Here is a 288,358-nt window from a genome sequence, read left to right as displayed (position 1 = left end):
TTGCCTCATATCCTTTTCCAAAGAGGTCGCCAATGTTGATGCATCCCTTTCTTGGTGAAGTTTGCATAAATGAGGGTGGGACTCAGGAGAATGTGTCAAGGAACTGGCCCAAGGTCTCTCTCTATTTTGGCCCCATTGTGCCTCTCTGATGGCCTTTTGGGAAGACTCTGGCCTGAGACCCAGGCCTTCCCCTGCATCTGGGGAGGCACTGTCCCTCCAACTGTCCTCTTGATCCAGGATGGGGCTGGTACATGAGTCAGTACGTGTTGCCCTGGTGAATTCTTTGTCAGCTGAGAGTTCAGGTGTCTATTAAAAGAAATGCTACTGATTACTGGTTGCGGGATGCACATTGTTTTTTTAACAATACAAAGCTTTCTCCCCCCATATGATTATAGATCAGAGTAGTTACAAGATGGGCTTTGAGGTCTGTCTATCACCATAGCATCCCAGCTCCTCTACATGCTCCCGGCTGGACACTGGGCAACACACTCAGGCACCTTAGCTTAGAGGGCTTTGGAAGCTCTCCATAAATGTGAGCCTTATTTTTAAATAAAAAATATTTGCAAAAGTTAGACAAAGATAAAAATGGAAGATAAGTATGCAAAACAATGACTCTATTCCACTTTCTGATAAGAAATGTTTTCTTTTTAAGTTCTTCATCTTCATCTGTCATCGCAGGGCTTGTCTCCCTGTCTCCACCCCCATCAAGATGATGTTCTTTCCTGGGTCTCCTCCTCACTTTCCCAGACATTCCTTGCTTCCTCTCAACTGTTCACCTCCTTGTCAGCCTTTTAGGTTCCGGTTTTGATGATGTGCTACGTCTTGCTGCCACTGCTTGACCTTCTACAGAAAAACAATCTGTGTTTCAGTAGAAAACTGTTTTTATCTACAGCAGAATCTGCTGGGTTCTCTGATTCTGGCTGTCTCCACTGTCTTTGAGCTATTTTACAACTCTATAAATAAACAGGTCCTTTGAAATCTCTTTTGAGCCAATTTTAACATCTGCCTGGTTCCCTCACTGAATGAGTTAAATAAAATCTTTAACATGTGTTCATTTTTATATCTGTAGGAATCATGATTTTACCTTTTAATGAAAATTATCTTCTAGCACTTCCACCCTATGATCTCCACACCTGATGTAATAGAGCCCATGCCTGGGTTCCCACCCCTGCCCTCACCTACAAAAGAAGAACCACCTCAATGAGTGGTCTCCCCACCTTTCTGATTGTACATCCCTAGCAATGAGAGGGATACACCTCCAAATGTGAGCATTTATTTAATTATAAATCACAAACATTTACCACTCTTCTGATAGACTGGACATTATAAAGGATACATCAAAAATCAAAATTTTAAGAAAGAGCATATTTTATCACATTTTCATACTCTTTGGAGAGACCTCCAAAATCTGTTTTTTAACCTATCCTCTTCTTCTAGCTCATTGTCCCTGGACATGCTCTCCAGCAATCCTTCCTCACTCCAAGACTTCCAGTCTGTGGAGCTGCTGCTTTCATCATTACCCCCACTCCCCTTCCCTGTCACACATGTCCTTGGTGCACCTCTTATTCTGCTTAGATTCCATGGCTCTGCCCCTAGATGCTCAATTACAGACAAGGAAGACCCTGAGCTCCCAACTCCTTGCCCCTCTCTTCCTCCATCACGTGTCACTTGCAGATTCTGGGTTTCCATTTTAATTCCTACTCAAACTGTGTGAACCTCACCCCTGCTTCTGAGCCTCTGACTAGATTAGCTTCAAGTGTGTGACTGCAGATGTCAAATGGGCAGTCAAGACTTCCAGATAATCTTTCTCTGTGTCCTTAATCAATTCAGTTTTCTACCTCTGCTCTCTAAATTATTTCTCATCTTGTCTCTCTCTTCAAGTTTCCAACAACTCCACCCTGACCTTGCCTGTGACCTCACAGTGAGAATGGACACGTTCAGATGAGAACTCTTCATCTTCCCACAGCAAATTCCACTGAGCAGCCTGTGCCCCTACCCCAACTTCAGCTTCCACCTCTCGCCACCCATTTCTGTGCTCTACTTCATGGCAGCCTCTTAGATGAGTGTCTCTTCTCACTGCTTCCACGCCTCCCTCCTTTTTTCTTGCACCCACTAGCACCAGCCTTCTGTCCTTTCCACCCAAAGGAAGGAGCCCACATCAGGGTCCCCAGTAACCTTTATCTTTCTAAAGCTGAAGAACAATACTCTGTCCTCTCACTCTCTCAGCAACATTTAACAAAGTGTGTCCCTCCCTCCTTCCTGAGAGCTTCCTTGCTCATTTGCCCTACTTACATGGAGCTGACCATGAGCTCCACCCTTGCTTGGTTTTTCCACCAATTCCCAGGCCCCATCTTAATCTCATGTTGTCCCATCTCTGTACCAGGCCTCTCAATGTTGGCGTGCTCTGTGCTGACTTCTCAGTCCTCTCCTTGAACTTATCTGCACTCTTTCCCAAGGTGATCTCAACCATTTCATGGCTTTACACGACCTCTGTATATGCTGACAACTCCCAAATTCACTTTTCCCAGCCCTGATCTCATGCCTATTCTCCACAATTGCCTAATAGACATCTTCACTGGATAGCCTATAAACATCTCAGTTTTACATGATATCAAGAACTATTGTTTCTCCTCCATGCACCCCAGATGGCCTTCCCCAGCCCCTGTAAGCAGTCCCTCTCTTGGTAACTGGTGCCAAGAGAGATGAAGTGGAAAATAGGATCTATGAATACCCTCCTAAAGCATGAAATAGGTATGTGTGATTTAGTGCAAAGAAGAGAGGTATTGGAATCAGGAAAATCGGGCTTTTTACCTTCTTACCCCTCCTTCACCCTGCATTGGTGGTACCACCATTCTCCCAAGGCTTCCTCGTGCCAAAGCTTGATTGCTCTCTTTCCTCATGCCTGTTTCCAATCCCAAAGTAGTCTCCTGGACTCCACCTCCCAGCTGTATCCCAAATCTGGCTGCTTAACTCTTCAGCTACAGCCTGAGTCCAAGCCACATCATGTTTGACCTGAATGACTGCTGCTTGACCTCCTTTAGTCCCTGTGCACCAGTAATCTGAGTGGCCCCTCTGAAGAACGGAGGAAGGCATTTCCTGCTTAACCCTCCATGCCAGCCTGGTGGCTTCCCACTGCATGCAGGATGGTGGCATCATGCTCCTCTGATCCCCAAGGCCCTCCAAGGTCGGTCCCTGCCACCTCCACAACTTCTTCCACTTCTGCTTCATTAACGACGGCCCAAGCACACTTGCATTTTTGTCCCTCAAACATCCAAGTGGGTTCCCATCTCAGGGCCTTTGTTCATGCTGTTCCTTCTGCCTGGAATGCTCTTACCCCAAATGTGGGCATGGCTGCCTCCTTCTCAGAGATGCTTTACTTTATGGACTAAATGCTCGCTCCCCAGAGCTGCTGACCCTTGCTCTGCAATCTGACCACTGGAGCCACCGAAGCAAATCACAATCCTTCTCTCCCACTTGGCCCTCGGATATGAGGGGGGAAAGCTCACCCCCACACCTTACCTGGACCCTTCCTGCTAGATCTTTATGGGCTCTCCTGGGAGGAGCTATTCTCCAGGATGGAAACACCTCTTTTTTCCCTGGGATTTCTTAGATATTTCAACAAAAACACAGGGTCCCAGCACCTTGGCCTGAATTGGTATGTGTGAAATTTGGCCCTCTCTCACCTGGTTCAGTTTCTTAACACAATTGCTGTCATCTACCTTCTTTTCCAATCCAGCAACTTTTGGATATCTTTCCCATAGCTCTTCTCTCCCTAGATGCTATGTCAAATGACCTCTTGGAGTCTAAGCATCAACAGGATCTGGGTCATCAGTCCTTTATGTTGTCCTAGTGATGGTGTCACCCTCAGACACGATAAGTGATCATTTTTATCCACATCCTAGAGATGAGGAATCATGAGCCTAGAGAGGAGAGGCAACTGCCCAAGGCCTATGTAACTGCCCAAGGTACGGGTGATCCAGGTACCTGCCCAGATCCCCCTCCAGGACTGAGACTCGCATCCCACTGCCTCATCTCCCCTCCCTTGGGGTGGCCCACACCCCAGCACTTGTTAGGGCAACAAGCAAAGGCACAGGTTCTCTTCTCCCAGTTCATGGCAGCTCCAAGGGGCCATCTCTGCTCCAGGGCTCCCTCCAGGATCAGCTGAGGCCCTGTTTATAGCTGCACATTGATCTCTCCTTCTGCCCTGCCCCACTTCAGTCACCCTCACAGGGGATGTTCTCAAGTGCAGACCCCATAAAACCTCCCACACTCACATCTCTGCTGCAAAATCTGTTTCCTAGGGACCTCACAGAAGGCATGGCACTGGGTAATTGTATCTGTCAACTTGGCTAGGCCATGGTACACAGATAGGCGGTCATGTAGCATCTAGATGTCACTGTGAAGGTATTTTTTTTAGATGTGATTTGACATTTAAATCAGCAAACTTGGAGTAAAACAGATTGTCTTCCATAATGTAGTGGGCCTCATGCTGTCAGCTGAAGCCCTTAAGAGGAAAGACTGACCTCCCTGAGGAGGAGGGAGTTCTGCCTCCAGACCACCTTTGGGCTGGATCTCCATCAATTATTCCCTGAGTCTCCAGCCTGCTGGCCTCCCCTGTAGAATTTGGACTGGCCAGCCCTCATAATCACATGAGCCAATTCCTATAATAAATCTCTTTCTCTTTCTCTCACTCTCTTCATATATAAATACACACACTCACACACACTCATTCTATCTGTTCTATTTCTCTGAGAACCTGGCTAATATAGGCATAAAGGTAAAAATCCCGATTTTCCTGATTCCAATGGCTCTCTTCTTTGCACTAGACTGCACGTGCCAATTTCATGCTTTAGGAGGGTAATCATATACCCTATTTTCCACATCATCTCTCAGAATGGAAATTCTTATTGGAAATTCCCTTGGTCTGCTTCTGTGTCTACTCTCCTTCCTCCCGGGCTCCCCTCTCTGATGCCTGGGTTTCCAGAGAGCCTGGCCCTAAAAGTTTCACAGCCAAAGTCTAAACATGTAAACATCTACAGGAAGATCCAAATGTCAGAAGAGGCAGAATCAGGGAGAGGAAGGAGACCTACTGAGGTTGGGGGGCCAGCTATTTTCCTGCCCCTGTGAAAGGAGGTGGCACTGAACCTACCTACAACCCTCTTAGGACCCTAGAGTCAGGAAAAGGGGGGCCCAACCAGAGCCAGGTAGAGAGAGTAGAAGACACTGCAGCCTACCTGCCATTCCTGCTCCATCTCAGGCAGCGCACCTGGAGGGGGTCGGCAAAGGAGGAGCGTGACTTCCTGTGGAGCCCCTCTCAGTAAATGCAGCACCTCCTGCGAGAAACCAAGATTCACTGTTAGATCCGGGCCTGCATCGCTGGGGATGCAGCAATGTTCTCCCCACTGTGTCCCAGGCGCTAGCTCCTCCCCCCTGCACCTTGATCTATTTCTCACTCCAGAGAACTCCAGAGAACACTGCTGTGGGCCTGACTTTTCAAAGTGCAAGGAACCAAGGTCAGTGGCCTGCAGCTTCCACAAAGTTGATGCAAGATGCTGGGCTGTGCATCACCTTTGTACAGCTTGGGTTCTGGGAACCTCTCACCTGTAATATTGCAGTAACCTCCTCTCTGCTCCCTGCCTTCACCAGTGTCACCCACCTGCCTCCCTCCACATTGCTCAAGGGAATGGCAATATCTGCCAATACCAATGCCTTTTCTTCAGAGACAGAAAGAGTGACTCCAACAAATGGCTGTTCATCTCCATCGCCCTTTCCTCCCAACCTCCCCTCATCTTGGGCCACCAATTGTGCAGGCTCCACCACCTGAATCTCTAAAGCCTGACCCTTGGCTCTGAGCTTCCCTTCAGGGCTTGGCTTGGGCTCTGGGAACCTCTCACCTGTAGTATTGCAGTGACCTCCTCTCTGCTTGCTGCCTTCTCCAGTGTCACCCACCTGCCTCCCTCCACAATGCTCCAGGGTAGTTTTCCACAATGCAGATATAACTGAGTCCTTCCCCCACTGCATACCCTGGCTGACTTGCTTTTCCCTCAATGTAAGCTCCAAGGCATCGCACATAGACCCCGTTTCTGCCTGCTGCTGCCTTTCACCCCAGTTCCCTCTCTCCCATCTACTCCCCTCTGCACCCACGTCCTAAGCCTCTGCCATGCTGAACCTGTTGCTCCAAGCCACCCTCTCAATGTCCAGGGTTCAAGATTGCCTCAATAGCTCCTATTTCCTATTTAGACCAGGATTTCTCAAACTCTTGGCACTGTTGACCTCTCAGGCTGGAAAATTCCTTATGGGAATGCCTGTCCTGTGTGTCGTAGGGTGTTTAGCAGAGTCTCTGGTCTCTACTCACTAGATGCCAGAAGCACTCATCAGTTGTGACAACCACAAATGTCTCTGGACTTAATCAAATGTCCCCTGAGAGGGAAATAATCCCTGCTTAAGAACTGCTGATCAAGACACTCCCCAGTCCCTGCCTCAGCCACCCAGGACTTCCAAGGGGTGCACTTCTTTCCTGGCGCACTGGTGTGAGCACTGCAGCATGGGCTTTCATCTCCCAGGATACATATCTCCTGCCATCGCGGCTGTTTTCTGTCCATGAGCTCTGAGACTGCACGAGCTGTCCTCCTCTGTGTCTTCAATCTCTCATAGAGTTGCCAGCCCAGCAGTGGTTCTCAGAGAAGGGTTCTTGGATCAGGAGATGGACAGATGAAGGCATGCCCTCCCAACCAAAGCGTATGGTGTTCTAGAGACCTCCCCCCAGCCCTGCCCAGAGCCACTGTCCCCCTTTGTCCATCTTGCTTTGTGTTTCTGCAGCTGACCTATGAAGGCTACATGAGGCTTCCTGTTGGGCTCAGCTAGGGGAACATGGCAAGAGACCAGAGACAGGGACGAGTGGAGGTCATCGCTGCTTCCAAATTCCTCCCTTCAGGTTGCCATGGGATGACTATAACCCCAGCCAAGGTGAGAGCTCATGCCAGCAAGTCCCCTCCAATGGCTCTCCATTCATGGGGTGGGGTAACTGCTCTTTCCCATCCCCTTTGGCCTCGGGGTAGGGGTAACTGCATCCCACTCTTCCTAGCCCTAGGCCACAACATGCTCCCTCGAGCTTCCTAACAACCTGCCCACACCTTTATGAAATGTTCCTCAAATGACTCCATTTTCTTCCAGGACTCTGTCTAATATATACAGTATTTCATTACTCTCTCTTCTTAAATTGCATTTTTTATCATAGGCAGGACAGTCAGTGTAATAATGTATGAAAAGCTGTAAATGTAGTTGAGAAATGGGAAGGAGAGCAGAAAGCGACCCACTCTAGTCCCTTCAGCCCTACGCCCACCTCCCAGGATGTGTGTGAAGAGACGTCAGCCAGCACAAAGGCCAGGGCTTTATCTTCAGCTTCTCTCATGAACCCAGTGAGAAGCAAGGCTGACTCAAGGTCAGATATTTAAAAACAGAGATTTTAAATTAAATGTGAGAGTGTACCACTAATTACTCTCTTTATGTGATTAAAATCCAGGCTGCTGGTGTGATTTTTGAGAGCCCAGAGTTTTCCCCCACAGCAGCAGGCTAGTAAGAGGCAAAGCTGGGGCCGGCCTGCACACAGAGCTGCATTGCCCATGCCCCCCGGCACCTGGAAGATGAGGCCTTCCGTGGACCTTCCATTCACGGCCAGGATAATGTCACCAGCTGCAATGGCCCCATTCTCCTCAGCTGGCTGCCCCGGAAAGAGTCTCTTAATCCTCACAAGATCACTTTTGAGATGGCTGCAGCTCTCTTTCTCCATCTGCACGAAACTGAATCCCAAACCATTGACATTCTTTTTTAGTTTGACTTCAAACTTAGGACCTGTAGTGTGGGATGTTGATAAAAATAAATTCTTCAGTAGATTACAAGTGAAATTGACCAGTCTCGAAATGCAAATTGTCAAGTAGATGAATTATTTCTTTTACGTTCAAATAATTCCTTTGCTAATTTTATGACAGAGTACATTATGTATGTTATAGATTAGTGCTGTCCAGTAAAATATAATGTGAGCTACAAATACAAACCACAAATGTCATTTTGAAGTTTTCAAATAGCTACATTAAAATAAAAGGAAAAAGCAAAGAAAAAATAAAAACAAAAAATAAAACAATTTAAAAAGTAAAAGGAAACAGGTTAAATACGCTATAATCATACATCTTATTTAATCCCATATATCTAAAATATTACCACTTCAACATGTCATCAATATGAAAAAATTATTAATGAGATATTTTTTATTCTTCTTACAAACTAAGCTTTCAAATTCCAGCACATATTTTATCCATTTAGAGTGGTCACATTTCAAGTCCTCAATAGCCACACATGGCAAGTTGCACCATATTGGATAGCACAATTATAGATAACTCAACTGTGTTTATACATAAAGATATAGCTGCTAGGTATACACAACATGCTCTTGGCATTTAATAAAACTTGTATCACATATATTCCTATTACTCCTTTAGAACTCTAGTCATTTGTAGTATACTTGAAACTAAATTTTGCATTAGACCATGGAGAAAATTATGGCCAGTTCTATGGACAATGCTTTAGCTGCTATTTTGTTTACCCATGTAGGCTGACCATAAGATGAAACAGTTGCCTCTGGGCACCAAGGATGAATAGAGCTGGCCACCTACGTGGTCTGTCCACCAAAGAGGCCTCTGGGCTGCCCACTGGCATCAATGCACAGAGGGACAGAGCACAGACTTGCAAACTTCACCAGGGCAAGAACGGAAGCATGTGAAGCAATTACGTGAAGCAATTATGTGAAGGTGTGTTGCACCCCAGTTCTACCATCGCCCTAAGGCCTCCTCCGCTCTTTGCAGTCAGTTTCTCAAAGGCCCCAAGGGAGTGAGCAAAGGGGTGAGGACGGAGGAGACTTGATTTAAATAGAAGCATTCCCCCTTTGCCCCACCTCTACCCTATGGCTGGCTTGAGTCTTCTGCAGCAAAACCAGAAAATCTCTACGATGGGACTAAAACATGGCTAAGGTCCAAATCATTCTTACTGAGGAAATCAACGTGTTCCTGGCCAATACCAAAATCACAAGGGAATTACAGAGGGGCAGCCCATCGGAAAACATGCAGTTTTGTCCCTCTAAATGATTGTTCATTTGGCTTTTAAAATGATGCTAATAACAAGGCTAGATTCCTGAACCTTCCTCTCCCAACCTGCCTAGTCATTCCTCAAATAACTTTGTTACAAATGACTTGGCTGGACTGTGAAGCCAAATTTATCTGAAAATGTGTGACCCTTTCAGTCAATTTCATCCTAAATATTCACACAAACATTAATGTTCTGGCAGCTGATTAAAAGACTGAGGAAGGCTGGGGGCAGAAAGATGCCTAGAAATCATTTGGGGAAAATGCATTTGTTTCCAGAAACCTATTCCATGAGATGGGCTTCCATGGCATGAAAAAGCCGATCTCAGCATGATCACCACGGCTCGCTTTCTTTTCAGGACCCAGAGGAAGCCTTCCTGCCTTTCCCTTTTGACCTGACAATTCAAAAGCTGCACACAATAACATGACAATAGTAACACTCAATTCTCCCCCCTCTCACCATCTGTCACCGAGACACAGCTCGAAGGCCTGCCAGGCAAGGCTGTTACCAAGGAAACAGCCGTGTGTTCATCTCCTATGCTGTCATTAGCAGAAGGACACTGCTGTGTAGTCCTGGGGCCTCTTCTCTCTAAGACCAGTCTTGCAACCTAGAAGGAAAGGTGAACAAACTCAGTTTACACTTCATATGGCAACCAGGAGGCACTCCCTTGACTCTGCAAATGCTTCTTAATTTTCGAATCCTTCCTATAAGCAGACTCATTTGAATCTCTCAACTAGCCTGTGTTGGGATCTAGACCCAGATTTCTCAGCGCTTATTAGACAAGTGCACCTGGAAGCAACACATGTACCTCCACTTCACATATGCAGTGCCACACTCATCTTCCTCCCCTCACTCACCCTCACTTCCCCTCCTCGTTCTTCCTAAAACACTCCTCCCCTCGCATTGGCTCACACCACCATTAACCTGCCAAGGGCCACATTTGGAGTGGTCCAGCTCTCCCCCATCTGGTTTCTAAGACGTGAACATTCCCCATTAAGAACAGCTCCCCAGTGACCCCTCCCCTCCACCTCTTCTCTCACTGCCAGTGTCCTGCTGGGCCGTGGCAAGCTCTGGTTACTTGGGCTCGCTGGACCCTGTCTGCACCCCTCTTGGTCCACCCCATCATGGCTGCCAGTGAATTGGTCTAAGATACAAACTGAACATGCAACATTCTTGATTTAAAGTCTCCAATGCTTCCCATCACCTAAGACCCAAACCCATGGCACCCCAGTTCTGCACCACCTGCCCTCCCCTTTCTTTCCAGTGTGATTTCCCACCTGTCTCCCCACGACACCATATACCCTTGTCGCTCTAAGTGTGATTCAAGAACCAGCAGCTAGACGTCACCTGGAAGCTTCTCAGAAATGCCAAGCTCCCATTCAGGGCATGTGGCCCTGCCTTCATCTTCCTGCTGCTCCTGTCACTCAGCACCTGGCCCAGGATCACAGAGGGACAATTCCTACCTGCCAAAGCTGCCAGGAGGCCAGCCAAGTACCCTCTCTACCCATGCTCATTAGCAAAGGTCTAAATATCAGAAGGTGCCAATAAATTATGGCTCTGTTCTCAAGATAGGTCAACCAAAGTCACTAATATAAGCAAACTTCACCAGACACCAGAAGACCGCTTTGGTAAAGAAAGCAAAAAGTGGCCAGAACATTGCCCCACAGCTTGCTGGAAGGGCCCTCAGGAATCCCGCCTGTCTCTGTTGACTTTTTAGCTGCCAAGAGAGGGTGATGCCAGCTCTGTGGCTCAGGACATAGGGGCAGTTAGAGGCTCCTAACCTCAGGCAGAGGACTCGGCACAGTGGGATAACATCGAGTCACTTCAGGGCAAGGAATAAAGGGGACATAAAGGATGAATGGCTCTGCTCTTGGCACCCTGAATTCCTACCTCATTGTGAGGAAAAGAATCCCAGGACACTCTGACCCAGGCCCTGGTGGGTACAACACAGGGTGAGGGGGAACGGCATGAACAGGGAACAGAGTGGGGTCATCCTATGCAAACGTAGGGAGGTAAGAAGGCCCAAGAGCCCATGGACACAGGGCCAGCGGGGCTGGGGCAGCCAGAGCCAGGCTAGAGCAGTCGCTTCACTCCATCTTCTCTGTTCCGCTGTCTGATTCCAGAATTCAGGCAAGCCACCAGTACGTTTCTAAGGCTACCTACAGGGGGTGAGATTTTTTTACTCAGAAACATCTGTCTGCTATCTCCTGGGTTTCACATCCCCATAGAAAAGTGAGGGTAAGAAGAAATGGAAGAGAAAAAAAAAACTAACAAAGAAAAAGTCTTGTTTCCTGCCTGCCTCCCTCCCACCCAGAGACGATTTCAGCTTCTGATGTTGTTCAGGAAAGCCCCGGAAGGAGGGGAAGCTGGTCAGCAACTGTCCACTCACCTGCCCAGGACCCTTCAGGCACTGCACAGCCTGCTTGTGGGTGAGGCCGCACAGACTCACTCCATCCACCTGCAGGAGTCGGTCACCTGGGAAAGGGATGGATCTCATGTCATGACCTGGTGCCTGAGGCTGCAGGAGGTTCCCTTCCAGGAGGTCCCTGCCAGGCGCCCCTCCATGCAGCCTGGAGAAGTGGAAAAGGAAGCAAAGGTGCCAGGTGTCCCCCTGGAGTCAGCAGGAATCCTGCCTCTCTGAGCAGGCTCACTCCCTTCTTCTCAGGCACATCACAGATCAGGGATATAAAAGCCTTTCTATTATTGGCTCACAGAGTGGTTAAGCCAGCTCTGTTCAACCTTATCCTTCCTCCTGTTTTCCTGTGAAACCGTCTTTGAAAGTATTTTCAAGTCGCTTAGATATTTATATCTCCAGGATGTATTTTTTTTTTATTTCAAAAAAAGGTCAGGGAGGCATGGTTGATGCTGGGGACACCAGAATTCTAGGGGAAATGGAGATAAGTAAGATCCTAGGTTCCCCTTTTGGCTCAATTCTGGCAGTTTTGGAGACCGATAAAAATCACCCCCTTCCATCAGAGCAGTGGGAGCTGAGCAATGGCAGACAGAAGGCTCAGGTGTCCTCCCTGGATGTGCGAGTGAGGTTACCGAGGCCCACTTGTCCTCCAAGGAAAGCAGCATGCTTTCCCATGAAGGCCAAAGAGCAACACAAGTCTTTTAAGTCTTCTACTATTTTTCTATCACTTATGCTTCCCAGTGTGCCACTGCAGACCCCCCAACCTATCAAATGGGCAGGGCAGGTTCTATCACCCCCTTTCCGGTGAGAAAAGCATGACCTGGGGAGGCAATCATTTGCATGAGTTTTCAGAATGGGAGCAGGGCAAGGCCTAGAGGCTGCCCCTCCCAGTGCAGGGCTCTTTACACCATGGAGCACAGAGTTCCCAATGAGACCTCATCCCCATCTCTCACCCTGCAGGATCTGCCCTTCCTTGGCAGCTGGTCCTCCAGGAACAATGGATTTCACGTAGATACCACCATAGGGCACGCTGGTGTTAATGCCACCCTGAAAAACACAACAAAAAACTCACCACCCATCTTTCCTCCTCCAGGAAGCCTCTCCAACCTCCCCAGCTAAGGGAATCCCCACCTGCCCACCACTCTATCCCATGACCTCACCTCCGACTGCCACTGTCTTCTGTATTCACCTATTCGTTTAGATTGTATTCTCCACTGAGCAATAAGATTAGGTGTTCATAAGCTTAACAACAGAAACTGTGTGAGAGATCTGGGCATGTCCCCAGCCCAAGCACTGGTACATGGCAGGTGCTCAGCAAATGCTCACGTGGGATGCACCACTATCTCTCTATAGGTAGCGACCAGCGTAGGTGGATACGGCTCTAGGCCTGAAGGCTTGTGCCTGGCACATCTTGTGTGCTTTGATGGGCCAAAGGATATGTGCATTTTTCATTATAATAGATGTTGCCAGATTGCATCCCTATGTGAATATGGATATACTTATTCACATTTCTACCAGCTTTGTATGACAGTACCATTTTTCTACATTCCACCAGCTATATTTAGCCAAGCTGGTAGACATAAAGTTTAAAATTTTATTTTAATTTAATTTGTATTCCTGTGGCTTTTCATGGGTTTGAGTGTTTTTCATGTGTTTAGTGGCCATTTGGATTTGAGTGAGACATTTCAAGAATTATTTTTGAAATTAAATACCTGCAAAGAAAATTCAAGTTTTTGCCAGCCAAAGGAAATCACCAACCTCTTTTCAGCAAATATATATTTGTGAATAACCCAAAATTTAGTGAGTTTTTCAGATGAGAAATAGCTATGTTTGGTGTCTGATAGGGCTGTTACCCCAAGCCAAGAATAAATGGACCATATTTGGTATCAGCCTGTTCACTCCATGTGGATTCATGAGCCTTATTGCTTGGTTTCTTACTTGGTCCCTTAAAATTATCTACTGATGACAAATTCATTGCAGGCTTGGGGTCCAAGAAAACACATATCCTTGCTCTAGGTACACAGCATTATCACAGGGGAAAGCAAAGAATGCCCTCCATTCACATATCTCTTGAATGTCCTCTGAAAATTTTCATCAGCCATAGCATATCCTTACTTTGGTGGGAGATGCCATTCTATTTCCCATCAACAGTTAAATCCAACAATGACATTCCTGAAATCCAGACCCACTCCAGGGTCTCAAGGTAATGGATCACCTTCATTTTTTTTTTTTTTTTTTGGAGATGGAGTCTCAGTCTGTCGCCCAGGCCGGAGTGCAGTGGTACGATCTCAGCTCACTGCAAGCTCCACCTCCCAGGTTCACGCCATTCTCCTGCCTCAGCCTCCCAAGTAGCTGGGACTACAGGCACCCACCACCACGTCCAGCTAATATTTTTTTTTATTTTTTAGTAGAGATGGGATTTCACCGTGTTAGCCAGGATAGTCTCAATCTCCTGACCTTGTGATCCACCCGCCTCGGCCTCCCAAAGTTCTGGGATTACAGTCGTGAGCCACCGAGCCCAGCCAGTAATGGATCACTTTCAATACTCAGTAATAAAAGCAGCACCTTCCAACTTCTGACCTCTGGATTTTCACCAGCTTTGTGTGTGCCATTCCCCAACCCCTTGGGTAAACACAGTTATATGGGTAATCTCCTTTCACAAGGGTCTACCAGGCAGAGCTCAGAAACCAAATGCAAAGTGTCAGTCCTGCTGGAGGCCTGGCCCTGGGATGTCTGAGCAAGAGGCTCCACACTGATTCTGTACTAGATGACAGTGGACTGCCCCACCCATCCTTGGCCAGATGACAGTGGACTGCCCTTCTCACCTTTCGCTTGTGTCCCTGAAGCCCCAATATGCTTCTCTCTCTCTGCAGTCCAGCTTGACCTCAGAGTCAGAACACATCACCCAACTCTGCCCACGCTGCCTCCTCATGAGGCTGGAGACCCCTAGTGCATGCCCTGCTCAGCCTGAGGTTCTCCAGTACCTCTGTTTGTCTCTGAACTCATCCTCCAGTGCAGGCCCCCACTGGCTTTTTTATTCACCCCTTACATTTGTGCAAACTAAGCACACTGTCAGAGGTTGCCATCTGGGTGGAATGGCCACCAGGTTCTAGAAGGACATCTTGTTAACTGCTTTTCAAGCTCTCCTAAAAACTCTTACAGTTACGCTGAATCCAAGTGTCCCATCTTCTTTAACCAGTTCCACAAAGTAGATTTCACCAGCACTGATTTCCAGAGGTGATGGAGGACAAGAAGAAGCAGCACCCTGCCATAAACAAACAAACAAAAATAAAGATGGGATGAAGGCAGATGTCACCTCTTACCTCTCACCTGCTCTCAGGAGCAGGCAGCATTGCACCTCAGAAAGATCATGAGCTTTGGACTGGGCCAGCAGGGGATTCATTTCCAACTTTATCAGGCCTTCTCCATGTGACCTCAGACAAGGCAGGAGGAAGATGAGGGAGTGATAGACTGGGCTGATGCCACCTCTAGGCAGAGAATGCTTGGGTCACTGTTCATGTTCCACTGTCCCTCTGCCTAGAAGATGGGGTCTTTTGTCCTATCTGCCCCCTTTACTTAGTGCTTTCTAATGACCATGCATGTTAGAAAATTCTAATGACACACAGGAGAATAAACAAGCTGGAGGAAGCTGAACAACGAAGCCTCGACTGCTGAGGTTGAGACCTGAAGTGAGAATCTAAAGTCCACCATACCACAGAGGATCATCTGGCCACAAAGTTGGCCACGAGACCCAGAAGAGCCTGCAGCATCTGGGTTGGGTCCTACATCCTGCACCATGGTCAGCGTGGCCTTAGAGCTCCCTTGCTCCCCTCAACTGCCCCCAGCTCCAGGAAACCAACTCTCGTTTGCCACCAAACAAGCCCCAGCCTGAAGGCCTGTCTGCTCTGCTTCCTGCCAGAGAGGACCTACCAGAGGAAGGCCTGGGGTGAAGGTTTCTGCTCTGGAGGCCAATCTGAATCCCAGCTCTGTCCCCTGCTCCCTGAGAGAGCTTGGGTGTGCTCCTTTGCTCTCTCTGTGTCAGGTACCCCACCCATAAAAGGGGTCGATAATAGGAATGATCTCATTGGGTTACCATGGAGCTTCCATGAGCTAATACATATAAAGTGCTCAGGACACTGCCTGGCACACAGGTAAGCACTCAATTAATGGCAGCTACTATCATTGTTCTTCCACTGGCCTCCTGCATCCAGTTCCTCATGGGATGTTCTGTCCAGGTGATCACCATGTCCAATTAGGAAGGCACTGTCATTCATGGAGCCCTATTGCATGCCAGATCCTTGTGACAGGGGTCAAAACACACTACCCCAAAATAGGGCACCTTGGCACATTGGAGGATTTGGAGAAACAGCGCATGCAGGAAGGTTTCTCTGACCTTCCCCTGCCCTTCTCTTCAGAAGCAGGCGCTAAAACCTAGGAAGGATTTTCTAACCTTCCCCTGAAGCAGGGCACAAGACCCTCAAGTGAGAATGCCCTCCCCATATCTGGAAAAATGGAGCATCTTATGTGGGAAGACACAGGGACTGAGAGAGGAATCTGAACAAGCTGGCCTTGCTGAGTTCCTCCCACCTTACATACTCCTGCTTTTTGTCTTATCTCATTTCTCCATGACTCTCCATTCTTCATCAAATATACTCAGGGAGAACTGTTTCTTCAGGTCATTTCCATAAGAAGGCTCACATGTCACATAAAACTTATAGTAAATACACGTGGATGCTTTTCTCTCATTAATCTGCCTTTAGTTACAGGGGCCCCAGCTGATGAAGCTGAGTAGAAGAAAGAGACGGGTTTTATCCCCGACACTGGGCATAGTACCTTAGTTTCCACGGCTGTGGACAGACATCATTATCTCCATCATAAAAAGAGAAATGAGGTTAAAAGAGGTGCAATAACCTGCCTGTTTCAACCAGCAAGTTGTCCCAGCAAGAATGAGAAGGGCATACACTCATCCTGAGTAAGGGAGGAGAGGTCGTGGGAGGCCTGTTTTCAAAGGTCTTGGCAGCCTTTGGAGAAACCAGTAATATCAGTTCAGCACCTGGGGCTGGAAACACTGGGTGCTGTGACCACCCCTGAGCCTGAAGGGTGAGAGAAGGGAGTGATCGATGGACCCTGATAGGAGCTGTGCTCTTTGTAGAGGGACACAGCCAACCTGTGTCAGCACAGGGGGAGAGTGGGATGAAGGGTGTGCAGCTGAGACTCCAGCACTGCCACCCTGTCCTCACTCATCCCACAACTGCAGGCTCCTCCTGAGGCTTCTCCTGGGCAGAACCAAGCAGAACACAGCAAGGTGACTCAGTCCATGAGCACCAGCTGTGCAGGGCCCAGAGCAGAATGGAGAGGCTGGGGCATGGGTCTGGAGGGGCCTAAGGAGACAACACCACTCAGAGTCCAAAGAGACGGCAGAGGACAGCAGAGCTGGGACTGAAGCACACAGCCCTCCATACACCTACTCCAGATCCCATCTTCTTCCTCCACAGGGTATGGTCAAGAGCAAAGCCACTGAGTTCCCAGCTTGAGGACCAATTCAAGGACAAGAATAGGAGGTGCCTGGTTGCCCACACATTGCCGTTGGCAGCAATCAATTTCCTCATGGTGCTATTATCATAACAATTATAATTAGTGACTAAGGACTCCAGAGGCACCCACACTGAGCCTGTGCCCAGACACTGCCCTAGGAACTCTGCCTTCTTTTATGCATTTTTCTCAACAACCATGCCATGCAGGCATTTGCTTTTGTATGCAGATGGGGAAGCTGTGGCTCAAAGGGGCTAAGTTAACTTCCATCCACCTGACATGGAAAACAGAGAACAGGAAGGGCCTAGGAGCCAGGCTGTTGGGCTTCACAGCCTGTTCTCTTTCCTCCAGATCTAGAAAGTGAACAAAGGGATGATTACCTTCAACGGCAGAAAGGAAAGCTGATGTCTCAGCCTGGGCACTAAGCTCTGCACCCCAGCCATATCCAGTTCTTCAATATTTCTGTCCTGGTCTTGTGTGTGTGACAACAAACTTCCCTGGTACCCGAAGCTCAGGATGTCTGTAGAGGAGACCCCAGAATTGGCTGTGCTATTCTTCTCTTCATCTGGGTTATTTCCACCAACACCTATAAAAACAAGCCAAGAAAAAGTCAACAGCTTCAAAAGGCCGGTTTCTTGGTGGCATCTCTATGCGGGCACAGCGTTTTCCTCCAGCGACAGAGGGATCTTCTATAGCTGCTCGGGTACAGTGTGAATTTAGCTCCTCCTGAAAGATGTTACATTTAGATTAGAGAAAGGGAAGATTCTACATGTGATTTAGAAACCTAGATAGAGCTTAAGTGACCCAACTATGAATGCGTAGGCTCAAAAGAAGTTCATAAGGCCAGCTCTCCCTTATTAAGCTCTAGCCATGTGATGGGCACCTTAGAGATACATACATATAGGAAAATATGGACATCTTCCCATCTTCTCAGCAAACCCACCAGGAAGGTGTAATCCCAGTTCAAACATGAGAACACAGAGTCAAAGCTATTAAGTATCCTTCCCCAAATCCTACAGCCAGCATGTGGGAACTGTCTTCAACCCAGCCTCTCCTGGACATCCCACTGAGCACATCTGCAACCACCGTGTGATCCAAAAACCAACGTATCGGGTCCTTTTGGGAGGCTTGGTAATAACCAAACTGCAGGCCCCTGTGAGTGAAGGCTGTGTCACTGATTCCTGCTTACCCCGTGTCTGACTCGTGACCTGGCATAGAACAAAGAAAAGAACATGAGGTTGTGAATCAGTAGGAAAACCTTGGGCAAGGTACTTAACATGACTGAACCTAAATTTTCCTGTATTGAAAGTAGAGACAATATAAATATCAATAATATTGTAGAGTTGGTGAGGCTTAGAGATTATACACAGAGAAAAGATTTTACATATGTAAAGAAAGATAAAAATATATATGCATATATGAAAGAATATATATTCCCTCATATATATATATATATATATATGTATATGGCTGTCATACACACACACACACACACACACACACACAGAGACACGCACAGCTTAGTACATGGTAGAGCCTCAATAAATGTATCTACTGTTAACATGTTATTATTAGCTGCTCAACAAATATATGTGGGAGGAATGAATAACAGTTTGATTTTCTTTAGACCTGGATACAAGTAGATTTACTACTTTTGATACAGACTCATTAACATTGAGGGAAGTGCCCAAACTCACACGCTGAATGAATTCAACTTGAATAAATTTGATTTAATGAATTTGATTTGAAGTTATTCAAATCTAAAGGTATCCAGCAGGGAGTGGCAGGGCCATTGTTTCGTAATGCTGTATTTCTGGCCATTTCATTCACAGATTCTATCATCATTGTCCTTCTGGCAGTATCATAAGCATCAGCTCATTCTCTTCCACGCCCTCCATGAGAGGTGAGGATGGGACTTACGATTGAATTGAAAAGTCAAGCCATGCTGCAACTGGTGCCCTGCCTAGTAGACATAGGAGGTGGGAGATCTTCTTTGGTAACTGAAACTCAATTTATTGTAGACTATGACAGATGCTCATGATGGACATTTTATCTGTCTGATCCTGATCTCCAATCTAGCCCAGCTGCCTTAACAGCAGCCTAACGAGATAAAAGAAAGTCATGGTAGTTAAGTCTCTGCCATGGAAACCTAGGCAGCATCACCAAGGAAACGTCTTCCTCTGGCAGTGGCCCAGCTATGAGGAAACCCCACCATGATGAAGGCAGCATTGCCAAAAGGTGGCTGGGGCATCACAGTGAAAGGACATTTTACTCCCAGCCGTTGTGGGAAACTTATTGTCTGGAATTCTAATGTGAGGTTGTAGTTTAAGAATAGCAGACCTCGAGTACTGCTTTTTTTTTTTTTTCACAGTTTATGTTATTGTATATGGCAGAATTTCCTTCTTTTTCTAAGGCTTAGTAGTATTCCAGTGTATCACATCTTCTTTTTTTTATTATTTTTTATTATTATACTTTAGGTTTTAGGGTACATGTACACAATGTGCAGGTTTGTTACATATGTATCCATGTGCCATGTTGATTTCCTGCACCCATTAACTTGTCATTTAGCATTAGGTGTATCTCCTAATGCTGTCCCTCCCCCCTCCCCCAACCCCACAACAGTCCCCGGAGTGTGATGTTCCCCTTCCTGTGTCCATGAGTTCTCATTGTTCAATTCCCACCTATGAGTGAGAACATGCAGTGTTTGGTTTTTTGTCCTTGCGATAGTTTACTGAGAATGATGTTTTCCAGTCTCATCCATGTCGCTACAAAGGACATGAACTCATCATTTTTTATGTATGACTGCATAGTATTTCATGGTGTATATGTGCCACATTTTCTTAATCCAGTCTATCGTTGTTGGACATTTGGGTTGGTTCCAACTCTTTGCTATTGTGAATAGTGCCACAATAAACATACGTGTGCATGGGTCTTTATAGCAGCATGATTTATAGTCCTTTGGGTATATACCCAGTAATGGGATGGCTGGGTCAAATGGTATTTCTAGTTCTAGATCCCTGGGGAATCGCCACACTGACTTCCACAATGGTTGAACTAGTTTACAGTCCCACCAACAGTGTAAAAGTGTTCCTATTTCTCCACATCCTCTCCAGCACCTGTTGTTTCCTGATTTTTTAATGATGGCTATTCTAACTGGTGTGAGATGGTATCTCACTGTGGTTTTGATTTGCATTTCTCTGATGGCCAGATGATGAGCATTTCTTCATGTGTTTTTTGGCTGCATAAATGTCTTCTTTTGAGAAGTGTGTGTTCATGTCCTTTGCCCACTTTTTGATGCAGTAGTTTGTTTTTTTCTTGTAAATTTGTTTGAGTTCATTGTAGATTCTGGATATTAGCCCTTTGTCAGATGAGTAGGTTGCAAAAATTTTCTCCCATTCTGTAGGTTGTCTGTTCACTCTGATGGTAGTTTCTTTCGCTGTGCAGAAGCTCTTTAGTTTAATTAGATCCCATTTGTCAATTTTGGCTTTTGTTGCCATTGCTTTTGGTATTTTAGACATGAAGTGCTTGCCCACGCCTATGTCTTGAATGGTATTGCCTAGGTTTTCTTGTAGGATTTTAATGGTTTTAGGTCTAACATTTAAGTCTTTAATCCATCTTGAATTAATTTTTGTATAAGGTGTAAGGAAGGGATCCAGTTTCGGCTTTCTACATATGGCTAGCTAATTTTCCCAGCACCATTTATTAAATTGACTATTGGGTACATAATGAAATGAAGGCAGAAATAAAGATGTTCTTTGAAACCAACGAGAACAAAGACACAACATACCAGAATCTCTGGGACACATTCAAAGCAGTATGTAGAGGGAAATTTATAGCACTAAATCCCCACAAGAGAAAGCAGGAAAGATCCAAAATTGACACCCTAACATCACAATTAAAAGAACTAGAAAAGCAAGGGCAAACACATTCAAAAGCTAGCAGAAGGCTAGAAATAACTAAAATCAGAGCAGAACTGAAGGAAATAGAGACACAAAAAACCCTTCAAAAAATTAGTGAATCCAGGAGCTGGTTTTTTGAAAAGATCAACAAAATTGATAGACCGCAAGCAAGACTAGTAAAGAAGAAAAGAGAGAAGAATCAAATAGATGCAATAAAAAATGAAAAAGGGGATATCACCACCGATCCCACAGAAATACAATCTACCATCAGAGAATACTACAAACACCTCTATGCAAATAAACTAGAAAATCTAGAAGAAATGGATAAATTCCTCGACAAATACACCCTCCCAAGACTAAACCAGGAAGAAGTTGAATCTCTGAATAGACCAATAACAGGTTCTGAAATTGTGGCAATAATCAATAGCTTACCAACCAAAAAGAGTCCAGGACCTGATGGATTCACAGCCGAATTTTACCAGAGGTACAAGGAGGAACTGGTACCATTCCTTCTGAAACTATTCCAATCGATAGAAAAAGAGGGAATCCTCCCTAACACGTTTTATGAAGCCAGCATCGTCCTGATACCAAAGCCTGGCAGAGACATAACCAAAAAAGAGAATTTCAGACCAATATCCTTGATGAACATTGATGCAAAAATCCTCAATAAAATACTGGCAAACCGAATCCAGCAGCACATCAAAAAGCTTATCCACCATAATCAAGTGGGCTTCATCCCTGGGATGCAAGGCTGGTTCAACATACGCAAATCAATAAATGTAATCCAGCATATAAACAGAACCAAAGACAAAAACCACGTGATTATCTCAATAGATGCAGAAAAGGCCTTTGACAAAATTCAACAACCCTTCATGCTAAAAACTCTCAATAAATTAGGTATTGATGGGACGTATCTCAAAATAATAAGAGCTATCTATGACAAACCCACAGCCAATATCATACTGAATGGGCAAAAACTGGAAGCATTCCCTCTGAAAACTGGCACAAGACAGGGATGCCCTCTCTCACCGCTCCTATTCAACATAGTGCTGGAAGTTCTGGCCAGAGCAATCAGGCAGGAGAAGGAAATAAAGGGTATTCAATTAGGAAAAGAGAAAGTCAAATTGTCCCTGTTTGCAGATGACATGATTGTATATCTAGAAAACCCCATTGTCTCAGCCCAAAATCTCCTTAAGCTGATAAGCAACTTCAGCAAAGTCTCAGGACACAAAATCAATTACAAAAATCACAAGCATTCTTGTACACCAATCACAGACAGACAGAGAGCCAAATCATGAGTGAACTCCCATTCACAATTGCTTCAAAGAGAATCAAATACCTAGGAATCCAACTTACAAGGGATGTGAAGGACCTCTTCAAGGAGAACTACAAACCACTGCTCAATGAAATAAAAGAGGATACAAACAAATGGAAGAACATTCCATGCTCATGGGTTGGAAGAATCAATATCGTGAAAATGGCCATACTGCCCAAGGTAATTTATAGATTCAATGCCATCCCCATCAAGCTACCAGTGACTTTCTTCACAGAATTGGAAAAAACTACTTTAAAGTTCATATGGAACCAAAAAAGAGCCCTCATCGCCAAGTCAATCCTAAGCCAAAAGAACAAAGCTGGAGGCATCACGCTACCTGACTTCAAACTATACTACAAAAGTACTGCTTTTTGACAACCTCCATCACAGCAGGCCATCCTTGGACTATGCTGAATTGTCATTCGGTCACCTGCATTGTGTTTCCTGATGACACATGGGACAGTTTGACTGCTCCTGTCAGTGGAGGATGTGGAAGAAAACACAGGGATTGCTGAACCAACGCAGAAAGGAGAGCAGTGGTGCTGGGAAATCCGACAGAGACAGCAAGCCAGAGACTGGCATTGGGGATGTACTAAGGCCAGCCCCTGGGAAGGCTTCAACCCCAGGGTGAAGGGTGTGGGCCTGAGACCTCAGCATGGCCACCTTCCACCACCCATAGCTTCTGGACGGGGGAGCTGCAGGGCGCTGTGTACAGGCACAAGAGTGAGAGAGCATGCACGGTGTTAAGAAGGCAAGGCAAATGCAGTGCCTGCATTAGGACCTAGAAAATGCTGGCTGGTGTGACAGGAAGTTCTCCTGTATACAAGGGAAAACTGTACGACACCCCTGAAGTGTGAAGAAGCAATCATGAGCCTGAATTTGCAGGCGATCTGCTGTTAGTTTACAGGATCACCCAACCAAAAAACAGCAGTGGTCTCAGGCAACTAGGGAGAAGGGATGTTAGCCTCCTCCCATTACTTCCTCCAGGCTCCTCAAGCTTGCTCCCAATAAAAACAACAGTATTTTCCTTTGATATAGGCAGTTGTTGCTCTCTCATTCTTATGTAAAGGATGAAGAAAATCATCATTAAAAAGTACTTTACTCTTTAGGTTGATCAGGAACATGCACATCAAGTAAGAAGAGCAAGCTTGCCATGAAAACTCAGCTTTAAGAACAGGCCAGGTGCAGTGGCTCAGGCCTGTAATCCCAGCACTTTGGGAGGCTGAGGCGGGCAGATCACTTGAGTTCAGGCGTTCCAGACCAGCCTGGCCAACATATTGAAACCCCGTCTCTACTAAAAAATACAAAAATTAGCTGGGTGTGGTGGCACGTGCCTGTAATCCCAGCTTCTCAGGAGGCTGAGGCAGGAGAATTGCTTGAACCCGGGAGGTGGAGGCTGCAGAGAGCCGTGATCGTGCCATTGCACTCCATCCTGGGTGACAGAGTGAGACTCCATCTCCAAAAAAAAAAAAAAGGAAAATCAAATACCACATGTTCTCATTTATAAGTGGGAGCTAAATAATGAGAACCCATGGTCACAAAGAGGGGAACAACAGACACCAGAGCCTACTTGAGGGAGGAGGATGGGAGAAGAGAGAGGATCAGGAAAAATAACCATTGGGCACTATGCTGAGCACCTAGGTGATGAAATGGTCTGTACAGCAACCCCTGTGACACGAGTTTGCCTGTAATAACAAACCTACACGTGTAGCCCTGAACCCAAAACAAAAGTTTAACAAAGAACAGTTCCTGTCTCCTCCCCAGCTGATTGCTATACCTAAACCCAAACTATAGAAATCCTGGAGCCGACCCTATCAACAAGGACTTTGGGTGGCAATAAAAAGGTCCTCCCTGCCATGCAAGGAGAGTTGACAGAAAAAAAAGACTGGTTGTATCCAGCCGTGTCTAACAAAATTAGAGTAGGTTACTCCCTTTCAGCAAGACAAGCAGTGATAGTGCCCATTCTGCCCCTGAAATTGCAAAGCTTATTTGTGCCACTACACTGCTTCTTTGCAAGCCAATACCACGAGGAAAGCAATATAGAAGACCTACGTGGACTTCAAGTCTAGTACCTCTCAGTAATCACGTACTCCTGAAAACAGGGGAGGCTCTTAAGCTCCCAAGAGTGAGTTAAAACATACCTTTTGACTGAGAAATAATTAATTCTATGTTGTCAGGGGAATTCTGGATCATCCTAACAGCCATGTTGAATGTGAAGCCCTCCAGACTGATGTGATTCAGGGCTAGTATCTGCCCTCCTGGAAAAATAAAACATCTCCATAATCCTTCCAAGGAAATAAAAAAGAGTGGTTTCTTAGAACAGTATCTCTAGTGATTTAAAAATATGTACCTGGTTTGATCGTTTTTGCTTTTTCTGCTGGTCCTCCAGGTATAACAGAAGATATAAAAATGCCAGGGTCAGCTTGGCCTGAATACTCTCCCTCATTAATGACAAAACCTGTAATCCAAGATGATAGTCCATGATAAGATGATACTTAGTGATTTTGCTGTTCAGAGAGGTTAGGTTATTTCCCTGATATCACACAGCTACCAAGTGGCATTAGCTGATAGTTACAGTCAGGTCTTCTGATCCTCAAATAGAGGACCTTTTCTACTCTGCCATGATACTTGGAGAAAGGTGGATTGTTCCCCATTAGTAAGCACAGCTAAAGCTAGGAACACAAACCACCAATATGCACTGGATTTTGCTCCAGTAGACAATGAGACATAGGAAAGAAACGGTTTTTAATCAAGTACCTTGTCTCCGTACCTTGTTTCTTATACAGTTTTTAGGGTCTTAGAAAGTGGTCACTGGTAAGAGGTGAGATAAATTGACTCTTCTTCCCCATCGCTGACTAGAGGAATGTTGTTACATGGTATTAGGGGAAAAAATCTTTTTCTGCATTGTACTTAGATGCACCCCAAAAATGTATCAGGCTTAAAAGAAAAACTTGGAAACAAAAGTCCCATTGCTCTTTAGGGACAATTAGGGAGAGAAAAAAACAGAAGTGATTACTAGAAAAGGCAAACTGGGAGAGGAGGGATAGGAAAGGGGAGTAGATAAGTTGAAAGGGAAAACCGTACCCACCTCCCCACTTTGCCTAGTGGTAGAGACTGGGCCTCACCTGCAGGGAGCCCTCTTACCAAAACCACGATGTGGGTCGCGTTTCAGTGTCACACACACAATTTCTCGGCCCGGTTCAGCTGTAAAGCTCTTCCTCCTACTATTCTTTGACCCTAGAGGTAGAATCAGAGCACCACGTTGTGCTTTTCCCCCCATTTGGGAGCTAATACAAAAGGAGTAAACAGCATTTCACACGCGCGCGCGCACGCACATTCACACGCACACATTCCTGAAAACAAAAGTAGCTCATATTTAATCTCCCAGCAGTGCTGGGAATGGACACCTGAACACACACTCGCATGAGCCTCTCTGGAGTGTCACTCAGTGTTGCTCAAGTTCCAGCTTAAAGAGCAGAGGCAAGAACAGGATGGGATATGGTGCTTGTTTTCTGTATGACTTACTGTAGCTATTTTATTCTGCATTGGTTTTGGGACAAGACAGAGGATGACCAGAGATATATTAATACTTGCTAAGAGTCAAAACAAAAACAAAAGCTAAAACAGAGGTGAGACATCAAAGCCTTCCCATCCCAGGCCTCAAATAACCAGGGGTGACAAGGTGCCGGCAGCCCAGCCTGTGTGACCTGTGATCTTCCCCTGGCTTGGATCATGGGGGACCCCCAGGCAGAGCCCTGAAGCTGTTCCTGGAGAGCTGGAGTCCCGGGATGGGGCACTTCAGTGTGTGCCACAGTGTACTTGGGAAAATCCCCAAATGGTGACCCACCGCTGCAGTCCTTCCACGTCTCTCCCTCCCCCAGGGACCTTGGCAGAAATTGGCAGACAGTTACTGGTAAAGAGTTGCCTGGCAGTTTTCCTGATTGATATGGTTTGGCTGTGTCCCCACCCAAATCTCAACTTGAATTGTATCTCCCAGAATTCCCGCATGTTGTGGGAAGGACCCAGGGGGAAGTAATTGAATCACGGGGGCCAGTCTTTCCCATGCTATTCTCGTGATAGTGAATAAGTCTCACGAGATCTGATGGGTTTATCAGGGGTTTCCACTTTTGTTTCTTCCTCATTTTTCTCTTGCTGCCATCATGTAAGAAGTGCCTTTCGCCTCTCGCTATGATTCTGAGGCCTCTCCAGCTGTGTGGAACTGTAAGTCCAACTAAACCTTTTTCTTCCCGGTCTTGGGTATGTCTTTATCAGCAGCGTGAAAACGGACTAATACACTGATCCAACACTCAGGCTTAATGCTCACTGAGTAGAGATATTTTTCCAAGTGTCGGATCTTTTTGTCCTCACATTCAATGGGGAACTGGCCAGGAGGATGCATGGCACAAGGGACTGCCGTCTACTCTGTGTATGTTTTCTGGTGAATACTGGGAGGTGCTGTTCTGGCCTGCATAAAGAAGCATATCTACAAGTGAATGGTGCCTTTTTCTGAACACACCCTCTGTAGCAGGTGTTCTTCCTTCTGGACAAGAGTGCTGGAATTGTCTTCGCCAGAGCTAACACATTTCAGATCCACATACCCAGCCAAAGCTAAATATCTCTTCCCAACCACAGGTAGTTTCAAAAGAAAACAATTCAAAAAACAAGAAGGTTACAAACATTGTGTGGGAAGCAAAATGAAGTGGTGGTAAAAGACTCAAAGCAAGCTTCCTGTGTAGGGTTCCTCCACCCGAGACCTGGTCATGGCCTGGCCCATACCTGCATGCATGCTCTGAACAGGTGGCCCAGAGAGAGAGTCCCAGGTCATTGGCTTCTGGATCACACAGGCACTCTTCAGCTGCTCCCGGCCAGTGCAGGGGCTGCCAGGAAAAGAAAATGAGGTTAGATAAGGTGGCCCATGGGAAAGGACAGTGAGGTTAGATAAGGTGGCTCAAGGAGGCAACTTCTTGGCATTTCTGAGTATGGATGGTGGCCCAGGGAGGGCAGCCTTGTGTCCAGTCATCCAGCAGCTTCTCAGAGGGACCACATCAAGGGCTGATCTAGTTATTAGGAGGGCACTGGGAAAAATGGCTCTAGGATCTTTATGTCTCAGAGGGGACACTGAGGTCACTCTGGCTTCATATGAGCCTCCTACTATGTGCAAGATACATGATCCTGTAAACCCCCATTTTTTCCACCATAAAATAAGAATAATATTCCTACTTCCCAGACTTCTAAGGGAAATGAAATGAGATAGTAAGCATGAAACACCAGCACTCTTAGTGGATACTGATGTTTTGTCGTTTGCTCCTGTTTTCAGCTGAAGGCCTTCAGCCAGGCCAGGCACCCTCCACACCCCACCTACCACATGCTCGAGAGCTGCGCAGGGTCACTGACCTGCTTGATCATTGTACATGTTGTGTTGGGTGCCACCTGATCATACCATGCTGTGAACAGGAAGCATTCATGCAGGCATTCAACTGGCCCTGACGGAATATGCCTCATGCTAGTAAATAATGTACTAGAGCCTGGCAGAATAATGAGTCAAGGGAGATGTCGCCCCAGCCCCGGGGTCAGTTCTGCACAGAGATAAGCTACATTCAGAGGTGAGCAAAGTCTAGAGTGAGAGAGAACAATTGACGTAAAGCTGTGGGTCTCAGAGCCCTGGAAAAAGCCATCTCTGGGCCTCCTGGACAGCCAAACATCTGAGCAGATTCAGCTCCCCTGGTTACCCAGACTGACCCCACCCCTCAGAGCCCCACAGCAATCTCACAGCTTCAAGCAGCTGGACTATGGCAGGGGTCGCTGGCATGGATAGTTACCCATGGACCCACCCCCTGTACCCTTGGAGCTGTGACACCAGGGCTCTCTGCAGGGAGCTTGGCACTGTGCAAAGAGGCTGCAGCCAGAAAGGGAAGAACAGGGGCGGTGGTGGGGAGGAGAAGTCCAGCCTCACAGCGAGGTGCAGCACAGAGTAGCTTTGGAGACTGGCGATGGACGAGGCCTCACTCTGACTTGGCTCGTGTTTGTGCTTGCCTTGCAGCACGATCGACCCACAGTGACTGAGAATCCCAGGTGTCAGGCCTGAGCTCCAAGGCGCTGAGGGTAAAGGGTGGGTCAGGCATGGGCCCTGTCCTCTGGGAGTCCCCAACCTGCTGTGGGATGCAGGGTGGATGACTTTCATGCCTACTAGAGCCAACCAAGTTGCCCAGGGAGAGGTTGCGACAGGGTGTTCGTGTGCTCAATGGATGGAGAAATCCCCACAGTCTGGGAGGAGCCGAGAGAGGTGATGATGCTGAGGTGGCCTTCAGGTGGCCTTTAGGGAAAAGGAAGGGCTTTTCTGGGCCTGGGGTTTTATGACCCATGTGATCTAGGCCACACCTGCAACCCTTTACTGCTTAAAAGCCAATCACTGCCAGTCACAAAAGGATGAAATGTGAATGATTCCACTCATCTGAGGAACCTGGAGCAGTCACATTCATAGACCAGAAAGAGCACGGCAATGGCCAGGGGATGAGGTGGGTGGAATGGGAGTTGTGTCGAATGGGTGCAGTTTCAATTTGGGAAGACGGACAGAGCTCTGGGGATGGACTTTGGTGATGGTAGCACAACATCGTGAACGGACTGTGTGCTACTGAACTGACAAGTGGTTAGGATGGTAGGTGTTATATTATGTGTATTTTATCACAATTGAAAAACATTTTAAATGTGAATTTTAAAACGATCCATTTACTGAAAGCTTTCCCTACCAGCCTTAGAGCTAAGGATATACCAGACACATTGCTGTTCTTGAGAAGTTCCATGTTTAACAGCACAGACATGAGCATGTGGGTGTCAGGGTGGAGGGGACAGAGGGTACCACCCTAACTGGAGCCAGCGATGTGGAGGAGCCACACCTTTGCCTGAGGCAGTGGGGAAAGACTTCAGAAAAGCAGTGATGTGAAGTCAGAGGCCACCTCCCAGGAGTGGGAGGGCAGGCAGGAGCTGTACCTCAGGGCAGGCAGCCACTGGCACCACATGCTGTGTAAACAACTGCTCAGGAATGCCACTGGCGATGGGGTCCTGCCTCTGCATGTCAGCCTTCCCTCCTGTGGTCACATGCCCAGGCTCAGGCCAGCGGCATGACCCACACCTTTCCACACAGACCCCATGTGGGCCACCTCTCCACTGGCCTGTGAGCTCATGAGGTGGGGACCACATCTGTCCTGCTCACCGCCGAATCCTCCACACCTGGCCCAGGGCTGGCACACAGTAGGTGCTCAATCCATTTTTCTAGTAAGACTAAGGAGGCCCTTGCTCATGGTATTCTTCCTCCTCTTCTCACCGTGCCCAGATCAGTGCACACAGTCCGTTCACGATGTTGTGCTACCATCACCAAAGTCCATCCCCAGAGCTCTGTCCGTCTTCCCAAATTGAAACTGCACCCATTCGACACAACTCCCATTCCACCCACCTCATCCCCTGGCCATTGCCGTGCTCTTTCTGGTCTATGAATGTGACTGCTCCAGGTTCCTCAGAGTGGAATCATTCACATTCATCAGTCAAGACCTGATGTCGCATCCCCCAAGCAGCCGTCCCTGGTGCCCTTGCTTGGAAATTGCTGCACCATTCATGGAGCCTAATGCTGTGTTCGAGATCAGCATCAGGGCAGTCACCAGAGACCCAACCCATATTCAGCTTTTATAACATGATTTAATTCCCACAGACACCCAGTGGGGAGGGATGACTATTACTACCACTGGACGAATGAGGAAACTGAGGCCTGAGGTGTTGAATAACTTCCTGGAGGTCACACAGCACTAGACCGCAGAGCAAGTATTGGCAAACGACTTCTATGATGCGGGGCTTGATCCAGAACCCTGTCAGAAGGGGCCCCCGGCAGAGTGGCCTCTGTACCATGACAGAAATGCTAAACGTCTCAACTGCATCACTGTCATGGCCTTTGGCCCACCTCAGACTTCAACTGCAGTGGTGGGGGGCAGTTCCATGAGAGCTCAGGCTCAGCTGAGCTGACAGCATCCTGGCTCAGGTGTGGCCCTCTTTCTGCTCTAGAGATTCTTGTCCATTTTGGGAGCCATCTCCTCCACCCCCACTATTCCAGCCTTACCCAAAAGCGTGGGAGAGTCCAGGCCTCCCATCCTTCAACCAAAGGGAAGTAGGAGCCAGTACATGGTGTTTGCCTCCTGTCTTGCAGTTCTAGGAGGCCTCTGCACACCTCTGTGGAGCTGAGCCCTGGTTGCCCTCAACAGCTACCTGGTGACCCCTACCCGTGTGACCACACTTTGCCTGCTTCCCCAACTCCCTCTCTCTCTCACTTCTTCTTGGCATCACCTCCACAAAAACATACCCGCACCCAAACCAGTGTCTCAAGCTGTGCTTCTTGGAGGTGGGGTGGGGGGAATCTTCCAAGAACTCAAAAGCCTAGTAATTAGGTTTCCTTTTTCACCCACAGGTTACCGGTAACTTCTGATGTGAGTTATTAAGGGTCATGACAATTTGGCATTCGTAAACCAAGATTAGAGTTATACCGAATATTACAGAGGGTGCCAATTCAGCTTTGTATCAAGAAGGCCAGCAACCATGCAACACTGAAAAGCCCCTACTGTGCGTGACCACTGGCCAGTTGCTGGAAGGGCCACCATTCTCAGGAAGGATGCTTTGCGGGCAACACATCCTCAAGATGGCCTTGAGTCAGTCACGGCTTCTTCTGCCTTTTAAACAATGAAGTGCTATAAGGTACCAGTAGTTTGGGTGACAAATGAAAGATGTCCACAAGGTCTTGGACACTCCTACATCAAGAGTGGAGCCTATTTCTGCTCCCCTTGAATCTGTGCTGACCTGTGACTATTTTAACCAACAATATAGCAGGAGTGACACCAGGCTAGCTTCAGGCCTAGACTTGAAGAGAACTGACAGCTTCTTTTTGGGATCTTGGAGCCCTCCTGCCTTGCAGAACCTTGCTGGAGACCCCACATGGAGAGGAGTCAAGACTACTCACGGAGGGAGAGGGGCTCCGTGAGCACTGCTTCCCAACCATCCAAGGAACCAGCCTGTGAACAAAGTCGTCTTGCGTCCTCTAAACTAGTTCAGCATCTGCGGGACCCCAGTCAATACCACATGAAACCCAGAAGAATCCCTCAATTAAGTCCTGCCTGAATTTCTAACCCAGTTCACTGTGAAATTTCTAATCCAGTTCATTGTGAAATGGAATAACACAATGGTGATTGTTTTAAGCCACTATGCTTTGGGGTCGTTTGTTACACAACAATAGATGCTTGAAACCATTTTGCTTTACCACTGTTGATTTAGTTTGTGGTGCACAGCAATGTACATTTGCATCAACAGAATTTGGGGCAATAATTTTCTAAGAATTACTTTAAGATGATAGTTATGGATATAGATATAGGTATAGATATAGATACGCACATAGACTTTCAGTTCAAATGAATCATCCATACCCTCTTGCTGAAGTAGCTGGAAAACTCATCCCAAAAAAAAAGCTCCTGCAGCAACCTTCATTGGTCATATGCTGCCTGGGAATCTGTGCTATTTCTATAAATTGCAGTGTAAATGTAATCCAAGTCCTAGGCTATTTTTAAATTTATGAATCATTGTTTTGTCATGTGAAGTTGCATTTATAAGCCCACTATTTTTACCTATAAATTTAAATGATAAGAAACTCATCAATAGGAAAGGTAGCATGGTGTAGAGGTTAGGAGTTGGACTCTAAGGCCAGCTGCATGTGTTCAAATCCTAACCCCTGGGTTTCCTCTCTGTGATGCGATAAGAACAACAGAAACACTTAACAGAGTCATAAGACTTAAATTAGTTGATGTGTACACATGCTCAGAACAGCACCTGGCTGATAATAAGGCCAAACAGGCTTATTGCAACTTGTTTATTTGTCCTCTCCAATTTCATATTATCATCTAGTTCTTTCTTCATCAAAAGACGCAAGCATCATAGAAGGAGGAATGAGAGGTTGGCCCTAGAGTGTTTAACATAGACTTAGCCCATAGATGGTCTTCTGTAAATCTCTGTGGAATTGATTGACAGTTACCCAATAAATATATACTTTTCTTAGACATCTAACATCTTTTAAACAATTTCTTGGCTGGGCGTGGTGGCTCATGCCTATAATCCCAGCACTTTGGGAGGCCAAGGAGGGTGGGTCACCTGAGGTCTGGACCTCAGGTCGAGACCAGCCTCACCAACATGGAGAATCCTCGTCTCTACTAAAAATACAAAAATTAGCAGGGTGTGGCAGTGCATGCCTGTAATCCCAGCTACTCGAGAGGCTGAGGCAGGAGAATCGCTTGAACTCGGAAGGCTGAGGTTGTGGTGAGCCAAGATCACGCCACTGCACTCCTCCAGCCTGGGCAACAAGAGCAAAACTCTCAAAAAAAAAAAAAAAAAAAAATCTTCAGTACAGATCACTGCAAAGCATCAAGCACATGGTGGTTTGGGCCCAGAGAACAAATGTGTCACACCCACCTGCGCCCGATGCCTTCTGCTCCAGCCTCCTTGCTGCCGTCCACGTTGAAGTTATCCAGTGATGTACTCAACAGGCCTCCTCCAGCATCCTGAAGCCTGGATGCAAACAACTCGTTTTCTGAGCATGACAATCTCTGAATCCAAATGAGAGGCTTAGACTGGGCCTGGTGTGCAGGACTCAAATTGGCCATTTGCACAAACTTATCATGGTCTGAATTTGGGGAGAAAAAGATAGACATACACACACACAAGAATGATGCTGGATCCATTGCTCTGGTGGTTGTAACATATCACTGGGCCCCCACTCTCCTCCTTTCTTTTTCTGCTGCTATTTTGTCTCCTGCGATTATCCCTGGGAATGTAAGTTCTCCTAATTAGCACTTGCTAATGAAAGAAACCTCAGAAACAGAAGAAGGAAGAGACAAGATGCTCTCTCTCTCCCTGCAGCTGACAGGACGCAGAGCCAAAGAGCCTGTTTAAATGGGTGCTAACCCTAGAGCATTTGCGGGTGTGTCGGGCTGCGGCCGAGCCTCCTGCGAAATCAGCTGCCCCGTCCCCTTCTGCTTTCTGCTTTTACAGATTTGTCCTCCCAAACATTCTTGTAGCAAATATTCCTCCAAATCTCCTGGGATCCCAAGATTAGTCTCTGCTCTGTGGAATATAACCTTTAATCTCTACACAGCGTAGTTTGCCCTGGTAATCATATTTAATACAAGGTCCTATTTCCTGAAATATAATATGAGATGTGTTGGGTCCCCCCAGCTTTGACACTTGCCTTTCTCCTTTCATGCAGAAATGTTTAATAAATAACTTTGATGAAGTCTTGAACTTCAGACCATGGATGTGATTAACTCCCCACTTCACTATTCACATTGTTCATAAAAAAATTGGGATTTGAAAAATAGAGCTTTTAAGTTAATGAGGCTTTACATAAAGCCAAGTTAGTATTTTAAGAAAGGAAGATGATGACTACATTCTGACCATCTGTGCCTTGCTAAAACCAAGAAGGAAAGAATGGTCAGACACATGGTAGTGTGTGGCTCCTGGTTTCTCTGTGTGTGTGTGTGTGTGTGTGTGCACATGCACTTCTAGAGCCCGGTGAAGTGCCTCCATTTCAAGTATATCCATGGGCACATATTTCTTCAAACAGACCCCCATCTCTTCCCTACAATGGTGTCTGGTTCCCTGCCAGGGCTGTGCTTACTGAAAAAGCCAGCCTTTTAAAAAAACTTTTTGAGAATTTTCTGCATGCATGAGGCATTATGGTACCATCACTCACATACAGTAGGCAAAAGGCAATGAAGGAATATAAGTAAATTAAATGTGAACTGCAGCTTTTGCACAAACTGCCTAGTATCTTACTCCAGAGCTTGGGCTTGCTCAGAAACAGCAACAACAGCAGTAATGTCAACATCAACTACTAATATTTGCTGAATGCTTACTATGTGCCAGGCATGGTGGGAAGCACATTATCTGCATTGTCTCATTTAATCCTCACAATGACCCTATGGGGTAGATATTATTATACCCAATTTAAAGATCATGGAACTTGGGGCTAAGAGAGTGTTAATAATTTGCTCACGGTCCCAAAGCCAGTAAGCGGTAGGGCAGACTCACACTCAAATCTGCAGACTCCACAGTCCACGCTGGAAAATGGGGATGCTGAGGACACAAAGACAATGACAGTAGCAGGGGAGATTGATGTGAGACACGCTCAGCCTCCTGTTTACCAGGGCCCAAAGGGACAGTGACCTTAGATTTAATCGTGATGGATATTAATACCCACAGGTGGATATTCTAGGCAGAGACAGTGGAGGCAAGGTCTCAGCTCAGAGAGATTTAGCGGGTTTGAAGCAAGACTGCACAGAGACTGTGATTACAAGAAGGAGTGATCCCTTAGAGGCAGGGGACTCACAAAAGTTAGCAGAGGAGAGAGAGCTCAAGGGCCTGTGAGATGCTGGAGAGTGCCTGGAGCCTGAGGAGGAAGCTCAGTTAGCAGGAGAGGGGCCGCTTAGTGAGGTCAGAAAATAAGACCCTGGGTGCCAAGCACTCAGCATCAGGGACTCAGCCTACAGCTGTGGGCTGGTGGGGCTGCTGGTGAGTGCCGGTGTCATCGCCAGGCCTCAGCTTCATGGGGCTGACTGGGTGGACAAACAGTGGAGGGGGGATTTGTTGGAAGGTGGTCGAGCCAAAAGTAGACAGCCTTTCAAGAATGGAAGGAAGCATTGCCACGAATGTCCCAAAGCCACTAGCGAGCTGAGGACAGTGGACAGTTTCTATTCCCTGCTGTGGATGACCCATAGCATAATTGTGGCACTAGGGAAATAAGGCTGAATCTATCTGGATGTCAAGAGCAAAATCCAAGTCAGTTGCAGTGTCACAAGGGCACAGCATATACTCAGGGCCAAGGACCATGAGGAAAAGACAGCCAGGACAAGATTCTGGGCAGCTCACTGCAAATCTGCAGTCTTGCAGCCTTCTTGTGGAAGGGCCGAGACCATCCCTGCAGCCCCCAGGCCGCCCATGAGAAACAGCTGAGCAAAGGCCCATGGGCCCCACTCCGCAGGGCTGACAGATCCTGCCTATTTAGTCCTGAAATTATGCATTTGTAAAAGCTCAGTGATCTATCTCTTCTCCCCACAGAACCAAATATAACTGTAAAGTAATATACTTATTGAGACAATTCACAGAAGAATGACTAAGAAGCACTTGGAAAGTGCTCAACTGCTCAAGAATCAAAGGACTGCAAAATAAAGCCACAGTGAGAAATCACTTTTACCTTCAAATGAACAAAGATAAACACGATGATATCTGTTCCAACAAGGATGCAACAAAACAGGCAAGACAATACTGGGCTTGAGAACGGCACTCGGGAAAACAGCAATAGTCTTAAAAATGCCCAGCGCTGGTACCCAACAATTACACTTCTGAGATCTAGCTAAAAGAAACGATATAAAATATAGAAAAATATTTCTTCCAATGATATTTATCATATTATTTGTAATACTTAAAAACAAAAAGTGAACTAAATATCAAAAATGGGAAGGGTTCAGTAAATGATTGTAATTCCACACAAATCATCCATTCGTTCATCAAAAAACATGTATTAACCACTTCCCATTTGACACACCACACCTCTGTTCTGTGCTGGAGCTGCTCTTGTGGAACTCCCAGTCCACTGCTGACTGCGGGCAGGCATATCCACAAATAAAAGTGGCAGAATAATACAGGTGAGAAGACAGAGGTCTGCATAGCAGAGGGAGTGGTCCATCCACCTAGGAAGAGCCACCTGGGGGCAGTCAATCAGGAAAGCCTTCAAGGAGGAGGTTACCCTTAAGCTTATTTACAGAGGATCGGACTTATCTTGGTGGTCTGAGCCAAGAAGGGGTTAGGAACACACTGCAGGCAGAGGGTATGCTGGGCACAAAGGCCATGGAAGCTGAGCCATCCTGTCGTGCTGAACAGCCTGCAAGCTGGCATGAAAAACAGCCAGAGACCAGAGAGGAAGAGTCAGGGCAAAGAATACGGCAGGATTGGGAACACAGTGGCAAGTGTCTGGCATGCCGTTCTGAAACAAGAAGTTTGAGCTTGTCCCTGCAGACAACAGAGAGCCATTAACAAGTTTTCAGTATGGAAGAAAATGATCAGATTGGTCCTTTTGAAAGGTCACTCTGAAGGCTGAGAAGGACAATTATCTGGGACAAGAGTATCAGCAGCAAGTCCATTATGTGATGTGCCTCCATTTCAAGGATATGAGATGTGTTGGGTTCCCCCAGCTTTGACATCTCTCTCTCTGTTTTTGGTGACAAGTGGGGTGGGAAGAGAGGGTGCAGGCCCAGACACTCTCAGTTTCCTGCAGGGAGGCTGGGTGGCCCCCTTTGAACAAGACGAATATCATGGCAAAGAGTGGTGTGTGAGAGGAAGAGATCAATTACGGATGCCCTGAGCTTGACGGGTGTGTGGGACCATCAGCTGGAGGCGGCCAGTTCTCAGCTGCATGTAATCGCTGAAAAGGGTGTCTGCAGAGAGAGTTTCTAAAATGAAGAAATATTTTAAAAGGCAAGGAAACTTTGTCTAAACTCATCCTTTCAATGCAAATAAATGTTAGATTCCTAAAAACTCCTAAGATGGTAGAATGTGCAGTTTGAGAAAACAGCCTATTACAAGCCAAATAGGCCTGAAAGGACTAATTTTACAAGTGAGCTTATGAAATCTTTATAAATATTTTACAGTCACTGAAATCAGGCAATAAAAGCAATATTGATGGTGTTTCACACACTTTTCTCAGCAATAGCAGGTAAGTCAGGTATAATTAATTTACATTTGTCACCTCCAGCTCCCCGGAAATATCCTGGAACCACCAGCCTGTGGTTTCAATGAAATGTTTATATGTTCATCTGGTTCTGCTACAAATAATAAAATAAGCTACCATTATTTTCTGCATTTGGTTCTGCATCTGAAAGTTCAAAAATTTTGTTTCCCAGTTGACCCCAACTCCTGGGCCAGCTCCAGGACCCAATGACAAAGCTCCCATAAGAATTGGCTGACACTGAACAAAGCCCCTGTGAGCAGGAGCCACCATTACTACCCTCACACTGAGCACAGAACCCCAGACACTGAGCTAGAAATGTTACACGCACACACCTTCCCACTCGAGCACAATACAAGCCTACAGTATGGTCTGTGTGCGCCAATGAGGACTCTCCAGCTCCGAAAGGGGAAGTGAGCTGCCCAAAGTCACGCAGCTAGAAAGTGGCACTCCCCTGAGTCTACTGGACTCCACAGGCCACATTCCAAGTCAGTGTTTCTGAAGCTTATATGTACATTCAAATCACTTGGGTTCTTTTTAAAAGGCAGATTCAGATTCAGATGGTCTGGAGTGGGGCCTGAGATTCTGCATCCTTTGCAAGCTCCCAGATGACATGCATGCTGCAGCTCCAGGAACCATGCTCTGAACATGAAGGGTGTAAACCACTGTATTGTATTGCTCCCTTTTATGGCCAAAGAAGAACTAATGCTTAGACATTGACAGCAGCTGTGGTAAAGCCAGTGCGCAAAACCAAGTCTCTCTAGCACTGAATTCCATGCTCTGGCTGGTTATGAAAGGCCATAGTACAGGCACTGGGCCCCAACAGCCACAGGTTCAAATCTTGGCTAGGCCCACCACCATGCAGCCAGCACATTACTTAACTTTTCCAAGCCTCAGTTTGCTCCTCCCCATAATGGTGGTACCTGCCTCCTGGAGCTGCTTGACCAGGACAGTTTGAGAAAACAGTAAATTATGAACATAAGGGAGGTAATTAGTGTAAATACTTAGCATAACACCAGGAAAAAATAGTAAAAACAATACTAAATAGCTCCATAGCACTTCGTAAATGCTCAGTAAATATTAGCTTGTCTTATGTGATGTGCACCCCATTTTAACCAAGTCTCACTCTTAGTTATAACAATAATACACGTTTATTGTTGTAACTTTAATAAATATCAAAAAAGTATCGCAGAGAAAACAGTCATGCCTGCATGCCTAACTCCCAAAGGTAATAACAAGTAACATTTTGGTGCAGTTCATTTCTGTATTCTTTCTTATCTTAAAACACATTAATATTAACCAAATTAGCGTTGTGTGTCTATCTATAACTATGCTATTCAAAACGGTAGGCACATGTGGCCATTTAAATTTAAATATAAATGGACGAAATTAAATAACATTGAAAATGTAATCCCTCAGTTCTTTTTGCCACCTTTGAAGTGCCCAATAGTGTGAACAAATGTGAACTTGAAAGAGCCAATCCCTCAAGATGGATTCTGAGCAGCTAACTGGGCCCAAATTTAAAATAGATTGCTTTGGCTATTCAGGCTCTTTTTAGGTCCCATATGAAATTTAGAATAGTATTTTTCTAATTCTGTGAAGAATGACATTGGTAGTTTGACGGGAATAGCATTGAATCTGTAAATTGCTTTGGGCAGTATGGCTATTTTTACAATATTGATTCTTCCGATCCATGAGCATAGAATGTTTTTCCATTTATTTGTGTTGTCTCTGATTTCTTTCAGCAGTGTTTTGTAGTTCTCCTTGTAGAGATTGTTCACCTTCCTGGTTAGCTGTATTCCTGGGTATTTCATTTTCTTTGTGGCTATTATTTAAGTGGGATTGTGTTCTTGATTTCACTCTTCAGCCTGAGATGTTGTTGGTGTATAGAGATGCTACTGATTTTTGTACATTGATTTTGTATCCAGTAACATGGATCGAGCTGGAAGCCATAATCCTAAGCAAACTAATGCAGGAACAGAAAATCAAATACCGCATGTTCTTCCTTATAAGCAGGAGCTAAGCATTGATCAGACATAGACATAAATATGGGAACAATAGACACTGTGGACTACTAGAGGGTGGAGGAAGGTGAGGTGGGTTAGAAAACTACCTATCGGGCACTATGCTCACTACCAGGGTGACCGGATCCATACTCCAAACCTCTCAGCATCACGTAATATTCCCATGTAACAAATCTGCACATGTACCCCCTGCATCTAAAATAAAAGTTGAAATTTTTCTAAAAAAATGAATTCAGGCAAAAAAAAAAATCCTACTATACAAGGTACCTTAAATGTTTAAGATATGGTTCTGGTAAAACAAGGGTATTTATATTTTTTGAATTTAGAAGCACAGTAAGCAAAAGATACGCTAAGCAACCAAAAGTAGGAGAATGTGATAAGTTACATTTCTCACTGTAATTGCTAAGCAGCAGCAAATAGCTTCCTGATTGGTACAGGTGCTTCCAGGGCTATTTAATAGGACATTCCTTGTTATTCTTGTTGGTAGGTAATCTTCAACTGTGCTGCATTCAGGTCACCATGCTGTCCACCTGATCTCTAGATTATGTGTATTGCAGAAACATTTTAGTGTTTTCCCTTGCAAGGATTCCAATCTAAACACAAATTACAAACTCTGCCTCTTCAGTAATCTGGTCCTGCTATGAATTTAATACCAAACTCTCAATTAAGGGTGATACAGCAGATGGCTGCAGCCGTTGTGGCAAGGACCATGGTGTATCATTACACTACTTCCTCTTCCTGGGCACACAGGAAGTCCTCCCTTTCCAACCCCTCTTGCAGTTGTCTTGGGGGCCGTGTGACTGTGTTCTGTTAATGAAATGCAGATGGAAGCAATATGAGTCACTTTGGGGTCTGGCTCTTAAAACATCTTGTGTAATTTTACGGCTCTCTCTTTCTTTTCTGGAGTAATTGTTCTAGATAATGGAGCTCTCCGTGGAAGCAGCAGAGACCCCAAGTCACTGGAAGAGAGCTTCAAAATAGCCAGACTAAGAAGTGCCTGAGAAGCAAAACTTTGCTGTATTAAGCCATTGAAATTTCAAGGTTTATTTGTTACCTTTTGTCCAAAATTGCTTTATGTTTCATAAGTAAATAAAAACTAAAAGCTGAAAAATATAAATAAATAAATAAAACAGAGCCAAGCAGCCATTTGCTGACTAGAGGTCACACAGGTACTCTGAGTTCCTTAAATACCCACCGTTGTGTTTAACATTGGGACTTTCAGAGCTCACCTGAACCAACCAATCAGAGCTCACCTGCCTCCTCAAATCAGGGCTCAGCTGTATCAACTAGTCAGAACTGCACCACATCAACCAATCCGAACTAAGCAAGTTTGAATCCTTCATTTGCATAAATGAACTTGATTGGGAACCTAGGTGGGAGCTTTCTCTATAAAAGCCAAACCCTCTCTTTGTTCTCTAGAACACACCTTTGTTTTATACCAAGGTTGTGCCTTCTGGGTTTGCAGACTGTAACAGGAATAAAGTCTTTTTCCTTCGAATTCCTTTTCCAAGAACTTTTGTTCATGATAGGTCTGTGTTGCTAGTGACTCCCACACTGAACAATGCAGATATTTCCATCATTGAAGAAAGTGTCATTGGACGGTGCTAGCTAGATACAGTCTTATAACTTCCCTTTCCTCACTTAGCACTATATCATGTACAGTTTCACATATCACCACTATCCAAAAACTGATTTCACTGTCTGAATTATATAGATGTTCTTGGTTTATTTATCTGGTCTTCTATGTTTGGATACTTAGATTGCTTTCAAATGGTCAGTGTCATAAACGACACCCTAGTAGACGTCCATGGGCAGCAACTTTAGTGTATGTCTATATTGATTATCTTAGGATACATATCTATCTACAAGTAAAATTATGGGGCCAAGAGGACATGCACTTTTTAAGGCTTTTGATGTATATTTCCAATCGCACTCTGAAAAGATCATATCAATTTACCCTCCCAGTGTTATTTATTTTAGTGCTTGCCAACATGAGAAAATAAAACTGTATTTCATTTTTATTGTATTTCTGTCATTATTAGATTTACAACTCTGTTAGAGGTCCCCAGATCAATTGTATCTATTTATACAAATTATTTTATGAAATAACAAACTTGTCAAAGTGTATATGGAGAATATAGCTTCTACTCACCAAATAAAACATGGGAAGGCTGCCCAGAGCCCATCTGTGCATTAAACCCATGCTGGGCTGAGCAGAGGTCCAGTAAGTATTTACTGGTCTTGGCTGAATCTGTGACAAATGTGTGCTTCTTCCCAGTGACACTGCTTGTGATGGTGAACTTTTTTTGCTGAAGGAAGCAAACACAGACTTTAATACATTGATCATCCACAACCCTCCACTAATGCACAACTGCAAGAAAATGCTTGGTCCCTCAGTTCCGCATCCTGTAGCAGGCATCCACGGGTGCATGGCAGATGCTGTCTGACTATGGCCTGATATTTTTCTTAGCCTAAAGAAAATCCTTCTTTTTAGTTTTTCCTTCATTCATCAATCAAATTATTTATCAAACAATTACTATTTTCCAAGGAGCGTGGGGGGTGAAAAGAATATGAAGTGGGTCAGGTACATTGACCTCAGCAAGGACGGAAACAAACCCTCAGTGTGCATTATGAAAAGCCACTAAATATTCCCATTGTTTTTATTGTACACACGCCAAGAAGTTGTAGACAAAATCTCAACTAGTCGAGTTATGAAAAAGATAAAAACACCTGTGTGTTATAATATTTCTGGCTATAATGTAGCAGATTCTGTTCTAAGTGCTTTATGAGTATGAATTTATTTTGTCTTCACAACTACAGAATAAGAGAGATTCTATCAGTATTTTTATTCTACAGATGAAAAAAAAAAGCAAGAGTCCTCAAAATGCCACAGGAATTGAGGTCACACCACAAAGAAACGCTTCCCCACATTATACCTTCAAGGCCCACATACAAAGTGATAATATTTGTCCAGCCCACTGGGCTAAACTGGTGAAGATGACCTATATGAGGCTACCTGTATAGAGCCTTATGAAAAAAAATACAAATTTTTGCAATATATTATCCTGATAAGAACAATAAAATATATAGGTGATATTAAATATCAATTCATATAAAACTTCCAAATAAAATGTTCATTCTAGATATTCCATGTATTTCAATAAGAACCTTCAGCTTGCTCCTATAAAGATAACTTTATAGAAACAGGGCTTATGCTTGAAAGGGCTCCCAGAAACCCCTGATCCTCTTTAAGGCTAATCTCTTTTAATTCCTGATAGTCACCATTTCTAAGAAACTCCATTCACGCATGTCGGATATCAACAAAAGGCAGATAAATATTCATTGCTTTTTCTCTGAGAAACTCCTTTTTACCATTAACCTAATTTTAGATAAGTTGCTCATTCTCTATATACTCTGTACTTTTACTGACAAGTATAGTGCTAAGCCTCCTTGTGCTAATAGGAATGGATTCTGAATCCAATTGAACTGTACTATAACCAGTATTTCTTTAAATAATGTGTTGTCTTAAGCGTTCATAGATGCTGCTCCACTAGTCGTAATAATTCTTCTTTAGTACTCAACTGATCATTTTATCCACACTTTTACAAAGTTGAATATTTGCTTGAAATCTATACACTTTGTCAGTACACACTGATAGGCTTTCATGCAATCCTGACAGTTTTATATTAAGTTTATTCAGATACTAAGCATTTTTTATATGAACAAGTCACTCTTTTTTTGAGACAGGGTTTTGCTCTGTCACCCAGGCTGGAGTGCAGCAACACAATCATAGCTCACTGATACCTTGAAGTGCTGGGTTCAAGCAATCCTCCCACCTCAGCCTCCCAAGTAGTTGGGACCACAGGCAGGCACCACCACACCCAGCTAATTTCTGTATTTTTTAAATAGAGACAGGGGTATCGCTATGTTGCCCAGGCTAGTCTCAAACTCCTGGGCTTAAGTGGTCCTCCTCAGCCTCTCAAAGTGCTGGGATTACAGGGGTGAGCCACTGCGCCTTGCAAGAATAAATCAGTTTTTAAAATGTAACAACTATTTTTTAACAAATCTGAAAAGGGAGAATCATTCACACACCCACATACAAACAAACACACACACACTGAAGTTTCTTTTAGCTTATAAACTCTCAGCAAAACTCTCCTTTTCAGATGCCAGTGCTCCAAGGTATCAAACACCAGAGTGGAATGCTGATCCTATTTCTTGACATAAAGGTGAAAAGAGTCTTGACTGTAGTGGTTTGGATTTTATTTCCATTTACCACCATTTTGATAACATCATTTAATGGAAAATTCTTATCTGCAAACTTTCACATAGGCAAGCTGCTACTCTGTGTATATGATGATGTATAACTCCAATCTCTGGGTTTTCAGCACCAGCATGAAATCCTTTCTTTACACTTCTGTGGTTGCAGTAGAAACATATTAGGTTGGTGCAATTACTGCAATTAGGTGGGCGCGATTACTCTTGCACCCACCTAATTCATAGCAGGTGCTTCTGTAACATGTTGGTTTCAAAGCATCAGTTTACCATTTTGAATATTTTCATCCCTAGGAGTTTTTTTCTTTTCTGTTGCTATTTGTTCACCTGCTTGATTATTTTTCTAGGCAGAGGAGACTTGCCACGAAGCTAATGAAACTGAAGCTCCAGGGCCCTCACTTCCTGGGAGGAGCTCTGGCAGTGCATTCACATGGTCTTATAATATACAGAAAGTAAGATGTTTTCACCCCAGTTGGTTAAGACCACTGACTCTTTCTACTCGGACACACCCTCCTTGCCACTTCCCTTCGCACCAGGTGGTGTTGGGTGATAAGCAGCAGATCCCTCTAAGAAGTTGAGATGGGGATACACTTGGTTTAGATTTAGTTGGATTTATTTAGGTGATTTGAAGCCTTTTCTAGAATAGTTACTTTATTGCTAGCCATCCCAGAATACTCCTTCCATTTGTCTAACTCACCTAAAATCTCAGCAGAAAGGTGCAGGGCCAGCAGCCAGATGAAATTGACCATGCCCTATAATACCCAGCCCCCGAAGGAAGCATGAGCTGTACAGAGCCAGGAGCTGATCTACAGGAAATTTTTGCACCCATCAGAAATGAAAAACTATAATTTATTCTCAAAAATACTCATCTAATTGAAATGCTTCCCTATCAGGGATATACTCTATAATTGTGTATACTGCATTATCAATACACCACATGATTTTTTTTATGGGAATCCCATGAAATAGAATTTGTCAGGTTTCCTGCATTTGCAGCAAAGAACTCTGTTGCAGCACTAGAAAGAGCAAAAATGTTTCTGCACAAAGCTGCGTGTTTCATGCATCCTATTAATCCTTTCAATAATAAAAACAGATTTCAATCCACCATGCTAGAAGAAAAACTAAACTATATTTCTATCCTCTCTAGAGAAAATGATATTACAAAAGTGCCATCATACAGAAAAATAATCAGAGTAGCCATTAAAAATTTGAAAGGAAAAAAGTATTATAGACATTGTCAGGAAGTTAATAAAAATATTACTTGCTGGCTTTTGTGATATCTGCAGGATTTGTTCAGCTTTTAAAAATTCACAAAGTTTTTGTGATTTCTTTTCTCATTCTAAATAAACATTTCTTTCATGCCATCTTTTGTAACTCTGTATTCTTTTTCATAAAGAGGGCCCTACATAGTGTGTATCTGCTTCTGTTTCCATGCATTTCTCTTCAGAGATTTAACTAGTGGTGATAACTAAGAACAGTTACTAACATGCATAGGTTTATTGTTCTAGAAGGAACAGGTTTTAGATTGAACAATCAAACCACACACGGACGCCAACACATCTACGAATCATATTATTTGGAAATGTCATTTTTCTCTACTTCCTTTGCTGCTTTGGTGCAGGCTGGCAAGATGAACGATGTGTAATTGTTTGAAGAATTTTGGCCTCAGGTATTAAAAAGCAAAATTGAAACCAGTTTCCTGAGTTAATTTTCGTATTGTTCACTGAACTCCCTATTTTGTGCTTACAGAAGCATAAAGAATTCAAGTCATTTTCTGCGTAAGATGCTTGGTTTGCAGTAAGCTGCTGGTGACATTACTTCATCTGATGACTGTTCCATAAAAATAAGTTATTCATGCCAAGGAAGAGGATGATCATCAGAGAATGGAAATCCTGATTAAGTATTTTTTGTGCTACTAAGTTTGTCTTCAGAGCCGGATGACTTCCCAGTTTTAATCAAGAAATTAATCAACTAATTTAATCAAGAAATCCCCTGGTAGGGGGGGAAATAAATACCTGTAAAAGTTAAACCAATGTATACATGAAGTACTTACTTAAGGGGACTGTTGAGCTTTACAGCTTCAAAAAATTCCATTTTAAAAAATTACTTTTTAGGTTATCTGCATTTTTATGAATATTTTGAAACATAGTGCATTGAACAATCTGAACAATTAAACATGCAATAAGGAAAATAAGTAATGTAGTAGTATTAAATTCATTAAACAAAGTTCTTCATATAATCTTTCAGTTTAGTTAAAGTAATTTGAGTAATTAAAATTCTGAAAAATTCACAAATATAAATATTGTTTCATTTGAGTTTGATCAAAATAATTTGGAAAAAAAGTCAGTTTCCTGATAACATATAGATCACTTGAATAAAATCAGTTAAATTGTGCTCAATTATTATTTATTTTTAGATGTAAGCTTTTTTCCTGAAAACAAACAATAATTTATTATGAAATTTTATCTTGACAATATGTTAACTTCAAAGCCAAGATGGAAGAAATAAAAGAAACGTCCTGAAAATGAATGAAAGCAATTATGTTCTACTCAGGAAACTCTAACATCAGATAATGATACAAATAGTGATCTAGTTAGAAAATGTTTTTAACCATTAAGAAAATGAAATAGGAAAAAAAAATTTTTTTAGGGGCCACAAGATAAAGAACTTCATATTTTACAATAAATCGTCACTAAAGTGACACAGGTACTGACTGGAACAACCACAGGACAAGCAGAGGCTGTCAGCCACCAGGGTACAGTGCCAGAGTGACTCACTTCAGGAGGCAGAAATATGCATGCAAATAGTGTTCAAGTAGATTCTAAATGTTGTGTACTTAATGGGGATTTTCTATTCAAAAATAGACTTTGAAACTTTTAAGAGCTATCAAAAATTTGCAATCCTCAGTGTCCCGTAGCACACCTGTAGTCCTCAGAGACAGACCAGAGGCCTTGGCACACTGCGTGCAAAGGGAAAATTAAAACACGGGAAGAAGTTTTTCAAAACCTTTCAGGCTCTACTCAACCTAAACTACACTCTCAACCCCCATCTCCCACCTTCAACTTTGCTCTCAACATTAATGGAGTCCCCAAATTAAGAAAACTTTACCCAGAAGGAAAGTGTAGCCCTTTAGACCAATGACTGTTCATGGGGATATGTGGAGGTCCAGGCAAGGAATGGTAGGGAAGAAATGGCCTCCTGAGGACCTCCCAAAATCCCTTGGCAGACTTCTTCCAAATATCTTGCAATGCATCAGAATGCAGGTTAACAAACAGACAGGCTGTGAGAATGTTTGGTCAGGAGAAAGCCACATGACCCATGACCCATTGCTCCTTTAAACGGCCAACAAATCAAAGGAAAATGAAGTGCAGGTTATTTATCAACTGAGCTACACTCACATAAGTAGAAATCTTCCCAGTTTCTCTCCACTGAAACCGTAAAGTTGCAATTCTGCTGTTGTTTTTCACTTCATATACTATGACACCCTTGGCACAGATCCCCAGGGCCATCTCCTCTTCTGGCCTCCTCTTCTCTGAGAATACTTGGTGAACCAGCACACCGTATTCTGGGAGATGCTGAGTGACCTGGAACAGAAAAAGGCTGATTTAGAAGAGACAGGCACATGGTTTAAAATAACGGGCCTCACGCCATTCACTCCATGCAAAAGACATTGATAGGTGTTCTGACAAGAAAGAGTAGGATTGTCATGTAAGTTTAGGAAACACTGGGCTGAACAGATTTATTTGCTATGTACAGAATTTCTCTGCACCTCTGATAAGATAGAATTTTCCTTTTTTTTTTTTTTTTTTTTTTTTTGTAACCCAAGGAATACTTTTCTCATGGAATACCTAAAACAGTACTTAGAACACAGTTATTATGAAAATAACACAGTACAATAATAATATTCTGAATACATTTTTTAGAATTCATACTCTTCTGGGACATCTCAAGGTAAGAGATTTCTTTTCCTGGTTGTGTCAGAGTCTATAGTATTTTCTGTTCCAACCCCTTTACATGACAGATAGAAAAACTGAGGCTAAGGCACAGAAAGCGACCTTCCGGATCACCAGTGTTAGTTGTGAACCACCCTGCAGAGAAAATGACCATTCATTTTGGTGCTCCTCACCGTGTAGCAATGCCTTCGTGGGGGTCCCCATAGCCCAAGGTCTTGCCTCTGTTTACCAGGTTAGGGGAATAAATTTTGCCAGGGTCCATAGGTCAGTTGGTGCTAGGGACTGCATTAGGCCACCAACTTCTTAAGAGACCAGAGTATAAAATGAACACAAATGTTTCTACATCTCAATGGCAGTCACTTTCCCACCCTGGGCTTTCCCACCTTCATCTTCACCAGGAAGACGCCAGTCCCCATCAGAAGGTTGATGTGTCTCTGGGACCCACAGCAAGGGCCTCTTGCTTTTGAAGCCCTCTCAGAAGGGTTGTATTGCTGAAATCTGGTATCCCATTCCTACCCCCAACCAGAGAACATCATGTCCTATTCAATCTCTCTCACCCCCAGGCAAGGTCACAAAAACAGGGACAAATTATGGCTTTTGAGAGCTCCTCTCTCAGGCTCCTTGCCCATTCACCGTTGATGAAGTCCGTGCAGACAGCTTATGCTGCCTGCAGACTCCATAGCTCTTCACACAGGGTTCAGATTACATTTCTGAACCCTAAGCATCCTTCGTTTAACTTTGGAGAGACCCTGTCACCATCATCATCATCATCGTCATCATCACCATCATCATCAGTATCCTCATCATCATACTAATCAATATTTATTGAGCGCTGGTGCTGAAACATCCAGTGGCCAGACTGGGCATGTGATTAAAGTTTAACAAAGCAGGGCCGCCACAAGATAATTAGGTAGATGCTTTTAAAGAATTCGGTGTGATATTTCTTTTAAAAATTAAGCATTAATAAGTAGTCATCATTAGGATAAAGATGTCTTTGCTAGACTTACACTTCTTCAATTGTTTAGTATTAGTTTATATTTTAATTTATTGTTTAACTATACAAAGAGAGATATGATGCTTTTCAGTTCTTTGGGCCTCAAGATTCCTACTGGTAAAGCACCATGCTAAGCCTCTCCCAGCATTATTTCATTATTATTTAATCTTCAGAACAATCACAGAGATAGTGAAGCTATCCTTTTTCTAAGTAATCTGTCCAAGTTCCTGCTTTGGAGCCAGGAATGGAAATATGGAAAGATGAGCTTGTTTGCTCCTGAGTCTTCACTCTTAACAACTGAAATACGGGGAATCCAAAAGACCTGGAAACATAGGCGAATATAGTTAATGTTGTCAATGGCATCTTCAATCTGTAAAACAATAAAATAATGATGTCTACCTCCATTCACTGTCTGCTAGGGAGTCTCCTAGGATGCTTCTCCTGGCCCCCTTTGCATTGCTATTACTGGGGGTCCTTTCAGAGGGTCATTTCCTCTCCATGTGCTTTGGGCCATCTTACTACAAGGCCTGTTCTCCTTACAACAGGCAGCAAAGTTGAGATGGGACCAAGCACTCCTGGCTGCCAGCCATACAGCACACTTGCTGCATTGAACATTCTTCAAAACAAATGGATTGTTATTTCTGAATATTCATCAAGGGTTTCAGAATTCATTTTCTCTGACCTTATAATTCCACCTGTGGGTATCTACCCTAAGAAAATATGCTGAATAATCAGGACAATCCCTTCTCATAATGCTGTTCAGTACAGATTTGTGGGGTGATTTGGGGAAACCAGTTCCCGGCAGTAAACGATTTCCTAAAAACAGTACTGTCTTAAAATTAATTATCAGGCAGCCTTTACAAAGGATATTTATAAAGCATTTGTAATTATCAGGAGAGTGCATTTGTTATAGTGCTAAGTGGAAGAAACTACAGGATACAACCAATATGATTTCAATAGCAAGAAAAAATATTTTAATAATATATTACAACCCACAGCTATGTGGGAAAATGGCTCCATGGTTGAGGATGTTAGGAAATCACTGAATTCACATTAAACAGGTTATTCTGAGATTAATAAGCTAATATAGTTGTGAATCTACAGACAGACTATGGTATTCAGCGCTCCCCAAACTGGACTTTTGCCCAGTCTGTGGCTAGTACAAGATGCTGAACTGTCAGAGTTAGTCATCAGTGAACTGGGTACCAAGAGGTAGCCTCCCAATAATGGTTTTCTCCTTTTTCTAATGAAAAACAAGAGCCATGAGGAGCCATAATTAAATAATCCAGCGATTGCTTGTAGAGTAGTAACTGGGCTCTGTGATGGGCTCTGAGGATCCATGGCCCTCCAGGCATTTATAGCCCAGTAGAAGGGATGGAAAATGTCCAGAAATGACTGCAGCGTGAGGTGTCTTAGCAATATATATCAACAATGTTCAAAATGTTTATTACCTTCCACCCTATAATTCCACTCATGAGATTCTATCCCTAAGGAATGAAGCAGAAATACAGCTAAGATTTATATGGAAAAGATGCTACTCTCAGTATTGTTTTAAATAGTCCCATATTGGAAACTATTTATATGTTAAACAATAGAGCATTGAGAGAAAAAATTAGGGTACAACATATGTTAATTCAAAAGAAGTTTTCAAATGTTTAGATTTATGGGATTATATGCATACACAAAAGTGCATATATAATATAAAGCTAATTTTAAATATATATGCATATACATATATCTATATGAATGCACAGAACAAAGAGAGAAGGATGAATATACCTAAATGTAACTGTGCTATCTCCAGGCGGCAGAATTATGAGGAAATGTTTACTTTTATAATCAGGGAGGAGGAGAAAACCTTTAACAAACCCTCACCCTAATGAGAGGCTCCCAGTGTGCTCTGGGGATGATGACAAAGCCCTGTCTAGTTTATCTCTCTGTACCACAGGCAGGCAACACCAGCATTCACAACCCCACCCAGTCTACCAAGGGGAACTGCAAAAGCAAGAGTGCTCCTTGAAACCGATAAAGATTACATGTAAATGAAATCAAATCTATTCAGTGCTTTCTGTGAATGGGGAAAAAATGGTTTCCTGTATTTTTGCTTCTGAACCTGGTAGTTTCTTTTACAATCATTTTTCATCACTCAACCAGGAAGGGAGGGACCCTGACAGTGAGCTCAGCACTCAAAGTCAGGGTCTGGGCAGAGGCCAGAAGGTAACGTCCATCCTGCAGACATCTGCCACAGGGTTGGGTCCTTGGCCTCTATACTGGATTCTGCAGTTCTGTGGCTCTGTGAGCGCTCATTATCAGATGGCTTTGAAGTCCCCACTGGTCCCTCATCAAGGGAATGCTTCATCCCCTTGACAGGGAACACGTGTGCAGCCCGGACTATGGAGTGCCCTGATCATGCTTCGCCAGTGCTTCTCAAATGAAACGCTTGCAGGCTACACTATGTTAGATACAGGGATAGTTCTGCAAAATGACCGGCTGAAAAGCAAAGGCCCAACCTCATGTTGGCTGTTCTGTTTTCAAGTACCCATCTCAATTAAGGGCAAGAAAACACAGACGGAATATTTCTACCTGACTTCTGTACAGAGAAATGTACAAATCTCCTAGCTTCCTTTTAAAACTGCTCCCCCAGTCAAATGGCCCAGCTTGTACCCCGTCCTGGGGAAGCTGCGAGTGTCCTCCCACTTATCCCCCAGCTGTATCTGCACAGGCACAGTAGCCACTCTCTCTCTGGTCCCCACATCTTGACATAGAGTAGCTGGTATTGTTCTTGTTCCACTGAGCGTTTATTGAGTTGTGTGCCTGTGGGTAGACCACAATCCTCCCCACAAGATGCGGGGCTTCCTGGGGACAAAGAGCACGTGCCTTTTGTCTCCATTTTCCAGTGCCTGGCCCACAGCAATGGGAGATTGTGGAGTAGCAAAGACTATTCATCATTGTGTGTGCCCACACGGGGAGACTGCAGTGCCACTGTTTTCGCCCCGCTGGTGAAGAGACGGCAGACCCAAGCTGCAACCCTGTGCACAGGCCACAGCAGCTGTGCTGTGTTGAGGACTGCTGCCTGCAGGCCTGCAAACTTGGGGTCTTGCAACAGCTTTTCTCTGGCTCAAGCATTGATCTTGTACTTCTGTTGTCCTATGTGTCAACTATAAGAAATGTGGTCTCCCTGCTTGAAGGAAAGTGTCTGGAATGCTGATCTAAGATTTGTCCGGGCACAGTGGCTCCCGCCTATAGTCCCAGCACTTTGAGAGGCCAAGGCAGGCGGATCACCTGAGGTCAGCAGTTCGAGACCAGCCTGGCCAACATGGGGAAACCCTGTCTCTACTAAAATACAAAAATTAGCTGGGCATGGTGGCAGGCGCCTGTAATCCCAGGGCGAGACTCCATCTCAAAAAATAAATAAATAAAATAAAAAATAAGGAAAAGCCCTATCACACCCACCCCAGCTCACTAAATCCTACCTTCTTTGGGGTCATTTCCAATGCCGGCTGCTTCCAGAAGCCTCTCCTTGCCCCTGCCTGCCTCCTAGAGCTCCACCCTTGCTCATGCCTCCTTGTGGGTCTGCACACACCTGGGCCCCTTGAGAAGGCTCTGCAGGGGATTGCTGGCTGCATTCCCTTGAAGACCAACACCTCTCTTCAGGAAGGCCTTACCTTCAAGAACTCCAGCTCAGCATCCTCTCCCCACAGTGCAGAGCTGAGCCGGTGCATCTCTGAGACTTCGACTTGGACCCGTAGAGCGGTCATCCTCTCGATCAGACTCACTGGGATGTAATCTTCAACGTGAAAGTATGGCTTACTCTCCACCTGCTGGAAGTAAGATGCAGAGGGGAAGCGCACAGTCAAGACACTGGCCGGGGGACTCTGAGCGGAATGAAAACATTATCCGTAGTCATAATTCCAGGAGGGCTCCAGAGAAAGACACTTCCTCGAGGTGCCCACCTGGGATATTATTTTCTACTGTATTAGAAACAGGGCCAAACCCTAGGACATGAACAGAAAAGAGAGAGTAAAGGAGCTGTTTTTGAGCACCTTTTTATTTCAGGTGGTTCACAGAACACATAAGCCTCTTCTGATTCTCACAGGAATACTCTGAAGATGGCATTGTCATTGCCATTGCCAAGACAAGCAAAAAGAGAGGTCACTCAACAGGGTGAAGTTCACACCACTTGGAAGTGACAGAAACAAGATTTGTTCACTCCAAACCCTCACACTTCCCACGATGCCACACCTTACCAAAAGGCACAGCAAAACCCTGGCCCTAAAACTCTATGTTTTTTTTTTTTAATTCATTTAGCATTTCTGTCTACATGCACTCCCAGAACATTGTCTCTTCTCACCAAGGAGGCCTTAGCTTTGGCATAATTGCTGCACATGAAGATGTTCAAGGAGTAGCCCCCTGGAAAAGGGGAGACTGGATACCCCCAGCCCACCTTCCTCAAGTCTATTCTTTGGGAGACTGAGGCTGCATCCCCCCAGGAGACGGTGGCTGGTGGAATCACTCACTGCTTGATGGTAAGTTCCCTGAACACAGACTCTGGGGCAGGGAAAAGTCTGCAGAAGTCCATGCAGGAGTGCTCTTGAGATCCACTATACAGAATGAGGAATGCAGGATCAGGCAGAGGGAGAAGCTGACCCTGCCTTTGTATTCCCAGATCAACATGTCCTGGTCTCAGGATGCCCTTGCCAGCCTAACCCTGGGCAAGCCATTTCCCTCCAGTTGAGGGCAGTTACTCATGAGGAAGGCAGTTGGGAGCTGGGAGAATCTGGCCTCGTTGGGGCTGGGGGTGAATGAGTTGGCCTGAGTGGGGGATCTGAAGGGAAGAGCACAGTGTCCACCACCTCCCACACTCCTGATGTAGCATGTCCCCATGTGGCCATGGACCAAGAATCCTCAGGTTGGTGCTGGCCCATGATGGTTTTGAGTTCAGCTCCACCACAAATGGAGAGACATTGTTCAGCAGGCTAGTGCATAAAAAAGCATTTAGAATGCTCTTAGCGTGGCCAAATTCCAGAACACTGGCAACACCATGCTGGTGAGGATGTGGAAAACAGGAACTCTCAGTTGTTGCTGGCGGGATTGCAAAATGGTACAGCCATTTTAGAATACAGTTTGGTTGTTTTTCATAAAACTAAACATGTGCTTACCATATGATCGAGCAATTTGCTCCTTGGTAATTACCAAAAGGAGTTGAGAACTTATGTCCACACAAAAACCTGCACACAGATGTTTATAACAGCCTTATTCATAATTGCCAAAACTTGGAAGCAAATGATGTCCCTCAGTGGGTGAATGGATAAATAAACTGTCACATCCAGACAACGAAATATTGTTCAGTGCTAAAAAAAAAAAAAAAAATGAGCTGTCGAGCCATGAAAAGACATGGAAGAGTCTGAAATGCATATTACTAGGTGAAAGAAGTAGGTCTGTAAAGGCTACATACTGTATGATCATAACTATATGATATTCTGGAAAATGCAAAACTATGGAAGTATAAAAAGATCAGGGGTTTGGAGGCAGGGAGAAATAGATAAGTGGAGCACAGAGGATTTTTAGGGCCATGAAATTACTCTGTAAGATACTTGAAAGTTGGTTACACAAATTGAGTAATTCTTGTCATATCCAACTAAATCAGAGTCCAGGAGCCAGGAAGTAAATGAACTCGGGGCACATAGCACCTGCTCCAAGAATTAAATTTTTCCATAAGCCCAACTACTGAAAGGACTTGCTGTAACCCTAAGACCAGTTTTACCTAGTAGCTGCCGAAAAGACCTGCTGGGACTCTAAGACTTGTTTTACCTCCCACTGTCACTCACCAATCAGTTTTCATTTCCCAAAAGCTTCTCAAGTGCTGATGAGTTTTCTTTCAAAACTATAACATTTTTATTCCTAATAAAAATTCCAACCTTCTCTTTGTCCGTGAGACACACCAAAGACCACCCAGTCTATGAGTATACCCCAAACTGCAATTCTTGCTTCCCAAATAAATTGTTTTAAATTTAGAGATTCATCTTCACATTTTATTTGACTTCAACAATAGCGTAATGGTGGATACGTGTCTTTATACATTTGTCAAAACCCATAGAATGTACAACCTCAAGAGTGAACCTCATTGTAAACTATGAGCTCTCAGTGGTAATGGTGTGTCAATGTAGGTTCATTGATTGTAACAAATGTACATTCTGGTGCAGGATTTTTGTGGTGTCTGTAGGAGAAGGCTGTGCATGTAGAGGGGCAGGGGATATATGAAAACTCCCTGTATTTTCAATTCAAATTTACTGTGAATCTAAAACTGCTCCAAACATTAAAGTCTATTAAAACACTTTTTTAAAGTGTTTAGGATCTTTGATCCAGGATCCTTCTGGTAGGAATATATCCAAGAGAAAAGTCCATATGGGACTGAAAAAGCTCTGGGGTCAAGTACACTTATTTTTATGGCATTTATAAAACAGAAAAATCAGATGCAATTTAAATGATAATAATAGCAGTTATCACTTACATGGTGCTACTGGGTGAATACCCCACAATACAAGAATGAAGAAGTGAAGGAAGACTGGGAAGGCATGGCAGGCTGCCACTCCAGAGGATCACTAGGAAGGCCACCGGAGGACGTGTACCATTGAGTGAGAAAGAAGAATGCAAATCAAATGTGGTGAAGTTCATAACTGTGTAAAAACCCCCACATGTGATCAAGGCAGGGAGAGAATGCACCCAGAGGAAAGTTATTCTGCTGTGATGATGTGATTAAGGAGATTTATTTTTATACTAAATTGTCTTTGTCTCCCTTTTTAAAATGCAAATGTAATCATGTTGCTTCGCTGCTTAAAATTCTTCAGGGGCTCCCAATCTTTCACAACAGTGGTTTCCAAATTATTTTTTTTCAGCACCAGAACCATTTATCAAACAACATATAAGCCCCTTAGGAGGCCACACAAAGTCTTCCCAGATACAACAGGTGGCCCCCACCCAGCTTCACAGCCACCAAGGCTCAGGCAGTGGACAGGCCAGACTTCTCCTTTTGCCCATTCAGTGACACAGAGAGGGGCTCTCCTCTCTGAGGCCTCACTCAATGACCTTTGAAGTGTCCATTGCAGCACCTGGCATATACCAAAGCAATGTGAAGTGAGCCCTGGTTGCGCTCTTTCTAGCTTACCTAACATCACAGACTCACAACTTTCTCAATGGCAAATGTAAATAGCGCTGGCTTTTCAGGGTTGATGTAAGAATTCAATGGTGCCAAGCCCAGAGCAGGCCTTCCATAAATTAAGACTGAGTAAGTGGTTGTATAAATGAATGGGTTTGTGCAAACCTGTTGGCATTTACATAAGTGAGAAAGGAAAAAGGTCTGCCTTTGGGGGCCACATGGGGGCAGCAGAGAGCACCTCAAAAATGTCCTCAGGGCACTGGACAGGTTAAGGCTTGGCAGGATCTGGGGACAGGGAAGCAGAAGGAGAATGAGATGACACTGAGCCAGAAGCAGGGTGAGATCAGTCAGAAACTGGACGGGCACAGGAAAGCACCATAACGGAGTGTTGGTGCTGGTCCATTTTATGTGTCAACTTGACTGGGCCATGGGGTGCCCAGATATTTGGTCAAATATTCTGAGTGTGACTATGAGGGTGTTTTTGGACATGACTGACACTTAAATCCATAGACTGAGTAAAGCAGATGGCCCTCCCTAAAGTGAGCGGACCTCATCCAATCTGTTGAAGGATGGAATTAAACAAAAAGACTGACTCCCCTGTAGAGAAGCAGCTCCTCTCTGCCTGACTCTCTTCATGCCAGTTCTTCTCTTGCCTTTGGATTCAGGCTTGGACTGGAACTGCACCATTGGCTCTCCAGGGTTTCCAGCTTGCTAACTGCACAGCTTGAGGCTTCTCAGTCTACATAACCACATGAGCCAATGCCTTCTAATACATCTCTAGATAGATAGACAGAAAGACATATAGATGATAAATAGATAATAGATACATAGATACATAGGCAGATGATAGATAGATGATAGATAGATGATAGATAGATAGATGATAGATAGATAGATAGATAGATAGATAGATAGATAGATAATCCTATTAGTTCTGTTTCTCTAGACAACCTAGACTATTATAGGCTCATAGAGACAGGTCTGGGCCCCTGGAGTCCTGGGGCAAGAGATTCTGCTGGACTGACTCCAGGTTTTAGTAAGAAACTATTACTCAAACTCCCAACTGCCTCCAGTGGATCTGGCCTGCCGTCTCCAACAACTCTAAGTGCTAGAGTTAAACTCAGGTTTGACATCCTGTATCTGAATCTACAGACTGAAGTTTAGCTGTTGTGTCATTTTATATTAGAGCACTATAACGCTGGAGGAGGGAAAAGGAAAGCTTGCAAGCAGCAATTGTCACATGCTAGGTACCACACATGCATTGCCACCTTTCACCCTTACAGCAGCTTTGCAAGAGATTATTTTCCATTTTGCAGATGAAAAAGCCAAGGCTCAGAAAGAAAACATGCCAAGGCCCTATAGCTACTGAACCAGAGGCCACAGCAAGAATGTCAACTGATTCACTGGGACACTCCTGGCTTAGAGCACCCTCCTGCCAGGACTCCCCAATGTAGCACCACCCGAAGCTGGCCTAGGTATGAAAAGGGCCCCAGGCCTGGGTACTGAGGGCAGGAAAGAGTTCAAGGGTAAGCAGTGACAGGGCTTGTCAAAAGGGCAGCGAGGAGGTTAAGGGGGCCAGGCCAGCTCTGAGACACTGCCTCCTGGGGCAGTGTCAGGGGCAGAAAGTGAGGTTCCAGTCCCCATGGACCAGGGTAGTCCCAGGAGAGGGGACAGATGGGAATTGAACCACAGTTCCCTGACAAGCCAGCTGCTGATGTTCTGATGGATGACTGTTATCTGTAGTGTCTTCCAGTCTGGGAGTTTCAACTCCATTCATTCACAGCTCTTGCACAAACTCCCTGTGCTTCAAGCACTGCTTTGGTGCTGGAGAAATGGCTACACAAAACAGACAAAAACACCCTTACCCTCAGGTGTTTTCTATGCTAATGATCAATAAAATGAATTCATCATCCCACGTGATGATAAATGCTGTGAACAAAAACCCAGCAGGGTGAGGGAATACACAGGGACTTTGAAGACCCCAGGACACAGCAGCACCTTCTGAAGCTGTACCGGGAGGAAAGCAAGACAATGTTGGGAGAGTCTGAGAAGTGTTTTTCAAACCACAGTCTGTAACCCATTGGTGAGCTATGAATCAATTTAGTGGCCCATAATCAGCATTTTTAAAATGAATGAAAATATAATAGGAGATATCAATGTGCATTGCTTATAGAAAGGATGCTCCCTATTTCCTGAGGTTTTTGCTTCAGTTCTGTTCTATATACATGTGTGTGTGTTGGGTTTTAATGTCCATTTATCCATGGGACATGGCAAAAAATGTTTACAACCCACTGTTCTCACTGTTTTAACTGTTGGGCTTGTCCCTGCTCTTTAATCCAGTTCCAGAGCCAAGGCAGGCAAGTTATAGCTGAGGCCACTCACAGCCCTCCCTCTCTATCCCACATACCCTATGAGGAATAAGACACAGAACTCTGCCAAAGTGTCCACACCCAGTGGTGGCTACTGCTTCTCCTTCTCAGACTCAGGGTGTATTAATCTACTAGGGTTGCCATAACAAATACTAACTAGGGGGCTTAAACAATAGAAATTCATTTTCTCATAGTTCTGGGGACTGGAAGTCCAAGACCAAGGCTTCTGCAGGTTTGGTTTCTCCCAAGGCCTCTCTCCTTGGCTTGCAGAAAGCCCCCTTCTCCCTGTGTCCTCACATGGCCTTTCCTCTGTACTTGTGCCTCCCTGGTGTTTCTTTGTGTGTCCAAATTTCTTCTTCTTATAAGGGCACCAGTCAGATTGGATTAGGGCCCACCCTAACAGCTTCATCTCAAATTAATCACCTCTTTAAAGGCGGTAACTCCAAATACTGTTAACTAGGGGTTCTACATATGAATCTGGGGGCTCAAGACTCAGCCTATAACACCAGGCCAGACCCCAGTGATGTAGCAGACTAGAACTTTAGGTAAACATGGCTCCTTTGTTCGCCAACGATGTAGTATCTCTGACCACTAAGTGCCCACTGGTGGTGGACATGTATTTCTGGCCACATGTGACTATTCACCTTCTTTTTGAAGGAGGAAATGGGAAACCATCCTTCCTCCCTCTCAGTCTATGCACTTTGCAGTGTGAGCTCTATCCCTGCCTCCTAGGGTGACCATGGGGCTAGACTCAAGTCTAACCAATCAAAGCATGACATCTCCCTACACAATGATTGGCTTCAGGTGGGCACATGACTCTATAAGCACCAATGGGACAGAAGCCCAGGATTTCCATGCCATTTCCAGGGGAGAGACTCTCTCTCTTGCACAGGGCTGGAACCTGGAGGGTGGAATTGGGAAGCCATGAAAGGCAAATTTGACAGAGGAGAGCACAGCTCAGAGACACAAGAAGCCTAAGTCCTGCTGACATCATGTGAGTTCCTATCACCCAGGCTCCAAGGTAAGAGTGATTGGGCTGGAAGCTTGTCACAGGGATGCTGGGAGGCTGAGAAAGAACCAGAATCCTTTGGTTTTGCAAGCCAATAAATGACATGTTTTATTCAAGCCAGCCTGAGCTTGATTTTCTATCACTTGTAATCAACAGAATGCTGTCCAATCACCTGTGCTGGCCGAGGGTATGGGAGGATGCTAAAAAGGACCCAGAGGGTCCACCTGTGGGGCCAGGAACTCTAGGGGTTTGGTACTGGCCTTGAAAGGTATATAAGGTTGAGACGGATGTGCAGACATTATGGGAAAGGGCATTCAAAGGCCCAGTAACATGCCAGTTCTTAGGATCTCAAGGATTTAAAGGTCCTTTTGAAGATTTCTGGGGCAGAAGGGTGGAGTGCATGTGGTTAACATTTCTTTCTTTCTTTTTTTTTTTTTTTTTTTTTTTTTTTTAGCAGTGAATTCCTCCTTCACGCAGTCCTCTTGAAGAAGACCATCTCTTCTCCAAGCTAAGCATTCCCCAGTGGCACCCAGCATTTGTCCCATGACAGCGGTGAGTGCTCTCCAAGATAAAGCCCAGTGTGCTGGCTGGGAGGTCACCAGGGAAGAGATGGGTGGAAACTTCCCCTCCCTTGCTTCTTCCTCTCTGCTCCTACTGATGCATCCAGAGATGGACTCCACATTCAAATGTCGTGTCACACTGCTGGGTCAAACTGCTCGGTCTCTGTTGAGGTCTGTTCCCAAGCCTTTCCCTTCATCCAGAACATGGGCAGGAGATGGGGGAAGTGCTTCATAAACCCCGAAAGCAAAATTACACTGCTCTCTGTAACAGCTCAAGTGGTTGGTTTCTCCTTCCTGCCTTTTGTCCCCATTTTAAATCCTAATTAGGTAGGTAAATACATTAGCATAATCCTTCCCTACTAATAGGCATCTGAAAATTAGATAACAAGTTATTAACACTATTAACTCCCTGAGGATTATAACAGAGGACAATCATAGGCAGTTAAATCAAAGAAACTTGCATATGATACGGCTGCAGGGGCAAGGGCTTGGCCAACAAGATTAGAATTGCCATTTGAGAAGAGTGTATCCCAGAAAAATCAGTATTGGCCTTGGAGTAACACATCTGGGCTCAAATTTAGACTTTACAATGTACTAGCCACATGAACTTCAGATCACTCTTTTAGAAAATTAAGTGATAATATCAACTCTATGATATTATCACACCAACTTACAATGTTGCTGTGAGAGGTAAGTGAGTTAACATAAATCGACAATGTCTAGGTAAATGCCAGGTACATAGTGATCTTTTAATAAAGGTTGGCTATTACTATTCAAAGCAAGACTAAGCAAAAAGGACAAATCTGGAGCCATTACATTACCTGACTTCAAACTACACTATAAGGCCATAGTCACCAGAACAGCATGGTACCGGTATAAAAATAGGCATATAGACCAATGAAACAAAATAGAAATCCCAGAAATAAACCCAAATACTTACAGTCAACTGATTTTTGACAAAGCAAACAAAAACATAAAGTGGGGAAAGGACACCCAATTCAACAAATGGTGCTGGGATAACTGGCTAGCCACACGTAGAAGAATGAAACTGGATCCTCATCTCTCACCTTATACAAAAATCAACCCAAGATGGATCAAAGACTTAAATCTAAAACCTGAAACCATAAAAATTTGAGAAGATAACATCAGAAAAACCCTTCTGGATATTGGCTTAGGCAAAGACTTCATGACCAAGAATCCAAAACCAAATGTAACAAAAACAAAGATAAATAGATGGGTCTTAATTAAACTAAAAAGCTTCTGCACAGCAAAAGAAGCCATCAGCAGAGTAAAAACACAACCCACAGAATAGGAGAAAACCTTTGCAATCTATACATTCCAACAAAGGACTAATATCCAGAATCTATAAAGAACTCAAACAAATCAGCAAGAAAAAAGCAAACAATTTCATCAGAAAGTAGACTAAGGACATGAATAGACAATTCTCAAAAGAAGATATACAAATGGTCAACAAACATATGAAAAAATGCTCCACATCACTAATGATCAAGGAAATGCAAATCAAAACCACAATGTCATACCACCTCACTCCTGCAAGAATGGCCATAATCAAAAAATCAAAAAATGATAGATGTTGGCATGGACGTGGTAAAAAGGGAACACTCTTATACCGCTGGTGGGAATGTAAGCTAGTAGAACCACTATGGAAAGCAGTGTGGAGAGTCCTTAAAGAACTGAAAGTAGAACTACCATTTGAACCAGCAATCCCACTACTGAGTATCTACCCAGAGGAAAAGAAGTCATTATACATAAAAGATACTTGCACACTCATGTTTATAGCAGCAGTTCCCAATTGCAAAAATATGGAACCAGCCCAAATGCCCATCAATCAATGAGTGGTATATGTGTATATATACCACAATTTCTTTATCCACTCATTCCATAAAAAGGAATGACATAATGGCATTCACAGCAACCTAGGTGGAATCAGAGACCATTATTCTAAGTGAAGTAACTCAGGAATGGAAAACCAAACATCATATGTTCTCACTCATAAGTGGAAGCTAAGCTACGAGAATGCGAAAACATGAGAATGATACAATGGACTTTGGGGACTTGGGGAAAGGGTTGGGAGGATGAGGGATAAAAGACTACATGTTGGGTGCAGTGTGCACTGCTCAGGTGATGAATGCACCAAAATTTCAGTAATCACCACTAAAAAACTTATTCATGTAACCAAACACCACCTGTTCTCCAAAAGCCTATTGAAATAAAATAAATAAATATAAATAAATTTTTAAAATAAAGGTTGGCTATTACTATTGATGATGGTGATTATGATAGGAATTCAATAAATTAGTAAATTACTGTCTTTAGGAGGTACCTATTAGACTAGAACTAGACTAGAATTATATTACTGAGTATAAACTGGATTTATTCATCTTTGTGCCTCCCAGAGCCTAGTAAAGAGTGCTCAATGAATGCTTTCTGGATGAACAGGTGGATGGGTGTGTGGGTGGCTGGGTGGGTAGATGGATGGATAGGTAGATGGATGGGTGGATGGATGGGTGGATGGGTGGATGGGTGGGTGAGTGGATGGATGGATGGATAGGTGGATGGATGGATGGACGGATGGATGGACAGATGGGTAGATAGATGGATGGATAGATGAATAGGTGGGTGGATGGATGGATGGATGGTTGGATGGATGGATGGATGGATGGATGGATGGATGGATGGACGGATGGATGGACAGATGGGTAGATAGATGGATGGATAGATGAATAGGTGGGTGGATGGATGGATGGATGGTTGGATGGATGGATGGATGGATGGATGGATGGATGGATGGATGGAAGAAAGGATAGGTGAATGAGTAGATGAGTGGATGGATGAATCAATGAATAGGTGGACTGATGGGTGAATGGATGATGGATGGATGGATGGATGGATGGATGGATGGATGGATGGATGAATGTAGTTTACTCCAATCTAGCTGGAAGATGCTAACAATACGCAAAGCAGAGTCTCCACATTACTAACACATGCCCTCATCCTGTAACTGTTTTTCCAGTGATCCCACACAAAGGCCCCAGGTGTTCACCCCTACCTCCTTAGGGTAATTGCCAAACTCAGCCTGCAAGGCAAGGACCCCCAGCTGCAGCAGCATCTCTTCATTGCAGTACAGCCTCTCCTCCAGGATATCTTTCCGAAGCTGCAGGTAAAACTGGTGCCTTGTCAGGCTGTGCCTGGAAAAGAAGTAGCAATAAAAAGGGCTGGGTTGCTAAGGGAAAGGGAGAATGTTAGCACCAGTGAGTTTTCTCGGTGTGGGAAGTTGGGAAAGCAGGGAAGATGAGATGCAACTCAATAGAATTCAGAGGCAATGCCAGCAAGACAAGTATGGTCTCCTCCATTTACACCATGCCTCCTGCCCCTAGTTTAAGGCCACTCTATGCCAGTCACTTCACACAAACTTACAGAGGTGTTTCCTGCTCTGGTTTGAGTGAGGAAGTTAATAATCAGTTCAGTGGTGTTCCTAATAAGCAAAGAAATAAAGAAGCACTGATCAAACTGCAAACCCATGTCTCTGTCCTCCAACCCTCATGACTGGGCTGCTGAGTGGTGTATTGGGGGTGAGGGGGCATTTTGGGGTCACAGACAGAGAATTTTGACCTTGAGTGGAGTATGTCTGAAACAAAAGGGCATATTCTCATTCTCACCAGGGCCTGCATAAAAAAACTGATTTTCCCCCTTTGTTCTATCTTGATCAGAATCCAATCAACAGAAAACCAACCACAATAGCTATTGTTATTTGTATGTAATTTACAGTTTGCAAAGCACTTGTCGATCCATCACCTCTCCATCAGCCTGGACATACATAAATCCCTTAAGGAACAAATGAACAGTTTTGCAGCACTCACTGGAGCAGCCCATAGTGGCTGACAAAGAACTTTATCCTCAGGAAGAGTGTGAAGGTATTCATGGAGGTCTTCTGAGGCTGCTCTCTCCAGCCTTCAGGAGCTATTTTGCACAATCTGGTTTCACTGTCCAGGAAAAAGAACTCTTTGCCTGAAATGGAAATAGAGCATGTGTGGAGGGAGAAGCAGTAGGGAATGCACTATCTCTCACACTCATAGCCCTAAGCCCTACCCAGAGGGTCACACACAAGCTGGGTGAGTGCAGGAGTGGGAGGTAAGCTTTTGCGTACCTGGTACCGAGGAAACTTTGTTGGGGTTGTGAGGTGTCAAGAAGGAGCAGACAAAGCAAAGAGGGTCAAATAAGGAAAACTCAGCACCAAGAGGAGAAAACACCATTAGTTATCTTATCTTACAAGATGTCGCTTAATATCTGCCTTCAGCTATCATCTCATGGGTATGAAATGGAAAACCAAGGAAAGGAGTTTGACTAAGTTTGTGCAATGTGCCAGAACCCTCCACCTCAGCTGGACCACCCCCTTCCTCCCCAGCCATGGAATCCTACAGTCCAAATATGTGTGTCTTCCCAAATCCATATGTTGAAGCCCTAACACCCAATCTGATGGCATCAGGAGGTGGGGTGTTTAGGAGGTAACTATGTTTAGATGAGATCATGAGTGTGGGGGCCCCCATGATGGGATCAGCATCCTTATAAGAGGAGGAAGACACCAGAGCTTCCTCTCTCAGCCATGTGAGGACACTGTGAAAAGGAGGCCTCTGAAAGCCAGAAAGAGGACCCCACCAGTAACAGAATCAGCTGGAATCCTGTTCTTGAACTTTCCAACCTCCAGAGCTGTGAGAAAGAAGTGTCTATTTTTGAGCCACCCCCTCTGTAGTGTTTTGTTAGAGCCGCCTGAGCTGCCTAAGACATGGTGTAAGTGGAGTCAATTTGCCCTTTGACCCAAGTGGTTCCAAATTGAAAATTCCAGCAACCCAAGCTCAGGACTTCAAATCCTGGCAAGTGTGTCCTCCAGTACCTCTGGGAGGGAGGCTGAATCAGCCTCAGCCACTGAAGGCCCTTCCCCCACCCTTCTGCTCTCTTCACAGCAAAGCTCAACCCCTCCAGTGCCCTCGGCCACTCCTGGGGACTGTTGCAGGTCTGCCCTTGCCCTGTTCTACCACACACTCAAAGTGGCTCCTCCTCAGTGCTCCACCCTTTCAGCCCAAAGCATTCTCTAGCAGCTTGCCTGGGCACAGGAGTCCTGCCCAGTTTTGGAAGGCAGAACTTTTAAACTGGTGACCGACCTCTTCTCCCAATGCATATGCATGCTGGGGTGGGGAGGGAGTATCCACGGTTTAAACAGCAGTCACCACACTGCACTCAGAACTCCATCCCCTCTGCCACCTGCCTCTGCCCTTGCTGCCGAATCTGATGCCCCACACTGTACTCACCCTTCCCTTAGAATGAATTCTCCCCAAGGTGGGCAGTTCCCACCAAAGGTTGGTTGGTAAACCCTTCCAAGTTGGTCTACATCCAAACCCTAGAGGTAGTCACCTTTGAGTGATTTCCCCAAGATGACCCTAGCTAGGCAGGTGTAGAATTGTCCACGTGGGAGGGGCTCAGGATGGCCACCTGATTGGGAGAAGGCAGGTAGGAGATAAGTGGATTTGTGAGTGCAGGTGCACTCACAATGCAAGCACACTGGATTAGATTGCATTTTACAGATCAATAACAACACAATTCCTAAAGACACCTGTATTCACACTTTACAAAGGTCGAACAAATATCAGTTGATCACATCAAAGCATATAACAGTTGTTCTTCTTATTTGTGAGAGAGATCTTTAGAAGGTCTGATGAGAACTATGAGGATAAGAACATGCTCTCACCAAACCTGCTTGGTACAAAGAATAATCATACAAGTTCATGAGCTTCTCCTACTGGAAATGGGAAAATAGAGGAACACTGAGATATGACACCTAAGCCAGATGGGCTGGGAAAGAGAGGATTTCGCCAGAAGGCCAGTGTGATCCCAGCTCAGCCTCCACACAGTGGTTAAGGAAATCCAGCTGTGGCAACGTGATATTTACAGTAATGGTGTGAAAGTTATCAATACCAAAATGAGGTCACTTATGTCTAACCCTAATAAAGTGCAGCCAAAAGGCCATGAGGGAGGGGCACTCATGCATATGCCTATACCAAAAAAATACCACAGGAAATGTTTTCCATACTGCAGCTTGCTATATGAGTCACACAAGGATAACCAGCAGCACAAGGACAGCCAGCAGCACAAGGACAGCCAGCAGCACAAGGACAGCTAGCCACTCACACAAGAACACTTGCCTGACACTCTGTCTCCACTGATGAACTGATGTCAACTCCTGCAATAAGCCCCTGGAAAAAATCATCTTTTTGCTTCAAAACAACTCACGTGTACTTCTCTCTTTTGTCTTTAAAAGCTTCCCCTTACCCCAGCCTCCTGGGATGCACCTGTAGTCCTCTAGAACACGCATATCCCGGATTGCAATCTCCTGCTAATTCCTGAATAAACTCTTTCTTCGCAAAGCCTGTCTCTCTTTGTTGTTATTTTAGGTTGGGAAAACCTGGTGTTAGAGATGTGGGATCCAAAAAGGACAAGCCTTTTCCCATATCAGTGACCACAGAACACGTGCAGTGCCCACTGGAGCCCATTATGCTCTCTGCTTCCAGGAATCATCTTTCTGCTGGTGCTAAGTTCTGTCTTGGATTTGAGCACCCTCGTTTTGGCTTGCTTTGACTTGATTCGAGATCTGGTTTTATAGGTCTGAAAGACATGGTCCTTCTTCTGAGTATTCTTTTGGTTTCACTTTTGTAGGGGATTTGGCATCCTTTCTGATGAGTACTCTTTTGGTATTGGCTGTTTGTGCAAAGAATTTAAATCGGCATCAGATAGACTTTCCAAACATAATTCACCCCATGCATTTCTAAGCTTATGGACAAATTATACCAAAGATAATTTAGAGCTCCAATGGCCAGATGGAGATCATTTGAACTGCCCAAGCTTGTTTTTTCCTTAGAATTAAAATTAGAAGACTGCAGCTATAAGGTCAGTTTGAATGGGGCACATATTTCAATTGGCATCTTGAGGCTTCAAAATGCATTCAGGACTCAAAAATGCCTTAATGCAAATATCTCAAAGCTAGCTGAGACTCATTTGTCTGCAGAGCCTTCCCTCCCCTATCTACAATTCCTCTTCCTCTTTGTCTTCCTCTAGCCGAACTACTCTTTTCCAAACTGCTCAGCTACTAATCCAATTCTTCTCTCCATGACCACCAAGTCATCTTTTAATATGTGAATCTTCCAAGGAAGTTCTAGATGGGTGGAATAAAGAAGTTAAAATATGCGATTTGGGCCTATCAGCTATTTAAGTTAAAGGCAATTTTAAGTGCACTTTTAAGATCAGGTGCAAATTGGCGACTTTGATCTTTGTGTTATTTCTTAGAGAAGATTAAATTCCCATGTGACAGTCATCCTCCCTCTCCTGGAAGGAAAGGCAACATCCTTATCTTCAAGGACAAGAAGTTTAGACACAGAATACCATACAGACCTTGTTGGAATAACTCTGATTTTTTAAGCCTCCTCATAATTTAGTCCCATTTTCACAATTAACTGTTTTTTGTCCAACCCAGTAACTAATTTGTTGGAGTCTTCATCTTCTTATGGGGGCGCCCATGCCACATAAAACATTTATTATGCTTTTCTCCTGTTGATCTTTCTTATGTTAGTTTACTTCTCAGACACAGCTGGAGCCTGTAAGGATAAAGGATAGAAGTGGAAGTTTTCCATCCTTACAGTTTCTGGCAATGAGGATGGGACCCCAACAGGCTGGACACCCCACTCACTCCAGCCTATGGATGAGATGCTGAGAGGCCTGACAAAAGCCCACAAAAGGTGGGGATTCTTTCCAAAGCCAGCTTTCCCAAATATCTATGGGTAGTGCCTGGCTAAGAGAAGAAGGTAAACATTTTTTCTTGTCCCTTCTTTTCTACATTTGAATTGGCAGGAGAAAAACATTTGTAAGGATGTTCTCTGAATTGTGACTCTTATGAATTTGGTTCTAGGTTCTAACAGAAATAGCTTTTTTTTTTTTTTTTAACCTCTGTCTTCTGTGTGATTTACCACAAGGATAAAAGTTACAATAAGACTCTCCTTTCATCTTGTTTTATGTCTCAAGAGCTCTGTGGCCAGTGAGGATATCTTCTCTGGTCTCCACCAGCCGGGTGGTGGAGACTGTCAGGTTTGCATCAGATGGCTAGCCAGCTGGATAGGAGTCTGAAACATGAAGCGTCTCCTTGTCCCAGAGTGCCAGCTCACAGGGGAATTTGTCTCAATTGTTTCAACTCCACTACCTTGTTAACAAGTAAGGTCTTTGTTTTTTATCTTTGGGAGAGACGTTGGATCTTGAGGGGGGTACTGCATTTTTCACACTCTTTTTGTGGAAGACTCTGGCATCCATGGTTAAGACATTAAAGGCTTACTGGCTTTGAGTCACAATTGAAGTGGCTATACCTTTGGATATTTGGACTTTTGTGTCTAAAAGTATTTTTAGAGAGCCCTCATCCTGAACAACTGTCCTATTGGTACATGCGAGAAGATTTGGCTTGAGGGAAGAAAATAAACACTTTTACAAATTAACTATTTTCTCAGAAAAACAGAACTAACCTAAATGTTTTTTGAGTTCAGGTGATCTGGTATAATTTTTGGTAAATATAGAAGCTAGTTTAAGTTTTTTGGTTCAATTAAAATAGTCATGTGTGGAGACTTGTCAACATTAAACATAATACAGACATACGACTTCTTCTATCTGGATTTATCAAGCAAGAGCGTATGTATGTTTAAGATGATAAAATTGTAAATGTAACCTAAGAATAAAACATACAGTAAAAATAAATTGCTTGATGTGTGACAAATGTGACAATGAAAAAAGAGAGTTAAAAAAAGCCATATGTTTTAACTTTTAGGTTCTTTACTTCTGTGGTATTTTTTAATACTTGCCTGATTTACTAACAATAAAAATAACTTAAGATAATGACTACATTTGTTTAATGTCTAATGGAGTTTTCATAAACAATTCAAACATAATTCTTAAAACCAAGTGAATTAATAAATGTAAATATAAATGAAATAGAGTATAAGTAAGCTTTTCAACAATTATTATGTTTTATAAGATATGTCTACTTAAAATGGTTTACAAAATCTTTTTGGTTACTTAAAACATTAAAGTTATAGTAAGTTAAATGAAAGTATGAATATTCATTTAATAGACCATTTCCAAATAAGATATTATGCTGAAACATTAGTTGTTGAACATAAGTTTAAGCTTATATACTTTTGTCTCCTCATTGTAGAGGAACAAAAGATACTTGGGTCTGTTAATTAAAATGCTCTATTCTACACAGAAAAAATGTGCTATGAGGGAGCATATATTTCTAAGTGTTATAAAATAATGTTTTCACAAATTTGTAAAAGGCAGTTTATCATTGCTTACTTTCTAGTTTTCCGGTTTTCACTAGAAATTAAAGTTACCAAGAGTTTTTAAATTCCAATTACTATACGTAATTCTGTACACAAAGTGTACAAAAATGTAAGATATGTTTGGGTGAGAAAAGTTAAAAGGAAGATATGAGAATGTGTTTTTCTTTGCTGTTGTTTAAAAAAGTAATTTTCTCTAGTTGGAGGCTAGTGGAGGATTGCTTCAAAATGAATAAATAAAGAAAAAAATGATATCAATAAAACTGAGTAAGAACATTATAAATGGTTTGAGAAAATTGCAAAAGGTTTATGGAAGATGAATATTATGAAAGAAATTTTTGTGTGATCAAGATAATTAAAATTAGAAGAAAAGTATTTATTTATGTTTTTCTAAAACTTGAGCCTTAATATCAAAAGCATACTTGTGCAAAACTATTATTTTGTCTTCTCTGTTAATAAAATAAAGTTATATTGCAGTATTAGCCTCTGCTGTTAATATGTTTTTCCTTAACTTTTTAGTAATTGGCCTAGAAAACAAAAATTTTGTGTTTTATCAAAATAGTTTCTTGTGCTCTGTGCTGTGTTTTATTAGGGCTTTTATTACTTAAAAAAAAGTGATCTTCTCAATATTAAAAGAGCTAAGTTTTGACCATTATGTATTTGCCTTTTGAAGAATTTTAATTATCACTCTGGTTAAATGAATGACAATTATTTTACAGTGACCAGTGATTCTATTTTGATCAAGAGTTTTAAACCTTTTGACAGTTTTGACAACTTCCCAAAATCAAATTCTAAATTGAGTCTTCTTGGCCTTGAACTTACTTTGGGTCTTTCCAGCTGGGCCCTTGGAAGCAACAAAGGATATATCCCTCACCCTGTAAAAGAGGTGTTAAACCAATTGGGTTTATTCAATATGTTAAAACGTAAGGGAAACATTATCCAATAACAAGTGGCATCAAATCTTTAAGTTATATTTACAAATATAGTTTTGATATAAATGTTCCTAAAATTGTACAAAATTGCTAGAATTCCGATATGTCTTAGTATAATATTTGGCTATTATGTTAAAATGATATGAACAGGAGAATGGCGTGAACCCAAGAGGCAGAGTTTGCAGTGAGCTGAGATGGCGCCACTGCACTCCAGCCTGGGCGAAAGAGGAGCGAGACTCCGTCTCAAAAAAAAAAAAAAAAAAAAAAAAGATATATGCCATAGAAACAACGAAATTTATCTGTAAATTGCTGGTTATAATAAACTCTCTTCAGATTTTAACCATGGCCATTCTAAGTCCTTATCATCCATGGAATGTTATGGTGTTGATACTTTTCTAAACACATTTGCAATCAGCTACAGTCCAAAAATTGCATTTTCTTCAAGGAGGTTCACAGAAAGGATGGAAAGAATTCTGCCAAGTTACAGGTTTCTGATAACTTCAAGATCAAACCATTGGACTAAGGAAAAACGTCCAGGACATTAAAGAAGAAACTGAGTTTGTGAAACTGCTAACCAAGATCAAGCAGAACAAAAATTAATTACATGAGGCTGAATGAACGGATGAAAAAGAATAATGGGTTTTTATAATTTTTACCTGAAATTTCACTGGTTCTTTAAGTGTTTTGTTTTCTAGATTTAAGGAAACTTTTTCATTGTACGTTAGCTATAGTTTACAACAATATAATAAAGTATACTCTTGTGAACAAAATTAAAATATTTGCTTTTTCCCCCTTCCTGATCCAACCAGAGTTCTAAAACTATCCATAAGCATTCTTATTTTTATGATAATATAGTGATATAAGTTCAATAAAAATATGCTCTCTTTATAACAGGATACAATATTTAAAATTGGTTATATTACTAAGGCTTTGACTTGGATGTCATATTTGAAAATACACATAAAGTTACTTCAGCCAAACTGAGGTTTGTCTTGATTTGGCCTCCTAGCCTTGAGAGACTTTTAAAAGTCCAGGCTGAGATTCTTATCAAAAGTTCTAGCAGAACAAGCTTCAAAGGAGCCTACCTGCTCAATCACTATTCTTGATGCACTTATGCATCAAGGCCAAACTTGATGAGGCTAAACTTACTTAGTAAACAAATTTGTCTTATTGTGATTATCTTTAGTAAAAATGGGGGTAACTGTAGAAAAGAAATTATGCTTCTGAAGGAAGGTGAAAATTGTATTACACCTGTTATCTGACTGTAGCCCTGTTCATTGCTTTTGTGTGTTTCTAATCTACCTGTAGACTGAATTGGACCCTGAATTCTTCTTGCTTCCTTCAGTAACTGAAGAACAAAGAACAAGAACTGTTCTGTTCCTAAAGCCCTATAAACTGAAGCTGGACAACAACTCGATGTAAAATTCTAGGAACAAGTCTCCTGCCTGATGTGCAGGCTACACAGAGAGTCAACCAAAATGCCCAATGCTGGTCTAGTGCTTCGAAATGACAACCAACACCTATGAAACAGAACAATGAACTCCAGACAGACTTAGCCTCAGAGCCACTCCTTCCAAACCTCCATGTTGCTTAAATGAAGCTGAAAGAGGTTTTGACATCAACTCCTACTTGCTGGTCATTTCCCTTCAACATGAGAGTAGAACAACCAGGAAAGGTCCATCCCAGCACCGAGGAACAATCAAAACCTAACCACAGGATGATCCCGCAGTGATGCTTTCAGAGAAATAACTTGATCGAAAGGGAGAAATGTAAACATTATCAATACCAAAATAAGTCACTTATATTTAACCCTACTAAAACGGAGCTGGGAGATCATAAGGGGGGGTCACTCATGCTCTATGCCTTTAATGAAAAATACCATAGAAACTTTTTTCCAAACCCCAGCTTGCTACATGAGTCACACAAGGACAGCCAGCAGCACAAGGACAGCTAGCCACACAAGGACAGCTCGCCACACAAGGGCAGCTCGCCACTCACACAAGAACACTTGCCTGACACTGTTTTCACTAATGAACTGGTGTCAACTCCTGAAATAAGCCCTCGGAACCAATCATCTTTTTGTTTCAAAACAACTCACATGTACTTCTCTCTTTTTTCTATAAAGGCTTGCCCTTGCCCAACCTCCTTAGATGCATCTATAGTTCACTATGGCTTGTGGATCCTATATTGCAATCTCCTGCTAATTCCCAAATAAACTCATTTTTTGGAGGGCCTGTCTCTCTCCACTGTCATTTTAGGTTGACAGCAGAAATAAAGAGTCTCTAATAGAACGTCAGAGAGGGAAAAGGGTATAGAAACCCTTTTTCTTGGATATTTAGAATGGAATCTCAATTAGCTCCTAGGGTCAGGGTACTAAGTCCCCATTAGTCCTGCATCATTAGATGGAAATGCTTTTAACATTTGCTTGTTTGTCTAACTTCAGTGCCCTGAGATCAATCAACCAGATCCAGCAAGCCACAGAAACCCACATCTTACACTCATTATTTTCTGACAACTTTCTGCACTTGCTTGATGCTTTATCCATGAGTACTTGAAGCCCTCATCATGCTGACTAATGTCTAGGTACACAAAGGGAGGCACCCAAGTCTCAAACAGTTTTCCCAGAAGACACAGAGCTCAGGTACCCAGATACCTGAGTTACCAGAGGCACCAGGCCAGCTGTGAGCTGCCCAAGAGATGCTTACCTTTCATATACGCCAAGCCAAAGTAGGAGAGTTCCTCGAGGTTGGCAAAGGACGTCACGGCATTGAAGACAGCTCCCACTGTTGATTCGACATCACATTTTACCTCCAGGTGCTGCCCGTTCAGCAGGACCACACAGAGGTCCCTGAGAGCCAAATACGATTTCCCTTTTTTGGTCTGAAAACAACAATAGTATCAATTATACTACAATTATAAGTCATTGAGCCTTTAGTTTCTGCTGGTTACTGTACTAAGCACTTTACACACATTGTCTCATTTAATTGACAACTCTAAGAGATGAGTATATTTACAATTCCTATGCAGCAGATGAGAAATTGAGGCTCAGAAATGGTAAGAGTCTTGCCCAGGGTTTGCACAGTTTGTAAGGCAGGAACTAGATTCAAATCTGAGCCTTCTGCCAGGCTCAGCAGGGGCCAGGAAAGCTGGGAGGCCTGTCTGACTGATGTCTTTCTCCTGCAGAAATCCCAGCTGCCCCTTGGGCTCTGCTTCCTAAGAGGGTCACCCAGGACCCTCATCAATGAATCATATGGCCCTGGATCAATCTGTCAATCTGACATTGTCTCCCCAGGCCCCAGCAGAGCACAGGTTAATTAATTCTAAACTTCGGAGAGAATTTGGGTGGGTGCAGATCCAATGAAGAGACAGAGCTGGAGCAAGGGGATTACCTAGACTCTAGAAATGGGTCGGCAGAGCCAAAGAGCCTCCAGAGTCTGCCTTCTGCCTCTTCATCTCCCACCATCTTCTGCCTCTACAGCCCCACCCAGACCACTGTCGCCTTGGCTCAGCCTCCTGGACAGTTCATCACCAGGCAGCCGCCTGGGCCATTCTGCCTGTGTCTTTGCACGTATAATACCCACTGCCCCTAGGGCTCTTCCACTCCCTCCCCACGTGGCAAACTCTTATGGATCGGTCAGGTCAGGCTCTGGGGCCCTTGTCTGTGGCTCTTCCTGAGTATCCCATGTCCCAAAGCCCAGCCTGGACCTCCCCCAGGAAGTTCTTTTTAGAAGGCAGTCATGGACAGACACTAGCATATGTGGCCTTAGCATATGTGGCCTTAGTGCCATTGAGACCATGCTTGTGGTCATACTCTGACACTCCTGGCACCCAGGGGCAGCCTATGCACTCCAGGAGCCAGAGCAGATCTGAGGACCCTGTGGGAGGGGGTTTCACACATGCTGCTGGGCAAGGCTGATCACACAGGCATACTCCACGCCACCTTGGTTCCCACACTTGCTGCACACCAGAGTCACCTGAGAGGTGAGGGGACCACCCCCAAGATGGTTCTGTCAGTCTGGCACAAGGCCTGGGAAATCAATATCTAGTAAAGCTTCCCAAGGTGATTCTGCGAGAGCCAGAAAAGCTGGGAGGCAGGTCTGACCCGTTTCTTTCCCTTGCAGAAATCCCAGCTGCTTCCTGAGAGGGCTGCCCAGGCCCTCAGTGATGAATCGTATGCCCATGATGGGCCCCTGCTTGGGTCCAGTGCTCTGAAGCTGCCCTCTGGATATTTTTAATAGTTGTGTCTTGGAATGTGTGTTTTCTGAGTGAAGTCTCCAGGACGATGAGCGAGTATACAAAGCTTCGACTTTCAGCAGTCCTGCCTCCCCTCCTCCTTGGAGGGTCCTGGCTACCAACTCCTCTGCTTTCTGAACCCCCATGCCTTGCCCAGCCTCCCCTGCCCCTTCGTCCTCCCCACACAGTGACCTCTGCTGCCCTCCACTGAGGGCAGCCATGGCTCTCACTGCCCCCTAGTGATGCCCTCCTCAGGGGCTGGTGGAGGAAAAGTCCCAAGCAGGCACATGCACCCAAGGCATGTCAGAGCAACCATGACAGTGGCTGTCCCCACCCTGGGCCAGGAGCACCAAAGCTCTTTCTCTGGGCAATTCAGCAGGGACAAGCCTCTCACCCACCCAGCTCCCAAGCCAGGTACCAAACGCATCTCCATACAAAGGGTGTAACCCCTTGGGGGACCACTGATTGTCTGGGCTGGGACAGCAGAGTCATGGGAAGGGAGCTTGGGCTTTTTCACCCTGCTTGGGGCATGGTGCATGGATCCAGCAACTGGTGTGGCAAAGTCACAGGGCAGGGTCCCAGGTACCTGCAAGAGTCTCTGTCCACCTTGTGAATATCCCTATGCCCAAGAGAATGTGACATTAAACAGCAAATAAAAAATAAAAACACCATGACATGGTGAGACAGAGAAAGCATATATAGAGAAAAAAGAAAACGTTTTATATTTTAGTTCCTATGGTGGCTGCTTTTGAACACACGGTGCTGCCTCTTCACGTTTCAGTGAGCCTATTTGCCAGCGTTTCCCACAGGACAGCCATGCTGTAAGGGGAATCTGTTTTGTTTCCAAAACCCACAGGGAAGCAGAAGGAAAGGGTGTGTGTACCAAGAACTCCACTTGGAGGGAGAGATAGGGAGCTACACTGACTGAGGACCCTGGGGACAGGAAAGGAGGTGCTAAAGCAACAGGGGCAAATGCTCCAGCCCAAGCCAGACAAAGACACAGGAAACCCTGGGAATGGGGCCTCCCCTTTCCCAGGTAAGGGACAGAGGTCCAAAAAGTCTTTTACTGAGGGAGCCCTCAGTCACCCTCATACCCTTCTGGCATCTTCCTAGAGGCTAGGGTTCAAGATCCCCTCTGAGGATTATAACTAGGCTCTTAGACCTGGTATATAGGTCAAGATGCTCGCCCCGGACAGAACTGGGACAATAGCACCATTCCCATCGCCTGGAGTCTTGGTACCTAAGCACTGCACAAGCATCCCTGCAGAGTGGGGGAAGCTGGCCCCCATCACAGCAGGTCTGGCCCATCTACCTGGTGGGTAGAGGAGTCTCCAGTCACCTAAGACATGTGACCATAGGGATGTCAGGAAGGGGTCCCTGGGTGAATTGTCCCTTCTTCCCCTCAGCTGAGGGCAGGTGGCTTGAAGGGGATGGGCAGAGGTGGGACTGGCCTGAGGAGGCCATGGCCCTCTGACTTGCAAGCCCCATATAGGAAGTGTCCTCAGAAGGTTGTAGACCCCCAGAGTGAGCGACCCTGATACCCCCAGCCCCTCACACACCAGCCTCCTTAGGTTTAGCATTTTCATGCTTTAGGTAACTCAATCTTGCATACTTGGGGTGTAAAAGTTATCATCCCATTTCATACTTTTTGTGCCAGTGCAGGTGGACCAGGCACAGAGTGGGTGCCCGTCAGTATGTGCTGCATGAATTGATGCAGTTGGTCATTGCATAGGAATTGGAGGCCCCGGTCAGGCAGGCATCCCACTTGCACTGACCAGTTTGCTTCGACATTTTTAGGACTCAGGTGTAGAGGAAATGATGTCAGTGCACTGCAACAGACATCCCCTTGACAGGGGGGTGCATGGAAGCTGGGATTCAATGGGATTTTGCTGGAGTGAGCCAGAGGTGGGCTCATTGGTGCTTTTCAGGACAGGAAGGACAAGTGGTGGGCGATGCAGGAGCCTGGGAGGAGAGAGCCTCTAGCCATGCCCCACTCAAGCCCTGCCTCCAGGAGGCCCTGAGCAGAGGCCCAGAAAGCCAAGTTGACAATGTGTGCGCTTCCAGCCGTGGGGGTTGGGGAGATGGGAAAGGCTCACATCCAAATACTCAACATTGACTGAGAAGCTCTCGGTCCCAACTGGGCCCTGGACAACAGAGATATGGGCCTAAACATGGATAGATACGTTCTGGGAAGCTCAGGGTGAGACCAGCCACACATGGGCCCTGCAGGGGACATGCTCAGGCTCTGGGGCAGGGAAGCGACAGCCTACACAGCATTTGCCCTTCCTGAAAAGCCCACACGGCTCACTCCTTGTCTTCACCCAGTCTTTGTTCACAAGATGCCTCCCCAGAGCCACTTTCCTATCTAAAAGAGCATACTCTCCCTCCTACCACCTGCCATGCTCCATCCTCCTCCCTTCTTCGTTGTTTTTTTTGTTTGTTTGTTTTTTCACAAATCACTACCTGGCATTCTTTTATATTTATGCCTTTGTCTGTCTTTGCCTCCTCCTTCTAGAATGTAATCTCCACATGGAAAGGACTTCATTCACAGCATAGGTGGGGCCCTAGAATAGTGCCTGGCACCTGGTAGATGTTTCACAGCATTCCCTAGCTGAGGCTGGGAGGGCCAGCAGGACTCAGCTGGAAGTCACGTGGGGCCCCTTTAACAGGCTGAAGGGAAAACAGCAGCAGTGGGAGGCAGTGATGGTTCTGGCAGGGGCCTGGGGGAAACTGAATGCCACTGGGGTGTCCTCATGTGAGACCCCATTCAGACACAATTGGCCTCCCGCAACTGCCCACTTCCCTCACCACCCTCCATCCCTGCCCAGTCTAGCCCAGTAGTTACCACAACCGATCCCGGCAGATGTAGTGTCATCGGGGCCTCTCCAGCCAATAGGATGAACTCTGGCCTGGAAAACTGGAGGAGAACAGTCACATACGGTAGAGAAGACGACAGATTCCGGGCTTTGGGTCTGGGCTTCCCCCATGATGCACCTCTGCAGCCCCCACCAGCACACATTCCCCAGAGCCAGCAGGAAACAGGCCAAGATGGGGCTGACCTGGGCTGAGGCCCCAGCTGAATGGTACATCTTGGAGCAGAAGTCTTACAGGTGGGTGTAGGGTGTCAGCAACGTTCTGGCTCTTAAGTTGGGTACAGGGGAGTTCGGGGTGAATTCTAAGTTTCATAATTCACACAGAACTCCATCTTTAGTATGTATCAAAAGTATAAAATGTATTGTATAATATAAATATAAATGCAATAAAAATATTTTAAAAAACAAAAATACTTTTAGATTTAGATGAGCTGAAACGTTTTCTAGCTCTAGATGTTGAATCAATAGCTTAGTGGGCAGCTCTTGTTCTCAGTGTATTTGTATTACACTTGACCCAGAAAACACTGCAATATCCATCACTAGCTAGACCCAGCTATCCCCCTGTGGGATGCATATTCTCAACCCATTTTACAGGTGAGGAAATTGAGGCTCCTCACCTTTAAAAAAAAAAAAAAAGCTTAAGAAGCTCACCTGAGTCATATAACCAGCAAGTGATAGGGTTGGGTGGGGCTTCTATAGTGCCCCCAAGTGTACCTAGCAGCACTCTTGTCCCAAGAGGCCAAAATTCCAGCCCAGAAGTGACTTGTGTTCTGCAAGAGTTCCCAATAGAAGTATCTTTAGTGAATGATCCAGAAGAAAAGCCAAAGGAGGTGGACAAAGCCTCTCAGAAGCCTCTTCATGCCCTCCACCAAGTTCATGGAGGCCAGAGAAGGGCCTAGGAGGACAGTGCGGGCTGCGCCAGGGTAGGGGAACCATAGGCCAAACAGGAAGAGGGACATCCTGAGGCTATTTGGAGCTCAGCTCAGTCAAGGGACCTTAACTAACTTTGACAGACAGACAGGCACATTCCCCCTAACCCTATTACCCTCTTAGGGTTACCCAGCTGGAAGGATAACTCTGTCCTCCCTAAAGAAGCTCTCCCTGCGGCCCTGGATCTGTGCTCCTGCCTTTCACCTGTGTAGAAGGCCCCTTCCAAACACATTCTGCCTTGTCAGTTCTTGAATCACGTAGCACGCTCTACCACCACCCTGCGCACCAGTGGCTTCCTCTAGGGTGGGACCCAGCATCTTCAACCCTACATCCTACACAGTGTCCCCCATGGAGCCTGCCCCAGTGAGGCCACTCAGTGAATGCCTATGCCCTAAGTTGCAAATTTCAGGTTTATGTTAGTCCAATCCTATAAACCTCAGCCCAGGGAAGTTGTCCCCTAGAAGACCCTGCCCATTTTCAGCCACTGTGCCAGACACCCACAGCTCCTTGCTCAAGCTTCCTTGAGGAGTGCCCTTCAGCTTTCTTTTGCTTACCTTGCTCCTTCTTTGCAGAAAACCCCTTTGAGAAGGAGTCGTTGGCCATAAGCTGTCTGCTGCCGAGTGCACAGATCCAGAGCTGAGCCTCCGGCCCTCCTGCTGGTCCTGGGGATCTGCTCCTGGAAGAGCGCTGGCCAGGGGTTGAGAAGGGGTGAAGCACTTAGCAATGGCAAGGGCTTCCATGGCATGAAAGACCACCCGCACAGGGGCTCAGCTGGGCAGGGTGCACCCACTGATGCATGTCACCTTCTCCCCCACCTATGGGGGAGTTACATCCACTTTTCAAGTGGGGGAAGCTGAGGCCTGGAGAAGCGAGGCTGCACAGCCACTGGGGTGCGGCGGGGTTGGAGGTACAAGGCAGTCAACTTCTCCACCCCATGGCTTTGCCTCTCTGTTTGTGGTGCCAGGACCCCAGATCTAGAGCAATCACCCAGCAGGTCATGGGATTGCAGCGATTCTGGCTTCTTTAGAATTTGATACATTGTTCAAAATATTTTGACAATAAAATATATTGTTTAAGGAATCGGGCGTAAAAATTGTTTTCTTTGGGAAAATAAAGTTTTAAATGGCAGGAAAAAATATTGCAAGATAAACTCTACAATATCCAATCAGGGCGCCAGCTGTGGATTTGACATCAACTATGACAAGACACTGTTACAGCCCTCAACAGGTCAATATGTGAATAAATAAATCACCCAAACTTCAAAATAAACACGGTTCCAGGTCCAGGAAGATATGAGCCCATCTAGGTTTTAATCTGATTCAAGCATCCTAAGTTAGACAATTGCAAAATGTCCACAATTCTTCTCCCTGATCTGCACCCTTTGCAATCTGACTTTGCATCCTCCTGCCATCAAGAGATGGAATCTATTTCGTACTCCTTGAAATGGGGCTGGCCTTTAGGCTTGATGTGGCCAACAGAATGATGTGGAAATGATGGAAGGCCAGTTCTGAAGGTTTTATGCACCTCACCACCCTCTCTCCTCTCTCTCCTCTTTCTCTCTGTCTCTCTGTCTCTCTCTCTCTCTCTCAGTTCCTCTCTCTCAGTTCTGCCATTGTCACGAGAACAATCCTAGGCTGACCTGCTGGTGGAGGAGAGCCAGAGATTCCCAGACAATGGCCATTCACCCCCTAGGAGAAGCTGGCTAGCTGAGATGAGGATAGTCACAAAGGCAAGAAGGCTTTCAGCAGAGTCTAGAAGACCTCCCAGCTGAGCACAGCCTAAATGACCAACTCACAGAATCATGAGCTAAATACATAACTGTTGCTTTTAGCCACTGTGTTTTGTGGTTGCTTGTTATGCAGCATGGTATGGCAATGGATAATGGCAACAATATTGAGGCATGTTGCTGCTCCACCACTCAGCCTGAGTATGGTTCCCAGAGGAAACAGGATGCCCTGACAGCACAGCTGCCACCAGGCCCCTCATTATCTTGGCTTCAGATCTGCTTAAATGTGGCTTCTTCATCTGCTAATGGAATAGCATTGGCATTTTCTGGAGGAGCAAGAGGCTTCTCATTAATAATCAGTAAAGAAATAAGGTACTATAGCCCCCCACACCTATGTCTCACATCAAGTTCACAGCACCCTTTAGGCCTTGCTGCTTACCGGTTAACAAGCAGGCTGCAGTGACTGTGTGTCGAGGTGCTCCAATGGGGCTCTGGCGAGCTCTGGGTCTCTGTGCTTCTTTCTGAAACTAATCAAGCAGCGTGGTAGAGGGCATGGGCAGAAGCCAAGATCACGGCTTTCTTAAATCAGGCATCCCAGAGCATGAATGGCATCATGACTTACTAGCTATGTGACCTTGGTGAAATTCCTTAGCCTCTCTGAATCTGTTTCTTCATGTACAAAACAGAAATGACAGTTACAGAGGGTTGGAGGGAAGGTTACAAGGGAAGATAAAGCCTAATGGCAAAGTGCACTTTGTTTTAGAGACAACAAACAATGACATTAATTAAAAAAAAGAAAAGCTCAGATTTAGTTGAAAAGTAGAGAACAGTAGATTTGAAGATTATTCCAAAAACCACCCTTTTAACACACCCAGAACAATAACTGAAAAAAATCAAGTTTTTCTTTCCTTGTTGTTTGTTTTAATTTGGATTTTCTCAACTTGGACAGTTAGAACTCATTTTTAAAGTTTTCATTTGATATAAATAACTGTGTTAAGTTGTGTCCCCAAATAAGACTTTCCTGGAAACACAGGTGAGTCCTAAGCTCAGCCCCTTCTCTTCAAGGGCTTCCTGAAAGAGTGGCACTTACATACACTTTCTCTGCCATCACAATGTGGATGTGTGGCCCATACAGGGCAGGAAACAATAGAATGGGTACCATCAGACCACTCAGGGACTGCTCAGGGCACGTACCCACCTCTGCAAGGATGCAGACACTCCGGGGCCTGTGCCGCTGGGCTCTCACTGCTTGTCCCATGCAGCCTCTTCCTGAGCAGGTAGCTTCTGTTCTGCTGCACAGAGGAGCTTTCCTCCACAACTCTTTTCTCCACCTGGGGGTCAAGTGCATCACACATCCACATACCAAGATAAGGAGGGGGCGTTTTTATAGATACATGCAAACTGGCTGTCAGACTGAATCAATGTGGAGTTGTCTGCCCTACACGGTGACCTAATGATGTGTTCTCTGGCACCCAGAATGTGCTCTGTGCCCATCCCCCGCATGCACCCTGAAGGCACTTCACTCCCCACTCCAGACCTGCACACTCACACACATCTGTGCCTTTGCTCATGCATTCCCTCTGTTACTAGAGTCTCCCCAGAAGCTCCTCCGTGCCCACAAGACCCAGAGCTGTGTCCTCTCTACTTCTAAGCCTCTCCACCTCTGCCCTCTGATCACCTTCCCTTATCACTGCACTCACACCTGGCTCTGTTGCATCATGTTCCATGAGTGTGCTGCTTGTCTGTCTCCCCCAACATCTCTGTGTGCTTTATGCACCACCGTAGCACACCTAATGCAGTGCCCAATGAATGTTGAATACGTGACTGACATCTACCTTGCAGGTCCCTGATGGAAATGTTGCAGGTCAATACAGTGTCTATCCAAGGACAATGGCACACCAGTGGATGGTAGACTTTAGTATCTTTCAAATAAATATAGCCCACTCCCCAACCAAATCCTCTGGCTCAATTCATAGGAGCCACATGTTTCTATGCCAAGAGAGAAGGGGTCCAAGAAGGAGGCCTTCTCTGATGGAAGAGGCCTTCTCTGGCTGACTGTTGCCACTGTCCACCCTGCTGTCCCCTCATCTCCATCCACATGGCCCCTCATTTTGTCTCAGCTCATCCTGGTCTCATCCTGGTCTCAGCTCATTGGTCTCAGCTCTCCAACTTGTCCCTGGACAAGTTGGTCTCAGCTCTCCAACTTGTAAGTTGGTCTCAGCTCTCCAACTTGTAAGTTGGTCTCAGCTCTCCAACTTGTCCCTGGACAAGTGCAGCCACCCAACTGGCCTCTAGCTTACCTGTCTCTGGTTCCTCCCAAATACAGACTTCCTTACATTTTGTGCCATAGGCACCTCACTTGCCCATCCTACCCCAGCTCCACCCGGGTCTCATGGGGGACCAACTCCATGGTACCATTCCCGCAACAGAGCTCCAGAGGGGGCCAGGCTGGGTCTGTCTCCAGCTGAGACTATATCCTTCAACTTGCCAGCTGTACTACCATCACTCCCCTCTCCCGGGAACATTTCCCCAGTACGTAACTTGCACAAGAATCCCTGTCTCTGGGTTAGCTTGGAGGGAATCCAACCTAAGCTAAATGCCTCCCATGTGCCAGGCCCCTTGCTGCGCTCTGGGGAGTGCACAGGGCAGCAAGCAGCACAGTGTGACAAGCACAACAAAGGACACCCCACAGGTATAAAATAGCAGAGGGGAGGGTACCCAGGGACCACAAAAATGAAGTCAGGGAAGGCTTCTGTACAGAACCTAGAGTTGAATTTTGATAAGAAAACTGAATCATGGGTTCTAAACATGATTGCTTTATGTAAGGACGCACTTGCAAAGATGTGAAGGGTCTTAGCCATGCGACAAACTGGGCCTTGCCTAAAGGTCTTTGTCAGCACTGCCCAATAGAACTGCAATGACAAGAATGTTCTAGATGCACCCTGTTCAGTAGGGTCGTCACCTGCTACAAGTGGCAACTGAGCACTTGAAATGTGACAGATGTGACTGATTAATTTTTTATTTTATTTTAGTTAATTATAATTTAACTAATTCAAATTTTAATAGCCACACATGGCCAGCGGCTACTGCTTGAAAAGCACGGTTCTCTACTGACCTCAGAAATGGTACCCAGAACCAAGCCAACCAGCCTTCTGATGTGGAGACCAGCAGGGGCTGGGTAGACAGACACTTCTTTCTCATGAACCCGACAAGCTTCCAGAACTGATTGCAACGTGCACCGCCTGTGAGGCTGGTCTTCACACATGGTCAGCAGGATGGAGTGCAGGGGCTCGCGGAGCTGCAGGGGCTGGAGGCAGACAGGGCTGGTGAGAGGAGAGGGCAGCCAGAGCTGCTGCTACGAGGCCAGCACCTTGTCAGGCAGGCCTTGGAGACATGGAAACAGGTGTTCCCACAAGCACCAGAGCAGATGACTGCTCCTTCTGGAGAGTTTAAGGACAGACACAGGATCCATCACTGAGGCCACAAAGTGCAGAGCAGTCATCTCTGCATCAGTTTTGTGTCACCTGCTGCCTTCTAAACCAGAACACCCTTCTGCCCAAGCATGCTTAGAATGCTCATGAAAAATAGATGCTTTGACAAGATGGATTTCCACCTGTGCCAAGCACCCCAAATCAAACCAGAGGTCAGCCTTTCACTCAAGTTCATCTGCGCAGCTTGTCATTGTCTCCAGTCACTCAGGGGGTCTCACTTGGCCCTTCCTCTGGAATGTGAGCTCCAGGGACATACAGACCGTGGCCTATTCCCATTCACTTCGGACAGCCAGCAGTCAGCACAAATGCTCAGTCGTTGTTGGTTGAACTTTATGTCAGGTGTACACATCGAGCAAAAGAAAACAGAAGCATCTTATAAGCATTTCCCTCATGCATTTAATGACCACAATTCATATGGGAAAGGCCTCAAATTCAGATTCAAAATCAGACTTTTTCTCAAGCTCAACCCACACTGCAGGTCACTTTTCAGATAAAGGCTGCACTACCGCTTCTTGCCGGGGAGCATCAGCTGTGAGCACCTATCTCTGTGTACAGCCAAGATGCTGAGTCCTGCCGTCGCAGTAAATCCAGGCGTCTTTTGCGCCTGGTCTGCACAGCCACACCAGATACAGTCCCTGCCTCCAGGAAAATAATGGTGTGACGAGAGAGACAGTCACTAAAAGAGACAAAGACCATAGAAGATGACAAGGGCTTTGACCTTAGGAAGCACAGGCCATGGCACTAATGTAGAGGAAGGGGCTTAGCCAAGGCTGGAGTTAACCAAGAGGAAAGTGGAGAGTGAGGTGCTGGTGAAGGGATCAGTGTGTGCAAAGGCATGAAGGTGCAGATGAGCTGACATGCATCTGAAGGGAAGGGGATTATGAGCAGGACAGGGGCCTGGGGGAAGATGGCAATGTGGGGTCCCTTGTTCAAAATTATTAAGAATTCCAAGACAGTGTTAGCAGAGCATTAAACTAAATGCAGGACCCTGTGCTGTGACACAGGGTCACACACCCAGGACATACACCCAGGAAGCCGGTCCTGATTATGGCAGAGTGCCAAAGCAGAACCAGATGGGAGCAGGGACCCTATCCTAGGCTCCAGGTGTGTCTCACTGAGAAGCCAGAAGGCAACCCCATGGGCAGTGAGGTGTTACAAAAGGTTGCATGTGAGGATGGTCATGAGCTGGTCTCTCTTTTAGAAAGACCACCCAGGAAGCACCCGGATATTGAACTGGAGAGGGTAGGGGTGAATAGAAAGAAAGGCAGGAAGGAAGGAAGGGAGGAGGAGGGAGGGAGCTAGTCTGGCCGGGTCAGCTGAGCAGGGCTCTCCAGCATGTGTTCTTGTGGCACCAGTCTCTAAGGAATTGTTATAGTGTCAAATGGAAATGTACACAAACACTTCTATTCTGTAGTCGAAAATTGTGTAAAATATTAGGATATTTTTATGTATTTCTTTTTTGAGACAGAGTTTTGCTCTGTTGCCCAGGCTGGAGTGCAGTGGTTTGATCTCCACTCACTTCAACCTTCCCCTCCTGGCCCCCGGGGTTTAAGCGATTCTCATGCCTCAGCCTCCCAAGTAGCTGGGACTACAGGCATATGCCACCACACTCAGCTAATTTTTTTATTTGTAGTAGAGTCAGGGTTTTGCCATGTTGGCCAGGCTTGTCTCGAACTCCTGAGCTCAAGTGGTCTGCTCGCCTCAGCCTCCCAAAGTGCTAGGACTATAGGCGTGAGCCACCGTGCCCAGCCAGGATAAAGTTAAGTTTCTAAGCTTTAAGCCTTCCTGTAGTCTTTAAAAAAAGACTCTAAAAAATTCTTGAGAGGGAGATATTGTAGGGAGCATTTACCCAAATCTGTTGAGCCCAGAAGCCTTTTTCAGGGAAGCATCTCACTTTGGGAAGGGCTGTTTTAAAGCCTTTTTAAAATATATGTAAATCTGTATCTTCAGTGTCTATAAAATTCTCTAGCTTGCTATTAATACTTTCTCTGAGCGGAGATGGCCAAACTTATCCTGCTTGCCAATCCAAATTGTGGCTGCCTGGAGTGCTATGTTGAGTAGGATTCTGAGGTTGTTTCTGCACTAGCAGGAAGGAGTTGTGTGATGAGTTCTCAACGCCTGCCTAGGACCTAAAGGAGGGGAGAGTGGCAGTATGTGTGCTCAGTAAATGTGGTCCCTGCCCAGGAGAAAACCACTAAATAAACCCAGAGACATAGCCCAGCAAGACTTGGAGTATCTTGTTGACAAACCTGATGTGGCGGAACATGAAACCCTGCCGACCAGTAGAGGGTCATTCCTAAAGAATAGACGTGCATCTGCCCAAAAGAAGAGTACATGATTAGATTTCAATCATCTCTGTTATTCCACAGCTCTGCAAGAAAAATACAATCCAATTTCCACACGAACAGACACTGTTGTCTGGCTAGTCTAGCACCACCTGCAACTCCCTTAACACTTGTTGCCTCCTAATCTGGAGGCTAGAAAGCCAGAAATTTGCTTTCTAGCAGAAACCGTGACACTCAGATTTGGTGAAAGGCATGAGAGAAATCGTTAGGGGGCTTCTGATAAGGCTTTTGCTTTATTGACAAAAGGACACATGTGACTGGCCCCACGCTTTCCCCTTTGTTCCTGCCTTCAACATTGATGTGATTGATACATGGAGTCTTCTCAACCATTCCGTGACAATGAGGCAGCAAGCATAGGACAGAAAGCCAGCCACTGGGGAAGGTAGAATGGAAATACACAGCCTGGATCCTTGATGACATGAAAAGGCTGCTGACCAATCCCTAGACCTCTTGTTAGGTAACTAATAACCATATCTTTGGCCCTGGCCATTGTATTTTAGGCCTTCTGTTTCCATGACACATTACAGTTCAGCCTGATTACAAAGCACCATATCTTGTCAAAAAGCAAAATGATGTCATGGGAAGAGCATTGTCTGACATCTCTGACCCTTGGTTTCTTCATCTCAAAAATGACTATTCTGCCTGAATTCTAATAAAGATCAAGTCAAAAGTACCCGAAGATGGTAATATTAACTATTATTATTGTTACCATTATTGTTATTATTGGACATAGAGCACTTACCATATACCAAGCCTTATTCTAAGTCTTTTACCCATATAAACTTATTTAGTCCTCACTGCAATCCTGTGACGTAGGTACTTTAATTGTCCCCACTTGTCTACATGGCCTCTGGATTATACCAGTCCTCAATCAATGTTAGTTGGTGTTTATTGTGGGGCTTCTATTATAACTGACAAGGCACATTTCCCTTAAGATCTGTCTTCTCAGGAAATGATTTTTGGGACTTTAGAAGGAAACAATGAGGTAATGAAACATTGCATGTAAAAACACACAGTTATTTGAGCCACCCACTTGGTTTAATACAAGGAGTTTTAGTTTTTGGTTTTGGTTGTTCACATCTCAAGGTCAAGATGTGTTCACTGTCACCTGTGACAGCTCATTAGCTCTCATCTTTGTTTGAAATTATATCCTGAAACCAGCTCCCACCCCTCAGATGAATGTGCATAGATACCATGCAAGAAAGTTCACAAGCTGCACCCCAATTTCCAGAGAAAGGACCCGAACAGCAGGGGCTTGGTAGACAGCCACTTCTTTCTCATTAACCCAATAAGCTCCCAGAACCAATTGCAGTGACTGCCACCTGCAAGGCTGGTCTTCCCACATGGTTAGCACGAGGGAGCATAGAGACTCATGGAGCTGCAGGGACTGAAGTGCAGACAGAGCTCCAGCATCCTGAGCACTGCCAGAGGCACCACCCACACCTGGGAGCTCACCTGGATTCCAAGGGCTCTGTCTAAAAGTGTCTTAGAGCAAGTCCCTGGCCACAGTGACAAAAGGCTTCATCCAAAATTCTGAATTCAGCCCATTGGTAGACACTGCCAGTAGAGGCTGGTAGAAGGATTTTGAAGGCAACTCCTGGCTCAGTGGGAAAGAACACCATGTTTGATTGGTGAGGTCTGCCATGAGCATGGGATGGGGTACTGGCAGCACAGATGACTTGTAGTTAGAGGCCTGCCCACACCTTCCACCTGACCTGCACCTGGGGCTAAGATGCCAAGTAGTTGGGGAAATATGTCAGTGCACTGTTTAGGGCAGATGTTGGTCCAAGGAGAGGGGTCTGGGTACACCCTCCCAGCATTAGAACGAGGCCCAGGACTGGGGGAGGATTCTGAGCACAGCCTGTCCGGGGACCATTCTCCTAGCTCCTAGTTGCCCAACCAACCCCTCATGGACCCATGCCAAATTGGATGAAGAGAGGAGCCTGTAATGGATGGAAAAGAACAGTGATGAACAGAACTGAGTGTTAGAGATGCTGAAAGAGATCAAGTAACCAGTTCACTCTGCCTCCTGGCCTAATAAACAGGGCTTGAGGCTGGTGGCTCTGGCCCCTTAAAGCCCACTCCACTTGCCATGCTTCATATGCCTAGAGCACTAAACCAATGTTTGGTTAGTTCAGAGCTCAGTCCCTCTCATACTGGATCTCTCCCAGCTCACACTCACTCTCATCTTCCTGGCCAGGACTCAGCAACACATTTAGCCAGTTCTTAACTCAACCTATTAGCCTTGAATCTATTGGAGTCCTCATGCCTCTGCCTGGAGGAAAGTGTGCAGGAGGAAGGAACATATTATTTTCCAGCTCAAAGATGCTCTGGGCAGAGGAGGCCTTCACAAGGTACTCAATGGAGGCCAACCTGCAATCAGAAGGGTGATGCCTGATCCTCACCAGTGAGTGCTGGGATGGTCAGGGAAGGACCCCAGGAGCACTCAAATCTGTGTTAGCTCAGGTACATCAGAAAGTGGAGCCTGAGGCAAGGGTTAACTGCAGACCCTTCATTCAGGGGCTGCAAGCCCAGGGCAATGAGAGTGTAGAGAAAATAGGAAGGGAGACAGGGACCAATGTGATATGCAGGGTCAAAATGCTGGCCACCTCCTTGCAACAAGCAACAGAGCACAGCCTGAAGTGCAGCAGACAGGGCTTCCTAGCACTCAGGACTTCTCTAGAAGGCTTGCAAGGCTTGCACAGCACAAAGCCATCCACGAGAGAAAGAGGAGGGAAAACATATCCTCTTCGTTCACTCCAGACTCTTATTTACCACTGGCTAAGTTTCCCCCATAAGAAGATAACTCCCCTGCATTCTCAGGTTGCATTGGCATGGTCCTTTAGCAGTCACACAGAAATCCCAGTCCCAGGGCTCAAGATGTGACATCTTAGCTGAGTCCAGGGCATAAGAGACAACTCGGTGTAGGTGGAGCCAAGAGCCCCAAACAGACCTGAGAGGCACGCAAGTCTGTGTCCAATCCAGGAATCAGTGATTCACCCCTGGGGCCCTGGCACTGTAAGAAGATATGTGGGCCTGGATGCCAGAGTGACTTCCAGGATGTCGGGGCCGGGGAGTGCCGGAGCTGGGGTCACTGGAACTGGAACTCTTATGCTTTCACTTTTGTGGGCTGACTTACAGACACGTGGACCCAGACAAACCAAATCTGGAAGCCACCACGTCCCCAGTCTCTGCCTTTCAGAGCCTGGAGGGAAAGCAGCTCCCATTCCAGGATGCCTCCTGAGGGTAGCAGCATTTTCACATCTGCACTTTTCTCATGAAAGGGCGAGGAAGAAGAAACAGAACTCTCTGAGGAAACACCCACCATGCCCCATCCCGTGTTGTGTGGCTGCCTTGCATCATTCTCTCCTTCGAGAGAACTGAAATTCTCTTTGAAATTAAAAATGATGTTTACTGGAAACTTTTGCTGTTCAGAAGCAAAACATGTCCATTGTTGAAAAACCAAAAGTCTCCACTGATGTTGCCACCCAGAAACAATCACTGCAGACACTTTGGTGTATGTATTTTTAGAACTTCCTCTCTCTCTCTCTTTCATCCTCTCTAACCAAACTTGGATAATATTATGTGCACATATATTGAATTTTTTTCAATACATTAAATAAGCTTCTACAGCCTCATTTTAATGGTGTTTTGTCTCATGTCCTCTCCCACTGACTATTTAGCTTGTTTTCAATTTATCACTAATGTCAGCAATACAACAATCAGCATTGCTGCAGCTAAATTTATCTTTACTTGTGCCTTAGAATAAATTCCTAGTTGAGGACGTGTTGGGTCATTTTGAGGTGTCCTGCTACATATTACCAATGGTAACAATGTGCCAGACCACTTAACCACAGCTTTTCAACACTTCTTTTGGAATATTGATAATAACCTGATCAATTAAGCCACATTAACCCCACTTTACCAATGTAGAAATTGGGGCTCAGAGAAGTGGACTTGCCCTTGTCCATGAGCTAGTAAGTTGTTGACAAGAAATCCTGGGAATAAAACTCTTGAAACCCACTCTGGCTTGGTGTTGAGAACCAAGCTCTGCAAGGCTGAGCTGGGAGCTGGGGAGGCTGCCATTGGGACGGGGCTTTCCCAGGGCGCAGGACTCAGGAGCTGCAGAGTAGCTGCACAGCTTACCTGAGACGCATCAGGCTGCTCATCCTCGCTCTGTCCCTGTAGCAGTTCAGGGGCCTTGAAAGGAGCAGCCTCTATGTGAGAAACATGGCCTTGGAAAGAAAGGCTTCCAGCCGCAGAAAGCAGGGCTGACCAGGGGCAGACCACATAGTCCGAGGAATCTGAAACCAAGCCAGTGATGGGGCTGTAGAGACAGAGCTTCCATCTGGGGTGCCAGCATGGGACTGTGCCCAGCAGGTGCCTGCCAGTACCCATCTCTGGAACTGAATGTGAGCAAGACCCGCAGGAGACATGGAACAGAATAAATTCAACCCTGATGCATGGGAACATGTATAATAAAAGGTGACTGTGGCCATGGCCAGGAAGTTAGCACCTGCACCTAAATTCATCCGTGGCCAAAGAGTCTCAAGGTAAAAGGTAAAGAGAGGGTCAGGCACACCTGGAATTTAGCACAAGCCTGAGTTCTCTAGAGACAGACCAGGATCCAAGGCAGCTAGTCTTCTGGGAGCTCTGTAGCTGTTCATCAGAACCTCCACGGTGGGGAAGAGGGAGAAGATGACGCTGAAGGCACAGGTGCACAGCCTCCTCCATAGGCCCACGCTGGGACCCGTCGCCCTCACAGAACATGTGTGATCTTTCACGCCAGGAGCCTCTGCTGCATGCACTGAAGCCCCCAAGCACGTGTGACCTCTGAGTTGACACCTGAGTGTGGGCACTCAGCATTTGTTCTGGAGCTTAATGCCTAGGAGCCCCATAGTCATCCTTGGATACCTCTACCTTAGGTCTCTCCTTTACTGAGCGCACAGTGTGCAGCTTTCTCATTAGAGGGCTCTGAAGAGACACTACAGGAGGCCTTATCTATCCTGCAGTTTCTGGAGTTTAGAGCAAGTGTGAGGCCACCTGGAGGTTGGGCTCTGCACAGAACACATGCCCAGGATGTGAGGTCACTTGGCCACCTTAAGGCCTGGACTTGACATGTGACCACCTTCTCAAATCTACGCAGGACTCTAGCGGCCCTCCTGCCCACACCAACCTCCAGAGAGGTGACTCGCCTGAGCCTACCTACACCCCAAAGGGTCACCCCAACCCCCACTTGTAGTGCGTGCTCCTGCCACCGGTGGCTATTGCCTGGGCCATGACTGCAGACCACGTCTGGCGGGGCACACCAGCAAATTCTACCATCATCGTGGGCTGCAAGCACAGCTCCTCCCACAGATCTGAACCCCAAACAGGGAATGGGGCTTCCCTTCAAAGTTTATCCCTCACTGGGTACCTGCCCTCAGGAGACCCAGTAGCATTTTCTTTTTCTTTTTCTTTCTTTTTTTTTTTTTTTTTTTTTTTTGAGACAGAGTTTCGTGCTCTTGTCACCCAGGCTGGAGTGCAATGGCACGATCTCAGCTCACTGCAATCTCTGCCTCCCGGGTTCAAGCGATTCTCCCGCCTCAGCCTCCCGAGTAGGTGGGATTATAGGTGCACGCCCCCATGCCCGGCTAATATTTTGTGTGTGTATTTTTAGTAGAGACAGGGTTTCACCATGTTGGCCAGGCTGGTATTGAACTCTTGACCTCAGGTCATCCACCCGCCTCGGTCTCCCAAAGTGCTGGGATTGCAGAAGTGAGCCACCACACCCCACCAGCATTTTCTTATGCCTTACAGTTGCTCTTCAAACACAGTTTAGGAATTCTTTCTATTAACCTCCCCTGTTTAGAACACTGGGTGGGTCTGCCTTTTTTTTTTTTTTTTTTTTTTTTTTTTTTGAGATGAGTCTTGCTCTGTTGCCCAGGCTGGAGGGCAGTGGCACAATCTTGGCTCACTGCAACCTCTGCCTCCTGGGTTCAAGAAATTCTCCTGTCTCCGCCTCCCGAGTAGCCGAGATTACAGGCGAGTGCCACCCCACCTGGCAAATTTTTTTTTTCTGTATTTTTAATAGAGATGGAGTTTCACCATGTTGGCCAAGCTGGTCCCAAACCCCTGACTTCGGGTAATCTGCCCACCTTGGCCTCCCAAAGTGCTGGGATTACAGGTGTGAGCCACCATGCCTGGCCAGGTCTGCCTTCTGATGGGGCACAGACTAGTGCAACATCTGGTGGACAGAGTGTAGGGGTGTCCTGGGTGACCACCACCTGCCTCTCTTTGGTTATGCCCAGAGACAGCCCATGTGCTGTTAGACGCCCATAGCACTGCAGCCACTCTCTTTCTAAATCCTCCCAGCTTTGCATGCCTGGAAATGCTGCAACACCAAGGCGGAAGCAAGGCCTTTCTTTCAACTCTGCCACATGGCATGGGTCCAAGAGTCAGGCCTGTCCTCCCAGTGCAGCTCCAAGGGTGGGTGTTATTCGTCTACTCATTCTAATACCTCAGAGTAATCACAGACCAAGAAGCAGCAACCTTGTTCTGTGCTCTCAGAGGTTGATAAGAAAAAAAATTTTTTTAAAAAAAGCAGCAGCAGCCAGAACTGTGTTTGTGTGGGAAGCTTCACATACAACTCCCTGGGATTTGACTGCCCCCAAACACACTCTCTTACCGTTGCGGAGGTCTTCCAGGAGCTGCTCAGCGGCCAGGAACAGGAGGGACCAGATTTCCTCCTCAGACAGAGCTTCACCCCTAACCTGCAGGGCGCTGGCCAGCGTCACAGAGGACAGGCTCATGCCTACGATAAAGACATGCATGTGACAGGGCCTCTGCAATGTCCAGGAACATGTCCAGGCCCGTACTCGCCACTCTGACCCAGCCAGGCATGGTCCCACCACTACTGCGCACCGGCAGTGTGTTTTCAGCACCTGGGTCCCTGGAGTCAGGCACAGAGCCAAGCACACAGAGGAGTTAAAGTAATGTTAATTGGGGGACTGGCCAGGCTGGCTGGTCAGTTCTCAGTGAATAAATGAGTAAACAAACAGTAAAACTCCCAAATGAAAGGTTAAATGAATAAATAAATGAACGACCAAATGAAACATGAGAACAGCACCTCCCAGCTGGGTGGGAGCTGTTGCAGAGAGTAACCTACACCTGGGTAGTGTGTGGCCTCCTCTCCTGCTCTCTCTGGAGAAGTTAGCTAACCATTTTTGCCTGCTATACATAATTCACATCTTTCATCTCTGGCTGCCACATGCAGTTAGATTTGGTGCCAGTACCACCCCTTTCTCCAGCACCTGCCTGAAGTGCAAGAGCGACTCACTAAACAGAAATATAAGCCCCACGTTTCAGAAAGGGGCAGCCTCACAGAGAAACTGGAGGAGGCTGAAGAGGTCTAGTCTTCTCTTCCCTCTTCTGGGAAGCAGGGCCTTTAGACCAAAGCTGATGTTTAAATGTCTGTCTCCCTGAAAAAGCTGCCACCCACTGATCTCCAGAGACCCAGGTGCTAGGTGGTACCGGAAGAAGCCAGGCGGGCTTTTCCTAATCCATTTACGTCCTCACTGATCTTTCTCTACAGCCAGAGCTCAAGCAGGGCGGGTGTGCAGTGTCGGGTGCTAGATGGTGAGCACATAGAGGCACCCCCATCCCCCATTGGCACACTAATCCAAGATCTACGCCCCAGCTGCCCAGCTCCCTGCAGACACCTCTGCTACCAGCCTCCTCCAGCCTCAGGAAGAGAGGCAGGTCTCAGGAGAAAGAGGCTTGGTCTGCCACCTCTCCCTGGGGCAGGAAAGGAGCCGCAGCAGGACCTCCTCAGGAAGCTTGACCTCTGAGCTGTCAATTATCACAAGAAGTCTGTGAAGAAGGGAGTATTGTTTCCATTTACAGACAGGAAAGAAGTCCAAGGTAATCAGGTAAAAAGTGATGAATTCGAAGCTGAACTCCAGTCCCTCTCTCTTTTTCTTTTCTATTTCTTTTCTTTTCTCTTTCCTTTCCTTCCTTTTCCTTTCCTTGTCTTTCCTTTTTTTATCTCTCCTCTCTTTTTAGAAACTGTTTGAGACTTACAGACTAGGCATTCCTATTCCACCACATTTTTCTAACTCTCTATAGCCACAGTGAAAGGTTGCTTATTAAAGATAAGAAGGGGGAAAAACAAGACCATGATTCTTATACAAAAAATCTCTAAATCCCAAAATAAAATATTGAATGGGTGGGGTTTCTAAAATTGCTTTAGGACTAGACAAAAATGCATTAAAAGTCTTCTAGGCTGGTGTGGCTAGTGAAGACCATTATTTCAGTACAATAATTCAATGGAGGGAGGACAAACTTTTCAACAAATACTTCTGGATCCATCATGGAAAAAAGCTGAACATGGGCCTAAACCTTGCACCTTATGCAAAAATTACTTCAAAATGAATCATAGATTTAATATAGAACATGAAACCATAAACTTTTATGGAGGGAAATGGGAGAAAATATTTAGGACTCATCACAAACAAGGACTCCCCAATAAAATGAACAGTTGATTTCTCATCAAAAACCATGGAGGCCAAAAGGCAGTTGGATGACGTATGGTCTTAACTAGTCACACCAGCCTCAAAGACTTAATGCATTTTTTTCTAGTCACAAAGCAGTTAGAAAAACCCCACCCAATATCAAAATACTTGGAGGGGAGACTGTCAAACAAGAATTTAGTAAACAACAAAGCAATCAATCCTTCAAAATTGAAAGAGAAATTAAGACCTATTCACATAAACACAAATTGTGCAAATTTGTTGCTAGCACACCCTTCCCTCCGAGAAATCCTAATGGAGTCCTTCAGACTGAAATGAAAGACACTGGACAGTAGCTCAAATCCACACGAAGAAATGGGAGCACCCGTAAAGACAATAACATAGGTAAATGTAAAAGACAATAAAAATGTATTTTGATTGGAACCCTTTTTTCTCCTATCAGAATTTTTTTTAAAGGAGCATCAACATCTGGAAAAGCACATAACTGATCGGGTTTGCCAATCAAGTACCTTTCTTTTCGTTAAAGCTAAGAGTCACTTGAGGCTTGAAGTTGCTGTTTTTGTTATTGGAAGTGTCAGAATCTCAACTTCCATATCAAATATAACCATGATCCATGAGTCAGTGACGAAATTACTCATCATCCTTTCAATTAAAAAAAAAAAAAAGTTGTCATACTTGTTCCAATGCACAAGCATTCCCCTGTCTTCCCTCTGAGAAGGAAACGTGTGCATTCCAGTTTTCTGCACCAACTCCCTGCCTGACTAACCACAGTGTTACAGTGGAATGTTATGATCTGTCCGCAGTGCCAAGTTGGTTTCTGAAGAGTGCGGGAAGCCTGGGAACCATCCAGAGCTCTGAATTTCCCTGGCTGGCCTCAGGACTACAGCGTGGGTTATGAATACTCTGCAAGCTAGCAGGTAGGCCAAGATTTGTATTGCTGCTAGGCAAAAATGCAAATTCCTTTTCTTGACCTGAGAGGTCTGGCAGGCAGATGAGCCCTGCCCACCTCTCCTACTCCACTTCCCACCTCCCTGTCCCTTGCTTACCTCCCTCACCATGTTCCTCCCTCACCATGTTCCATCACACTGGGCTCGTGATAGATTATGAAGTAAGATAATTCTCTACACTAGCCCACCAGCCCTCAAGAACCAGCCTGGACTCACAATTAACATTGTTATCTCTGTGTGATATTGTGAATACTATTTCAAAGCCCACTGCTACTTCCTTGAATGACAATACAAGTAAACACTTCCATAGCATTTACTTACGCCAGGCACCGTTCAGAGTGCTTTATGTGCTAACTCATTTAAGCCTCATGACAGCCTTCTGAAATAGGGCTATCGTCATGCCCATTTTAAAGATGAGGAACAGAGAGGTTAAGTGACTTGACCAGTGTCACACAGCTTGGACTTGGGTTTATGCTCTTGGTCTCAGAGACAGGGCTCTTCCCCACCATATTATGCTGGCTGTGGAAATGCCGTGAAGCACTTTATGGGGCCTGTAATCTCAGGCTATGAAACAGTCTTTAGCCTTTAGCCATCACACCAAGATGCCTCTGGGCTCCTCTCTCCAAGTTTTTCATGGTCTGGTTGGCTGTATCACGCACTGTAAAGGGGATCATTAACTATGTAAAGGATGCAGGGATCCCACTGCATAGAGAGATCTGACAGTGAGGATATTCTGGGAAAGCAACCAGTCAACGGGCATTTTGTGGGGCCCCTCCACTACCCTTATCTCTCATACAACTTCCCAGATCTCACCTACGCAGACTGACCCTCTATACTGACTCCACTATCTGAAGGCTTCGGGGCTCATCTAGTAGCATAGAAGTCTTCTTTGCCATTGGAGATCCCACTAGCCCATCCAGAAGCTTCCTTGGGCCCTTTCCAATGAGTTTCCAGGCTGAGGAGCATCCTGTTTGCCAGGACTTGTTTTTGTTGGCCTTAGCCTGTAGCAGCCCCTCTCCCTGGCCTGCCTCGGGCTAGAATCTTTTCCCCTGACCTTGATCTTTAATGCTCCCACTTGGGCCTCCCTCTCCCATGTGCCATGGCAAGAGCAGCCCTGAGCTTCATCTGTGAGGCTGTCCCTACAGCCTTCCCTCAGCCATTACCACATTTAATAAATACTCGTCAAGGATCTAGTATATTTCAAGCTCTGTACTATGAGTAGAATGAGAAAGAATGTTAACAACCTACCCTGAGAGTCATGGGGATGGGCAGAGGGAGACAGCCAATGAGAAGGTAAGCAAATAAAATAATTCTGTAGAGTGTTAGACTATGAAGTAAGAAAAGGCAATGCATGATAACAAGCTTTTGGTGTGGGGGACATCCTAGCTGAAGTGGTCAAGGAAGGCACCTCCAGGAGGTGTCACTGAAGCTGAGATTTGGAAGTTGAGAAGGCACCAGCCATGGGAAAAACTTCCCAGGTAGAGGGAAGAGCAGGCACAAGAGAGTTTGGCAGATTCCAAGAACTGAGAGAAGCCCGCTCATGGTGAGGGAGGTGAGGGCGGTAAGCCAGGGCTAGAGAGGTGGGAGGTGGAATTGGAGAGGTGGGCGGGCCCCATCTGCCTGCAGACCTCTTAGGTCAAGAGAAAGAGTTTGCATTTTGGCATAGGAGCAGTAAGAATCTTGGCCTACCTGCTAGTTTGCAGAGCACGTGCAACCCACACTGTAAAGCCAGGGAGAAGCCTTTTGACACTGGCCTGCGGCTGAGTATTAACTAGAAGGAAGGGAGAGTTCCAGAGGGCTGACTGCAAACTCCTTAGCTCATCTGATGTTCACCAGTCCTGTAAGTGGGGATGGTTTTAATCAAGGGCAAGGCTCGCATCTGCTCCCTGCACCCCCACCCAGGAAGAACCCTTGGGTCCCTGTCCCCTAGACAGCTGCCCAGTCGATCCCTGAGTGTCAGCTGCAGGGATCAGCCACCTCACCCGGGCGGCACACCATATGCATTAGTTGCCAAGATATTTTGCAGCATTTGTAAAGTGCTGGCTTCTGAAGAAGTAAGGATCTCTGTTATCCCTAATCGTATATTGATTGACTGACTATATAGCGGCTTTTGAACTGTGAGACTTTGGTCACATTTCGGTATTTTGTCTTCATTCATCTCCCCTCCCCAACTCTCCATCAAGACACCATCCATGACCTCTGGCCTTCATCTGTGGCTGGTTAGCAAGATTGACAACCCTCTGGAATGCCCTGGAGACACTCCTGCATTGGGACAGAGGTTGGACCAAGGTCTCAGAGGTCTCTAAGGACCTTCTCAGCTCTGGAGCCGAAGGTGCCACTGCCCAGGAAGAGAAGGCATGGAACCAAGGGAAGCAGAGGAGGCCTTGCAGGATGGGGACGAGTCACACAACTCCTGGCCTCATGGGTCAGGGGACCGGGCCACTGTCTGTCCTTGGAACACTCCTTGTTTCTCCAAACTCCTGGTTTGTCCTCACCTCCTCGGCATTCTTTCTCCCTCTCACGGTCCCTGAAATGTTGTCCCTCAGGATTCTATTTGAGGCCCTGTATGGTTTCCTGTGGCTTCTATAACAAATTACCACAAACCTCGCAGACTAACACAACAGAAATTTATTATCTCACAGTTCCAGAGACAAGAAATCCAAAATCAGTTTGACTGGGCTGAAGTCGGGGTGTCTGCAGGACCATGGTCCCTCCACAGGCCCTGAGGGAGAATCCTTCCCGGGCCTCCTCCAGCTTCTGCCAGCTGCTCACATTCCTCAGCTGTGGCCACATCACTCCAATCTCTGCCTCTGTGGTCACATCGCCTTCGCCCCTTCTATTTTAAATCTCCTGGTCTCTTTTTTTTTTTTTTTTTTCCTGCCTGTAACATTCACAGGTTCCACAAATCAGGATGTGGATACCTTTACGTTTTCTATTTTTTTATTTTTATTTTTTATTTTATTTACTTATTATTATTATTATTTGAGACAGAGTTTCATTCTCTCACCCAGGCTGGAGTGGAGTGGCGTGATCTCAGCTCTCTGCAACCTCCGCCTCCCAGGTTCAAGCAATTATCCTGCCTCAACCTCCTGAGTAGCTGGGATTACAGGCTTCCACCATCACTCCCGGCTAATTTTTATGTTTTTAGTAGAGATGGGGTTTCGCCATGTTGGCCAGGCTGGTCTCTAACTCCTCACCTCAAGTGATCCGCCCTCCTCAGCCTCCCAAAGTGCTGGGATTACAGGTGTGAGTCACCACACCCTGCGAACCTTTATCTTTTTTTAGAGGGAGGCTTTATTCAGACCACCCCAGGCTCTTTGTCATTCAACATTCTCCACCTGTTTGCCTGAAAAAGACATGAGCTTTGGGAGGTTGAATTCTTAGCTCCTTGACCCTGGGCACAGGGCACATACTTACCTCTCTGAGCCTCAGTCTTATCATCTGGTAAATAGGGCTAACAGCAGCAGCGACCTCATAGAACTGCCCAAGTGCTCAGCACATAAAAGGTGATGAGCACATCATATTTCCTGTCTCTTTTTTTCTCTGCTCCAACCATCCAGAAACGGATTTTAAACATCAGGGCTGCTGAGCAGCTTCCAACTATGGGATTTTTAAGATATGGTGTTAATTGTTTCCATCTGTCTGCCAGGGTTGAGGTGCTATAAACATCCCATTTTCAACCTTAGCAAAATGCCTCAAATATCTCCATGACACCCTAGGAAGGAACCAGGAAGAATACGGGACTCCCAAGGAACTGAAGCTCTTAGAGTGATCTTTTCCTCTCTTCTCCTTTTGTTCCTTCGGTCTCTCTTCATTCCTTCTCCCTCTGGACATTTATTAAAAACCATCTGCCCATAGTCAGAACCAGAGATCTGAACAAAACTTGCCAGAAGGCAAACTGCATTTTTCCCCCGAAGAAGGAAAACACTGTCCTGCCTCAGCTAGGCCCTAGTTAAAGAGTTAAAGGTGTCAAGGCTCTTATCTTCCGGAATTCTCTCACAGTCAGCTTCCCAGAGCCTGACCTTGAGTGAGTGAGTGATGCTGACATTGCATCACTATCACCTTCTCCACACAGACCCTTCCCTGCTCTGTTTTCTACCCCACAGCCCCCAATTTAAATAGTGGCTACAGCACTGACACAGTATGACCTTGAACAAGGACACTCTCCACATCTCATTCCCCCATCTACAAAACAGAGATGTTAACTCCTACCTTACAAGGTGGATGGAAAAAAACAGAACAAGCTAATGCAAGAAAGGCAACAAGAGAACACCCTACCATTCTTCAAGATTCCAAGGTAGAATCTTGCATTTGTAGATGAGAGGATGCACACTAGTACAGAAAAATATTTTTGGGCATTTAGAGCATTTTAGAGTAGTGTTTCTCCCATCTTCAATCTTTTACATCCCGTTTTCCCAGTGTTTGCCACATTTCCATCTCACTTGTACAATTAAGACAAGTTTTTTCATTTAAATGCATTTATTTTAAAAGGATACCACACATCATTATAGTAAATGGAAAGTTAGTATCATCAGATGTAAATAGAAGGTAATTATAACTATTTTATAAAAATTATTGAATTATTGCCAAATAAAATTGCCTTCAAAAGGCTCTGAGCCTGGGCATAATTTTTCATTATGAAAGAAGCAATCAGTTTTAGAAACATGAAAAGTCTATTTCTGAGCAGACTGTCTTCTTGACATAATCTGAAAAATTGAAGTAAAATGTCAAGAGCATCATTCAATGTTATTAATGCAGTCATGTTCCACCTGGGTTCTATGGCCCCACCTGTCCTTCTCTAAGGCTTCAGGGCCAGTTATAATGTAATGTGACCACAGTGTGAATTAGTTGAATCCTCACCAATTATACTTGATGATAATTACTTATAAGCAGAGTAGCCCTTTACAGCTTACAGAGTTTTCATAAACTTCTGTGATTCCCACAAAAATCCTTAAAAATAAAAAGGCAAAAACGATCCCCACTTCCAGATAAGTAAACTAAGAATTTAATTGACTTAAGGTCACAAAAGTCACGCAGCTAGTAAGGGCCATTTAAATTTCTGCAAGAGTGGAAGGCTGGGGTTGTGAGCTAACAAGACTAATTAAAGATATATGGGTTTAAATTGGTCTTCAATTTATTAAAGTTCTGAATTTAAAAAGTAACTTTGTCTTGAACCTTTAAATTTAAAGTATTATGTGCTATTAATCTAGTGACTTGTATATAAGAAGAACCATTTCACATGATGTTTTATTAACATGTAATGTATTCATAATCTGTTGGTGGTCTCCAGAGAAACAGAACCAGTAGTATGTGAATGTGTGTGTGTGTGTGTGTGTGTGTGTGTGTGTGTAAGTGTGTGTGTGTGTGTGTGAGTATACACACATACACATTTTTTTTTCTTATCTTAGGAAGAAGGAAGCTAAGGTCATAGGCTGGGGTAATAGACTCACTACTCATAGACTTATAGAGCAAGCACATACCCTTTTCTCCACCTTATCACCTCATCACCAGGACTCCTGAATAAGAACAGCAGATGACAGCTAAAGAACAGCAAGGCCCAGATTCTACTTAAGAAGGAGTTTCTAGGAAAAGGTAAAGACAATAAGGGAGGGAAAAACAAGAACAATAGAAAAAATTGAAGTCTCAGATATCTACTGTATTAGGGTTCTCCAGAAAGACAGAACCAATAAGATGTATAGATATAGATATAGATATATCCAATATATAATATTGGACAGGATATCCAAGAACTGTGGAACATTACAAAAGGTATAACATATGTGTAAAAGAACACCAGAAGGAGAAAATGGAAAAGAGTAGAAAAATATGTGAAACATTTAAGGTAATAATGGCTGAGAATAGATAGATAGATAGATAGATAGATAGATAGATAGATAGATAGATAGACAGATAGATAGATCTATATAGATAGATGATAGATAGATAGATGATAGATAGATAGATAGATAGATAGATAGATAGATAGATAGATAGATAGATGATAGATAGATAGATCGATCTATATACATATATGTATAGATAGATATAGATAGATATCTTATATATTATAGAGGCTGAGAAGTTTTACAATCTGCCATCTACAAGCTGAAGACCCAGGAAACGCAATGGTATAATTCAGTCCAAGTCTGAAGGCCTAACAACCACAGGAGCCAATGATGTAAATCCCAGTCCAAGGGCAGGAGATGAGATGTCCCGTCTCAAGCTGGGTAGGAAAAAAGGGATGAGTGTCTCCTTCCTGTGTCTTTTGTTCTATTATGGCCCTGAATAGATTATATGATGTAGATTATATGATTTATGTTGTGCCCATAGCACAATTCAAACTCTGATCTCTCCCAGAAATACCCTTACAGACACGTTCCAAAATAACATTTCATCTGGGCAGCCCATGGCTTCGTTAAAATTGATACATAAAATTAATTATAATACCTACAGCTATAGAAAACAGTAAACACAGCATTACTACTAGCCAGATAATCATAAATGCTCTCATTAAAGGCCTGTTTATCTCAGTTCCTATTACCCAATACATCATGTCCAGCTTTCAACAAAAAATTACAAGTCATGTATAAAAATAACAAAAAACTCAGTTTGAAGAGATGAAACAAGTGAAAGAACCAGACTCTGATATAGCAGAAATCTTGGGATTATCATGCCAGAAATTTAAAATAACTATGATTAATATGCTAAGTGTTCAAATGGAAAAGGTGGGCAAGATGCAAGAATAGATGGGTAAAATGTAAGCAGAGACATGGAAATTCTAAAAATAAAAAATTTCTTAGAAGTTAGAAATCAACAGCATTGTATGAGAAATGAAGAATGCCTTTGGTGGGCTCACCCAGTAGATTGGACACCTTCAAGGAAACAATCAAGGAGCTTAAAGATGTGTCAGTAGAAACTTCCCAAATGGAAATGTGAAGAAAACAAAGAATGAAGAAAAATGGAACAGAATATCCAAGAACTGTGGAACAATTTCAAAAGGTGTGACATATGTGTAAGGGAATACCAGGAGGAGAAGATGGAAAAGAATAGAAAAAATTTGAATAATGGCTGAGAATATTTCAAAATTGATAACAGACACCAAACCACAGATCTGGGAAGCTTGGAAAGCATCAAGCAAGATAAATAAAAGAAACACATGTAACCCTAAACTTAAAAGTTAAAAAAGTAAAAATAAAGGTAAATTAATATTCCCCAGCAAAAAAAAAAAAAAGTGACAGAGAGAGAGAAATGTAACTTACATATATAGCAGAAAAAGGACAAGAATTACGATGGACTTCTCTTCACAAACTGTTCAAGTAAAAAGATCGTAGGGTGTGGAGAAATAGGAACACTTTTAAACTGTTGGTGGGACTGTAAACTAGCTCAACCATTGTGGAAGTCAGTGTGGCGATTCCTCAGGGATCTAGAACTAGAAATACCATTTGACCCAGCCATCCCATTACTGGGTATATACCCAAAGGACTATAAATCATGCTGCTATAAAGACACATGCACATGTATGTTTATTGCGGCACTATTCACAATAGCAAAGAGTTGGAACCAACCCAAATGTCCAACAACGATAGACTGGATTAAGAAAATGTGGCACATATTCCATGGAATACCATGCAGCCATAAAAAAATGATGAGTTCATGTCCTTTGTAGGGACATGGATGAAGCTGGAAACCATCATTCTCAGTAAACTATCGCAAGGACAAAAAACCAAACACCGCATGTTCTCACTCATAGGTGGGAACTGAACAATGAGAACTCATGGACACAGGAAGGGGAACATCACACTCTGGGGACTGTTGTGGGGTGGGGGGAGGGACAGCATTAGGAGATATACCTAATGCTAAATGACGAGTTAATGGGTGCAGCAAAACAACATGGCACATGGATACATATGTAACAAACCTGCACATTGTGCACATGTACCCTAAAACCTAAAGTATAATAATAATAAAAAAAAAGATTTGGAAATTTAAAAAAATAAAATAAAAAATAAAGTGTAAAAGTAAAAAAAAACTACCAATCTAGAACTCTGTATACTGCAAAGTTACCGTTCAAAGTGAAAAGAAATAAAGACTTTCTCAGACAAACAAAACCTGAGTATATTGGTCACCGGTAGGCTTGCCTTGCAAGAAATTTTAAAAGTTCTTCAGAGAGAAGGAAAATGATACAGAAGAGAAACTCAGATCTTAAGCCATTTATTTTCCTTATTCTTAATTGATCTAATAGATAATTATTTTTCAAATTATAATAGCAACAGCATATTGGGTGATTATACCTTATAAATAAGTAAAATAAATACTGGTCAGTTATAAAGGCTGGAAGGGAGAAATCAGTATTACTCTGTATTAGGTACCTGTACTACACATGAGCTATTTGAAAGTGGATTTAAATTTGTTGTAAATGTATACTGCAAACTCTGGAGCAACTACTAGAAATATTTTTTAAAAGAAGTATAACTTACATGCCAAAATAATATAAAATGCTCAATTACAACTAGAGAAGGCAGAAAAATAAGGGAAGATCTTAAAAAGAAACAAAAACCAATTGCAACAAATAGAAAACAGTTATAAATATGGTGGCTATTAATCTAACAACAACAATAATCATTTTAAACATAAAGGTCTAAGTATGCCAGCTAAAAGACAGAAACTGACAGAGTAGATTAAAAAATAAAACCCAATTATGTTGTCTAGAAGAAACCCCCTTTAAATACGAAGGCATAAATAGGTTAAAAGTAAAAGGAAGAATAAAAAGATTAATTTTAAGAAAACTAAAAGGATGTAGAAAGATATACTATACCAACACAAATTAAAAGAAAGCTGGAGTAACTATCTTAACTTCAGACAAAGCAGACTTCAGAACAGAGAAAATTAGCAGGAATAAAAAAGGGCATTACATAATGATAGAGGTCAATACTCCAAGAAGATATAACAATCTCTGATGCATATGCACTTAACAACAGAGCATCAGAATATATGAGGTAAAAACTGGTAGAACTGCAAGGAGGAATAAACAATCTATTATTACAGCTGGAGACTTCAGTACCCCTCTATCAGGGATTAACAGATCCAGCAGACAGAAAATCAGTAAAGACGTAGTTAAACTAGACACACTGCCAAAGAACTGGATCTAGTTGATGGCTATAGGCTATTTTATCCAACAACAACAGAATACATGTTCTTTGCAGTTTCACATGGAACATTCACCAAGATATATCACATTTTGGGCCATAAACTTTATTGATTGATTTATTTATGTATATTTATTTATTTATTTTTTGAGACAGGGTCTCACCCTGTGGCCCAGCCTGGAGTACAGTGGCGCAATCTTGGCTCACTATTAACCTCTACCTCCTGGGTTCAAGCAATTCTCGTGCGTCAGCCTCCCAAGTAGCTGAGATTACAAGTTTAAAAGTACAGAAATCATACAAAGTATGATTTCTCTCATAGAGATTTGGTTCTGTCAGTAGAACCAAACAGTAAATCAGTAACAGAGGATAGCCAGAATATCCTCAACTATTTGGAGATTAAACAACACACTTCTAAACAGCAAATGGGTCAAAAAGGAAATCTCAAGAGAAAATAAAAAATATTTTTAACTAAACAAAAATGAAAATACAAGTTACCAAAATTTGTGAGATGCAATGAAGGAAGTACTTATACAGAGACTTCCAACATTAAATGCATATATTAGAATAGAAGAAAGATCTAAAATTAATAATCTAACCTTCGACCTTTAGGAAACTACAGAAAAAATAACAGCATGAACCTGAATAAAAGAAAGCAAATAATAACAAATTAGAACAGAAATCAATAAAATTGAAAACAGAAAAACAATAGAGAAAATCAACAAAACTAAAAGCAAATTATTTGAAAACATCAACAAAACTGATAAACCCATAGCCAAGTAACCAAGAGAGAAAAAAAAGAGAGAAGATATAAATAACTAAAATCACAAATTAAATAAGTGCCATCACTACTGATCCCATGGACATTAAAAAGCATAATATGCCCCCAAAAGTAATGACTTAGATGAAATGGACCAATTCCTTGAAAGAGAAAATCTATCAAAACTCATACAAAGAGAAATAGATCATCTAAGTATGCCTGTATGTATTACATAAACCAAATTAATAATTAATGGCCTTCCAAAACATAAAGCACCAGGCCCAAAGGATTTCACTGTTAAAGTCTACCAAACATTTAAGAAAAAGATGACACTAATTCTCTACAATCTCTTCCAGAAAATAGAAGCAGAGGGAACATTTCTTAATTCATTCTATGAGGCCGTAATTGTCCCAATACCAAAACCAGATAAAAATCTTGCAAGAAAGTAAAACTACAGATCAATAGTTTTCATGAACAAGGATGCAAAAATCTTCAAAATATTATCAAATCAAATCCAACAATGTATAAATATAATCATACACCATGACCGAGCGAAATTTAATTCAGGTACGCAAGGCTGGTTTAACATTTGAAAATGTATTAATATAACCCACCACTTTCATGGACTAAAGATAAAAAATTATATAATCAGATTGATTAATACAGAAAAAGCATTTAACAAAATCTAACAGCAGATCATGATTAAAAACTCTCTGCTAACCAGGAATAAACTTCTTCAACTTAATTTTTTTAAAATATGTAAAAAAAACTACAGCCAACACGTGACCTAAGGGTATCAAATGAGATGCATTCCTGCTAAGATCAGGAAAAATACAAGGATGTCCCCTCTCACCATGGGAAGTCCTAGCTAATGTAATAACATGAGAAAATGAAATAAAAGGTATATAAATTAGAAGGAAAGAAATAAAGTTATCTCTGTTCCTAGATGACATGATTGTCTATGTATGAAATCTCAAATAACGAACAAAGAAACCTCCTAGAACTAATAAGTGATTATGGAAACATTGCAGGACAGAAGGCTAATATACAAAACTCAACTGTTTTGACTTTAATTAACATCAGCAATGACAACTGAAATGTGAAATTATAAACACAATATCAATTATTACATTAACACCAAAAAAATTATGAAGTATGTAGAAATAAACCTAACAAAATACGTAGAAGATCCCTATAAGGAAAACTACAATATTCTGATGAAAGAAATAAAAACATTTGTTTTAAATATCTTTAAAATCTAAATAAAGGAAGAGTATTCTACATTCACTGAGAGAAGACTCAATATTGTTAAAATGTCATTTATTCTCAACTTGGTCTGTAGATTTAATCCCAGAAATTTATTTTGTGAATATCAACAACTAATTCTAAAGTTTAAATGAAAAGGGAAAACAAGTCACCTAGAACAGACAACACAATACTGAAGAAGAGAAACAAAGTTGTGGGACTGATCCAACTATCCAACTTCAAGAGTTACTATACCAAGGCAATCCTATGCAAAAAGAACAAAGCGGGAGGCATCAAGCTACCCAACTTTAAACTACACTACTGGGCTACAGTAACCAAAAGAGCTTGGTACTGGTACAAAAACAGACACATAAACCAATGGAACAGAATAGACAGCTCAGAAATAAGGCCACACACCTACAACCATCTGATCTTCAACAAAGCTGACAAAAACAAGCAACAGGGAAAGGACTTCTTATTCAATAAATGATGCTGGGATAATGGCTAGCCATATGCAGAAGACTAAAACAAAACTCCTTCCTTAAACAATTATATAAAAGCCAACTCAAAATGGATTAAAAACTTAAATGTAAGACCCAAAACTATAAAAACTCTGGAAGACAAAACCTCGGCAATGCGATTCCGGACACAGGCACTGGCAAAGATTTTATTATGATGATGCCAAAAGCAATTGCAACAAAAGCAAAACTTGAAAAATGGAATCTAATTAAACTAAAGAGCTTCTGCACAGCAAAATAAACTACCAATAGAGTAAACAGACAACCTACAGAGTAGGGGAAAATATTTGTAAAATATGCATCTGGCAAAGGTCTAATATCCAGCATCTATAAGAAACTTAAGCAAATTCACAAGAAAAAAAACAAACAACCCCATTAAAAAGTGGGCAAAGGATATGAACAGACACTTTTCAAAAGAAGACATACATGCAACCAGTAAGCATATGAAGAAAAGCTCAATATCACTGATCATTAGAGACATACAAATCAAAACCACAATGAGATACCATCTCACACCGGTCAGAATGGCTATTAATAAAAAGAAAAAATAACAGATGCTGGTGAGGTTGCAGAGAAAAGGGAATATTAATACACTGTTGGTGGGACTGTAAATTAATTCAACCATTGTGGAAATCAGTGTAGCAATTCCTCAAAGAGGCAAAACCAAAACTACCATTTGACCCAGCAATCCCACTACTGGGTATATACCCAAAGAAATATAAATCATTGTATCATAAAGAAATATGTATGTGTATATTCATTGCAGCAGTATTCACAATGGCAAAGACATGGGATCAGTCTAAATGTCCATCAATGGTAGACTGGATAAAGAAAATGTAGTATATATACACCATGGAATATTATGCAGCTATAAAAAAGAATAAGATCATGTCCCTTTCAGGAACATGGTTGGAGCAGGAGACCATTATCCTTAGCAAACTAACACAGGAACAGAAAATCAAATACTGCATGTTCTCACTTATAAATGGGAGCTAAATGATGAGAACACATGGACACAAAGTGGGAAACAACAGACGCTGGGTTCTACTTGAGGGTGAAGACTGAGAGAAGGGAGAGGAGCACAAAAAATAACTATTGTGTCCTAGGCTTAGTACCAGGTTGATAATATAATCTGTACAACAAAACCTGGTGACACGAGAATTCCCATATAACAAACCTGCACATGTACCCCTGTATCTAGAATAAAAGTTTAAAAAGTAAAATAAAAAATAAAAACTTCTAACATGCATTCTTCAATTTAAAAAAGAGAAAAAAGAATTATTATAGGGTACATTAATAAAGACAATGTGATGTTGGTGAAAGAATACACAAATAGATTAAAGGGACAAAACAGAGTCAAAAAATAGACCAATACATATACATTTAACTGATCTTTGACAAAGGAGCAAAAGCAATTAGTCTTGAGATAGTCTTTTCAACAAATAGTCAGCAAGGGCCTAGAGGAGAGCCCAGACTTTACACTCATCCAGTTATAATGAGGCACAGTCATTTCTTCCACACAGTTCAGAAAAGCCAAGTGGGAGCTGAAACTCTCATTCCCACCTAGTGGTGACTTGCATCACATCCCAGACTTCCACCTTCCTCTGGTGATAACAAGATGCCCCTTGGCCTCCCCACGAGGGTGGTGCCAGGGAAGGTGTAGTAGAGGGTCAGTACTTTTACCACCATGCAGTGGTAACAAGGCATCCCCTGACATGTTGCATAAGGAGCAATAAGGTGTCCCCGACAAGGTGTCCCCGACCCTCCTAGCATGGGTGGTGTCAGCAGAGGACTAAAGGGGAGCCAGAACAGTCATAACAAGATGCCCTCAAGGTTATCGAGAGAGACTGAGTGGGGGGCCTAGACTTCCATTTTTACCTGGAAGTAATGAAGCAGAGCCCTTCTATCCATACAGTATCAGGCAACATCTGCTAAAAATGAAGCTCTAAGTAAGGTCCAGAGTCTCATATCATAGTACCCAAACATCTTGGATTCAATCGCTATTGCTCATCATATCAAGAACCAGGAAAATCTCAACTTGCGTAAAAAAAGGCAACAGAAGCCAGTACCAAGATGACACAGATGTTAGAATTATCTGACCAGGATTTTCATGAGCAGTGACAAGCACAATTAAAACGAAGACATAGAAAGGCTCAACAAAGAAATATAAAGAACCAAATGGAAATTTTAGAACTGAAAAATACAATAACCAACATTAGAAACACTATGGGTGGGCTCAACGGCAGAACGGAGAAGACTGAGCAGAGCAGCAGAATGGAGAAGACCGAGTAGAGAATCCATGGATTGAGAAGATGACAAGAGAAATGACCCAATCGGACAACAGACATCAAAAGACATTTCTGTATCAAAGGGCATTATCAAGAAACTGAAAAGACAATCCACAGAATGGCAGAAAATATTAAATATTGGCAAATCATCAATCTGATAAGGGTCTAGTAACTGGAATATATAAAGAACTCCTACAATTCCATAACAAAAACACCAACAATCCACTTTCAAAATGGGCAAAGGACTCAAACAGATATTTCTACAAATAATATATGTGAATGTTCATAGCAACATTATTTATAACCAAAAAGTGGAAACAACTCAGTGTTGATCAAGGGATGAATGGATAAACACAATGTGATCCATCCATACAATGGAATATTACTCAACCATAAAAAGAAATCAAGTACTGATACATGCTACAGCATGCATGAACCTTGAACATGTTATGTTAAAGTAAAAGAGGCCAGATGTAAAAGCCTACATATTGTGTAATTCCATTTATATGAAATATCCAGAATAAAAAAATCCATAAAGGCAGAGAGTAGGTTTAGGTGCCATGTTTAATATGGAGTGCTCCATGTAGGATGTCTACAAAGAAGTTTCAAAACTTAACAGCAGAAAGCAAACAATCCAATTAGAAAGATGAGCAAATGTCATGGAAAGACATTTCACTGAAGATACACACATAATAGCAGATAAGCACATGACAAGATGTTCAACATCACTGGCCATAAGGGGAAGGCAAATGAAGTCTATAATGAGATATCCCTCCCCACCTATATGACAGGAAAAAAAAATAAAGTGACAATACCAAATGCTTATGAAGATACAGAGAAACTGGATCTCTCCTAAGTTGTTGGTGGGAATGTAAGTGGTACAGCCACTTCAGAAAAGAGTTTGTCGGTTTCTTTTTAAAAAAGAGAAAAACTAAACATACTCTTACTATACAACTGAGCAATTGTGCTTCTGTGCACTTATCCCAGAGAAACAAAAATGAATATCCACACAGAAAGCTGCATGTGAACGTGTGTGTTTTATTTGTAATAGTAGCTTTATTTGTGATAGCCAAAAACTGTTAAGTCAAAATGTCTTTCATTTGGCGAATGGTTAAACAAATTGTGGTATATTCATACCGTGGAATACTACTCAGCAATAAAGAGCAAACTATTGACACATGCAACAGCTTGGATAGATCTCAAAGGCATTAGGCCGAATGAGAAAAGCCAGTCTCACAAGGTCACATATTGTGAGACTGATCTCAGAGATAGTAGGAGCAGGGTGGTAGGGAGTAGAATGGGAGCTGGGGAGAATCTTTGTGGCGATAGAATAATTTTGTATCTTGATTGTGGTAGTGGTTACATTAATCTACACAAGTGTTACAATGGCATAGTACTTTACACACATATTGCACCAATGTCAAATGTCTGGGTTTGCCATTGTGCTGTAATTAGGTAAGACTGGGGGATGCTGGAGGAAGAGTATAGGGACTTCTCTGTGCTCCTTGCAACTTCTTTGCAACTTCTTATCTGACCATATATGAAAATAAAATGTAAATGAAAATATGCAACAGATTAGGAGAAAATATATATAATGGCAAAAGGATTAATATTTACTCATCAATTAGAAAAAAATTACTCTTTAATTTAAAAGTTAAGAAATAACCAGGTGAAAAAATACAACTACTCAATAAATATTTGAAAAGATTTGCTATGTTTCTAGTAAATCAGGGAAAACAAAACAGCAATGAGAATTTATCAGAGGATCAAAAATTTAAATATTTGATGTTAGCAAGGTGGGGGCTGCAGACCAGGCCCTCTCATAACACCCATTAACATGGGAATTAAATTGGTATAGATTTTTCAGAGCCATCTATCAAAATTGAGAACACGTATTTGCCAAGTCCGAGCAATGCCAATTCTCCACCTCCTCGGGAACATTTCTAAGCGTATAGGAAATAGGATGCACAGAGGCGTGTTGCATGTGGATGTTGCTGGTGGGGCAGGTGGTACCTGGTACAAGGGTGGCCAGGGTCACTGAAATGCAGCCTTCAGGGGGATCCAGAAGCTGAACAGGCCTGGGAGTTCCCCTTTCACAGAGAGCATAGCTTTCTCTCCTCCTGCAGCGATGATTGAGAGATAAACCTCTGACTGATGGGACTCGGGCAGGGCCAGGCTGTCCGTGTGTTCCCAGCCTAATGCAGGTTGAGAAGTGGCTCGCCCTGTCACAAACCCCACTAGGTGAATGCTTTGTTTAAAAATTTTCCTCTAGAAGTGAAGCAGCTTCATTCAGTCAAATTAATCCTCCAGAGCAGACCATTAAAAATAGTGGGTAGTGAAGAGGGAGTCCTTAACTCACACTTGATGGACCCAGGAGACCTGCTGTAGCACAGATGGGAAACGGGAGACAGCCAAGGTGGGAGGGTGGAGGCATTGCCCAGAATCCCACTCCGAGTGGTTTCAGGGAGAGGACTCCAGTCTCAAGCTCTTCTCCTGGGCTTTATTTACCACATACCCCTCCTCAGGCCCTGAGTCAGGAAGCTGCTTCCCACAGTGATATCTACAAAGAGCTATACAGCCAGCTGGGATAAGGGATGAAGGTCAAACCGAAAGTGACTATTTCTGTGCAAAGAATCAGAGAGAAAAATCTTATGGGCCCAACAGCAGTAGGTAACTGAGAAAGTGAGACTAAGAAAAGTCATAAAAGAAACTGTGATTCCTTGTTAAACAATATAGAAAACTGTCCACTCCTGCCTATAATCTAAGGAGCTGCCAGTGGACGCAGTCATGAGGCCCATTTTCATCCCTCAAGCGGGCTTCAATGATGAGCGCTCAGTGCCCGTGAGGTGGCAATGACACCGTTCCTCTCAGAGACCTTACTTACATGTGGCCAATTTGGGACAGCTGATTTGTAAAGCAGCTTGGCAATCTGTATCAAGAGCCAAGGGATGTCCATTCCTGCCATCAGGGTCTTCCTCTTCTGGGAATTGATGCCAAGAACATAATTGACAAAGATGTATATTCAAAGATATTTGCCATGGTATTATTTGTAACAATGAATAAAGGCAATGCCAAATGTCAGTGGTCTTTGGGTTTCTCTCTGCCCTGGACCCCTCTTCAAATCACTCTACATGCTCCAAAGTTACCAACCGTCAGTCCATCCCCTCCACAGCCATGTCTTAATCTCAGACCCATTTCTTGAGCTCCTGCTTGGTGATCCCAGGATGTCCTTTAGACAACCCCCTTGGATGTACAGAGCTGAATTCACCTTCCCCTCACCTCCTCCTCTTTCAACCTCTCTTATTTGAATACAGCAAACGGCATTCCCACCGCCTAACCCCTCAAGCCAAACATTCAGACAACGTTTTTGTCTCCTTCCCATCCCTCAACTTCCCATCCCTTTAATCACCATCTCCAAAATCTCTCTAAAATCCGCCTGTTTCTCTCCAACCCCACCACCACTGACCTGGTCTAAGCCACCAGCACCCTCCCCTGAATGACCACTGAAATGTAAATCCTACAGAATGGTTTCCTACAACCATAGCTTGCCCCTGCCCTGATCCATTCTCTGTCTTGCAGAGTCCTCTTCCTAAAACACAAATCTGACCATGTCACACCTCGTGAAAACCTTCAGCCACTTTCCATTCTCCAAAGCATCAGCTCAGATCATGAGCAGGGTTTACAGGACCTCAGGCCCACCGCTTTGGACTGATCTCTAGCAGCTTCCTCTTTCCCCCATGGCCTTTTTCCAGCCTTAAATGCACCACACCCCCCTTGCCTCCTGTCCTTCTGCAGGCTCTGTGGGGACACTCGCATCTGGAGCTCCTTCTTCCCCCACTGGCTGAATGACTCAGTAAATTAACAGATGAATACTTCAGATACTGCCTGCACTCTATGGACTGGCATCATACAAAAATGATACTGATAGAAGAAACAAAAGAAATTCCTAGATGGCACTTTTTTAAAATGTCTAATACATTTACTATCTAGCCAGACACTGTTTAACCTATCTTGAATCTATAGAAGAGTGAGTTCTGACAGCTCAGCCTTCATCTGCCTCCTGCCTGGCACCAGCCCTCCTGGAACTGGTTCCTGTGCACCATCCTACCCATCTCCTTCCTGCCTCCCTTCACTACCTACTCTATTTCCAATAATGTTGGGCTATGATAGCTCAAGGAAATACAGGAATAAGGAGGCTTACAGCCAAGGCAAGAAAAAAAAAAAAGGGAGGGCAGTTAACAATAGAGCTGCCAGAGACCGGTAAAAAGAAGCCTGGGGAATAGGAATCAGCCTTGAAAGCAGACCTCTGCCAGGAAAGCAGCTAAAAACACTGACATCTCAAGGTGAATACAACTCAGGAGGGGAATGAGAATAGAAAAGCATAGTGGCTGGAAGAGCAGGCTCCGAGGTCAGAGCTGGATTGATCCCACCTCACTGTGGGCAAGTTACTTCCTCTCTTTACTCATTTATACCATGAGTTACTGTGTCTGGCACATGGCGGTTTTTCAATAAATCCTAGCTATTCATATTATGAACCCTGAGTATATGGAGAGGGCAGGGAATAGGCTAGAGACAAGCCAGCAAAACTAGGTTTCAGACCAGAAATGACTTCACTAATGGAGCTGCAGGTAGCACTGTCCTGGGCTGCACACCCCAGCCCTTGCTATTCCTGAGCAGTTGAATTCATAGTCATCTTTTCATGGTGTTCTTTTCAAAAAGTCCAACATTTTGGTGAGTGACAGCTTCATCCCTAGAGAGAAGGAAGTCTTCTTCCTAATTCTTCCTTTCGTGCCCCCTTCATTTGCACCCATGAGTCATTTTCTCACCACTCTGTATTCTGCTCCTTTAACCTTTCTTGGATCCTGTGACATGCTGAAGAAGGCTCCTACTGGCCTGTGAGAGCCAATTGTTAAATTTCCAGAAATTTTGTAAGCTGGTTGTTAAACACAGCCATTACCAAAAAGTATTATAAAAATCTCCAATTAAATAAGTCATATTAACAATATGTTGAAACTCACCATTTCCAAATTATTCTACTGCATTTTACTGTTGTCTGTGCTTTGGAACTTATTTAAATGAAATACATTTCTATGATGGAAATACTATGTAATGGTGTGCTGGTTCATAGCTCTTCCACCTTTGTGTTCAGCAGTATCACACTGGGAGCTTGTGATTGGCCATGGTGGTAGTAATTATACCACAGAAACTGGCAAAAGCTACAAATTAGGGCTTGGTTTGCTGTTTTTTCATTCCCTAAGAAAACTAAGAAAGTGATGGAGAAAATGTTCATGCAGATTAAACCTAAAAGTGTGTCGTGTCCATAGTTGTTACATTGTGAATAACACAAAAATTGGGAAAATACTCTTCCAAATTCAAAAACTGTGATCTGATCCAGCAGTCACTCAGGTCATTGACAGATGAGTGAAGCTAAGACAATCATCTTCATTTTTTCACTTTCTTCTTACTTGTCAATATAAACAAAAATATCAACCAACATTCATATTGGAACTACATTCAGTGGTCAGTTGCAAACAGGCTGACCAAGGGTATAAGAGTTCAGCAAAAATCAACAAATGCATGCTGTGAGAATCAAATGGCTATATAGAATTTGTAATAAAGAGTATTTTATATTTTATTACTTGTAAATTGTGCAATATACATCCTTCATATCAGTAAAATTTATAATGAACTTATTAGATGCATATGTATTTGTTTTTGCTCACAGTGCCGGTAGCACCAGCTTGGAGGCCTCCCCTTCTCTACATCCCACTGTTGTTTTCTTACGTTAGGCCATCTGTCATCATTCCAGGTTTCATCCTCTCCAATCCCACACCCATATTGCTACTAGATTAATCTTCTTAATATTAAATGCAGACATGGCACATCCTTCATTAAAACTACCAGTGCCTATCTGGGACCTTCTGAGTGAACTCTGGGCCATAGAAGGCCTTCCTTGCTCTCCCCTGTTCACCTCTGCAGCCTCCTTTCTTATCAGATTCCCCTGTTCCCACTTTACCAAAGTTAGGCCAAACTGCCTGCTGTTCCCAGAGTATGCTTTACTTATTCATGCCACTGGGCCTTTGCATGTGCTTTTCTCTGCTTGGGATGCCTTTTCCACTCCCCCTGCTCCCACCTCCTGCTAGTGTCCGCTTAGCATTAAAGCCATGCTCAAGCATCACCTCTCCCAGGAGCCCGTGCCACCTCCATTTCGGCACTTGCTATCACTGCCAGTTCTCATGCAGGTCCAGCATTCTGCCCCCCGACCCCCACTGTCCTACAACCTGGAAGATCCTCTGGGCTGGGGGGGACATCCCCAGCATTTGGCATGTGGCCCCAGGAGATACCGAGTAAGTTCTCATTGAATTAATAAACTACTTAATTGGTTTCAGCTACAGCCTATAGTAAATCACAGGATTTAGCCAGGAGAAATAGACACGACTCATCTCTGAACTCAACTGTTGCTTTAAAAAAAAAAAAAAAAGTTGTTTAAACTGTTGAAAACCTCAGCTGAGTTTTTTCTTTCCTTTAAGCATACAAACAAAGCCAGGTGAATCATTTCTTTTCCATTGTTTTCTGGAAGTCAGCTAGACATAGCCTGAGATTTCTTACTTTAAACCATTGATACTCTTTAAGCAATAACCAAAACACTTGCTTCTTAAAGATAGTGACAGCCATCATTTACTGGGATACTCAAATGCTCCAAGTATGTTCTAAGTGCCTTACACGTGTCACCCCATGAATCCTCAGCAACATCGTAACACACGGGGCATTATTATCCCCATTTTACAAGTAAGAAAAATGAGTCTTAGGAAAGTTAAAAAAGTCATTTGAATTTGCATAGATGCTGAATAGCAAAGCAGTGATTCAAACAAGGGTTGGTCTGATTCTAAAGTCCATGTTTTCTCTTCTGAGCCCATTCTTTATTGCTAAAAAACAAATACAATGTCTATCAGGCTTAGCCAATGGCCTGGAATAAATAATACTCCAAATAATACCACAAAGGGCACTGACACAGGTCCTTGCCCAGCTGTGTTCTTCTTATTCCGGATACCTAGACCCAGTAAGAAGTTTGCCCTTTCCCTGACCCAGATTTATAGGAGAAAACTGAATGATGCCAAGGAATACCTGCGTCCTTCGTTAAAGGCTGCATCCAAAAGTCTCCGTGACCGGGTCTAGACCTTCATCATGGGACAACTTTCCAACAAGGAGCAGGGGTCTCTTGCAAGTCTGTCCGCGGAGCTCCCTGCCACCAGCACTGTTGCCGCTGCCTTTGTTTACTACTTGTCACTAAGCACTTGCTGCCCAGCGAGTGAGTCAACAAGGCCCCTTCCCTTTCCTGCTACCACTCTCGTTCCCTGGGTCCTGCGCAGTCTCTGGCCTGTTAGCAGGCACTGCCACCCAGCAGCCTGCGTCCTCAAAGCCAGTGACCCGTGAGAGAGCCAGGAAGAGCTCAAGTGGATTAGATGCCACTGAAGGCAATGGGATTGCTGCTCAGCAGGGCTTTTACACTCATGTCTCTTTATCTCCTGGCCCAATCAAAAGAAAGAGCTCTGCAAGGAACTGGGGGCGGCCCCAGAGCAGAGGCTTAGTGTCATCAGCTCAAGAGTCCTCCATGCCCTTTCATGGTGTCAGACATTGGACCTGCAACCAACAGGACAGGGAACCATGTGAAAGCAGCAGGAGGAAATGATAACCTGGATCTGTCTGTGAGAAAGCAAGAAAAATGTGGTTAGAGAAAGGGGGAAAGGAATTCTTACTCTCTCTGGTGCTTGGATTCAGAAAGGAACCAGCAGAGATGGGGAACAGCAAGAAGTAGATCATAGCTCTGTAGCGGAAGGGGCAAAAGAACAGATCTCTCAAGCCCTTTAAATCAATAGCAGTGTCAAAACTGAGACGTATTTATTTAAAAAGAAAACATGAGTTTTTGCTTGACTACAGAATAAAATACTAAAATTTGAAGCCGGGCACAGTGGTTCACGCCTGTAAGCCCAGCACTTTGGGAGGCCAAGGTGGGCAGATCACTAGGTCAGGAGATCGAGACCATCCCGTCTCTACTAAAAATACAAAATTTAGCCAGGCCTGGTGGCGGGCGCCTGTAGTTCCAGCTACTTAGGAGGCCAAGGAAGGAGAATGGCGTGAACCCGGGAGGCGGAGCTTGCAGTGAGCTGAGATCGGGCCACTGCACTCCAGCCTGGGTGACAGAGCGAGACTCCGTCTCAAAAAAAAAACATCTGAGGAAACTCAGTGCTGGTGAGGGCATGGAGAATGAGCACTCTCATATGCCAATGGCGAGATTATAGATAAGTGCAACCTCTCTGCAGGGAATTTGGTAATACTCATCAAATTTGTAAATGTACATATCCTTTGTAAACCCAGCTGCTAAGAAGTAACCCCATGGACATTCTTGCAAAAGTTCACCAAAGCATCTGAGAAAGGATGCTCATTGCAGTGTATTTTGGTAATAGCAGAAAACTGAAAGCCACTGAAGTGCCCATCAACAGTGATTATTGTGGTTCACGCACAGTAGAAAACCAGCTATGCAGCTGTGTAAAGAAAGGAAGTAGATCTGTGTGTGCTGGCATGTAACAATTGCCTAGAAAATTTTTTAAGTGACAAAAGGTATGGAATAGCCTATTATGTTTCCTTTTATCACAAATAGGTACATAAAGACCAGGTATATTTATGTATATTTATGTATATATATTCTTTATACATTGTAGTATATTAGAATATTATGTAGACATATTCTTGTGGTTCTGGAAGGAATCACAAGCAACTTAATAGTGGTTGCTAGGGGAAAGAGTTTTGGCTCATTATTTAGTCAGGACAATTATTGTTCATTTTGGTATTTTTCCCCTTATAACCTTATATTACTTAAAAAAACTAAAAAACACAATGTTTTACATTTTTTTCCTGCTTAAAGCTATCTATATTGACATTCTCTGCTAGCTAGCAAAACATTTTACAATATCTGCAACCATCTTTTACTGTTTTTTCCAAACTTGTCTTCTCATCAGATTCAGCCTTGAAGACGATAAAATGCAGATTCCCAGGCATCGCCCTGAATCTGCTGAACCTGAATCTCTGGGTCAGAGCCAGAGCATCTGCATTTTCAGCAAGTGTCCAGGTAATTTATATTTAGTAATTTTTTCAGGCTGACCACACAACCTTTCTCCCAAAGGAAGAAAATTAACTTCTCCAGTCATGTAGCTCATTCACAACAGAACAAAAAGCCACACCTAAGTCACCTGCCAACAGGTAAATGCTGGTCTGCTTAAAGTCACCACCACCTTCACTTTTTCTGTTAAAAATACTAGCAGTAACCCCCTTCTATTGTTGCTCTGCTAACATTTCATTAAGTCCGTTTTTTTGCACAAAAATTTTATCAATGTGTTTTTGTTTTTCAAGTTATCAAAGCTAATAGTTTCTCTCTGAGTCATCTCTGTGTCATTCCCTATATAATTTTGTAATATTTTATATATTTTTATTTTTAAGGTTATTTTCATGTCAAAATTCTTTATTGTGTATGATCTTTTTTAAAAAAAAACTTTATTTTAGGTTCAAGCGTACACGTGAAGGTTTGTTACAGAGGTAAACTCATGTCATGGGGGTTTGTTGTACAGATTATTTCATCACCCAGGTATTAAGCCCAGTACCCAATAGTTATTGGTTCTCTCTCTACTCCCACCCCCCCACCCTCAAGTAGACCCCAGTGTCTGTTGTTTCCTTCTTTGTGCTCATAGTTCTCATGATCTAGCTCCCACTTATAAGTGAGAACGTGCTGTATTTGATTTTCTGTACATGAATTAGTTTGCTAAGAATAATAGCCTCCAGCTGCATCCATGTTCCCATGAAAAACATGATCTCATTCTTTTTTATGGCTGCATAGTATTCCGTGGTGTATGTACACCACATTTTCTTTATCCAATTTGTCATTGACGGGCATTTACATTGATGCCATGTCTTTGCTATTGTGAATAGTGCTGCTATGAACATAAATGTATGTGTGTCTTTATAATAGAACAAATTATATTCCTTTGGGTATATACCCAGTAATGGGATTGCTGGGTAAAATGGTATTTCTGTCTCCAGGTCTTTGAGAAAGTGCCACACTGTCTTCCACAATGGTTGAATGAATTTACACTCCCACCAACAGTGTATAAGTGTTCCCTGTTATTTGCAACCTTGCCAACGTCTGTTTTTTTATATATATTTTATTAATAGCCATTCTGACTGGTATGAGATGGTATCTCATTGTGGATTTGATTTGCATTTCTCTCATGATCAATGATGTTGAGCTTTTTTCATATGCTTGTTGGCCACATGTATGTCTTCTTTTAAGAAGTTTCTGTTCGAAATTATAACAAACAGTCTCTCAGACCACAGTGCAATCAAACTAGAACTCAGGATTAAGAAACTCACTCAAAACCACTCAACTACATGGAAACTGAACAACCTGCTCCTGAATGACTACTGGGTACATAATGAAATGAAGGCAGAAATAAAGATGTTCTTTGAAACCAACGAGAACAAAGACACAACATACCAGAATCTCTGGGACACATTCAAAGCAGTGTGTAGAGGGAAATTTATAGCACTAAATGCCCACAAGAGAAAGCAGGAAGGATCCAAAATTGACACCCTAACATCACAATTAAAAGAACTAGAAAAGCAAGAGCAAACACATTCAAAAGCTAGCAGAAGGCTAGAAATAACTAAAATCAGAGCAGAACTGAAGGAAATAGAGACACAAAAAACCCTTCAAAAAAATTGATGAATCCAGGAGCTGCTTTTTTGAAAAGACCAACAAAATTGATAGACCGCTAGCAAGACTAATAAAGAAGAAAAGAGAGAAGAATCAAATAGATGCAATAAAAAATGAAAAAGGGGATATCACCACCGATCCCACAGAAATACAATCTACCATCAGAGAATACTAAAAACACCTCTATGCAAATAAACTAGAAAATCTAGAAGAAATGGATAAATTCCTCGACAAATACACCCTCCCAAGACTAAACCAGGAAGAAGTTGAATCTCTGAATAGACCAATAACAGGCTCTGAAATTGTGGCAATAATCAATAGCTTACCAACCAAAAAGAGTCCAGGACCTGATGGATTCACAGCCAAATTCTACCAGAGGTACAAGGAGGAACTGGTGCCATTCCTTCTGAAATTATTCCAATTGATAGAAAAAGAGGGAATCCTCCCTAACACATTTTATGAGGCCAGCATCATCCTGATACCAAAGCCTGGCAGAGACATAACCAAAAAAGAGAATTTCAGACCAATAATCTTGATGAACATTGCTGCAAAAATCCTCAATAAAATACTGGCAAACCGAATCCAGCAGCACATCAAAAAGCTTATACACCATGATCAAGTGGGCTTCATCCCTGGGATGCAAGGCTGGTTCAACATACACAAATCAATAAATGTAATCCAGCATATAAACAGAACCAAAGACAAAAACCACATGATTATCTCAATAGATGCAGAAAAGGCCTTTGACAAAATTCAACAACCCTTCATGCTAAAAACTCTCAATAAATTAGGTATTGATGAGACATATCTCAAAATAATAAGAGCTATCTATGACAAACCCACAGCCAATATCATACTGAATGGGCAAAAACTGGAAGCATTCCCTTTGAAAACTGGCACAAGACAGGGATGCCCTCTCTCACCACTCCTATTCAACATAGTGCTGGAAGTTCTGGCCAGGGCAATCAGGCAGGAGAAGGAAATAAAGGGTATTCAATTAGGAAAAAAGGAAGTCAAATTGTCTCTGTTTGCAGATGACACGATTGTATATCTAGAAAACCCCATCTTCTCAGCCCAAAATCTCCTTAAGCTGATTAGCAACTTCAGCAAAGTCTCAGGATACAAAATCAGTGTACAAAAGTCACAAGCATTCTTGTACACCAATCACAGACAAACAGAGAGCCAAATCATGAGTGAACTCCCATTCATAATTGCTTCAAAGAGAATCAAATACCTAGGAACCCAACTTACAATGGATGTGAAGGACCTCTTCAAGGAGAACTACAAACCACTGCTCAATGAAATAAAAGAGGATACAAACAAATGGAAGAATATTCCATGCTCATGGGTTGGAAGAATCAATATCGTGAAAATGGCCATACTGCCCAAGGTAATTTATAGATTCAATGCCATCCCCATCAAGCTACCAATGACTTTCTTCACAGAATTGGAAAAAACTACTTTAAAGTTCATATGGAACCAAAAAAGAGCCCGCATCGCCAAGTCAATCCTAAGCCAAAAGAACAAAGCTGGAGGCATCACGCTACCTGACTTCAAACTATACTACAAGGCTACAGTAACCAAAACAGCATGGTACTGGTACCACAACAGAGACATAGATCAATGGAACAGAACAGAGCCCTCAGAAATGATGCCGCATAGCTACAACTATCTGATCTTTGACAAACCTGACAAAAACAAGAAATGGGGAAAGGATTCCCTATTTAATAAATGGTGCTGGGAAAACTGGCTAGCCATATGTAGAAAGCTGCAACTAGATCCCTTCCTTACACCTTATACAAAAATTAATTCAAGATGGATTAAAGACTTATATGTTAGACCTAAAACCATTAAAATCCTACAAGAAAACCTAGGCAATACCATTCAGGACATAGGCGTGGGCAAGGACTTCATGTCTAAAACACCAAAAGCAATGGCAAGAAAAGCCAAAATCGACAAATGGGATCTAATTAAACTAAAGAGCTTCTGCACAGCAAAAGAAACTACCATCAGAGTGAACAGGCAACCTACAGAATGGGAGAAAATTTTTGCAACCTACTCATCTGACAAAGGCTAATATCCAGAATCTACAATGAACTCAAACAAATTTACAAGAAAAAAAAAACAACCCCATCAAAAAGTGGGCGAAGGACATGAACAGACACTTCTCAAAAGAAGACATTTATGCAGCAAAAAAACACATGAAAAAATGCTCATCATCACTGGCCATCAGAGAAATGCAAATCAAAACCACAATGAGATACCATCTCACACCAGTTAGAATGGCCATCATTAAAAAGTCAGGAAACAACAGGTGCTGGAGAGGATGTGGAGAAATAGGAACACTTTTACACTGTTGGTGGGACTGTAAACTAGTTCAACCATTGTGGAAGTCAGTGTGGCGATTCCTCAGGGATCTAGAACTAGAAATACCATTTGACCCAGCCATCCCATTACTGGGTATATACCCAAAGGATTATAAATCATGCTGCTATAAAGACACATGCACACGTATGTTTATTGCGGCACTATTCACGATAGCAAAGACTTGGAACCAACCCAAATGTCCAACAACGATAGACTGGATTAAGAAAATGTGGCACATATATACCATGGAATACTATGCAGCCATAAAAAATGATGAGTTCATGTCCTTTGTAGGGACATGGATGAAACTGGAAAACATCATTCTCAGTAAACTATCGCAAGGACAAAAAACCAAACACCGCATGTTCTCACTCATAGGTGGGAATTGAACAATGAGAACTCATGGACACAGGAAGGGGAACATCACACTCTGGGGACTGTTGTGGGGTGGGGGAAGGGGGGAGGGAGAGCATTAGGAAATACACCTAATGCTAAATGACGAGTTAATGGGTGCAGCAAACCAACACGGCACATGGATACATATGTAACAAACCAGCACATTGTGCACATGTACCCCAAATCCTAAAGTATAATAATAAAATAAAGTAGAAAAAAGAAGTTTCTGTTCATGTCCTTTGCCCACTTTTTAATAGGGTTGTTTGTTTTTCTCTCGTAAATTTGTTTAAGTTCCTTATAGATGCTGGATATTAGACTTTTGTCAGACGCATATTTTGCAAATATTTTCTCCCATTCTGTAGGTTGTCTGTTTACTCTGTTAATAATTTCTTTTGCTGTGCAGAAGTTCTTAAATTTAATTAGATCCCATTGTCAATTTCTCCTTTTGTTGTGATTGCTTTTGGTGTCTTCGTCATGAAATCTTTGCCAGTTCCTATGTCCTGAATGGTATTGATTGCCTAGGTTGTCTGCCAGTGTTTTTATAGTTTCTGGTTTTACATTAAGTCCTTAATCCATCTTGAGTTAATTTTGCATATGGTGTAAGGAAGAGGTCCAGTTTTAATATTCTGCATATGGCTAGCCAGTTATCTCAGCACCATTTATTGAATAGGGAGCCTTTTCCTCATTGCTTGTTTTTGTCAGCTTTGTTGAAGATTCACATGGTTGTAGGTGTACAGTGTTATTTCTGGGCTTTCCATTCTGTTCCATTGGTCTATGTTCCTGTTTTTGTACCAGCATCATGCTGTTTAGGTTACTGTAGCCCTGTAGTATAGTTTGAAGTTGGGTAACTCAATGACTCCAGCTTTGTTCTTTTTGCTTCAGATTGCCTTGGCTACTCAGGCTGTTTTTTGGTTCCATATGAATTTTAAGATAGTTTTCTTCTAGTTCTGTGAAGAATATTGTTGGTAGTTTGATAGGAATAGCTTTGAATCTGTAAATAGCTTTGGGCAGTAAGACCATTTTAATGACTTTGATTCTTCCTATCCATGAGCATGGGATGTTTTTCCATTTGTTAGTGTCTTCTCTGATTTCTTTGAGTAGTGTTTTGTAATTCTCATTGTAGCGATCTTTCAGCTCCCTGGTTAGCTGTATTCCTAGGTATTTTATTCTTTTTATGGCAATTGTGAATGGGATTGCCTTTCTGATTTGACTCTTGGCTTGGCTGTCGTTGGCATATAGAAATGCTAGTGATTTTTTTGTACATTGATTTTGTATCCCGAAACTTTGCTGAAGTTGTTTATCAGCTGAAGGAGGTTTTAGGCTGATTGAAATCTTTGAGTTTATATATTTTTTAATTTAATTGCTTCACTTTCAAAAACTGTGTTTATTCCTATTTATAGAGAGTTCTTGAAAGTGAGGTATATAATCAAGTGAAATTCAATAATAAATCCGATTGCCAGTTGTGCCCTTTTGTTTTCCAGAGAAACAGAACCAATTGGATATTTATTTATAAGGAATTGTCTCATGCGACTATGGTGGCTGAGAAGCCTCACAATCTGCCATCTGTAAGCTGGAGACCCAGGAGACCAGATGAGATAGTTTCACTCTGAGTCTAAAGGCCTGAGAAACATGGTAAGTCCCAGTCAAAGAGCAGAGGACCAATGGCCCAGTGCAGTCAGCCAGAGAGAGAGAGAGCAAATTCTCCCTTTCTCTGCTTTTGTGTTCTGTTCAAGCCTTCAACAGACTGGGTGATGCCCACATACATTAGGGAGAGGAGTCTGCTTTACTTAGTCCACCAACTCACATGCTAATCTCACTGGGAAACAACCTTACAGGTACACTGTATTCATGTGTTTTCACACTGCTGATAAAGACATACTTGAGACTGGGCAATTTACAAAAGAAAGATTTACTTGGACTTACAGTTCCATGTGGCTGGGGAAGCCTCACAATCATGGAGGAAGGCAAAGAGGAGCAAGTCACATCTTACATAGATGGCAGCAAGCAAAGACAGAGAGCTTGTGCAGGGGAATTCCTCTCTTTAAAACCATCAGATCTCATGAGACTTAGCCACTATCAAGAGAACAGCATGAGAAAGACTTGCACCCATGATTCAGTTATCTCCTACTGGGTCCCTTTGACAATATGTGGGAATTCAAGATGAGATCTGGGTGGGGACACAGCCAAACCATATCATCCCACCTGGACCCTCCAAAATCTCACATCCTCACATTTCAAAGCCAATCATGCCTTCCCAACAGTCCCCCAAAGTCTTAACTCATTTCAGCATTAACCCAAAAGCCCACAGCCCAAAGTCTCATCTGAGACAAGGCAAGTTTCTTCCACCTATGAGCCTGTAAAATCAAAAACAGGTTAGTTACTTCCTAGATACAGTGGGGGTACAGGCATTGTGTAAATACTGCCATTCCAAATGGGAGAAAACACCAAAACAAAGGTTCTACAGGCCCCATACAAGTCTGAAATCCAGTGGGGCAGTCCAATCTTAATGCTCCAAAATGATCTCCTTTGACTCCATGTCTCACATCCAGGTCATGCTGATGCAAGAGGTAGGTTCCCATAGTCTTGGGCAGCTCCACCCCTGTGGCTTTGCAGGGTAGAGCCTCCCTCCCAGCTGCCTTCACGGGCTGGTGTTGAGTGTCTGCGTCTTTTCCATGCACAGAGTGCAAGCTATCATTGGATTTACCATTCTGGAGTCTGGAGGATTGTTGCCCTCTTCTCACAGCTCAACTAGGCAGTGCCCCAGTAGGGACTCTGTATGGGGACTCCAATCCCACATTCCCCTTCCACACTGCCTTAGCAGAGGTTCTCCATGAGAGCCCTGCCCCTGCAGCAAGCTTCTGCCTGGGCATCCAGGCATTTCCATGCATCTTCTGAAATCTAGGCAGAGGTTCCCATACCTCAATTCTTGATTTTTGTGCACTCGCAGGTTCAACACCATGTGGAAGCTGCTAAGACTTGAGGCTTGCACCCTCTGAAGCCATGGCCTGAGCTTGACACTGGCTCCTTTCAGCTACAGCTGGAGTGGCTGGGACACAGGGCACCAAGTCCCTAGGCTGCACACAGCATGGGGACCCTGGGCCTGGCCCACAAAAACACCTTTTCCTCCTAGGCCTCCAGCCCTGTGATGAGAGGGGCTGTCACAAAGGTCTCTGACATGCCCTGGAGATATTTTCCTCATTGTCTTGGTGATTAACATTCAGCTCCTTGTTACTTTTTTTAAATTTATTTATTTGTTTTTTACACTTTAAGTTCTAGGATACATGTGCAGAACATGCAGGTTTTTTACATAGGTATACACGTGTCATGGTGGTTTGCTGCACCCATCAATCCATCATCTAGGTTTTAAGCCCTGCATGCATTAGGTATTTCTCCTAATGCTATTCCTCCCCTTGCCCCCCACCCTCCAACAGGCCCAGGTGAGTGATGTTCCCCTCCCTGTGTCTATGTGTTCTCATTGTTCAACTCCCACTTATGAGTGAGAACATGCAGTATTTGGTTTTCTGTTCCTGTGTTTGTTTGCTGAGAATGATGGTTTCCAGCTTCATCCTTGTTACTTTTGCAAATTTCTATAGCCGGCTTCAATTTCTCCTCAGAAAATGGGTTTTTCTTTTCTATCACATTGTCAGACTGCAAATTATTTGAATGTTTATGCTCTGCTTCCCTTATAAAACTGAATGCCTTTAACAGCACCCAAGTCACCTCTTGAATGCTTTGCTGCTTAGAAATTTCTTCTACCAGATACCCTAAATCATCACTCTCAAGTTCAAAGTTCCAAAAATCTCCTCCAATTTGGGGCATACAGGGTACCAATTTGGGGGGTACCAGGGCAGGGGCAGAATGCCGCCATTCTCTTTGCTAAAACATAACAAGAGTCACCTTTGCTTCAGTTCTCAACAAGTGTCTCATCTCCATCTGAGACCACCTCAGTCTGGAGCTTATTGTCCATATCACTGTCAGGCTTCTGGTCAAAGCCATTCAACAAGTCTCTAAGAAGTCCCAAACTTTCCCACATTTTGCTGTCTTCTTCTGAGCCCTCCAAACTATTCCAACCTCTGCCTGTTACCCAGTTCCAAAGTTGATGCCGCATTTTTGGGTATCTTTTCAGCAGCACCCTACTCTATTGGTACCAATTTACTGTATTAGTCCATTTTCATGCTGCTGATAAAGACATACTCAAGACTGGGCAATTTACAATAGAAAGAGGTTTAATTGAACTTACAGTTCCATGTAGCTGGGGAAGCCTCACAATCATGGTGGAAGGCAAGGAGGAGCAAGTCACATCTTACATGGATGGCAGCAGGCAAAGAGAGTGAGCTTGTTCAGGGGAACTCCTCTTTTTAAAACCATCAGATATCATGAGACTTATTCACTATCAGGAGAACAGCATGAGAAAGACTTGAATCTATGATTCAATTACCTTCCACTGAGTCCCTCCCACAACATGTGGGAATTCAAGGTGAGATTGGGTGAGAACACAGCCAAAAAATATCATCCACCCAGAATAACGTTTAACCAAGTATCTGGGCAACCCATTGCCCAATGAAACTGACACATAAAATTAGTCATCACAAGTCTACCCTGTATCTACTTGACTGTGATGTAAAGACAAATAGTATATCTGTAAAGTGTATATCACACTTAATTTCCAAATAAAGACAAGACAGTAACAAGGGCATTATTTCACCTAACATGTTACAACTATCCTGCACACAACAAAAAAAAGTAACGACCCTTTCCCCATAAGAGAGGTAAACTCCTTGAATGATGTTTACTTCTCCTCTTCATATATCGTAACTTAAATACTTGATGTAAAATTATCAATACTTAAATACTATGATATAAAGTCAATATATATTATGTTCCAGATAAAGGAATAAGAAAGGAAAGAAAACAAATATTATATACACACACAAAAATATATTCATAACAAAATAAGGAGGAAATATTCATGATAATTACAGTCCTCATTTCTGTAACTGTTTACATGGTTGTTGCTGGTGTTTATAACTATTTTCTTCCACTACTCATTCTGTATTCCCTTCACTTTCAGCAAATATCACTGATGACCATGGTTCTTTACTTGGTGGAGTGACCCAAACCTTCATTCCTAAAGTGTCTGAGCCATTGGTAGCTCCTGCCTGAATTGGGTTGTTGTAGTTTTCCACTGACCTTAATCACAGGGCATGGTAATACCAAGAGATGCTCTAAGAGATCTCCAATATTTCAGACAGATTCTTCCTTACTCCGTTGTGTAACAGCGGTTGAATTTCCCTTTGGCAGTGAGGATCAGTCACCCCAGCCAGCATAGTAACTCCCATCTTTGCCTGTTGATTCAGAGGCCTGAAGAACCCACAGTGACTGGGTAGTCTTAACTTTTGTGTCTCCCAGTAGAAGCATTCTTTCATCTGAAACTAAGATTTGACAGCATGCACAGCATAAGGTCACAGGAACAGGAAGCAAAAGTTTTGCTGTGGGTCATGAGGGGTAATAATGAATGGTGCCACTCTCATTTCTACCCCCTGACTCTGGGCCCATGAAACCTGACTATGGGAGAAGGAACACCTTTAGCGAATGCTGATTCAGAGCATATGGAAATTCCCAGAAAATTCTTCCCCAACCCTGCAAGGCATTGCCACCTAGATGGTGTTGTAACTGAGTCTTCAAAAGGCCATCCCACTGTTCTAAACCAGCTGCTTCTGAATGGTGAGAAACATGGTAAAACCAGTGATGTGCTAACCCCTGTGCCCCTCCTCTGGGCTCTGCTCCAAGAGCTCTGCCCAACCAGCACTACACCAGCATTCAGGACCTGGGTGGGTTGCCTCCTCCCTGCATCTGTCCTCTAGATGTGGATGTGGCTGGAGCTTGGCTGTGAGGACCTGGAGCCCCTGACAGTGTGGGGAAGACTTGGAAGAGTAGTGACCCACCATGGCCTAGGGCTAAAAGTGCATAAATTCCAAAGAGTTAGAATTTTCATTTCACATTTAATCTTCCAGGAGGTTATGAAGGTACATTCTTACCAAGGTAAGAAGATAGACACATCTAAAGAGATTTTTATTTAAAGCTTGATGGCTTGACTCATAACTTTCAAATATTTAGACCTAACATACGTGGGCCTCCACTTGCATTCTTTGCCCTGGGTCCTGCAAATGTTAGAGAGGGCCTGTTCCTTTACTGGAGCTGTCAGCTCTGGACTCCCTGTGGTCTATCCTGCCCTGCTTCTTTTTAACATCAACACATCTTTGATCTCCTCACTTCACCTTCCTCACTCTACCTCAGCCATCTACTCCTGTGTTCATAACTCAACCTTTGTCATTACAAGGAAATTTTGCTGTACTATCTGCAAAACTTACATCTCAAATATCCTAGGCTCAGACCAGCCACTGACTCATATTTTTCCAGCTTATTCCCTCAAGTTACCCAACTCTGACAATTTTTTGTGCTCATCAAGACCTCCCATCCATGATCCATGAACCCTACCACTTTTTCACTCTTCCGTACTTCTCTCACTCTCCAGCTTAGAGTTCATGGTCCATGTGTCAGGAACTCCTACTAAGCATGCACCAGCATCTGTTTTCCCCTTCCTCCTGGGCACACATCCAGACCACACTTCCCAGCCTCCCTTGTAGCTAGGTGTAGTCATGTGACAGAGTTCCAGCCAATGGGACATGAGTGGATAGGATGTGTGCACAGCAGGGGGGTTCAGAATGGCAGTGACGATAACCACAGTGACCTTGGAAGCCTGGGACCCTAACTTTCACCCACCTAGAACATTTTCCCTGGAGTATTAAGAAAGAAAAAGGAAATCTATTTAATCTGAGCCATTGCATTTTGTTACATCAGCTGCATTCCTATATCCCCTCACTGAAATCACTCCCCTGCATGTAGCCGGGAGGGCAAGCACCAATGCGGCACAGGGTTAAGAGCAGGGATTGTCCAACCAAGACCGCCTGGGTCCGTATTCTGGCTCCACGACATACTGGCTGTGCTACCTGAGCAAGTTATTTCTCCTCTGTGCCTCTGTTTCCTCACCCATTAAATGGAGATGATAATGGAAACTACTCCTAGATTCGTTTGAGACCCACAGGTCTGGTAAGCAAGTACTGTAGAATAATGAGACCCCGCCTGCCACAGTGAACACTATGTATCTGCCACCACTGCATCTGCTCTCAACCCCACTGCTTCTCTCATACTTAACTGGGGTGGGGGGACCAAATTCTAGTTAAATTCAGGTTTCCCCTCCTCCTGTTTGTGTCCAAGCAGCTGAGCCACGTTGAAGAATGTCACAAACCCCTGCTGTGCTGCCTCGTCTTGCTCCCCACTCATGGCGGCAGCCCACTAGTGGCCCTCACACCTCCTAGCCATCCCTCTGCATGTCTCTTCAGTTCTCCCAGGCTGCAGCCACGCCTTCTCCTCACCCGATGCTGAGCAGTAACCTCATGACTCACTGAGGAAAGAGAAGCTGTGAGAGGGGAACTCCTTTGTGCTCCCACATCGAACCCACCTACCTCCCTGTGTTCCCTTATCTGTTTCCTCACCTCTCTCCTGGTTCTCAAATTAGGCTCCTCCTGCCCCCAACAGCACTGAAAGGACTCTGTCTAGGATGCCAAATCCAAGAGTCAGTCTCAATTCTCGTCTTCCCTGACCTGCCAGCAGCATTGGATCAGCCCCGTTTCCTCACAACGCTTTATTTCCTTGGGTTCTAGAACGAACGCTCCTGACTGTCTTTATACTCCACTGGCCACTCTGTCTTCTCACCTGCTTCCTCCCGCGCTGCCCTCTAAACATGGGATTCCTGGGAGTTTCTTCCTCAGCCTCTGCTCTTCCCTTTCTATCCCCACTCCTCGCTGACAATCAGCAAGTCCCATGGTTTTAGTTACCATCATAGGCAATAATCCCAGATTCAGATTTACAAAGAGCACCTGTCTGTCCAATTTAAACTCTGGATTCTTTTGACCAACTGCCCACACTTCTTCACTTCCCTGAGGTCTAATAGGAAACTTAAATTTAAGCATATCTGAAAGAGAATTGTTGATTTTCAAATCGTCTCTCCCACCAAAAAGAAACCCTTGCTCCCTCCCCAATTTAATTATCTCAATAAATGTCCTTACCATCAACCTAATTTCCCAGGCAAAACAAAACAAAACAACAAAAAAAACCAGCCACCCTTGACTCCCCTGGGTCCTCACATAACATCAATTGGCAAGCTTTGCTTAAAACAGCTGACACTCCTCACCATCCCTCTCCACCCTCCCCTGGGACTATCATTCCCCCACCCGAACCACTGAGGGAGTTTCCTGGCTAGTCCTGCTCTAATGATTGATGACCCAGCCTATTCCCCACTCAGCAGTCAAGTTGTCCTTTGAAAACCAAAGGCAGATCGCACAATCCCCTTGTTCAGGACCTACCTGTGTGTGCCCATTGATCGCCTGTGATCTAACCCTGGTTAGATCTAGTCCCTCTCTCCTTGGTGTCCCCTGCTCCCGTCACAATGGTATTCTTCCAAGGTCCCAGTTTGTTCCAGGGCTTTGCATGTGCTGTCCCCCCTGCCTGGAGATCTTCATCTGCTATGATGTCGCTTCATTCAGGCCTCTGCCCGAACGCTGCCTCTTTAGAAAGTCTGTGTTCCTTCATCAGGCTGGGTCCCCTTGCCTCTGTTAGTCCTCTTTATAGCAATTACTGGTTTTTACTTTAATACTATGTATTTATTTCTCATTTTCTATCTCCCTACTGACAAATATTAGCTAACAGATGGCTGGGACCATATCCATCTTGCTTCCTGCTTGTGGCAGGATGTTTTCAGCTGCATGTGACAGATGAAGCAATGAAAAGTGATTTAGACAATCAAAGACATCTGTGTCCCCATATAAATGCACATTCAGCAGCTCAACAACATCAGAGCCTGGGGTCGACATTTGTTCTTCTCACATCAAAGAATGGCTGCCACAGCTCCAGCCTTCACATCCAACTCAACCATGTCAGAAGGAAGAGAAAGGACTTTGATCTTCACATCTGTTTAGAATCTTCCAGGATCCCTAGTCAGCTTCCCCTTTTATATCCCTGGCCAGACAAGATCAAGGGCCCACCCCTAAACCCAAGTAGATGAGGATGAGCACAGTTGGCTCTGATCAGTCATGATTTCTCCCTAGAGGGGAGGATGAACTCAGCTTCCTAGAGCACGCGCTCCCTGATGGGTTCGCAAAATGAGACCCTGAGATCAAGGAGGAAAAGGGTGTGTGGCTATTAGGTGAAAAATCCTGAATGATTGCCTCAATTCTGTACCCCCTGCACCTAGAACAGGGCCTGACTCAGAGCAGATGCTCAATAAATGCATGCTGATTGGATGGTAGAATATTTGTGCCTTTACAGAGGAGAAGTGTCAGAGGGAGCAGGACCAGAAATAATGTGCTGTAACTCAGGCCCACTAAGTGTCAAGGTTTTTGCATGCAGTACACGAGTCCAAACACACACACACACACACACACACACACAGGGAAGCAGGGAGTATTATCCTGATTTTACGGATTAAGAAATTGAGGTACAGGGAAGTCAAATAATTTTCCCAAGGACCCATAGCTGTAAAAGATGGTAAATTAGGATTTGAACCCCAAACAGTCTGTGTTTCTTCCCCTAGAAGAACCAATGCTAGTGAAAGCCTTGGAGAGGTAGAGGGTAGTTCTTTCTTTGAAGTGAGAGGGAGGGAGAAAGTGTGGAAAATGTTCAGGTCCAAGGGGAGAATGTGGACAATCTCATGTCAGATGGCCTCAGTCTTTTCAGTAAGTCACCCTCAGAGTCATCTGCCAATGAGTAGGATGAAGCTCAGACAGAAGTGGAAGTGGATTGGCGTGAACACGGGGAGGATGAGATGGTGACCAGGCGGAGAGGAACAGTGGAGATGGCAAGCAGCCAGTGAGCCCCACAGCTGGGGCTGTGCAGAGCATCAGAGAATCAGAAAGACCCAGGGAGGTGGGGACAGGGGTGACTGGGACCTGGGATGAGGGAGGTACAAATGCCAGAGGCTGGCTCAGTGCCTTGTACCTGTTCTGTTGGTGGGGGAGGGCAAGGATTTTTCAAGAGTTAAGTCTGAGCAGACCCGACTCCCAGGTTTCAAATCTGGAGCAGATGGTGCCCGGGTAGTTATTGAAAAAGGCTGAGCAGAAAGGAGGCTTTGTGTACAAAGGAAGGAGGATCCTGCTAAATACCAGTGAAGGGGCTGGACCCCGACCAGACAGTGCTCAGCAGGACAGGCCTGGGCTGAACTGGATCATATGTGACCAGAAAGGACAGGGAGTCCAGGGAGCTGGGGAAGAAGACAGAGCCAACTGAGACTGGTAGACCAGCCAGAAACAGCAGGGGTGGGACCTGGGACCTGGGCTTTACTTAACAGCCCCAGGGCTGTAGGGCTACAGTTCAACTTCTGCAGAGCTCATTTGTCAAGTACAAGCGCAGCTGACAAATGTGTGTGGTTTGGGATGACTTGACCTTGGTTGGTATTTCTACTACCTGCTTAGATAACATCTGGGCATTGTTTTTCTAAGAACTGCAACTGAAAAGGAAAGCACACACTTTACTAAGATTCCCACGGCCAGGTCCATGGGCCAGGCCTGGAAGCCACGAGGAGGAGGCTGAGGGAGGTTCTCCTGGTGGGAGGAGGACTACCCACCTCCAGCTCAGATGCTGTGGGTGCAGACACCTGCCCCTGCCACGTTGGCTCAGGTGGCTCCCTTTGCAGGTACAGTGAGCTTATGAACTGCTCTGGCCCAGGTGGAGGAAGGGACAAGTCTGGCGCTCAGAGAAAAAGCAGCAGGGAGTTGGGACCAGAATCACTGATCCACTGAGACAGGCCATGGAGACCACACGTGGAGCCTGCAGGAAGAACAGCAGGAGGAGTCGGACACAGGGCAAGGTCGCCCAAGGCGAAGCTTGTAGACACTGAGCACCCACGGCCTTTCTTCTCATGGCAACACATTCCAGTTGCTGACAAAGTTCTAGGAAGAAACGAATGATCTCTCCGGCACCCAGCTGAAAAATGAAGTGCAAAGTTTGGGAAAGGGGCCCATTCTTGGGTGGTTTATCTACCACTGAGAAGGGGCCTTAAGGACGGCACGTCCTTTGTCCTGGCTCCTTCCACATCACAGGGGGCAGGAGAGCCTCTGGATGTGTCCAGTTGCAAAGCAGCTGAGGCTGGCGATCTTCCCATGATTTCTCACTCAAGTATTTGCCTTAACCAACAAGATGGCTTTAATCCATAAATGGCCCACAATGGCTTTGGCTCACATGCACTCGGTGCTGCCTGGGCTCCTGTTGTGTCATGAGGTGAGAACACGGTGCCCTGCCCCATCGCCCTGCTGCAGTGCCACACGCACAGCCACTCTGCCCACCCTACTGCTCCTTCCCACCCTCTGCCTGCCCACCTGTCAGAGAAACTCTGCCTCCCCATGTCTCTCGGCTCCCGCAGTGGCCTCCCTTCTCCCTAACTCTTCCGTTACACAAACTGAGGCTGCACCTGGAAGCGCACAACAACAATGCCATTTATCCCCATCGTTAAATCGGTCATTCATCTCTCCCACTACTCACAGGACCCTGGGCAAGTGACTTAACCTGTTAACATGGAATGATTGTGAGAATTAAATGAACAAATCCATGGCCATCCATGGCATATTTTACATGTTCAATATGAGTTCATTGTTATCACTACTGTTGTTTTCATTATAGTCTATGTTATCACTTATCCAAACATTTACTGAAATCAGCTGTGTGTCGGGTACACTCTACAGAGTATGGGAGGAAGAATGGCCAAGGAGGCTCACGTTTCAGCAGCTCCGCGCTGGAATGGTCTGAACACTGCCCCTCTCTCTGTACCTCAATGGACCATTTCCTGTAAAGAAAAAAAAACCTTATCCAATAAAGCATTTCTTTGCAGAAGTCTAGAAATCCTTTGTATTCTCTTGGGTCATGACCTCTCTGTCAATATGATTTCTCCTCCTGGGCTAAAGGATTCTGCCAAACGTGGGGAGCAGGCCATAATGAGAGATGGGGTGGTATGCATTGTCTGGGAGGCTTTTCTTTGCCTTTGTCAAGTTGCAGAGAAGAAAGGCCTTCCGAGAACAGGGACAGGGCAGTCCCCTATCCCACAATGCAGACCTGACGCCGCTGTATCTTCTGGTGACCACACCGCCTCGTGGTCACCACTGGAACTCCACCCAACCTCCTAAAACGTGAAATTCAGCCGCAGTCCTTCTGTCAGAGTGACCTTGAGGACTACTTGGTGAGTGATATGGTTTGGATTTGTGTCCCCGCCCAAATCTCATGTCCAGTTGTAATCCCCAATGCTGGAGGAGGGGGCCTGGTGGGAGGTGACTGGACCACCGGGCAGATTTCTCCCTTGCTGTTTGCATGATAGTGAGTGAGCTCTCAGGAGATCTAGTTGTTAAAAATGTGCAACACCTCCCCCTTTGCCCTTTTCCTCCTGTTCCTGTTATGTAAGACATGCCTGCTTCCCTTTCACCTTCTGCCATGATTGTAAATTTCCTGAAGCCTCCCCAGCCATGCTTCCTGTACAGCCTGTGTGAGCCAATTAAACCTCTTTTCTTTATAAACTACCCAGTCTCAGGTATTTGTTTACAGCAGTGTGAGGACAGACTACTACAGTGAACAACACTGCCTAATTGAGGCAAACATTCTTAGAAATGAAAAAGGAAAACAACCCACTCCTCGGAAGACAGTATGTAATAGTGGTCTGAGCCAGATTGGAGTTTCACCTCCAGATGAATGAGCTGGGTGGCCTTGGGCACATTACACAGCCTCTCTAAACCAGTTTCCTCATCTGAACTGGAGTCATAATAATGCCTATCTCATAATGTCGATATGAGGACGGCGTGAAGTTCCGGATATGTGGTTTCATACATGGCCAGTTAGTACCTGCCACCTGAGCATCCTCTGTCTCCTCCTGCCTACCCCCTGCCACTGGATTCAGTGTCAGGAGTGCAAAGTCCATTCACACACAAGCCCCCTCTTGCTTGGGTCCATGAAAGCTGATGTTTCCCACATATTTCTGGAACCACCAAATAAAGTCCACACATAGCCGCAAATCAGTCCCAATCATGACTCCCATAGCTGGAGGGCCATACACACTGCACATGTTACATCTGCCTGCCTCTAATGGGCCACCTGAATGGGGACATGGTGACAGCTTTATGGCAAAAGGCGGCCACACAAATTCCTCCCATCCCTGTACACCGTGCCCTTTGCTGAGAGGTTCTGGACACTGATGCTCCGGCCCTCTCAGGATTATAAGCACTACCTCAGGCTGGAAAGGAGTCCCTCCTTCACTCCGCTGTGCCCAGTCAGGAGAGCCCTGCCAAGCCTCACTGGGACCCATTGTGTCACAGAGCAATAGAGGTTCTCCGTCCCCACACAATTGCTTTCCTTCCTTGAAGTGGGTTTGAAGTGCTAGCTGCATGACATCTTCAGAGCCAGCATCCCATCAGGCACCTGATCCAGAACCATGCTAACTCGCTCTGTCTCTTCCTTTTTTTCCTGGCCCCAGTGAATGCCAATTGAGGATACACTTTGTATCAGTTACCTATCTATTACCAGGAAACAAATGGCTATAAAGTTAGTTGGCTTAACACAACAACCACTTTATTTGTTCATGACCCTGTGGGTCAGCTTAGCTGGGTGGTTTGTCTCGGGTCACTCATGTGGTTCCAGGAATCGTCTGATGGTTTGATGAGGGCCTGAGGGTCCAGGTGGCCTCCCTTACATGTCTGAGAGTTGGTGTCAACCGTCAGTCAAGTCTTTTTATCTCCTTGTGTCTCTCATCTTCCATATGGTGACTGCAGCTTTCCTAGAGGACAGAGGTGGGAGCTGCAAGGCCTCTGGGGGCCTAGAGTCAGAAGTCACACGGTGCTACTTCTGCTTTCTAACTGGCTAAGGCAAGTCCCATGAACAGCCCAGATTCAAAGGAAATAAAGTCCACCTCTTGATGGGCTGACAGCAAAGTTACATTTCAGAGGAAGCTCACACGGGTAGAGTGACACTTTGCAGCCATCTTTGCAAGCAGTCTCCCACATACTGGTGGGGTTTTTTGTTCGTTCTACCTCAGTTGGCTCCTCATCCTTTCTGGAAATCAGTGAATGTAAGTTAGTACTCCAGGGTGGAGGAGCAGAAGGACTTCAACACCAAATGCATCTGTATGTTTCTTTCCCCCTTCATCTCTTGTCCTTGTCTTACTTCTGCCCCATTTCCCACAAGTGTGTGCTGCTTGGATCCTTTCTTTCCTTCTAACCTTAAAGACAAACATTTCTTTCTTTCTTTTTTTTAAAGAAGGTTCTTACTGTGTCTCCCAGGCATGAGCACAGTGGCACAATCATGGCTCACTGCAGCCTCAAGCTCTCAGGCTCAAGCAATCCTCCCACCTCAGCTCCCAAGTAGCTGGGGCTACAGGCACGCACCACCATAACAAGCTAATTTTTATTTTTATTTCATGTAGAGATAGGGCCTCACTTTATTGCCCAGGTTGGGAAAGACAAACATTTCTAAGCCAAAAGCAATAGCTCCATCACTCAGGGAACCTCCCAGGCGCCAAAAATCAGTTTGTCCAGGCCAAAGACAAGAAGTAGTCATAGTGACCATGAGGAAGGCAACAAGGAAACAGATGTGAGAGATAATGAAGAGACGAATCCTGCTGGTGAGAGATGCAGCCTTTTAAAATTATTTAAGACCCTCATTTGGAAAGCACATTGGAAAGAAGGCAAAAGAAGAATGGAAAGTAGGTAAGGCTGAGGTAGAGTGTGAAGATCTAGTCCTCTTTGGGAATTTGATCGTGATTGCTTTAAATGTTTACATACATTTTGGGAGAATTGACAGTTTTGCAACACCAAGTCTTCCAATTCATGAACATGGTACCTCTCTCCCTGTATTTAGGTCTTCTTTAATATCTTTCAAGCAAGTTTTGTAATTTTATCCTTTTGAATCTAAAGCATGTTAAGGCTATAACATTTTTATTTAAATATTTCTTAGTAACTTTTTTGAGAAGTGTGTGGCTACAGAGGTGGCTGCTGATACTCTCAATGAATAGTGGAAGGGTTATGTGGTCTGAATCAGTGGTGGAGACAACAAACAAGGTTTCCCATAAAACAGGTGTCCCTATCCATGGTCACGTCTGCCTGCTATTGAGAAAGAGCATTTCTGTAATAGACCAATAACTAGACAAAGAAAGTACAAATCTGTTTGTACATTGTGGATGCCAATCTGCATGTTCTCAAGTTAGTGATTTAAAAAAAAAAGAAATAAAGAAAGTAAGAAAAGAAGAAGGGAAGTATATTTCTGGACTGACTAATACAACTGTGCCTCATCACCTGGAGTCCACAAGAGCTAAGAGAATTTACAAATGTTTCAACCTCTCTAAGGAACATGATGTTCTCCTGCACATTGTGAGAAAACTCCTCAACAAAGAAAGTAAGAAACCCAGGACCAAAGCACCCAAGGTTCCCCATTGTGTTACTCCACATGTCTGGCAACTCAAACATCAGCATATTGCTCCAAGGAAACAGCATGCTAAAAAAAATATACATGTATATAAGGAAGAAGCTGTAGAATATGCTAACTTTTGGCCAAGGAAATGAAGGAGGTCAAAGAAAAACACTAGAAAGAGATTGCCAAGAGACCGAGGCTGTTTTCTCTGAAAGCTTCTACCTCTGAGTCCAGTCAAAAATAAGATTTTTCTAAGAGTAGCAAATAAATAAGATCAGACATCCACAAGAGGGAGAGGGAGGGGAAGAAGGCGAGAGAGAAAGAGAGAGAGATTTCAGACACTGCAATTTATCAGACACTGACTATAAAACAATCTTTTTTATTTATTTTTTCAGAGACAGGATCTCACTCTGTTGCCCAGGCTGGAATGCAGTGGCACAATCTCACCTCACCACAGCCTAAAACTCCCAGGCTTAGATGATCCTCCCACCTCAGCCTCCCAAGTAGCTAGGACCACAGGCACACACCACCATACCCAGCTAATTTTTGTATTTTTTTGTAGAGACAGAGTTTCACCATGTTGCCCAGGCTGGTCTCAAACTCCTAGGTTCAAGCGATCTGCCCACCTAGGCCTCCCAAAGTTCTGGGATTACAGGTGTGAGCCACCAAGCCCAGCCAAAATGATCTTTTTATTTTATTTAAGTAAATGAAAGGCAACTTTGAAAATATCTACAGGGAACAGCAAACTACAAAAATTACCTCCAAAATTTGACAGATAAACAAATAAAATGTCTAGAAATTTTAAGAATACAATAATTGAGCAAATTTGCTGAATTTGGGCATGTGAACAGTAACCCTAATGGAGCTGTGTAATGTGGTTACCCAAATGGAGTCTGGCATGAAGTTCATGACTTCAGTCCAGCTCCATAGAACACTCTGGCCTTTTGCCAGATCATCTCCTCCAGTCACAATGTTAGGATCCAAGGGCATATTGTAAGTGGTTTTGGAGCAATTGGGGTTCCAAACATTGGTACCATCATCCCCAACCTAGTGGCAAAATCCGTATTCTCTGTAGGAGGCATTGCACACTGCTGCAGGTCTGCTGACTTTATTCCAATATGCCGTTTCTCATCTGTGACCCTGTGATCCTAAGGACCCCAGCCAGGAGTCCCACGCTGGACAGCTATGGAAGAAGTGACTGTGATTAGCTGTTGAAGACCAGTTCAGCCCACTAGAGGGAAAATGGAAGCAAATAGCTGGACCAATGTCCCTGAGTTTGCTTTACCAAGATGTCTTTCTCACTCTCTGTCCATCTCTTGGCCCTTAACAAGCCTGGGAGAAGACAGAGGTTACCTAGTCCTGAGGCTCAATACTTAGCATGACATTCTCTACCTGGAATCACAATATTAAAAGCATTTAGAGATTTCTGAGCTGTCACAAGACAGAGGGAAGGAGAAAAATAATGATAAGATAACCCAGGGATAAAATTCCAAATATTCTCTGAATCCTGGGGCAAAACTGTTTGTTTTTAACTCTGATAAAAATCACAGTAATTGGCCAGGCGTGGTGGCTCATGCCTGTAATCCCAGCACTTTGGGATGCCAAGGCAGAAAAATCACTTGAAGTCAGCAGTTCAAGACCAGCCTGGCCAACATGATGAAACTCTGTCTCCACTAAAATACAAAAATTAGCCAGGTGTGGTGGCATGTGCTGTAGCCTAGGAGCAATAGGCTGTACCACATAGCCTAGGTGTGTAGTAGCTGTATCATCTAGGTTTGTGTAAGCACACTGTATGAGGTTCACACAATGATCAAATTTCCTATCGATGTATTTCTCAGAATGTATTCCCCTTGTTAAATGGCACATGACTAGATATTAGAAGAAACACAGGTAATCCACACTTTGGGAAGCAGAGAAAAATTATCACCTGCTACTATTTTCCCTCATATTGTTGGTTATTTCAAAACTCTCTGGATATAAAGCTAGGTAGAAGGATGGGTGATTTCTAGTTTGCCCGGCTTCATTTCCCCAAGGACAGTGATTCCTGGCCTGAGTTCTTATGGGATAAGGGGAAAGAGTTCCTGGTTCTGTGTGTGTATTAGTTCGTTTTCACACTGCTGATAAAGACATACCCAAGACTGGGCAATTTACAAAAGAGGTTTAATTAACTTACAGTGCCACATCTCTGGGGAGGCCTCACAATCATGGCGGAAGGTGAAAGGCACGTCTCACATGGAGGCTGACAAGAGAAGAGAGCTTGTGCTGGGAAACCCCCCTTTTTAAAACCATCAGATCTTGTAAGATTCATTCACTATCACAAGAACAGCACAGGAAAGACCTGCCCCCATGATTCAATTACCTGGGAATTCAAGATGAGATTTGGGTGGGGACACAGCCAAACCATATCTGTGTGTATGTGTTGTGTGGGTGCATGTGCATGTGCATACAGATGTGTGCATACATGAATGTGCATGTGTGTGTGTGTGTGTCTGTGTGTGTGTGTATGTCTATGTCTAGGGTAGAGGTAGAGGACAGAGACCTGGGTCAGGCACCAGGATTTCAGGATGAAACCTGATAGGTGTTTTTCCTCTTGCTCTGTGTAAATATCTCCATGTTTGAAAATGACCCTCATGGGCCTGGTGCCAGGTATAAACAGCCCTGGACAGGGAGACCTGCTATGATAGAGGTGCTAGAGTAGGATGTGGGTGAAGCGCAGAAGGTAGCAACGAAAGCATAGGAGTGTACTATGCATGGGGTCCAAAGGGGGCTTTGTCATTGCCCTGGGGACTTGTTGTCCTTGGTTGGATTCCTCAGAAGTCGCATTCAATCCCCAGCCACCAGTCTCCCTGACCTGATCCTATCCCACCATAGATGAAATGCCAGGAGTCTCATCTTCTCTCTTCATGCTCCATGCCCTCTCAAATCTTCTTACTATCTTCTTTTTCTTATCACTCCCCCAAACCAACTGAAGACCCCTCAGGGGGGTCCTGATGTCAGTAACAAGCAAATGTGGTCATTCTTGGGTCCTGCCTCACGACAGTCCAGTCCTAAGTGATGAATATTTACAGGACTGTTCTCAGTGTTTCCAAACAGGGTATCTCCACAGGAACCCCCCAGATGTCCCAGGGAGTTTACATCAAGAAAATAAAGATTGGGAACAATGAGGCCTGGGCAAGTCCTCAGTATCCTATCAAGTACCCCCAGAATCCAGGGATCCCAGACCAGAGTGTCCTGCTATACCACATTGGCCCATTTATGAGCTGCTGAACTCTGTACCCCTATCCTCAACCCTGGCCAAGTATATAGGGCTCTAAAGATCACTAAGAACTTCTCCTTGCTTAACTTAATGGTTTTTCTGCACCAGTGCCAGAAGAGAGAGAAAGAGAGACAGTCCAAACTTGGGTATTCGTTTATAACAACACAAACAGCCTGAGACAAGCCCTAATAAAATTCAGTTAAACTTCCTGATTGATTCCCCCCACCCATCCTTGAGGTAATTCCTTTGCGGCTGAGCACAGATAATTAATCCTATCTGGGGGCATTTTCACTTGACCCTTGCTGAGAGGAAACCCAACCCGTCAAAAGTGGTGACCCAGGATTCCACAAAGACGCTTCTCTCCTCTCCTTACCTTAACTGCCTTCTGCTCTCCCTGAAGACACAGATGACTGTTCAAGTGCAGGCTCCCATTTCCCAGGGCCCAAGACCTCCTGCTTCGAGGGACCTACTATTCCTTTGCCTAGCCTTTCTGCTGGGTTTCCATATTCCCTAACATCCATAAGGTATTTGGGCACATTTCTATACCATACCACATCACACCATACCATAGAATTATCTTTGGTGAATTCAGTACCCAAGACAGGGCTGGCTGTATAACTTGTAGGACTAAGTGCAAAATGCAGATAGGGTGGGCCCTTGTTCAAAAAGCAAGAAGAAAGTGTCATTAAAGGTACTAAAATATAAAGATTCCTTTTTTAAGCTATCGTATTACTTATCAAAAGACATGGCGTAATAATAATTCATGACAAACATTATAAACCTATAAATTGCTCCCCAAACCTATTTATAGTATCATTAATTTTATATAATACAATAAGCAATAATACTTTATTAAGTATTATTAAGGTGGTATTTTGATTGATCATAATATTTTTCTGGATCACTTTTCTAAAAATATGTTTGTCAGGTCATTCAAATGTATAGCTTTAACCACTTTAAAAACAATTAACTTTCAATTAATATAATTAAAAGCAATGTCAGTTGCTCTTGGCAAATGCACAAAGATAACTTTTGGTAATTTTAAATTTTGAGAAGGATCATTCTACAGATGTGATTATTCCTGGAAATGTTAAGATTATTTTTTAGATTGTGACAACATTAGAATAAATTTATGATAAGTTATTTCAAAATATAAATTTTAGTACGTCTAGAACTGATGCTTCTTAAGAAACAATTTTTCTAAAAATATTTAACTTGTCATACAACTTAATTTCACATAATTTGTATAATTTCAAATGTAAATTTAAACAATGGTATTTTAATGTTTCCTCTGACATTTTCTGTAATTTGTGGAAGCTGCGCAGGAAACAAAGTGTCTTTATGGTTTGTCTATAATTTAAAATACCCATTTATACATTAATGCTATATCCTTGTATCTTCTATCACAAAAGAAAGTTAATTTTAAAATGTCTTCCTCATTAATAATTGGTTTATCTGAAGCTTCATAGGAAAATAGTATTCTTTTTCATTGAATATGACAATAGTTTATCTTAATTTTTACTTCTAAGCCTGTGGATATTCATTTTGCAATGTTGTAGCAGTTTTCAAAAGCAAATATTCTAAACTCTTTGAAGAACTCTAATAATTCCTTGATATGCTTTATTGCAATGTCTTTGTTGCATTTTTATTTGGTAATAAGAGTACAGTTTTGTGATAAATGTACAGTTTGTAGCTACCAAAGTTTACTGCCCCAGCATGGAAAGTTTCTGTCCCATAGTTTAGGCCAAAATGCAGATGCCCTGAGATGGGCTCTGGGTACTGACGAGGAGACATGTCCCACTGGGGTTCCAGTCTAGCCCCTCCTCTCTCTGAGATATGGCCAGTATCTCTTACTGTTGCTGCTGCCATAGCCAACACCAATCTGGGCCCATGCTCTGGTTCCAATCATCCCTTCAAAGTCTCACAGTGCCTCAGGCTGCCCCAGACACACATGTGTGCTGGACAGTGGGCCTGGGCCCATGCTGCACGCCCTGCTGCCCAGCATATCTCCTCTGCCCATGCTTGTGCTCCAGTGTACCATCAGACTGCACTCACAAAACACAAATCCAAAGATGAAATTATAAGAATTGCAAGATGGCAACAGCAGAGCATTAAACCAGCCATGGACTCCTTGTGAGAGCAGGGTCCCGTGTGACTGCACAGGCCAGATGCTCATGAAGCCGGTGCTGCCCAAAGAATTTGCTGCATAGGAAAGGGATTATATAATTTAGTCATTCAAACCTGGATGCTTTTGAAAGTGCCAGACACACAATTAATAATCACTCTGGGGCAACAGGTATAAACTGGACCCATCCTGGACAACCTGGGGCATCTGATCCAACTAGGAGTCCAACACAAGAGGCTCATATTCCCTGACTGTGAGTGATCTTCACTTCTGCAATGGACCAGCCGTACACATGTGTGAACATGCATAGGGTACTCTACACGGGAAACCTAAAATACGGTGTCTCAACCAGTTCCTCTCTGTCTGTCTCCTTCTTACATGCTCGCATCTGAATTTACCACCATTCTCAGTCCTAAAGAACTGAAAACCTTGCTCCCTGTGTAAATTTTGCCCCAATATATTTGTCCTCTTCTGGCCTCACTGCCCTCCCAGCCTGGGCCCCAGAGTCCTTACCCTGACAATCTCTGGGGCACCTTCAACTGCTTTGATGTCCATCTTTCTGTTTGACATGCCCAGGAAAAGAAACCCAGCTCCCAGATATACCCCTCCACATGCTGTCTCTATTTCTCTACCTCTGTTGACAAGGACTCTAGAGAAAAGTCCACAATTGTGTCACTGAGAAGCCACGGCTTTCCATCTCAGCGGAGCACCACCTGAGAACCCTTGAGCTCACCGTTTACCTTGGCACTCGTAAATGTCTTGCCTTAGATAGATCTATAAGCTGCAGGACTGATGTGGTGGGGAGATTTCTGGTGCCTTGGCTAGTTTCCTCAGGGGAATTTTGCTTCCGTGTAGTTTTCTCCCCCATCACTTTTGGTTAAAATCTGTGCCTCAGAGGCCAGCTCTTGATACTTGGTTTTCTTTGGCTTGCCTCTTACAGCCCTTTCCAGTCTCCCTTTGGGGTTGCAGACCTCAGAAATAGTGAAGGAAATTCTGCTCCTTAGGTTCTGATGTCCCACTCTGCTGTGAGGCTAGATGGGGCCAAATATTTGAATCCAATGTAGTTTGTGTGGTTCTTCCTTCTCTGAGTGCGTGGGTAGGTGCCCTCACAAAGAGTTTCAAATGGGAGGGTCCCCATTCCTACTATGGCACACCCTTGTAGTGGACCTTGCTTGATGGCTTGAGGATAGAGAGAATCTCATACCACGGCCCTGCCTTTGGGAAGAGGGTGTTTGTGATATCACTGTTGTTCCTGCTAACGCCAAAGAGAAGTCCTGCTCCCTGCTCTGCACAGATTGGCAGTACCAACCACACTTTGGCTTTTCAAGGAAATAGAATACTACAGGGGGCAAGGGAAGTGGTGAGCTGGGGTGTGGGTTTGAGACCTTATCCAGTCTTCATGACTTAGTACTCCCAGAAATAGATTTCTGCCCTATCTGCCCTATCTACTCTGGACTGCTTATTCCTCAAGCATGGCTGGAGCATTTGGGGAAGAATGCTTGCTTGCTTATTTATTTATTTATTTATTTATTTATTTATTTAAGACAGGTCTTGCTCTGCCACCCAGGCTGCAGTGCAGTGGCATGATCACGGCTCCCTGCAATTTCAGCCTCCTGGGCTCAAGCAATCTTCTCACCTCAGCCTCACAAGTAGCTGGGACTACAGTGCTCACCACCAGGCCTGGCTAATTTTTTTTTTTTTTTTTTTTGAGTTGGAGCCTCACTTTGTGCTTTGTTGCCCAGGCTGGTCTCAAACTCCTGGGCTCAAATGATTTTCCCACCTTGGCCTCCCAAAGTGCTGGGATTACAGGTGTAAGCCACCATGCCTGGCTTCACTTATTTTCCTGTGTAGCTGTCCCTCCTTTAAGAGACCCACACCTTGAAGGGTTATGATACCTCCCTCTGCCTTTTCCCAAGCCCAAAAACTCTACTTGCCTCTGCTAGCTTCCCAGACCCACAACAAGCCTCAAGCTGGCCAGGCTGACCAGCTATGCCAACCCTCAGCTGAGAGTGAATCCTGTAGGTTTTTGGCAAGAGAAGAAATGCGACCTACCCTCAGAAGTGAAGCTGTCATTGACTGGGAATCTGCTTCAGGGACAGGTTTAAGAAGCCATTGAAAGTTCCTTCAAATTGTCTTCTAATCTCCACTTTCCAGAAGCAAGAGCACCTTCTCAGGAGCATCAGAGGGCCTCAGGGATCACCTGTGAGTCAGGAACATGAGAATGCCCCAGCAGAGGTTGCTGGCAAGTCTGCGGCAGGGAAACACATCCGCTTGCCTTCTGAGGGGCTCAAAACCCTGCCACCTGCAGAGACTCTTAACTCTCCAGTGATGCCAGAATCTCTTTCTCATTTCCCAATGATGCCACAAAGAGTCTTTTCAAATCTAGCCAAGAATGAGTAGGACTGTTGGCCAGGGTTGGGAATTCACAGGGGTCTCTCTGCCAAAGGGTCATTGGTGGAATGCCTGCCAGTCTAGCATGAGCTCCAGTTTTACATCTGAAGGGTGAGGGTGAAGGCCAGCAGGTAAAGGTGGAGATAGGGGTGGAGGGGGCTAGTAATGAAGTGTTGTTTTCTCTCCATCATGGGACCTTGGCATAGGTTCTACAGTGCAGGAGCTATGAAAGGCAAAATTTCACTGGGCTCAAAGAAATTCTTTGCTAATAATTGTAGATGGCGTAGGGCGTTGATGCTAAGAGACCTGGTAGAAAGCTCTCTTCTAAAACATTTATTTATTTAAAACAACAAATAATTTATTTACAGGTTGTATGGCTTCAATAATATATTATTTCTCTCCTATTTAATTTCCTTTATATTTTTTTCTCCAGAGGATGAACACTGAATATCTTCAGTTTCTGGGTACTATGGACTGAATTGTGTCTCTGTCTCCTCTAATTTCATATGTTGAAGCCCCAGCTCCCATTGTAACGGCATTAGGAGGTGGGGCCATTGGGAGGTGATTAGGGTTGGACAAGGTCAGGAGGATGGGGCCTACATGGTGGAATTACCATCCTCATAAGAAAAGACACCAGAGAGCTCTCTCTCTCTCTCTCTCTGCCTCTCTCTCTCACTCTGCCATGTGAGGACACAGCAAGAACGTGACTGTCTGCAAGCTGAGAAAGGCGACTTCACTAGAACCTGCCCATACTGGCACACCCCAATCTCAGACTTCCAGCCTTTAGAATTTCGAGAAAATAAATTTCTGTCGCTTAAGCCACCTAGTTTATGATATTTTGTGATGGCAGCCCAAGCTAAGGCAGTGGGTGTGGATGGAGAGAGGACAATTTAACATATGTGTAAGATGTGGGAGGTGGGCAAAACACTGGAAAAAAAGAACCAATAATGAAAGTAAGAATAAATAAAGAAAGCACAAAAGCTAACGGAGAGCAAGATGTTCTGTCCAGTTGCTCTGAGATTTTAAAAAAACAGAAAATATGCCAAATTTCTTAGGGCACTGGCTTTCATTTTTGGCTACAAATTAAAATTACCTGAGAGGATCTGAAAAAAGCTACAGAAGCCTGGGCTCCACCCCAGACGACTGGAGAAGGAGCACCAGACATGGAACCTGGGTGTGGGTAGTGTTTTGTTTTGCTTTGTTTTGCTTGAGACGGAGTCTTGCTCTGTCGCCCAGGCTGGAGTGCAGTGGCATGATCTTGGCTCTGCAACCTCCACCTCCCAGGTTCAAGTGATTCTTCTGCCTCATCCTCCTGAGTAGCTGAGATTACAGACGTGCGCCACCACGATCAGCTAATTTTTGTATTTTTAATAGTGATGGGGTTTCACCACGTTTGTCAGGCTGGTCTTGAATTCCTGACCTTGTGATCCACCCACCTCGGCCTCCCAAAGCGCTAGGATTACAGGCGTGAGCCACCATGTTCGGCTGGGTGTGGGTAGTTTCAAAGACCCCCCCACCCAGATGATTAAAATGAGCAGGGTGACTTGTGAGTCAGTGTCCTGCTGCTGGGATTCTCAAACTCAAATGGGCATCAGAAATGCCTCGGGGGGGCTCATTAAAACACAGATTGCTGGGCTTCTTCCTCAAGGTTTCTCACTCAGGCGGTCTGAGGTGAGTATGAGAATTTGCATTTTCGACAAGTTCTCAGCTGATGCTGGTCTGGGGAACCACAATTTGAAAACCATCGTCTTAGAGGAATAAATGCTGACCTTTTTTTTTTTTTCCCATGGAAATATGCATGTGTACTCAATTTATAAGCTTGACTAGCTTAGTTGGTTCTCTCTTGCATGTACCTGTAAGCAAAAACAGGGTACCACTCGTAACTTCAAATCAGAGTTCTGCCCATTCTGTCTCCACTTCATTTTGTTCAAGTTGCGACTGAGGAGCTCGGGTAATTTTTGGCCCTTTCCTACCCCTGAGGGGCCACAGTTCTTGCAGTTGGAGGATGGATTTACAATATGAACACTCATCTTTCCTCTACTCATGCATCCAGGGTCTGTCTTGCTCTATCGGGAGCCAGCAGGCTGTACCTTGAAAGATTCTCAAAGAACATCCCTGAGTCAGAGACTGACTGACCAAGGTGCTGAACCTCTCCCTCCCGTTGGGGGAAAAGTAGACTTGACAGGAGACATAGGTGGGAGACGAGACTGGGAGGGTTGAAAGCAAGGCTAACAGAGAAGGATGGTGGTGGAGGTGGAGTCAGGGGAGAGGGAGTGTCCTTGAAGATGGCCTTCTGCAGGCTTTAGTTGGTAAGTACCTTCCCACCAACCCAACTCCCCACCCCTGGGGTGAGGTCAGGGAATTAGGAAGTAAGTTGAAGTCTCAACTTTCAGTTTCTGCACCCTGAACAGCTTGGTGATATTCACCTGACTACCTTAGCCAAAGAAACATCTTCAGCGCAATCCAGTGTGTGTGGTCTGGGATGACAAGGGAAGAGGTACTCTGGCAGAGTGCAACCTCTTCTTGAACATCCCTCAGGGCTCCAGCAAAGACTGAGTTTGAAAGGCCTACAGTTCCTCTTCTCTCTTTTCCCTATCCCAGCCTCAGAGGTATCCAAAGACCAGGTGTCCCCAAGACAGCTCCCCTGGGACAAGAGACAAGAAACCTGAATTCACTATATTTTCCTCTTTTTCTGAGTCAGCCTCTTAATAGGTTAACAAGGAACCCTAACAGCTTGACAAGAAAGAATTCTATGAGAAGGAAGAAGAAGGCCCAACACTGCATCTGGGTTACAAAAAGCATTTTGAGTTTGCAGAATATCAGAGATAATTACATTCCATCAGAAATAGCAAAATGCTTTCTGAAATCAATCATACACACACACAAACACACAAATGCACACATGTAAATATGTGGAATGTTCTTTCTAGATGTAGATAATCAGAAACTGACCATGGTAGACTGATGCTAAGTCAGAAGCTCACTCTGTGGAGTGAGACAGAGGCTGTTATTAACAATAGCATCACAGAACTGGGCGTGAAACTCTGGAGCTCTGCTCCCAGCAACTCCCCTCACTTCACAACAGCTCTAAGGGTTGTATCGTTTTTTGTTACCTCCAGGCCTTTAATTTGCCTGGTGAAGAGTAGGTGGTAGCTCTTGTCTGTGCACTCAATCACACCCCATTCTCCCTGGAAACACAAGTCTTCCTTCTCTTTTGTGTGTATTCAACCTGTCCCTCTCAACAGTCTTCCCATCAGATGTAAAATATGCTTGTATCCTACTTCACTGCCTGACTCATCCATATTCACCACCTTTATTTTCTCACCTCCCATTCATTTCCCAGCCCACTCTAATTCACTTCTGGTTCTATTACTCCAGGATTCCAAGCCTCCTCTTATGTTTAATATTATTGATCAGCCCTTTCTTCTTGAACACCTCTCTCCTGGTTATCCTTCTATCTCCCTGGCAGCTCATCACAGACTCATCTTTCCCTTTGTGGCCCTTTAACACTGAAGTTCCCCAAGCCTTGTTGCAGGCCCTCTCTTCAGGCCTAGGCTGACCCATCTATCCCAAGGCTTCAAGGAATCACTCACTGTCAATGATTCGTCTCTTAACTAGCTGAACCTCAGCTCTGTATATCCAACCACCAACTTAACATCAGTTTTGGGCATCTCAAAAGCCTTCAAACAGCCAAACAGCCTGCTCTCATGATATTTTAATGTCAGTCTGGTCCCTTTCCAAGATTCCCATCTTGGTAAACCAGCACTAACATCCATCCTTGGCCACAAGCCAGAAACCTTTGAGTTTTCCTTGATGACTCCCTCTCCTTCATTGCCCCACATAACCCATCACTTGGAGAATGTGCAAGTTCTGCCCCTTGGACCTCCTAAATAATTCACAGATCTTTCCATGTCCATCAACTATTTCCATGACCATCACCCTAGATCAAGCTTCCACCTCTTACCGTCTAGGCTACTCCTACATCCACCTGGGCTCTTTCCAATAAGGAATCTTTTCAAGAAGCTATTCTGACCATGCCATACCCTTTGCTGAATATGTCAGGGGCTTCCCATTGCACTTAGGATAAAAAGATTTTCAACATGGCCAATATGGCTGTCCAACGTTTGGTCCCTTTACCAATCTTCCTGACTTCATCTCATAGCTTCTTCTTCCTTGCTCCTCCAGCAGAGCTGGCCTTTCCTGAATTTCTCCATCTTATCCTGCTTAATCTCATCATAGGACCTTTGCATGCAAAGTTACCTCTAAAATATTCTCTGTCTAGTCAAACCTATTCCCAGCTCAAGTGACAGTTCCTCAGGGAAATCTTTTCTGGCCTTATTAACTAGTGTATTAATTGGTTTCATAGTATTATGTATCCTTAACAATTTGTATTATAAAACAGTGACAATTTTGCGTTTATTGTTATCACTGTCATAGTACAGTGATTAAATCTGTAAACTCTATTGTATTGCCTGGCACTGAATGGGCACGCAATAAATAATTATTGCAGGAATAAAGGATGGAAGGAAGGAAATTAAGAAGGTTGAGAGGGAGGGAGAGAGGAAATGGGAAGAGAATGAATGAATAATCATCTGTATGTTCGCTTTCAGAATCACCAGAAACAGGCCAGCCCCACATGTAATAGGAAAGTAGTCTACCCGAAAGCATTCATTTATTCAACAAATATTTATATATTCATTATTAAAGTAACTTACTTGTTTCTGATTGTGAACATAACTATTCCTCTCGGAAAGCATGAGAAAATACCCAAAATATAAAAGAGAACCAAGTCACCCTTTATTCCACAGTCCAATGATGAACCATTGTTAACATAATTTGTTGTATTTCTTTCTAGGTTTTTTCTATGTGTATGTATAGTATCTAAGTGGGACCATGCTATATATAAGACTTGTTTCTTGCTTCTTTCTCTTAATGATATATCGTGAACATTTTCCTATGTTGTTAAGAATTCCTTGAACGCATGGCATTTAAATTGCTAAAATGTATTCTACCGCATGGATGTAGGTAATTTAAACGCCTTTCCACCCATTGTTGGATATTTAAAGGGCTTGTCAATTTATCGCTTCTGTAACATTTACACGCTTTGTGGGGCCTCAGAGGTAAACCAGGTAATGCAAGGAATCTGGGAAGAGGTGGATTTGCAAGGAATCTCGGAGGAGGTGGATTTTGGAAAAACTGGAGGCAGCTTTTCCCGGGTAGCTGAAGAGAACACTTAGCTCTCTGCAGGTTGCTGGGACCCGGACAGGTGTCCTCAGAATGGAACGTATTGTCGGTCAAGATAACCAGCTCTTCATCACTCAGGTGTGTACCCGGAGGGAGTGCCTGTTCGCTGCGCAGGTTAGGCCTAAGCGCACCTGCCCTTCAAACCCTGTGCCGACGAGGCCCGAAGGCTTAAGCTCTGACCTGGCTACCCTTGCCAACCAGATGCGGTGCCCTGGGGCCACGCGCCGCCACGTGCCGCCACAGGGCCCGCCCCTCCCGCTCCAGGCCTCGCCCCTCACCCACTGCCCTCGGAGGCTCTCTCCGCGGCTCCGCCTCCAGGCGACCTCCGCAAGTCCTCTCGGAACCCCTGGAGTAGCCCCGCCCCCGGGCGGCGGCCCCACCCCCGCAATCCGGGCCCCGGGGCTGCCCCGCCCCGCAGGCCGCGCGGGAGGAGCGGGGGCGGGGCCCTGCGCGATGACGTGCACGGGCGTGCGCGGTGACGGCCCGCGTCCCTGTTACTCAGCGGAGGGGCCGAGGCCGGACGACGCGGCTTGGATCGCGGAGCCGCGAGCAGCGCTGGGTAACGGCCGCGGCGACCGCCCGGACGGTCCCTGTCCCCGCTGGCGGGCTTCCCTGTCGCCGTTCGCTGCGCTGCCGGGTGAGTGCGGCGGACGCCGCAGGGCCGGGGCGGCAGGCGGCCCCGTCGTGTTTATGTTATTGTGCCGCTGCCGCCGCCGCCGCCTTCTCAGCCGTAACCCCCTCCTGGGAGTGGGGGCGGGCGCGCGCGGCGGGCGGGGGCGGCGCGGGAACAATAGCGGCGCGGAGGCGGGGGCCAGCCGAGGGGGCGTGGGGCTGCGGGACTTGGGCGCGCTCCGCTGCCCGCCAGCCGCCGCAAGCCCCGCCCGCCTGTCCTCTCGCGTCCTCTTCGCGCGGGTCCTGCCTCCGCGGCGGGAGAAGAAAATGGAGCGGGGGGGTGGGTGGCAAGTTCTGAAACACTTCGGGAAGGGTCGGACGGTGGCGTCTTTGCGGCCCGCCGCGCCCTGGATGCCTCCCGGGCGGCGGGGAGCCGGGGAGAGCGCTTCTGCCGGCGGGTCCCCAAGCCTGCCCCGCGCCCATGGGGACCGTATTTTGCTTCTCGGTGGTTTCTTTGTGCTAACGTTCTGGGCGAACGCAGGCAGCAGCGCTGAAAAGGGCCGGGGTGGCCTGCAGCTCTGGGCTGCAAGGCAGAGCCCAGGCCCGTGGCTCGGGTGGGAGGTGTCCATCCAGCTTCGCCCGAGATTCGGTGGTCAGCGCGCATTTCTCTTGAGGGTCACTCGGTGGTGACCTTTTGACTTTTTCACCCCACCCTCCCATCTCTTTGTCTCGCATTTGTGTTCCCGATTCAGAGATGGTAGAACTAAGTCCATTTTAAAGTACCCTGATTAACACTTTCCGTTTTCATTTCTGAAAGTTCCCCGCCTGGTCTTTACTGCGAATTTAATAACATGTTGACTACATGGCATTGTCCAGTGATTACTATTTTTACCTCTGAAATTCAGCGATCCTTCCAGTAGAATTCTGGTCCGTCAGTCCATTGTGTTTTGAGATAAGCATCCAGCAAGTACCTCCTTGGCAATTAGAACATCTGTTTTTTCATTCATTCATTCATTCAGCAACTGTTTAGTACCGTACCCAGATGAAGAGGTTTGGTTTGAAGGTAAAGAAAAGTATCCTTTCATGGAAGAGGATGCTTTGACTGAAGTATAATAGATGGACCTTTAAATGAGACAATTACATAAGTGATATCTGTTAAGGAAGGTATGGTTATATTCTGGGTCATTTTTTAAGCAGTATATCTGGAAGTTCAAGTGTAATATTAGGAAGTAGAATTAGATTTGGTCTAAATATACAACAGCTTTTATTTATTTCTAAATTTTATTTTTTCCAGTCTTGCAGCCTTACAGTCATTTGTAATGGTTACCTCAGATTCCCCTGCTGTGGTTAACGTTAAACCTAGGAGGTCAGATGCTCTAAGTGAACATGTTTAGTGCTGTGCCTGACAAAAGCAAGCAATCAAAATGGGACTTCCTTGAGGGCAGGCCTGTCTTGCATCTGTTTCTCCACCACCTAGCCTGGAATATAGTAAGTGTTCAATAAAAGTCGGATTGATGAAAAGCTCTTTATAATTGATAATATTTAAAATCAAGCCTTAAAAAAAAACCGTAATGTTCTCCATAAAGTTTTGGAAGCTTCATGCAACTGTCACTTCAGATGGCTAAATGATCAGTTCATGTACATTATCTGTTATGATGACATGGGCTTTTGAATCACGTGTAGGTCATTCACTGTCCTAAAATAAAATCTTGTCTAAATGTTTTTTTTAATATGATTAATAAGGTAGGTTGTGGAGTGTGTGTTTCTGTGTATGTACTAGTTTATGTGTGTCTGTGTGTGCATGTACGTAATCCACACACAGGCACACATAAACTGGTATTTCAGTAGGGATCTAAAATGATTGCATTTATAATTTTGTGAATATTATTTGAAAGGTTTTTGGTGACTCTTGTGGAAAATTGAGGACAAAACCACATCAATGTTTTATTAGAAATATTTCTAATATTTTAGAAATGTTTACTTGAAATGTTTGATTTTAAGTTCTAACTTGTATTAACACAATTGGTACAAAATATGAGCCTAAAACTCAAAATAATTGATTTATCGAAGTTAAAGCTCTTTTCCACTTACTAAATACAGTTTAGCGTTTGTTTTGGATTTGAAAGAATATGAAATGAGTGAACTAATTAATGAGTTTCTTATTATTTGCTGTAAAGTGGAAATGAAGAAATGAGAAAATGATACTTTTTTAAGATGAGGGATGAAAATCTTCGAGATACCAAAGTTTTATTGCTTTACCTAGTTAAGGTATGTCAGATTCTAGTAGGGGTTACTGACAATCCTTTGGCAGTAGCTCACAGGCTGTGTAAAGAACCAGAATTGTGTTATTTTGTTTTCCAAATTGTTGGTTTTTAAAAATAGCTTTATTGCAATTTAATTGACATAAAATTCACCAGTTAGAGTGTATATATTTCCGTGGTTTTTAGTATATTCACAATGTTGTGCATTGATCACCATCACCAATTCCAGAACATTGTCATCACCCCAAGAAGAAACACCATATCCATTAGCAGTCACTCTGAATTTCACTTCAAATTATGCTTTAAAGAGATATAGCATCGATTCTGTTAGTAAATATATTCCTTTAATAAGTATGAAAAGGGCTCCTTTTAAGTGTCCTGTCTTGGCAGAATAGGAAACTGTATCCTTCATACTCCTTTAGATCCTGGGGGAAATGCCATTTGGAAAGGAAGTTAGTGCAAGAATAAATTGTACACAAATTAATGTGGTTAGGATCTTAACTATTTGCTCCATGCCTGATATTATCACAGTGACCTTGTGAGGATGAGATGTTCAGTGAAACAATTTGAAGTAATTTGTTGTTAAATGACTAGTCCCCAACTATCCTAGTGCTAAGAGGTTGTTGAATAGGAGCCTGCTTCTTGTTGGTCTGCTTTGCCAGCGGGTTGACTTTTGACATATTTGAGTCATCTACATGGTTGAGATGCTTTGTTGCACGAGTAGAAATACAAAATAATGTCTGACATTAGGATTCCAGTGCTCTAGAGGTCTCTGGTCAAGTCAATGGTATGGGTAGTAGCTTTTCTGATTCACATAGTCCAAGGAAGTCATTATAACCACATAGCATTATATATGAATCATTTGCCTATGTCAGTGAACTGTGATGCTGATTGTCTTAATCATGAGCTCTTTACCTGAACATTTAGAAGCCTTGCATTCTTACTCTTAATGCAGGTTAAGTTGAACTTTGATTTCAGAAGTGAGTTGACTGAAAGGTAACAGGAGTATTGAAATGAGTTAGTTCTCCTGTCATTCAGGTCAATAGGTGGAGCTAGAGCAATCCAGGAATCAGACCTACGTTCATTTCTCAGTTCTGCCATCTGGACTTTGTCATCCAGTTCTGGAACTTTAGGCAAGTGCCTTAATGTTTTTGGCTTTAAAACTATAAACTGAGGCTGTCAGAACTTTTTTTTATAGAAGGCTTCTTCCTCAGATAGGTGGTTCTTGAGAAAACATACTAGGACAAAAAGAGCCCTTCTTGGGTGATAATCAGAAGCCTAAGTTAAGAACAGTAGTTAAAGTTAGGATTTTGTAATTTTGTAATTTCCAGAAGCCAAAAAAATTGTTGAGTTGAATTTTGTCTTTAATATCCAGACTTAGAAAACAAATGGAAGGCTTCACCATAAGCTAGGGATTCTTGGAAAGGTAGGTTTTTATTCCACAGCATCATGCCTTCTCATGAGACCCTATGCTCTCAGAGACTTTGTGGAAGACATAAAATGAAGAGTTCATTATACTCAGGAAGCTTATAATCAAGGATGAGACTGAAGGCATTAGTAAACAGTTAATTTATGCTCTTTTAAAAGGTATATGAAAGGGTTCCCGCCAAACAAAAGCCCACTTCACATCGCTGTACAGGCCAAATTTCACTGAAATCCAGTTTTTAAAATTTGTGTGTGTGTGTGTGTGTGTATGTGTGTGTATATATGTGTGTGGAGAGAGACAGGAGACACCTTTTTGGAAAACTTAGTAGCTTCCATTCTTTTTCTTGGAGGTGGGTTATATCACAAATACAAGAGATACCTGTGTTTCCTGTTACCGTTTATTATATTTCAGATTTAGTTAAAATCTGCCATTCTTTAGAAAGTTAAGGAACTCAAACCTTACAGTGATTGCTAGCGTGGGTTTTAAGGTCAGCCCTGAGTTCTAACCATGCTCCAATCTAAGTAACTGTGGTATAGGCTAGTTCAGGTTATGTACCATATTTGGGCCTGTTTTATTGTCTGTCAAATGAGAATAATAATAGCACATAACCTCATAGGGCTGTGAGGTTTAAATAAGGTACTGCATATAAAGTGCCTGGCACTGGTATGGTGCCTGGAATGCTAGATATAAGTATTCAGGTAGTTTTTGTTATTGTTATCACTTATTTTTAACTTTGAACAAACATAAAATGCCAAGTAAACGTCAGACTAGTTTAATGCACAGTGTCCATTCTAATTCTCTGGAATATGCCATTTGTTTCACTCTGCATCTCTGGGGGTTTATTTAAAATTCGATCATCTCGTGTAATCTGAATTGACTGAGATGATTTATATTAACATTTGGACCAGTAATCCTCTCCATCTTAAAATTTGGAAATGTTCCAAAAGCAAATATTGAAGGGAACATATTTGCCACTTTCACGATTTTTTGCCTTTTCCCACAGGAGAAAATTGCCTAAGCTTTCCTAGGTTTGTTATAGACATTTAAAGGAATGAGAATTTAGGAGCTACGAATAGCTTTATCATGTGACACATTTGAAGAAAATGGAATGCTGTCACATCTTTTAAATTTAGTGTTATTGGGATCTTTGATTCTGTGAAGATTGCAAATTTGTCAGAGACCTGGTAACCACAACAATTCATTGAGGCCTGGAGGCTTCTTAAAAAATGAGGAAGATTATTTATTAGTGCCACTTAGAAATATTATCTTTACTGTATTTTCTGTGGTTTTCTAAGTCTTCTGTTTAGCGTTTCTATGCTTATAATGGTAGATTAAATTTCTTGTTCCTTCTCAAGAGCATCTACTATGAGATGACACTGGTTTTTACTTCGGCAGTATTTACTGATCATTGCATTATACCAATCCAGGTATTCAATGATGTGGGAGCCAAAGGAAATAGAAGTCAGTTTCTACCCTCAGTGAGCCGAGTATAATTTGATAGAAGATAAGGATTAACGTAAGCACATTTATGTCCTAACACAAGGAAGCAAATATTGTTAGTCATTTCATTAGGAATTTCTTTTGTCATTGGGGCATTTGGGACCTTCCAAACCTTACATCTCTTGCCATGCCTTTGTACTCACTCGATAAACCTCAGAAAGCAAGATATCTTCTTTTCTGATTCCTGGTTTAAGTTGAGAGTGTGGTGCACATTAGTCAAAATCCAAATCATAAGAAAAGGCAAACCTTATGAATTCATTTTGGAATACAACAGGGTATCAAAATAAGTATATGAAAAATATGAAAAGCTGACAGTAGAAAAGATGCTACTCAGGTACTAACCAGAGTTCTCAATCTCCTCTGTATTGAAGCTCTTATGATGTAAGGCTAGATCTGTACTAGAAACACTTTTTAAAGTCTCTCTCCAGTATTCAGAAGTATAGGCCTCCAGTACTGCCTCTTGGTGCTGAGAAACGAAAAACAACCACACACAAGCTCTTGATTTGCTCAGCAGGAAACATCAAAACCATAAGATATGATTTCCTAAAAGTCATTAATTGGGTAGAAAAATCACCATTTTCTGACTTGTTCCAGAAAGGATGGCTGACTTTCAGATGCCATTGGGTCAACCAAAGGTAAGATAAACAAAAGCTACTGCTGTATGGATTTCTCTGTGACTTGAGAAAGGGTCAGTTTTCAGTCAAACAAAAACCAAAGCATCTAGCTTTGGCTGTTACTATTGAGAATTTAAAAGTCTTAATGTTTTAATTTGTTTATATTTTGACTAAGTAGTAATGAATTCACTTTGACTCAAAATTCCAAAGATTTAAAAAGATAAAGAATCTCCTTTTCTACTCTCTGTAGCCACCTAGTTCTTCTGCCTGGAAACTGTTAAAATTCCTGTGAATACTTCCAAAGATAGTTTATATATGTGTTAAGTATATAATCCTTTGTTCAAAATCCTTGGTCCAGATGTATTTTAGAATGAAGGCTTTTTTTGCAATTGTGGAAAGATAATATCTACCATATTATCCAAAATCCCTAGTAAGAGGTTGTAGCCTCATAATTAAACACATTAACATTTCTGTAAAAAATACAGACATAGGCCAGGCGCGGTGGCTCATGCCTGTAATCTCAGCACTTTGGGAGGCCGAGGCGGGTGGATCACCTGAGGTCAGGAGTTTGAAACCAGCCTGGCCAACATAGTGAAACCCCGTCTATACTAAAAATACAAAAATTAGCTGGGTGTGGTAGCGCACGCCTGTAATCCCAGCTACTTGGGAGGCTGAGGCAGGAGAATCTCTTGAATCTAGGAGGCGGAGGTTGCAGTGAGCTGAGATCGTGCCACTACACTCCAGCCTCGGTGGCAGAGGTGAGACTCTGTCTCAAACAACAACAACAACAACAAAACCCAGAAATAATCAAAGACATTAATATTTTTATAAAAGCATAACAAATACAAGTAGGGTGAATAAAGATTATAAAATCTTATGCTACGTCTCGTCAGGTTTTGCCACTAAATACATTTGTACTAAACTTATTTTAAAAACGTATTTTTCACAGCTTTATGGATTTTGGCTTTGCCAATGAAGGATAGGTGTCATACATATATACAGTACTGTATAGCCTCTGCTCTGCTCCTTCCCTTCTTATTTAATCTAAGTTGTTGCATGCAATATATATCACCTTTTGCTTTTTTGTTTTTTGCTTGTTGGTTTGTTTTTTGAGACAGAGTCTCACTCTTGTTGCCCAGGCTGGAGTGCAGTGGCACAATCTCGGCTCACTGCCATCTCTGCCTCCCAGGTTCAAGTGATTCTCCTGCCTCAGCCTCCTGAGTAGCTGGGATTACAGGTGATCCAACCGCCTTAGCCAAAGTGCTGGGATTACGGGTGTGAGCCACCGCACGTGGCCTGCTTTTTGTTTTAATATAGCTGAGAGATTATTTTATATCAGTCATATCAGTATGTAAATGGCATGCTTTTTTAACATCTTTGTGGTATTCCATTTGTCTTACTCTGTTTGGGCTGCTATTATCAAAATACCATAGCTTGAGTGGTTTAAACAACAGAAATTTATTTCTCACAGTTCTGGAGGTTGGGAAGTTCAAGATTAGGCTACTTAGTCAATTTGGTTCCCTGGTGAGGGCCCTATTCCTGGCTTTATAGGTGGCTGGCTTCTGGATGTATCCTCACATGACCCCTAAGAGCTCTAGTCTGTTCCTCATCCTATCATGGGGGCTCCACCCTCATGACCTAATACAGTCACGAGAGGCTTAGTTACCTCCTAAAGGTCTCTCCTCCAAATACTATCAAGTTAGAGGGTAGGGCTGGCTTCAACATATGAATTTGGAGGGACACAGACAGTCTATAACATCTTTATACTGGTATACCATTTAACTCCTTTTTGATGCATATTTAGGTAGTTTTCAGACTTTTGCTATCAAAAGCCATGGTGCAGTGGATTACCTTGTGCATATGTCATGTTGCACTTAAATGCATGGGATAAATTTCCGGAGGTAGAGTTCCTAGGCCAGCGTATGTGCATTTGTAATTTTATGTATTGCTGAAGTGTAGCCTGTAGAGGTTGTCCAACTTCCATTCCACCAGCACTGTGTAACGATGCCTGCTTCTTATTACCCTTAGACATGTTTCATCTTTAAAGGGCTGTTTGTATTTTCTTTCTTTGAACTGTCCTTGTCTTTGCATATTTTTCTATTGCTTTGTTGCTCATCTTCCTAGATTTGTAGGATTAATTTTACAAATTGGCTCCATGCTATTTTTTGGAAATGTTTTTCCCCAATTTGCTGTTTTCCATTCTATGGTAGGCTATTTTGTATGGTTCCAACTTTATTTTCTTCACCAGATATCCATCCAGTTGTCCCTACACCATTTATTAAATAATCCATCTTTGTCTTAACTGATTTAAAATGCCACCTTTACCATTTACAAAATTTCCACGTGTATTTGGTACCATTGTTTCCATTGACCCATCTGCCTGTTTGAGACCCAAGCCATCCTGTTTTATTATTGTAGTTTATGCTGTGTTTTCTGCTAGTTCTAATTCCCTTTTATTTCTCTTCCTTTTCAGAAGTTTTTTTCTGGCTTCTATCTTGTTTATTTTATATGAACTTCTAGAAACAACCCATCTAGTCTAGTCTGTACCCCTCCTCTGCCAGTCTTTCTGTTGGAATCACTTATTTTATTGTAAAATTATGTACAGCTAGATGCACAAGCATTACAGTCCAATAAGTTTGCCTATGTATACACTTGTGCAATCCCAGATCAAAATACAGAACACTTCCATCACCCAGAACCTTTTCTTACATCGTTTTCAAGTTACCTTGCTCCCCAATGATTGGCTTCTATTACATGGATTCAGTTTACTGTTAGGATTTCTTTGTATTTATAGAATAAGTGACAGCTTTATGATGTTGTACCTTTATATCCAAGAATAGGAAAAACAACCTTTTCATTTGTTGAAGTCTCATTTTGGGTTCCTGATAGCGTTTTTAAACATTAAAATTTTTTTTTGCTCTTTTATATATTTAAATTTTTTTTTTTCTGCCGGAAATGGCATCTTTTTTTCCACTTTTATCTTCTATCTGGTTATATATAAGAAAGCTTTTTATTTTTTATATTAGTTAATATTTTATATATTAATCAGCCCCCTGTAGAATATTTATTATTTCGAATAGTTTTGTAGTTGAATTTTTCATTTTTCTTATGTCATGCCAGCTTTTTTGTTTCCTTTGATTTTTACCTCCTCCCTCCCCCAACTTTTTATACTCTTATATTTTTTCTTATTGCATTCATAGTGGTGATTTTAGAAGATTATGGTTTTCCTCCATTATATGTAAAACAAGAGCCAAAATATCTATCTGTTGAGTATTTAAAAGTTATGAATAATAATGAAATTAGGGAGGGATTATGGGAGTACTTAAAGTAGTGTGAAGTTTTCTCTCTAAAGTTTTAGAAGATTATAGTTTTCCTCCATTATATGTAAAACAAGAGCCAAAATATCTATCTGTTGAGTATTTAAAGGTTATGAATAATAATGAAATTAGGGAGGGATTATGGGAATACTTAAAGTAGTGTGAAGTTTTCTCTCTAAAGTTAATGTAACTTGAATTGTGGTTTTCAAAATGTTAAATGGACAAGTTGGGGATCACTTGATAGTGAATGTAGGATTAGCAGTTAACTGCCTTGTCTCTGATAATACAGTCATGCACCACATGGTGAGGTTTCGGTCAGTGACAGACCACATATGTGACAGTGGTCCCATAAAATTATACCATATTTTTACTCTATTTTTTCTATGTTTAGATACACAAATACTTCCCATTGTGTTACAGTTGCCTGCAGTATTCAGTACAGTAACATGCTGTACAGGTTCGTAGCCTAGGGTCAATAGGCTACACCATATTATAGCCTAGGTATGTTGTACTATCTAGGTTGGTGTAAGTAGATTCCATGATGTTTGCACAGTGACAAAATTGCCTAATGATGCGTTTCTCAGAAGGCATCCCCATCCTTAAGCAAGGCGTGACTATTCTATGTGCTTAGCACTCAGAGGCAGCTCCCAGAAATATAATTTAGTCTGGTGTCAGAGAGCATGCAGTCAAAGTAGAGGTCAAGATATGTAGAAGTATGAAGTGAATGAATGTAGACAGGAGGGTCTTAAGCTGGGAAAAATGCAAAAATCAAGTCAGGAAAGCACAGGAGTGAGAGGGTGCAAAGAGTGAGTTTGATTTGGCGACTGGGTTGGGGCAGGTCACTCATCCTTATAAAATCATATGGTAGTTAGATACTTAGCTGAACTTCAGTAGAGATCTCATTACTTAATGGGGATTAAATAGTTTATTTTCTGTCTCTTCTTCCCTTCCCCTGCTCCCACCAAAAAGCTGAGGCAGTTTTCTACTGAAGGACGCATACGTTGTTAAGTAAGCTAGAAACAAAAAGAACCTTGGGAAAACAAGAATCCAGACTATCCTAATGGTATAAGAGCTAATGCATATGTGGTGCCTATCATATACCAGGCACTGTTCTTGTGCTTTATGTATGTTAAATTGTTTAAACATCACGCAGCAACCCTACAAGGTGGGCACTGTTACGCCCATTTTATACATGAGAAAACAGGCATAGAGAGATTATATGGGAAGTTGTTGGTGATCTTGTTGGACGATTTTATTAAAGTGGGAAGAAAGAAGCCAAGTTGAAGATGGTTAAAAAACAATGAATGATTTTTCTTTTTAAAGACAGGGTCTCTCTCTGTTGCCCAGGCTGGAGTGCAGTGGTGTGATCATAGCTTACTGCAGCCTTAAACTCCTGGGTTCAAGTGAATCTTCGTGTCTCAGCCTCCAGCCTCCCGAGTAGCTGGGACTTGGCTGGCTAATTTTTAAGTTTTTTGTAAAGATAGGGTCTCACCGTGTTGCCCAGGCTGGTCTCAAACTCCTGGCCTCATGTGATCTTACCACCTCAGCCTCCCAAAGTGCTGGGATTATAAGCGTGAGCCACCACACCCAGCCCCTGAATGAAACACTTTGAAAGAGTGAGAAATGAGCAAGTGCTGACACAGTGGGTGCAGACCACTCTTTTAAGATTAGCTGTGAAGTGAACAAAGAAATGGGTTGGTGGATAAAGGAAATTGTGAGGCTCAGAAAATGAGTGAAAATGGCATTGATGTATGTAGGAAAGGGGATGCAGAGTACAGGTAGAGAGTTTGGCCCTCAGTAGAGGAGAGATCTTTTCCATCTAACAGGAGGAAATGCAGAAAAGTTGTGTGCCCTTGCAAGGAAGTTTGGAAGTTGGAAGGTGATGGCCTATTCTCCTGGCTTTCATCTTGTGGTTTCCGTTTGCTCAATGAAGCATGAGATTCAGACGGGCAGAAAGGGATGGGAGTTTAGGGAGTTTGAAGCAGTTTGCCAAGAAGTATTGAATGTTCATTTAAGGTTTAAAATCTTGAATTTAAAGTGGTATCAGTCAGCCTGGTTTTGTGACCCCCTACCCCCAGCATTATTTAGCTGATTAGTTACAGGCACAGATTAAGGCAGATAGTTGGATTTACCCAGGGTGAGATTTTGCCAGGTGTATTAGAGTTCTCCAGAGAAACAGCAAATCGGAGTTATAGATAGATAGACTGAGATTTTAAGGCATTTGTTTTTGTGAGGGCTGGCAAGTCTGAAATCTGTAGGGCAGGCAGGAAATTCTTGGTCAGGAGTTAATACTGCAGCCTTGAGGCAGAATTTTGTTTTTCTCAGGGAAACTTGTTTTTACTATTAAAGCCTTATCAAGTGATTGGATGAGGCCTACCCACGGTATCAAGGATAAGTAAGCTCCTATACTTAAACTTGACTGTTTGTAGATATTAATCACATCTACAAAATACCTTCACAGCAACTACATTAGTGTTTGAATAACTGGGTACTACAGCCTAGCCAAACTGACACTTAAAACTAACCATCACACCAGATCAGTACAAAAGAAGGAAAGGGGGACAAGGGAAACAAGGACCTTTTAACTAGAATGCTTATTGTGGAGTGGTGGTTGAATGTGTAACTGGCCACAGGGTTTGAGTAAGTTAACTTGAAAGATTGAATGCCATGGTCAGAGTGGAATACCTGAAAGAGAAATTTCACAAGTATGATAATTATTGACATTAATAATGCTCAGGATGACCTTGGGTGTGGGCTGCTGAGGTGGAATTCAGAGACAGGTCCTGAACGTGAGGAGGCCAATGAGTTAAAGAGTCTGAGGTATTAAAAAAGGGTCAGTCTACATGCATGGTGAAATCAGCAACTAGTGAGGGGAGTAAGGGTACATACTGTAAACCAGTTGTAATGTCCTCGATGAATAAGGAAGAATTGGAGGGAGGACAGACGATGACAAGAAAGGTTAAAGGTAGTGTAACAGGCTAAGTTTGCTTGTCACAAATTGGGAATTTCAGAAGGCCAAGTAAAGGAATTAGGAGGATGAAGAATTGAGTCAAATGGAGGACGTACATAGCAGTATGGCAGTGAGAATTCAGGGAATGATAGATAACCAGGGAGAGCTAGATTTTTTCTGGTGACCATAAGCAGGGATGTGAGGTATGAGAGGATTAGTCCTGATACAGGAGATGGTGGTTATCAGTTTTAGTGTTGTAGGACTCTGTGGCAGTGCTTTCAAATTGTTACTCATGACCCATTAGTAGGGTATAGAATTTTAGGAGATCACAATTTCTGTTTTGTTTTTAAAAGAAATGAAATAGAAAATACCATAGTGTGTCATGTGTAATAAGGGACTAAGAATTTTTTAACGATTTTATTGAGATATAATTCACATACCATTATAGTTATCTATTTGAAATATACAGCTCAAAGCTGTTTTAGTATGTTCCTGGAATAATGGAGCCATCATCACAACCTAACTTTAGAACATGTTTGTCACCCCAGAAAGTAACCTCATACTCACTAGCAGTCATTCCCCATTTCTTCACACACACACCCTACTCTCCCTGGCCCTAAACAGCCACTTACCCACTTTCTTCTCTATAGTTTTGCTCATTCTGGCTATCTCTTTTTTAATTTTTTGAGATGACGTCTTGCTCTGTCACCCAGGCTGGAGTGCAGTGGCATGATCCTGGCTCTCTACAGCCTCTGCTTCCTGGGTTCAAGCAGTTCCCCTGCCTCAGCCTCCCGAGTACCTGCGATTACATGTGCCTGCCACTAGGCCTGGCTAATTTTTTTGTATTTTTAGTAGAAACAGGGTTTCACGATGTTGGCCAGGCTGGTCTTGAACTCCTTACCTCAAGTGATCTGCCCGCTTCAGCCTCCAAAAGTGCTGGGATTACAGGTGTGAGCCACTGCACCGAGCGCATTCTGGGTATCTCATGTAAGTGGAATCATACACTGTGCGATCTTTTGTGACTGGCTTATTTCACTTAGCATGATGTTTTTAAGGTTCATGTATCATGTATCAGTACTTCATTTGTTTTTGTTTTTTTCTTTTCCTTTTTTTTGAGACAGAGTTTCACCCTTTTTGCCCAGGCTGGAGTGTAATGGCGCGATCTTGGCTCACTGCAACCTCTGCCTTCCTGGTTCAAGTGATTCGCCTACCTCAGCCTCCCTAGTAGTTGGGATTACAGGCACATGCCATCACAGCCAGCTTATTTTGTATTTTTGGTAGAGATAGGGTTTCTCCATGTTGATCAGGCTGGTGTCGAACTCCTGACCTCAGGTGATCCCCCACCTCGGCTTCCCAAAGTGCTGGGATTACAGGCGTGAGCCACTGTTCGGCCTTTTTTTTTTTTTTTTTTTTTTTTAAATTAGATCAGGTCTTGCTCTGTCACCCTGTTACCCAGGCTGGAGTGCAGTGCCATGATCGTGGCTCACTACAGCCTCAAACTCCTGGGCTCAAGCAATCCTCCCACCTCAGCCTCTTGAGTAGCTGGGACCACAGGCATGTGCCACCACACCTGGCTAATTTTAAATTTTTTGTAGAGGCAGGCTCTCCCTATGTTTCCCAGGCTGGTCTTGAACTCCTGGGCTCAAGTGATCCTCCCACCTTGAGCTCCCAAAGTGCTGCTGAGATTAGAGGCATGAACCACAGTGCCTGACCTTCATTTCTTTTTATGGTCAAATATTATTTGGTCGTACTATATGCCACATTTTATTTATCTACACTTCATTTGATAGGCATTCGGATTGTTTCCACTTTTTGGCTATAGTAAGTAATATAGTACACAAGTTATGAATATGAACATTCGTACACAAGTTTTTTTGTGTTGTATGTTTTCATTTCTCTTGGATATATATCCAAGAGTGGAATTGCTGGGTCATATGGGTAACTCTATGCTTACTATTTTGAAGAACTGCCAAACTGTTTTTCAAAGTGGCTGCACCATTTTACATTTCCACCAGCAAGGTGTGAAGATTCCAAATTCTCCGCATGCTATTAAAGCTTGTTATTGTCTGTCTTGAAAATAGCCATCCTGATGAGTGTGAAGTGGTATCCCATTGTGATTTTAAATTGCATTTCCCTGATAGCTAATGATATTGAACATCGTTTCATGTGCTTCTTGGCCACTTTTATATCTTCTGGAGAAATATTTCAGATTCTTTGCCTATTTTAAAAATTGAGTTATTTGTCTTTTTATTATTACGTTGTAAGAGTTTTTTTGTTTTTTTTTTTTAAGAGATGGGGGTCTTGCTCTGTCACCCATCCTGGAGTGCAGTGATGCAACCTGGGCTCACTGCAGCCTCAAACTCTTGCACTCAAATGATCCTCCCTCCCCAGCCTCACAAGTAGCTGGGACCACAGGTGTGCCCTGCTAATTTTTATAATTTTTTGTAGAGATGGGGTCTCACTATGCTGCCCAGGTGCTGTAACTCCTGAGCTCAAGTGATCCTCCCACCTTGGCCTCCAGAAGTGCTGGGATTACAAACATGAGCTTCCTCGCCTGGCCAAAGAGTTCTTTATATATTATAGATACAAGTTGCTTAACAGATGTATGGTTTATAAATATTTTCTCCTGTTTTGGAGGTAGTCTTTTTACTTTCTTGATGGCATCATTTGTAGCACATAAAGTTTCAATTTCAATGAAGAAATCCAATGTATTTGTTTTTCCCTTGTGCTTTTGAAATCTTTTATAAGAAGCCAATGCTTAACTCAAGGTCAGGAAGACAACTTCTACATTTTCTTCTGAGTTTTATAGTTTCAGCTCTTAAATTTAGGTCCGTGACTAGCTCCATTTGTTGAAAATACTATTCTTTCTTACCAAATTGTCTTGGGCATTCTTGAAAAAAAGGCATATTTATTTCTGGACTCTGAATTCTATTCCATTGATCTATGTGTCTATTCTTAGGTTCCCACAGTGTGTTGATTACTGTAGTTTAGAATTTTTTGAAAGTTGTGTTTCACATAGATGTGTGAGTATATTTATATATAGATACACACAGAGGTGTGTGTGTAATGGGTTATGTTGGAAAATGTTGGAAAACCTATGGTGTCTCCCCATTAGAGTTCACTCTCTTGTGGCAACTTAGTGGAGTATGTTCCCTCTCAGGTAATATACAGAGAAGGCAAGTTAGAGGGTCTGTCTCTGAGTGTATGAATTCCTTTTAGATCGGATGACTGATTTTTCTTACTTTAGTAAAGTTTTCAAGTGCATGTGGACTGAAGGGCAGTAAGGAGGGCATAAGAACAGCTATGGGAATTCCTAAAGAGTTCATCAGAGGTGAATGTAAGGATTATGAAGTATTTGAAAGTTTGAAGTTAGCAGGGTTTTGTACTGTGCCAGTCTTTCATGATTCTCAAAAAAAAAAAAAAAAAAAAAACTTCTTTGAATATATTAAGCATGTCTGTGTCGGATAACTTAAGACATTATATAAGAAAAATTATATAGATAATTTAAGGTTTGGGAATGATGCTGTCTCCTTCTAGAGAGGATTTTTGTTGACTTTGGCAGGAAGCAAGCTAGTGGCACTAGCAATCCCGAATCATCTTAATCCAGTCTGAGACTATGATGTTTCAAAACTGGGTTCCGGAGTCTACGAAGGCTGGTCTATTTTATGTTTTATTTACTTCTAGGATATGACCCCTTGGAGTCCTAGCATAAAGCCAGGGGTGTTATCAGCCCCGCATGCCCCCACCCCCACACTTTCTTGGGCCCTTAACTCCAATATTTAATCCTCTCTAGTCATGTAAATCTATTGCAAGTTCAAGCTCAGCTTCTCAGCCACCTCTTTGGAATTGGCAGATCCCTTCAGGGGGAAAAATGGCCCTGGATGCCAGACTCCCTTATGAGCTTTTCCTTACTCTCCCAGATCTTGGTCTTCATGCGTTTTCACTACCTTGGCACTCTGATGCCCTCAAACAGGTTTTTTGGTTTTGATTTTTAAAACATTTTTTCTGGGGACTTGGGCAGGTGTCCAGTTTTTCTAGTTGCTCCCAGTAAGATCATTGATTTGAATTATCTAGTTCACCATTTTGAGGAAAGTGATTTGTTAGGTTGATCAAGGTTTATGTCATAAGATTCTCTGTTTGAAATTGTAGTATATGTGGTTTCAGTTTTTCCTGAGGGTAAGATTTTGGGTACCAGTTTCTACAGATTATAGGAATGATTAGAAAAGGAGGAAATAGCCTTAGGAATAGAAACGGGAGGGAAAATGGCAGAGAAAACTAGATATTTTTGCAAAGTTTGGGAAAGATAAAGGTATAGGGTAACATTTTCATGTCTGTTAGTGTAAAAGGGCAGTCATGTATCAAAGAAGCTGACATATTTGTTTTAATGATATTGTCATAATTAAAAGGCTGTAGAATCTAGGTATTATGGGGGTGGCTTTGAGAAGTATCTACTTAGTCGTGTTGAATAAAAATTTTAAATTTCGCAGAGAAACCCTAGGATACTGAGTCATTAATTGAAGGAGTCAACTTTGGGGCTGGACTTATGGTTGTGTCTTATAAAAGTATAAGTCTGCGCAGCGAGTAGTATGTAAGGGATTGCAGAAATAATTTAATTTCATAGAACCATTATTAATATGAGAGATACAAAATGATACTGATTTTGATTTAGCATGCCATCTTCATTTGTGTATGAAAATAAGGCCGGGCGCGGTGGCTCACGCTTGTAATCCCAGCACTTTGGGAGGCTGAGGTGGGCGGATCACGAGGTCAGGAGATCGAGACCATGGTGAAACCCCGTCTCTACTAAAAATACAAAAAAATTAGCCGGGCGCGGTGGCGGGCGCCTGTAGTCCCAGCTACTCGGAGAGGCTGAGGCAGGAGAATGGCGTGAACCCGGGAGGTGGAGCTTGCAGTGAGCCGAGATCGCGCCACTGCACTCCAGCCTGGGTGACAGAGCGAGACTCCGTCTCAAAAAAAAAAGAAAAAAAGAAAAGAAAAGAAATGTAAGATCTTAAAGAGTTTTTGTTTTTGATTCTCTAAGCTATTCCCATACTTCTTAAATTTCAAAATTACAAAGTTTTCCATCCATCTTAATGGTTATAATTGAGGAAAAATGGTATATCTTTAATATCCCCTTCTCTTGAGAAAATGATAGATACTGGGTGTATTTCAGAAGGTTTTATCAGCAGAGTTTTGGTTGATATTTTAAACTTTTTGAGGATAGGAATTGTTTAGTAAAATGATGCCCTCTCTTTTTTGGCTCCATCTTCCAGTATATGTGTCATAGGAACCTGGTTTAAGATCAGTGTGTTTCTTTGTTACACCTGTCAATAGAATTGGCTATTACTGTTTTTTGGTTCCTTACAGCTGAACATTTTGGTCACTGTCCTCACCCACTTTTTAAAGTGACTTCATTCTCCCACATCACTCCCAACTGAAGAATGTTCAGACATACACAGTGAAAGAATATTACAGTAAACACTTGTATACTTCATTTGGATATTGTAGTTGTTAGCTTTTTTGTCATATTCGTTTATGTCTCTCCTAAAAGTAAACACATTCTCTTACACATGTCATACTTAAGCCCTTAATATCTAGTTCACATTCAAGTTTTGCTAATTATTCCCCCAAAAGGTCAGTTTGTGCTGCAACCAGGTACTGTGATTTCTCACCTAGTTTCCATAGCTCTTGTGAAGGTGTTTTCGTGCATGGATAGTGTTCAGATTGGTGTCTCAGTTAGGGGACAATCACTGGAGAGTCCTATTCTTCCATCTTGTTCTGCCCCTCTCCTCCAAAAAGGTCAACTTGTAACTGGTTTTTTCAAACCAATATTCGATCAGTTTATGAACTACGTTTGATTGTTGTTGCTTTAGTCACTTTTAATATACAACAGTTGTCCTGTTTTCTATTTTTTTTTTTTTTTACACTCATGATATTGGCTTCTTGAAGAGACCAGGCCATTTGTCATATAGAATGTTTCCCATATTTTGGATTTGATTGTTCTCTTGTAGCAATTAACTTTTATTTCAATTCCCACTGTGTTTCCTAAAGTGGAAGATTGAGCCTAAAGGCTGGATTATATTTTTTTTTTTTGGCTTAGTTACTCCTGTGTACATTATATTGACTCATAACACAGGCATCAGGTGGTTTGCCTAAAGTGTGATCATTTGGTGTTAAGGTGGTATTCACCAGATCTATCCATTATAACAATGGATTTCCCCTTGACAATCAGCAGATCAGTGAGATGACATTTTGGTTCCCTTTGAATATCCTGTTTTCCAGCAGCCTTTTACCTATGTGTTGAGTGTCTTGGTGAGCTTTGAATAGTTATTTCATTTGGGCTTGCAAATGGTGTTTTTTTGTTTTTGTTTTTTTGTTTTTCTAACCCTATCATCCTTTATTTTTATTTTTATTTTTTGAGATGGAGTCTTGCTCTGTCACCCAGGCTGGAGTGTGACCTCCACCTCCTGGGTTCAAGCAATTCTGTCACCTCTGCCTCCTGAGTAGCTGGGACTACAGGCATGCGCCACCATGCCTGGCTAATTTTCATATTTTTAGTAGAGACAGGGTTTCACCATACTGGCCAGGCTGGTCTCAAACTCCTGACCTCAAGTGATCTGCCTACCTTGGCCTCCCGCCTGTCATCCTTCTTGATCAATTAATATTAACCAGCTTTCCTCTGTTAAAAAGACCTTTCCCTCTTGTCAACTGGGATTGAACTACAGTTCTTCCTAACAAGATGAGATAAATGTTTATTTCTCTTTAACATACCAACTCTTTTTAACATACCAATTTTGAAAATTTAACCAATTTGGAGTAGTCATCTTCAAAAAGTGGAACAAAACTTTCAGTCTCTGTATCACAGGGATTTTTGTTTTTTTTCCAGAAGTTTTATGATCATTTCAGTCATTCTTTTTAAAATAGTCTTCATTTGTAGAAGTTTTAGTTTTACAGAAAAATTGAGTATATACTACAGTTTCCATATACCCCAGACCCAATTTCTCCTATATATAGGAGACACATAATTAAAATCGTATGTTTGCATGGCACATTTATTACGATTAGTGAAAATTATTGGTACATTATTAATTAAAATCCATAGCTTATTCAGCTTTTCTTAGTTTTTAGCTAGTATTTTTGTTTTGTTTTGTTTTGTTTTTACAAGATCCTGTCTGGAATAGCACGTTACATTTCATTGTCATACCTCCTTAGGATTTCTTAGCTGTGAGTTTCTCAGATATTCCTTTTTTTGATGACCTTGACTGCTCAAATATTTTGTAGGATACCGTTTTATTGGAATTTGATGTTTTTCTAATTTTTAGCCTGGCTTTATGGGTTTCTAGGAGGAAAATCACAGAGGTAAAGCATCATTTCATCACATCCTGTCAAGGGTATGTACTGTTAACATAATTTATGACTTGATTTTGACTGATCACCTGGCTGAGGTAATGTTTGTCTTATTTTTCCATTGTGAAGTTACTCTTTTTTCCTCCTTTTCATAATGTACTGTTGGGGAAAGGTGACCATGCACAGCCCACACTTTAGGCAGTTATGTCCTGCTTCTTGATGGCAGAGTATCTACATAAATTATTAATATTTGGAATCCTTCTGTGCAGAAGATTTTTATTTTCTCCCATTTAGTAATTTATTCAGTCATTTATATCAGTATGGACTCATGGTTGCTTATTTTATACTTTGGGTTATAGTCCAATACTATTAATACTTCATTTTGCTACTCACATTGTTTCAGATTTGGCCATTGGGAGCCCCTTTAGTTAGCTCCTGTGCCTTTGACATACTTCCATCAGTGTGGGTATTTTTTGAGCACTTCCTTTCTGGCACTGCAGTGTTCTCCCAGCTCATCTTGTATGTTTTCTACCCTAGTCCTGGGATCAGCCATTTCTCTAAGGAGCACTGTTTCCTTTAATTAGAAAATGGTACTAGAAACGAAGATCTAGGTGCGCTTGTTGCTACGGGGATGTTGTTTTTTAGGTACTCTCAGCAGACAGAGCAAAGAAATATATTCGTATATTAGAAATATCTGTATATCTACATGTCTAGAGAGACACATATAAGTATTTAATATTATATATCAATATTTATATGTGCATAAGTATTTGTAACCATCTGTGTGTATATAAGGTAAACATGAATTCTTAATGTCTTCAACTCTAATCTATTACCATATGGATCATTCCTGGTCCTCCCCTTACTGACCAATAAATTTCCTCCAGTAGCGGGAAACCTGCCTCCCAGCAGACATCATGTATTTACTTAGTTGTTCAATTCCAATATAGGTCTTATAGCCGTATCAGAATTGTTAACTCACACCCAATGGAAACAGCTGTATCAACTAGGAGGGTTTTTTGTTTGTTTGTTTTTTTGTTGTTCAATTCTTCAGAAATTTCTGACAATCATGTCATCTGCAAACAAAAACAGTTTTATTTCTTCTCCCCCCTCCATCTGTATGCCTTTTCTTCCCTTTTATTGTCTTATTGCAGTATTTAGGACTTTAGGTATGATGTTGAATAGGAGTAATGGGAGGAGACGTTTTTGCCTTATTCTTGTTCTTGCGGGGAAAGTATCTAGTTTTTCACCATTAAGTACTATGTTCACTGTAGAGGGTTTTTTGGGGGGAGTAGAGTAGATTTTTTAAAAAAATCAAATTGAGGAAATTCTTCTCCATTCTTGGTTTTCTGACCGTTTTCATCATGAGTGGTGTTAGATTTTGTCAGATGCTTTGTCTGTATCCATTGATATGACCATTTGATTTATCTTCATTAGCCTATTGATGTGGTGGATTAGGGTTACATTAGTAGATTTTAGAACCAGACTTGCATACCTGGGATAAATCTCTCCTGGTTATGGTGAATAATTCCTTTTCTACATTATTGGATTCAATTTACTAATACTTTGTTGAGGATTTTTGTTAACTGTGTTCATGAAAGATACTGGTCTGTAGCTTTCTTTTCTTACAATCTTTTTTTTATTATTATTATTAGAATAATGCCGCTCTTTTAGAATAAGTCAGGAAATGTTCCTTCTGTTTTTATTTTCTGCAAGGGATTGTAGAGAATTGGTATCACTTTTTTCCTTAAATATTTGGAAGAATTCACCAGTAAAACTGTTCGGGCCTGGTGTTTTCTGTTTTAAAAGGTTAATAACTATTGATTCAATTTTTTAATAGATACAGATCTATTCAGATTATTGATTCAGTTTCTTTAATAGTTACAGGTTTGTTCAGGTTATCTGTTTCTCTTTGTGAGAACTTTGGTAGATTGTTTCTTTCACAGAATATTGGCTCATTTCATCTTACTAAATTTTTGGTGTACAGAGTTGTTCATAGTATTCCTTTGTTGTATTTTTAATGTACTTGGGATAAGTAATGATGACCCCTCTTCCATTTGTTACATTAGTAATTTGTGCCTTCTCTCTTTTTCTTCTGTTTTTGTTTTTTTTTTTTTTGAGACAGTCTCACTGTCACCCAGGCTGGAATGCAGTGGTGAGATCTTGGCTCACTGCAACCTCAACCTCCTGGGTTCAAGCGATTTTCCTGCCTCAGCCTTCCAAGTAGCTGGAATTACAGGCACATGCCGTCATGCCCAGCTAATTTTTGTATTTTTTAGTAGAAATGGGGATTTCACCATGTTGGCCAGGGTGGCCTCGAACTTCTTGATTAGTCTGGCTAGAGGTGTAACAGTTTTATTTATATTTTCAATGAGCCGGCTTTTTTTTTTTTTTTCTATTTTCCTGTTTCTAATTTCATTGATTTTGACTGTAATTCTTTTTTTTTCCTTCTGCTCACTTTAGGTGTTATTCTTTTTGATGATCAGTTGTCTCACATTTGGCCAGTGAGAGTCTCTTGAGGTGGCTGCTGTGTCCATTTTGATCTGACCTGGTTGATCGCTGAGTGCTTCCTTGCTTTCTGGCAGGATAAAATGTCTTTCAACCTGTACTTACCTTGCCTTAACCTGGGACACTCTATTTCTTTAGGAAGTTGGCTTCAGTCTTAATTTTATGTGATTGTTCACTTCTTTCATCTAAACTTTAAACAGATTTGCCACATTGAGATCAGCACTTTTGCCTTTTTTTGGTAGTCAGCAAGAGCAACTGAGGTGTCCTGTTGGTGCTAGTGTTTAATGTGTCTTAAAACTTGTCCTAAAAACAGAACATTTTCCTGTTCAGTTTATATAAGCAAAAACGACACTTTAACAGTATCCAGCCAAACTCTTCTATGGCATCTCTGAAAGTAATTTATACTTTACCAGTTTGTACCTTTGCTAAGGGATAGTTGAAAACCACACCGTTTTCAGAAGTTCAGAAATTGAGGATGCGGTATTCTGAATTATCTAATTTGGTTTTTCTGCATCTCTACAATTGTTTCATTACTTAGTAAAGTGTTTGAACTTTAGCTTCAGGGTTTTTCTTTTACTTTTAACAAATATTATGTGCCAACACTTTACAAATAGTAACTCATTTAATTATTTTAACCTTGCTGGTAGATATGGTTATTCTCCTCTCTCCCTCATAGATGGGGAAACTCAGGCAAGATGAAGTTAAGTAACTTGCGCAGGTTCATACATGAGTGGCAGGGCCAGAGTCTGAATCCAGACAGTCGGCTCCAGATGCCAAACTCCCAGCCACTGCTTTGTGCTGCCCCACCTTCCTCTGCTAGTTAAGTAGAAAAAGTTGTTTGTGATTCTGCATCTTGCTTTCCCCTTCTCTTGTTAATTATAGTATAATGGGTGTCACTCTTATTACCATAAGCCTTAGCATGGCATTGCGAGCACCAGTTAATTAAGCAATAACGTTTTGAGATCCCTAATTGGAAGAATTCAGAGTGGTGTATTGCTTTGAGTTAGTTGGCCTTTTGCCGCAACTCTCTTGGTCCATGAGACAATGTTATCATGAATAGTGATAATGTGTAAAAAGATGAGGCCTCCTTTTTTAAAAAAAATATTAAATTCAGAGTATGAATTTTAAAGTAGTGTAGTCAGTGATGATATAAGATCAAAGAATACGTGAAAACACTTCATAAGGCACAGAGCTAAATGTGTGTAACTATTTTATTGGTGTACATAGTTACTGCTGGAACTATAGAGGAAGAATCATTATTTTGTGAGAAGAACATATGTTACTGGAAATCCTAGATTCTTAGATCAGAATTCTAAATTCCAGTTATTTGATGTGTTAACATAGGGTCCATTGCATCCTATTTACTGGTTTATTTTTATCCTTGCTCTGCTTCTTCATAATTGTAATTAACTAAAACCTTCTGATTCCCCAAGGTCAGGGCATACTCTTTTTGAAAATAATATTAACTACTGCTGATGAGCCGAAGAGAGCAACAGGAAGCATTTAAAAAAAATTTTTTTAAACTAATGGCAAATATAAAATATTGAGGATAAAGGTAAAGATTAAAAGTACCTATAATCTAGCTAGTAATATTTTGGTGTATTTCTTTTTATGTATTTTGTGTACATGTGAAAGAGATTTATATACATGGGTACACACATGTATAATTTGTAAGGATACAAAAATCATATTAACTTACATTAATTGAGGACTAGAGTACTGATAACTGCTTTTATTTGATTCAAGTCTAGGAAATAGATTTTGTTTAAAAGAAATGTATTCTTAATAGAGAAATAATTTTTATAAAATAAGAGATTTGCAGCATTGCTTTTTTCGTGTAAGTATGCTAAGACTACTATCTCTTTAACAGGAAGGAGTTTTAAACTTTAACTTAAAGGGAAGATGTTTCAGGGGTTCTCTGAAGTCAAGAATGTTTTCATATAATACTAGAAGTGTTATTTGCCTTTTTCATGTCTGTTTTCGAGAGTTTTTCTGAGGCCATATGACTTGCCCTGTGATGTGGCAACAGACCATATAGAAGCAAATGAGAGAACCCAGCTGTCTGAAATTAAGCCAGACCATAAAGGGATTTGCAGAAATGTAAAACAATGTGTGAGAAACACAATCACCTGTCCAAACCCAATGAATGGACTCAGAGACATGAAGAACAGCGGAAGTGAGACTTTCAATGGCAGTCTTGCAAAATCAGGTGTCTGGTAGGCAGGCACACCCGGGGCAGGTACAGCAGGTAATTTATCTCCTAGCACGCAAGTCCCTTCCCCAGTTCCTCATTGGTCAAGTACTATGGGGTTACAGTCCTCCCGGACGTTGCCTAAGTTTCATTATCCCCCTTAAAAGGTTATACTCCAGTCCCCTTCCCTGCTTAAGTTTCGATTTCCCAATAGCAAAACTTTCTTCCCTTTTATGGGCTGACCCCTCCTCTACATTCTGAGCACTTATCATGACTTTATAGGTGCATGAGCCATGCGATTTGTCACATCCGCAGGCTGACTGCCAGTACTTAGATTTGGTTCTTGGTCTAGAATGGATGGATTGTCGATGGTGATGAGTATAGGATTGCATTCTAAATTGTGGCAGTTATTTGGCAGGGAGCCCTTGGACAGATGTAGTTTATTCTTCAAGGGTCTCCAGCTTAGAGTTACCCACCCCGTTTACTGTCCAACCCTGAAAATGGGTAGTCCACCATACATCATCCCAGCTGGGTGGGGCAGGGTGATGCTCTACTGTAATCTGTATCTGGTTCAGGGCAAAGATACTTATCTGCCTGCAAGAGCTATCCCTGATTTTCCAAATTCCCACAAGGTAAGACCTGGTAGGCATCAAATCTTACAGTCTGGGATGCTACCGTCTTGGTTACACTAATTACCAACCTGATTGGATAGGGAGGAGTCCCCTGCCAGTTTCCATTTTGACCTTCTGCTTTTTGTATAGTAGCCCATCCCAGCCATATTAACTTCGAGAAGTGGGGCCAATGCATGTTTTCTTTTTAGATTTTTCTCAGAGTTATCTTTAAGGGTTCCTCAGTGCACTTTCCACTGGTCTTTTCCCCTCCCTTCCAGGGTCTCTTTTACCAATCCCTTGACTCAAGGATAGTGAGTCCACCCCTGTTCAGCTGTTGCACAGCTTTCTCAGTGGGGACCTTCTCAGCTTGGGTGGAGCTTGTCCTCTTTCCAAGTCTTAATCAGCACCAAGTTGCCAGGCTGGAAGTGGTGAACCGTGAACTCAAGAGGTGGCATTTGAGTCAGAAGTCCTCTTAACCTAAGGGATGACAGGGTGGAGGATATGGCCAGTATATAATTTCTTAAGCATTGATCCTTGGTTTCCACAGTAGAGAGATCTGTAGCTCTGCCCAAATATGGGAACCACTATAATAACTCAGGGGGACAATCCCAAGTATTTTCTTGGGGCTGTCATAATCTTAAGGAGTACTATTGGGAGACATTTGGTCCAGGGTATTTTAGTTTCTAGATTAGTTTGGTGATTATGCTTTTTGAGAGTTTGATTCATTCTTTCTACCTTTCCAGAGGAAGGGGGATGCCAAGGGGTGTGATAATCTCATCTAATTTGTAAACCTTCCATAATTCCCTTTAACACCCTTGAGATAAAGTGGCTCCCATTGTTTGAATCAATATTTTCCACTAGGTCAAGTCTAGGTACAGTCTGTTCTAATATTATTTTGACCACATTACTGGCAGTGGCTGTTGGAAGGGGAAAGGCTTCCACCCAGCTGGAAAGGTGACCTACGATCACCAGTAAATACATCAGTCTTCCTCCTTTGGGCATTTCTGTGAAATCTACTTGAATGCTTTGAAATGGTCTTAGTCTGGGAGGTCTTCCTCCTGTGGCCTGTTTTCTGATCACCTTTTTGTTTATCCTTTGACAAGTTACACAACTTCCACATACTTGTTTAGCAAGGGTATAAATCCCTGTACACCCATAATTCTGAAGTGTTGCATCATGCAGAGTCTGGGATCCCCAATGACTCCTTTTGTGTAATATAGACATTAGCTCTCTCATCAGGGGTTTACTTATTTCTCTCCCATCGGGAAGTACCCATTTCATCTTCAGTTTGAGTGACCCCTATCCTGTCTCATTCTTCCTTCTCCTCTCTGGTAAACTGGAGCCTTAACACTACCTTAGGGATGTCTGGGATCAGGCTAAATAGTCTAATTTCTACCAGGGAGGCTTGCTTAGCAGCTTCAGCTGCAAACCTGTTTCCTACAGCTTCTATAGTGTTCCCTGTCTGATGACTATTTACATGAACTATGGCTACCTCTGCTGGAAGCAGAAGGCTTTCTAAAACCTGTTTGGCCAGTTCCCCATGTACCAGTTATTTTCCCCTGCTATTTATTAGGCCCCACTCTGTCCAGATTTTTCCAGAAGTGTGTACCACCCCATAGACATACTTAAAATCAGTGTATATAGTGCCTTTTTGGCCTTCAAGGAGCATTAGGGCCTGGTTAAGAGCATATAATTCACAGGTTTGGGCTAACCAGCAATTAGGTAATCTTCTTTCTCACATAAGGAGTGTTTATTTCCCTCAATGACACCATAACCATTATGTCTCTTGCCATCTATCACTGGAGACAGCCCATCCACAAACAGCCTTATCTCATCATGTAATAGAGCTTCCCTAAGGTCTGGTCTAACTTTGGTTTGGTATTCTATGATATTTAAGCAGTTATGATCTGATGTCTCTTTGTTCTCCTCTCCTTTCCCTAGAAAACTGGCTGGATTCAGGCAAGTATTTGTTGTTACGACCAAGTCATCTTTTTCTAGTAATACAGCCTCATATTTTAGAATCTGAGAATCAGTTAACCATCTTCCAGCTTTTTGATTTAATATATTCCTGACTAGGTGTGGGGTGCTTACTATTAGGGCCCCACCAAAGGCTAGCTTTCTAGTCTCCTCTACCAGCAGGTCTGTGGCAGCTATTGTTTGGACACATTTGGGCTACCCTTGAGAGACAGGATTGAGAAGCTTGGAGACAAAAGCAGCAGGTTGCCTTTTCCCACCCCATGTTTGACTGAGCACCCCGAGGGCCATGCCCTGGTCTACTGTTAGAAACAGGTGGAATGGGTTCTCTAAAGATAGGAGGGCCAGGGCTGTAATGAGGGCCTGGTTTAGCTCTTTCACTGCCTGAATTTCTTCTGAGAACCACTGCAAGGGATCAGGTTCCTCTTCTAATAACTTGACCGGCTGGATGCAACAGGGAAAGAAGAAGGGGTGGGGACACGGGGCAGAGCCAGTCCTCCTGCTTGGGGCCTGGGCCTAGGAAAGCTAACTAGGGGCAGGAAGGGGGAGCCCCAGGCTGTGGATGCCTCTGCGGGGGAACGTTGGGTCAGCAACGGTCAGAGGAGTTCCTATGGCCAAACAGTATCTGTGGCCTCCCTACCTTTGGGCGTTTTCTGGTCGCCAATTTGCTGCAAGTCACAGCTCCTGAACCTGGTTGTGCAGGCTCCAAAGCAGTGGAGCCTGGCGCTACTGCCATCTCCACCTCGTGGATCTCAGAGCTGCTGGATGGCTCCGCCCACCACCCCCTGAGCTGGCCCCACTTGGGGCTGGCATTGGTGGACAGCATGTTCTGGGCGCCTCTGCTCCTCTCTGCTGGGGCCTGCACCTTTCCTGGCTGCTGACTCATAGATGTCAGAGCTGCAGGACGGCTCCACAGAAGCCCTGTGTTTAGGACACCTGATTAGTGAAGGACAGTGGAGACTAAACCCAAGGGACTATCCAGAGGAATGTCAGATGGAGTCTCTTTGGCTCCCTCTTTTCTTTGTTCCTTAAGCCTAGAATTTCTGTTTTTCATTTTCAGTCAGTCTCTGTGTCTGAGCTTTTCCCTGTGTACTCAACTCCCCAACTGGAGGTTTCTTGCACACCCTGAGAATCGCTTTGTCTGTCTCCGGCCGTTTCCCTTGCAGAAGGGAACTGCGGATTGGGACTCTGCACTTGCCTTGTATCTAGGATACGTCTCAGTCACACACACTCGACCTCCAAAAATGCCCAACCACCAAGGCGGTTCTTAGAGTCCAATTTTTCTACCTTGGCTTGTGCATGAGGTTGCGTGGTTGCTGCAGTGCCTGCTTTTCTCCCTATGTCACCTCCACTGCCTCCTGAATAACAGTCTCAGGTTTGTCGGTGGCCTTTGCGAGGAGCCGGGACACTCAGACAAAGCGGGCCACCTAAATCGGGTGAGAGGCATCTCCCTTTTCAGCCGGAGTCCGACTCTACACAGGCATAAAGATCCCAGACGGGCCCCCAAGTTTGTAAGGGAAACATTCACCCGTCCAAACCCAAATAATGGACTCGGAGACATGAAGAACAGCGGAAGTAAGACTTTAGTGGCAGTCTTGCAAGATCAGGTGTCTGGTAGGCATGCACACCCAGGGCAGTTACAGCAGGTAATTTATCTCCTAGCACGCAAGTCTCTCCCCCAGTTCCTCATTGGTCGAGTACTATGGGGTTACAATCTTCCCAGATGCTGCCTGAGTTTCGTTATTCCCCTTATAAGGTTATACCCCAGTCCCCTTCTTCACTTAAGTTTCGATTTTCCAATAGCAAAACTTTCTTGCCTTTTATGGGCTGACCCCTCCTCTACATTCTGATCACTTATAGTGACTTTCTAGGTGCATGAGCTGTGTGGTTTGTCACATCTGCAGGCTGACTGCCGGTACTTAGATTTAGCATGCCTTGAAAATGGATCATTTAAAATGTTTTCTCACACAATGGCACTCTTTTCACCAGGTTTTCTTTTTTTTTAAATTGTCGTTTTCCGTCAAAATGCTAGCTAATCATGTAGTAGAGGTTTGTTATGTTTAAATAAATTTTAAAAAGTTTAAGTGCTAACTTCTAATATATTAAATATTGATACATCAATATAAATAAAAGCTTCTGTTAAAGTTCTTTGTTTAAAGAGTATAAAGGAATAGTGATACCAAAAAGTTTGACAGCTGCTGTATTATATAATATGAAAAAATTATTTATTACTTACTACTCATCTCACCAACAAAGTCACTAGATCCTGCACAGGGATAGATAAAAATTTTGCAAAATTTTAATTTTCACTTGATAGTTTGAATTTTTTCATTGGCGATAAATACTGTCATTTATTTTTCTTGAAGTGATAGGCACACTTTGTTCATTTTCAAGAAAATGTCTTCCACATACCCTAGCCCAAATAACATAGTTTGTGTGTCATTCTTTCAAGTAAAAATTGTATTATTTAAAAATGTGTCTCACAAGTGCTTTTCCTGCAATGGCCCCTGTACTTCAGTATATAGCAACAATGCTTATGTATACTTCCCATTTCATCATAACAGATAATGTAGATATCCCTCTTTTATATATACTACACCAGAATTTAACAAGGTAACTGCAGGGAGAATCTGAAACTATATAAATAAATTTTTCATATTCTATTATATTAAAATCCATTTGTCTATCTTGCATTTTAAATGAGTGTTTTGCCCATGTATAAGTTTGAAACATCATGTATTAGTCATTTGGAAAATACTGATTTAGTGAGGCCTGCAGATCTTTCAAACGTGTTTCTTTATACCACCATTGTCATAGTGTGGTTTGAGGACTGACAGGGCTAGCAGAAAACTCCATCTGTGTCAGGTATTTGAGGGTCAAGATTTATGTAATTAAGAATTTTTGGAAATAAATCAATAAAATTGTTAAATTTCTACCCTGATGAGTATTAAAAAAAAGAACCACAGATTATCAGTATGTGGAGTGAAAGATGGACATCACAACATATATGGCAGATATTAAAAGAATAAAGGAATATGAACACTCAGAAGCTAAGAAACAATGTAGATGAAACACTCTTTTAAAAAATATGCATTGCCCAGATTTACACAAGAAAACAGCTATGTATTTATTAAGGAAATTAAATTTGCAGTAAAAAAGTTCCTCACAGGCCCTGTGATATCGTGAGGGAATAATTTGATGTGGCTCCTACTTCTAAAAGCAGCAATTCTCAAACTTTTTAAGAGTTTTGGAATGTCTGTGTTCTTAAAAATTATTGAAGATCTCAAGGTGCTTTACATAGGCTATAGCTATTGAAATTTACTTTATTAGAAATTAAAACTAAGAACTCTAAAAAATATTTATTCATCAGTTCATTTACAAAGTAATAACCCAGTTAAAGTTAACATAAATAACATTTTATGAAAAATAACTTTTTCAAAAGAAAATATAACCTATTGTGATAACCCTGTGGGTTGTTTAGCCCCTGGAAAACTGCTGTACACATGTAAGAGAATGCCAGTGAAAAAGGCAAAAGGCATTTCTGGAATGGAACTTTTATTTCTCAGCACTTCATAGGTTTCTTAAAGAGAAGATGTTGCTATTGTTGTATCAGATAACACAGATATTAAACCAACAACAGTAACAAAAGACAAAGAAGGGCATTATATAATGACAGAGGATTTAATTCAACCAGATTTGTATCTTCTAGGTATATATGCCATACCCAGTGTTGTAGCACCCACATTTATAAAACAAATACTACTAGACTTAGGAAAAGGAGACAACCACACAATAATAGTGGAGGACTTCAACACCCCACTGACAGCACTGGACAGATCACTGCAGCAAACTAACAAATTCTCGACTTAAATTGAAGTTTTGACCAAATGGACCTAATATACATGTACAGAATATCCTACCCAGCAACCACAGAATACACATTTTACTCATCTGTGCATGCTCTAAAAATGACCACATGCTCAGTCATAAAGCAAGTCTCAATAAATTCAAAAAAGTAGAAATCATATCAAGCATCTGTTTGGACCACAGTTGAATAAAATTAGAAATCAATACCAAGAATAACTCTGAAAACCACGTAAGTACATGGAAATGAAACAGTTTACTCCTGAATGAATTTTGGCTAAACAAAATTAAGGCAGAAATACAATTTTTTTCTTTTTGGAACAAATGAAAATAGAAACAGTATATGAAAACCTCTAGGATATAGCAAAAGTGGAGTTAAGAGGAAAATTTTAGTGCTAAATTCCTACATCAAAAGAAAGATCTCAAATTAACAACCTAACATTGCCTCTAAAGGAACTAGCAAAATAAGTACAAGCCAACCTGAAAGCTAGCAGAACAAAAGAAATAACAAAGATTCGTGCAGAACTAAACAGAGTTGAGACCAAAAAATTACACAAAGAATCAACAAAACAAAGTTCTGTTTATCCTTCTAAAGGGTAAACAAAATTGATAGACTGCTAGCTAGATGAACCAAGAAAAGAGAGGAAATTCAAATAAGCACAGAAATGGCAAAGATGTCATTACAGTGGATACCACAGATATACAAAGATCCTTAGAGACTACTGTGGACATTTTTATGTGCACAAACTACAAAATTTAGAGGAAATAGATAAACATCTGGAAACACACAGCCTTCCAAGAGTGAACCAGGAGGAAATCAAAATCCTGAACAGACCAATAACGAGTTATAACGTTGAATACATAATAAAATCTGTCAACCACTAATAGCCCTGAACCAAAAGGATTCATAGCCAAATTTTACTAGATGTTGGTAGAAGAGCTGATACCAATCTTACTGAAACTATTCCAAAAAAATCAAGGAGGAGAGATACTTTCCCTAACTCATTCTGTGAAACCAGTATCATCCCAATATCAAAATCTAGCAAGGACACAACAACAAAAAACAAATGCAGGCCAGTATCCCTGATGAAGATAGAGGCAAAAATCCTCAACAAAATACTAGCAGACTGAATCCAGCAGCACATCAAAAAGATAATTCACCATTATCAGGTAGGTTTTTTCCTAGATTCAAGGATGGTTCAGAATATACAAATCAATAAATGTGATTCACCACATAAACAGAATTAAAAAGCAAAAACCATATTCTCTCAATAGACGCAGAAAAAACATGCAATAAAATCCAACATCTCTCCATGATAAAACCTCAACAACCTAGGCATCAGAGGAACATACCTCAAAATAGTAAGAGTCATTTATGACATACCCATAGCCAGCATCATACTAAATGAGCAAAAGTTGAAAGCATTTCCCCTAAGAACCAGAACAAGACAAGGATGTCCAGTCTCACCATTCCTATTCAGCACAGTACTAGAAGTTCTAGCGAGAGCAATCAGACAAGAGAAATAAAAGATGTCTAAATAGGCAAAGAGGAAGTCAAATTATATGCTTGTTGATGACATGATCCTGTACCTAAAAACACCCCGAAAGATTCCCCCAAAGACTCCTGTACCCAATAAACAACTCCAGTAAAGTTTGAGGATACAAAATAAATGTACAAAAATCACTAGCATTTCTATACACCAATAACATTCAAGCTGAGAGCCAAATTAAGAACTAATTTTATTTACAATAGACACACAAACACACACACCACACACACACAATATCTAGAATTACATTTAACCAAGGAAGGGAAAGATCTCTACAAAGAGAACTGTAAAACACTGATGAAAGAATTCATAGATGACACAAACAAATGGAAGAAACATCCCATGCTTGTGGATTGAAAGAATCAACATTGTTAAATGACCATACTGCCCAAAGCAATCTACAACTTCAATATAATTCCTATCAAATTACCATTGTGATTTTTTTCACAGAATTAGAAAAGGCAATTCTAATATTCATGTGGAACTACAAAAGAGCCTAAATAGGTAGAGCGATCTAAGCAAAAGGAACAAAGCCAGAGGCATCATATTACCCAACTTCAGACTATACTGCAGGGCTATTGTAACCAAAATAGCACGGAATTGGTACAAAGATAGACACATACATCAATGGAACAAAATAGAGAACCCAGAAATAATGCCACACACCTGCTATGAACTGATCTTCAACTGAGTCAACAAAAATAAGCAATAGAGAAAGGATACCCTATTCAATAAATGGTGCTGGGAAAACTGGCTAGCCATATGTAGAAGAATGAAAATGGACTCCTACCTCTCACTATATACAAAAATTAACTCAAGATGGATTAAAGACTTATTTAAGACCTCCAGCTATAAAAATTCTAGAAGAAAACCTAGGAAACTGTCCTTTGAACATTTAAAGAATTTATGACTAAGGTCCCAAAAGCAAATGCAACAAAAACAAAACTAGACAAGTGGGATTTCATTACAGAGCTTCTGCACAGCAAAAGAAACAAACAGGGTAAACAGCCTACAGAGTGGAAGAAAGTATTTGCAAACTATATATCCAGTAAAGGACTGATGTCCATAATAAATAAGGAACTTGAATCAATGAGAAAAAATAACTCCATTAAAAAGTGGCAAAGGACATGAAGAGACCTTCTCAAAAGAAGACATATGAGTGGCAAAAAAAGGTGAAATAATGTGCAACATCACTAATCATCAGAGAAATGAAGTTAAAACCACAACAAGATACCATCTCATAGCAGTTAGATGGCTGTTATTAAATAGTAATAAAATAAGACATGTTAGTGAGGATGCAGAGAAAAGGGAACGCTTACATGCTGTTGGTGGGAATGTAAATTAGTACAACCCCTATGGAAAACATTATGGACATTTCTCAAAGAACTAAAAATAGAACTACCATTCAATCCAGCAGTCTCATTACTGGGTATCTACCCAAAGGAAGAGAAATGGTTTTATCATAAAGACACCTGTGCTTGCATGTTTGTTGCATGCAGCACTATTCACAATAGCAGAGGCACAGAATCAAGTGTTCATCAACAGTGGATTAGATAAAAGAAAATGTGGTACATATGCACCATGGATACTACAGAGCCATAATCAGGAATGAAATAATGTCCTTTGCAGCAACATGGATGCAGCTGGAGGCCATTATCAAGTGAATTAATGCAGAAACAGAAAAATACTGTATGTTCTCACTTATAAGTGGGAGCTAAACAGTGGGTACACATGGACGTAAAGATGGAAACAGTAGACACTAGTGACTCCAAAAGGAGGCTGAGGGGGTAGGGTTGAAAACCTACCTCCTGGGTACTATGTTCACTATTTGTGTGATGAGTTCACCAGAAGCTTAGACCCCAGAATTATGCAATATACCCGTGTAACAAACCTGCATATGTGCCACCTGAATCTATACTTAAATATACTCATAATTCTCTATTAAATATAATTTTCACTTTAAAACAAAGTTTTAGTTTTCTTGTCTCTGACTTGTGTAGTTTCAGATGAGAATCTGTGGTAATTCTTAGTGTTTCTGAGTAAGTTCTAGGAATTGTTCATCTTACAGTTTCCTGGCATTTGCCCTTTGCCTAAGACTTGTGAGGTTTTGCTTTATGCATGTGCAAATTAGTATTCAAACAAAAACATAAGAGGATCCCTATGCCAATTTCTGGTGCTCTCTATTCTCTGAGTCTCTCTCTTCTCTCTATACTGCCCTACAAATTCTAGTCACCTTCACCTCCTTGATCTGTCTCCTCAGCTTGGCAAAGTTGCCGTACTGTGTTTGGTGTGGCCCTTTCTGCACAGTGTTCTGGAAAGAGCCTCTTGCCAGAATGGCAGGACAGTTACAGGACTTACCTAATTTGTTTTCCTTCTGTCTGTTGCCAGTGTCTGACAACAGTTTCTTATATTTTGTCCACTTTCTAGTTGTTACTATAAGAGGGTAAATCTGATCCCAATTACTCTACCATGTTAGAAGCAGAAGTTATATTAATTTTTATTTTTAGAGTTGCCTCAAGAACTGCTGTTCTAAAATAAACTGAACCCTATTTAATATATAACGGATAATATTGGACGGTGAAATGTTTTTTCCTTAGGAAAATCTAAACAGCTGTGGGCCTGGGTTAAAACATATTAACGAACTTGCTAATAAAATGTAAAAAGTAAAAGAAGAAACGTTAGGTGCTTCCAGGACACTCATACTTAAAGTACAGGTTGAACATAACCAAATCCAAACATCTGAAATCTGAAATGCTCCAAAATCTGAAATTTTTTGAATGCCAGCATGACGCTCAAAGGAAATGCTTATTGAAGCATTTTGGATTTGGGATGCTCAACTGGCACATATATAATGCACATATTCCAAAATCTGAAAAAATTAGAAGTGAAACACTTTTTGATTACAAGCATTTTGGATAAAAGATACTCAAGCTATAATAGATTTCATTTTTCAATTAGTAAATACTGTTTGATGCTTATTATGCACCAGGCAGTATGCTTAGACTTCAAGATGAAGAGTGAATACAGCAAGCATTACCTACCTTCTTGGAGTTTATAGTCTAGTGAAGAAGAAGATTAATTGTAAAAATAAGCAATTAGAACTCTGATGAGTACAATGAAGGAGAAGAACATGGTGCCATGAAAGTATATAAAGATACCTGATTTAGGATGGCCGGTCAGGGAAAGCTTCCCCGAGAAGCTGATAGCTGTCCTGAAATTTCATACTTGAAGGATGAGCAGGAGCTCAATATTAAGGAGAAGGAAGTAAGTTGAGTAGCACATTTGCACAGCAATCTAGGCTGAGGGAAAGCACATGCAGAAGCGATCGGGAGAGAGCCTGGCATGTGCCAAAGAACTGAGGGAAGGCTAATGCAGTTGAACTGCAGAGAGCAATGTTTTGGAGGGAGTGGTGGAAGATGTGGCAGAAGTATGCAGGCCTATATCACACAAGACAGTACAGGTTATTCAGAATTCATTCATTCATTCATTCATTTATTGAGACGGGGTCTCTGTTGCTTAGGCTGGAGTGCAGTGGTGCTATCATGGCTGATCACAGCCTCAACTTCCAGGCTCAAGCGATTCTCCCACCTCAGCCTTCCAAGTATCTGGGACTACAGGCACGCACCACCTCGCCCAGCCATTTTTAAAATATTTTGTAGAGACAAGGTCTCACCATGTTGCCCAGGCTGGTCTTGAACTTCCTGGTCTCAAGCAGTCCTCCCACCTCAGCCTCCGAAAATGTTGGAATTACAGCCATGAGCCACCACACCTGGCCATAATTTTATTTTTTATAAAAAAAAAATTTATAATAAAATTCAGATTTGTACTTATTGAGAGAACAGTAGAAGTCATTGAGGAATCAATGAGCAGATTTTAAATTTGAAAATATAATTTTGTTATTGTGAAGAATGGATAGAATATGGCAAACCTGTTGGGGAACTATTGCAGTTATCCAGGAAGACATGATGGTAGCTTGAAATGTAGTCATGTGAATGGATTCAAGAGATATTTAGAGGGAAACAGTATAATCAACCTATTGTTGATAGGAAGAGTAACTCTTCAGAGTAATTGTGGGTAATGGAGTACATGTTTCTACCGTTTGCTGAGACAACACCGGAAGAGGACCAGATCGGTTTTTGGATATGTTGAATTTGAGGTGCCTTTTGAATGTCCAAATGGAAATGTCATGTAGGCATTTGAGTTTGAAATCAGAGGAGAGATCAGAATTGGAACTCACACTTGGGTTTTATTATATTGAGGTAGTAATTGCTGTGGGTGTGAATGAGATTAGCCAGAGCAAAGGAATATAGAAAGAGAAGAGCAGTCCTGTATTTTGAGGAATTCCCCCTATTGAATATCCAGGTAGAATAGTGAATCATTAAAGAAGCCTGCAAAGAACTGATTTCAGCAAACCTAGGACAGTGAATTATTAAAGAAGTTACTGTGTGTTGCTTTCCTATGGCTGCTTTAACAAATTACCAGTTCTACTGGCTTGAAACAACAGAAGGTTATTCTCACAGTTCTAGAGGCCAGAAGTCTGAATGCAGTATTAGTATGCTGGATTCAAGGTGTCTGTCACCAGGGCCATGCTCTCTCCAGAGTCTCCACAGGAGAATCTGTTCCTTTCCTCTTCCAGCTTCTGTTGGCTGCTGGCATTCCTTGGCTTGTCTCCACATCACTCGAGTTACTGCCTACACGGTCAGATTGCCTCCTCCTTTTCTGTGTGTCTAATCTCCCTCTGCTTCTCGGACAGCTGTAATGACATTTAGGGCCCACAAGATAATCCAGGACAATCTCATCTCAGAATCTTTAATGACATCTGCCAAAATTTCCCATAGAAGATAACATTCACAGCTTCCAAAGGTTAGGACCCAATATCTTCAGGGTAGCATTTTTGAACCTGCCACTCAAGGGAAGAGAATGCTTCAAGGATTCAATTGATCAGCAATGTCAGGTGTTTCTGAAAGATTAAATGTGAATTGAAAAAGTCCAATCGGTAACCTCAAAGAGTGGTAACCTCAGAGAGTGGAAGCCAGATTGAGAGGTGTTAAGAGTTAATACGGTGTTTAGTAGCTAGACGTTGCAAGATTTCTTGATTGCTTTTTCTCTGTGAGATGGAACTATTGGAGATTGAAATTTTGAAAAGAATGGAGAAAATTTTGTGTTGCAGAGAATGGAAAGTAATTTTAACAAAGAGGGCATTATTGTATACTCATTGTATACTATTGATACCATGCATGAAATGACAGCTGATTCATCTGTCCTCTTGTGTTACTTTGTCCATTTGCACTTAGGTATAGCTATGGAGAAAGCAGCTTGGTTCATCTGGGGTTGGTATTTTGCAAGACAGGAATCTGAGGAGTTTGATATGTTGGTTTGCAGTAGTTTGAATCCTCTACTGCTTACCCCTTGAACATTTTTGATGTACCTCCACTCTGTCCCACTTAGCCAGCATTTACTTAAGGAATGCAAATGAAATAGTTGGTAAAATAGAACAATATCAGAGTAAACAAAGATCACATATTTTCACTCTAATTATGGGTCCCCTCTGTGACCACAAGAAGCAACTATAGTTGGTCACTTCTAAAAATTGTTATAAGGAAATACAGTCCAGATGTGACTTAGAAAGTCTAGGGTAACAGATATGCTTTTTCTATATGCATTTTTAAACCTGCACAGATTTTGTCAGCTACTTTTGTTTTTAGTGCTATTTATAACTCCCTGTTGCCTTTATTCCTAAAGAGCTACCACTGTTTCAGATGGTTGCCAGATTGGCCATCTGCTGTTTCCCACTAGTCATCGATTTTTCATCAGGTACATAACCAAAGCATTTCTTCTTTTCAGTCCTTTTGGGGAGTTGCACATCAGTCCACTGTATAGAAGCTGATAGAATATTTTGGTGGTGGCATTCTCAGCATACATTTCCGAACTGGCAGACATTTCTTACCAGGATCTCATTTTTGATGTACTGCCTAGCTTCCTAATGCTGCAAGATTAATCTTCTTGAGTAATTTAAATTCAAAATGTATTTTTTAAATATCTTCTATAAGCAAGGCTACAGGCTGAATACTTTTAGAGATTTAAAAAAATTAATTAAAAATTTTCTACCTTCCAAATGCATATCGTTCTTGGGGAGATAGTGTGTGTGTAAATATGCCCAAACCATATAATTAGAATTACAAAGAGACAAGGAAAGGTAAAATGCTGTATAAGAATTCAGGAATTCTAGATAAGATTGTGATGTGATTGTGCATATCTCGCATTCTGTCTTCCTCTTTGTCCACTAAAATCCAGGTAGAGTCAGTAAACAAAATCTAAGTAGATGCTTTCTAAAAGAAAATCATCTAAAACAAAGTGATACAGAAGGATTAAAAGTTTTTTTTAAAAAATCCATGAATGCTTAAAAAAGATTGTGCAATTTCAAAAGAAACCAAGAATTGTAATAATATAAGATGCAGCAGAATTCAAGGCAGAAAACATTAAACAGAAAGGATCATTTTTAATAGATCATAGTGGGAGATTTTAACCATTGTCTCTGAGAGTAAAGTATTCGGAGAATAAGCAAGACCATAGGAAATACTAAGAGATCTAGATAAACTTGCCAGGAACTTCCAGTTTCATTGCTTGACCCAATACTTCTGTGAATTACCCACTTTATTTCTTTATTGTTAACCCTCTCTCTCAACTACTGGGTACCTTCTCAATTTGGTTAATGAGTCACTTGGTATATAGTTCTTGGGTTCTTTGACATTTTCTGGTAGAAAGGGAATCGTAAGTATTTTGTGAAATAAATTTCAAGGTTCTTGTAGAGTCATAAAGAGGCAAATGAATCAAGTGAATTAGGCACATTTCTTTTGAGTCCAAGATCTAATTCTTTTCACACACACCCACCTTTGCCTATCAAGCCTAACCATGAAGAAAATGATACGTAAACTTCTAAGTGATGTGGTACAGATTTCTGCTTCCAAAATGGGGTAGATATAATTTTCCAAACTTTTCCCTATTATTGCTAAGTAGAGCTAAAATCCTGGGTATTACATTTAAAAACAAACATAAGAAAACAGAAAAGTGGAGAGAACTGGGTGGATCCGCTCAGGACCCAGATAATATCACAGTAAAAGTCCTAAGTTTTCTTATTACCTTATGTATTTCAGAATGGGTGCAGAAAAGCTGGCAATCCAGAAATGTTGGGCACAGACAAAAGCCCCAGGAAAAGAATGATCCTCTTTAGCTAGGGACCAGGAAAAGGGTAGCCTAGCAAGACAGAAAATAACCACTCCAGCCAAAGGACATAGAAGAGTCACCCTGATTAGCAAAGACCAAGTGAGGATGTAGACTTTCACAGTGTTTAGGCTGTAATAAGACAACTCCTCACTCCATAGTGGCAGCGGAGGCAATATGGGAAGCAGTAACCATAGGCGGGGAGCCTGAACTCCCACGTATGCTTAATATGAGTCCCTTCTTCCCTTTGCCCCCAAGTTCTTTGGTATACAAAAGCCTGGTGAGGAACCTGCACCTCCACCCCCCACTAGGCAGTTTTTCCACCAGAGCAATGTCAAAGGAAGCTTACTATAATGGAATATTAAAATTAGATACAGTCACCTAATGTAGTAACCCAAATATCCAGGTTTCAGTGAAAAAAATCTCTCATACCAAGAACCAGAAAAGTGTCAGCTTAAATTCGAAAAGACAGTTAATACATGCTGACACTGAAATAACACAGATACTAGAATTATTTGACAAGAATTTTTTTATTGTACTTTTAAGTTTTGGGATACATGTGCAGAATGTGCAGGTTTGTTACGTAGGTATACACGTGGCATGGTGGTTTGCTGCACCCATCATCCTGTCATCTGCATTAGGTATTTCTCCTAATGCTACCTCTCCCCTAGCTCCCCACCCGCCAACAGGCCTCGGTGTGTGACGTTCCTCTCCCTGTGTCCATGTGTTCTCATTGTTCAACTCCCACAAATGAGTGAGAACATGTGGTGTTTGGTTTTCTAGTTCTGTGTTAGTTTGCTGAGAATGGTAGTTTCCAGACTCATCCATGTCTCTGCAAAGGACATGAACTCATTCTTTTTGATGGCTGTATAGTATTCTATTGTATATATGTGCCACTTTTTATTTATCCAGTCTATCATTGATGGGCATTTGGGTTGGTTCCCAGTCTGTGCTATTGTGAACAGTGCTGCAGTAAACATACACGTGCATGTGTCTTTATAGTAGAATGATTTATAATCCTTTGGGTATATACCCAGTAATGGGATTGCTGGGTCAAATGGTATTTCTGGTTCTAGATCCTTGAGGAATCGCCAACTGTCTTCTACAATAGTTGAACTAATTTACACTCCCACTAACAGTGTAAAAGCGTTCCTGTTTCTCCACATCCTCTCCAGCATCTGTTGTTTCCTGACTTTTTAATGTTCACCATTCTAACTGGTGTGAGATGGTATCTTGTGGTTTGGTTTGCATTTCTCTAATGACCAGTGATGATGAGCTTTTCTTCATATGTTTGTTGGCTGCATAAGTGTCTTCTTTTGAGAAGTGTCTGTTCATATGGTTCACCCACTTTTTGATGGGGTTGTTTTTTCTTGTAAATTTAAGTTCTTTGTAGATTCTGGATATTAGCCCTTTGTCAGATGGATAGATTGCAAAAATTTTCTCCCATTCTGTAGGTTGTCTATTCACTCTGATGATAGTTTATTTTGCTGTGCAGAAGCTCTTTAGTTTAGTTAGATCCCATTTGTCAATTTTGGTTTTTGTCGCCATTGCTTTTGGTGTTTTAGTCATGAAATCTTTGCCCATGCCTATGTCCTCAATGGTATTGCCTAGGTTTTCTTCTAGGGTTTTTATGTGTTATGTCTTACATTTAAGTCTTTAATCCATCCTGAGTTAATTTTTGTATAAGGAAGGGGTCCAGTTTCAGTTTTCTGCATATGGCTAGCCAGTTTTCCCAACATCATTTATTAAGTAGGGAATCCTTTCCCCATTGCTTGCTTTTGTCAGGTTTGTCAAAGATCAGATGGTTGTAGATGTGTGGTGTTATTTCTGAGGCCTCTGTTCTGTTCCATTGGTCTATATATCAGTTTTGGTACCAGTACCATGCTGTTTTGGTTACTGTAGCTTTGTAGTATAGTTTGAAGTCAGGTAGTGTGATGCCTCGAGCTTTGTTCTTTCTGCTTAGGATTGTCTTGGCTATACGAGCTCTTTTTTGGGCATGTGCAAAGACACGCACAGGCTCAAAATAAAGGGATGGAGGAATATTTACCAAGCAAATGGAAAGCAAAAAAAAAAAGCAGGGGTTGCGATTCTAGTCTCTGATAAAACAGACTTTAAACCAACAAAGATAAAAAAAAAGACAAAGACAAAGAAGGGCATTATATAATGGTAAAGGGGTCAATGCTACAAGAAGAGCTAACTCTCCTAAATATATATGCACCCAATACAGAAGCATCCAGATTCATAAAGCAAGTTCTTAGAGATCTACAAAGAGACTTAGACTCCCATACCATAATAGTGGGCGACTTAATACCCAACTGTCAATATTAGACAGATCGAGACAGAAAATTAACAAGGATATCCAGGAGTTGAACTCAGCTCTGGACCAAGTGGACCTAATAGACATCGATGGAACTCTCCACCCCAAATCAACAGAATATACACTCTTCTCAGCACCACATCACACTTATTCTAAAATTGACCACATAATTGGAAGTAAAACACTCCTCAGCAAATGCAAAAGAGCAGAAATCGTAACAGTCTCTCAGACCACAGTGCAATCAAATTAGAACTCAGGATTAAGAAACTCACTCAAAACCACACAACTACATGGAAACTGAACAACTTGCCCCTGAATGACCACTGGGTAAATAATGAAATTAAGGCAGAAGTAAATAAGTTCTTTGAAACCAATGAGAACAAAGACACAATGTACCAGAATCTCTGGGACACAGCTAAAGCAGTGTTTAGAAGGAAATTTATAGCACTAAATGCCAACAGGAGAAAGCAGGAAAGATCTAAAATCCACGCCCTAACATCACAATTAAAAGAACTAGAGAAGCAAGATGAAACAAGTTCAAAAGCTAGCAGAAGACAAGAAATAACTAAGATCATAGCAGAACTGAAGGAGATATAGACACAGAAAACCCCTCAAAAAATCAGTGAATCCAGGAGCTGGTTTTTTGAAAAGATTAACAAAATAGACTGCTAGCCAGACTAATAAAGAAGAAAAGAGAAAGGAATCAAATAGACACAATAAAAAATGATAAAGGTGATATCACCACTGATCCCACAGAAATACAAACTACCATCAGAGAATACTATAAACACCTCTATGCAAATAAACTAGAAAATCTAGAAGAAATGGGGAAATTCCTGGACACATATAGCCTCCCAGGACTAAACCAGGAAAAAGTTGAATCCCTGAATAGACCAATAACAAATTCTGAAATTGAGGCAGTAATTAATAGCCTGCTAACCAAAAAAAAGCCCAGGACCAGATGGATTCACAGCTGAATTCTACCAGAGGTACAAAGAGGAGCTGGTACCATTCCTTCTGAAACTACTCCAAACAATAGAAAAAGAGAGACTTCTCCGTAACTCATTTTATGAGGCCAGCATTATCCTGATACCAAAACCTGGCAGAGAGACAACAAAAAAAGAAAATTTCAGGCCAATATCCCTGATGAACATTGATGCGAAAATCCTCAGTAAAATACTGGCAAACCAAATCCAGCAGCACATGAAAAAGCTTATCCACCACGATCAAGTTTGCTTCATCCCTGGGATGCAAGGCTGGTTCAACGTATGCAAATCAATAAACATAATCCATCACATAAACAGAACCAATGATAAAAACCACATGATTATCTCAACAGAGGCAGGAAAGGTCTTTGACAAAATTCAACAGCCCCTCATGCTAAAAACTCAACAAACTAAATATTGATGGAACATATCTCAAAATAGTAAAAGCTGTTTTTGACAAACCCACAGCCAATATCATACTGAATGGGCAAAAGCTAGAAGCATTCCCTTTGAAAACCAGCACAAGGCAAGGATGCCCTCTCTCACTACTCCTATTCAATATAGTATTGGAAGTTCTGGCCAGGGCAATCAGGCAAGAGAAATAAATAAAGGTTATTCAGATAGGAAGATAGGAAGTTAAATTGTCTCTGTTTGCAGATGACATGGTTGTATATTTAGAAAACCCCATCGTCTCAGCCCAAAATCTCCTTAAGCTGATAAGCAACATCAGCAAAGTCTTAGCATACAAAATCAATGTGCAAAAATCACAAGCATTCCTATACACCAGTAATAGACAAACAGAGAGCCAAATCATGAGTGAACTCCCATTCACAATTGGTACAAAGAGAATAAAATACCTAGGAATACATCTTGCAAGGGATGTGAAGGACCTCTTCAAGGAGAACTGCCAGCCACTGCTCAAGGAAATAAGAGGGGACACAGACAAATGGAAAAACATTCCGTGCTCATAGATAGAAGAATCAATATCATGAAAATGGCCATACTGCCCTAAGTAATTTATAGATTCAATGCTATCCCCATCAAGCCACCATTGACTTTCTTCACAGAATTAGAAAAAACAACTTTGAATTTTTTTTTTTTTTTGAGACAGAGTCTCACTCTGTCACCCAGGCTGGAGTACAGTGGCATGATCATAGCTCACAGCAATCTCAAACTCCTGGGCTTGAATGATTGTCTCGCCTCAGCCTCCTGAGGTCTCGCTATGGTGCCCAGGCTGGTCTCAAAACTCCTGGGCTAAGCCTCCCAAACTCAAAACTCCTGCCTTAGGCCCCCAAAGTGTTGGGATTGTACCCATGAGTCATGGCACCTCGCCCTGACACGAGTTTTGAAGGAGTCATCAAGACAGTGCTTCAACAAGCAGTTATGAACATGCTTGAAATAAATGAAAAAAAAAAAAAAAAAAAAAGGAAATTTTCAACATAGAGTCTCAGCAAATAAATATGTAAAGAAAAACCAGTTGGAAACTTTATAACTGAAAAATACAGTAACCAAAATCTTAATGGGTAAAACTGTAGCAAAACTGACACAAAAAAAGACACAAATCATCAGGAGTAAAATAAGAGATACAGGTTGAGTATCCCTCATCTGAAATGCTTGGCTCCAGAAATGTTTCGGATTTCAGATTTTTTCAGATTTTGGAATATTTTCATTGGTTGAGCATCCCAAATTCAAAAATCCAAAATCTAAAAATGCTCCAATGAGCATTTGCTTTGAGTGTCTTGTCAGTACTCTTAAAGTTTCAGATTTTGGAGCATTTCAGATTTCAGATTATCAGATTTTGGATGCTCCACCACTCTGGAGCCTGTGGACATGAAAAGGATACTATTTTTAAAAATCTACACAAATAAATTTGACAACTTTGATGAAATTAAGTTTTCAGAAAGTACAACATACTGCAAGTCACTCAGTATGGCATAGATAATTTGAATAGTGCTATAACTTAATAGAACTTTATAATTTTAAAATGAAAATAGGCCTGAATGATTTCATTGGAGAATTCTAACAAAGGCTTAAAGAAGAATTTACACTATTTCTGTGTAGTCTCTGCCAGAAAATAAGGGAATACTTCCTAATTCGTTTATGAAATCAGTATTATTTTGCTACCAAAAGCAAAGACAATACCAAAAAAAAAAACCTACCAATAAAGACCAACTCCTTTGTAAGTATAGATGTAGATAATCCTTAACAAATTGTTAATTAGTATAATCCAATGGTATATAAATAGAATTAAACACCGTGGCCAAGTGGACTTTATTTCGGGAATGCAAGATTGATTCAACATTTGAAAATATGTCGGTGTAATCTATCAATGTAACCATATTAACAGGATCATGAAGAAAATATCATATCAAATGCTATAGAAGCATTTGACAAAATTCAATACCATTTGTGATTAAAACTGTTAGAAAACTAGGAACAGAAGGAAACCCTCAACTGGATAAAGAATATTTATAGAAAGTAAACAGCATCATACCTGATGAAAGACTGAATGCTTTCCCCCTTATGACTGGAAACAAGGTGACAAGGATGCACACTCTCAAAACTCTCATTCAACAAAATATTGGGAGTTCCAGCCAAACAAGTGGGGGGAAAGGCCTGACAATTGGAAAAGGAGAAATGAAACACCTTCCTTTTTGCCTGTGACGTGATGATCTGTTTAGAAAATCCTAAGTAATCTACAAAAAATCTGTGGAACTAATAATGTAGCAGGATCACAAGATACATTTAAAAAACAATTGAATTTCTCTACGCTACCAATGAACGTGTGAAAACCATAATTAAAAATGAAATACTATTTGGAATTGCTAAAAAAAAAAAAAGCGAAATACCTAGATATCAATCTAACAAGACATGCATAGGACTTGTTGGATCAAAACTATTAAATGTTGATGAAAGAAATCAAAGACCCAAATGAATGGAAAGACATACTGTGCTCATACTTTGGAAGACTCAGCATGTTATAAATGCCTATTTTCCTAAAATAGATGTAATACAAGTTTAACAAAATTTCAGCAGGTTCTTTTTGTAGATACAGACAAAATTATCCTAAGATTTATATGAAAAGACACAAGAACTAGAGTAGGTAGTTTTTCATACAATTTTGAAAAAAGATAAGATGGGAGGAAACACTCTATACTCAATTTCAAGACTTATAAAGATAGCATAATTAAGACAGTGTAGTATTGGCAGACAGATAGACACATAGGTCAGTGGAACAGACTAGAAACCCAGAAATAGCTCCACACAAGTAAAGCCAATTGATTTTGACAGAGGTACAAAAGAGACTCAGTGGAGGAAAGTGGCCTATCCAAATGGTACTGGCACAGTTGGATAGCCATAGGCAACAAAATAAACCTTGACCTAAACCTTGTGCAAAAATGAACCCCAAGTGGATCATAGATTCTAAATGTAAACCCTACAACCATAAAACTTAAAACATGGAAAAAAAATCTCTCGGACATTTGTGATTCATTTGTATCATGGAATCCTACTCAGCAATAAGAAGGGAATGTGATGTATATGCAACTAATCGGAGAATTCTTGAAGACATTTGCTGAATGAAGAAAAGTCAGCTCGAAAAGTCACATATGTATGACTGCATTTATAGAACATTCTTGAAATGACAGAATTATAGACATGGAGAACAGATAACAGATTAGTTTTTGCCAGGGATTAGGGATGGGGTTATGGGAACAGAGAGGGAAGTGACTGTGACTGTAAAGCAGGTAGTCTTTGTGATGATGGAACAGTTTTGTATCTTGATAGTGGTTGGCGGTATTGACACAAATCTGCACCTGTGGTAAAGCAATACATAGCTATACACACACACTATACTAATGTCAGTTTCCTAGTTTTGATTTTATACTATAGTAAGTTGTAACCATGGGAGAAACTGGGTGCAGGGTACAGGGGACCTCTTTTGCTGTCTTTGGAACTTCCTTTGAATCTAAAATTATTTCAAAATTAAAAAATTTTTTTTTAAATTATCCTAGCTAAAGCATCAAGGGAAAGTTCTTAAGAGAAAAAAAACAAGGGAAGGGACAGTACAGGATGTCTGGGAAATTGTGACATTTAAACTGGTTTTTATCCAGAGGGCATTTGCCAAATCTGGTTTCCTTTCCTCAGCATCAGAGAGCATTGAGGAACCTGAGGAAATAATAAGGTCTTTCTTTCTGAGGTGATAAATCTGATACGTTCTTCCTCTTCGCGTTAAAGCTGAGACTTAGCTAAACTGGAAACCACCACCAATCCCACCATCCTTCAAGATTGCAGGGAAAATTGATTTTCTGCATGCTTCTTAGTTTTTAATGTGCATCAGAATCACGTGGAGGACTTGTTAAAACAAAGATTGCTGGGCAACATCCCCAGAGTGTAAGATTCAGTAGGTCTGGGGTGAGACTTTTAAAATTTGTACCTCTACCAAGTTTCCAGATGATGGTGATTTTGCTGGTTGGGAACCACACTGCAAAAATTATTTGTATAGCCAAAACCTTGTTGGAGTGAATATGGGGGCAAGATCACTGCTGAGAATTTTAAGTGACCAGCTGACCCTTGTATAATTTGCAGTGCGAATTTAACACCGTGTAGGTGATCTAAAAAAAAAAAAAAGAATTCCCTAAGATAATTTATCCCCATAATGGCAGTATTCATAGACTGGCAGTGAGTATCCCCAGACTCTTGTAGAAGCTGATACAAATTCTCTTTGGAGAAACTCATCTCCATCCCAGGGTTGAAAGTTTTCCTAGAAATAAAATTCTAAGTAAGTAGAACAACTGTGATAGTCAAAAATAAAAACATAAAGAAACTAAGCACTGTGAGCAGGAGTCAACAGCAGACCTGCTAGAAAATAGGAATAAGCAGATACAGAATATGAAATAAGTGTTTCATATGTTTCAACAAAAGACAAGTTGAAAATATGTTCCAAGATTCAGAAACTATGAAGACTATTCAAAGAGATTTTTTAAAAATAGCTAGAATTTATACAGTTGAAAATTACAGTAGTTGAAACTTTATTAAAAAATCCTCAATAGGGCCAGGCGTGGTGGCTCACGCCTGTAATCCCAGCACTTTGGGAGGCCGAGGCAGGCAGATCACGAGGTCAGGAGATCAAGACCATCCTGGCTAACACGGTGAAACCCCATCTCTACTAAAAATACAAAAAATTAGCCGGGCGTAGTGGCGGGCGCCTGTAGTCCCAGCAGCTCGGGAGGCTGAGGCAGGAGAATGGCATGAATCTGGGAGGCGGAGCTTGCAGTGAGCCGAGATTGCGCCACTGCACTCCAGCCTGGGTGACAGAGCCAGACTCTGTCTCAAAAAAAATCCTCAGTAGATGAATTTAACTGCAGATTATATAAACTCAAAAAAGGAAATAATGAACTGAATAATTACTCAACAAGCATTCAAGAGAAACAGTTGAAACGTATGAAAGAGAAGTTATACATATTTAAAAATAAATATTTGTCTGAATGGTCTTCCGTAAGAGAGAATGGTAGACAACAGTTAAAAGAATAATGGCTAAGAATTTTCTACAACTTGTGAACAACATTAACCTATACATTGAAGAAGCACAGGAAGCTAAGGCGGTTAAATAAATAAATCCTCACTTAGCCTTGTTACAATAAAACAGCAGAACACCAAAGACAAAGAAAAGATCTTTGACATATCTGGGGAGGAAGACAGATTTACCATTAATAAGGTCACACCCAGAAGACAGGGGAACATTTTCTTAAATTAAAATAAAAATATAGAGTTTTATACTAAGAGAATAAATCCAGGGAAATTCATATGTTTCTTGCAGACAAAAACTGAGCATTTGCCATTAGGAAGTCTTCACTTGAAATTTAGAAGTGTGTACTCTAGGCAGGAAGAAAGTGACTCTCAGATGGGAGGCCAGAGATACAAGAAAGATCAAAAAGCATAAGAGTAGTAAATATCTTAGTAAATCTAAACAAGCATTTTTATAAAACAGTAATCATTTTCATAGGCTTTAAAACATTAATATATATGCCAATGATAGCATATAAGTCAGAAGGATGAATGGAGTTTCTGTAAGGTACTTGTGAGGACAGTAAAGATACGTAACTTTTCAGAGTCTAAAGTTAATCAGCATGTGTGTCATAATAAAGAAGAGCAGATAGAAGAAATAGAGGTAATAACTTGTGAAATAACATAGAGGATGAAATAAGGGAAAATATGAAATCCTGAAGGAGAAAAACCCAGAAACACATAGTTCACAGATTAAGTAGAAAACAAAGTGATGGATATAAATCCAAATATATCATTAACTACATTAAATGGAAAATGAATTAAGCCCCAATTAGTTTGAGTGGCCTACCGAATTTTTAAAATCCAACTATGTGGCCTGGCATGGTGGCTCACACCTATAGTCCCAGAACTTCAGGAGGCCTAGGCGGGTGGATCACCAGCCTGGCCAACATGGTGAAACCTCGTCTTCACTAAAAATACAAAAATTAGCTGGTTCTGATGGCATGTGCCTGTAATCCCAGCTGCTTGGGAAGCTGAGGCAGGAGAATAGTTTCAACCTGGGAGGTGGAGGTTGCAGTGAGCTGAATTCGCACCACTGCACTCCAGCCTGGGTGACAGAGTGAGACTCCATCTCAAAAAAAAAAAAAACAAAAACGTTTAAAATGGTTGAAAGTAAAAGGATGGAAAAAAGATATATCGTGCAAACACTAATATGGATTTTAAAGGCAAAAATTGGATTTTTTTTTGCACTGATAAAAGGTAACACTTCAGTAGGAAAATACGATTGTAAATTCCACATATTTAATGCTATGACTACAAAGTATATAATGCAAACAAAATACCAGGAGGAAAAAGACATTCATAATCACAATTGGAGTGTTTTTAGGCTTGTCTCATTAACTAATAGAACAAGCAGAGAATACACTGACATAAACCTTGTTTTACAAGTATTCTTTAATCTGTTTCACATCTGTAACATCTGTAGTCACATCCTATTTTTCACCACTCATAATTGGTTTTCTGTGCCTTCTTTCTTTTTGTTTAGTCTTGCAAACACCAAATAGTAAATGCTGCTATCTTTATTGTTTGCTAAGAATAATCAGTGATAAGTGAACATACCAGAGAGTTCATCATTTTTGTTTGTTTTTTGAGACAGGGTCTCGCTCTTTTACCTATGCTGGAGTGCAGTGGCATGATCAAGGCTCATGCAGCCTTGACCTCTCGGGCTCAGGTGATCCTCACACCTCAGCCTCCAAAGTGGGAGCTGGGACTATAGATACATGCCACCACACCTGGCTTAATTTTGTATTTTTTAATAGAGATGGGGTTTCACCATGTTGCCCAGGCTGGTCTCGAACCCCTGGGCTCAAGCAATGCATCCACCTCGGCCTTCCAGAGTGGTGGAGTTATAGGTTACACTGTACCTGGCCATCAATCTTATTTTTTAAAATCTTTTAATTGTAAAATACACATAACATAAATTTATTACTTGTTTAGTACATTTAGAATGTTGTGCATCCATCACCACTGTATAGTTCCAGGACATTTTCATCACCCCAAGCGGAAACCCTGTATCCGTTACGTAGTCACCCTCATTCCCCTGTCCATTCCCTTCCTGGTAACCACTAATCTGCTTTTTGTCTCTATGGGTTTGTCTTTTTTGGATATCTCATGTTAATGGAATCATAGAATATGTACCTGGTTTACTTCACTTAGCATAATGTCCTCAAGGTTCATCCATATTGTAGCAGGTATCAGTACTTTGTTTCTATCTACCACATTTTGTTTATCCAGTCATTAGTTGATGAACCTTTGGACATTGCTACCTTTGGCTATTGTGAATAGTGCTGCTATGAACATGTGTATCCACATTTTTGTTTGAGTATCTGTTTTCAGTTCTTTTGGATATATACCCCTGACTGGAATTGCTGGGTCATATGGTAATTCTATGTTTTACTTTTTGAGGTACCCAGCAAACTGTTTTTCATAGCAGTTGTACCATTTTATATTTCTACCCATGTGATATACAAGGATTCTAATTATCCACATCCTGGTCAGAGCTTGTTACTTTCTTTTTGATTATATTAGTAGTCATCATAGTGGATATGAAGTGGTGCCTTATGGTTTTGATTTGTATTTGCCTCATGGGTAATGATGTTGAACATCTTGTAACATACTTATTGGCTGTTTTGGGTTTGTCTTTTTTGTTGTTGAATTGTAAGAGTTCTTTCCTGTTTTGGATACAAGACCTTTGTCAGATACATGAGTTGCAAATATTTTCTCCTCTTCTATGGGTTGTCTTTCCACTTTCTTAATAATGTCCTCTGATGTACAAAAGTTTTTAATATTGGCAAAGTCTAATTCATCTGGTTTTCTTTTGTTGCTTGTGCCTTTGATGTCACATCTACAAAACCATTGCCAAATCCAGGGTCTAAAAGATTTACCCTCCTATCTTTTCTTCTAAGTGTTTTATAGTTTTAGCTTTTATGTTAGGTCTTTGATCCATTTTGAGTTAATTTTTGAACATGGTATAGGTAACAGGCTAATACATTCTTTGTACATGTTGGCTATCTAGTTGTCTGGCACCATTTGTTGAAGATACTGTTCTTTCCCTATTGTCTTGACACCCTTGTCAAAAATCTGTTGACCATTGATATATGGGTTTACTTTGGGACTTTCTGTTCTATTCCATTGATCTACATGTCTGTTCTTATGCCAGTACCATACTGCTTTTATTACTGTTACTGTGTAGTACGTTTTGAAGTCAGAAGGTATGAGTCCTCTGGCTTTATCTTATAAAAAACCCGACTTTTGGTTTTGCTGATTCTTCTACTGTTTCGCTTCATTAATTTGTGCTCTCATCTCATCTTTATTATTTTCTTCCTTTTACTGTATTCTTTGGGTTGATATTACTGCTCTTTTCCTAATTCAAATTATTATTTATTAGCTTATTAACTTATATCTTTTTAAAAAACACGCATTTTAAGTGTGTACATTTTCTTCAGTATACTGCACCAGCGGATCCACAGGTTTTCATTTTTTAAATTAATTTATTTCAGTTTTCATTTTTAGTAGTTTTCTGTTTATAATTTGCTGTTGTAATTCAGATACATTTAGTTTTGCTATTTTTTAAAAGCTTATTACACATAGTTTTGTAAGCTGTGATCATTTTAGTGTTTAAGTTCTTTGCAGGTCTTTTTCTCTTGTCTCTGTCAAGAGTTTCTTGACAAAGTTTGTGGGGGCTAGCCCTATCAGATATCAAGATATATTATAAAATGAAAATAATTAAACATTGTGATATTGGTACAAAGGTAGAAAATAGCCGGGCGCGGTGGCTCACGCTTGTAATCCCAGCACTTTGGGAGGCCGAGGCGGGTGGATCACGAGGTCAGGAGATCGAGACCACAGTGAAACCCCGTCTCTACTAAAAATACAAAAAAAATTAGCCGGGCGTGGTGGTGGGCGCCTGTAGTCCCAGCTACTCGGAGAGGCTGAGGCAGGAGAATGGCGTGAACCCGGGAGGCGGAGCTTGCAGTGAGCCGAGATCGGGCCACTGCACTCCAGCCTGGGTGATAGAGCAAGACTCCGTCTCAGAAAAAAAAAAAAAAAAAAAAAAAAAAAAAAAACACAAAGGTAGAAAATAGACAATGGAAAGAATAGAGTACCCAGAACCACCCATTCCCTGCCTATTTGAATACTTTCTATATGACAGAACACCATTGCAGATCACTAAGGAAAGGGCTTCAATGACTTGTGCTAGGATTATCGGATAGACACATGAAAAAAATAAATTGGATACCTTCCTCACATCGTATAAAAATCAGTTCCAGGTTGAATAAATACCTCCATGTAAAAGCCAACAACTTTATAAAGCTTTTAATAACATAAAGAGCATATTATCCATGATTTTGAGGCTGGAAAGATTCTTAAGACAAAGAAAGCATGAAAATGATTGATCAGTTCAGCTACATTGTTTTGGAACTTGTCCTTGCCAGAAATCTTTATAAGGGAGTGAGACAACAACCCTCCAACTAGAGAAGATATTTGCAACACATAATCGAGAAAGGACTGTTATAAATTAACCAGGTTTGGCAGCATGCACCTGTAATCCCACTTTCTTGGGAGGCTGAGGCACCAGAATCACTTGAACCTGGGAGATGTAGGTTGCAGTGAGCCGAGATCGTGCCACTGCACTCCAGCCTGGGCTACAAAGTGAGACTCTGTCTAAAAGAAAAAAAAGAAGAAGGTGTAAAGAACTCGAATAGTTGAACTAGAAAGAGATTTCAAAAAGAGGAAAACTGAAAGGAAAGTATACAGGAAAGATGCCCAGTCTCCTTAGTATTTAAGAGAAGTGCAGACTAAAACTAAGTGAGATATTAGTTACATTTAAAAGTCTGTCAATTCGATGATGGTGTTGCCCCTGTGGAAAATAGGTTTTTTTATCACCTAAAATAGTTGAACAGGTGCTTATCCTATGGCCCAGCAGATTAACTCGTAGATACCCTAGAAATTAGGGTAAATAACCCTAGAAAAGCATAAGCAAATGTGTGGGGGAGGCATCTACAATAATGTTCATAGCAACATTTTTTATCATAGCTTAAAATTGGAAACAACCTAAATATCCCTCAGTATTAGATTAGATAAACTGTGGTATATTCATGTAGTGGAATATCATTCCATAGGCCCAATTTGTGAACTACAGCCACACACACTCTCGCACGCATGTATCACAGTTATAAAATCAAGCGAAAGAAGCAAACGCGAAAGGATATGTATGCCATGATTTCTTTTATATGAAGTTTGATAAGAGCCCAAACCGAAAAATATGACTATGATAAATACTTAGATTGTGAAGTTATAAAGAAAAGCAGGGCAATGATTTCCACAAACTTTAGGATAAATGGTACCTCTTGGGTATGAGAGGAGGAGATGATTATGGGGGGAATTTTAAGGGATTGGTAATGGGTGATGGTTACACTGGTGTTCATTCTTTAAGTGTACGTATATACAGAATACACTTTGTTATGTAATAGTTTTCATAAGATGCATTTTTTGTACATTTCTATGCCAGTTATCTGTAATCATGATGAAGTGGTTGATTTTTTTAAAGGAAAATATAAATAACCAAAATCAATAAAAAGGAAAAGACCTGAATTGATTAATATTGTGGAAACAGCATCAGACCAGCTACTTTTATACATGAATTCTATCGAGGAACGTGACCCACTTTTTAGAGTTCCACTTTTGTATTTCCGTAACTCTGTTGCATATTACCCCCGATCACATTAATAGGGTCTCCAAATTAACATGTCTAAAATCAATGTTTTTATCTTTTTGCTTTTCCAGTGTGTCACATGATAGTCTGTCTGTTCTTGGTTGACTTCCTTTAGTTGACTTATGACTGCCTCTGTAATTATCTTATAATGATTTCATTTTCCTTATGTTCTCAGCTGTTTTCCACTTCCTCCTCCCCGAATCTCTTATTGCTCCACAGGACCTCATGTCCTTTTCTAGGGTGAAAACAGCCACTGAACATGAATTATTTCAGTTTACCTTTCCTAGGCTTGAATGCTTCCCTCTTGCTTTCAGAATAATATACTTTTAAAAAAGGAAATGTATTATAGCTGTCATCATTTTCACACTTTAAAGCAAATAAAGTTTTACCACTCCATACTACTAACATTGCTGTCTCTCGTACTATTATACTTCTCTAAGTTTTCCTTCCTACCCTGATGGTTGTTGTTATGCATTTCTTCTTCCATCCTTGCCTTTCTTCTTTCCCCTGGTGGGTGGGGGGGAGCTTACATATAGGTCTTCCCTAAGGTGCTGTCCTTAGTCTGCATCTTTCTTCTTACTAATTTGTATGTAAAATGAGAATTTATATGACACAGTAAGTATGTTTTCTACTTGGGTTAATAATATCAGTACCCTTCCTGGCAGGCAGACTGAAATTTCTTGAGTTCTAGCTTCTTCCTCATTGCCTCTATAGCCAGTTGACTAGCAAATTTCATTGATTCTTTCCAAAACTTCAGAAAATTTTCCTCGTTTTCATTGACATGACCAGCTTTATTTGCCTTGCTTAATGTCCTCAGATGTGGTTTGTCAGTGGTCTGTGATGCAAAAGTAAATTCATCATACCTTTTTCTAGCTTTATTTCCTGCAGTGCATCCTTTATGAAACCTGTATGCCCAGCAAAATGGACTATTTTTCTTTGACAGTTGCTGGTTTTGCCTCTGTTCTTTCCTCTCACTATTCAGTCCCTTCACCACATCCCCCATCCCTTCTACCTCTTTTCTCATTATACAGTGAGTCTTAGAAAGATACGGAAGTGAAAATTACCTTTTTTCAGGCCAAATTCTTAGCCTCAAAGGTATCTGTAGCATTTCATTTGTATCTTTTCTGACCCTTGTTTCTGCCTTGCTTTAAAATGAACTTTGAGTGTTTTATTTCTACTAACTAGTTTCTCTATTTCTTGGGATCGGGGAGTCATCTTTGTGTTCCAGACTCAGAAGAGGAAATCATATACTGTTCATGTGAATTAATGGGAAAAAAATACAAACCGAAAAACCACATTTTCTTTTTATTAGCCTCTATTTTGGGGGTGGCGGGTAGGAAGTGGGCAGGGGTTTCTAAAATCATTAAATTTTAGTTAAGAGCAATCTTACTACTAATTTATTCCAAGACCATAGTTTTATGAACGAGAAAAATGTGCCTCCAAAATTTAAGTGGATTCCACAGTATCACACTGCTCACGTAATTTGTGATTTCCAAAATTTTATTAGCTTTTTTTTTTTTGAGATGGAGTTTCACTCTTGTTGCCCAGGCTGGAGTGCAATGGGGTGTGATCTTGGCTCACTGCAACCTCCACCTCCTGGGTTCAAACAATTCTCCTGCCTCAGCCTCCTGAGTAGCTGGGATTACAGGCACCTGCCACCACGCCCAGCTGATTTTTGTATTTTTAGTATGGACGGGGTTTCACCATGTTGGCCAGGCTGGTCTCAAACTCCTGACTTCATGATCCGCCCACTTCGGCCTCCCAAAGTGCTGGGATTACAGGCGTGAGCCACCACACCCAGTGTGATATTTATTTTTTAGAAATGGGGCCTCGCTGTGTTGCCCAGACTGGAGTGCAGTGGCCATTCACTGGCCTGAACATAATGCACTGCAGCCTTGAACTCTTGGCGTCTAGCCATCCTCACGCCTCAGCCTCCTGAGTACTGAAAATTTTAAGGTCATTTTGCCTTCAGTCCCACATGGGAGCAGGAGTCCTAGGTGAGCTGGGGTTGCCATAACCATAACTGAATGTGAGTCCCCCGGCAGAAAGGTAACCTCCTTTTCTTTATATGAGCTTGTAGAAATTCATTTATCTATTCCTATTTCCCTTTTCTCCCCACCTTTGGCTTTGGTAGCTGGAGCTGAAGAAATCTTTCTTATTTTGTGTAATGTGTTTTATAAATTACGTGTGGTCTAATGATTATATGGTTTTAAGAAAAATACCATGAAGGCTCTCTGTTTGTCTGTTATTGGTGTACAGGAATGCTTGTGATTTTTGTACATTGATTTTGTATCCTGAGACTTTGCTGAAGTTGCTAATCAGCTTAAGGAGATTTTGGGCTGAGACGATGGGGTTTTCTAGATATACAATCATGTCATCTGCAAACAGGGACAATTTGACTTCCTCTTTTCCTAATTGAATACCCTTTATTTCCTTCTCCTGCCTGATTGCTCTGGCCAGAACTTCCAGCACTATGTTGAATAGGAGCGGTGAGAGAGCGCATCCCTGTCTTGTGCCAGTTTTCAGAAGGAATGCTTCCAGTTTTTGCCCATTCAGTATGATATTGGCTGTGGGTTTGTCGCAGATAGCTCTTATTATTTTGAGATACGTCCCATCAATACCTAATTTATTGAGAGTTTTTAGCATGAAGGGTTGTTGAATTTTGTCAAAGGCCTTTTCTGTATCTATTGAGATAATCATGTGGTTTTTGTCTTTGGTTCTGTTTATATGCTGGATTACATTTATTGATTTGTGTATGTTGAACCAGCCTTGCATCCCAGGGATGAAGCCCACTTGATTATGGTGGATAAGCTTTTTGATGTGCTGCTGGATTCGGTTTGTCAGTATTTTATTGAGGATTTTTGCATCAGTGTTCAAATCATGAGTGAACTCCCATTCGCAATTGCTTTAAAGAGAATAAAATACCTAGGAATCCAACTTACAAGGGACGTAAAGGACCTCTTCAAGGAGAACTACAAACCACTGCTCAATGAAATAAAAGAGGATACAAACAAATGGAAGAACATTCCATGCTCATGGGTAGGAGGAATCAATATCATGAAAATGGCCATACTGCCCAAGGTAATTTATAGATTCAATGCCATCCCCATCAAGCTACCAATGACTTTCTTCACAGAATTGGAAAAAACTACTTTAAAGTTCATATGGAACCAAAAAAAGCCCGCATCGCCAAGTCAGTCCTAAGCCAAAAGAACAAAGCTGGAGGCATCACGCTACCTGACTTCAAACTATACTACAAGGCTACAGTAACCAAAACAGCATGGTACTGGTACAACAACAGAGACATAGATCAATGGAACAGAACAGAGCGCTCAGAAATGATGCCACGTATCTACAACTATCTGATCTTTGACAAACCTGACAAAAGCAAGAAATGGGGAAAGGATTCCCTATTTAATAAATGGTGCTGGGAAAACTGGCTAGCCATATGTAGAAAGCTGAAACTGGATCCCTTCCTTACACCTTATACAAAAATTAATTCAAGATGGATTAAAGACTTAAATGTTAGACCTAAAACCATTAAAATCCTACAAGAAAACCTAAGCAATACCATTCAGGACATAGGCGTGGGCAAGGACTTCATGTCTAAAACACCAAAAGCAATGGCAACAAAAGCCAAAATTGACAAATGGGATCTAATTCAACTAAAGAGCTTCTGCACAGCAAAAGAAACTATCATCAGAGTGAACAGGCAACCTACAGAATGGGAGAAAATTTTTGCAACCTACTCATCTGACAAAGGGCTAATATCCAGAATCTACAATGAACTCAAACATATTTACAAGAAAAAAACAAACAACCCCATCAAAAAGTGGGCAAAGGACATGAACAGACACTTCTCAGAAGAAGACATTTATGCAGCCAAAAAACACATGAAGAAATGCTCCTCATCACTGGCCATCAGAGAAATGCAAATCAAAACCACAGTGAGATACCATCTCACACCAGTTAGAATGGCCATCATTAAAAAATCAGGAAACAACAGGTGCTGGAGAGGATGTGGAGAAATAGGAACACTTTTACACTGTCGGTGGGACTGTAAACTAGTTCAACCATTGTGGAAGTCAGTGTGGCGATTCCTCAGGAATCTAGAACTAGAAATACCATTTGACCCAGCCATCCCATTACTGGGTATATACCCAAAGGACTATAAATCATGCTGCTATAAAGACACATGCACACGTATGTTTATTGCGGCACTATTCACAATAGCAAAGAGTTGGAACCAACCCAAATGTCCAACAACGATAGACTGGATTAAGAAAATGTGGCACATATCCACCATGGAATACTATGCAGCCATAAAAAAATGATGAGTTCATGTCCTTTGTAGGGACATGGATGAAACTGGAAAACATCATTCTCAGTAAACTATCGCAAGGACAAAAAACCAAACACCGCATGTTCTCACTCATAGGTGGGAATTGAACAGTGAGAACTCATGGACATAGGAAGGGGAACATCACACTCCGGGGACTGTTGTGGGGTTGGGGGAGAGGGGAGGGACAGCATTCGGAGGTATACCTAATGCTAAGTGACGAGTTAATGGGTGCAGGAAATCAACATGGCACATGGATACATATGTAACAAACCTGCACATTGTGCACATGTACCCTAAAACCTAAAGTATAATAAAAAAAAAAAAAGAAAAATACCATAAAGGAAGAGTGTTTGTCCTTAGTTTTCATCTTTAGTTATCCGTAAAATCTGAACTCTACCCTGAAAAATTTGTCGTCATTGTATTTTTCATCTTTCCTCGATATCTACTTGTTAGTTCAATACTATCTTTTGTCAATTTTAATGTACTGTTCCAAAGAACATATTTGTTACTGTTTTCATAGAGAATTGAGCAGTAGGACGTTTTTCTTACAGAATTAAACTTAGGTTTTTCTCCATCCACTAGATGGCTCAAGTGCACCACTTTGGCAGCTCAGATTGATCCTTGCTTGCTTTGCTTGTGGTTTCTACTTTGAGTACTGTTTGCTTTTTAAAAACTGGATGAGCCCTTACCTGAACCTAGCTTTACATATATGTGATGGCAGATTTCCTCACATTTTCTGATTGTTTACAGACTTCTGAAAAGCTGGTGAAGTGTTCTTCATATCAATAGTAAAAAGTGCATTACAGTGCTTAGATTTTGTTTTTTGCTTTCAAGTTATTTTGGACTTTAATTCAATTGCCAATAATCTATTTAGATTTCCTCAGACTAGGCATGCAGTTAATAATTCATCCATTTCTTCCTGATTCATAGTCATTTGGAGTCATTTTCTAGCACATGGTGGTACCTGAGTAGTTTTTGAGGCACACAGGGCTATTTGCTTCAGTTCTGTAGTAATATTTATTTAGTGCTTTTGTGCTTGGCATTGTATGGGCCAGTGGAGGGAAATACCAGGATGACTAAAGAGGATATTTTCATCAGCAAGGAGCCCACTGCGTTAATTCGTTTCCTTAAGTTTCTTTTTTTATTATTTTTTATTTTTATTTTTCCTGAAAGCACATTGGTATCTTGAGTTTTTGAAGCCAAATAATGAGTATAATGAAGGCTGATTAGAGCTTATGTTTGTAACCAACTCTGAGGAGAATTTTGTTTTTGACATTGTCCCTGTTGGTATTGCCTGAAAAAAACTTAAAAAAAAAAAAAAAACTGAATTCTTTAGAAATATGCTTGTGGCTTTCTGTTTTGAGTTGTTAAGTAAAAAGGAAAAAGAATTAAGATTAGTTGAATGCTTATGTGCCAGTTTCTTACTTAATTTGATGCTCTCAATAATTTGGAAGACAAGTACAAATATCTCTATTTACAGATGAAGAAACTAAGGAATCAGAAGTTGCCCGGGATCAAAGAAATGGTAAGAGAGGCAAACTCTTTGTGATATCAAGGGTTGTTTTTTTTTTTGCCCAAGAGAAAATAATTATTTTCTGAAATGGCAGAAACATTTGTAATATCAACTAGTTGGATACTTTCATATCCTAAAGACAGAAAACTCCAAACAAAGGATTGATTGCCTCTCACAGTTGATCTTTGAGATTATAAACAAATATTCTTGCCAAACTAGAGCAATCAGTCATACTGGTATCTCTTTTACAGATACCTTTAGAATGATAGCAAACACTGTAAAATTGATTTTTCCAGAGAAAGTGTTTGCACCTAATAATCTTGTTTTTCAAGAATAATAACTGAATTATTTCATCAGTTTGAAAATATAGTGTATGATTTAAAGGAGAATGGCAAGTTATTGATGTAGGTACACGTTATTTACAATATTATAACTAGATTACATTACAAATATTGTAACAACAATTTGTCTTTATAAAATCCCCTTGATTTCTCTTTATTGTTTAAGGGTCCTTGTAGCTAAGCTGTGTAAAACAGGAAATATGGCTGTTTGCCAGTGTTCTTAAGGAAACAGGAGTGAAGTAAAGCAAACAATACAAAAGGGGTTTGTTTAAAGGATGTACTTAATTTCTCTGTGGCTGTGGTATCATTTTTCTGGCTCTGTTGTCTTTGTCCTTTTTCACTGCATCAGAAAACAGCCATTAGGTACATATCCTTCAAAGTTTTAAAAGTTGAAATTGTACTTTCACAACTATTAAAACAAAAATAACCAGTAATGCGAACTGAACCCAAAGATATTTAAGATAAATATCCTCCCATAACTGTAAATTTGTATCCTCCATATCACCTTAGAAATTTTCGTATGCATTGACTAGATTTATTGACATTTTTGTTCCCTTTTATGTATTATCAGATATTGCCATCAGTACTATTACCGTATTTATGCAATGTTGCCTTGTGTGGAAATTCTAAACCTTTGCTAACTCTTGGTAACCAAGATAACGATAAACTAAGGAGATTATTATCCCATCTTTTGAGAGAAATGTAAAATTATTCATTTGTCTATAAAGAATCTTTGACAAAGGTATTTTTTAAAGAGTATGGAATCCTAGCCATTTTATTATTATTAGCTATGTACCTAAATGATATTTTACATATGAGTATAAGGAAGACAGACTTTAGGTTGTCAAAGAATGAGCATGTCTCATGCGTTACAGTCATGGCATGACAGTTGGATTACAATTATCTCTTGATGAATCAACTTCATCTAAACCTTAATTGCATATTAAATTATTTAGTCATTTCCTGATTCAGTAATGAGAAATCAGAATATATAGTAATTTACTGGGTAGCATGTTACATGCCATAGCTTGCAGAATGTACTTGTCAGTAAAGTCCACAATAAATCAAAGACAAATGAGAAAATTCTTTTAGAATTCAACTTCAGTGTTTTTTTTTTTTTTCCTTAATTTGAAGTGACTTTAAATGCTGTCATGTAATGAGAAAAGAACCCTAGGTATAAATATTTAACCTGCTATAACTTTTTGTTGGAAAGGAGGTAGATTTTTTTTAATTAGTATTTTTTTCCCGTGGGAAAAAATAATTTTGGTGATGCAGTATGCCTTTATCTGTGTATTGTTAAAAACTAAACTAAACAAAAAACCCCCACTAAGAATCTTTAAATTTAACAAAGTTTATTTGAGCAGGAAAAAGTTTCTAGAAGCAGACAGCACTCTAAGATGGTTCAGAATACTACCACTTAACAACTGGTGAGCTGTTTTAATAACAGGGAAAAATAAGAAATGTCATACAGAAATTACCTGATTGGTGCAGCTTGGTGTTTGCCTTATTTGGGCATAATCTAGCAGCTTTTAACCTGGGATTGGCTGAGACTCAGATGTGTGGTTATAAGGATATACTCCTAAGTTAGGTTATAACTTGTTTACACATCAAGCTAGAGTACAGTTAACAGTGTATGGAGGCAGCTTTGGGCCAAATCTAATTGAACAGTATAAAAATAAGTTTTGCAAATATTTATCCTTACAACATGAGTTACATCCTAATATTCTTTATTCTCTTCTATTTCACTAAAATTCAAATCCACCAAATTGATTTCATGACCCATCAGTGTGTTGGAGCTCATTAGTTTGGAAAACACTGCCATATAGGGTTGAAAAGTTTTTTTTCTTTTTTTACCCTATTAACAACTGACTAGTCTGAAGGAGCTCAAATATTTGGAAAGCTTTATTAGTGCAGTTTAGTAGTAGCTGGATTTTTTTAAAAAATTGCTTTCTAGAGTCCTCCCTGCTACATAATCACCAAATGTTATTTCAATATTGTTTTCCTAACTTGAAATTTAACTGAATGACTAGAAGGCATTGGACCAAGAAATATCTGAAGTACCAAGCCCACAAAGGAAAATTTAATATTTATTGAGGTATCATGGTTATCTGTGCACCCTTAAAATTAAGCCCATTTTAGTTAGTAGAATATAAGTTTCAGCTGGGTGTAGTAGCTCAGCACTTTGGGAGGCCAAGGCAGGAGGATCACTTGAGGCCAGGAGTTTGAGACCAGCCTGGGCAACAGAATGAGACCGCATCTATACAATTTTAAAATTAAGCAAGCTTGGTGGTACATGCCTGTAGTCCTAGCTATTCAGGAGGCTGAGATGGAAGGATTGCTTAAGCCCAGGAGTTTGGGGCTGCAAGTGAGCCATGCTTGTGCTGTTGCATTCCAGCGTGGGTGGCAGAGTGAGATCTTGTTTAAAAATTAAAAAATAAATAAATAAATAAATACATATATATGTTTATATAGATATATAAATTTCAATTTAGTTGTTTAAAGGATGTCATTAACCAGAACCAAGCATCAGTCTTTGGTAATGAAAGCATTCTAAAAGTCTTTCTTTTAGACAGATTGAAAAGTCTATCTTGCAGACAAAGATAATTTTATTAATCATAAGTAACATTATGAAAAGTATTTGCGAATATTAATAACTCAGTTTCTTCACTTACGTTGAGTTGCTTTACATGTTTTATCTTTGCATAATCTATAAACTTGATGTTTCTTAGTTGACAAAATAAGTTTACAGTTAGATATATAGGTAACTTTTAGTTCAATATTTTAAAAATTGTGTCATGAGAAGTATAAATAAAATTCAATGAAAGATACCATTTCTTGGCCTTATATAATGGCGTATATTTGAACACTTGGAGATAGTGGAAAAGGGCATTTCACATAAGGGGAACAGAGGCATCAAGGCAGAAAAGCTTAATATGGTCCAGGAATAAAACATTCGACTGGATGGGCTTTGTTCTAAAGGCAGTTTTTGAGAGAAGAGAGAATTAAATTAACTTACGTTACAATACCTACTTGCTACAGGAGATAATGGGTGAATTTGAAGGGAGTGAAATTAGGCAGAGAGAGCAGTTAAGAAATCACTGAAATATTTTAGAGAAGAAATGAGATTGAAGTAGGACAGTGTCTATGGAAATAAGTAATTTATCAAGACAGTAAAATCAACACAACTTGGCAGCTGATTAGATTAATTCAAAAATATTTGAGTGTGTGCTATGCAATTCTGGGAATCCAACTGTGAACAAAATGCATGCTCTTTACCCTTACATGTGTTCTAGTCCAATGGGAAGCACAGACATTTCAATTCAGGGTAATACATGTGCTGCCATGGAGAAAGACCCAATGTGTCTTGGAAGTGAGTATACTGACTGAACTTGAAGCCTCAGGGATGAGTAGGTCTTGACCAGGTAAAGTTGGGGTTAGAGTGTGTTACAGATTCCTCCCTGTCCCCTCCCCGCATGTTGGCTTAGAGGTGAAAAGATTGTGGTACTTTTAAAGCAGTTCATTGTGGCTGGATCCTGGGATTGGAGAGGGAGGAGGATCTGGTAAGAGAGGGCCAGGGCCAAGTCATCCAGAGTCCTGAAGTTCCTGGAATCCCCTAGTTCTTGGTCCACAGCCCTAACGAAGCCTTGGGTTTTATCTTAGGAACAGAAAGTAACTGTGGTATGATTTTAAGCAAAGGAGATTCAGGGTCAAAATTGCATGTAGAAGAAGTATTTTAGCTAAGAATGTCTTAGTTATAAGTCAGAAACTTAAGCAAAAGACAAAGAAAGTGACCCAGAGGATTCAGCATATGCAGAGGTAGGAAGTGCAGCTGGACTTCACAAAGATTTGGAACCAGACATGGTTCAGTATCAGATGCTTCCTCTTGTATCTCATAGTGTCTTGTCTCTCATGTCTGCTTCATTGCTCTATGTATACTGTCTTCTCTTAACTATACAGCTCTAACTTAACAGCCTCTGAATTTCTCTCCCACTTCCAAGTCCTCTGGAGGGAGTCTGACTGGTTCCTTGTCAGTTGTCTACCCTTGGTTTAATCAGCTGTGCTAAGAGGGCAGGGTCATGTAGCATAAACATAGTGCTTCAAAGCCAACCCCTCTCACAGTTAAAGGGTATGGTGAGTTGTGGGCTAGGCAGAATTCTTAGAAAGAACCAACTTCAGAAGATCATTTTGGCTGCAGAATGAAGAATTCAGGGGAAGGGAACTAAAGGAAGGGGACCTCTTTAAGAGAATACAGTAATCCAGACAGTAGGTAATATTGGCCTGAATCGGGGTAAGTAAGAAGAGCACTGATTTGTGGTAGATTAAAGGTTGAATCTCCAGAAGTGTATGTAGATTGGATATTGGAGTATGAAGAGTCAAGGATAGTGTTTGTGTTTCTGGCTTGAATACCTGAGTGGATGATGATAGCAATCCCTGAGCAGAAGTAGCATAGCAGCAAATTTAGTGGGAATTGAAGACAAAGAATTTATTTTTGTGCACATGTAGAGTTTGAGATAGCTTCGAGACATCTAAGTGGTAATGATTCGTAGACCCTTGAATATATGCATCTATAGCAGAGGGAAAAGCTCAATAGTAGATACATATTTGAAATTCTTTAGTGTTAAGTGGTAACTAGAGCCATGAGGGTGGATGAAATTGCCGTGGGAGAGTGTAACAAGACAAGAGGGCCAAGACAGCCATGAAGAGAATCTGAGGGCTAGCAGAGGGGGGAAAATGAGCCTACAGGGCAGACTGGGAAGGAACAGAAAGGTGTGAGAAAAATCCAGAGTATGCAGTGTTTTTAGAAACCCAAGAAGAGTGCTTCAGGCAGGAGAATGTGGTGAAAGTGTCAGGTGCTGATGAGCAGCATAGGAAAGAGTCAAGTTCTGTTTAGGAGCAAGAAGTTTGTTGATGACCTTGGTGAATGAGCTTAATGGGATTGGTGAATATGGAAAACAGGATTGAGGACTCTGGCAAGTGAAGAAATGAAAATAACAAATATAAACAGTGCTTGAGCTATAAGGAGAAAGAGTGGGTAGAGATGATTATGACAGTGAAGTAAGGTTTTTATGTATTTTTAAAAATATCAGGGTCTTGATCGTATTTCAGTGCTAGGAGAAAGAATGATAATCAGTTGAGCAAGATCAGGAGATTCTTCAGAGCACTATTACATTGTAATGGTGAAGAGTGAAGCAAAAGTATGTGGAAACTAGTTTAGTGAATAGAAGTAGAGGTATTTCTTGACTTTCATTTTCTCTAGGAAGAGGTTGGGATTATTTACAAATAAGGTAAAGTCGAAGACTTAGGGAACAAGAGGACTGTTTGTAATAGTGTAGAAATTAGACTAGTGCAACTTGGGATTTTTTTTTCACTAGCTTAGATTAGAGGTCTTAAATTGAAAGCAGCACCAGTATACATCATTGCATTTGTTTTGTTCAGCAGTCTGATTATATGCTTATGTTGTGCTACTTCAGGTTGGTACATTGAGAGTAAGATATTGACATGATGGTGGTCTGACTAATGGAACATGGAATATAAGCGGTGGAAGGAAAGAAGTAAAAGTGAGGACTAATAGAAAAGTGAGTTGTTAAAGGCCTAGAGGTCTTATGTGCAAAGAATAAGTGAGAGTAACTCAGCTTGAGAGGAATTGGTGAATTCCATATTCACCAATCCCATTAAGCTCATTCACCAAAGTCTTCAACAAACTTCTTGCTCCTAAACAGAACTTGACTCTTTCCTATGCTGCTCATCAGCACCTGACACTTTCACCACATTCTCCACACACCCCTAAAATGAGGATAACACTAAAGGGGAATCGACCGATAGCGTCTTAGGAGATTTTCCTGCATTTGCCTGCATTGCTGGAAGAATGGTATTGCTGATAAAAGAAGTAAACATGGAAGGAAGACCAAGTTAGTTTTAGAGGGAAGAAAAGTTAGATTTTTACTGTTTCCACTTTGAGTACCTATGGATCGTTCATACTGAGATGACCAAGAGGCAGTTGAAAATATAAGGGAGAAGCCAGGGCTGGAAACAAAATTGGGAGATCATAATTGAACCCATAAATTTAACAAAAAATATAAAGTGATAAGGTCTACTTAGACACTATGTACATTTAAGGAGTAAGAAATAGAGAAAAGGTGCTTACAAGCTTTGAGAATTTGTGAAGAAACTCAAAAGAGGTTGAAAGGGTTGACCAGGCAGATCACTGGATTTGTGAGTGGCTTTCCAGAGGGTTTAGTGGAGCATGAAAGGAGATTGGAAAGGTTTGAAGAATAACTGACTTTCTGAAAGTATGTATATTGCCAATGAATGATGTATTATTATATGTGATTTTTAAAATCTCCCCATTGTACTGATATTTTAAAATAACTTTGATTTGCTTTTTTATTAAAAAAATTATTAGCTATAGTCTGGCTTTCTAAAATAGAGTATACTGGTCATTTAATTTGTTAATGCCTCAGGAGTGTCATAGTTATTGATTGTTACTCAGAGCTGTAATACTGTTGGGCCCTTTTGAGTGCTGTTAAGACCATTTGTTTCTGTACTGAATGCCTTCAGTGTGTTGTGTTTTTCAAGGCCTTCTTTCCCTTGTCATTTGTTGCATTAAGTCATTTGACAGTATTATTCAAGGATTTTTTTCCCCCTCAAAGCACTTTACTGTGTTATAGTTAATAATTATTGGAAGCCTCTGTAGATATATCTGAGGATATAGGGGTTGGTGGGGAGTAGTATCTCCTACTATAATCATACAAGACAATACTTCTGTGGCCTCTGGTCACCAAAATGTATGAAGATTTCTCTCCAACAGACACCAACTGGGTGTCTTCTGATTCAGTTCTATTCTGACATTGTCTTCCTGAAAACAGCATCAGATCCCACAGATTGAGGTCTCAGTCCCACAACACTGCCCCCCGACTTCAGATGCCAGTCACAGGCATAAGTTGTAGCCTTGTGTCTGACTGAATAGCTATAAATTGGGGTTCCTATGATCCCCTCCTTGGGTTTGATTAATTTTCTAGAGTGGCTCACAGAACTCACAGAAATACTTACATTTACCCATTTATTATAAAGAATATTACAGAGAATACAGATGAACAGCTAGATGAACAGACAAGATGCATAACACAAGGTGTGGAGAAGGGGTATGGAGTTTTCATGCCTTCTCCAGCTATGCCACGCCCTGGGAACCTGCATGTGTTATCCAGAAGCCCACAAAACAGTCCTTTTGAATTTTTATGGAAACTTGTTTACTTAGGCATGATTGATTAAATCATTGGCCATTGGTTTATCGACTCAACCTTCAGCTCCTCTCCCCTTCCTAGAAGTTGGAGTAGGACCGAAAGTTTCAACCCCCTAATTACGATTACAAACAGAAAGGAATAGTACCAACATCACCCACATCAAAGACCAAAGGTAGATAAATCCATGAAGATGGGGAGAAACCAGCGCCAAAAGGCTGAAAATTCCAAAAACCAGAACACCTCTTCTCCTCCAAAGGATCACAACTCCTCACCAGCAAGGCAACAAAACTGGACGGAGAATGAGTTTGAAGGATTGACAGAAGTAGGCTTCAGAAGGTAGGTAATAACAAATTCCTCCAAGCTAAAGGAGCATATTTTAACTCAATGAAAGGAAGCTAAGAACCTGGAAAAAAGGTTAGACAAATTGCTAACTAGAATAACCAGCTTAGAGAAGAATTTAAATGACCTGATGGAACTGAAAAACACAGCGCGAGAACTTTGTGAAGCATACACAAGTATCAATAGCTGAATCGATCAAGTGGAAGAAAGGATATCAGAGATTGAAGATTAACTCAATGAAATAAAGTGAGAAGACCAGATTAGAGGGAAAAAAAAAAAAACAGTGAAAAGAAACAGATAAAGAAGCATGGAACTATGTGAAAAGACCAAATCTACATTTGATTGGTGTACCTGAAAGTGACCGGGAGAATGGAGCCAAGTTGGAAAACACTCTTCAGGATATTATCCAGGAGAAGTTCCCCAACCTAGCAAGGCAGGCCAACAGCATTCAAATTCAGGAAATACAGAGAACACCACAAAGATATTCCTCGAGAAGAGCAGCCCCAAGACACATAATTGCCAATTCACCAAGGTTGAAATGAAGGAAAAAATTTTAAGGGCAGCCAGAGAGAAAGGTCAGGTTACCCACAGAGGGAAGCCCATCAGACTAACAGTGAACCTCTTTGGCAGAAACCCTACAAGCCAGAATAGAGTGGGGGCTAATGCTCGACATTCTTAAAGAAAAGAATTTTCAACCGAGAATTTCATATCCAGCCAAACTAAGCTTAATAAACTAAGGATAAATAAAATCCTTTACAGACAAGCGACTGCTGAGAGATTTTGTCACCACCAGGCATGCCTTACAGGAGCTCCTGAAGGAAGCACTAAACATGGAAAGGAACAACTGGTACCAGCCACTGCAAAAACATACCAAATTGTAAAGACCATCAACACTATGAAGAAACTGCATCAACTAATGGGCAAAATAACCAGCTAGCATCATAACGACAGGGTCAAATTCACACATAACAATATTAACCTTAAGGGTAAACAGACTAAATGCCTCAATTAAAAGACACAGACTGGCAAATTCATTAAAGAGTCAAGAACCATCAGTGTGCTGTATTCAGGAGACCCATCTCACGTGCAAAGACACACATAGGCTCAAAATAAAGGGGTGGAGGAAGATTTACCAAGTAAGTTGAAAGCAAAAAAAAAAAGCCAGGGTTGCAATCCTAGTCTCTGATAAAAGAGACTTTAAACCAACAAAGATCAAAAGAGACAAAGAAGGGCATTACATAATGAGAAAGAGATCAATGAAACAAGAAGAGCTAACTATCCTAAATATATATTCACCTAATACAGCAGCACCCAGATTCATAAAGCAAGTTCTTAAAGACCTAGAGACAGAGTCCCACACAATAATAGTGGGAGACTTTAACACCCCACTGTCAATATTAGATAGATCAACGAGACAGAAAATTAACAAGGATATCCAGGAGTTGAACTCAGCTCTGGACCAAGCAGACCTAATAGACGCCTACAGAACTGTCCACCCCAAATCAACAGAATATACGTTCTCCTCAGCACCACATCGCACTTATTCTAAAACTGACCACATAATTGGAGGTAAAACCCTCCTCAGTAAATGCAAGAGAACAGAAATCATAACAGTCTCTCAAACCACAGTGCAGTCAAATTAGAGCTCAGGATTAAGAAACTCACTCAAAAACGCACAGCTACATGGAAACTGAGCAACCTGCTCCTGAATGACTACTGGGTAAATAACGAAATGAAAGCAGAAATAAAGATGTTCTTTGAAACCAGTGAGAACAAAGACACAATGTAGGAGAATCTCTGGGACACATTTTAAGCAGTGCCTAGAGGAAATTTATAGCACTAAATGCCCACAAGAGAAAGCAGGAAAGATCCAAAATCAACACCCTAACATCACAATTAAAAGAACTAGAGAAGCAAGAGCAAACAAATTTAAAAGCTAGCAGAAGACAAGAAATAACTAAGATCAGAGCAGAACTGAAGGAGATAGAGACATGAACAACCCTTCAAAAAAATCAGTGAATTCAGGAGCTGGTTTTTTGAAAAGATCAACAAAATAGACTGCTAGCCAGACTAATAAAGAAGAAAAGAGAAAAGAATCAAATAGACACAATAGAAAATGATAAAGAGATATCACCACTGATCCCACAGAAATACAAACTACCATCAGAGAATACTATAAACACCTCTATGCAAATAAACTAGAAAATCTAGAAGAAATAGAGAAATTCCTGAACATTTACAGCCTCCCAAGACTAAAGGGAGAAAGTTGGGATCCCTGAATAGACCAATAAGAAGTTCTGAAATTGAGGCAGTACTTAATAGCCTGCTAACCAAAAAAAGCCCAGGACCAGTTGGATTCACCGTTGAATTCCACCAGAGGTACAAGGAGGAGCAGGCACCATTCCTTCTGAAACTACTCCAAACAATAGAAAAACAGGGACTCCTCTGTAACTCATTTTATGAGGCCAGAGTCATCCTGATACCAAAACCTGGCAGAGACACAATAAAAAAACAAAATTTCAGGCCAATATCCCTGATGAACATTGATGTGAAAATCCTCAATAAAATACTGGCAAACCAAATCCAGCAGCACATGAAAAAGCTTATCCACCATGATCAATTCTGCTTCATTTCTGGCATGCAAGGCTGGTTCAACATATGCAAATCAATAAACATAGTCCATCACATAAACAGAACCAACAACAAAAACCACATGATTATCTCAGTAGATGCAGAAAAGGCCTTTGACAAAATTCAACAGCCCCTCATGCTAAAAACTCTCAATAAACTAGGTATTGATGGAACATATCTCAAAATAATAAGGGCTATTTATGACAAACCCACAGCCAATATTGTACTGAATGGGCAAAAACTGGAAGCATTCCCTTTGAAAACTGGCACAAGACAAGGATGCCCTCTCTCACCACTCCTATTCAACATAGTATTGGAAGTTCTGGCCAGGGCAATCAGGCAAGAGAAAGACATAAAGGGTATTCAGTTAGGAAAAGTGGAATTCAAATTGTCCCTGTTTGCAGATGACATGATTGTATATTTAGAAAACCCCATTGTCTCAGCCCAAAATCTTAAGCCGATAAGCAACATCAACAAAGCCTCAGGATACAAAATCAATGTGCAAAAATCACAAGCATTCTTATACACCAATAACAGACAAACAGCCAAATCATGAGTGAACTCCCATTCACAGTTGCTACAAAGAGAGTAAAATACCTAGGAATACAACTTATGAGGGATGTGAGGGAACTCTTCAAAGAGAACTACAAAGCACTGCTCAAGGAAATAAGAGGGGACACAAACAAGTGGAAAAACATTCCATGCCCATGGATAGGAAGAATCAGTATCATGAAAATGGCCATACTGCCCAAAATAATTTATAGATTCATTGGTATCCCCATCAAACTACCATTGACTTTCTTCACAGAATTAGAAGAAACTACTTTAAATTTCATATGGAACGAAAATAGAGCCCACATAGCCAAGACAATCCTAAGCAAAAAGAACAAAGTTGGAGGCATCATGTTACCTGAGTTCAAACTGTACTACAAGGCTACAGTAACCAAAACAGCATGGTACTGATACCAAAACAGATATATAGACCAATGGAACAGAACAGCAGCCTCAGAAATAACGCCACACATCTACAACCGTATGATCTTTGACAAACCTACAAAAACAAGCAGTGGGGAAAGGATTCCCTATTTAATAAATGGTGTTGGGAAAACTGGCTATCCATATGCAGAAAGCTGAAACTGGATTCCTTCCTTACACCTTATACAAAAGTTAACTCAAGATGGATTAAAGACTTAAATGTAAGACCTAAAACCATAAAAATCCTAAAGGAAAACCTAGGCAGTAGCATTCAGGACATAGGCATGGGCAAAGACTTCATGACTAAATCACCAAAAGCATTTGCAACAAAAGCCAAAATTGACAAATGGTATCTAATTAAAGAGTTTCTGCACAGCAAAAGAAGCTATCATCAGAGTGAACAAGCAACCTACAGAATGGGAGGAAATTTTTGCAATCTATCCATCTGACAAAGCGCTAATATCCAGAATCTACAAAGAACTTAAACAAATTTACAAGAAAAAAACAACCCCATCAAAAAGCGGGCGAAGCATATGAAGAGACATTTCTCAAAAGAAGACATTTATGCAGCCAACAAACATATGAAAAAATGCTCATCATCACTGGTCATTAGAGAAATGCAAATCAAAAACCACAATGAGATACCATCTCACTCCAGTTAGAATGGCAATCATTAAAAAGTCAGGAAACAGATGCTGGAGAAATAGGAACACTTTTGCACTGTTGGGAGTGTAAATTAGTTCAACCATTGTGGAAGACAGTGTGGCGATTCCTCAAGGATCTAGAACTAGAAATACTATTTGACCCAGCAATCCCATTACTGGTTACATACCCAAAGGATTATAAATCATTCTACTGTAAAGACACATGCACATGTATGTTTATTGTGTCACTGTCCACAATAGCAGTGACTGGGAACCAACCCAAATGCCCATCAGTGTTAGACTGGATAAAGAGAATGTGGCACATATACATTATGGAATACAGCCATAAAAAGGATGAGTTCATGTCCTTTGCAGGGACATGGATGAAGCTGGAAACCATGATTCTCAGGAAACTAACAAAAGAACAGAAAACCAAACACTGCATATTCCCACTTCTAAGTGGGAGATGAACAATGAGAACACATGGGCACAGGGAGGGGAACATCAGACACCAGGGCCTGTCAGGGGATTGGAGGAGGTATAGCATTAGGAGAAATACCTAATGTAGATGATGAGTTGATGAGTGCAGCAAACCACCATGGCACATGTATACCTATGTAACAAACCTGCACATTCTGCACATGTACCCCACAACTTAAAATATAATTTTAAAAAAAAGAAAAAAACACATTTCTTGGACCCATGGTAGAAAGACTGATCACTATATCCAGATATCCACTCTCTCACTGCTCTTGGTCAATTGAACCCTTCAACTTTTAGTTGGGTACATGGCTACTTTGCAGTAAGATGTGACTGTGGTGTGTGAGCCAAGCTAATTTGCGCAGAAGGAATTCTGTAACTTGCAAATCATATCCTCAGAAGAGAATATGCTCACCCTTGTCTTCTTCCCACCCCTCCCCTGGATTGGAGAAGAGATGCATTATTGCCCACCACATGGGCAATAACTCCCTAGGGGGTGACAGAGCAACAGGATAAAAGGAACCTGGGTCCTTGGATAACTTCATGAAATAGAGCTGCCTTTTCTCTGTGGCTCTCCCACTTAACTCTGGACTATTATATGAGAAAGAAATAAACTAAATTGTTTGAAAAATAAATAAAAGATGAATCGAGAGGGAGTGGCTACAAAAGTTGCTTATCAGGAATTCTAATTGGTTTACAGAAATAACATTGGTTAATGATTTTCTATACATTGTTAAATTATAAGGTGTGTGGCATTTTATGTCTTCTTGAGGTCAGTTAGTCTAGAGCTTGAATAGCAAGTGGCTTCAAGGGGTAATTATTTACATCAAGGGGGAATGAGACATAATTGCTGTTACATTTTAAATACCTTTTTGGGACTGATAACTTAGGCCCATATTCCTTAGATAAAAAGTTTTTCTTCTCCCCTCCCTCCCCAACCTTTACTCCTTGTGGTCAAAAATCTTTCTTCTTGAAAGCATTGTTAATCAAAATCTAAGTGTCATGATGTCCCTTGTCACCAGGAAAGCTCACTCCCAGGTAGTGCTGTCTCATGTTGATGAGGGAGGAGGAAATGTCCCAGTGAGGAATTTTAAGAGCTCCCAAAAGCTGACTTAGGATGGCATCACAGAGTGGCAGAAATCAGACCTCAGTTAAGTCATTGCTTGTTGAATCATCCCTAGTCTTTGGAATCCCATGATTTTAGTTTCCTCCAAAGTAAAACAATGAGAGATACATAACATTAAGAATTTGTGTCGTAGAAATATAATGCACACATTGACTACAATCAAAAAAGTGAATTTACATGTCAGAATGAAAAAAGAACCTATTCGTTAGGGAGCCAACAACAACAACAGCAAAATCGTGAAAAAAATTAAAACCTGGCTCTTCTTTACAGACTGGTTGTAGCCAGGAAATAATTCAGGATTTAGTCCAAGTGGTAGACAAATAAGAAAACTCAAAAACAATGGTCAGGCTAGAATCTAATAACAGGTGTGTTATAGTTCTCTTATGAAACATGAGTTTTCTGTCTCTAGTCTCCCTTTTATTTTTTTAAAATACATAACTTTACATACATAAAATGTATATATTTATACTTAAAAATTTTTTCTTTCTTTTAGTAACAGTCTCACTCTGTCACTCAGGCTGTTGTGCAGTGGCATGATTATAGCTCATTGTAGCCTTGAATTCCTGGGCTCAGGTGATCCTCCACCTTATCCGTGAGTAGCTGGGCTTACAGGCACAAGCCACTACACCCATCCAGTCCCTCTTTTCTACCGAAGAGAAATAGACCAATTTATTTGCAAAAAAAGTTTTAGAATTATTATACTTGGCCTGATTTATTTGCATAAAGTGCAGCAAGAGTAGTGATTGATCATATAGACTAGTTGGCTTTGCCTGAAACTTTTTCGTAAGAAATTTTGGATTAGACTTTTGGAAACTTCTCAAGTCTAAGAAGTCAAGCCAGAGATTAACCATCAGCCTGTGCCTGTAATACTTTCACAGTTTGGTGAATTCTTCTCTTCTCGAAGTCCCAGAATATTTTGATATTCCTGGAACTCTCAGAAAGTGACATTCTTTACATACCACAAGTCAGGATTCTTGTAAGGGAACAGTATAGACAACTTATTAGGTCAAGTCTTTCCAAGGGGCTTTTTATTGACTCTATAAAGTCAACCTTAATTCCTCAAAGTAGTTTGATCATATGCTGTTCCAGTTAAACCTTGGTACAATAACCAGTGTCTCCAATGCATCCTGTTACAAAACAAACAAACAAAATATCGCACTTACACAAACAACTATATTGTCATAAATGTCATAAAATAAGAATATTCACAAATAGCTCCCAAATTCTGGAGAAAATCAGGTAAAGAGGAAGGTAAATGTTTCACTTTTCCCCACAAAAGTATACTTTACCTAATTGCTATGAGCTATAAATGGCTCAAAGAAAATGTGGACTCTGGCAAAAAAAATATGAGAAGAATCAACAATGTTTCAAACAGAAAGTGATTAGGCAGGGCGCAGTGGCTCAGGCTTGTAATCCCAGCACTTTGGGAGGCCGAGGCGGGTGGATCACGAGGTCAGGAGATCGAGACCACGGTGAAACCCCGTCTCTACTAAAAATACAAAAAAATTAGCCGGGCGTGGTGGCGGGCGCCTGTGGTCCCAGCTACTCGGAGAGGCTGAGGCAGGAGAATGGCGTGAACCCGGGAGGCGGAGCTTGCAGTGAGCCGAGATTGCGCCACTGCACTCCAGCCTGGGTGACAGAGCGAGACTCCGTCTCAAAAAAAAAAAAAAAGTGATTAAAAAATCATTTCAGTCCTCTATCAGTTCAGTCCCATGTAATTAATTCCTGTTCTGTTTCATGTTGGCTTAGCAATCTTCATTAACACATCAGTTTTTTATTCGAATTTTGGAAATTTTTACCTAGTCCAATGGTATCATCTCCATAGTTACCCGAAACCTGTATTCAAAAATACTTGAATATGGTACAAACTCGTATTCAAAGTCCTTTCCATGAATTTCTTTGAAGACACACACTTTAGGATTTGGAGGGAAAGAAAGCTCTTTAAAAAACAAAACAAAACAAAAAAAACAGGCCAGGTGCGGTGGCTCACGCCTGTAATCCCAGCACTTTGGGAGGCTGAGGTGAGAGGATCATGAGGTCAGTAGTTCGAGACCAGCCTGACCAACGTGATGAAACCCCATCTTTAATAAAAATACAAAAATTAGCCAGGCATGGTGGTGCACACCTATAATCCCAGCTACTCGGGAGGCTGAGGCAGGAGAATCACTTGAACCTGGGAGGCAGATGTTGCAGTGAGCCGAGATCATGCCATTGTACTCCACCTTGGGCAACAGAGCGAGAGAGTGTCTCAAAAAAAAAAAAAAAAGACATGAGAATAAAACAGTTTACTGCATATACCAAGGCATATCAGATGTTTAGGAATTGCATACAGTTTTGGAACACATACAATAACATATACATACAACTGGAACTCAAAGCTGAACGCTGTTTCTTGTTTGACAATGCTTTCCATGTTTGAAATTTGATTTGAGGAAACTGTATCAGATATCAAAGGTTTAAAACACTAGATATGGCCAGGCGTGGTGGCTGACGCCTGTAATCCCAGCAATTTGGGAGGCTGAGGCAAGCAGATCACCTGAGGTCAGGAGTTCGAGACCAGCCTAGCTAACATGGTGAAACCCCATATCTACTAAAAGTACAAAAAAATTAGCTAGGCATGGTGGCATGCACCTGAATGTGAGCTACTTGGGAGGCTGAGGCAAGAGAATCACTTGAACCCAGGAGGAGGAGGTTGCAGTGAGCCAAGATGATGCCAGTGCGCTCCAGCATGGGCGACAGAGCAGAACTCCATCTAAAAGATAAATAAATAAATATAAATAAAACAGTAGATATCAAAATAAGAAAGGTTTGAAATGCTCAGTGTTAAAATAGGATCACAGATCATTGTAAAACAATCATTTAAACAAAGTGATAAGTCAGCGATTTTTAAAAAGTCAAAACCTGTGCTCTTTGATAAGCAGGAGACTCCATCAAAGAGTACGTTTGAGGAGACTATCAAAGAGTAAGACTCCATCAAAGACTCACTTTTCCAGATAAGACCTAATAAAGGCAGCGTGAGCCCAAGAAAAATCTCTCTCTTTCCCTCTCTCCCTCCTTTTCTTTTGTAGTTTACTCAAAAGTAAACAAAACCTTTTACTATCTCCTGTTAACACCACCTGAAAATCTTGTTCAAAAGAGAAAACCAAATCCTACCTTTGTATCAGTATATTATTAATATTAAACCTAATTTTAATAAAATCTTACAATAAACAGATCCATCTGATCCCAGTCAGCTTTGACCAGATAAGATTTTCATGAATCTTTTATAACCTCTTACAATTTTATTTTTTCTTTCTCCAACTTTTTAGTTTTAGCTGTATCATGTAAATTTTGAAACAATCTTTAAATAATCTCTAAACTAGACAGAATTACTTTTCCTTTAGCAAAACTCACACCCTCCTCTCTTTTGTATAACTTTCTTCACCAAAAACACATCCTACTTTCCTTGTATACTTTGCATACAAAAGTGTTTCCCATGTATCTAGTACTTTTAATTACATATATTAACTACAGTTTTAACTCTTAGTAGTTCTAATTTCAAGTGAAAAACCTAGGAAGTTAGTAGTTAACTGTTTTATGTCTGTATTTGTAGACAAATCATTTCGTGGTTTCATAGAAAGATATTTCTATAAAATATAAATTATACCTACTTTTTTTGTTTATTAACAGATCTAAATATTATTAACAGATCTAAATATATTTAGCTTTTCTATACCATGTAAAAACAAAATACCAAATTATGTAAACTAAAACATACCTAATAATTAATGTTTTTGTATCTTAATGTATGTAGAAGTGACTCAAACATTTTAAGATTATCTATTTATTAAACCTAACATGACTTTAAAACTTTAAACTATTGAAAAGAATTTTGAAACTGCAACACAGATACCCTTCCTAATGTCTTCCTCAGTCATACTGAGTCCCAAATACCCAGGTGGCACCCAAGTATGATTATGAAGGGTCAGGGCCTATCTGGGTCCTGATTTTAGACACCCATAATGGAGCCCAGGACAGAGGACAGAACTGTGAAGATAATGTCTGACTCTTCCCACCATAGCAAGGAGACACAGCCAGGCCAGAGGGAGTACCACCTATGTCTCCAGTCCTCACTTGTTAGAGTCCAGAATCTAAAGAGTCTAATACATAAGCTCACAGACAAGTCAAATGAGCATCAAATATATTACAGAAGCAACAGTTTTATGAGCTTCAGACATCTAGTAGACAAAGCCTAAACCTTTCTGACCAGCAGACTCAGGCAAAAATGTCTGATTATGTTTAAAACTGACAAGTCTGAAGACATTCTAATTTTATTTTACCAGCAATTAAAAAGCTAATTTTATTTCTCAAAGATTACTAAAGTCACATTAACTTGAAAAATATTTGGGATTATTAAGCTATGAGCATTGATTTGTCTGTTTGGTACCATGTATACAATATACAAACAGATCTGTACACATATATACACAAAAATACAGACATAAGTGAAGATTTCATAGCTTCGATTTAAAAATTCTAGCCATGAGACAGGTAAAACTCGCTATTTTAAAAGGACATTGGATTCAAAGTTCATAAATAGAACAAGTTCAGGTTTATTGTATATGCCTGAAGCCCTTACCAAGTTTTAAATAACAAGTAGCAAATTTATATTTCAAGCACAGAGAAAGAATTTAAGCTTTCCAAAAGGCCAATTCAATTTTACGTTATCTTTGGCAAAAATCTTAACAGAATCCAAAAGAGTAAAACAGAAAGGCCTTTCTTCTACAAAAAAAAATATAATATATTTTATATATATATTATATATAAGTATATATAAAAATATATATAAGTATATATAAATATATATAATATAAATATATGACATTCAGGCTAGCTATATATATACAGCTGTGTGTATATATACATATATACACATTCAGGCTAGCTATGTATATACATAGCTATGTACGTACATAGCTAGCCTGAATGTCAGCTTTTAATTAGGCTAATTTCTGGCTATAGACCTCTTTCAAAGAAAAAAAATATTTTCAAATTTCTTAACAGATTTTAGCTGGAATAAACAGCCAATATTCCTGGCTTTTGACTTTTTTTTTCTTTTTAACCAAAGGTACCTTTCCAAGTGACTCACCAAAACCAATAAGCATTAAGAAAAATTTTTATGACTTGACCAAGGATGCACAAGGCATCTCCAAAGAAGTGCAAAGCAAGCCCTCACAAGATCCAGAACCACCCCAAAGACAGTTTAAATAATGAAAGTCTTGGTAGCCACAAATAAGGTGCAAATCCACATTTTTGCTTAGCTATACTCTCTAGGGTTTCAGCTGATCGCAGACAGAAGACGACAGGAAATCAAAAGCTGTTCATGGAAGGGAAAAGGATCAGTAACAAATGGGTACCCTAAAGGGTCAAGAGTCATATTAATATTGTAATAATTGAAAATAATTCCAATTCTTATAAATGTTTCTCTCCTGAGCTAAAGATATTAACCAAAGAAAGGAATTTTTTGTTGTTCTAAAGAATTTTAACTCTGTTTTAGGTCTTATCTCAGCTGGAATGCTGCTTGGCTAATTCCCTGCATGTTAACCTTTCAAAGACATGATAAGATTTATCTCTCCAAGGGACTGTGAACTCCAGCTGGGCATTAAAGGGTATCATCAGTGCCATTCATTAGTCCTGGTTTTGAAAAAAAAAATTGTTAGATGTGTATTTTTATAATCTCAGTAGTTTCCTTCTCATTTTGTAGTTGCACTGTTTGCTCCTTTTGTTCCAAATTTAAATACATTTCTCTCTTTTAGACTGTTAATTTTCCAGTTACCCATTTTATTGCCCTAAGTAGTTGTTACGTTCTTCTAAAGGGATGACACTTAACGTGAAATATGTAGAAAAAATATATAACTCAAAAGTCCAGAGCTGAAATCAAACCAAGGAAGAAGGATGTAATTAAAAGCCAGTTAAGACAAGATGGCCTGGTCTGGCGCTGTGGCTCATGCCTGCAGTCCCAGCACTTTGAGAGGCCAAGGCAGGTGGATCACTTGAGGCCAGTGAGACTAGCCTGGCCAACATGATGAGATCCTGTCTCTACTAATACAAAAATTAGCCGGGTGTGGTAGCGGGCACCTGTAATCCCAGCTACGTGGGAGGCTGAGGCAGAAGAATCGCTTGAGCCCGAGAGGCAGAGGTTGCAGTGAGCCGAGATCATGCTACTGCACTCCAGCCTGGGCGACAGAGCAAGACAGTCTGAAAAAAATAGTCAAGATGGCCTGAAAAGCACCTTCACCAAAGACTTATGTAAGTGTAAGCCAATGGTAAGTTTCTAGTGACTCAGCACTCCCTCTCCAGGTACAGTGAGGTAAAGACCCTTACAAGTGAAGATTTCTTTTGTAGATGTAAATTTATTTTATAAATAGCCAACTAAATGACAGAAAGCTGTATTTTGGACACTGATTTTGTTGAATGGGTGGTCTTTTTATGTTCACTTTTGTTAGCTTAAAATTACTGAGTTCAGCTGGGAAAGCCCATTAAGGAAAAGGGCAAAAAAAAAGCATAATTCTCATGTGTGGACTCAGCATGGATAGCTCTGATAAAGAAGCAAGCCTGAAGGGTTACCCCCAGGTTAAAGACCTCTGTTCTAAAAAAGGAGGGTTTGAAAGAACAGCCCAAATAAAATGTAGACCTTCAACCAAAGTGGTATAGGTCCAGATTATTAGTAGGACTTTTGTCTAATAATTTATCTTGGAATTGGAAGAACATGAGAGGTTCACAGTTGGCCAGGTGCCAAGTCCAGGATGGACTTGGCTAAGGGTGGGTTACTGTGAATCCTGCTCACAGTGCCAGAAATGTCAACCTAAAAGGAAGAAACTGAGGCATAGTTAATATAGATAATTTATTTGGGCCAAGGTTGAGGACTGCAGCCTAGGACACACTTCCAAGTGGCCTTGGGGAGTGCTCCAGAGAACAGAAGAGAGGCTCATATTTTTAGAGAAAAAAAGGATGAATCAGCAAAGGGATTGATTGCAAAAAGTTATTCATCAGAAATTCTTGTTGGTTTACAGAAATAACATTGGCTATTGTCTATACATTGTTGAACTATAGTGTATGTGGCATTTTATGACTACTTGGGGTCAGTTAGTCTAGAGCTTCCATAGCATGTGGCTTCAAGAGGTAATTATTTAGCTCAAAGGGGAGTGAGACATGACTACTGTACATTTTAAGTGCCTCTGTGGGCCTGATAATTTAAAGGGGCTCGAATTCCATAGAGCAAAAGATTTTTTGTTTGTTTGTTTTTCATAACCCTCATGTTTAGTTAACATTGCTGACATTCATGAATCAAAAAACCCAAACCACAAAAAAGCCATTTTTCTCACTTCTGCTACCTAGCATGTCGGGCAGTCATGTTATTTTTAAATTGCCTTCAAATGGTTTCAGGAACTTTTTCATATGTTATGTTATTGAACCACTCCAGAAAATTTTAAATCCCTTTTGTAGAGGAAGAGATGATTAGATGAGAAATACTTAGTGTCTGCCACAGATTTATACAGAAAAAAATCTTTGTTTTTAGTTTCTGGTCTTTGTTGTTACTTTGTTGGTAGTAAAAAATGAGTTGTTTTTTGTTTTTTTTTTTTTTCTTTTTTTTTTTTTTTTTAATTGGCCAGGCTTTAGGTCTTATCCTGTGAAGGACAACTTGAAGATGAGATAGAGCATAAAATTGAAGCTATTTCTGGAGATTGATACAGGTTCATTAGCTGGACAATTAAACTTTTTACTTGTCTTGCAAGTCTTCAACTTAGATTTGTCATATTTGGTTATCATAATCAAATGGAAATAGCAGTTTTTGCCCCATCTTGCTGAGCTTTTAGATTTTGAGATCATTTGTAACATACTCTAAAATTCAGTGATTATTTTTTTTTCTACTGGGGGCAGGCACATTTAATTACAGAAAGCCATTTGCCATGGAATCTTTTTTTCTAAAAACTACCTTGCGTTAAAAAAAATCTGATCATAATTACGTTGCTAGCAAGATAAACTAGCAATAATTATATGTGGTATCAACTAATATGAAAAAATTATCTGTAAAATGCATCAGGGACACTTTTCATTTGCTATTCTTAATTTGCAGTTTTAGGAATTGTCTTGTGGTGGTTGAATGTGATCAGCATTTTCTTCTCTTATGAGCCAGCCTGGGAGTCTTATTAGTGAAAGATTTGGCAAAAGTTAGAAGAAAATGTCAGGGATTTCAGTCTTGTCAAGGAATGAGTTTTTTCAGTATGTAACCAATTTTTTTGGATAGGCAAAGATTTAACCCAAGTAGTACACTGTACAAAGGTGCCTTTAAAGCTCAGCATTCTTTCTTGTGTAAAAACTCATAAAAATTTTATGGAAATTTATGGGTATCAATTTTTCTTAGATTTAAAATTAAAATATATTTTGAGTACCTTGGGAAATAGTATATTCTTACAAAATAGATGACCTATTTATTCAGTTGAATGTCCTTGTGAAAATTGACATTGCTTTACTGACACTAATAATCTACATGCAGCTGAGCAAGCCCAGAAGCCAACTTTGTAATATTTTGAGATGTTTACCATTTTGAATACAAAGTAATTTTAGAATCTTGGATACCAGCTCACTGAAGTGTTATGGTAATATCATACCCATATCATTTCTGTTACTTATATTTGTTATTGTTTAAAAAGTAGCCAAAAATGGCCAGGCACATCTGTAATCCCATTACTTTCAGAGGCCAAGGCAGGAGGATTGCTTGAGACCAAGGAGTTCAAGGCTAGTGGGCCATATAGCAAGACCTCATCTCTATTGAAATATGTATATTTTAAAGTAGCCAGAAACATGTATTTACTTTACTGCCAAGGATACAGCTGTAAAGTTTTGTGATCTTTAATAAATAACTTGAATGTCTGAATGACTTGGAAACAAGTTCTGAATTAGCTTACTGATTTCATGTCTGGCACTATTTAGCTAAATCCATCCTCCTCAAAATGTAGAAATTGTTAAGGGACAGTTTCTTGTTGAGACAATTTCTGTCTTAGCATCGTTTTGTGGTTAGAATGTAGTAAACCTACTCAAATAAGCTCAATTAAGAATTAAATCTATTTTATGAATAGGTCTTTAAAAACCCAATTGCAGAACTACTAACCAGGCCTCCTTCTCCCCTTTGTGGGTGGGGGTCAGATTCTCCTAGAAGAGAGGGCAAAGTAGGTATGATTAGTATACCTGCTAGAAAGAACAATGAAGCGGCCAGGACAAACAAAGTTGTCTCTTGGCTGTAATAATTTTTTTCTGGACTCATGGGCAACTAAAGAAACATGTTAATTATACTAATGCTTAAAGGATTTGCCCTCTACTTTATTACAGAGAGTCTGTGGGAGTAGAACTGTAACCTCTTCTTTATAAGAGAGTAGTACAGAAAAGGGAGAAGGAGAAAGAAGAATCTTAAATATAGAGGGGAATCATCTGGAAAGAGCTCAGATTAATTTTTATAAAATTGTATAAGATTTTATAAGATTATATATTTTTATAAGCTTATAACCTCTTCCTGGAAGCGTCATTTTGAAAATGCTTATGGTAGTGACATTTTATTATACATGAATTTAACTTTTGCATATCCAGCTGTACATATCTTGACAGATAAAATGACAGTTTCAATAGTACAGACAATTCTGCCCATCCTAGGAAGCTTATGCCCTTGCAGATGAGAATCTGCTGTTCTCTCTTAGTTTGTATGTGTCTCCCATCGGGTAAGCATGTCATATATAGTGTAAATACTTTAAATAAAATCATGGCCCTGAATGTTATTGTACTAAATGTTACATTATGATTTAAGGAGATTTTCGGGGTAATTTTGACTATGTCAGTTTTGTGGATTATTTGGAAGAGTGGAATTTTGTGCACTCTGGGCTCGAGTCTAAAGTTAGTGTGTAAAGCCAAAGTCAGAATCACCCTCGAAAGTTCCTCAACTCATAAAAGCCAATATGAAATCTTTTGTGTACATATACACTCTTGAGCATTAATTCTTACGCACATTTAAATTGGAGAGTGACTAAGCTAGACTGAAAGGCAAAAGGAAAGTATACAGGTGTTGTATATTCATTCAGCTTTAAACATGGTATAGGTAGGGAATTCTAAAATGTTCCTTCTTGCCTGCCAGCTTTACTTTGTTTTAATAATAAACTCTAGAATCTTAATTCTTAGTAATCGTGTATTTGTTGTGAGAATTTCAGGAGCTGTTAGCCTCACCTTTTTGTGAGATAGCTTCTGAAAGCAGTTGGTTAAATTATAAGGTTAGCCATTAAGTAGATTTATGATAAAACTTTGTTTTATCGTAGTTTTCATTATTTACCTTTTCTTTTGCTTTGGTATTTTAGTAACATCACTTTTAAGAATCTCGCTTCTCATCTCTATTAAAGGAGGCAAAGGAAGAGATTTGGTATGAAGTCCTTCATTCAACTAAAGTAGAAAGAGAGGGAAGTACTATGCTTCTCTAGGCTGGTGGTTGCTGTGGGAATCAATGTAAAAACCCCTTTAAGAGGATAAAAATGGGACAGTTAACTGGAAACTTACCAATGAGACATTCTCTTTCTAGAGCTTTTTCTTTTCTAGCATGTTCTCCCCAGTTTTAAGAAGATAACCCACACTCTTACCTGTTTCTTCAGTATATAATCTCAATTGTGAGATTACAAAATAATTTCTCTTTAATAATATGCCCAGGTAAGAATGGGAGTAAAATTCTGGTTTTCTTTATTTGGTGCTAGTGTCAGCAGTGACTGAAACAGGCTGTCTCAGTCTAGGGCCTGTAGTACATGCTCAGACCTGGGCTGGCTTACTCTTCATATGGCTCTACTACCTTAGTATAGAGGAGGAACCATAAAGTCCAAGATTGGGCACTTCATTCACGCCGCTTAGTAGGCAGTCTCCTAAGGAGAGAAGAAAAGCATATGTCCTGAGAGACATAAATGGCTAGTCAGCCATAGTTTATTTTGGGGAAAGGAGGAAGCGGAGATTACCCTAGGATGCACCCTGTGTTTTCACATGTTGTTTCTACTACTTTTGGTTAAATTGTAGACAAGTCTGTTGTTAGAATAGGCCTTCTTAGTGCAGGACATAGTGTTATTTCTATATTAATTACTTAAAATATAGTTGAAAAATGAACTTTGAGAATACCTAGAACTGAAATAGATGCATTTGCATGGTGGCAGCTGAGATCTGATCTAAAGGCCAGTTGAGGGCTAATAAGGAGTGAAGTTAAATTTAAGCTTATTGCTCTTTTAGGAAAATGATGTGAGTTAGGGTTGAGGCCAAGAAATTCTTACTATATTCTGAAAGTAGTGAGACTTCATTCGTTAGAGCTAACCTCATAGTGCTCACTATGAGCACTCACCTTAAAGGTTATTATCTGCCTATTGAAGGAGCAGTTACTCAGCGGATCCTGTAACATGTGGTTCTGCCACTTTGTCCATAACTGATTAGACCAGGGCAAGCCTCTGGCCCAAGGCTAATGGCTTATGAAGTGGCCTGGTATGAAAACTGCATAAACAGCAATAATAAGATCAATCATCTTTCTCTTTCTCTCCTGTAAACTACTCCTTGAGAGGAGAAAGACAGGCAATTCATAATGGGAATTTAAAATAACAGTTTGTTCACTTGTTCATTGGCTCATTCAACACTTTTTTAAATGTCTGTTGTTAGCCAGGTACTACTCAAGGCACTGGTGATTTATTCATCAACAGAACAAAATTCATGTTTTCATGGAACTTGGGTTTGAGTGGGACAGATAATAAGCATGTACTAGAATGTTAGCAATGGTAAGTGATATGAAGAAAAATGAAGCGGGTTGAGGGGAGAGAGTGTGCTTAAAGGGGAATTTAGATAGGCTAGTCAAGTAAGACATCTCTGAGGAGCTGTATTAAGAGATTTATTATACGGAATTAGTTCACGTGGGTGTGGAGGTTCATAGGTCCCAAGATCTGCAGTTTGCAAGCTGAAGACCCTGGAGAGCTGATGGTGTAGCACCAGTTTGAGTCCAAAGGCCTGAGAACCAGAACACCGAATGTAGTTTCAGTCCAAAGGCCAGTAGGCTCAAGATCTAGGAAGAGCTGATGTTTCAGTTTGAGTCTAAAGGCAGGAAAACACCAATGTCCAAGCTCAAGGTAGGCAGGAAGAGTTCCCACTTATTCAGCCTTTTTGTTTTATTCAGGCCTTCTACTGATTGGATGAGGCCCACCCACATCACAGAGGACAATCAGCTTTACTCAGTCTGTTTATTTATATAAATGTTAAAGTTATCCAAAACACCCTCCCAGAAACACCCAGAATAGTGTTTGACCAAATATATGGGCACCCTGTGTCCTAGGCAAGTTGATGCATAAAATTAACTGTCATAGATAGGTCTATTGGTAGCCACAGAACCAGGTTAAGTAAAAATAGATAGGCTCTAAGTTACCTCAGTGACTTATTGTCAGGATTGCCTGATGATTAGAGCTGTCTTAAATTCTGAACCTTGTTGTATTACCTGAATTATTTTCCAGGGTCTCTAAAGTTTGGCTGTGTGGTTGCACTGAACTTATTCTTTTCTCCTTAAGTATGTTTTATGTAACTAATTTAACCTGTGTGTTTCTACGTTCAGGCTTGACAGCCTAGCCATTTTACGGACGGTGGGGGGCGGGGGGTCAGCCTGATATATAAAGATATCACAGAAGCAAACCTTGAGTCATAAAAACCTAAGATAGCCCCCCACTTTACTAATAAAGAGAAACACTGGTAAAGACACATGAAACAATTTATTAAGTGATTTGTTACTTTAAAAGATTTACATTTTGGTTAACTTTTTTAGCAGTTGTTTGTTCTAACTCTGTGAAGAGCCTAAGTGTTTTGGAAATCTGAAAATGTAGGAGATGCAGCCACTGTCCTCAGAAAGACCACAGTCTGATAATAAAATCTGCGTAAGTAAATATACAGCAAAGTAGTTTAAATGAGAATTTAGGTTAGAGCTGGTTTGAATGGAAAAGGCTTATGAAGATCACATTTAAGCTAGTCTTAGACAAAATTTGGATAGATACAACAGAGTGTTAAAAATATTTCATGAAAGGGAAATGAACAAATGAGATACATCGGAGTTTGGGGGATGGTAGTTTAGCTATGTTGACATGGTTGTAGTCTTCTTGCTGTAGGAGTAGTGACAGGTGAGATTTGGAAGTTAAAGCTGAACCTCAGTATTTCCATACTTTTGGTTGCACATTAGTTCTTCTGAGCCTCAGATTATTCCATCTATTAACTGGGATAATAATGCAAATATTTGTTCATATGTTTTAATCAGTTACATCTAAATTCTATAACAAGAGTTCCTTTGTTTTTAATCTCAGAAGGCTTCCTAAGTAGGGAAATGAGTCATCAGAAACCATGCCATTTCCTTCTCACACATACTCTTGCTGTTCAAGCTTCATGATGGAGAGATCAGTATATCAGATGCATCCTCTATAAATCTCACCAGTATCCTTAATGCCCTTATCTTGGTGAATGTGGAAAAACTCAAAGTGCTTTTTTTCTGTTCTCTCAACACAACAATCACAGAAGACTTATGTGATCAAATGTTGGGTAGGGGGAGTTCCCCACACACCAAGCAAGTGATCAGTTTTGCAGCAGATACCTGCTAAGTGTCTTCCAATTCCATTCTGACACTAGTTACCTGGAGATAGCATGAGATCCCACAGGTTGAGGGCCCAGTCCCCTCCCACTGCCTCCAGATACCAGTCTCAAGTCTGGAACTTCTGACTGACTGGCTCCAAGTTGAGGTTCCCATGCCCCTCTCTTTGGGTTAGATTAATTTGCTAGAGCAGCTTTACAAAACTGAGGGAAACACCTTTACCAGTTTATTATAAAGGATATTACAAAGGATGCAGATAATGAGATGCATAGGGTAAGGTATGGGGGAAGGGACACAGAGCTTCCAAACCTTCCCAGGGCACACCATCTTCCAGAATCCTCCATGTGTTTAGCTATCCAGAAGTTCCCTGAACCCTGTCCTCTTGAGCCTTTCATGGAGATTTATTGGATAGGCATGATTGATAACCATGTGGAAATGGGATTGGACAAAAAGGGTATAATCTAATACTAACAGGCCGAGTGGAGAAACCCACAAGCCTCTCTGTCCAGATTCTGCTTAGCCTTTCTGTGCAGCATTCCTTTCTCAAGGGTGTGGGACAGGACCCTTTCTGAAATGAGAGTCTTATGACCTGCAGTCAGAAAGGCAGGGGAAGATTAGACTCTTGCCTTGAGCTGGTGAAAGGAGGATGGGAAAATCAGAGAGAGAGATTCTGTTTTCTGAGGCCTAAAGCACCCCAACATCATAACAAAAGACTGTAACAAGGTATATGGGAGTCAAGAGCCAGGAGCTGTGGATGAAAACCTATATATATGTTCTCTATATATACAATATGTAGAATTGTGTATATGTTATTATTATCTAATATGTAATAGATATATAATATCACACCTGGAAATTGCACTTTCTGTCTCAGTCTTTTGATGGTACTTTTTTATGGCAGTGACACACTAATATCTCCATCTGTATGGCCACACATGTGCTCTGGATCCCATTCTTTTCTTCCTTTTTGGAAATAATATGCTATCTGAGAAACCTGTTTTCTTTCTCATTCCCCCGTTCTCACTCTTCCCCTCTTTATTGGATCCTTTTTGTTAGCATATAAACATGTTCAGGTTGTCTCTACGTTATATGTGTTATACTATGCTATATCATATATAATATATAATCTATTTATCCTCCCTTGACCATTTACTCCTCTTTATCTATTTCATCTTTGGTCTTCTTTGTTAAACTTCTCTAAAGAAGTAGCTATATCCAGTTTTCCTTATAAATTTCCCAGTTACACGTCAGCTCATTTTAATCTAGCTTCTACTGCGTTCACTCTACTCAAATGGCTTATTTGACACCTCTGTAACAATCAATGCTATTAGCCATTTTGTTCTTTAAAACACTGTCTTCATTTGGCTTCTCCAGTATGTTCTCCTTGTTTTCTGTCTAGGTCTCTGGCTACATCTTCTGTGGCTTCCTTGTCAGCTTATCTTTCTCCAATTGCTCATTAAATGTGGTTGTTATAAAGCTGAATCTTAGGTCTCTTTTTACTTAACGACTACTCTTGAATAACTCGTCTCTCATTGCTTCAGTAACAATGACAACTCCTACATTTATCTTTCACCCAGACTACTCATCTGAGGTCCAGTTCTATATCTAGATACCAAATTGATATTTCCATTTGAATGTCTTAAAGTTATCTCAGACTCAACAGGTTTAAGACTTACAACTTCTCTTCCTCCATATTCTCTTTATCTTCAAGATTTTTTTTTTTTTTGGAGTCATTGTAGTATAGTTTTGAAGGACTCAAATTCTCTACCCCTTACATTGTTACATTCTTTACCCCTTACATTGTTACCCCTTACAGTGTCAATTAATCATTGTAAGATTCAGTTTCATAATCTGTAAGATGGAAAAACTGTAGTACCTTTCCTAACATAAGGAAACATCAGACAAAATGTGAATATGGGATGTAATACCACAGACTAGATTTACCCTCTAGCTGTAAACAAATAGAAAACCCTCCTAGGGTTGTTTTCAGTATTAAAATAGTACTTACAAAGTACTTGAAACAGGACCCCATGTAAAGTAAGATTTTTTTAAAGTGTCTGCTTTATTGTTGAATATGGATATGAAGTTGTCAGATGAAGCTTAAAATGATGCTTAAATGCTTATATTATAAAAAGCAGTTCTCAAATCAGTACTTTTAAGATTGCATTTTAAGAAACTAGAAGAAAGAATAGCTCCAAAACAAGCAATGAGAAGAAAATAAAGTTAAAATAGGAAGCATTGAAATATAAAAGTGTAAAACATTAGAGAAAAGTAAGAGAAATTAAAATCTTGTTTTTTTTTAAAAGATCACTAATAGTGATAAAATTCTAGCCAGACTGATTAGAAAAAAGACACAAATGAGATTAATAGGAATGAAAGAGGAGAGATGAGTATAGATTCTGTAGACATTAAATTGGACAACTTAGATTATTAAATGAGCAATTTCCATGAAAAACACAAACTAACAAAGCCTGTTTAAGAAGAAATAGTTGCCAAACAGCCCTATGTTTATAAGAGAATGTAGATTTATAATTAAAACATTCCCTCAAAAAGAAAACAACTCATCATAGAAGACTTCACCGAGATAGTCTATGAAACACTTAAAGATGAATATCATTTCCATACACTCTTTCTGAAAATAAGAGGGAACACTTCTCAACTCATTTTATGTCAGCATTACTCTAATAAGAAAGAAAACTACAGTCCAGTATTCCTTATAAAAATAGATGGAAAAATCTTCAATGAAATTTTAGCCAGCTGAATCAATATATAAAAAAGATAATATTTTATGACCAAGCGGGATTTATTCCATGAATGCAAGGGTGGTTTAACATTTGAAAATCAATCAGTGTAATTCGCCATATGAAAACCAACTAAGAAAGAAAACTATATGATTATTTCAGTATATTCAGAAAAGTCATTTAACAGAATTAGTACCCATTAATGATAAAAACTCTCAAACTAGGATTTAAAGGGAACTTTCTCAACCTGTCTGTTAAAGGACAACTAGTAAAATCCTATAATGTATATATATCATGCTTAGTGATGAAAGACTGAATGCTTTCTCCCTAAGATCATGAACAGGCACCACTTCTATTCGGCGCTGTATGGAAATTATAGTTAGGGCAGTGGAGCAAGAAAAAGAATTCAAAGGCATTCAAATTGGAAATTAAGAAATAAATTGCTTGTGTATATAGAAAATCCCAATACACAAAAAAAGCTTACTAAGACGAATAAGTGAGCCTATTACAAAGTCATTATACAAAAATTAATTGCATTTCTACATACTAGTAATGGGTAATTGGAAATTTAAATACAAACAAATTAAAAATATTAGCATTCAAAATCTTAATGCTTATGGAGAAGTTAAACAAAATTATGTAAAGCCTGTATATTAGAAATTATACAGGCCTATGGAAACAAGTGTCATGTCCATGAATCAAAAAACTGAAAATTACTATAATACCATTTCTCCCCAAATTGATGTATACCATAAATGCAATTCCAGTCAGTACCTTTGCAGGCCTTTTTTGTAAAAATTGGCAAGCTTAATTCTGGTATTTATATAAAAATACAAAGGACCTAGAATAGCTGACAATTTTAAAAAAGAACAAAGTTTAATGACTTAAATTGCCTGATTTTCACACTTACTAGAAAGCTACATTACTCAAGACAGTGTGGTATTGGCTGAAGGATAAACATATTATTAATGGTATAGAAAATAGTTCAGAAATAGGCCCAGACACATATATTTATCTGATTTTCAGCAAAACTGCTAAGGCAATTCAGTGGAGGAAACTGTTAATCTTTTTAACAAATGATTTTTGGACAATTGGATATCTGAATGCAAAACAATGAATCTTAACCTTTAAGTGGGCAATGATTTCTTAGACATACAGAACCAAACTATGAAAGAAAAAATAAACCAGTTGTACATCATCCAAATTAAAAACTTTTGATCTTCAAAAGTCACTGTTAACACAATTCCTATCAAAATCTTAGCATTATTTTTTGTAGACATGGACAAATTTATTCTAAAATGTATACAGAATTATGAAGTAACTGGAAACAATTTTGAGTGAGAAGAGTAGAGCTGAAAAAAATCACACTACTTGATTCTGAGACTTAACATATAGCATTATACTCAGGACACTGTGGTATTGATCAAAAGGTAGATCAGTGAAACAAAATTAAAAGTCCAGAAGTAGACCCGTACAAGTAGAGCCAACTGAAGTTTGACAAAGATGCAAAGGCAATTCAGTGGGGAGAAATGATGCTTTTTGCAACAAATAGTATTAGAATAATTAGATAATAACCAAAGAAATAAACTTTGACTTAAAGCTCTTATACAACAGTTATCATAGATCTAAATGTAAAGTGTGAACTATAAAACTTCTATAAGGAAACAAAAGAGAAAATCTTTTTGATCTAGGGCCAGGTAAACATTTCTTGTACCAAATCCATAAAGGAGAAAAAAATAATAACTTGGGCTTCATCAAAATTAAAAACTTTTACTTTGTGAAAGACATTGTTAAGAGCATAAAAAGGCAAGCCACAGACTGGAAGAAAATACTTGGAAATCGCATGTCTGATAAAGAATGTGTATCCAGAATATATTTTAAAAGTCTCTAAACTCAACAGTAGGGAATAAGACAATCCAATTAGAAAATGAGTAGAACACTGAAAAAATACTTCACCAAAGAGTATACAGATGACAAAGAAGCACATGAAAAGATACTCAACATGATTAGCTACTAGGAAAATGCAAATTTAAAGCCATGATGAGATATGACACACGTACTAGAATGGCTAAAATAAAAAGTACTGGCAAAACCAAGAGTTGGTAAGAATGTAGAGGAACTAGATCTTTCACACATTGCTGATGGAAGTGCAAAATGATACAGCACTCTGGAAAACAGTTCGCCGGTTTCTTATAAAATTAAACCTGGAGTTACCATATCTTACTCCTGGATATTTATCCTAAAGAATTGAAAACTTATATTCACACAAAAACGTGTACACAAAGCCTTATAACAGCTTTGTCATAGCCAGCAAGAGGTGAATAGATAACAAATTGTCATACATTCATACAATGAATAATATTCAGTAAGAAAAAGAGCAAGCTATTGATATACCAACACCTTGGAGAATCTTAAGGGCATTATACTGAGTGAAATAGCTGTTCAATTCTTTTCCCTATTATAAAAATACGGCTGTCTTCCTATGAGTTTTAAGACTATACATTCTAGATACACATCCTTTGTCAGATGTTTTGCAACTATTTTTTTCCCAGTCTGTGGCTTGCCTTTCCATTTTCTTAACAGTGTCTTTTTATTTTGAAATAATTTTAGACTCACATAGAAGTTACAAAAATATTACAGTTTCTGGGTACCTTTCACCCAGCAACAACATTTGACAAACCATAGTACAACTATCAAAATGAGGAAACTAACAGTGGTATAAAACTATTAACCAAACTAGAAACTTTCCTCAGATTTCAAAAGACTTAAAAGATTACTTATGGTAATTTTAATTTGTATAACTTTTTTTTTTTTTTTTTGAGACAGTCTCACTCTGTTGCCCAGGATAGCATGCAATGGTGCTATCATAGCTCACTGCAGCCTCTGACTCCTGGGCTGAAGTGATCCTTCTGCCTCAGCCTCCCAAATAGCTAGGACTATAGGTGTGCACTACTACCGTGGCTGATTTTTTTTTATATACATTTTTTATAGAGATGGGGGTCTCTCTGTGTTGCCTAGGCTGGTCTCGAACTCCTGGGCTCAAGCAGTCCTTCTGCCTTGGCCTTCCAAAGTGCCAGGATTACAGATAGGAGCCACTGCTACCAACCTATAACTTTTTAAATGAAAAAATTATAGTGACAAAGAACAGATTAGTAGTTGCCGCGGGTAGACTTGGGAGGAGTATGTGATTATAAAAGGGTGGCATGAAGATGTTTCTTTGAGGTGATGGAATAGTTCAGTATTCTTTTTTTCTGTTTTTGAGACAGAGTCTCATTCTGTTACCCAGGCTGGAGTGCAGTGGTACGATCTCGACTCACTGCAACCTTCGTCTCCAGGGTTCAAGCGATTCTCCTGCCTCAGCCTCCCAAGTAGCTGGGACTACAGGCGTATGCCACCGCGCCCAGCTAATTTTTGTGTTTTTAGTAGAGACAGGGTTTCACCATGTTAGCCAGGCTGGTATTGAACTCCTGACGTCAAGTGATCTGCCCTCCTCAGCCTCCCAAAGTGCTAGGGTTACAGGAGTGAGCCGCTGTACCAGGCTGGAATAGTTCAGTATTCTGATTGTGGTGGAGGTTATACTAATGTAAAGTATGTGATAAATTTATGTAGAACTATACACATGCAGTCAGGGCATGTAAAAACTGGTAAAATCTGAGGAAAGTTTCTAGTTTGGTTAATAGTTTTATACCAGTGTTAGTTTCTTCATTTTGATAGTTGTACTATGGTTTGTCAAATGTTGTTGCTGGGTGAAAGGTACCCAGAAACTGTAATATTTTTGTAACTTCTATGTGAGTCTAAAATTATTTCAAAATAAAAAGACACTGTTAAGAAAATGGAAAGGCAAGCCACAGACTGGGAAAAAATAGTTGCAAAACATCTGACAAAGGATGTGTATCTAGAATGTATAGTCTTAAAACTCATAAGAAGACAGCCGTATTTTTATAATAGGGAAAAGAACTGAATAGCTATTTCACCAAAAATAATTACATAAATGGCATATAAGCCCATGAAAAGGTGCTCACCTTCATTAGTTATTAGGAAATGTAAATGTAAACCACCATGAAATACCACTCTACACCCACTAGTATAGATAAAATTAAATGGCAATCCGAAGAATGTGGAACAGCTGGAACTCTCACATGTTGCTGGTGCAAATGAAAAATGATGTGGCCTCTTTGGAAGACAGTTTGACAATTTCTTAAAAACATAGGACTCAGTAATTCCACTCCTAGATAACCCAAGATGAATGAAGAAAAAGTGAAATTCATGCTAGCGTCATTTATAATAACCCTAAAACTGTAAACAGTTGAAATGTCCAAGTGGTACATCCACGCAATGAAATTTATTCCCTAGTAAAAGGACTCCAGCATGGATGAATCTCAAAATCATTAGAGCAAATGAAAGAAACCAAACAAAGATTACATGCTGTGTGATTTCATTTATATGCAGATCTAGAAAAGGCACGATAAGCAATTCAGTGGTTGCCAGGAGTTGGGGGGCAAGGGGTAGAGAGTGGAGATTGACCATATAGGGAATGTATTGAAGTAATGGGAATGTTTTATATCATGATTTTCCTGATGGTGGTTATGTAATTGTATACATTAATCGAAACTCATCAAATTGTACAGTTGTTACAGTTTTTAGGTCCTTTGCATTTGCTTTTTTTCTGCCTAGAAAGTTCTCTCCTCTCCCTGTCTGGTTGACTCATATTCAGTGTTCAGATCTTGCTTAAACGTCATGTTGTCAGGAGTATCTATTCCTGAGCTCAGACTGGCATAGGCTTCTTTGACATCCTGCTGCTTTCCTTCGTTGTCCTTACCACAGCTGTAGTTTCAGTCAGGCAGGTAGCCATCAGCTTAAGGTCTCTTTTTCTGTCTTAGCTGCAACACTGTGAGGAGCCAGATGCTGATTACTATCTTGTTAACAGTACATAGTGTGGTGCTTAAATCAGGTTTGAATATTGCATGACTGAGTATAAGTGAGTAGAGAGTTGTGTGTCTTCTGTTCTTGTAAGTGGCAGCTGTGGCTTCTGCCAAGAGTACTACTAGCTGGAGCTGCCTGCTTAACCTTGGAGCCTGTCTGCCTGCCTCTGCCCTGCTCCTGGAGAGTTGTGACTATCCGTGCTCATCTGCCTGCCATATAGTCTTTGTTCAGACTTCTTGTCACCGTGAATCCCACTCCTGTGGCCGGGCCACCCTGTTCTGAGAACAGAAAGGAGCTTTTCCTTGCTGTTATTCTTTTAGCAGAAAAGGAAACCTGCCCTACTGCATGCATGTTCGTGGATCTACTCAAGCTTTTTCTTTTTATCCAGCAGGTGGAGAAACTCTGAAACACAGTATTTTGTTACCTACTTTGGTAACAATAGTTCAACTCCTGTGAAGCACCACAGAGTACCCCTTTGTCTCCTGATTATCTTAATCTTTTTGAGAGAGACATATGACTCCTCCAAGTAAGGTTAGGAATCCTAATCTGCAGGTAGTTTGAATGCTTGGGTGGAAGGTTTAACCTTCCAGAAGGTGAAAACACCATCAACTTTGTGCTCAGCCTCTGCTCATATTTGCAGATTATCAGAGATCATTACTACTGTCTCCGTGTCCCCCGCTGACCCAGTTTCCAGGATAAATCTGTAGAATAATTAATAAAGGGCCTGACGGCCAACACTCCTCTTCCACTCTTCCCACTTCTCTTCTTCCTTATTTCACTACTGTAGTAGGTAAGAGGGAATTCAGATTATGGTAGGAAAATGATTAGGATGAATAATCCCTGTATGTGAGCATTGTGTGAACATAGCTCAGTGTTTAAATTATTACCAAAGCTCATTTCTTTATTATGGGCTGTCCACTTAGGAAGAATTTATGGGTCTTGTCATTTCAGACAGTCTTCTCTGGAGTACTACATGACTCGTCCAGTTAGTGATTTTAGAAATGTTTCTCTGGACCTTTTAAAATGTATCCAAGTCTAATTCCTCATTTGTTTCTAGTTTATTTGTCCTCGGTTTTACAGTTTACATAGTTTGGAGTTTCCTGTTTAGTTTTATTTTTAACTCCTTTAGGCCTAAGACTCTTCATTGTTTCTCTTTCATCTGAGTCATTATAATAGTCTCTCAAATGTTCATATTCCACTCTTGCTCCCCCTTTCTCCTGCAGTACAATCTACATGTCGCAGCCAAGGATCAGATCAAGGCATTCTCATGCTCTCCGGTGGCTCACCTTCTTACCTAGTTTGTGATCTGGCCCCAGGACATGCAGAGTGCCTAGTAGGCAATTAATATTTGCTGAATTAATTCTTTGTATTGTAAGTCATATCAGGATTTTTGGGGGGTTAGCATTATGTTAAAACCACAAAAAACAGTAACTTTAGACCTAATTGGTTTCATGACTTATTGAGGAGGCGAGGAATAGGTTAAAGCTGCTTTGCATACATTTTGGAATAGTCTCTTTTGTCTAGTAAGGATGGATAATAAGTTTGTTAATAACCAGTATTCACATGGGTAGAAAAAGACTGTCTTGATTTTTAATCCTACAAGTAGTAAAGGAATGGTAGTCAGAAGTTGAATCGTACTTTTAATGCCTCAGGCAGGATAGAATAGTATTGTTTTGTTTTGTATTCCAATATGCTAACTACTTCTCTCTCTCTCCTTTCTGTTTTGCTTCTCATCCTTTCACCCATTACAGTCTCAGTATGTGTATTACACCAGGAGGTTGCCTTGGCAGGTCAGAGGATCTGTCACATTGAAGGCACTGTGGTACCCTTTGTTTTTTAGGCAAGGGTGACACATTCTAGTCAACTTATTTCCATTTGTTGTTGCCTCCACTTGGCACTAAATGAGACTGTTAACCATTTTTGAATGAAAGTTTATAAATTTCTTACAAAAATTAAGGTTTTTATTCTCTATAATAAGCACATGAGAAAGACTGGTTTTAAATTTTATTTTAAACTGGAGTGACGTACAAACATGTTTAATTTTAATTATTTGCTTTCTTTTGTTCGTCTTGTAGTAAGTTATTAATGTATTAATACTGGTAACTTCTAGATTGGAGGAATGATTTATCCTAATGTTTCTTTAAAAAAAAAATACTATCAGTCGTTCATATGGCATATGCTAATCAAGGCTCTGCGGTATTTTTTTTCCTTATGTTTTTTAATGAAGCAGCTCTTTTCATGATCTAGCAGTCTGTGTTACTATCAGTAAGTAAACAGAGAGTAAGGACTCAAAGTTTAATATTAAAACAAGTTCATTTTGTTAACATCACATTTTGTTGCATCTTGCAGCTTCTTGGTGAATTTTTGGATGAAGCCATTAAATTAATTGCTTGCCATCATGAGCAGAAGCAAGCGTGACAACAATTTTTATAGTGTAGAGATTGGAGATTCTACATTCACAGTCCTGAAACGATATCAGAATTTAAAACCTATAGGCTCAGGAGCTCAAGGAATAGTATGGTAAGTGTTTACTTCCAAAAATTAGGCAAAGAATTGTTAACTGCTACCTTTTCTCCTCTCGTAATTTAGATACCTTGGCAAATATTTAACTTGCCTCGAAAAATTAAATTAAAACTAAAAATTAAATGAAAACTACTCCACAGCAAATTGTTTGCTTTGGGGATCAATGGTCTTTTCTTTATTATTATTATTAAAGGTTGAGTATCCCTTACCTGAAATGCTTAGGACCGGAAGTGTCAGATTTTGGAATATTTGCATTGGTTGAGCATTCCAAATTCAAATCAGAAATACTTCAGTGAACATTTCCTTTGAGAATCATGTCAGTGCCCCCAAAATTTGGATTCTTGAGCATTTTAGATTTCATATTTTCAGATTTGGGATAATAACCTGTGTTATTCATAAGATATAACTCTATAAACTAGCACTGCCATCTTTAAGTATAAACTATTATTAAATACTTGGGCATAGCCATTGAAGACAAATATCTCTATCAGCAAAGAATAAGTGGCATGCTTGTTAATTTCATGTATACATGTATTCCCATAGATAACTGTTTAATAAGAGGCTTCACTTAATCCTTACTTTCACACTATAATGAAGCCCTGGAATTTCAGAAATCTTGTTCTATACTGGGGAATGAAGTCAGCTAATATCTCACTGTGTGTGTTTCAAAATTCATCCATATGTTTAAAATTGATTTATTAGCTAATTTCTATAAAAGCCTCAGGCTATATCAGCATAATTCTTTATAAACTGAAATGCAGATCACTCTTTGGGATAGTTCTAATACTGATTGCAGATCACTAAATTAGCATAATAATAAACTAGTGTTTTGGGGAATTATAAGCCTCACTCAAGAATAATTGTACTTTTATTACCTCTTCTTGAAACAAATTTCAGAATCTATTCTAAACAAAATGTAAATTGTTTAGTATTTATAATCCAGCATTTCTCCTAGGTTCGAGAAAAACTGTTTTACATGTGCACAAGGAGTCATGCATAGGATTGGTGTTTGCAGCACCATTTATAATAGCAAAAATTGGAAATAGCATCAAATCTATCAACAGAAGAATAAAAAATTGTGATACAGTCATGCTATGAAATACTATATAACATTTTAAACGAACTGGAGCCATGTGTGTCAACAAGGATAACCTCAGAAATGTAGTGCTGGGCTTCAAAGCAAGATATAGAATATATATACATCATTGTACCATTTACATGCAGCTTAAAATATGCAAAGCAATACCATATATTTGTGGATTATATATACGTAGAAAATATTAAAACATGCATAAATACCAAACTTAGGATATTGTTTATCTCTGAGAAAATAGAGAAAAGGAAGGAGGCTTGACCTATGATATTATATTTCTTTCTAAAAAATTCAGAGCAAGCCAGGCACGGTGGCTCACGCCTGTAATCCCCACACTTTGGGAGGCCGAGGTGGGTGGATCGTGAGGTCAGGAGTTCAAGACCAGCCTGGCCAACATGGTGAAACCCTGTCAGTACTCAAAATACAAAAATTAGCTGGGCATGGTGACACATGCCTGTAATCCCAGCTACTTGGGAGGCGGAGGCAGGAGAATAGCATGAACCTGGGAGGCGGAGGTTGTGGTGAGCTGAGGTGGCACCACTGCACTCCAGCCTGGGTGATAGAGTGAGACTCCGTCTAAAAAAAAAAAAAAAATCAGAGCAATTATGGTAACGTATTAAGATTTAATAAATTTGCAAAATAGAAAGACTGGCATTTATTATCTTTCCTGCATTCTTGAAGTAATTTACAGTATCAAAAATTACAGAAGTTGGAGTCATTTTGTAAGCCATCTTGACTAGCCTGTTCTCATTGTAACCAACCACATTTAACCAACCATAAATTAAAGAAAATAATATTATATAGTCAGTATTAGTATTCTGAAAGCCAACTCTCTGTTCAGGTTTTTTTTTTTTTTTTTTTTTTTTTTTTTTTTTTGAGACAGAGTCTCACTCTGTCTCTCAGGCTAGAGTGCAGTGGCACGATCTCAGCTCACTGCAAGCTCTGCCTCCCGGGTTCACGCCATTCTCCCGCCTCAGCCTCCGGAGTAGCTGGGAATACAGGCACCTGCCACCACGCCCAGCTAATTTGTGTGTGTGTGTGTGTATGTGTGTGTGTGTATTTTTAGTAGAGACGGGGTTTCACCATGTTAGCCGGGATGGTCTCGATCTCCTGACCTCATGATCCATCCGCCTCGGCCTCCCAAAGTGCTGGGATTACAGGCATGAGCCACCGCGCATGGCCCTTGTGTATTTATTTCATTGTGTCCAAAAGGATAGAAGTAATGTGTGTTTATATAGAATTATTCAGCAAATCTTTTGAGTAGAATTTATACGCTTTTTTTTTTTTTTTTTTTTTTTTTGAGGGAGTCTACCAGGCTGGAGTGCAGTGGTGCGATCTTGGCTCACTGCAACCTCCACCTCCCGGGTTCAAGTGATTCCCTTGCCTTAGCCTCCGAAGTAGCTGGGACTACAGGTGTGCACCATCACACCCAGCTAATTTTTTTTTATTTAAGTAGAGGCGGAGTTTCACCGTGTTGACCAGGATGGTCTCCATCTCCTGACCTCGTGATCCACCCACCTTGACCTCCCAAAGTGCTAGGATTACAGGCGTGAGCCACTGCACCCAGCCTCGTATGCATTTTTTATCCTACCTTTTCTTGATGGAAGTATAAGGTTAAGGATTCATTTAGGCTTTAGGCTATCTAGTGGAGCTAAATAATTATTATGCATTTGTACATGAAGTGCCCACGATGTGCTAGGTGGATCTTTTAGGCAACACAGTGAACCTGCAGGGTCTCTGTTGTCATAGTCCACTGTCTATTTGGATCCATTAGCATTTTAGGAAATAGTTGCAAAAAAAATATGTTGTAGTAGATATAGAAGACACATGTTGAGCGTCATAGACTTGGAAGCGATCCAGTTACTTGTCTTTGGAGAAAGTAAGAAATGTATATGACTGTTTCATGAATTCAGTTTACAGATTTTTGTTTGAAGTTTTTTTTGTGTTTTTGAATTTCTTATTACAGCGCAGCTTATGATGCCATTCTTGAAAGAAATGTTGCAATCAAGAAGCTAAGCCGACCATTTCAGAATCAGACTCATGCCAAGCGGGCCTACAGAGAGCTAGTTCTTATGAAATGTGTTAATCACAAAAATGTAAGTGAACATTTTTGGTTTCCTAAGTATAGATGAAATCAAGATTTATTCATGAGTATGTGAGTATCAAAGACTAAATATTAGGGGCTTTAAATTGTTCTGTATTAAAACATTGTTTAAAAGGGATATATATATCTCTACAGGGTGATTTTTTTCTCAACTTTATTAAATTGTATCAAAAGAATGGCTTCTAAAATTTAGATTATATGATTTCCTGTCATTTAATTTACAAAAGGAGTTTTAAAAGGATAAGTGTTACAGAAGAATTTTATTCAGCTTGATTTCATCTGCTTTTTGTTCTCTGTCAGGCTGACATTTAGAAAACTGTAGCGTTAGCACAGAGAGGAAATTGTTCCCATTATGCTTTGACACTCTAACTTTAATCATATTGAATATAAAATTTATATCACTTCTCCCTACCCCACTCCCACCTCTTTAAGTGATGGCAGTATTCATTGGTCACTTTATGATGAGGATAGTGGGTTTAGCAGAATGTTTTTGAAACTATCTAGAGGGTATTAACATGTTTCTAATTCTATTTCCTAATGACTGCAAAGATAAGTCTTTATAAAGATGTGTAACTTGCGCTCATTTTGAGAATAAACAGTTATACTTTTTTAAACTTACATTAAGCGTATTCATACTTTTGTGATTCTTCTAATGGAATGATTTCTTCAGTTGAGGAAATAAACTAGGAGTGAATTGTGTAAGGGACACTTTTAGGCAGTCCTAAACCGAAGGCATCTGACTAAAGACATTTCGTAGTGTTTGTCCAAAAGAGTTTATATAATATAATGAGCACAGTCCTTTCTGACTACAGATAATACAGTTTACCACATTTTGAGATCTAAATATGTGCAAGCCTCTGTGTATTGGAGTTATTGGGTTCATTATCAAGGGAAAAAAATTCATGGAAGTTCAGGATTAGGCCCCTTATTTGGGGAGCTTACAATAGTGTTTTGAATACAAAACAGACATACAGAGAGTTAAATATCAAACATCACAAAGCCGTGGACGTTTGTCAAATGATGATAGTGGCCCATATATTGAAATCTAAAAAGGGGGACAATTTCTGTGAGCTTTAATGAACTGGGAAGGCTTTGGGGAGGAGTAGACCTAGGCTGACGCTTAAAGATGGGGTAAAAATTGGATTGTTGAAGGAAAGGAGCCTTCAGAGAGGAAGAATGACATAAAAAAGGTCCAGAGACAAAGATTAAACTTAGATAATGATAGGGAGGAAGTCGTGGTAGCCATTCTTGTTCCAAGTGGGAACTTGATGTGTTGCTCATTACAGTTTTGCTGGTGGCATCCTGTCCATGGATAGGGCTGCTCGTGCCCCCTGTGGCCTGTGAACACGGTTCCATGGCAATGGTGGTGTTGCCTAGTTTTTCCTTGGGGAAGAGTTCACTTACTCCTACCTCTCAAGCCTCGGTGACTGCAAAGAAAGGTGGTTCCTTCAACTGCATGGAGTATGACTAAGCATGTCTCACATGATTAGGCCTCTAGCAGGGGTGGCAGAGGTTTATCCAGGCAGAACTCTCAGCACCTAGAAGAGTGTGGACAAGAGTGGGTACTCAGAATATATTTGTTCAGTAAGTGAGTGTAAAGCTAAATATGGGAAAACTGGAAATGGTAACTGAATTATTCCACTCCCCCATGGATGGATGTTTTTGTAGTGTTTTGCCTTTTAAACAATTTCATCCTCTGTACAGATTGTCTCTTCATTGGTCTAAGCATCTCTGGTTTTTCTCATTCTTTTCATAGATGGTCTTGAGTTTCTTTTTTAATCTTGGTTGTTTATCTCTGAACACACTTTGAAAGTGACCTAGCACACAGTACTGCATAAGCCACCTAGCACACAGTACTGCATATCTGATCAAATCCTCTGAGAGGAGCTGAGGCATGTCATCTCTTTTTTTTTTGAGACGGAGTTTCACTCTGTCGCCCAGGCTGGAGTGCAGTGGCGCAATCTCGGCTCACTGCAAGCTCCGCCTCCCGGGTTCACGCCATTCTCCTGCCTCAGCCTTTCCGAGTAGCTGGGACTACAGGCGCCCGCCACCACGCCCGGCTAATTTTTTGTATTTTTTTAGTAGAGACGGGGTTTCACCGTGGTCTTGATCTCCTGACCTCGTGATCCGCCCGCCTCGGCCTCCCAAAGTGCTGGGATTACAAGCGTGAGCCACTGCGCCCGACCAGCATGTCATCTCTTAACTGTAGACATTAAAACCCTGTTTAGAAATTACATCCCCATCTGACTCCCGTTGTGTTTCTTTGTTACAGGCCTGCCTTACAGTTCCCATCTCACCCAGTCTTTATGTTTTTTCTTTTGATTATGGAGAATTAAGTATAGTACTTCCTGTTTATCCCTATTAAATTTCAAAGGTGAAATGTGGTTACTCTTCCTGGTCTACTAGTGATTGCTTTTTTCTTCCTTGTTCTGACTTTTCACTTGTGGGCTTCACTTCCCAGTTTTGCTCAGTATATCTTTGTAATAGCTGGATTAATTCATTAACAACTTTTGAGCATATTGCAGAAATTATGTGTCTAACTATCACAGTTATCCAGCTGTTTCCAATTCATCGTCTTATTCACATGGATGTTATTATTAGAAACATTTTCTAAAATGCCATTTTGAAATGTTCATATACTGTGTCTGGTTGCATTTTTCTGATTTATTGCTATTGTTCTTTGTTGTTTTTATTCATGGAAGGAAATAGTATTTCTCAATGAACTTTTACCTGCTCTTGGTAATTGTTACTTCTTTTGAAGTAGTTATATACCACCACTAATCAATCATTGACTTTTGATTGGCTGTCCAGTCTATAACTGATATAATTTCCTTTATTTCCCTTTTTGAAAAATAGGACAACTATCTGTTTGAATCATTTTATAACAGCTTTATTGAAATATCATTTCTATATCATGCAATTCACCCATTTGAAATATACCATTCACTGATTTTTAGTATATTCAGTGATATGTGGGACCATCACTACAGTCAGTTCTAGAATAGTTTTATCACCTCAGGATAAAAGAAAGAAATTTTTTATCCTTTAGCTGTAATTCCCCTACCTGCCATCCTTCTCAGTTCTAAACAACCACTAATCTTCTTTCTGTGTCTGTATGCCTTTAATCTTTAATACCTCTCTTCTACTTTGGGGCTTCCCACATATTAATGAGAATAGATTTACTATTTGTCCAAGTCTCCTATTGTGCATTGCCTGTGGTTGGTAGACTTGAACTTATTTAGAGTAGCCAGATGCTTTCTTATTATCATTTCCCTATCTTAAATTTGTTTGGCCCTTCCTGGTGTATTATTTTTCCAAATTTATTCACTGAACCAATATTTAAATACCTTATGTAAAGCTGAATGCCTAAAAGAAAAACATCAATTCTGCCCTTATAAAGTTTATGCCTAAAAAACAAATTCCCATCCCTAAGTATCATTGTCAGCAAACATTTTTATATGTGTGTCATGTAACTTGCCATATACTAGGCAATAAAAGTGATTAAGACACAGTTCTTTCTAATAAGGATTCTCTGTGGTAGGGATGAGGCTGATGTGAAAATGAGACTAGACTACAGTGTGCTGAATACCATAACAACATTAGAAGATAACTGGGGACAAAGTAGAGAGAATAGTCAACTCTGTCAAGAACTAGGGGTTGTCAGAATCTACAAAAGAGGTTCACCTGGAAGATAATTAAGTTCAGTAGATAAATGACAAGCATAGGGAATAGTATGTTTAAAGGCATCAAAACATTTTTAAAATGACATTCTTAAAACTAGCATAGCTAAAGTATGAAGTTTAATATAGGACTGAGCAGGAGATGAAGTGAGTTGATGGCGTATCATGGAGGCTTTTGAATATACTGCAAGGGAGTTTCCGAATATATTTGTTGGCTTTAAATTTTTGAGGAGGTAAGTAATATGATCAGGTCTTTCTTTTACCATATTATAGCCAGTAAATGGTAGCTGGATTGGTAGAAAACCATCGTTAGTGACCCTTAATCAGCTCAGGCCACCATAACAAAATACTGTACACTAGGTGTCTTAAACAACAGAGATTTATTTCTCACAATTCTATAGGCTGGGAAGTTCAAGATCAAGTTGCTGGCCAATTTGATTCTTGGTGAGGGCCTGCTTCCTGACTTGGAGGTGGCCAACTTTTCACCTTGTCCTCACTTGGCTTTCTTCAGTGTGTGCTCAAGGAGAGGGAGAGAAAAATTGTTCTTTCTCTTCCCTTGTTTTAGGCCACTAATTCCACTATGAGGGCCCCACTCTCATGACCTAATCTAAACCTTATTACCTTCCAAAGGCCCCATTTCCAAATATTATCACATTGGGTGCTAGGACTTAAACATATGAATTGTGTGGGGTGTGTGTGTGAGGGACAATCAATCTGTAACACTAGTGTTAGAAGGAATTACAGCATGAACAGTCTAGATGTTAGTCTTCAACCTGTTTATAGCACAGGGAATGGAAAAAAGAGATTGAAAGTCAGATTGACAGTAGAATGGACAGCATTCTATGAGTATTTATTATGGTGCATACACTGAAAAAGGAGTCAAAAATCACCCTGAGTCTTTTGTAAAAGAGAGGGCACCCTGGGAAAGTAAGGGGTTTGGGTAGGAATGAAAATGAATTCAGCATTACCTTATTTTGTGAGATGTCCATGCAAAAAGTGAAAAGAAATGGATTAAACACAATAGTGAGAAGGGATATGCTTATGGATGAACCAGTGAAATAGACTGGGAATGAAGAAAACTGGGCAAGTGCAGTATTATGAAAAACCAAGGGAGGAAAGGGCTGAGATTATATAGAGACACTGAATTGGAAAAGAGCTGGTAGAAGGGATTTAAGATTTGCTGATAAATTATGTAGAGGTTTGTATAATGTAAGTGCTTGATAATTGACTGTTCGTAAATGGAATTACAGATAAATGGGTTACAGATCCTCTGTGCCTCCACCTATCCATCCCCTCCTCCAACTCGTGCCCATAAAGTTGCAGTATAAAATAAAAGCAATTACTTGAGCTTAGAATGTAAAGAAAGATTTTAAACTGATGGTAGTTTTTTTTAACTCATGTATTTTTAGTTCCCGAATTAAAATATTGGAAAGTAATTTCTAATTTTTCTGTCTCTCGACTTTTATTATAGATAATTGGCCTTTTGAATGTTTTCACACCACAGAAATCCCTAGAAGAATTTCAAGATGTGTAAGTGTGATAATTAAAATTTTGTTAAGTTAGTACATTTTTCTTAGATTGCTGCTGGACACTTTAGCTGTTGTTCTCTTTTTTCACTCTTAAAGTTACATAGTCATGGAGCTCATGGATGCAAATCTTTGCCAAGTGATTCAGATGGAGCTAGATCATGAAAGAATGTCCTACCTTCTCTATCAGATGCTGTGTGGAATCAAGCACCTTCATTCTGCTGGAATTATTCATCGGGTTAGTAGAAAAAACTATCATCATACTCTTTGTTTTCTCATTGAGGTGAAATTCATGTAACAAAACCATTCTAAAGTGGCATTTTTAGTACATTCACAGTGCTGTACAACTACCACCCATATTAAATTCTAAAATATTTTCATTACCCCCAAAAAAGTCCCCATGTTTCTTAAGCAGTTGTGCATCTTTGCCCTGGCATGATACCAGTCTGCTTTCTGTGTCTATAGATTTGCCTTTATGTTTCCATTTATATGAAATACAGCATGATGTTTTCAAGATTTCTCCATGTTGTACCATGTATCAATAGTTCATTCCTTTTTATGACTGAATAATATTCTATATACCATATTTTGTTTATCCATTCATCTATCGGTGGACATTTGGGTTATTTCTACCTTTCAGCTATTATGGATAGTGCTATGAAAATTCAAGCACAAATATTTGTTTGAATATCCATTTTCAGTCCTTTGGGATATACCTGTGACTGGAAGTGCTGGGTCTTATGGTAATTCTGTAGTTAACTTTCTGAGGAACCATCAAACTGCACAGTGACCGCACTATTTTACATTCCCACTAGCAGTGTATGCGGGTTCCAGTTTCTTCACGTCGTTGTCAGTACTTGTTATCTGACTTTTTAAATTCTAGCCATCCTAATGGGTATGAAGTGGTGTTTCTTGTGATTTTACTTTGCATCTCCCTAACGACTAATAATGTTGAGCATTTTTCATGTGCTGGTGGCCATTTGTGTATCTTCTTTGGAGAAATGTGTATTCCAGCCCTTCGCTCATTTTTAAATTGGTTTGTTTGTCTTTTTGTTGTTGTTGTAGCATTTCTTTATATATTTCATATATGAAACCTTTATCAGGTATATAATTTGTAAATATTTTCTCCCATTCTGTAGATTGTCTGTTAACTTTGCTGATGATTTCCTTTAATGCACAAAAACTATAATTTTAATGAAATACAATAGTTTATTTCATCACTTGTGCTTTTGGTATCATGTATAATAATCCATTGTCAAACCCATGGTCATGAAGATTTAGTCTTATGTGCCCTTCTAAGAGTTTTATAGTTTAAGTCTCACATGTAGGTCTTTGATCTATTTTGAGTTAATCTTTTGTCTGGTATGAGGTAAGGTTCCATCTTCATTCTTTTGCAGTGGCAATTTAGTTGTGCCAGCACCATTTGTTAGAGACTACTCTTACCCCATTGAATCGTCTTGGCACCCCTGTCAAAAAACAGTTGGTCATAGGTACATGGTTTCATTTTTGGACTCTCAGTTCTGTTTCACATAGTTCCTATGTGCCTGACCATATATTATACTAGTACCACATTATTTTGATCACTTTTAGCTTCGTAGTAACTTGAAATGGAGAAGTATCAATTCTCCAGCTTTATTCTTTTACAATATTGTTTTAGCTTTTCAGAGCCCTTTGTGATGCCATATGAATTTGAGTATCATTCTATTTCTGCAGAAAGGGCAATTAGAATTCTAATTAGGATTTCATTGCATCTGTAGATTGCTTAGGTAGTTTTGCCATCATAACAATATTTAGTCTTCCAATTCACAAACATAGGATGTCTTACCATTTCCTTCCTTGTTTTCTTTTCTTTTTTTCTTTCTTTTCTCTCCTTCCCTCCCTTCCTCCCTCCCTTCCCCTTCCTTCCTTTCTCCACCCTCTCCTCTCTCCCCACCCCTCCCCTCCCATTTGTCTTGTCTTCTCGATTCTCAGCTCACTGCAACCTCTACCTCCCGGGTTCAAGCAATTCTCCTGCCGCAGCCTCCCAAGTAGCTGGGATTACAGGGGCCCGCCCCCACGCCTGGCTAATATTTTATATTTTTAGTAGAGGCAGAGTTTCACCATGTTGGTCAGGCTGGTCTCGAACTCCTGACCTCAAGTGATCTGCCCGCCTTGGCCTCCCAAAGTGCCGAGATTACAAGCGTGAGCCACCCCACCTGGCCTCTTTCAGCACTTTACATGTATCATCCATTGCTATTTGTTTTGCCATGGCTTCCAGTGATAAATCAGCTGTTAAGCTTGTTGAGGGTCTTTTATAAGTGACAAATGCACCTCTCTTGCTGCCCTCAAGATGCCTTTTTCTCTTTGGCTTTCAACAGTTTATGTGTCTTAGTGCAGATCTCTTTATGTTTATCCATCTTAGAATTCATTCAGCAACTTGGATATGTAGATTCATGTCTTTTTTGATCAGGATGGAAGGAAGCTAAAAAGAAAAAATAGATTCATATCTTTTATCAAATTTAGCAAATTTTCAGTCATCATTTTCTTAAATATTTTTTCTCCTTTTGGAACTCCCATTACGCAAAGTTGGTATGCTTGATGGTATGCCGTATCTTGTTTTCTCCTCCACTTTAATGTTTTGTCCCAGGCAGCATTGGGCTATTTACTTGCCTTAACCATGTTTTCAAGGAATGCCTCTGTCTAGCCTAGGACCAGGGTCCCACACTGAAAATGTGGCTGCTTTCTTCAAAATCCTTGCCTAGTTAGGGAGGCAGGTAGAGCCAAAGACTAGTTAAAATGCTGGAAGTAGGCCGGGCGCGGTGGCTCACGCTTGTAATCCCAGCACTTTGGGAGGCCGAGGCGGGCGGATCACGAGGTCAGGAGATCAAGACCACGGTGAAACCCCGTCTCTACTAAAAATACAAAAAATTAGCCGGGTGTGGTGGCGGGCGCCTGTAGTCTCAGCTACTCGGAGAGGCTGAGGCAGGAGAATGGCGTGAACCTGGGAGGCGGAGCTTGCAGTGAGCCGAGATTGCGCCACTGCACTCCAGCCTGGGCGACAGAGCGAGACTCCGTCTCAAAAAAAAAAAAAAAAAAAAAAAAAATGCTGGAAGTATTTCCCGGTGTTTTTTCCCCCACCTTTTTATTGTAGTAAATACATATAAAATGTGCCATTTTAACCATTAAATGTACAGTTCTGTGGCATTAAATACATTCATAATGTGCAACCATCACCACCATCCATCTCCAGAATTCTTTTCATCTTGTGAAGATGCAACTGTACACCCACCAGACAGTAATTCCCTATTCTCCTCTCCCCGCAACTCCCGACAGACATCATTCTATTTTCTGTCTACATGATTTTGGCTACTATAAATACCTCATATAAGCGGAATTCATGCAGTATTTGCCTCCTTGCAACTGGCTTATTTCACTTAGCATAATGTGCTCAAAGTTTATCCATGTTGCAGCATATGTCAGAATATCCTTCCTTTTCAAGGCTGAATAATATTCCATTTATGTATATACCATACTTGCTTATCCATTCATCAGTCAGTGGCAGTTGGGTTGGTTCCGCATTTAGCTCTTTTGAAAAATGCTGCTATGAACATGTTTGTCCAAATATCTCTTTGAGACCCTACTTTTCAGTTCATTTGGGCTATAGCCAGAAGTGGAATTGCCGGATCACATGGTCATTCTTTTTAACATTTTGAGAAACTGCCACACTGTTTTCCATAGCAGCTCTACCATTTTACATTCCCACCAGTAGTACAGGAGGGTTTCAGTTATTCCTCATTCTTACCAACACTTTATTTTTTTCATAGTAACCATCCTAATGGGTGTGAGGTGGTTTCCTATTGTTGCCATTTTCTTGGTTCTGAGTTCACTTGATTGCCATAAACCTTTGAATAATTTCCAGAATTCTGAAAAAGTTTATTCTGACACTTTGATGTTTTATGGTGCTTCTGTGGAGCTATTTTGGCTGACATCACTGCCTCTCATCAAATTCTTAGGATCACTGTATTTCACTGCTTTATATGGAGCAATGTAAAGTTTGTTTTTGCTCTGAAGTGAAGCAGTGTACAAAACAAACTGCTATGATTACCAGTCGTTTCAAATTGGAAATTGAATATTACGAAGTTACCAAAATTGAGTATTTGCCAGAATTGTTATATATATATATATAGTCGGAAATATTTTATATTTTTGTTCTCTGGGATTTTTAACTGCTTTTTTGCGATATAATTTACATGCCATACAATTTATTCGTTTAATATGTACAACTCAGTGTTTATTATATTTGAAGATTGTATGCTCCTTACCACAATCTTAACTTTAGAAAATTCCATTGCCCTAAAAGAAACTCCACATCCACTCATCTTTATTTCCCATTTTCTGTATTCCTTTCACCTCTAGCCCTAAGCAAACACTAATCTACTTTCTGTCTGTGTGTATTTGTCTATTCTGGACATTTCATGTGCATAGAATTATATAATATGTGATATTTTGTGCTTGGCTTATTTTAGCTAGCATAATCTTTTCAAGGTTCGTTCATGTATTTATTGTGTGTCAGTTCTTCATGTCATTTTTTTGACAAATATTTCACTGTATAGATATATTGTTTATCCATTTATCACTTGATTATAATTTGGGTTGTTACCACTGACTGTTACAGGTAATGCTGACATGAACATTTATGTACAAATTTTTTTGTGTTGGTATGTTTTGTATTTTAGTTAAATATAGCGTATTCTTTGAAAAGTATTGAGAGGATTTTCTTTTTTTTTCTAAGAGACAGAATCTTCCTCTGTCACTCAGGCCAGGATGCAGTGGCATAATCATAGTTCACTGCAGCCTCGAACTCTTGGGTTCAACAGGTTGAAAAGAATTTTTTTTTTTTTTTTTTGAGACAGGTTCTCTCCCTGTCACCCAGGCATGAGTGCAGTAGCATGAACATGGCCCACTGCAGCCTTTACCTCCTGGGCTTAGTGATCATCCCACTTCATCCTCCCAAGTAGCTAAGACTATGGGCATGTACCACCATGCCTGGCAAATTTTTATTTTTTATTTTTTTGTAGAGACAGGGTCTTGCCATGTTGCCCAGGCTGGTCTTGTATTCCTGGCTTCAAGCAATCCAACCGCCTCGACCTCCCAAAGTGCTGGGATCACAGGCATGAGCCATCATGCTCAGCCTGGAATTTTTTTAAATTATTTAATTCAGTAAAATTAATCTTCCTTCTGAGTCATCTGCGTCAAATAACCTTACTCATGTAATAAAATAAATACAGAAATTTCACAGTACAAGACAATAATGTCTTAAGGCTATTGAGGCTTTTTTTTAGTGAACAGTCCTGCAGGCTTATCCTTAATTATCATTCTAAGTGAATTCCTTGTATATTACATATACAGCTGCTCTAATCATTTGTCTAATGCAATGTTTAAATAACATAATAAAAATCTCTTTAAATGGGAGAGTATTTTATCTTCCTGAGCCCCTACTCATACACTGTGTGAAGTAGAGCAGACGAGTGAAACTTTTAGGTTTGGTTTGTTTGTTTCCTGAGTCCTTAGACCGGTGCAGTAATCGAACATTGTGGAAGTTCATTTGATTTTAGTAAAGCACACCCCTCTAAATAGAAAGGTTCCAGATTAATGAGGATAGCAGGTGGCTGAACCAGAAAACCAGACCAAGTGGTAGAAGATAGAAAACAATGAAAACAACAAGAACCATAAAAAACAAACACAAAAATACAAAAGAGCAATATTTATGGTAATATGTTAATGAGATTAGTTCCTTAGTTTAAAAAGGTCAGATTTTGGCAGCACACAAGGCTCAACAACAACTGCGTGTTTCCATAACACAGACATTTGTAGCTAACTTCAAAAAGCTGAAGGCAGAGAGGTTGGCAGACTTATACCAGGAAAATGCAAACATCAAAACAAGGGTAACTCTATTTAATGAGATAAAGTTGAATATGGTGGGGTCAGAGAGGAAGCATTCCTCTCTGAGAATAAAGAGTCTCACGTTTTAAAGGTGAAAGATACTATCCAATTAGGATATACAATTATACATGAAGTAGAGTTGCTATACAAAAAGCTTAAACTGTAGAAAATAGAAGAATGGCACAGGCACAGTTGTATTGGGATATTCTAACTTACTCCCTTAGTATCAGTACATAAAGTGGTAAAAATGAAGTGCATCTGTAGAAAATTTCTTGATGTGATAAAGTGGAGTTAATGAGACCTACTGGGGTCTGTTATCTATTATGAAGAATCTCCCTTTATCTTAGCTTGGGCTCTTTGGGAAACTCTAGAGTGGAGATATGCATTTAAGTTTTTTGCAGGTGGTCTTGAGGCCACGATTGGTACTCATCTCTCTGCTCTACTACTTATACTAGATTCACCTCCACCCTTGGCTAGTACTTTTGCTAGTCTGAGGTTACTTACTTGGTAAAATAACCTGACCTTTCATCCCTTAGGGGTTCAGGACAAGTCAGGATTACTACTCTGAGACCAAAGCTGATGAGGTCCCACCATCCAGACAGTTGTGGGTCATTTTGTTGGAAACAGAAAGCCAAGTGATGTGCATGGCTCTTCTTTGCTTGGAAGTGACATGTGTCACTTCTGCTTAGAGTGCATTGACAAAGCTAGCCATAAGACTTGCTTAATTTGTAAGGAAACTCGGAAATGTGGGGAGAGCAGACTTCAGAATAGTGGTGAGCCCCAGCCTCTGCCACGGTCGGTCCTTCTGGCTGGCAAACATTCCTTCGCTCCCTTTATTCCACGCCTTCTTAAGGGAAATAACCCAGAGTTCTATTTCATCAAGACATTTATCAAATCCAGACATTGTTCTTCTTGGTCCAGAAACATAGAAACTGGAATGACCAAATTATATGGCCACCCCTATAACCACTGCTCCCCTGCCAAATACCATAGATAGAGTTGTCAGACAGGGCCAGTGTTACCACAGTGAACAATCCCATTTAGAAAACTGAAAAATGCAGTCATTGATTAGTTGTAATTAAATTCTTCTGTACAGACATTGTGAGTGTCCCTTGCCCTGGGTGGGGAATATTCCTAATCAGCCCCGACTGATCTCTATGGTTCTGTATAATACCTGTCTCTACCCTGTGGGAGAGTCATCTTTTTTGCTATCCTCATGAATATATGTAAAGTGGGTATTGAAGAATGTATTTTCCTTGAGGGCTGCTCACCTTTCTCAGCCTGCTTCTTACCTACAAAAGATTGGGGCCCAAGGGTCATTTTAAGGCCATCCTTCTCAGCCTTGCCACTATTGACATTTTTGGAGCAAACAGTTCTTTTGATGATGGAATGTTTAGTAGCATTCCTGGCCTCTACCCACTAGATGCCAGTAGCACTCCCCAGTTGTGACAATCAAAAATGTTTTCTGACATTGCCAAATATTATTTTGGGGCAAAATTACTGTGAATTGAGAACTCCTGTTTGAAATATAGAAGGATCATAGACCTTTGGCGTTAGGTCTGGCAGTTAACTCTTTCAGAAATTTAAGAGATTTGTTATCTTTCTGATTGTAGTTCTTTTCATAGCATCTTTTTTAGCTCATGGGTCCTGTATTCTTGGACTTAATTGAGGCTGTCTTCAGTCTTCCTGTAAGCTTTCAAGCTTCTGTTGGCAGACTGAGGCAATTTTATGAATTGAAAATTTTACAGGACTTTTTCCCTGAAAGGGTTTCAGAATTATTATGTGAAAATGATGCATAGAAACCAACCCAAGATAGCAGTGGGTTAAAGCAGTATTTATTGTTTACTTGGGTCTGCAGGGTTGGCTGTGTGACACTGCTCCAAACTATGGGTCAAGTCTGAACTTGTCCCATATTCAGGTTTCAGCATCTAAACTGAAGCATACACCAGAGACATGCTCTTCTCATGGTGAAAGGTAGAAGAGCAAGAGCTATGCTGAATCAAACACATTCCCGCATATTCCACTGGCCAAAATAAGACAAGTGACTGAACCTATCAATAGGCTGAGGACACAGTATGGGGTGGGCAGGAATATTTGCAGAACAATCTACCATACCTTCTTTCAGGGGTCTAGTAGCATTTAACTTTTCCAAAATGGCAAGACCCTGAAATTCTAGGCTCTCTTCCCTTTTATTTCTGCTTTAAAAAGTGGCTACTTTTAAATGCAACCAGTAGCTACCAACACAAACTACTGAAGTTTTGCTTTCCAGTCTCTTCTAGAGCAGGGTTCAACAAACTTTTTCTGTCAAAGCCATGTAGTAAATATTTTAGGCTTTGTGAATAATAGTCTGTGTCACAGCCACAAGATTCTGCCATTGTAACACAAAAGCAGCCATAGGTGATATGTACTTGAATGAGCGTGACTGTTTCAGTATCAGCACTTCCTTTACAAAGCAGGCAGGCATTAATTTGCCAGCCCCTGTGCTAGAGCTTCAGGTTCATTGTACAAGTGGCTGTGCAGGTGACAGCTTCATGAAATGTTTTGTTACTACATAACCTAGATCACCTTTCCAGCCTTTGATGTGAGTTTCCCTGCTGCTCAACTGCTAAGGCAGGATCTTATGTTTTTATAATAATTAACACCCCACCTCTGACACCAGTTTCAGTGTTAGAATAGACTCAGCTGTACTGAATAACAGATAAACCCTTAATTCTCAGTGGCTTAGCACGACGCAGGCTTATTTCCTTTGCTGAATGTGTGGTGCAGAACATGGTGGGTTTGTGGACTGTGCATTTACATAGATGATCAGCAACCCAGGCTGCCAGAGAATCCTCTGGAAAGTTCCTAATCACCAAAGCAGGGCAGGAGATGACAGGAAGTTGTGCACTGGCCTTTCTCTCCTTTACTTCCACTCACATCCCATGAACTAGAACTACCCATGTGCCCTTGCCTGAAGAAGCTAGAAAAATTGGGGGAAGAAGACAGAATGTTGGGTTAGTTCCACTGCCTGCATAAATTCTAAGTTACTATTCTTATATATAGTTAGCAGTGTAATTAACAGCTGTAAGGTACATATTGATATATATGGATGAATTTCAATTAATAGTCTTTGAGGCTTTTTTTGACAATTTTTTTGCTTAATAAAAATGCCTGTCTTTAAAAATTTTTACTTTGCTCTTAATTTTTTCACAATAAAGTGCTTAAAATTGGAATGTTATTTCTAAATTGGAATCTGCTAGTATAAAGAGCCAGTAACCTTCAACCGTCACATTAAACATTGAAGTAGTATCAAAGCTTGTAATATTTATTCTTAAACATGCAGTGTTTCTTTGCTGAGGTACTGTATTTTAGAAGTATTAGCAACATAATGTTTACAGAATACCAATAATGAAAATTTTTTTCTTCTGTTTCATTAAGACCTTTGAATTGTTGGTATATTTAATTTCATAAAACCACTAGATTACAAATCTTCTAAACCCATCCGTGATTGCCTGTCAAAATATGTTAAAGACAACATACATGCTTTTCTGTATGTTAACATTACAAAAGTAATAGTTGTCTTTCAAGCAGGCTGTTTTCCTTTTTTGTATTAATCGGTGATATTTAATATGTATACTGCATGTCAGTACAGGTAACACAGTGCATTTGTGTTGTGGATTTATGCTTTCTTCCTTTTTTGGTCCTTTGGCTTATAATAGTATTCATCAAGGCTAACAGGCAAAGTATGTTGAACATGAAGCCATGAGTGTTTATGCTGCTTCCTGACTTTTGATGGGCACAGCACAGAATATGTTAAAGTAGGGGCCAGGTGAAAAATTCTGAATTATTCAGTAGTATCTATAGCAAGTAATTTTATAGATTAGTGGCACCAAGGCAATGGTGTCCTACTTCTACAAACAGACAAAAATTTTATAGCAAATTTGTGTGACTTCAGGTGGGAAATCAGGGATGGAAAAATGGATAATGACTCTTCTGGTCCTTTGGAACTGGGTATCTGCCAATCCAAAAGATCAAATAACATTTGTTAGGATTGACAAAGATGGCTCATTGTTGACTTAAAACATCTGTATAAAGCTTATTATGACTTTAAAATGAAATTTTAAAAATATTGGTAATATGTTATGCAAATGAATATAAATGCTAACTTATGACTCTTTTGCTATAGTAGTTTTTTATGTGAGCTTTGCGATGTCTTTTCAAATCCCTTTTACTCTATTTAACCAAAAACGTCTAGCTAATCATAATTTCTAGCAATTAAAACATTACTAACTTCTCTAATAACTGTATGTATTCATAAATTTTAAATCCCATAAAGCTGACTTCTCAGATTTGCCTTTTAATGATGAATCAGTGCAGTAATATTACAGTGAGAAAAATGAACAATTAACATGAATGTTTTGCAAGGGATAGTATAACTTTATTATAAACTGTAGGATTTTCCTATATATCATGGCAGTCATTTTTTAATTTTTATTTTCTGAAGGACTTAAAGCCCAGTAATATAGTAGTAAAATCTGACTGCACTTTGAAGATTCTTGACTTCGGTCTGGCCAGGACTGCAGGAACGAGTTTTATGATGACGCCTTACGTAGTGACTCGCTACTACAGAGCACCCGAGGTCATCCTCGGCATGGGCTACAAGGAAAACGGTCAGCACACACATTTATTTGAAGTATTTTTCTGATTTAGCTGTTTTCTTTATTCAGTAGATTTTTTATGTAAATACTTAAGCTGAAGTACATTGAGTTAAATGTGTATCATTGTTTGAAATGTATATCAAAAGTTTGCAGGTAACTATAAATTTTGTCATCAATGTTTGGAAAAACTTGGGGCCCTTATTTGTTTAAATACGGATACATAATAACATCAGTACTACCATTGGATAAAGAATTTGTTGCCATGGCCCTGAGACAGAATTTATGGTCTTTGCTTGCCTATAACTTGAAAATGAACATTTCTAACATGGTCTCAGGGATGTATAGTGTACTGACAGTTTATTGTTAGTGTACATCAGTGATATTTGACCATATTTCCAACCCCATGAAACTAAAGCTCATAGAAGTAGCACTCATCGTAAACTTTAAGAGATACATTAAGGCCTCTGCAAAGCTGATGGATAATTAAGGTGACCTCTTGAAGGAAGCAGTAAAGTTTCATTAAAACGTATCCAGCCTTAAGGAAATGACTTTTAGTATTTTGTGTGAGTATATCGAGTTGTATCAATCAACCTAAGAATCAGTGTTGAACAAAATTATCTGGCATGTAGATCATGAATTTAAACATTTTGTATGGATATACCTACTTATATTTAATTTAGGAAGAAATTCTGTTGAGTCTTAGAAATTTAGGAGATGAATAAATCTGCTAAGAAGCATAGGATTTTATGGAAATAAACCATCGTTTTAAAAAATGTGGTGACTTCATCCAAAATACTACCAAGAATGAAACCTAGACATTTTTTCTGGCAAAGAATCTGGAATAGCAGTTCATTTTGAATCAGGAAATTGTAATAAGTCAACTTTTAAGATTCCTTTTTTATAAAAGATACGATTAAGCTGAGCTTTATTTTCTGAGCTAATTAAAAACAAATACTTTAAACATTTGCTATTAATTTTTTATTCTTAAGTAAATATGCTGTTTTTACTTACTGTCTACCTGAAATTTGAAGTTTTTTTTTTTGAGAATTGATAACTTCAAGTGACCCACCAGCACAAAGATTGCTTTTGCAATTGCTGTAATTGATTGTCATAGATATGGTGTTATGTGTCAGTGTCCTATAAATATGATCTTAGGATAGCTCCCTGCCAGAAATTAGCACTAAGAAAAACTGTCATATAAAGAATTGAGGCTGGGTATGGTCACTTAAATCTGTAATCCCAGCACTTTGGGAGGCCGAGGCTCGTGGTTCACTGGAGGCCAGGAGTTCTAGACCAGCTTGGGCAACATGGCAAAACCCTGTCTCTACTGAAAGTGCAGAAATTAGTCAGGTGTGGTGGTGCACACCTGTAATCCCAGCTATTCTGGAGGTGAGGCATGAGAATCTCTCAGACCCAGGAGGTGGAGGTTACAGTGAGCTGAGATTGCACCACTGCATTCCAGCCTGGGCAACAAAGTGAGACTCTGTCTCAAAAAATAAAATAAAAAATGAATTGACATGTGGTTCCTCTTTAGTTAAGAATTATGTAGATCACCTTCTTGCCTTCGCACTCCCACCCTAGGAAACGGGAGTCAAATGTAATGCTTAATGATTATAACTACATTAGCCAGCAAGGTTAAACATAAGTACTTCCTCCTTTTAATGACACCTCACACTGATTTTATTTATCTTATTTATTTATTTATTTATTTATTTATTTATTTATTTATTTATTTATTTTGAGATGGAGTCTCGCTCTGTAGACCAGGCTGGAGTGCAGTCATGCCATCTTGGCTCACTGCAGCCTCCACCTCCTGGCTTCAAGCCATTCTCCTGCTTCAGCCTACTGAGTAGGCAGGACTATAGGCATATGCCACCATGCCTGGCTAAGTTTTGTATTTTTAGTAGAGACAGGGTCTCATTATGTTGGCCAGGCTGGTCTCGAACTCCTGACCTTAGGTGATCCACCTGCCTCGGCCTCCCAGAGTGCTGAGATTACAGGAGCTTGAGCCACAACGCCTGGCCTCCCACCCATTTTAACAACTTTGCTTTATGTACCTTTTATTGCAGACTAGTCAGAGCATTTTGGAAAGCAGTGTAATCAATATATTTTTAACTGCTTTAATAGACTACACAGTTAGCTTAAAGCTAGAGTTGTGTATGAATCAGACTTATGTTCCTAGTCTTCACTGGCCCAGATAATATCTTCTCTCATGCTTGCAGCTTTCAAAATACTTTTGTTTAAAAACAAGCTTTTCTGAAAGTTACTAAATAAGTTGTATGCTGGATATTTAAAGTTTAACATTCTCTATAAAATCTGTAGAGAGGATTTATTCTAATAGATTTTTGTCAATAACGAAAACCTTAGAAAAAATTTTTCTCTGAGGCACTAATTTATAAATATTAACTTTTTTTTCTAAAATCTTATCCTTGAAAGCTGAACCATTACATAAATATGAAAACATTCATTTTAATATGACATTTTAGGGAAACTTTAGTTCCACAGTATTTCCAAAAGTAATTCCCAGTTTAGCTCCTAAGACTCTTCAGTGAACTGGCAGCCTTTTAATAAGAATGTACTGTATTAGAAAGTACAGGCTTTAATTTTCTAAGTCCTTTAACATGAGTAAAGGGCATGTGTCTTTCTGACATCTATTTGTGCCATTTTCCTCTTGTCATTTTAAAGAATTGGGACCTTCAGATGTCACAACTAAATGCAAGTTTCTGAGGCTTTTCCTTCTAAATTGCTCATTTTTCCCTCTTTTCCTATTAAACTGCAAGCACTTAACTCTCTGCTTTTTGTGTGATATTCAAATCCAAAGGCATAAAATGCCCCGATGTGTTGTCAGTTTCCCTTAGTAGGTGGAGATTCCAAATTGTCTGTTTCTGTGTCTAGCAGATTCTTGTCAACATTGATTGGGATTCCCATTTGCAGTTGGCAAGGGTCATCAGTAAGTCTTCCAGGAGACTCTTCAAAGTCAATTCGTGGGAACTGTCATACTGTATCTAGCCAAAACTAAATTCTTAAACCAAAAGCAGTTTGGTTTTATGGGGTTTAAAAAACTTTAGGTAGGAAACATGAAATACATTTCTCTTACTAAGTTTTCCTTGATTAGTTGTTCATTCTCTGTGCACTTGTTCCTTTTGGGATAGTAGGGTAAATGTAGCATGATGTTGCCAAGAAAACAAATGGACTTTTAATTCAGAACAAGCATAGCACTTCTCAATTAAATATATTTGGGAAATCCAGTTTAAAAATTCTAAAGAGCTTTAGATTAACTTTTTTATTGTAGTTATTCATAGAGATTATTTGTTAGATATTTTAATATGCTGAATTATTTTCTCATGCTTTTTTCTTAAACTTAGGGAGTATAATGCACAGTTGAACTTATAAATAGTATAGTATAAAGATTTTATTTTTATAATTTTACTACCTCATGTACATTTTTATTTACAAAGTTTGTGTTTGGTTCTATTTCATATTTTATAAACAAATTCCCAGGGACAAACATGCAGGGTTTTTCTATTTATGCAATTTCTGTGCATAGCTCTCACTTTGAAATTAGATATGTAGTTAAAATGCCACACTTTATATTTTCTTTTGTGAACCAAAGACTTTCAAAAAATAATTTGTGTTTTAAATTATTCCATTAGCTAAAGTTACGATCACTTTTTTCTTTTCGTGATGTTTTGCAGTTTTTATATAATGCAGTCATATTATGCTTCTTTGATTTTAATGACCTTTTGCTTTGCTTTTCCTTCTTTTGTGCTGCAAACATATAGTGGATTTATGGTCTGTGGGGTGCATTATGGGAGAAATGGTTTGCCACAAAATCCTCTTTCCAGGAAGGGACTGTATCCTTGTGCTGCTGCAGCAGTTAATTAGTTAGGCAATGAACTTCTTTATGTTCTCTAATGAAAATGAATATGCTACATTTATACAGATGGGTTTTTAAACAGGCATAAAGTTTGTGGCTATTATAGTTCAAAAATTGTTGAGATAAGCTGAAATATTTGTAGGCTGCATCTGGCAGTAGGACATACAGTCTCTGCTGGTAGTCAGAGCACATTCACTGTCACTCATTTTTATTTTATACTGCTTTTTATAATTTTAAAGTATACATGGTGTGTGTGATTTTCTTTTTTTTTTTTTTTTTATTTTAACCAAAATCTTTATGTTAATGTCATTGCATTTTGTTTTCAGTTGACATTTGGTCAGTTGGGTGCATCATGGGAGAAATGATCAAAGGTGGTGTTTTGTTCCCAGGTACAGATCGTATCCTTATCTTTGGCCTGAAATGTAGTTTCTAAAGGTCAAAATGTATGATAGCACTTCAGTTTGGTCAGGTGTAATGTATTTTGTCTCTCCCTAACATATTGTTAAATTACTCTTAAAATACCACCTACTATTTGACATAGACTTTTCTTTCCCTTATTTATTGTTTCATATGTTAATTCTGAACCCTGCTTAATTGTAATTATGCGCAATTACTTGCTGGCTTTGAGTTGATTTATTTAACCTAAATCAAAAATCATGGCTTGCATTAAAAATTTATAATAATTATACACTTAAGTCTAGAAATACGTACAACTTAATATGAATTTTGGAGCTGTCTGTTGCTTCTGGCCATCCTTTTGTTTTGTCCCCTACCTCCTTTTTGTTAATGTTCTGTGTGGTTTGCGTCTTTTGATTGTTGTCTCATTACTCACATAACATACTGACCCTTTCATCTGAGAATTTCAGCAGTAGTAGTTTTATATAGTAACAATAGCTTTGGATTCATGCTTTTTGTTCATCCCACTACTTTTAGTATTTATATTAACAGTGATTTGTTATGTGTTTACCAGCTAGTAACACTTAGAATTGTTTCAGGAGGAAGAATGGGAAAAGCCATATTCACAAGATTACGATAAGTGAGTTTTAGGCCTTGGCCTTCAGGGTCCTGGAGTGTAAAGACTAGAGGAAATGAGACCAGGAAATCCTAACCTTACAACTTACCAAAAAACTGAATCTTTTTTATAAGGATCAGAGCTTTAGAAAAATTTTTTAAACCTAAGCTAAACAAAGAATGGCAAAAGAAAAGGCCACTTTTATCAAAACCTTTATTTTTATTGCAACTGATTATTTTCTGTTAGTGTAGAAAACTCGGTAAAACAGGATGTGTTCTAGAAATATTGTCTAGGAGATATAATCATGTTTTCTGATAAATTGACAGAAAAGGAAAAATTTTGTGTATTATTATAGCATTGTGTGCAGTTTGCAGTTAGAGCCACTGTGGATAGTAATTGTCATTATTCTTAGTTGCTTATCATTTTATTTAGAATTAGTGAGTTTAAGTTTCCATTTTAAGGTAAAATCAGTATGAACACACAATAAATAAGGTTAATAAAGCTTATTTATTGATCATTTCTGTCCACCTACAATCATTGCCTTTTGCGGGGTGCCTGTGAGATATAAAATTTATAACTGCCACATCCTTTCTTAGGAATTTTTAAATTTCTGTTTTCTTGTAATATGAATATGACTAATGTGTTGAACATTAGTTATGGAGTATTTTTCTTAGCTACTTGATATTAGATATTGATCAGTGGAATAAAGTTATTGAACAGCTTGGAACACCATGTCCTGAATTCATGAAGAAACTGCAACCAACAGTAAGGACTTACGTTGAAAACAGACCTAAATATGCCGGATATAGCTTTGAGAAACTCTTCCCTGATGTCCTTTTCCCAGCTGACTCGGAACACAACAAACTTAAAGGTACTTTTTACAAATATGTACATTTAATCCCATTTGGGGTGTATGGTGTGTGTGTATGGGTTTGTGTGTCTATATGTATTCATACTCTTACGGGACATGAACCCAAGGTTTTCTCTGGATGATGGGAAAAAAAATGAGATTTTTTGTTTTTTTTGTTTAACTTTATGTATTTTAATCATATGTATAAGATAATTTTACAGTAATATTTTTAAAACATATGCTTTTAAAATAAAAAATAATCTCAAATTGCTGCAAGTTACTAATAATTTGAGAACCTTTACAAATATATGTACATTAACATCATTATGTTTGCAGCCAGTCAGGCAAGGGATTTGTTATCCAAAATGCTGGTAATAGATGCATCTAAAAGGATCTCTGTAGATGAAGCTCTCCAACACCCATACATCAATGTCTGGTATGATCCTTCTGAAGCAGAAGCTGTAAGTTATTTTCTTAATGTTTACAGAACATATTGAATTCTTACAGTTAGAATGACAGTTAGGTTTGGAGGAGACCTTTTAATTTTAAATAAAAATGTAGATACATGATGATGGTGTTTTTCTGTTTCTTCATGAAGACTACGTCAAGTAAACTAATGAACAAATTCGAGCCCCTCCTACACAAAATAAAGTTACCTCCCACTGTTTTTTGCAATCTTGCCTGGATACCTAACCAGAGAACTAGGATGTTGAATGCTCTGGGGGAACATTCTAACTCAGTTATAAAACAAACCACTGTATCCAAAGGAAAACAGAATTCTATGATCTATGATATAAATAAAATGTGGCAATTTCAAGAGCTGGAAGAAAAGAAAAAGACAGTTAAACATTTTATTTCCTGCAATGAAGGAGTCTTCCTAAACTATTCTGTCTATATAAGAAAGTTGATGATTGATCAGTCTTGATCTAATGATATATTTTTATAAGTCATCTGTCTGACTGATATTTCAAATAACTACAAAGAGTTAAAATACTCCCAGCATACTGACTCGGTTATTATTGCCCTGTGTTTTTCAGCCACCACCAAAGATCCCTGACAAGCAATTAGATGAAAGAGAACACACAATAGAAGAGTGGAAAGGTACATTCATCAGATTCTTAGAGGGAAAACTGTGAAGGAGCTTCTGGTTTTTATATGGTGATTTATTATCATGTTAGAGAAATTTGTGACTTTTATATGCATAACTGAAATTTGGTAATATTAATATTTTTACATAAGTAGAAAGTAAGTCTGCTTCCTTCCTTAACTTAATCTTAAGTTCCCAAGTTTCCCACCCCAGACACAGACACGTTAGTGCTCGTCTCATATTTTTCCATGGTTTGTGAATATACAGATGTGTTTAGTGTCTCCCACCTCTCCTCTTCCACCCTTTTAAAATCACGTATGGTTGTGTACGGTGTATGCTATATTTACTTGCTTTGTTTATTTATTATATATTTTTTTGAGTTGGAGTCTCCCTCTGTCACCCAGGCTGGAGTGCAGTGGCGTGATCTCGGCTCATTGCAAGCTCCGCCTCCTAGGCTCACGCCATTCTCCTGCCTCAGCCTCCCGAGTAGCTGGGACTACAGGTGCCCACCATCACGCCTGGCTAATTTTTTGTATTTTTAGTAGAGACGGGGTTTCACCATGTTAGCCAGGATGGTCTTGATCTCCTGACCTCGTGATCCGCCCGCCTCGGCCTCCCAAAGTGCTGGGATTACAGGCGTGAGTCCTTTGTTGATGTAATCAGATATCTGGAAGGTTATTCTCTTTTAGTTCACATATCTGCCTCTCTTGCTTTAATAACTGGTTAGTGTTCTGCTGTATGAATATGTCACACTTTATATATCCATCTCCCTCTTGATGACCATTTAAATTGTGTCCAGTCTGTTGCTGTTAGAAACAACTCTGCAGTATTCATGTTCACATATGAGAACATGCCTGAAAGAAAAATCCTGGAAGGAGATGTGCTGAGTCAAAGATATTTTTCAGTTATTTCCAAATTACTCTCCAAAGAAATAGTAGTAGTGTACACTTCCGTCCATATTATATAGGAGTCTCTCTTTGCCCTCACCCTTGCCTACAGAATGGGTTAATTTTTAATATTTGTAAATCTAATATAGTAGTTTTATTCTATTTTATGAATGTGGATGAAATTAATCATGCTTTGATAGTCATGGAAGTGTTCAAATATTTCTTCGAAAGGTTCCCTGGGACATATGGGTCAGGTAATTTTTAGGTCCCGTTTACTTCCATTTGTGTTGTTGTCCTTCAGTGTTTTGACCACTTTTGTAACTGTGTGACTTTGAGTAAATCACTCGCCCTTCATCCTACCCTCCTACACCGCCCCCTGCATTTTACCTCATCTTAAAATAGAGGCAGAAGACCTGTTACTAAGAGTTGTCTCTAAATCCTGGGAAGGCAAAGGGGACTGGGGAGGTATAAACATGAATAAGTGACCCATCTATAAATGTATTTTGCTAAGGATGAATTTGATTCTTTCTTCTTAGAAATTGAAGAGATTCAGAGATTGATTTTCTCTGAATTTTGGGAAACCCATGGTTAGCAGAGCCCATGATAAAGTTAAAAGAATGACAAAATGATAAAATTGGATAGAGTCTGCTATATTTGAATATGTAATATGCATTTGAATATGTATAAAGATAATAGCTCTGTACTGAGTATGTATGAAAACATTAACCTGATGTTTTTACATCTTACTAATTTACAATAGACCATGAAGTATTTTATAGAATCTTGTGGTTTTTTTGGTGGTGGTGGTTTTTTTTTTTTTGAGACAGGGTCTCACTGTGTCGCCCAGGCTAGAGTGCAGTGGTATCATCATGGCTTACTGCAGCATCAAAACTCCTGAGCTCAAGTGATCCTGCTGCCTCACCCTCCCCAGTAGCTGGGATCACAGGTGTGATCCACCACACTTGGCTAATTTTTTTTTTTTGAGACAGGGTCTCACTGTGTTGCCCAAGCTGGTTTCAAACTTCTGGGCTTAAGTGATCCTCCTGCCTCAGCCTCCCAAAGGGCTGGGATTATAAGTCTTAAGCCACTGCACCCAGCCTAATTTTTAAAAAAAATTTTATAGAGATGGGGTCTCACTCTGTTGTCCAGGTTGGCCATAGACTCTTAATAGGCCAGCAATTGTAAGGCACACCATTATGTGCCACAAAGAAAAAAAAAACACCGTCAGTTGTACAGCACCGTTGGTTATAAGATGTAGTCAATTTCAGAGATTAAACTGAAAAAAGTACATCTTAAAATCAGTGAAATACAGTGTTTTCATTTGTGTAAGAATATATTTGGGGGTTTTGATTGCTTTAAAAACATTTACCTTTATTCTGTATCCTTTACTCCTAGCCCCAGGTGCATGTCAGTAATTACCCACAGACTGCCTTTTTCAAGATCTACTTAAGAGTTTTAGCTCATAGCAGAAAGAAAAATTAATTGCCAAAGCCATTAATTACAGATGGCTTTGCCGAGTTAGTACTCCTAATTAGTTTTGGTTCTTCTGCCTTAATCCTTTTGTGCTTTTTCCCAGAGGAGTGCTGTTTTCTCTCTTAAAAAATCCTCTTATTTCAAATGTTTATCATTCCTTTTTTTTCTTTGAAGAAAATCATCTCTTATTCTCTCCTTTATCAGTGCTTTCTATTTTTCTCCTTCCAAGCCTTAAGTTACTATAGCAAACAAACTTATCTCCAGTTGTTCATTCCAACATATTCACTTGTTTTACCTTATTACCAATATAAATGTCATACTCTGTAATCAGGGATTCTTTATCAGAATTTTATTCTTCAGGAATTAACACAGACTCCTTGAAATTTGATGCAATATTTTTTGTTTATACATTTTTCTCAGAAGAGGGTTCACTACTTTTATACAATTCTCAAAAGATTCCATGATCCAAAGAAGATGATAAATAGTGTTGATGTGGCATCCACCATTAAGGTTAAGTGTGGTGTGCCCTGTAAGTCTGAATGTCTACTTAAAAACCTTAAGTAGACATTAAGAACCTTAAGAAGGTTTTTAGTTTGTTTGTTTTTGTTTTTTTTTTGTTGAGATGGAGCCTTGCTCCGTTGCCCAGGCTGGAGTGCAGTGATGCAATCTCAGCTCAGTGCAACCTCTGCCTCCCAGGTTCAAGCAATTCTCCTGTCTCAGCCTCCCGAGTAGCTGGGACTGCAGGCGCCTGCCCCCACGCCTGGCTAATTTTTGTATTTTTAGTAGAAATGGGATTTCGCCTTGTTGGTCAAGCTTGTCTCAAACTCCTGACCTCACGTGATCCACCCACCTCGGCCTCCCAAAGTGCTGGGATTACGGGCATGAGCCACCACACCCGGCCGAAGGTTCTTCTTAAGTAGACATTCAGACTCACAAAGCACATCACAGTTAACATCAGAATCACTTCTGATGATAATATAAGTGAAGAATATAAGACAGGAGGCTCATATATTAATACCAGCAGAGCAGCTCCCAGTGTCTCTCTTCAGTTGGAACAGTTGTCTCAGTGGTCTACTTGCTGTCCAGAAGCCTGATAAGAGAAAAAGATAGATTCCCATGGAGAAATGTTCTTGGAAGTGATAACCATGCTTACTCATAAGGAGTTGAAATGTAGCTTACGTGCTAGTTTTCCTCCAATAAAAATGTGTTTATCTTTCATTCTGATTTGTTGTGAAGCTTTTGCACACTCTGATTTAAATCTTGGTAGCATATATCTAGTTGAGTACCCACAGTGCACCAGGCTCTATTCCAGGGCCTAGGAAATGGAAGTTAGTAAGACACATGGTTCAAGCCCTCCTTGAGACAGATGGTAGTACAGAATGGGTATGTGGTATGATGTGCTGTAATACAAGTAGCTGGTAGAGTGAAAAAGAAAGCTTCTACCCCAGCACTATCAAACCAACTTCAGAAACAGTGGATTACAAGAAAGATTAGTACTTCCTTTCAATATGATCCATTGTTGAGTGTCAAGGAATTGTTATTAATTAACATCCTTGAATCTTAGGCCAACACATAACTGACTGTCGTTATAAGGACACTGTTTGAAGTACTTCACGTGTATAAAAATTTCCACTTAAACCATACATGCGTTGTGAGATTGGCTCTTAGACTTTGAAAAGTTCATTTTTGTTTACTTCTTTTACAGAATTGATATATAAGGAAGTTATGGACTTGGAGGAGAGAACCAAGAATGGAGTTATACGGGGGCAGCCCTCTCCTTTAGGTTGGTTACAATATAAGCTTGGTTAAGATTACAGTTTACTTCTTGTGTTGTAATTTTCAGTGGCCTGAAACCTGCAGTTCTTCCCATATTTACAAAATCATTATTATTCCAGGCTTAATAAGTATAAGGAAATACAGTTTCGTTTTTTCTACTAATACATTATACTAATATATCGATAACTGTTCATAAAATGCATATCTTTTTCTATGATATTGACATTCTGTTGAAGAACAGAAATTTAAAAACTTTTTGTTGGCATTGTTGCTGGGTCTTTAAAGAAGAAACTTCTCAAAATTCAATATACATACCTTTCTATGATCTTGACAGTCTTTACTTTGGATAAATAAAAGCTTCACTGCAAAATTTAGTACATGTAATACCAAATTGCTGTCTTTCTCTTTTTGATATTATTGACTTGTTGAATGAAGGCAATAACATTAAAACCATCACTAGAAAGTATTCTTTCTCTAAGAAGAAAACTGGGTTTGTAGGAGTTAAAACTTTTTTTTATCGTAAGCTGATCTTATATTTAATGTTAGTACAAGTAAAAGTATAAAGAATAGAGGGGAAAAGTTAAATGGCAGGTAACATGTACATTAAGTACATACCACATGACAGACACTAGTGGTTTATGTACTTTATTTCATTCAGCCCCTAAGATCCTAAGGTATAGGATTATTGCACACATGTTATGGATGAGGAAACCAAAGTTCAGAAATTTGAAATAACATAAGATTCCAAATCTCTTATGTAAATGAACTAATACAGTAACTTCAGAGTGCGTGGTTTTTTCAGCCTCCCATTTTGTTATCTGGCTGGCAACAGAGACCTCTCTTGGCTACAGAGGTTAGGACAGTTGTATGAAGGAGGTGAAATTTGACTGAGCCTTAAAGAGTGAGTAGTATTTCAAAAGATAGGTCTTGATTTTGAAGTAAAACTATGCCACTTTAATTCCTCAGAAACTTCTACTTTTGAGGAAAAAAATAGATGTTGTATCTAGCATCTTGTATATGGGTAAGGTTTTTTAAACTATAGTGACATTGTCTACTATAAACAATTGTTTAAGCCATTTTTTGTGGCTTGCTTTGACATTTTTGGTTATATATTTTAGAGTTGTATATTTTAAATCTTTGATCAAGAATGCAGTCATCCAGATTATAGTGTAGATCCTGTTGAATATATAAATTGGTTTTGACCGCTTTTACCTATTTTGGAAATGGCCTTTTCTCTACAATTTACTTATAACAAATTTAAAGCTCTATTATAAATGCTTTGTGTAATTAATTAGCTTTGTATTGCTATATAGTGGTAGTATAACTGAATTGTTCATGATGGAGGCTCAGGTGGGATTTGAAAAGTTCATTATGTGGGACAGTTTTATACCTTAGCATGCTGTCCAAGTGAGTGGCACAGCTGGAGTGCCAGATGTTTGAGTAAATGTAATAATCTCATGAGTTAGAGCAGTTGTATTTGTTCTTAATTTTTAAGTGACTAATTTGAATCTTAGTCCAACACTTGCTTGTGATCACAAAATAAGTCAGTGGAAAAGATAGAAATTGAGGTTTCTAGACTTTTCCTGGATCCTCAGTTATAGCTTGCAAAGATGAGTATTAGTAAATTAAGCTGTTATAAAAATATTCTGCTCTTGATTGTGTACTAAAACAGAAGGAGTAGTGTTTGGTAAATCAAAATACCAGATAACCACAGTACCATTTCTACTTGATTTTTAAAAGGAATTTTATTCTTTTTCCCTGTTGAGTGCCTTCCTATCTTCATTTTGGTTTGGCTAATAGTAAAGTAAGTTTGCCTGCCTTGAGTGTATAGAGGCTCACTTGAGAGAGGAATGACCCACCTGAGACTAAAGATTTTCCATATTATTACCATTCAGATATTTGAGAATTTACTGTATAGCTTTAAAGAGAAAACAAGTGTGTTTTTTTTTCCTTAAGTACTTGATTTTTAGATTAAAAAGTTAACAATGCATTTAAAAGTCAATTTTTATCAGATTAAGACATTTGGATAAAATAATAGACCCTGAACTAGAGGCATATATAAAAATGGTGTATGTTGGAGCCCTTTTATGGTTTGAATGTTTCAGAACAAGTCTTAGAAACTAGCCATTGTGTACTATGTATGGTACACAGATATACTGTTCAGTCAGAAAAGGCTCATTCCAAGTATTGATTGAACTAAAAAGAATATACTGTCTCAATTTCACTCTGACTGGGAAGCTAATGGACCTTTCTTGGGTCTAGGAGATTATCACCTCTTATACTTCTCATCTCTTGGGCCTGAAATACTCATCCTGCTTTTCTCTTCCGTTTCCGCTCCCATCACCTGCTTTGTTTCTTGTGGTTCCTTCCATTCCTTTCTGTATCCCAGTCCCCTCCCTAAAGATTTTCCTATTCCCACTACACTGCCTATTTTCTTTTTGCATTTGAAGAAAAGCTCACAGAGGACTTTTCATATTGAAGTGTTTTATTGCTCATCTGGACAGAATGGAGGGATGATCTCAAATACAGATGCTGGGTTCAGGAGCAGTGGTTTTCATCCCATTTGGTTTCAGCATCTTTGGGTGCCTGAACCTCACCCTCAGAAATTCTGCTCAGTGTTCCGTTTGAAGACCATTGATTTTATTTCATAAATGTATTCTTGAGAACTTTTAAGTAACTTGCATTATTCAAATTTGGAATGACCCTTATTTAGTGTTCATGTGGTTCGAAAGTACTTAGCCTAGTGCATGAGTTACCTTTAACTATCCTTCATCCCCCAGCGTAAGTCATTCCTGTCCCCTTCCTAAACCAATCCCCTTGAGAGGATTTCTGTCTCGAGCTCAGGTATTCCTGTTACTTTTTAAAATCCAGGAAATGCTTGTTAGGTAATACTTTCGGCAAAGAAAACTGTTTGCTCCTACTTTATTTAATAAATCCATATTTCTACTTATCAAGTATTAGAGTAGAAAGAAGACGACCCAAGTTTACTTAACTAGGCCACTTGAGTGACACTGGCATGTCCCATAACCTCGTGTAAACTGGGGCAGTTGAATTGAGGTTTCTTCCTGTTAAACTTACTTTATTCCTTGTCTTGGCATTTGCTTTAAAACAAGATGTGCCAGAAGTACATCTTGTTTCAAATTTGAATCATTTGAATTTTTCCTTTTTAATGAGAAGCTATAAAGACTTTTTTATAGGGAAGTAGCTTTTAACTTTTGTAGTTACACAGTCCTTTAAGATCCTCTGTCCAAAAAAAGGCATTACAGACAGTTTTGCATGTTTTATCAGCAGTATTCACACATACCCTGAAGCCCATTCATGGATCTTGCTGCAGGACCATTTCTAAATGTGGCTCAGATGTAAAATTCTTGTCTTAAACTGAAAAACACATTCATTGAAAGGATAGGACTCCACGATTCTAGACATTTTCAGAATTCTCACCTCATAGCTGTCAATGAAGAGTGTTTTTAAGTTAGTGTGTTGGATATCATTTGCGATTATTTTTAGTGAGCCTTCGAAACCCAAGAGAAAAAATTACCACTGGAGGCAGTCAATGCAGTGCAAGTAGCTTGATCTGCAACTGTCTGCAACTGATTTGCTGTTTTGTTTCTCATAGCACAGGTGCAGCAGTGATCAATGGCTCTCAGCATCCATCATCATCATCGTCTGTCAATGATGTGTCTTCAATGTCAACAGATCCGACTTTGGCCTCGGATACAGACAGCAGTCTAGAAGCATCAGCTGGGCCTCTGGGCTGCTGTAGATGACTACTTGGGCCATGGGGGGGTGGGAGGGATGGGGAGTCGGTTAGTCATTGATAGAACTACTTTGAAAACAATTCAGTGGTCTTATTTTTGAGTGATTTTTCAAAAAATGTAGAATTCATTTTGTAGTAAAGTAGTTTATTTTTTTTAATTTCAAGTGATGTAATTTAAAACCTAAGTTGTGTTTCAAAACAGCAACAAAACTGTATTGTATTTTTTTGCTGTAATTAACTGTATAATGTAAACCTAATTATTTTATCATGGTTTAAATTTTTTGCATATTTGCTTTATCTTATGCTGCTGATTTTTTTAACTGAATTTGTAAGATTTTGTTTATCAAAGCAACTATTATGTGGTGACTTGCCTATATCATGAATTATTTAAGATTTTTATAGTTTTTTTATTAGAATTTATTTCAGATGTTTTGTTCATGATACTATCCTTCAGGGTTATGTGCTTATCAATGAAATAACCCCAGAGGAGTGAGGGAAAATAACTTGTAGCCAGTTATATTCAGGAATAACTACTGTAAATGATGAACGTGTTAGGAGACCTCCAATATTTGCTACTTGCCAATCCTAGTTTAGTTACAAGAATTGGTAGGCAATCCTACTTAATTTTGACAAAAGCCCCGTCATCTAAATGGCAGAATAACTCAGAGCATGTCTTTGAAGATGCTGGGCATCTACCACCACCTTATGTCCCCACCCTACCCAACAAAAATAAGTAAAAAGAATATGGTGTATTCTGCAAATTTGTGGCATGCTCAAAGTTTATGATCACATAAAGTCAAGAGGATACTTCATGAATAATACATTTCAATGCAAATAAACAGATGGTTCACTTCTACTAGCTACGAGCCTGTTTTTGTATACACTGAGTTAATCTACTCAGGCTGTAGGTCCCAGCAATGTTCTAGAGTCGGGTCTTTCCCTTTCCTGCAGCTTCGGGTCCTTGGACCTTTCCGGTTTCCTGTTACTTGGAGTGTCTGTCAGTTGAGCACCAGTTGTTCTGGTGTTTCTGGCCATTTGATTCTACTTGTAGCATAATCATTTATACTAGCTATTGGGAGGTTCCAAAGCCTACCTAGATTTGTGTAGGTGATGTATCAAATGAGCAATATACCGTTCATCTGAAAATAGTAGCACACAGCCATATATAGGATATCATTTTCTAAGGACTGTTTCTTCACATTGAGCAGAGCAGGCATAAATGGTGGTTATTTAGTCTGAGTCTTTTATTTTTTTATACCTGATTTTCAGCATAACACGCAATGTGGATGTCGAGTAGTGTTAAGAATGGTGCTGCTCCTGACAAGTGTATGTTAACTGTTTACATTTTCTATCTGCAGAATTATTTCTCTATTACTGAACTTTTCCTAAGTAAAATGTCTTTGAAGTCTCGTTATTTCTGAAATACGTTGTCTGTAATAGACCCAGGCACCTTTTAAATTATCTCTGGAACAAGAGGGATTTCATGTAATGAACTAGGAAATGCATATTCACATAAGCAACAAGGTTCTAGGCAGAAAGCCTCTTGGAATTCGTGACCAACAGGAGCAAGAACAGGTGCGGCTCAACATGCAATTGTCTGAAAATTTGCTTGGCATTTTATTCATATATTAGTGCAAAATTCTTTTTGAGTGAGATATTTTACATCACTGTTAATGTGCAATATTTAAGATTAAAATACATTAGCTTTTTTATATACTTTGAAATAGCAAGTTTGTTTTTGATGGCTTGAGTCATATTTCTAGCCTCCCAGCCTTTTTATCAGTCCCTTTTCTAATACAACAAGATGCATTAATTTGATTAGGCAAATTAGAGTTTTAAGACACCTCTTGAATTGTAGACAGAAAATATTGGATTCACAATTTTAGCAGAAATTTGAGAATGAGTGTGTTTATATTAATTTCACAATTAGCTGTATTTTCTGTAGCATAGATTATGTCACTGTTGCACTTTCACAGCAGACGTGCTTTCAGAAGGTTCTCCTATTTTATGTTTGATTGCTGATAAGCCATCTCTATTGATACAGATTTTGGTTAAGTAAGGAAAACCAGGTGTGTGTCTGTATCATTTATTGTAAACGCTAGCTGCCGCTTGCCAACCATCATGTTCAGTTCAATTCAGAGAAAACAAACTCTCATTACTTAGTGTAAACTAAAATACTTAACAAATTATATCCTAAAAACAAGGTCTCTTCGTTAAATGTTGTGTGCCCTAGGTTTTAAATTACTACATCTAAATACAGTTTTCGTCTTAAAATTTGTTAAGCTATGTATGTATTGGTTCTTTTTATTTTGGAATCCTTCAAGCATCTTAAACATTTTTTTTTCCAAGAGAAGTTACAAATAACATTTCTATCAGGTAGTACTTGTGTGAAACCACCTTTCTTATTCTATAATTTTGATTTTTCAATTTTATATACTTAATATACTCACTGTCTTACTATCAGAAAGTAATTTTGACCAAGATTTTTATTATCTTCATAGATTAAGAGATGCTAATTCTGTACCTATGTCTTCCTGGTTACTGTTCTCTTCCCTCTAATATATACTGGCCATTTGTAAAACCATTGTGTTTTGGGGATCACTTAGTTATACTATACGCAAATAGAGCATCCAACTCTGTCACAGTGTTTGCTGAACAGTTTTCAGTGTGCCGTGCACCTTTGGCTGCGAATTGTTCCTGACGTGCACTCTTCCAAGTTGGTAAAGGCACAGTGTGTTCATGCTAGACTTCTAAAAGAAACACCAGCCTCTTAAATGAGAAGCCTACACACAACCCCCTTAACAATCCAGAGAAGCTTGATGGTGTGCAAAGAAGCATTCTTTCCTGCCAGCCTTGTCATTGTTCTGTTCTATGCTAATCCTGCTGTGTTGTCTAAAAGATGGAGGGAAGAGGACATCAGTGTCTGATAGTGAAATCAGCAGGAAAGTGAAGCTCTTTCCTTGGTTACAGATAAGACTTGGTTTACACTATTGGCCAGTATCTGCTACACATATGAAGACTTAACTATTCAGTGTTGCCTAGGCACTCGCCTGCACATTTTGAGGTTAAAACAGAATATTTTCAAAAATGCTGTTGTAGTTTGTGAGTGTTGTTCATTAGTTACATATTAGCTATAGAGTGGATGCATGAAGCCCCATGACACCAGTAAACTTCTCTTACCAGTAGGTAAACCAAACACCATTCTGTCATTAGCAGCCCTCTTAAATGTTGCCTCTCCATATCGTGTTGCATTTTTGTGTGCACTGTGTTTCTACTGATCTCTCTTAGGTTTTTACGGAATCAAAGGAAACTAATTTTTCCTTAATAGCAAGAAGATGAAGAGGTAAAGGGCATTGAAGCAGAAATGTATAGTTTGGGGTACGATTAGAAAACTCGTAAGGAAAACAGAAGTCCTAATTTCAAACTGACTGCTCTTCGTTAAGTGCTCTTAAGGAGAGTCTAGTAACAGTAACACTTTCTGGCCATTTCAAGTTAGATTCTCTTCGTTACTGAAACTTCTGAGAAATATTACCTGTGGATTAATTTTGCACAATGTTCTATTCTCATAATGACTTACAAATTAAACTAGGTTTTTATTGAACTACCTCACACTAATTTTCTATGCTTTCCCAAGTAAGCTGTTGCCCTGTTAGATCTTTACTGAGTGAATTATAAATCTGTGTTAAATACTTTTTAGCCAGTGTTGACACAATACCAGTAAGTATGTAAAGTATATACCTTACATCAGTAAGAGACACATGTAAAATCTTTAACTGTGTATCTTGGAAAATTGTGTTAGATGTGCTCGTTGACATTATTACTGTTTTTGTAAGTAGAAACCTGCTCGTGATATCGGTCCATTCTTTACATTTTACAGAAGGAGTAAATCTTAGTAAAAATTTTACGAAGAAATAAATTACTTTTGTAGGCCCAATATTTGGTATATTTTTGAGAAGCTGTTAATCTTTTAGCTGAATAATGAAGTTAGACTGAATTACGTGTCTCCCTGGACTGTGACATCTATTTTCTCATTACAGTTTATCCTGGTCGGCAGGGTGTCACACCTGGAAACCTGAGTATGATGACTGACATTTGCTTTTCTCCCTCTGCGATGTCATTCCTCCTCCATTCCTCTCCTTCCCTGTGTTGCGTTCCCTCTCCTTTCCTCTAGACAAAACAAAATGGGGCACTTTTTAGGGAATGCTGAGATCATTATTGTGGTTTTTCATCCTTCATGCCCTAGTCATTAAACATGCACCACTGGAATGTAAACAATGTCATCTAGTATGTCAATTGGTTATAATATTTTAAATAAAAAAGAAAAAAGTGGTATGAAAATTATGAAATTAAGAGTTTTTTCATTGAAAACAAAATCTGTTTGTGGTAAAGTTTTTCTTGGCAATTTTAGGATTATCCGTGGATTGGGATAAAAGGGGTCTTGCTAGGGCCAGTTTTCTTAGATTTGGATTTTGTACAGATTGTAAAGAGCCTAAACGATCACCCTGATTATCTGGTTGATCTGGTCTTGGATTTCTGGTGTTTGAAATTGCTGGATAAACTTTATCTAAAAAAGGAACTTTGCTTCAATGCCCTTAACCTAGTTCTTGGTAGACGTATGAGAGAACAGCCATCGTGACCACTTGGCAAAAATAAGTACTTAAAATTGGGGTCTGTTTCAAAACAAGCAAGAGGTTTTAGCTTTGACTGTTTCCAACTTTTGCCATGCTTACTTCCTCTTTGCCTACATTGGGTCTGCTGCTGTGTGGGAATACAGGGTTCCTGCAATACCTTCCCAGCTGCTGTGATGACGCCACTCCGTCTTGCACAGTTCCTGCTCCAAATAACCCTTGTACCGTGCTGTCTGCCCTCACCTGAACTCACACTGCCCTTCTCTGAGGAGCAGAGAGGAAGGGGCTGGTCTTTTAGCTGCCCGCTGCTGCTGGATCAGCTGCGTGGCTGCTGAGCTGTTTCATCACCATCATAGAGAGGCCTCCCAGGAGAAACGGTAGCAGAAGCAAGTGTCAGAACGTTGAGAATAAACTTGTTTTTACTCTTTTTCATTTTCACCAGTTGTAAAGTAGAATAATTCATTCTTGTTAATTTAGGTACTTTTTTTTTTCCTTTTTTAGTATTGTTCCTAGAAAGGTCTATTAACTTGATCTAAGTGAAGATTGATTTGTGGTGATTTTGTGGTTTAAGAAAAATTTTTTTAGCTGTTAAAGGTTTTATACCAGTATTTCTTTGGACTTCATTTGAAACCAAAAGATACTCCAAATATGCCTTGTAAATTTTAGGTTTCTGTCTAACATGTACTTAATTTCATCCATTAATGGAAGCATACAAGTGATATAGATGTGTGCCAGAAGCTGGGAGTAGGAAATAGAAAATGGATGACAAGAGTCTTGAAATGGTGTATATGGAGGAACAAGGACCTGGCCACAGGGATTGATTAGAGGAAATGAGAGGAGTTTCACAAAGAAACTGTGTTTTGACCCTTGGCATAAAGAAGGTTTGGAGAAGAGTATTCCAGGCTGAAGGAAAAGCAAACAGATTTAAGTGAGTGCATGGGCAAGCAGTGAGGAACGGCCTGGCGTGGGTGTGGGTACAGGGAGAAATGGGAGAGAAGACTGACACGTTGGAGTTTGGAATTGAAACAAGCTGAGGATCAGACCTGAAAATATCAAGAATTGCCTTTATTTTGTAGGTGATAGGAATCCATGGTAGTTTCTGAGGCGGAAAAGGAGTATTATGACCTGACCCTTGTTTTAGGACGGTCACTGCCAAGAGAAGCAAGTGCAGCTAGGCTGGAGGTGTGGACATTGGTGACTGATGGCCGAAGATACCCAGCTGAGAGAAGGGAAGAAAGGGACTCAT

The 288,358-nt window shown here is 41.0% G+C and overlaps 2 protein-coding genes across 25 annotated transcripts in view; one reads left to right on the top strand and one right to left on the bottom strand.

The window, feature by feature from the left end:
- The window catches only part of FRMPD2 (FERM and PDZ domain containing 2), a 99,161-nt gene extending 6,952 nt beyond the window's left edge, over positions 1-92,209 (bottom strand). The window contains exons 1-27 of one of the 2 annotated variants that reach the window (XM_055275407.2): positions 92,018-92,143; positions 89,497-89,654; positions 85,255-85,320; positions 82,630-82,821; positions 80,713-80,845; positions 79,954-80,041; positions 78,343-78,475; positions 76,831-76,902; positions 72,458-72,632; positions 63,316-63,463; positions 62,505-62,643; positions 52,006-52,161; positions 46,792-46,977; positions 41,271-41,427; positions 32,786-32,996; positions 27,071-27,171; positions 25,439-25,531; positions 24,645-24,752; positions 24,436-24,552; positions 17,461-17,666; positions 14,709-14,813; positions 12,502-12,595; positions 11,525-11,610; positions 9,595-9,742; positions 7,637-7,851; positions 5,235-5,333; positions 1-306 (exon numbers count right to left, since the gene is read on the bottom strand). The exon at positions 1-306 is cut by the window's left edge and continues 38 nt beyond it. In XM_055275407.2, the coding sequence (XP_055131382.2) occupies positions 1-306; positions 5,235-5,333; positions 7,637-7,851; positions 9,595-9,742; positions 11,525-11,610; positions 12,502-12,595; positions 14,709-14,813; positions 17,461-17,666; positions 24,436-24,552; positions 24,645-24,752; positions 25,439-25,531; positions 27,071-27,171; positions 32,786-32,996; positions 41,271-41,427; positions 46,792-46,977; positions 52,006-52,161; positions 62,505-62,643; positions 63,316-63,463; positions 72,458-72,632; positions 76,831-76,902; positions 78,343-78,475; positions 79,954-80,041; positions 80,713-80,845; positions 82,630-82,821; positions 85,255-85,320; positions 89,497-89,654; positions 92,018-92,141 (3,816 nt within the window). In that variant the 5' untranslated portion in view covers positions 92,142-92,143. Of the gene's footprint in view, positions 307-5,234; positions 5,334-7,636; positions 7,852-9,594; positions 9,743-11,524; positions 11,611-12,501; positions 12,596-14,708; positions 14,814-17,460; positions 17,667-24,435; positions 24,553-24,644; positions 24,753-25,438; positions 25,532-27,070; positions 27,172-32,785; positions 32,997-41,270; positions 41,428-46,791; positions 46,978-52,005; positions 52,162-62,504; positions 62,644-63,315; positions 63,464-72,457; positions 72,633-76,830; positions 76,903-78,342; positions 78,476-79,953; positions 80,042-80,712; positions 80,846-82,629; positions 82,822-85,254; positions 85,321-89,496; positions 89,655-92,017 lie in introns of both variants that reach the window. The other variant, XM_055275408.2, reaches the window with a different exon arrangement.
- A 59,026-nt stretch (positions 92,210-151,235) lies between these two features.
- MAPK8 (mitogen-activated protein kinase 8) lies at positions 151,236-286,822 on the top strand. 23 transcript variants are annotated; one of them, XM_063638071.1, is made up of 15 exons: positions 151,272-151,437; positions 152,707-152,900; positions 211,153-211,197; positions 237,807-237,915; positions 248,630-248,800; positions 251,863-251,992; positions 257,152-257,210; positions 257,306-257,444; positions 267,612-267,777; positions 271,969-272,040; positions 273,343-273,525; positions 273,841-273,965; positions 274,542-274,605; positions 278,657-278,734; positions 282,349-286,822. In XM_063638071.1, the coding sequence occupies exons 5-15, from the start codon at positions 248,679-248,681 to the stop codon at positions 282,492-282,494; spliced, it is 1,284 nt and encodes a 427-aa protein (XP_063494141.1). In that variant the 5' UTR covers positions 151,272-151,437; positions 152,707-152,900; positions 211,153-211,197; positions 237,807-237,915; positions 248,630-248,678; the 3' UTR covers positions 282,495-286,822. The 23 variants fall into 23 exon arrangements, with proteins under 23 accessions (XP_063494152.1, XP_055131374.1, XP_055131366.1 ...); XM_063638076.1 differs by having other exon boundaries at positions 282,344-286,822; XM_063638081.1 differs by lacking the exon at positions 237,807-237,915 and having other exon boundaries at positions 151,256-151,437; positions 282,344-286,822.
- The last annotated feature ends 1,536 nt before the right edge of the window (positions 286,823-288,358 follow it).

Source organism: Symphalangus syndactylus, chromosome 4, assembly GCF_028878055.3.
Source record: "Symphalangus syndactylus isolate Jambi chromosome 4, NHGRI_mSymSyn1-v2.1_pri, whole genome shotgun sequence".
Classification (NCBI taxonomy): Eukaryota; Metazoa; Chordata; class Mammalia; order Primates; family Hylobatidae; genus Symphalangus; species Symphalangus syndactylus.
Note: the sequence above shows the minus strand (reverse complement) of the source record. Positions and strands in the feature narration are given on the sequence as shown.

What these genes read in the sequence shown, in the direction of transcription:
- MAPK8 (XM_055275391.2), top strand. Translation starts at nt 248,679, where the DNA reads ATGAGCAGAAGCAAGCGTGACAACAATTTTTATAGTGTAGAGATTGGA. An exon ending in CTAGAAGAATTTCAAGATGT is followed by an intron (nt 257,211 to 257,305) that starts GTAAGTGTGATA and finishes TCACTCTTAAAG; the next exon opens with TTACATAGTCATGGAGCTCA. An exon ending in GGAACACAACAAACTTAAAG is followed by an intron (nt 273,526 to 273,840) that starts GTACTTTTTACA and finishes TTATGTTTGCAG; the next exon opens with CCAGTCAGGCAAGGGATTTG.